This window comes from Denticeps clupeoides, chromosome 3, assembly GCF_900700375.1.
Source record: "Denticeps clupeoides chromosome 3, fDenClu1.1, whole genome shotgun sequence".
NCBI lineage: Eukaryota > Metazoa > Chordata > Actinopteri > Clupeiformes > Denticipitidae > Denticeps > Denticeps clupeoides.
Window position 1 is genome coordinate 2,260,415 of NC_041709.1, and position 247,415 is coordinate 2,507,829.

General features: G+C 45.5%; 17 protein-coding genes across 43 annotated transcripts in view; 5 read left to right on the top strand and 12 right to left on the bottom strand.

Moving 5' to 3' along the window:
• Positions 1-46,158: 46,158 nt before the first annotated feature.
• smad2 (SMAD family member 2) lies at positions 46,159-61,314 on the bottom strand. 6 transcript variants are annotated; one of them, XM_028972836.1, is made up of 12 exons: positions 61,146-61,311; positions 60,628-60,785; positions 58,619-59,101; positions 50,768-50,857; positions 50,042-50,235; positions 49,523-49,657; positions 48,919-48,993; positions 48,621-48,674; positions 48,116-48,328; positions 47,482-47,619; positions 47,190-47,334; positions 46,159-46,900 (listed from the first exon to the last, which is right to left on the bottom strand). In XM_028972836.1, exons 3-12 carry the CDS (start codon positions 58,852-58,854, stop codon positions 46,777-46,779), a joined length of 1,404 nt encoding a protein of 467 aa, XP_028828669.1. In that variant the 5' UTR covers positions 58,855-59,101; positions 60,628-60,785; positions 61,146-61,311; the 3' UTR covers positions 46,159-46,776. The 6 variants fall into 6 exon arrangements, with proteins under 6 accessions (XP_028828669.1, XP_028828667.1, XP_028828668.1 ...); XM_028972834.1 differs by having other exon boundaries at positions 60,628-60,789; XM_028972835.1 differs by lacking the exon at positions 61,146-61,311 and adding an exon at positions 61,027-61,109 and having other exon boundaries at positions 60,628-60,789.
• A 5,660-nt stretch (positions 61,315-66,974) lies between these two features.
• r3hcc1 (R3H domain and coiled-coil containing 1) lies at positions 66,975-71,854 on the top strand. The gene is made up of 8 exons (XM_028973631.1): positions 66,975-67,119; positions 67,636-67,733; positions 68,657-68,794; positions 68,866-69,403; positions 69,499-69,671; positions 69,757-69,827; positions 70,265-70,360; positions 70,501-71,854. The coding sequence occupies exons 1-8, from the start codon at positions 67,099-67,101 to the stop codon at positions 70,611-70,613; spliced, it is 1,248 nt and encodes a 415-aa protein (XP_028829464.1). The 5' UTR covers positions 66,975-67,098; the 3' UTR covers positions 70,614-71,854.
• Positions 71,855-72,568: 714 nt separating this feature from the next.
• Positions 72,569-93,826, bottom strand: loxl2a (lysyl oxidase-like 2a). The gene is made up of 14 exons (XM_028974291.1): positions 93,699-93,826; positions 91,670-91,965; positions 89,861-90,036; positions 82,305-82,513; positions 80,949-81,165; positions 79,772-79,955; positions 78,680-78,831; positions 78,307-78,474; positions 75,828-75,993; positions 74,553-74,793; positions 73,887-74,002; positions 73,658-73,794; positions 73,450-73,561; positions 72,569-73,335 (listed from the first exon to the last, which is right to left on the bottom strand). Exons 2-14 carry the CDS (start codon positions 91,941-91,943, stop codon positions 73,265-73,267), a joined length of 2,223 nt encoding a protein of 740 aa, XP_028830124.1. The 5' UTR covers positions 91,944-91,965; positions 93,699-93,826; the 3' UTR covers positions 72,569-73,264.
• Positions 93,827-93,909: 83 nt separating this feature from the next.
• On the bottom strand, positions 93,910-96,294 carry LOC114786820 (activin receptor type-1C). Of its 2 annotated transcripts, none has more exons than XM_028974318.1 (3): positions 96,137-96,265; positions 95,249-95,395; positions 93,910-94,374 (listed from the first exon to the last, which is right to left on the bottom strand). In XM_028974318.1, exons 1-3 carry the CDS (start codon positions 96,183-96,185, stop codon positions 94,157-94,159), a joined length of 414 nt encoding a protein of 137 aa, XP_028830151.1. In that variant the 5' UTR covers positions 96,186-96,265; the 3' UTR covers positions 93,910-94,156. The 2 variants fall into 2 exon arrangements, with proteins under 2 accessions (XP_028830151.1, XP_028830152.1); XM_028974319.1 differs by having other exon boundaries at positions 93,912-94,374; positions 95,249-95,362; positions 96,137-96,294.
• Positions 96,295-97,472: 1,178 nt separating this feature from the next.
• tacc1 (transforming, acidic coiled-coil containing protein 1) lies at positions 97,473-117,507 on the bottom strand. 2 transcript variants are annotated; one of them, XM_028974290.1, is made up of 13 exons: positions 117,392-117,507; positions 109,126-109,235; positions 104,515-105,526; positions 102,691-102,751; positions 101,434-101,602; positions 100,609-100,667; positions 100,028-100,156; positions 99,878-99,954; positions 99,741-99,784; positions 99,126-99,286; positions 98,947-99,053; positions 98,741-98,861; positions 97,473-98,301 (listed from the first exon to the last, which is right to left on the bottom strand). In XM_028974290.1, the coding sequence occupies exons 1-13, from the start codon at positions 117,463-117,465 to the stop codon at positions 98,233-98,235; spliced, it is 2,193 nt and encodes a 730-aa protein (XP_028830123.1). In that variant the 5' UTR covers positions 117,466-117,507; the 3' UTR covers positions 97,473-98,232. The 2 variants fall into 2 exon arrangements, with proteins under 2 accessions (XP_028830123.1, XP_028830122.1); XM_028974289.1 differs by lacking the exon at positions 117,392-117,507 and adding an exon at positions 110,636-110,996.
• Positions 117,508-122,226: 4,719 nt separating this feature from the next.
• Positions 122,227-128,539, bottom strand: ddhd2 (DDHD domain containing 2). Its single transcript, XM_028974293.1, has 17 exons — positions 128,456-128,539; positions 127,789-127,935; positions 127,506-127,711; positions 127,010-127,099; positions 126,816-126,918; positions 126,655-126,744; positions 126,429-126,567; positions 126,136-126,344; positions 125,881-125,948; positions 125,369-125,497; positions 125,183-125,269; positions 123,701-123,847; positions 123,195-123,350; positions 123,011-123,116; positions 122,765-122,902; positions 122,507-122,675; positions 122,227-122,368 (listed from the first exon to the last, which is right to left on the bottom strand). The coding sequence occupies exons 2-17, from the start codon at positions 127,904-127,906 to the stop codon at positions 122,293-122,295; spliced, it is 2,031 nt and encodes a 676-aa protein (XP_028830126.1). The 5' UTR covers positions 127,907-127,935; positions 128,456-128,539; the 3' UTR covers positions 122,227-122,292.
• Positions 128,540-128,941: 402 nt separating this feature from the next.
• On the bottom strand, positions 128,942-133,557 carry plpp5 (phospholipid phosphatase 5). Of its 2 annotated transcripts, none has more exons than XM_028974315.1 (8): positions 133,397-133,557; positions 133,019-133,124; positions 132,567-132,675; positions 132,394-132,484; positions 131,272-131,335; positions 130,413-130,537; positions 129,663-129,833; positions 128,942-129,422 (listed from the first exon to the last, which is right to left on the bottom strand). In XM_028974315.1, the coding sequence occupies exons 2-8, from the start codon at positions 133,087-133,089 to the stop codon at positions 129,253-129,255; spliced, it is 801 nt and encodes a 266-aa protein (XP_028830148.1). In that variant the 5' UTR covers positions 133,090-133,124; positions 133,397-133,557; the 3' UTR covers positions 128,942-129,252. The 2 variants fall into 2 exon arrangements, with proteins under 2 accessions (XP_028830148.1, XP_028830147.1); XM_028974314.1 differs by having other exon boundaries at positions 133,240-133,539.
• Positions 133,558-139,143: 5,586 nt separating this feature from the next.
• nsd3 (nuclear receptor binding SET domain protein 3) lies at positions 139,144-158,548 on the bottom strand. Of its 2 annotated transcripts, none has more exons than XM_028974273.1 (23): positions 158,261-158,548; positions 155,072-156,081; positions 154,404-154,563; positions 154,156-154,310; positions 152,660-153,259; positions 152,446-152,554; positions 151,153-151,253; positions 150,668-150,713; positions 150,387-150,517; positions 150,067-150,192; positions 149,837-149,951; positions 148,780-148,977; positions 148,413-148,592; positions 147,187-147,210; positions 145,696-145,852; positions 143,626-143,828; positions 143,413-143,525; positions 142,338-142,607; positions 142,051-142,167; positions 141,820-141,961; positions 141,618-141,724; positions 141,030-141,234; positions 139,144-139,515 (listed from the first exon to the last, which is right to left on the bottom strand). In XM_028974273.1, the coding sequence occupies exons 2-23, from the start codon at positions 156,035-156,037 to the stop codon at positions 139,262-139,264; spliced, it is 4,479 nt and encodes a 1,492-aa protein (XP_028830106.1). In that variant the 5' UTR covers positions 156,038-156,081; positions 158,261-158,548; the 3' UTR covers positions 139,144-139,261. The 2 variants fall into 2 exon arrangements, with proteins under 2 accessions (XP_028830106.1, XP_028830107.1); XM_028974274.1 differs by lacking the exon at positions 158,261-158,548 and adding an exon at positions 157,059-157,435.
• On the top strand, positions 157,038-166,877 carry letm2 (leucine zipper-EF-hand containing transmembrane protein 2). Its single transcript, XM_028974297.1, has 11 exons — positions 157,038-159,105; positions 160,152-160,217; positions 160,635-161,091; positions 161,312-161,455; positions 161,568-161,705; positions 163,093-163,296; positions 163,411-163,530; positions 163,611-163,730; positions 164,062-164,160; positions 164,742-164,807; positions 165,172-166,877. Exons 2-11 carry the CDS (start codon positions 160,171-160,173, stop codon positions 165,223-165,225), a joined length of 1,449 nt encoding a protein of 482 aa, XP_028830130.1. The 5' UTR covers positions 157,038-159,105; positions 160,152-160,170; the 3' UTR covers positions 165,226-166,877.
• A 379-nt stretch (positions 166,878-167,256) lies between these two features.
• On the top strand, positions 167,257-177,818 carry LOC114786803 (serine/threonine-protein kinase 10). Of its 2 annotated transcripts, XM_028974271.1 has the most exons (17): positions 167,257-167,607; positions 168,489-168,653; positions 168,751-168,799; positions 169,731-169,880; positions 169,971-170,043; positions 170,134-170,328; positions 170,407-170,581; positions 170,806-173,136; positions 173,214-173,344; positions 174,027-174,150; positions 174,323-174,502; positions 174,601-174,730; positions 175,267-175,391; positions 176,433-176,618; positions 176,775-176,900; positions 177,005-177,118; positions 177,221-177,818. In XM_028974271.1, exons 1-17 carry the CDS (start codon positions 167,458-167,460, stop codon positions 177,329-177,331), a joined length of 4,515 nt encoding a protein of 1,504 aa, XP_028830104.1. In that variant the 5' UTR covers positions 167,257-167,457; the 3' UTR covers positions 177,332-177,818. The 2 variants fall into 2 exon arrangements, with proteins under 2 accessions (XP_028830104.1, XP_028830105.1); XM_028974272.1 differs by lacking the exon at positions 167,257-167,607 and having other exon boundaries at positions 168,518-168,653; positions 169,721-169,880.
• A 456-nt stretch (positions 177,819-178,274) lies between these two features.
• prnpb (prion protein b) lies at positions 178,275-182,131 on the top strand. 2 transcript variants are annotated; one of them, XM_028974294.1, is made up of 2 exons: positions 178,275-178,415; positions 179,769-182,131. In XM_028974294.1, the coding sequence occupies exon 2, from the start codon at positions 179,775-179,777 to the stop codon at positions 181,344-181,346; it is 1,572 nt and encodes a 523-aa protein (XP_028830127.1). In that variant the 5' UTR covers positions 178,275-178,415; positions 179,769-179,774; the 3' UTR covers positions 181,347-182,131. The 2 variants fall into 2 exon arrangements, with proteins under 2 accessions (XP_028830127.1, XP_028830128.1); XM_028974295.1 differs by having other exon boundaries at positions 178,277-178,360.
• Positions 182,132-183,769: 1,638 nt separating this feature from the next.
• rassf2b (Ras association domain family member 2b) lies at positions 183,770-190,072 on the bottom strand. Of its 4 annotated transcripts, XR_003749251.1 has the most exons (10): positions 189,913-190,072; positions 189,448-189,555; positions 189,280-189,355; positions 188,976-189,180; positions 188,517-188,641; positions 187,533-187,686; positions 187,196-187,317; positions 186,388-186,485; positions 184,640-184,934; positions 183,770-183,907 (listed from the first exon to the last, which is right to left on the bottom strand). XR_003749251.1 is itself a non-coding variant. In XM_028974313.1 (9 exons), exons 2-9 carry the CDS (start codon positions 189,501-189,503, stop codon positions 185,760-185,762), a joined length of 906 nt encoding a protein of 301 aa, XP_028830146.1. In that variant the 5' UTR covers positions 189,504-189,555; positions 189,913-190,072; the 3' UTR covers positions 184,936-185,759. The 4 variants fall into 4 exon arrangements, 2 of the variants coding, with proteins under 2 accessions (XP_028830146.1, XP_028830145.1); XR_003749250.1 differs by having other exon boundaries at positions 189,280-189,555; positions 189,913-189,947; XM_028974313.1 differs by lacking the exons at positions 183,770-183,907; positions 184,640-184,934 and adding an exon at positions 184,936-185,829.
• Positions 190,073-190,253: 181 nt separating this feature from the next.
• On the bottom strand, positions 190,254-204,382 carry kcnip3b (Kv channel interacting protein 3b, calsenilin). Of its 11 annotated transcripts, none has more exons than XM_028974301.1 (10): positions 204,175-204,382; positions 197,971-198,145; positions 194,086-194,088; positions 193,685-194,019; positions 193,232-193,301; positions 193,014-193,084; positions 192,777-192,884; positions 191,118-191,222; positions 190,978-191,040; positions 190,256-190,896 (listed from the first exon to the last, which is right to left on the bottom strand). In XM_028974301.1, the coding sequence occupies exons 1-10, from the start codon at positions 204,178-204,180 to the stop codon at positions 190,849-190,851; spliced, it is 984 nt and encodes a 327-aa protein (XP_028830134.1). In that variant the 5' UTR covers positions 204,181-204,382; the 3' UTR covers positions 190,256-190,848. The 11 variants fall into 11 exon arrangements, with proteins under 11 accessions (XP_028830135.1, XP_028830137.1, XP_028830136.1 ...); XM_028974306.1 differs by having other exon boundaries at positions 190,262-190,896; positions 193,685-193,809; XM_028974302.1 differs by lacking the exons at positions 197,971-198,145; positions 204,175-204,382 and adding exons at positions 194,409-194,510; positions 194,626-195,087 and having other exon boundaries at positions 190,254-190,896; positions 193,685-194,088.
• A 7,284-nt stretch (positions 204,383-211,666) lies between these two features.
• Positions 211,667-213,882, bottom strand: pcna (proliferating cell nuclear antigen). Its single transcript, XM_028974316.1, has 6 exons — positions 213,418-213,882; positions 212,861-212,958; positions 212,717-212,784; positions 212,435-212,629; positions 212,227-212,350; positions 211,667-212,137 (listed from the first exon to the last, which is right to left on the bottom strand). Exons 1-6 carry the CDS (start codon positions 213,636-213,638, stop codon positions 212,061-212,063), a joined length of 783 nt encoding a protein of 260 aa, XP_028830149.1. The 5' UTR covers positions 213,639-213,882; the 3' UTR covers positions 211,667-212,060.
• Positions 213,883-216,737: 2,855 nt separating this feature from the next.
• Positions 216,738-222,940, top strand: trim69 (tripartite motif containing 69). The gene is made up of 6 exons (XM_028974296.1): positions 216,738-217,902; positions 218,223-218,318; positions 218,835-219,068; positions 219,700-219,722; positions 219,846-219,961; positions 221,008-222,940. Exons 1-6 carry the CDS (start codon positions 217,432-217,434, stop codon positions 221,550-221,552), a joined length of 1,485 nt encoding a protein of 494 aa, XP_028830129.1. The 5' UTR covers positions 216,738-217,431; the 3' UTR covers positions 221,553-222,940.
• A 2,078-nt stretch (positions 222,941-225,018) lies between these two features.
• bmp1b (bone morphogenetic protein 1b) lies at positions 225,019-243,754 on the bottom strand. Of its 3 annotated transcripts, none has more exons than XM_028974288.1 (20): positions 243,608-243,754; positions 240,729-240,830; positions 239,666-239,806; positions 238,452-238,569; positions 237,633-237,811; positions 237,453-237,558; positions 233,288-233,412; positions 232,988-233,103; positions 231,947-232,049; positions 231,593-231,709; positions 230,291-230,436; positions 230,003-230,198; positions 229,327-229,452; positions 228,088-228,248; positions 227,027-227,207; positions 226,799-226,924; positions 226,577-226,704; positions 226,286-226,499; positions 225,875-226,125; positions 225,019-225,760 (listed from the first exon to the last, which is right to left on the bottom strand). In XM_028974288.1, exons 1-20 carry the CDS (start codon positions 243,717-243,719, stop codon positions 225,626-225,628), a joined length of 2,883 nt encoding a protein of 960 aa, XP_028830121.1. In that variant the 5' UTR covers positions 243,720-243,754; the 3' UTR covers positions 225,019-225,625. The 3 variants fall into 3 exon arrangements, with proteins under 3 accessions (XP_028830121.1, XP_028830120.1, XP_028830118.1); XM_028974287.1 differs by having other exon boundaries at positions 228,088-228,251; XM_028974285.1 differs by having other exon boundaries at positions 228,088-228,251; positions 232,988-233,106.
• An 883-nt stretch (positions 243,755-244,637) lies between these two features.
• Positions 244,638-247,415, bottom strand: part of npffr1l1 (neuropeptide FF receptor 1 like 1) — a 4,609-nt gene continuing 1,831 nt past the window's right edge. The window contains exon 5 of the mRNA XM_028974299.1: positions 244,638-245,980. Coding sequence (XP_028830132.1) covers positions 245,161-245,980 — 820 coding nt within the window. The 3' untranslated portion in view covers positions 244,638-245,160. The remainder of the gene's footprint in view (positions 245,981-247,415) is intronic.

The window sequence follows — 247,415 nt, forward strand, 5'->3', positions numbered from 1 at the left end:
ATACTAAAAGGCTCGTTAGTGTGAAAAATGGGTCAGTAAATGACACCCCAACTGAACACCTTTGGGGGTTTTTCGAAGTATTTCAGTCCAGCATCTCCAGCGCCATCAACATGCAAACATGTAACTTTTGGTTGGAATAATCTCACAGCATCATGCATAGTGCCCCCCGACGCTGCTGGGAACAACTCCAACCATCAAACAGCAATCAGAGCATTTGTTTATTACATTTACTTGTCACACTTAACGTTGCAGCGCAATATAATTCTGATCCCTCTCACTTTGCGATCATTAAAATATGATGCATCTGAAAAAATTATATATATGAGACGCAAAATACTACACATGAGATGAGAAATCACTGAGCAATACAACAGAAGCTGGTCAAAGGGTACAAGGCGTGTATGTTTACACGTACCAGTGATCCAGTGTACATGTTCAGTTCAGTATTAAAATGTTCAATATTAAAAACTAGATTTTTTACAAATTTATTACAAAATGGCGTCTGGATGGACCGTTGGGTCCATTGGCTTGTTGAGGGCGTGCGTACGATTCCCCTTGTTCCGTATTCGTAGTTAAATGGAAGTGGTTAGGGGAGGAGTCAGGAGTTAACGCTGACTTGATTACTTACAGGCTTTTGTTTTTAGGCTCTGGCAGAACGGGACTGTGTCTGGACAGAGACGGGGTGTTGGGGGGAGGTGATGCCCGGGGCAAATAAATGCATAACGGCTTTGAATGCGTGGTCCGTCTCTCTCCCTTCAGCAACACCAGTACCCCCCCCCCTTCCTTCCCTTCCGTTCCCCAACGCCAGCCGCACAACGCCTCCTCCTTCTCAAGCAAAACCGCTGGGCTGTGAAATATGAAAGGGACATGTTGTCGTTCAATTTGTCCAATATACCTCACAGGTGTACTGCAGGTATGCACCCCCTCAGCCGCTGAAAAATGAGCGGCGGCAAGCGGGGTGACTTTGATGAACCTCGCCGCGGCAGCCCTATCATTCTTTTCCATCTGGCTTCCTTGGACCTCGTGCGGATGCTCCGGAAGGACGGGGGGTGGGGGTGGGGGGGTTGTCTTATCGAAGGAAGCCCAGCTCCGGTACGGACGTGGTACTGAAGAACCCCACACCAGTGGAGGCCGAGCCGCTCATGCTAATTGGGATCAGGTGAAGAAAGTTAAGAGACAATGAGGGGACGGTCATTCTCTAAAGGACAAAAAAGAGCCATTGCTCACTCATCTCAGGGCACTTGGTTTTATTCACCGGAGTCCATGGTTGTGGAGGTTAAACGTTGCCGAGGAGCCTGATCCCACACACCGGGCTCATTGTGTTCCTCCAGCTGGCCGTCTTACTCGCGATAAAACGTTCTCGGTTTAGGCTGAAAAGGACCATTAAAGTGTTCTGTGCGGCAGACTGGATTAGTGCGACCTTTTAATCCCCGGCCCCATTGAGCGTGGCCAGAGCGGGGAGGACGTGATTAAGTTCGGCCGATCTCCAGCGGGAGTGGAGGGGGCTTTAGGTGCTGAGAAGTAGCTTAGAATTGCTAAGCGGTGATTGACCCTCTAGAGGTATCGGCCACTCCTGCCAGGCCCGTGAGTAAAAGTCCGTTCCCAACACTTCGTTAAGCCTTCATTGTGAAGGAGCTTGTCGCAGGGTGACCATGTTGGGTTTTTGCCTTTAGAACAATTTAGCTTTTTTGGTTGTTTTTTGTTTTTTGAAGAAAAGGCGGACTGTGATGGGAAGAAAATGTGCGTCTCGCTGTAGTCAAGTGCTGATTGTAAAAGATGAGGGATTACGGTGGGCTGGGAGCACCCTTAATAATTATTACCCACTGTATGACTTAACTATAGAGGCCTTCCATTAATCCCCAAACCATCTCTAAAGTGCATTACACAAATGAAGAGAGAGAGAGAGAGAGAGAGAGAGAGAACATGGTGATTGGGGCGCAGAGAGGAGCACTGGATATTATTTAAGTGTTCTTGTAAGCCATCTAAGATATTAATGTTGCAAAGCTACTTATGAATATTTAAGAACATAAAAGGGAGTTAGAACTGCGGGCCGCCCGACCACAACACAGAGGGGACGGCCTCCCCTGACGTCTGTGATGGATTTTAAACACGGAGAAAACAGTCCGAGTGTTTATGGCACCGTAGGAGAAGAGGAGGAAAGAAGCCCTTCTGTCTGCCCTTTTAAAAGCCTCTTCTAACCAATGGCTCTGAGTGTAAATAAGCACAAAGATGGTCGTTGACCGCAGCTTATTAATGTGTTCAGTTGTTTGTCTTTAACCAGAATTGTTTTCCTGCTCTGAAACTGGCACATCCGAGTAAGCCATTTTATTTAAATTTAGAAAGTATTTGTATATAGGATGTAACTTTTAATGAATTAACGATTGAATTGAATAAATAAAAAATAAATGTATTATTATAATTATTACTAAAAGTAGTATACCATACTACTTATAGTAATTAAAGTAATATTATGAGATTAAAAATGAATGAAAACACTATATTATAAGACAAACATTTGCTCTCATACACACTCTGACCTCTTTTCCAGAGCAAAAACACAGATACAGTCCTTTAGAGTGTGTTTGAAAGATGGTATCGAGCTTCTGATTTTAGAGACTTGTGCATTTGCTTATCAGGCATCTATTGGGATTCAGCACTTACTTTAATAAGACCAGGTTCTGGCAGAGATAGGGCAACAACCTGCAAAATGAGTCCCTTATTTAAAAGCCGCGGCTTAAAGGACATCTGTTACAGTAATTAAAACTGTGATGCTATGGTCCATAACAGATTATGAAATACATTTTTCTCATCAGTCTGAGTACCCGTTCTTAAAGACTCTGAATCACAGAGATTTGCTCCACACTACTATAGGTAATTAACCCTTTGGACAATTGCAAACAGCACCCAGAAAGTCCCCTCCTAATGGCCTGATGAATTTTTAAGCACAGACGAGAGGGATAATGCAACATTAATCCATTAGAGGAGTCTCCACGCTCTTTGTTGGCCTCTTATTTGCTCTCTCTCTCTCTCTCTCTCTCTCACTCTCTCTCTCTCTCACTCTCCTCTGTGGTCTGCAGAGAGGGTGGGTGTGCAAAGCAGGAAGTAGCTAAAGAGGGCTACTTCAGCGAGAATCCCTGAGAGAGCAGGGGGATATGAGTGCAGGTCAGATCCCCCGTAACGCGGGATAGAGACTGGTGAAATGAGAGAAAAAATCTGCACTTTTTTGTTGTTGTTGAAAAATCAATTTTATTTCATATTGATTTGATAAAATATTAAATCGGTGGGTTGACAGTGCTTTTATGCTTGATTGTCTGATTGCATGAACAACAATTAACAGCGGTGACATCAGCACTTCTTATGTATAATTTAGGAAAACTTTTATATTTTAATGAAACATTTGATCATCAGGAACTGGGGTGTGTTCATTAATAGCATAGCCGCTAATATGTACCCATTCATCCTGATTTAATTTTAATTGCTGTTAAACTTCGTCCACTTGTGAAGTAAGCATCACATGAATCGTGATCTAGCAGAGGGTCTAAGGGCTTGAGGAATGTCTTCTTTATAGTCTGAGGTGACAGTGTGGCAGGTGACATGGGTGGTGGGAATGACAAGCAACTATACACCAATACAACTATAAATCCTTAAGGTTTATCTTTTTTTGCTTACAGGACGTTTTATGTGTATTTATTCCTGGTATGTCATCAATGATTCCAAAAGCAAAAGAAATGAATGTTACCTTTTACATGTTTTAATAGTTACCTATTTGTTTCTTTACTATTTCATTTGTTTCATGTGTGTACACAGTACAGGCCAAAAGTTTGGACACCTTCTATTTCGATGTATTTTCTTTATTTTCATGACCATTTACGTTGGTAGATTCTCACTGAAGGCATCAAACTATGAATGAACACATTTGGACTCATGTACCATGACTTAGGTGAAATAAGTGAAAAAATGTTTTATATTCTAGTTTCTTTGCTCTGGTTGCTGCTTTGCACACTCTTGGCATTCTCTCGATGAGCTTCAAGAGGTCGTCACCTGAAATGGTTCTCCAACAGTCTTGAAGGAGTTCCCAGAGGTGTTTAGCACTTGTTGGTGCAGCTCACCCCAAACCATCTGGATTGGGTTCAGGTCCGGTGACTGTGGAGGCCAGGTCTCCATTTCTTTTCTCCACATGTGCTCATTCATAGTTTTGATGCCTTCAGTGAGAATCTACCAATATAAATGTTCATGAAAATAAAGAAAACACATTGAATGAGAAGGTGTGTCCAAACTTTTGGCCTGTACCATATATGAATTCTAAAATACTAAAGTAATACATAGGCATAAATAAACTATAAATATTATTTGACCAGCTATCTTTGCATTGCATGTTGTTTTAGTTATGATGTGATCATACTGCTGGTTATTTGGTGTTTAAACGCCAGATCCTGATATTTGCTCGTCATCACAGCTCTCTTATTTAAACAGTCATTAGACAGCCTCCCTGGGCCTTTTAAATACAGTTGTAAATGGAATAAACCTCTCAACATGTCACATGTCAACATCCATTTCCATGTGTTGTTTAATGGGGTGGGTTTAAGCGGATCTGGCCGTAGAAGTGACTAGACCAGGGGGAAATCATTTCGGGGGCCCGTTCGGGCAATAGCACATGTAATCCAATTTCCTGTTCTTCTGATCTTTGCACGTTGCCAGCAAGGTTAATGTGTGTGTGTGTGATCTGCATATGGGGCCAGCATGGAGAAAGGCTCATGTTCCGCTCATTAGCACGTGAGACAGAGTGTGAGACGGGGCAGAGCGGCAAGCCGAGAGACACTGAGCTCACAGCTGTGTTATAACAGGACAGGGTGACATGAAGCTTCTTGGATTTGATCAGACGTTTACGAGACAGTTTGACGGGAAGGATAAATAGTGTCGAGTGACGTAGCTGGGCGATAAAATGACTAGGGTTGTAACAAATTAATCCCACATTAATCACACATTTTGCAATTAATCACAACTAATAGTTACAACCCAAAAACACCATGAACCACTTGTCACATGGTACTGTGTGTGACTTAAGTGCTTTAATACACAGGGTGGTAGTAGCCTAGTGGGTAACACACTCGCCTATGAACCAGAAGACCCAGGTTCAAATCCCCACTTACCTAACCCTAAGTTGCTCCAGGGGGACTGTCCCCTGTAACTACTGATTGTAAGTTGCTCTGGATAAGGGCGTCTGATAAATGCCATAAATTTAAATGTAAATACTGACCACAGTTGAGCTATTTACAATTTTCATGCATGATGCAAATGACTTTTTGTGTGTTTCTTTTTTTGTATGAAATATTTCTGGAAAGTTCTTCAAAAGGAGAGCATTGAGGGCAGTCAATCTTCCACTGGCCCCTCCCCTTTTAAGATCCATCTACTGGTTGTCAGGATGAATGACACTGTTTGTTTTGGTATGTACTGAAGACACATTTAAACATCACACATGCGTTATGTCTATTATAGTGTGTCAGGGCCAAGAAAATAACGCTATAACCATAAAAGGTACAAGAAACCAGACAGACGCGGGCACACATCAATGAATTATCCAGACTGAATGTATTAAAATACACAGGGAGAAGACATCACACACAAACACAACACACTCCTGGCTACAGGTTTGTCTTCCCCCTGTGCCTGTGATGGCCTGAGCCAGTGTTACACATCCCGAACACACTCTGAGCAGAGCTCGGCAAATGATGGCCACGGGCAAAGGGGGGGCAACTGTAAACTCTGTCTGCGGAGATGACCTAAAGCAGGGGGTGATGGATATGTGTTTTGCCTCGCCCCTGGGAAAGCAAGCATGCTTATTTACACAGAGAACCCCTGGGTGAAGAGGCGACGAGACACACTCGCTCACGCACACTCACAGATAAATTTAAGCATGTGTACAAGCACAATGGCACAAACCTGCTGGAAAAATGGCGACTTGGGACACAGGCCGACATAGCTTTTAAAAATTCAGACAAGTTTGCAAGTGGTTCTTAACTACTTAAAACCACACACAGTTGCCTTTGCACAAGGAAATGTTCTTGCACAATAGTTCAGACAAGCAAGGTAAATGAACAGTGCATCGTTTAGATGTTAATTTTCAGCCACTGAAGGTAAATAAGCAATATCAGATGCGATCGGTGAAAGGTGTTATAGTCATGCAAATCTTTATTGTCTCCTGCTGTCAAATGTGAATACATTTTGGCGGGAGCTTGATGAAAAAATCTATGATTATATTCATAAGCGCCAGGCATCGTTGTAAAACTGAAATGATCAATGCCGCTGCATACTGCATAATCCATAGTCCCCCTCGGCCGACTGACGTGCAGGTCGCAGTGGTATCGACAACCCCGCTAACCGCAAGGAGGAAATTACAATGAACAGAAAAGGCCATTTTGTCAATTGATGTGCTTTGATTGTGACAGCGAAGGCTATTTTGTACAAAAAAAAAAAAAAAAAAAAAAGTCAAATTTTTTTCCATTATTGTGTAAGATATCGGCCATGCAATTACAAAAGCTGGAGAATATCCATTATGCATTATGTGGACAGGTTGCAGTGTCTTTGCGGCCGTTCTTGCATTTCGGAGAGCGGGCCCGCCGTTGCCTTTCAAGTCTATACAAATTACAGCAGCCGACAGCCGACGTGTCCATTACCGCAGCTGCCAGTTCCTCATGGTCACACACCCTTGTCGCTTGCACGGCCCGTCTCCTCCCTCCAGCTCCTGACTCCCCGGGATCTCTTGCCGGCTTAGTTATCAGAGCAATCAAGAGCTTCATTCTCTTTGCATCCTGCGCGTTCGTGCTGAAACTTTCGGCCCAAATTACTCCTCACTTCACACACACACACACACACACACACACACACGTGATAATAGACACGGGCGCGCTAGGCCAGCGGGATCTCCGGCGGTGGCCTTCCGCCAGATCCCTATCGATCCTGCTCAATTACAAACAAATCGAAATGTGATTTATTTGGCCGGGAATCATTTCAATATCAGGAACGCTGCGCAGGCGAAGCCCCCATCAATAACCACCAACCCCCGAAACGGCCCCCTCCCGTTCCCCACAGAGGCAATCATTCTGCCAGATGTCAATACAACCAGTCAAGCACACACACACACACACAAAAAGAGCAGGCGATTGAGATATTTTGATTTTTTTCCCTCTCTCCCTCAAGCCCCCCCTCCTTTCTTTCTCTTTTTTCTGCACTTAATTAAGTCACCAAGAGGCTGTCAAGGATAATTTTCAAAGCGCAGGACTGCCGCGCTTGACATTTGATAATATTGCGTTCCATGCTGATTGAAATTGATTTTGGAGGCTGGTAGCAGGGCATTTGACAACTCCCAGCCTATAAACCCAAGGACAAGAGGCCCGCCGGCGTGGCAACTTATATTCCACCGAGTGATGGGCGGCCACACGCAGGCCGCGGCAGGGAGGGGCCGGAACGGGCCGGCCGCAGCGTTACCGTCTCGGGGTCATGGAACTGGCAGCTCTCCTTACAATAAATCAGCCTCCAACATGAAAAGCGCTTCCCTCGCCGACTCGGCTGGCTGGCTGTGCCGAGGAGGCCGGGCTCAGGCTGATGCCGCTTATGATTAACACAATTACTGCGTTAACTGTGCTGATGCATGAAGAGTGTGGAAGACGTGGAGGGAGGTAAGGTTGCAGAGGGATGTTCATGAGATGCCGCTCAGACGTAAAAAGGGCAAATCAAAGGGTGCAAAACACAAACCGGCCCAATCTGACCTCGGCCCATCCAAATCAGTCACTACATGTGCAGGACGTTAATATAGCTGTCACGATGGCTGGACATGGCGAGGAAGAAGGACGCATACGCACAGCATCAGGAAACAGGGGTTTAATACATGGTGGACAGGACAAGGGAAACATCACCAAACAATTAGCCGACGGCGAACAGGCACAAACAGGGCAGTTTTACACCATCATACACAGGTGAACACAATCAGGAAACATAATAACACACAAGTTAATAAAACATAAGTTGCCCCTGCCGGAACGGATCATGACAGTTCGGTTTTAGTGGCAGGGGCCACTCCGGGCTCCGAGTTTGGACCAGAGATTCATGTAAGTCTTGTGAAATGTTTCCTGATTGTTATCACCTGTGTATGATGGTATAAAGCTGCCCTGTTCGTGTCTGTTCTCCGTCGGCTCATTGTTTGGTGATGTTTCCCTTGTCCTGTCCACCATGTATTAAACCCATTTCATGATGTTGTGCATGTCCTCGCCATGTCCAGCCAGCGTGACACGAACCTTTAAAACCCATGTGGACTAGGCTTAATCTGTGAATGGGAAACTGACCTTCTGTGCATGCATCACAATTCCCTCTCCGATCTTTGCCCTGAAAGGTACATTTTCTGAGAAAAAAAAACATGTCTCATTTGCAAAGGTGGATGGGAACTTTTGACAATTCCCAGTGGGTAAGGAAGTGGACCCCTAATTAGAAGGTTGCCGGTTCAAATCCCGATGCCATCCCAAGGTGCCACTGAGCAACGCACCGTCCCCACACACTGCTCCCCAGCCTGTCAAGGCTGCCCACTGCTCACCAAGGGTGATGGTATAAAAACAGAGGACACGTTTCGTTGTGTCACCGTGTGCTGTGCTGCTGTGTTTTACAATGACAATCACTTGGGTTTCAAATAAGTATGAGCAGTATGTACAGAGACATAAAGTGGTCTAATTCACTACTCGACAGAGAATTTTTTGTCTACAACGTAACAGGTAAACCAAAAAAAAGTACTATTGTCATGGACTGACTCTTTGTTCATTGTTATCCTGATTGTGTGCAGCTATTGCGAGTGTGTAAATGTCATCTCTTGTATCGCTTCCCTGCCCGGCCTTCCCAAACCGCCCTGTTTGTGAAGCCGTGCGAATGTGTCCATCCCTGCACCCAGCTGCCGTGACAACAACACTACCAAGCCATGTTATGGTAGCATAGTTGGACATACTGTACATTGACCAATAAATTCCCTTTCATGTGCTCTTATACTGGGACAAATACCGGTATAAATGGCTAGTTGAATTGAAACTTCGATGTTTCAGAACATTACATTCCTGAACAAGAGATGCTTGGGAAGTCACATCTTCCATTTTCTTTCAAGTTTGTCCCCTGTGCTGAACCGTGCTTAACACAAATTCTCGGATCATCTATCTGGGACGTGCATGTTTGTTCAATTATATCACTGGCAATCTTTTGTCACCTATTTTTTTTACATTTTTTTTTTGCAACGTTCTAACCTTCTCAGAGCTAATCTCATTCCATAGCTGCGGGCTACAAACTGTAACATTTCGTTTTGCTAACAAATGAGTTAATTATTTGTCCCGGTGACGAGTATTCACCAGTGGTTTCGTGACACTTGTCTTGTTGATGCCTGGTCCCGTGGCCCACATTGGGACAACGCGCAGAGTCCTGATCGCGGCGCAGCGCTGCCTTTACTGCACTCGGTCGGGTTAACTACAACTACGGCAGAATCACCCCCCGTATTGGACATCAGCGGCCCCTTGTCCCTCAGCCACCCCAACCAATGACATACCTATTTATCAACAGGCCACTGCGTCAGCGGCACCACCATAAAATTGAATCACGAGGAATAAAGTGGGGCAGAAGTCGGACTGCGTTCCTTCCATTAGAGCACTAAACTGCCGAATGAACGTTTACTTACCGCCGTTGCACGGACTGCTGAGGAGCAGACAAATGGAACAGAATGGCACATCAACTCTGCCGGCGGCCCTGAGGGAGTTCAGATTTGGTGCTTTATATTTGGGAACAAGGATATTCAAGGTCGGTGAATATTTTAGACACGTTTTTTTTTTTTTTTAAGTGGGCTAATAAAACAAAATCAAAGGCGGGTCTGAGGCTCTGATGACCACGTGGCGTCATTAAGAGCATGTAAATGGGGGAAGCGTGCGGCTGGGGCTGTTTGTTCTGGACGGACTGGGACGATTGACCAGGGTGAACCGTGGCCTTGAGAGAGAACACATCTCTGACAATGAATGGGAGACAGGGACAGCGAGGGAGGAAACAGCGAGGAGGAGGTGAGGGACAGAGCCGTAGATTGGGAGACACCCAGCTCCCACCATCAGGGCTATTAACCTCTGGCCTCGCGTCCTTCCAGACATCACCACTGGAGTAATTAGGGAGTCAATCCCAATCGCATGTATCACTTACCCTGCCGTGTCAGTCAATAGCGGCGGTGACAGATTCATTAAGCCTCTGCCCCGGAGCTCCCCGCCAAAACGGCCTCATAAACTACTTTTAAAAGGACCTCGCCCTGCCGGAGAGAGACAGGGAGAGAGAGGGAGTTGAGGAGTGTCGGTGGGTGCTGGAGAAGGAGAGAAGTGCCCTCTGAAAAGCTCCGGTGACAATTAGCATTGATCCGCCAGCGGGAAGCGTGTACTCAGTGACAAGGGATCGCAGGCCTGTCAGACCCTTGTCCCTACAGCCACTCCCCTACACTTAACACATGGCCGCCTGTACAAACACACACACACACACACACACACACACACATATGCTGCGAGCTGCGCTCTCAATTACAGAATTTAGGGTGGCTGTTACCGCCCACCTGCCCGCCTATACGCAAATGAGTAAACACACACAAACACACAATTACACAGTGGTAGTGGTGGCAGTGGTGGCCTAGCGGTTAAGGAAGTGGCCCTGTAATCAGAAGGTTGCCGGTTCGATTCCCGATCGGGCCCAGATACACACACACACACCCACACAAAATTACACACATAAACACAACCACTCACTGAGACACAAAGCAGAGCAGGGGCCCAGATACACACACACACACCCACACAAAATTACACACATAAACACAATCACTCACTCAGACACAAAGTCGAGCAGGGGCCCAGACACACACACACACACACACACAGACACACAAAACTACACACATAAACACCACTACTCACTCAGACATAAAGCCAAGCAGGGGCCCAGATACACACACACACACTCACACCCATACACAAACACACACCCACACAAAATTACACACATAAACACAACCACTCACTCAGACACAAAGGCGAGCAGGAGCCCAGATACCCCCCACACACTCACACACACCCACACAAAATTACACACATAAACACAACCACTCACTCAGACACAAAGTCGAGCAGGGGCCCAGACACACACACACACACAGACACACAAAACTACACACATAAGCACCACTACTCACTCAGACATAAAGCCGAGCAGGGGCCAGATACAAACACACACACACAGACACACACACCCATACACAAACACACATAAACACAACCACTCACTCAGACACAAAGCCGAGCAGGGGCCCAGATACACACACACACACACACACACACAACAATCGTTGTCAATTCTAAATTAATTATAAATGAGGTGTTTCTCCATAAGGCCGCAGTGATTATTTCCCCTGTAATTAGTTCATTCTTTACCTCGTACACAATGTACAATTAAAGCCTTGAAGTTATTACCACTACCGGCATGATCATTCACAACCTGTGCCAGCGGTCTCCGCTAAACAAACATATCTGGGATCACGTTTGAAATAAAATGGGAGTGTCTAAAATCAGGCCTTTCTGAGGGAAGTTTGTTCAAGTTCTACGGTGATCCGGGCGACGACATTGGCAAGATTCGGCACGGCCTGACACGCAGAGGGGTGCAAATCTTCCAGAACACCCCTCTCGATGCCATTCTAATTATTCAACACCTTTTAGTTTATTAACTTCTAATTGCTCTTCTGCATGCACCCGGGCTCTCACTGGTCATTATAGTTATTGCCTGCTATAATTACCGGTAATGTTCTTTTCAGCACAGACTTGGGATAATTGCCTGTAGAGAAGTATTGCTTTTGGAAGTGGTGCTCGGACACATTAGCAACGTTTAAAGGGCACATGTCTTGACTTGAGTATAAATCCTAATTATAAGGGTTAACAAAAGGAATTCTGATCATTTTTACAACTCTGTTTAAACACAGATTTAATTCATTCTGTACATATATATTTAATTTGAAAATCAACGTTGACGTGCGGGGCAAAATCTGACATTACCATATATTGCAATATCATATATATTGCAATATCATATATGTTTCGGAAACAGGATATGCTATATTGTGACAGCTATGTAGGTTTTTAGTTAATTAGTTATTATTTTAGTGAAGAGTGAAACACTCAAAAGATTACAGTTGACTCTCCCAACAAGATTTATTTCCAATAAATAATAAGATAAGCTGTTATTTTGACACTCTGTGCCATTAAAAATCTGATTTCTGACGACATCTGTGTGCATTTTTCAGCTTTTTACGTGCTGGTGTTTGCACTTCTCATGTATTAAAGGCCTGGCGTGAACCTAAAGCCGGCTTATATATAGTTCTCCAACTAAACTTGCTTTGGAGAAGGCTAAGAGGGGGTATTTTTACGTTCATAATCACTCTCGCCTTTATCCTGGGATAATGTTACTTGGGTAAGGCTGACCAAGGCTCTTTTCTACTCTAGCTTTTTTTTTTCCACCCCATTAGAGTTATTGCCTGACGTGGGACCCTGCATGTTAAATCACTTAATCAAAGGCAATGGGTCGAAAATCTTGTTTCTGTTCTTTCATTTGATTCATTCGTCCAGATAAAGAGAAGTAAAAAATAAAGAGGGATGGGGAAAAAAAGAACATTACAGCTAGTCCAATAGCACATGCATTATCTACTAAGCAGCTGAAAAAAGGCTATCATTAGGTCTAGCCCTCTGGGTATGTGGCGACTATTTTCACCGATCATCCATTCAAACACCCCACAATTCCCCGCTCTGGTCCCTGCCTTCCTCAAGTGTCCCCCATTCCCTTTCTTGTCACTTGTATGGCGTAAATAAATAGACCCTTTTAACTCGGAACACTTGTGTTGTAATTCTAAACTGTCAAAGAGAGGTGCACAATACCACTGCCTTGCCTTAATAAAGTTCTGGCCAAGGCTACACACGAGTAAAGAAGGCGGAGAGAAAAAGAGACAGCGGCAGGGCGCCATCCTACAGACGAGCCTATGGGACTTTTACAATTCCACACGCTGCTGCTCTAGCTCAGTTGGTATTGTTAGCTTTATATTTTAGTAGCATAGTATGGCTGGATTTAATCAATATTCGGTTTGTACTTTTTGGTTTTGCTGTTTTTACTGGATTTTTGTTTTGTAGACCTATATAAAATCTGAACAGTTCACTCGCTGGCAAAGCCAACTCGCAAGCAATGCCTCTCGTTGCTAGTAAAATATGACCAATAAAATGCGAGTACCATAAGAACTAAACTGTATTGTTACACAACTGAAGTGATGAAACAATGGTCCATCTCACAAGCAAATCAAACAAGGTTTTTACTAAGATAACTACATTTGATTAAAATTTACATTTGTGTTCAGTCCCAAAACTATTGCCACTGTACACTTAGCCAGCTAACTTTGATTAGGCTTTTAACCAATTAACATTTAATTCTGGTAGTAACTATGCTTTAATAAAATGCTAATGATAGCTTTCATTTATGATAGTGTCATTTGAATCTGAATTTGAATGTAAGACTAGTTTCAATTGGAAAGCAGATTTTGGGAAGAGTTTAGGATAAGTGTTGGCTTCTGTTGTGAAAAAGTGACATTGATTTGCATTTAACACTTTTTAAATTAAAGCAAACCATTTTACATGCAACTTTCGACACATAGGACCACACAGCAGTAATGTGCGTGGTTGAAAATGGAACAATAAAAATGCATTTTCTTAATTATGAAAATGAAAGACCACTGAGCTTTGTGAATTTCCCCATAATGCATTCAGCTCTCATCAAATAATCTTCAACTTCTGTGTAATTTCATGATTGGAAGTAAAGGCCTATGGATCAAACATGCCACAGATTTACTGCTACTTGGCCCCAAGTATGATAACGTCATGTTACAGATGCCCTGTCTTCCTCAATGGTACAGAATACATGGAAAAGCCCCATTATCTGCTCATCTTCTTAAACTTTCCTTTGTTTCTCCTGATCCCTCACAATCTCTCACTTGCAAACACCAGCCTCCCATCAAGTGAAAGCTTTAAATCCGTGGCTAATATTACTCAAAGAAATGCTGTCTGTCTCTCTCTCTCTCTTAAATTGCATTGTGCCAGGGCACTAAAACCACTCTCCCTTTCTTTTTCTCTTTACACAAAACAAACGCAAACAAAATCCGCCACTTCAAATCTTCAAAAGCTCCCATTCTGTGCGACAGTATGTATGTTTAAAAGGGAAGGAATAAGATAAAACTTTAATCTTCTTACTGAGCCAGAGTTGGGATGAATATGGGACATGGGGAAGGGCTGCGTTTTCGCGTATCATTCAGTAATGAACCGCGCTAATGCAGTTATTTTTGCCTCTTTGCACTTGTTTATTCGTTTTGCACAAAGCCGAGGTTCCGCCGAGGTTTATTGCAGGAAGTATTTGATTGTAGTCACTTTGGTATGAAGGTTCCACGGGGGGTGTGGGTCATGCTGCGGCAGATAAAAAAATTAATTTGATAAATATGTATATATCATTTTTTTTTTTGGTAAGACGATTACACACTGAGAATGGAGTCTTAGGCATCTGCCAAGCTGCCAGATTCATTAGAAAGTTAGTGCACTTTTCTAATTGAGTGTTAAGTTTGGATCCCTGCCTCTTTCATGGCTATAGGAACAGACATTGGAAGTCAGTGCCTGGACACGGAATTTGTGTAAGAAACAGCAGCATGATTTAGCCAAATGTGTGACATAAACAAGAGTGATGTTATTGGATGTGATAATAATAAGTAAATACAGTAATTATTGCAGTGTAATAGTGAAAGTAAAGTGGTAGGGTGGTAACTGTGGTAGTAGCCTAGTGGGTAACACACTCGCCTATGAACCAGAAGACCCAGGTTCAAACCCCACTTACTACCATTGTGTCCCTGAGCAAGACACTCAACCCTAAGTTGCTCCGGGGAACTGTCCCTGTACCTACTGATTGTAAGTCGCTCTGGATAAGGGCGTCTGATAAATGCTGTAAATGTAAAGTGATTGTGATACACAGCAAGCACAGCACACAGTGCACACAGCAGAATGTGTCCTCTGCATTTAACCCATCACCTTAGTGAGCAGTGTGTGGGGACTTTACTTTACTTTACTTTGCTCAGTGGCAGCTTGGTGGCAACCTTCCGATTATGGGTCCGTTTCCTTACCCGCTACCTCTGCCCCTAAAAGACTGGAAGTCTTGTCCCTGACCAGGAACCAAGCCCAGATCTCAGTGATGAGAGCACCGCATCCTAACCACTAAAACATCAGGGATGTAATAAAGAATGTTACATAGAGTGCATCAATTTTATGTCACTGTACATGACTTCTTAGTATTTTTATTTATTCAGATATCAGTGGCCAGGCTAATAATTTTCCTTAGTAACAACATAGTAGCAAATTGCATTATTATCATTACTGTCAGTTAATCAGCCTTTCTGTTTTTTAACCCATTAATGTAAAAAATTGTCAGAAAAATGCAGGAGGTCCTGCTTTTCGAATGAAAAGACGTGCTGCATGGCTGTGTCCGCTCTGTGCAGAGCACGAGCCATACGAATTGATAATGAATTTTGAAGCCGATCCAGCGCACACTGAAAGTCTAAAAAGCTGCTACTGCACGCTGGTAGCATAAAAACCAGAGGCCTTGTGAATAGAGCACAGCACAATTAACAGCAGGGCCCCATCTGTCCTGACCTGCGTCTCAATTTGACCGCGCCTGTTCTCCATTGTGCCTTTTTATCTGTGAGTGTTTTTACCCCCTTCCCCTCTTCGAATGGCGAGGATCGGTGGCCTGCATCAGGCAGGCTCATGCTTACACTTGAGGCGGAAGAGGTCGGAAGAGTGTGTCTTTGATTTTGGCAGGGAGGGGGGGTGAAGGCCCGAGTGTTTAAGGCTCTCCGGTGGACGGGAGGTAAAGTACGGCATGGCGATGGAGACAAAATGAAGAGCCTCTCTGCATTTCTCTGGCATTAACATGACAATGCCTTTCATCTTCCTCTGGCGTCACCACCACCTCCACCCCTCCACCTGAGCACTGGGCCGTCAGTGCGGTGTTCACCTCTGACCACTGCACGAGCCCAACCCAGATCTCACCCTGCATTTTACATGGGGTACAACATGTTTAAAATTGTGGCATCTGACACATCTTGTTTCTTCTCGTTATTACTTTTGCTGTAATTTTTGTTGTAATCGTGTTTGTTTGTTTGTTTATTTATTTATTTATTTGCCAGTGTTGACCTGCAGCATAAGACGCTTCAAAGGCAACCAGACTGGAGGCAAATGGCATTTTTGATTGTGTCGTCTGCATTGTGTCTAGACAAGCCCGAGCCCCATGAATGAAAGTGCCCCCTCCATTTTTTCATATGTAAAGTTGGGGTGCTAAAGCTCATCCCAAGTATTCAATTCCTAAAAGAAGGCCCTCTTCCCCCTTCCATTGACGAGTCATGGGCGGCGCATAATAAGGCACGTGAAAACATGCCCGTGTGCATTTGAATTTGGTTCATTGTGCGTCTTTTTCAAATTAATTCCCTCAGTCAGGCAGATTGCTTTACAGCTATGTCATATTCCCGTGAATGGCAAAGCCCACTGACGTAAATGGAGGGTGACAGCCACCCCGAACCTATCGCTTGATGTGGCGCTACAAAATGATGGGGGTCATAGTAAGTGTTATTACACTCAGCCTACACAATATCAGGGGAAACCGGCGCACTGTGTTTTTATCCATAATTTAGATTGGGGGCTGAGGCCGACATGAGCTGCTTTTTTGCATTGCATTGTCCTAATCACAGCAAGCGCGTTGACACCAACAACCAGCTTGGCAGAATTGTTCAATCACTTGCGCCTGAAGACCACTCAAACCTCGAAGATGTATTCCCAGTCAGGCCATGATGGGATTTTTAGAAGTTGAAGATGCACCCAATTCTTTTTCTCCTCAATAGAATTCTTCCAGATTGTGTTTCAATAGAATTCTCTCATCAGCACATGATGATTACAGCATTGTTGCTAATTGAGACGTTTCATTTTCCCGAAGGATGGGAACAAAATGCACAACGGTTGCTCAGTACATCATGTGAAAATATTACTTTTGTGATAATTGGCGATGCTAAGCTAAACTTGCTATTAAGGCCTTAAATTGGCTGTATTTCATGCTCACACAGTCACATGCACACATGGAGCCTCCATGCACACAATTATCTGTATGCAATCGTTTTGCAATTACTGCATTGTGATTGGCTGTAAGTTTGCATTCAACGTTTATGCATTTCATATAAGAAGCATGTCCTGTAATTAACTGTACAAAAATCTTCCGGTGAATCTGTGAGTATTAAGCTGTCAGTAATTTTTTATTAGGTCTCCAGGTCTGCACCAATTATTAAGCGATCACCTTGATCCTGTGCTGTACTGCATGGGTAGAGTTAATTGTGAGTCTCCACCGTTCTGTGATTCACGTCACCGAATCCCACCGAGGCATTTGGTGACATACGAATGCACGTTATTAATGGAAAGCGAACTGCGCTGTGGTGTCGTGGTGAGAGGAAGAGCTCCAGGAAGTCACACCCCCTATCGGTATGACCTCAGCTCCTGCTTTCTTGCTTTCAGATTGATGTCTGGCACCCGCCCGAAAAGTAAGAAGAAGCGTGCAGATGGCGATCATCAAATATCCTGCTAGTGTTTCCTATCCAAGGCGGCGCATTAAAAATGGCTTTCAGAACAATAACTACTGTAGGACAAGACATGCGTTATCCTGTTGCTGCGGCGCAGAGCCGGGATGTGACTAATGAAATAAAACCATTTTTCTCTTTGTCGGTATCCTGCCTCTGACACGCAGCATCTGTCTCCTCCTCAACGGCTCATCCATCTGCGACAAGGAAGTTTACTTCCTCTTAACCAGCTGGCTCGCCAAATGCACCGAGGCTCTGTGAGCACTAGCCTGCAGCGCCAACCGCAATAATCCTCCCGCCCGTCCAGGAGGATCTACTTCTCCTGTAAACCCTCCCTGCGCCGGGTCCGCTTGGAAAATTCGTTCCAACCACGCCCCTCCTCCCCTTTTTGTATTCAAAAGTGGGAATGAAGGATGCAAGTTGCAAAGTGCCGCTCCCTCACGGCGGCAGGGCTGCGGAAATGAAACAGCCGAAATGTAATGGAAATGTTCATCTGACAAGGAGGCAATCTTCAGCACCGGCAAAGTAAATTTCCATTGGCCCTCCACAAGTGTTAACGGCGAGACGGGGGCCCCGCTGACCGCAGCCCCAGAGAGGCGGGCGGACGCGCATGCAAATGCCCCGCGATTGCATGGGAAAATGCTGTGCTAAAATGAACATTCAATTTGGGGGGCTTAAATCAAGAATCACTTTGGAGGCCGCAGAATTGACTGAGCTACACGCCCGGCAAATGTAAGCGCCACGCCGACTCCCGGCTGGTCTCTCCTGGTGTATTCTGTTCAGGGCCGCCGTGGAAAGTACTGATTGTCTTGCGGGCAGAGACGCAAGGAGGGCAAGGAGCCCTGGATCCCACTCAACTCTTCGGGAGTAAACTGTCGGCACTAAAAATAATGGTTTATTGAACGGGAGCGACACAGATTTTTGTCGCCTTGAAATACCCGGGAAATTGCGCAGCCCCAACTGTCACCTACTTAATGACTATGAGCAAGAAAGTTCTGCAAGTTGATGGCTGCATTTCTTTGTTACCTTCTGACCAATGGCCATCCAAGTAGCAAAAAAAAAGCCTTTGTCTTCATCTAATTAGATGAGAGATGACTGACGAGGCAACAGTGGCGTGTTTCAGTCAGTGAACCACACAACGGTGGTGGTAGTAGCCTAGTGATTAACACACTCGCCTATGAACCAGAAGACCCAGGTTCAAATCCTGCCTACTACCATCATGTCCCTGAGCAAGACACTTAACCCTGAGTTGTTCCAGGGGGGACTGTCCCTGTAACTACTGATTGTAAGTCGCTCTGGATAAGGGCGTCTGGTAAATGCTGTAAATGTAAATGTAAACGTGTGGCGTACATTGCAGTGTGTTGAGCAGGGCAAGTTACAGTGAACATGTGCAAACCTGGGACTTTTGAGTTGACAAGTGAAAGTCACCCAATTTCATGCATCCACCCAAAAAACAAAACAAAACAACAAAGGCAAAGTGCATTCAACAGCCATGTCTTTTCCATAGCAATAAAGTGTATTTTGAATTTACACATACACAGTAGAAATCGCAATTGCTTTGTTTTGTGATTTGTTGGTCCTATTAATACTTTTTTTTTTTTTACCCTGTCGCAACTGTATCAATACTTCCAGTATCATCTCTTTATCATAAAAATGGCCGTAGAAAATAAGGGTCGATTGAACGCTCTCGCCATCCGGCAACATAAAACTTCCCGCCCATGAGAAAATAGCTTCTCGGCTTGAAACCGAGCCACTGTACACTCAATAAAAATAATAATTCCCACAATGCTTCACTCTCACTCTCAGTTACACCGAACAGGCCTGCACGTCTGATCGTAAAAGTTACTTATGGCCACTTTTAATTCAGCGCAGTAAAGAGGCCCCTGCCAATTCACTTAACTAACGAAATAAAACAACAGTTCAGAGATTAAACCTGTAACAAGAAGCGCAATGAAAAGTTGCATTCCAGCCTGACTGATGAGTCTATTGAGGCCCTCGTGCAGTAGGTGTAGTATGTTAAACGAACCAAGGCGGGACCTTCAGAAGGACCGAAGAGTCAGAGAAGCATCATCTCGGGTTTCAGCTGCGTTTAATAGAAAAGCGCCTATAGGAATGCATATATGCATATATATGGCTGTCAATCATTTAGAAATGTAACAAATTATTTAACATTTTGAGATTAATTATTTGTGAGTGGGTGCAATTGATTCTTAGCACTAAAACTTGATTAAAATTATATATAACTGGGTTATGAAAATGCTCAGCTCAGACGGGGAGATTATATAATTGTTTTTTTTTTTATAATATAAGATAAGATGACATAAGATGATCCTTTATTAGTCCCACAAGTGGGAAATGTACATTTACACAAGTTCACTGTGCAAATAAGCAAATAAATATTCCTAGAATAGCAAAATAAAACAGTGAATGTGAGTTAAAAATATAAATATATATAGTATTTAAAACACCCTGCAGACTTTGACAGTAAATAAAACGGAAATTACATTTCATGCAAACGCTTTGGTTTTCTCCACAGTTCAGTTGGTCAGATCGAGGTGTTGTTTTTCACGGCATTATGAGATTAATTCTGGTGAAAGCACTGGTGGGCTGAGGACTGGTACTGGCCTAAGTGGACACTGCTGGCCTGTGGATGGGTGCTGGTTCTGATGGTGTGGGTGAAGTGTTTGCTGTGTGTTTCCTGAGCATTAATGCGCTCCATTATGCCCACAGCGGCTCGGGTGAGCCCGGCGCCCAGCGGCACCAGTTTGTTTCTCAGCACATTGAATCTGCCTGACACACCACAGGGGCTTTATCGCCTCCCCCCGCATCTCACCCCGTGTGTGTACAGGCACTTCCCATATATATATATGTGTGTATTTTGTTTATCGGGATTGTTCAATTTTAATAGTTTCAATGTTTGCACAGACGCTGAACACAATGGGTCTATATCTGCGATTAGCCTCTTCAGGCCTCTTTCTGTGATAACAGTCGCATGCTGTAATATGTGGCTCATCTGAGGGCAGCAGGCTCATTGTGTAAGGCATTATAATGCTTTTCATAGCAGGAGGGTTCGGAATAACAAGAACGAGGGGTCCATTTTCGGGCGTATCACGGCTCTTTACGCCTCCCTGGCAATTCCTGTGTACCCAGGCTTACTATGGCAATTTATTGGCTAATCCAAAGTGGAGGTAGCACCGCCTGCGTGATGCTAAATATTACGACTCATCATTACAACCGCGCTCTTCAGTGCACAATGCACGGTGAGCATTTATAATCAGATGAGCCGGCACACGCCCCGTCCATCTGACCCCGACGCTCTGGGCCGCCGGTGGGATAATGCCAGGGCATTTACTCGGCCACCCAGTTAAAGCTCTTTTCCCATTTAGCATTGCGACTAAATGAAGGGACGGGTGGCGCTGGAGAAAGAACTGGGACGCCAGTTTCCTATTCAGATGATGATTAAAATTCATAGGCTACCAGCAGCACCCACCCACCCCCCTGGATGCTGAGGCAATTTTGGATCAGTCATAGCCGTCTCCGTACAAAATTAATTTGACAGGTTTGCATTAAGGCACCTGATCAATATCCACTTAGAGTGGTGAGGGCTGGGCAAAAGAAAAATAACTGACCGGTGTGTTACCAGATGAGAAAAAATGAATCTTTGGACACTTTTTTTTCTCCGCCCCCCCCCCCCCCCCTTCTTCGTTCCCTTCTCCCTCTTCCTTTCCATCTCTTTTTCCCTCCACTTAAGCGCTCACCTACATCACAAGCCCTGACCTCCAGCCATTGATCGGCTGCAGTTAACATGACAAAAAGAGCTAGAAGTTATACCGACTGTAGCTACCAGGGAACAATCAAGCCACCTGCACTAAATGTTTGATGGAGTGACTAGCATTTCTTGGCCTATGTGCAAGAAAAACGGAGGGGAGAGGTGGGTAAAAAAAAATGGATTTGGTTTCCCCTGGAAATGAAATACAGTGGTGCAGTTTTTGACAGGACCTTTCTCTCCATGCATCTTAAGGGGCAGGGCGAAGACAGGGAGCGCCCATATCAGGAGAGGGCCCGCCTGCACGCCGCCAGTGGACTATCGCTCAAAGCTGTGCAACTTTGCCGGGGCAGCGGCCTCTCATGGACGTAAATCAATAGCTGCTTCCCAGCTGGCCTGACATAAACGACAAGGAAAACGATTGACAGAGCTTTTAACAATGCCCGAAATGAGTATACTCCTTTTTCTAATTTCAGCAATTGATCCACTTGACAAAAAAAAAAAGGCCTTTTCAAGGTCAGATTATTATTTTATTTTGTGGGCGCTGTAGTCTAATAAAAATTAAAGCTCTGTGTTAAAGCTTGTTTTTGTTTTTTTTTCTTCATCTCTAGATTGGATTTTTGAAATTGTCGTGTACGCAGGGTTGCATGCCAAACATTGCATCTCTCCTTCTCGCTCATTCAAAACACATTCTGGTTTAATTCCAGAACATGGACTGGAGCAGACTGGACCGACACATTCATCTCATTCTGACCCGAGGGCTTCCAGGATTGTCTGCCCCTAATGCATCCAGCACCTTCTCAAATGCACTGCAACACCATACCAAAGCGCAAAATACGAGAACACAGACACAACAATGCCAACAAATGCACGGCTGTGCACCCATCTCAGACCATATTCTCCCCATTTTGCCTTATTTCTCCCACATGTCATCTTAGCTTCTAAACTGCAATTGTTTCTTTAATTTAATGAATCCGTTTCCTCGCTTCACCTTGTGGAAAGGCGCTCTGTTGCTTCACGTTCCGGGCCTCCATCGCCTCTCTGCATCCCTTCACGCAGAGTCCATTACGGGAGTGGGGAGGCTGAACGAGTGCACATGGAAAACGGGTTCCTCTAGGCGCCACGGACCGCATTTTCTAGTCAGATGTGGATTGAAGCAGACATCAATAAATAATTACGGGTCCTGAGACGTGTAAATAGGAATCTATGCAGTGTGAAACAGCGTTTAATCGAGTGACTTCTGACACTGTATCCATCATGCTGCAAGCTGCAAACATCTGCAGAAAACAGCTGCCCGAACCCTTAAAAGCCCCAATTCATTCTCAGCCTTGGTAAGGGGTCTTCAACATTGAAATTCACCAGCCGACCTATATTTGTAGGCAGCCTCTCTGCAGTACAGACGAGGACGGCGGAAATTAACCAAAAAACACGCCATCGCGGGCTCATTTGCACAGATGAATAACCAGATTAATTTAGAAGTTTCGTACATTCGCTGCTGGTCTGTAATCATATCGTTTTCATTTGACGTTATTGGTAGATTTGGCCCTCTCCATGTAAATTGGCACCCGAGCCCAAATATGAGTTTAAATTGGACGCTCCATGTTTACGAGTGCGTAATGGCCGAGCGGAAATTTCACAATTTCACCGTCCGCAGAGTTAACAACCAGTGTTTGCTCTCCTGATTGGCTGCGCAACTATGATAACACAGTAAAAATTGTCTGGAGCTTTCGCGCTGAAGGAAAACAGCACATTGCTCGGCTGCTGAGGTACTACGTGTCGCGGTGATGTAGTTAGACTCGGTTCGTACTCAGGACCAAATGGGATCAGGGCCGGCCTCCGATGACTCCCTCCGCGTGGCACCCATGAGGGTTGACTTCTGTTCTACCATTTAGGAAAATATCAAATGTTTTCTCCAGCCCTGGCCTCTCTTAAATGGAGTTTGCTGATGCGGCTCTGCCTTTGTTTTATTGATTTCGGCGTCGCTCCGTGCCGCAAGTTTCTGGGAGCCGAGTAAAAAGTCGCACGGCTCCTGCTGCTAATGGAAAAAGTGTCTTTATAAGATGTCATTTTGCCAACAATAGACAGTAAGTAAAAGCCATTGCAAGCCTCTGTTAAATCAAAGCTTGTTCTGGTTTTTGCGAAGATTTGCAAATTACCTTGGGGATTCCGCTTGGTAGCAAATGCTTTTCACCCAGAGCGAGTGAGCGAGCGAGCGGCCATATGCTCACAGCCCAATTGCAATTTACTAACCATCCATTTCCAGCTACTTTCCCTTCATAATTCCTTCAGTACAGAGAACAAATCAACTGAGAAATGCTGGATTGTTCTCAATCCTGTGACGGTACGAGGAAGTCATATTTCATTAGGGTTGGATAATGCTAAAAACATTAAATAAATGAACAAACAGAGATGTGGAATTATGCTCTATTTGCAGGTTATAGGGAATGGGTCTGTTATATTATTGAATAGGGAAAAAAGCCATTAATCTAAAATGAGGTACTACATCATGCATTTTCAGTGCACAATGCAAATACGCTGGCTTCCACAAGAAAGGCGGTTGAGCCAAATATCTTAATATTTGGATTTGTTCACTGATTAAATCAAGTGCAAAGTAAAGTAGAATTATTTATTTTGGCAATAGAACAATAAATTAAATATGTAAGATGTATATATATATATATTTAGTCCATTGATCTCTGAGATATGTGTGTGTGTGTGTGTGTGTGTGTGTGTGTGTGTGTGTGTGTGTGTGTGTGTGTGTGTGTGTGTGTGTGTGTGTGTGAGATTATATATATATTTACATTTTCCATATTTTCCATATATATATTTGGTCAATGGACTAAACCCAGAAATAATTTAAGGATATGAGTTATGGGGTTGGAGTTACTCAAAAAATCTGAATTATATTATGTGGATGTATCGGACATGTTCATTGATATTTCATATGAAATGTGGATATTGTAAGAGAAAATTATTCATGACAACTGTTTGGGAGACCCTTTGTTTTGCAGCACAAAAACCCATTTATCTTCTCTTAACTGCAAAAAAATGTTGGCCTCAAATCACTTATGATTGGATCAACTTATTGGCAGCTTTCACATTAGCGCGCTTGAAATGCATTGTTGTTGAACCATGGCACCTCCCCGGCATCTCAAAACCAATCAATCTGTCTGCGAATCACACAGGCCTTCCGAAGAGCTGCGAGAGACTTTGGGCCACCAATGTCACCAATCCGATTTCCACCAGTGACCTCCGATCCAGGCCGCATAGGCATGGGTGACACAGGTCGGTCACGAGAAATCAATAGCCAACACTGGGGTCATTTCCCCTGTAAAAAAGACATTATATATTTATTTGGAGAAAGGCTCAGGTTATCCAACTGCCACTCCTGATGAACTCTCACACATATGAGATGTCAATCTTGGAGAAAATCTCTGAAAACATGGTTACAATAAAAATAGAAAAACGAAATTATATATGAGTTTTTCTTTAAACTCACTTGGAGAGTTTATAAAATTTAATTAACACTTAATAAACACCAGACAAGGGTAATGGGTTAAATGCAGTGGACACATTTCGTTGTGTGCACCGTGTGCTGTGCTGCAGTGTTTCACAATGACAATCACTTCACTTTCACTTTTCACTTCACAAATACATACATGAACAAGTCTATTACATGTGTTATATTTAAATTCAAATGGATTGCATATACAATCTGTGACCATATATGGTAATTTCTACAGTTCCTCCAAGTGAGAATGTGACATGACAGGTGACATTAGCACGGATGACATAAGTATGATCTCTTTAACACACAAGCCGTCATTATGGCGGTGCAGGTTGCTCTGTCCGCTGAACGTTCCCACCCACTTTAATTAAATCCTCACAAATGCATGGGTACAGGCGTTAAAGAGATATGTATCGCCGTACCATCAAATCACATTAGCCTTTTTCCTGCTCTTTTATGTTATTCTCAATAGACCCGAGGGGGGGTCCACACCCCTTCCATTGGTCCCCTGCCACCCTGTCCCCACCCCCACCGCTGACACCCGGAGTAAGCTGTTTGCGCTGTCAGGAGCTGTTGTTTTGGTAAATGGGGAGTTAAACAGATATATCCAAGCGTAAAATCTAAAAGTGTCCCCAGTGAGTGCCTGGGGGGTGTTGTTTGAAATCAACTACATATCAATTGAGCGGCGTACGGCGGATCCTATGATAAATTCTATTCCTCAGACGCCTATAAATTACATTTTTCCCCCCTTCTTCTCACTGCTGCTCCCCCTCTATTCCCTTCCCCCTTTTCCTTTTTTCTTCTTTCTTTGCATCCCTCTCTGTCTCTGCCTTAAACTATACCTTTAATGCTGTCCCCAGAGGGGCTTTCTCAGAAGCACACAATTGCATCACAGAAAATGTTTCTGTGGATATTTTCATAACTTGAGTGAACATTTTTGCGGGCAGGCATATGTGCCTCACGCCCACCAAATCCAGCCCCCTGAAGATGCCATCCTCGATCCCGCCCGAAACGGCAGCGGCGTGTAACTCTGATGTTCATTATCTCATTGTTTTCTGTAACTACAAGCTGAGATTGAATTACTAGGGGGGCTCTATTGTCTATTTGGAATTCTTGTTCCATGTCGCTCTGGTAATAAATGGCCAATTTGCTCTATCTTTCTGAAGGCTTCTTTAGTGCATCACTCACTTAATTACTCTGAGACCTCGGGCCGCTGTTTTTTTTTTTTTTTTTTATCACATTACCAATACAAACCTGCCTGGGCCCGGTTAACACCGTAGCCGGAATTGTGTTTAAAATCCTGCCGGGACGCTGCTGCAGACACGCAGAAGCACGGAAAAACACACACAGCCGGACACAAGAACGGGTTTCTTCTCCTGACACACCCGCATTATTCAGCCTAGTTACTCACATTCCTCAGTTACCAACCTCTAATTGTGAGCCGCTGATATTAATTGACTTGCCCGCTGCTGTCGTAAACTAGTTAACATGGGCATTCGAGGGGCAATAAAGAACTTAATGAATTAAGGAGGCGGGAAAAGAATAGTCAACCCAGTCAATTTGGCCCATAAAATGGCAAATTTAATGCTGAGTGGTGATGCCTCAGCATAACACTGTCCAAAACAGATGTGTTCAACATATTGCACTGTCACTTTCATTTGTTAAGGCTAATTCTGTAAAGTAGGTGCATTACAATACTACTTTACTCTGCCACTACACTTTACTGTAATATTAAATGGAGTGTTATAGAAGCATTAAATAATTTAATCGTACTCTGCAGATTGTATTTGTATAAGACATTATTCAGTAGGATGGAGCAGATGATGAGTATCATCGTTTATTGTGGTATATTTTTTATTGATTGCCATGCGGTTGGTACACACAGTTAATCTGAAAAATAAATCCATAATGAATTATGAGGATTTTTTCGGCTCAGTACTGTAAGAAACCCAGTTTTGGAAGCTCTTAATTAAACAAATCCTGATTCCATGTTTAAAAAATATTGATACTAAAGAAACCAATATTGGGCCAATCTTCAGTTGCTGGAGAAAGTCACTGATCCAGGGTTAGTTTGGGGGCAATTCTTAAAATTTCAGTCTAAACCCTCCCTTGTTTTTCTGTTTTACATTCAAATGGGAAGAGAAGAGAGAGAAATATCAAATTGACTTTATGCGGGTGATGAGAAAGCTGATGAGACCTTTCCTTTAACAACCCCCCCCCCCTCGTTCTCTCTGTCCCCCCAGCTGGAAGGGGTATAGAGAGAGAAAAAGAGACAAAGCCGTCTGCTCTCCATATACAGCCTTTCTTTTGGCCCTCAGTCTGATGGGGCGCAGTGGGGAGGCCCGCTCATGGGTGCTTGGGGAGAGGAGACTACGCTCCAGGGCAAAGCCCACAACTGCCTCCCCCTCCTGCCAACTCACACACATTCAGCCTCCACCATACCACAACCGCCTGGAACGATGAGAGGGACGCGGCCGTGAGGAGTGTCATCCGCGGCTCTGCTGGTCTAGGGATTTGGAAATCTGGCGGCTTTAAATGGGAAATCTCCATACGATCCAAATGTGATTCAGAACCGGCCGGCCAGATGTGCCCATATCTCCCCAAATCGCTGCCGTGAGGGGCTTAAATGTCCTCTATAAACGGGAAGGGTACTGTCGTTGTCTTATTTTTTGTCTTTAGACTGTCACGTGACTGTGTGCATTAATTACATGCCTGTTACAGAAACGTCCCTCCATGACACTTACTTTTGCAGACGTGATTTTTTTTTTTGCTAATTATTATCTAATGAATTCAGAATCATTTAAATGTGCTAGACACTAATCACTTGACTCAACACTTCTTCTCCTTGCATGAGTCACTGTAGCACCTGAAGTGCCAGTAATCCAAAGTCACTCAAAGTCGTTTCACAGTGTGTGGACGAGCCACGATGGCTGATGTGAAGAGGAGTCGTGGCGAAGGCGTTCGCTGTAGTTTGATCACTGGCGTGAATCCTCGCTCGCGAAGCGTCCGGTAGCCTGTCACACTCATAACACGGGGGCTTCCGGAGAAAATTGTCAGTCGCCAGACCCCGCCGCCTATTGAGCCGCGTCCCAGGGGGACGACAGCCGACGCCTACGAATCGGAGCGTGCCCCTAAACCGAGCCTCGGATTCCAACAAATTGTCTAAGCCGAGCTGCCAATTAACCCAGGGTCCCAGAGCGGCAGGGGAGCGGGCGGGGGGCCTTACTGTTAGGTTAATTGCTTCACGTTACGCTGGCACTGTGTGATCAGAGCACCTCCGGCCAGGAGAGGCTGGCTGTCCCGTCTAGCGTCGCGTGGCGCGCACAGGTGGCCGCGGTCCCGCTACCACGCGGGCCGGCGGCCTGGAACAGCGGCGCCCGTCCGCGAGGCGTACCATTCACAGGAAGTGGACACTCGCCGGCATGGCTGTAAGAAACACCTGCAGGTGCACGGCATGTATAAATAAAGAAATATATTAATAACTAACATCAATCGCTAGTAGGCACCATTAGCGGCTCTCTGAGACGTCACTTGCTTTTAATGGTGCACTAATCTGTGTCAATTCTCTATGTAGGGTCTAAACCACAAACATTAAACTAACATTTAGTACTAATTTCATACACTTTAAGATCCAAGAGAGGTTTATTGTTAATAAATTAAATTCTGTTTAAATACTGTGATTACAAAATATCAGATTACACATAGTATCAGTTTCAGAACAATTGCTCTGAAATTAAAATATAAAGACAATTACAACTATAACCTTGCGTTGTGTGAATATACGTACCATGCCATCTATGAGACTACTCTGATGTGATGACCCATTTAAACATGATTATAAAACCAAGCTCAAATGAGTAAGCGTGCTTCTATTTGTCATCATTAGAAAGTCAATTGGCTTGTATTTAGCAATGAGCCTCAAGCAAGTTGAGCACTCAGGATTACTTTAGATCTAGAGGCGCATCAGTGAGTTCATAAGATAAATATGTTTTGTTCTGAAAATGCTGTGTTTTGATGTGTTAAATCATCATTCATCATTGAAACATTGTATATCGTGTTATACATTGTATATTATACATTGTATAATATCGTGTAGGTTGTACTTGGATGCTACAAGACCTCTGAATGTCCTTCTCAGGTACTCAACACATCCTGCCATTCTCATGATCTTAAAAGGAAATGTCATCCATCACTCCACTGGGCCAGTTTACATGTTTACGGGTCCCATTGTTGGTTCCTTTTTTGGTGAAATGGGCTCAACATGGGTATTAGACAGCCCAAAAACGCAACTAATCAACGTTATTCACTTCACCCATGTTGTGGCTATTCGGTGTATTCAAGCTCCATTAAAGTACCATGACTGTTTTTGGGGTTTTTTTCCTGAACCTGTTTCCACCCCATCTCATGCATGGCAGCCTAGGCGGGGGGTCAGCTTGCTTGACTCCATGACCCTGAGTTTTGTTCTTTAGCCACAGAGGTGCTGGCTTATTCATGAGGGTAGAAAGTGATATTTAGAGAAGGAGTGGTGCTGTAATTACACTCCCGCCTCATTGGAGCATCTCTCACTCACTCCCTCCATCCTCGTCTGCTCCCCTCTCTCCCTACTCACCGTATCTCTGGCTCTGGCTGGACCTGGCACATCCAGTTCCATCGGCAGGTGCCAGCAGGCAGCGCCAGGCAGCGGTTGTGTGCGAAGTCTGAGGCTCCTTGTTTAAAAGGACCCGTTGGGAGGAGTGTTGAGTGTAACGCGAACAGAGTTGACCTTATGTCTGAGAGATGAATAAGTAAAGATGAGATCTGGCTCTCTCGCTCAGGTTACTGTACCTGGCTACGCAGTCAGCTGTGTGGCAGAGGAGGGGAGAGTTGGCATCTCACCATCTTAAAGCATGAATGGGAGCTGCGTATTTCGGCAGATCAACTTCTTCAAACAATAATGTGGTTCGCGATCTCACACACACACACACACACACACACACACTATAAGCAATCATCAGTCTCACATACGTTTGCTCGGACACACTCATTCAGTAAATGAATAATTGAACGGCGAGTGTGATGGAGTGAGAGTGTAAGCGTGCATTACAAACAGCTACTTGACCTCATGTCAAAGAGTAGCAGCAGCCAAGGTCATTTAATGAAGTAAAAACGTTTGTCTTATTGTGTCTGAAACTGCAGCACAAATTTCAATGCAACCGAAATAATCCCCATCAATTGTAGTATGAGGGTTAATCTGGAGAAAAAAAGCATATGTTGCTCTGGAAAAAGAAAAGGATGAGGGAAATAAATAATAAAGTAAATCAACTAAATTAAAAACGTGGCACAGACAGATCAGAGGAAACACAGCTTTAAGCTTAAAACATATTATTCACTTTTTAAATGGACTACAAATGTAGCCCAGCTGTTGCATAAAACGCCAGAACTTGCATCAATTTTTTCATTATTTGTTTATTTTTGCCGCTTTTGTAAGTAATTTCTATTAAAGTCTCCGGTTTGAGAGCCATCTCACCGCCCGACATGACATTAGCGGGCGGTGCATGAGGCACCACATGTTCCATCAAGCCAAGGGAGGAAGCGGCGGCGGCTGGTGGAGGCATAATGGGAGTGGCGGCTGGCGACCTGGCATGTCACATCCTGTCAGGCGGCGGGCTTGTACACAGCGACACCCTGCCCTGTTATTAGGCATATGTAAACTGATCCATTACCGGCCGGGGAAATGGGGGCCGGGTTGGGACACCGAGGGGTCGCAAACAGAGTAATTAATTCCCGTGCATCTCATTGCCAGAATTGCTCACTGATCCGGGGAGCAAGATCAGGGATGTCACTTGCCAAATTGAGTCAGGGGGCCGCGGCCCTCCAGACCCCCCAACGCACGCACCCTGACAAGGTAACAAGGCGGAGGGGGGGGCGGAGCAGCGCGCCCCAGGAGCGGCCTGATGGACGGCAGGAATTGGCGCAATAAATTGGGAGCAGTAAAAAGCTGTGTCTTCTTCATTAAAACGCTGTGAATCTCCATTGCTTTTCATTAGAGGTGGCCACGGCCGACAAGATGTTTAATCTTGGCGGGCGAAGGAGAGCGCTCCGCTCTGGACAGTCCAGGAGACAGCGGCACCCTGGCCCAAAAAGAGATTCTTATTTATTAAGGAGAGTTGACAGGTACTGAATAAGTTGTTGTCGTTTCAGGGCCTCTCTCTGTGTGTGTGTGTGTGTGTGTGTGTGTGCGTGTTTCTTCCGCTTCACATCTCTTCCGGCTCTGGCCTGTGCAGAAAATAGCAGGGTTTGCTTATGAAGGCGGTTAATTTAGGGAAGCCTCCTCTCTTAAATGAGACTTGACAGAACCTTGTTGGGGCAGGTTAGCTGTCCTGAGAAATTAGAGTCTGAAAAAGAGACGATATGTCTTTCTCACCAACATCCATATGAGAAGAGGAATTCTGCCCCAAAACCTCCATTTTAAAAATCTAGACTTCAATAAAAACATCTTTTGGATGTTCATAAGCAATAAAAGTAATTATTAAAACAATATTTAATATTGAAATCCAATACCAGCAATAGGATGTGTACAGCAACAGTACAAGTTTTTAGTCAATTTAAGGCAAGAACAGATTTTTGGAGACGATATTAGAAAGTGCAAGGTCACACGATCATGGCGCTACCCTGTTCTATGAGAAAAGTAGAGCAGGGCTGCCAGCTGCAGATCTCCATAATTTGACAGGATGCTTAATTCTGACTCTCTGTGTCTAGTGTTCGTGGCAAGGTTAGAGAAAGGGTACCGGTTTTAATTGTATATATTTTAAAAAATGACACTAAGTGACATGGTTCTATATTGGTTCTGTAGAATGCAATACACAGAAAACTTTGGGCTTTGAACAATTGAAAATCCATTGTTTCATCTCATGGGGTGTTTAATGGAATTACCTGGATAAAAAAAAAACAAACCCAGCAATTTCTAAATTAATTTAAACAGCATTTTGCATTTGTTTGAAAAGCGCACCTTCCCGGTGGTAATCGTGAGTCTCTGTGGATTCATCATATCCTTAAAACTTTTTTTAAGCTTGTTCCTGGTAGTAGGTCCTTTCAGAAGGTAGAGAGGCAGTATTGGAACCCAGCCATAATGCAAAATACAGTTCTAAATTAAAACTTGGGATTAACCCACATATTTCAGGTCACTTAAGCAATATAAGAATATATATATATACGGCTATTTTTGGAAATATTACCAAATCGGAGTAACTATATAGGTGAATAACTTAAAATAAATTTCTTTAAATGTTGCATTTATTTAGCAACAAGACTAATGTTTTTTTTCATATTACATAAATAATTTTTACATTTATTTCTCATTACTCGTTCATTTCTTTTAATATTTACTGCATTGTGTGATGTGATTGTATGGTTGGCCCCATCTTCTAAAATGAAATAAAAATTAAATAGCAATTACTTCCTGTTATCAGAAGAAACAAGTACACTACAAGCACATGCATCAGATGACACTTTGATCTTTATGGTAATTTTCTTTCACAATGGCCAAGAAAAAAAAAAGAAACTTCAAAAGTCTATTACATTGTGCGGAGACATTTTAAATGAACTTTAAAATTGCCAGGGCTCTTGTGTTTTTTAAAGGACACTGTTCACATCAGAAAACCGCCCACTCTGAGAGCCCTTCCAGAGAAAGCACTGGGGAAGATCATAAATTCCCCCTGAGTAATACGGCAACAGCCTCGTAAAAAAAAAAAAAGGCACCCAAACTCATCTTTTCAGAGACAAACCAAACACAATCTACATGAACATGACAATATTTGATTTTGGTGAAAAGATCCCTAATGCGTGTATTTATTTCCTGATTTTTTTTTTCTGTTTCTATTTGTCAGGGATAAAAATGTACCCTGAGTGGTTGAACAGCCCAGTGCAAGAGGAAAAAAAGCAGCACTGCATCCGAGCCTGCTTTAAAAATGACCGAGGGTTCTCATAAGCCTTACACTTTACATTTCAAAAAACTGCCACTAAGATGGGGGGAAAAGTTGAACAAAAGAATATTTTTGTTTTAAAGAGAAAATCCCATTGTGTGTGGTCTTGAAATGGTACAAAAAAAAATTGAATGTATTCCCTAGACCTCAGCCACTATCAAGATTCCATCCATTTTCTTGTGCAATCAATATTTATGAATCCCGGAGGATTTGTGGCATAAAGCACATAAACAATCAGTGCAGTAGATGGGCCGCAACGTCCGGGGCTCGCGCTGCGCTGAGGAACACTCAGCTATCCCTAACCACTCCATTCAAATGAGCCCGCCCTCTATTAGAATTGGCATCTCCATCTAGTAGAACGTAAACACAATGGGCTGGAGCAGCCTCTAAATTCTGCGAATGTGGGAAGATGAGAGGAACAGAAAGCGGAGGAGAGATGCCCACTTTGAAATAATAAGTCGGATGCGTTCATAAAGAAATGATGTCTGATCAGATCCAAACAATTTATCATTACATTATTTACTTTATTTTGCTATTATTGCTTAAATAGTTTATAGTTTTTTTAATAATTCTAAAATAAATACTGAAATATGCACCAGTCTACAGCTAATAAACACAGCATTTTGTTTTATGCATTTAATTCCTGTAAACCTGTTCAGATGAGACTTCCTATAACAGACGAGGATATCTGAGCAGCCCAAGCCCTCCCCCCCAATTAATTGATTAATCAATGATTGATTGTGTTTTTATCTTAAAACGTGTTATTTGTCTCTATTCATCTTTTTTTGTTGTTGTAGCACACACCTATCAACTGTGCAGGTGAAAACATGGCATGTAATTAACATGTCATAATCAAAATGACTAAGTTTGACACATTGTAATCACTGCATGGAGATTAGCCTGTAGCCAGAGGCCATCCATGCGGCCTGTTTTAATATCATTTGCATAATGAAAGCCCAGCGACAGTAATAGCTTTCCTTTCTCTTATTATCATAATTTCACCCTGGGCAGCGAAGACTGCTGCGGTGTCTCCCATTACCTTGGAGAAACTCGGAGACAAAGTCACGCGTAACTCCGCCAAGCGCCTTCTTGATGATGCCTCTGCCCTGGCACATGGACCTACCTGGAGAGGAACAAATCGCTCTCAAACAGAGACCTACTTCGGCTGAATGCTGAACTTCTAATCTAGAGAAGAAAGAAAAAAAAAAACACTCCTCTTTATTACATAGCAAATACATGTTAATAATGTAGTAATTACATGGAATAAAGAAATGGAAGGGTTCTGAAGAGCATTCAAGTATTGGCAGATCAGAAAAGAGAATGACTTTATTTATAATAGAAAATAGAAGCATCGCTGAGAGGACAGTGTGAGGAGACTTGGACAGGCGATCATCTTTCCCTTCATGTGACTCCTGATCACATATTCCACTCGCCACCCCCCTGAGAGGCGCTCCGAGCTGCACAGGAACCGAGAAAATCTGAGAGGATTTTCAACAGATCTATCCAGTTTAAGTTTCCCAACCTTTTACTCACAAAAAGCTTCTAGTCACAAAAAGCCTTTATGTGATACCATAGCTTTTTTTTTTTTTTCAACATTTTTAAAAGAATAATAATTGCAAATTAATCAGAAAATTATAAACTAATGCTGTTGTTTTTTAATAGTAATCTCCCTGATTTGTGTTATTAAACATATAGTCAGTAAATACAACTACCGGACAGTGGCCTGTGTTACCATAGTGTCATACTGTAACCACAAAGGTGACAAACAAAAGGCTGTAACATTGTTGTGATTTTTATTAAAAATAATAATAATATATGATATGCAACCTTTATTTCTAAAGGCGAGAGCGTGTTCACAACATAAAAGCTAGAAATGAATAAGATATAAATATGTCTGTTTTAAGTAAGTGGAGTCTAAATAACGTGCCTTCACTGATCCTAAACTCGAACTCCTGACACTCGCTTACTTTTTAAAATTGTGTGTGTGTGTAAATCTACAATGAAATGAACCAGAGGGGTGGTAGGGGATGGGGCGTGTCATTAATAAACTGATCTATGCAGTTTATTAATGAGTTGCATTTCAGCCAAAGTGAATTATTATGCTGGGCACCACACCGAGCGTTCCTCTTAGACTGAGAGTCCACATTTTCATTATGAAGGGCTGATTGTTTAACGAATTTGTGAATTCACGCCACAGTCCACTGTGTGCACGACCTCTTTTTGAAGATGTGTGCGTGGGGGAGGGCTAATAACCAGAAATCAAATTAATATGCTATTCTATCTCTGCGTAGCATTGATTCCTGACAAAAATAAAATAGAACCAAACGTTTTTGCTCCATAAAAGTGGGATCGGGTTTTGCCGGCGAGACCCGTCGGATGCCGCGGCTAATGTAATTCATCGTAACCTCCCTGTTCCCACATCTTTGAAGCCATAAAGCTCTGATCCCCGGCACGGGGCGAGGCGGCCGCGGAGAAGCCGGCCGTATTGACAAAGGCATGCATTTGCTAAAATGATGATGAATATTTCATGTAGACAAGGTTTCAAAACTCCGAGGCGGATGTAAATAAGTGAAGAGCATATGATATTTACCCCAGTTTAAAACATTCATGAGGGCCCGGGCTATTTAAGAGGGCTAAACATGACATGGTGTTTACACCAGGGTCAGACAGCAGGGTCACACTGTGGCAGGAGCTCCGGCTCAAAGAGGCAGATAGCGTTACCGCGCAAAAAGCCCAAATATTGTCCCAGCTGTGGTGACGGGCCTCAGACCAATACGCCTTTGTGGCCGTCCTTGGGCACGCAGTCTGGGAGCGGTGTCTGCTGCGTGATGGAGTGACGCGCTTAGCCGGACCGGGAGGAACTTATGTCTGAGCTAATCCCGGAAGGCCTTCGCTCGCTGAGCTCTGCCGGGGTGTGTGGGGACGGTGGGGAGGCTAATCCGTTTTGTTGTATTTCTGGGCTGCGGTCGCCGGTGAATGAAGATCATGCGGCTGTCACGTCCGCCGTGAGCATCAACGATGATCTACAGAGGCTGCGAGCTGCTATGTCATGACTGTGCATGCCGCACACACACACACACACACACACACACACACTGCTCCTCTTCACTGCTCCTCATGAAAAGCCCATAAAATTGCAGGCATTCAATGTTCTACTTCTGTCTTAGTTCAGATGTGGATTATAATTTACTTCAATCATTTATTCATTTGTGTCATGTGTGTAGTAAATGCCAATAAAAGATGCATCCCGCAAAAAAAAAAGAAAAAAAAACATTCAGCTCTGAGATATCGGAACTGGCCATTTCCACGATTCGGTTGGTCCATAACGAAAAATTCGATTTGCACTTCCTGTTCGCACCTTGTTCACCGACCTAAACCAAAGGGCAGGATCCTGCACTACTGGGTACTCTTAACAATTTGGTACCATTCGCTGCACTCACAGGTGCTGCACAGCATCCCATCCTCATAAACGCATCCTCCTCTAAAGTGATCTCGGGCCCCGGATTAAATATTATTATTGCTGCTTTGGGCAGGTGAATGTGACATCAGAGAGCATCTCCGAACATTGGCGAAGCACTAAAGCCCATGTAGTACATGAAGGCGCACAGAGGAACTGATAAAGATGCGTCGTATGGATGCAGCGAAAATGTCAACAGTGCATGGGGGACCGCGGACATTGTGTAATAATAGAAAATCCCAGACAGAGACCATTATGTTACCAGTGGCCACTCTGGCCATTACCAAAAAAAAAAAAAAAAAAAACACATCTAGGAGCCCAGGCGCTGCTGGTTCCAGTTGCTGTTTGTACCGTTGTGGAATAAGGAGCGAGCGAGAGCGAGCGAGCGAGATTGTGGTCAATGCAGCAGGCGTAAACACTTGGCAGTGGTAACAGCTGCTGCATTATATATTTTGTGGGGGCTAAACAGACACGCTGTGGTCTAGCCACAAGATTGCTCGACAAGCTCATGTTGTGTGTGTGTGTGTGTGTGTGTGTGTGTGTGTGAGAGAGAGAGAGAGAGAAACACATTACCAATTCACTGCAGAGAATATGGCTGTTTGTGTGCATTAGGGCCTCCCAGGCCACAGTTATATGATACAGATGCTGAGATGAGTTTGGGGGGGGACGGGAGATGGGGAGGGGGGGCATCTGCATGATGTCACCAGCAGCCCTTCACCACCGAACCTCACTTCCAACCCAGCGCCGCTGAAACAGACCCACACAACAGACAAAAAAGAAAAATATAAAGTGCTTAAAAGTGTGGTGAGAGTGAGAGAGAGGGTGACGGCAATGCATTACATCTTGATCAACAGATGACTGATCATATTGGCGCCGGCCATCGTTCACGAGCCCCTTGTTTGATGACAGAACACGGCTGGCCTCACGCATCCATTTCCCAGCATGCCCCTCCCCTGGGGCGGGCGCATCAATAACGCTCACGCTTGGGCCAAGAGCAGGACAGCAGCCGCCACCCCCGGAGGCCACTGCCACACACCCGCACCATTACAGCCGACACATCCATCATCACCGCACACCAGACCACCCCACCCCACCCCACCCCACCGGCCTGCGTGGGGATGGGACTGTTGCGCCCGAATTTTTAACTCCGGAGTGAAGTGGAACACTGTCTTTCCACGAGCGTTGAGGAATTTGCCAAATCCCAATTTTGAATTGTGGTTAAAAAAAAAAATTGGGCAATTTGTACACAGATTATAAACCAGTTTATTAGATCTACACCGCAGATTCCTTCAAGACCAACACAAATGACCAAGGCCAGATTTGTATGTGTGTATCTGTGTGTGAGTGTGTTTAAGGTGAAATTGGGTAAATGCAAACCACATTTACTCTCCAGTAAGTGTGAGCAAATGATGGATTTCATATTTCTATTTAATTTGACCAGTACACATTTTACATAAAATATAAAGAAACCTTTAGCAAATACTTTAGATTTCTACATTAACCGGTTAAAATGTTAAATATGAAATGTACAAGGGGGGTCCAATATATCCAAAATCCACATTTGATTCAGACAAATAAACATTTGATTCTCCCTCATGTGGCAGAACTGAAGCGAAATGGGAGCTAGATCACACGGTGACACAACAAAATGAGTCCTCTGCATTTAACCATCACCCATGACAGGCGCCCGGGGAGCAGCGTGTGGGGACGGTGCTTTGCTTAGTGGCACCTCATTGTCGCCTTGGCGGATCGGGATTCCTTAACCGCTAGGCCACCACTGCCCCATTAATTAACATCAAATCTTCACAATTTGGACTATTATGGGTTTTTATGGCTTATCTACTGACTTTATTAGATAATTAAGGGTTACATGCTGATCTGTAGAAAAAGTTGGAAAAGTTTTCTAATTAATGAGGCATGAAAAAGGCATATATATTGTTGGCATCTTCTTATCATTCGTTTTTTGCCCCTCCCCTCTGATAAAGCATCTCCTCCTGAACTCAATCAAAGCTGCACGGTTAATTGAATGTAATGACCCTTGGCTCTGGCCCAAGTATGCTCCCACTCCAGGCCTACAGATGAACCCGCACCTGCCTCAGCACTTCAGGCCACACCCAGCCAGGGCCAGAACCTGACGCCACCCGGGCCGGGGACCTACTTCAGGCCTCTCAGGCTGCCTGATGATGCTTTATGGTGCCAGGCGTCTCCGGGGCTGTGAAATGCTTTACTGGCTCCTGTCCTTCAGCCGGCCTATTCAGTTCGCAGCCCTCCTGACCGGGACAAACATCAAATTAGGTTTTGCCTCCCAGCGCACTGGCTGTACTGTGATGTAGAGGCTTTAATATCTAATCGAACCCCTAATAGTTGTTAAAGAAAAGCAGAAACACACTTCATTTTACTAACAACCAAAGAGTGAAAAATGTGTGTATAACTATGTTTCACTTTGCTAGGCAGAGAATTGTCCATCCACACGACACTGAATGGCTGATGATTATGAAAATGGTGTTAATCTTAGGACATGATAAGCACACCAACGCCACACTAATGGGAGATTTTGGAACAACGTGTTTGAAAGTTTTTCCACCGCCATCACCTAAAGGTCCATAACCTCCAGTAGTCACCAGAGAAGCCTTTCTGAGGCCTGATTCACTGTATATAGTGGTCTTACATGATTTATGGTATAAATTTGTTGTTGGTGTACAATGAAGAGGTTTTGATATTCGTGGATGAAAATAACATGTATTAGCACTTCTCCTTTCTCCTTTGTGTAGGAGAGAACAAACTGTCGCATGACCTTGAGAACAACGTTATGATAAAAACAGGGAAAAAGAAAAAGTGAATATAAGCCAGCTTGTGCGTGTGTCGGTGATGTGGAGGCTACAAAGGAGCCCATTTGGGTGGCCGAAGTGGAGGGGGTGGGTGACAAGGGTCCGGCTGTCACGGGCCTCATCTCTAACTGCCCTGAGTGTAATGGGAGGGTCCTCCAGCACCTGAGACCAGCACACTTCCACACAGCGCCGTCCCTGCCGCCACCACCTCTCTCCAGCTCTCCCCCTCTCCTCACTTTCATCTCTCATTCAGGCCCTCCCCGCGCTTCCGCTCTCCATCTCTCTCCGTCCTCGCCGCTCCCCCGTGAGAGAATTAAACAAGCAAACAAAGGCTCCTGAAGCAATGTGTAATAGAGTTGCACATGGCTCCCTTTTCATCTTCTCAATAGCAGTACTCAGGGAGGATCAACATTCAGGCCGCCCGCCCGCCCGCCCTCCTCTCTCCCTCCCCTGCGCTTTCTATCCATCTCGACAGCTTCAACTTCAAATCATCTCTTCAGTGCAAACTTCGCTCCTTTCTTCTTGCTCACTTTTTAATTAGATTTCTCCTCGCTCCCCCACGCTTCCAGGCATGCACCTCTGGTGAAATGATCTGCTTAAAAATATTGTTAAGAAGGGATGGACGGAAGAAAAAAAAAAAAAAAAAAACAGTGCAAATATACATACAGCGGCCATAGCAACAGTTCGTTTTCTACATATTTTACACATTCATTCTGTGTAAAATATAACTTGTTCTTTGTAGTCTTCAGTGCTGATCTGAAGTCATTATTAAATAACAACATTACCTAAAATCACGACCCTGCAATCAAACAGGGGTTTAAAATCCAAAAAGTGGCCATGGACATGCCGCCGTGGAAAAAGGAAGGCCCGTTTTATTACGGTTATCCACATCTGTGCGTATGTCTCCCTCTTAATTGCCTCAAAAAAAGCCACCCGGCCGCCACCTCTCGCAACGAGCCACCTTCATCCCGGGACCCAACAGTCCCTGTAATATTTAAAGGAGATCAATGGCCAATCCATCGGAAGCCAAGCACAGGCCTCACCCGCCCGGTTACTTTTTGGAGGGGGGGGAGGCGGCGCGGCGCCGTATTTAAGAATCAGCAACTCCCTCTGCCCTTAACTGAGCTCCTTGGCTATTAATTTTTACGGTTAAATACTCGGAGAAAAGGCGTTAAAGTGGCGCCTCTCCTCCACGCAGCACAGCTAGGTGAGAGCCCAGGCGCCGGCTAATTATTACCTTCACATGCAAATGCTGTTAGTCCTGCTTAAAGTGTACTTTTTCCTTATTTAATTAATTAGAACCGTCGTGGATGAACTTTAAATTAGTCTGGTGTAAAACAATCTCTTTTTTTTTTTTTTTTTTTTTTTTTTTTGTCGTTTAATAATTAGCAGCCGGTAAAGCAGCTGTATTAATTGCATTTAGTCTCCTGCCTCGGGAGACGCGTGGGGAGGGACACGACGCTCTGCCATCGCTGCTTCCCGAAATAGCGAATTCCCATGAATGGAGAGGACAAGAACGACAGAGAGAGAGAGAGAGAGAGAGAGAGAGAGAGAGAGAGAACAAACTCTCTCTCTCTCTCTCTCTCTCCCTGGTTTTTCTTGCCTCTGCACTCCATCTTTAAATTACCCCCGAGATTCGGAAGGAAGCCTTAATTAGCCTCGCGCCGCGGCGAAATTGATTGAAATGCAGCACATCAATTATTAAGCGGAACAATTTTTTTTGGAGAAGTTTGCGCTGCCCGCCCGGTAGGTCTTCAGGAGGAAGTTGGACGGCGAGTCGCTTGGGCGTTACCTCCGAGCACAGGCCGCTAACGAGGGCACCATTTTTGATGCATCCCCCCCATCGAACATGTCCGCCAGCGCTGCCGCCACGTAAAAATGGGGCCTGGACGCTCCGCTGGATCCAGCGGTACATTAGCCGCCTATGGAGAGGTTGTTTACTGGCGTCGTACGTGTCACTCACGTAACTCGCCGAGACAAATGCGTGGGCCATCCGCAGACGCCACGCGGCAGTTTGATAGATAACTTACAGTAGTCACTTCGGACGGACGCGAGTCCACTCCGGTCTGTCTGTGCATTCATCACAAACCCAGTGAATTTGCTCCGGTGACTGGTCCCGTTTGGGGAGTGCGGGATGATGCATTACAGCGGGGCCCAGGGTCAATGCGGAGATCGGAACTAACCTAGACAGCGCTGTGCATTCACAAGCTGTCCAATCCGTGTCTTTCCTTTCAGCGTCCACGGTGTCCTGTTAGCATGGCTATTTGGTTATAAAGTATTTCTACGAGAACACAGAGTGCATTAAAAGCCACACTTGACTCCATTCCTCCACTTGACACCAAAGGTCAAACCGACACTAGTGGCAAAACGGTCCCTTTGTCTCATCGGGGCGCGGCTGAGTCCAGGTCAAGATTAGGTCACGGCAGTCCCCGCTCCGTGCCGTCTTTCTCTTTAAAGTCGGATGACCCATGCAGACAAACTTTTGTCTGGCCGGAATCTGGCAACCTAGAATCCGGTTAAAAAGGCGAAAGCAGAAACGCGGCGCTGGCAACACAGGGGCTGCTTGCAATAGCGGCCTGCCTGACTCACGGAGGGAAGCTCTCATTAGGCAAACAGTAATGATCTGTTTAATTGCTTTAATTACCATGCCAGCTTAAGAGCTGCACAAAATCACAGCTCTCAGGCAAGCTGGCGGCCACATGTTCCTGCGAACGCTGCCACCTTCTGGCAAAGTGGTGGACACTCGTGCAAGCGCAGTATTGTGATCCACCAAAAATTGATAATTCTAAGTAATTTATACTCGAAAGTGGTGCGATGCAACGTCCCGGCATGCCCTGCGGTATCTCTGAGGTCACTTTAGTGATAATTGTGTGAACTCCCAGTGCCGTGCTGGTCATTGTCAGTGCTTACAGTGGGTGGAAAACTCATTTGGGCCTAATTAATTTTTGCGCTCGGCCCCCGTGCTCCAGTTACCCATCGTAACATTTGCCAAGGCAGGCGGGGGAAAGCCTGCAGTAGACATCCAACACTTCACACTGGACAAGTCAGAGGACCAAACACAATGGACTCCCGACAAGCTACTGTGAGCCACCCGGGGTCAACTATAGGTTATGGCAATGTTTTAATTAGGGGCTGTAACTTATACATGATGGCTTTCTTTATGTAGACAAAGTAATGAAAAAAAACAAAAAGGCGGTTTCTTGCATGGTTCACCTACAAGGATGGTTTCTTCCTCGGCATTGTCTAGGCCAGGCATGCCGCTCCTGTTACTTTACTTCAAGGGAAGTTTCTAGATCCAAATCACAACCTTAGACCAATTCATCATCAACAGAGCCTTGGTTGATGTTGAAAGCAGACTGTACCTTTGGGTGGTTATTATGCTTTAGAAACCTGAAGTCAGACAGGTGAAAACAAGTGGCTGTGACGTGCCTCGTGCAGGCATTTGTAGACAGTCTGAAAGGAAGAAAGTGAGTGAAATACGATTGTGAAATATGAAATGTAAACAGACTCGGCACCATGAGCGTGTGGCTCCAGGGCTTCCTGTAAGGCTGTTTGGAAGTAAATATTAATTGGTATGGGAAATGTTCACTGTTGTGAGGTAATGGGCCTTCGGGGATGCAAATTTAAATGTGCCTAACCAGAAGCAACATTTGGCCCGGCTAAATGCGGCATAAATTATGAAGTGGATCAGAATCCAGTAACCTGGGGTAGAAATTATATATATATATGTGTGTGTGTGTGTGTGTGTGTGTGTGTGTGTGTGTGTGTGTGTATATATATATATATATATTTTTTTTTTTTTTTTTTTCACAATGACAGTCACTTTACTTTCAATGTGTAAAAAAAAAAAATAATAAAATTACATTTTCTAGTTTAATCATTTAATCTGAAAATCTTTAAATGTTAAATTATTTATTTTACTTTGTATAGTATTATAGCATGACATTTATATAAAGAAAGCTGTCCAACTTTATAATCTGGACGCATTACTGAAGTCATACTAAATTTATTGCATGTTTCACCTTATCTCTCCGGCACCTTCTAATTGATCAGCTCATCAGTTATTTTTATGGACAAAACCGAAATTAGCATCTTTACTTTCTTTTTTGTACAAATGAAAAAATAATAATAATAAAGGGCAACCGCTGACCAGAATGATCCCGTAATGCTCCCGTAATGCTCCCGATTCCTGGTCTTCTGTCTCCCTCTAGCGACCGCTTTGTGGAAGTGTCGTGCGCATGGAAATGCGTGCACTTTGCACTGATCTCGGCGAAAAAAATATATTTTTTACCTAAATCACCCGCGACCAGGCGCGGTTTGTTGCCATTTGAGTTTCAGGGCTCTAATTTACCACTCTGATGCACCATTTATCACTCTGATGCATATTTCCATACCCCAGCATTGACATTAAGGAAATTAAGAGAATTAAGTGAGATGAGACAGTAATTGCATCATGTAATTGCCCAATTGAAGAGAGAAATCGTTTTCAGAAGAGCACTTAGATAAAAGAATAATATATACCACTAAGATCCTATTGCACAATTAATGACTTTGGAAAAGGGGTGTCATATTTAAATAGATTAAAAAAAAAGTGTGATTTTGTGTCTCAATTATCTCACAAAATTAAGATCTATTAATAAAGTCAGAAAACAATTGCTCAGCTTTGTAAAGTTCCACCTAGACTCTGAAATAAGAAAACCAATAAAGAAAACGCTCGGTTGAAGCACATTTGATAAATGACAGCAGTGCAGTTGTGACAAGGAAACCAAAAATTGCCACTACATACTATGCCCCTGTCAGCACTGCACACACCTTCAATGCAAAAAAAAAAAAAAAAAAAAAAAGCGCATGTTATGCTTTTCATAAAGGGGGGTGAAAGAAAGCTGCCACAATTCGACATCAAGCAAGCTCCACCAAATATTTCCTATGGCTGCTCCCACGGCTTGCACAACACTGTCCAGTGGTCCAAATCCTCACTCAGCCAGCCTCTCTTAAGCCCTGCTGCCCTTACGTTCACCTGGAAAATCCCTTGATGGACCTTGGAATGCATTGTTCCCTCTGTGATTACAGGGAGGTCACGAATCAGCTCCAGCCAGTGATGCTTCCGCCAGTGTGATGTTGAAAGAAGGTTCAGACATGCAAGGTCATATTTCCTCATTTTGCCGGTTAATTTAGCCCCGTGGTGCATGTGCAGGATCGCTCGATTCTCTTTCACCAATTTGCACGTCTGTAATTGTGCTGACCAAGTCACGTTTCACAGGAAATAATCTGTATTGATGTGAACTGATTTGTAAGCAACCAGGCTTTGTGTGCCTTCAAAAGGTCAAAACATGTGCAACACACAGGCTAATATCCTCATTAAAAACCCATTTTCCCAATGAGCTTTTGGAGGCCAACGGAGGTTCATGGTCCCAGCATGCACTCTGATTACACAACGGGTTAAACTTGAATTTTCTTAGAACTAAATTTCAAAGTTCTAAGGGATTTCTGTATGAAATCCACCCCCCTCTCAATGCACAAGGTAAATAACTATGAAAATGTAATGATTGAACAGCTTGCAATAAAAGACCACCACTACAGAGTAAAGACACAAAGACAAGCATGATCAGGAGAATTAAAACTTTTATTAGTGTATTTATGAAGTCTGCATATGCAACACGCCTGAAAAGCTTATCGCCTGAAGTTCACGTCCTACCGATACATCTCTAATTGTAAAACAAGCTCACCAACTGTTAAATGCTTCGGCAAAATTGGAAAAAGTAAAAAAACAAAAAATTATATATATACACACATATATTTATGCATATATGTATGGTCCACTTACAGATCTATTTGGTATCCTTTCCACACCCAGTCATAAAATGGCGCTTAGGATTATCCCAGTGTTGGCATGGCAACTGCTGCACTTTCACACAGGCCATGTCATCTTTGTCAACTCTTCACTAGATGCACTTTAAGTACAATCGCAAACGTGATAAGATCAACAAAGGGGGCGGGGAATCAAAAAGACAAGGTGGGAGGAAGGGGAATGGAGATCTTCAGAAAAAGGTTCGCCACTGCCACGAGTAAAGAATGACAGCTAGCTCACAATCATTAGTAAGTTGTAGAACAAGCACACACAAGAAAAAGTTGCACAATTCTCCCCGTAAAGCGAGTCTTTTCTTTCCGACCACAAAACTAACAGAACAGTCTCTGCAACATGAACGTCTTTATTTCCACCACCTCTCCCTGGCGCAGCAGGAATAAAGGGGGGAATCTGCATGAAATGCACGGTCTAAGGAGGTAATTAAAAAAAATAATAAAGAAGTTGAAAATAGAACAAAAATAGAACAAGTTTTTAAGGTTGTTTTAAGTCTGGTTTAAATTTGGAGGGGCGACATGTTCAATTGGGGACTTCAGTGTTTCCAAAACCAGCTGCAAGGGAGAATCTAAACTCTGAGCCATGAAGGATTTGCGCTAAAATCATTTCCTGTATGATAGGACATTTCAATATGAAGCCATGTTCATTAAAAAGAGGGCATGATCTAAAAAAATATTCAATTCTAATAAAAAGGAAGAGCTTTAAAGATTTTAAATATATTTATATATAAAAATACATGAAAATACAAAAAGTAGCTGAAAGAAAGATAAAAGAAAGAAAATATTTTTGTAATTGTGTAGGATAAACTAGTTTTTCAATACTTAAAGCTTAAATATTTCAATAATGAAGGATTTGGACAGTTTGATATTTAGTAACCTGTAAGAGTTTCTTTTTTGTTCATATGGAATAGAACCCACACTTAACCCAAAAGCAAAGTGTACTTCAAAAAACCCACAACTGTGACCTTTCACACCTATCAAAAAGTAAGGGGGTTGAGAAGGTTATGAGAAGTACACTCCGGATGAGAAATGAAGGTCCTAGTAAACCGCGGGCCGGTGGATTATCTTTATTTGATATTTTCAAATCTGGGTTTCCTTCCAACATTCAGTTTTAAGATTTAAAAGAAGCATGTCTTACAACAGCACACCTCAAAATTAAAGGCAACATTCTCTTACGAGTGGAAAGTGGTGGGAAATTGTGTTTTGTTTAGTTTTTTTTTAGTTTTTTTTTTTTTTTTCAGTTTTTTTTTTCCAGTTTTTTTTTGTTTTTTTTTAAAGAAAGTGTCTTTTGGCATTCCTTTCAAAAATGAAAAAAAATTGGATAAACTAAAACAGCCATTCCCCACAACACAACTTTTCCTGGTCTTTGAGAGGGAGGGGAAAAAAAAAAAAAAAAAAACTATACATTATTCATTTCTACCACTAATACATTTAATATTGAGGGTTTAGGGGAAAAAATAGGGGGGAAAAATTAAAGGTGCATGAAGCTGAGATGACAGCAAGTGCCATGTTCTGTTCTGAACAGTGAAAACATCAGTGTAAGAAGAGAGGGTCACAAGTACTATGAAAGAGGGGTTATAGCAAGTCTCTTGTTCTAGTATTTTTTTTTGTTTGTTTTTTCTTTTTCTCGTGATTGTAGACTGTCGTTGGGGTATTTGTCACTAGGGCATTAAGACATACTGGAGCATCGGACTGAGGGTGAGCCCATCTGAGTCAGAACCTTGTCCAGCCACTGCAGAGGCCCGTTGAGGTGCAGCTCGATCCAGCAGGGAGTGCTAGTCACCGTCTGCCGTCTGCAGACACAGAAAGTGACTAATTAAATAATGAGCGATAAGAGGAAAAACCGCAAACACCCACACCTCCAACTGAAACTGCTCACCCATTACGAAAGGTCACTCACACACAAAAAGCACATTTAGAGCACCATGGCTCAATCTGTATATGAACTGTATGTAGGAAATGAACCAAGAACATCAAATATGCCTGCAGTATTATCAGAATATTGAGATCAGGCCTCATGCAGACATGTTATTAGATGCACTGCCCCACTCTGCTGACCAGAGAACTCTCCGGAATCCTCACCTGTACTCGGCTCCCCAGCCTTTGACGAAGCTCATGCGGATAGTGCACATCCTGGTGAGTTGGTACACGGCCTCAAAGCCCTGGTTGACCGACTGGGCCAGGAGAGCTGCGAACTCTTGATTGTTGAAAATCTTCAGGTTACAACCTGCATGCAAGAATAATGGATTTTTGATTCCTAAAGGCAAAATGCAGCTCATACATAACATTATTAAAAAAAAAATGATCAAAACATAACAGGTTGTCCACACACACACAAAAAAAAAAAAAAAAAAACAATAGTGGCTTCTCTTACCTGGGGGGATTTTACACACCGTTGCTGGGTGCCAACCATACCTCTGGTTGCAGTTGGGGCTTTGAACAAAGATGGCGCTGTCACTCAAGCATTCCGCAAACACCTCACCCCCAATGTAGTACAGCCTCACTCCTCGCCCTATAATACACAAATCATTTATATCGAAGCAACAAAGATCGAGCCCGGACCTTGTTACAAGATTAAAATAATGCGATGAATGAGTGTTTAAATGAAAGACGAGTAGCAAAGACCCACACCCCCGGTCATAATGTAATGACCTAACTGAGAACATCACACCAGCAAGTGTTAATATTGAACAGAACTGGAGAGAGAAATACTATATGCATTGTATTTCAATATTAACACTTGCCAAAGTGATGCTCAGTTTGGGCATGTGAAGTTTGAATAATTCCAGCTTTGCTTAGATCTTGTTGGAATCTAAGCATCCTAGTATTGAATTATCTGTATAAATAAAAATAAATAAATACATTTGATCCTACAAACAAATTATCAAAATTTGAAAAAAGTGTTCTGACAACAGAAATGTTAAAATGCATTTCTGGTCCCTGGAAACAAACAATATAAAAACAACAAATTTATTCAGCAGCTAATACTGAAAAAGAGGACACTGTACCTATGTGTCTCCGGGTCATTTCCACAGTAGCGTTGCGGTTGACGTTGGACAGCAGGCCTAGGCAGAAGCGTTCAGAGTTGGACGGGTCTGTGAAGCCGTCCACAGTCAGCGAGGGCTGGGAGGCGTGGAACGTCTCCCCCACTCGTTGGTTCAACTCGTAATACGCTATGGAGCACCAGAACGCAGGCTCCGAGTATGTGACTGGCTGTAGGTCTGCATGCATGCGCACACACATACACACACAAACATTCAGTGCCACAACCCTTTTAAATTTAAATCTTAAATCTTAAATTTAAATACAAAATATTAAAGCTGTTCAAACATCTCGTAAAGTCACAATACAAAACTGACAAAAATGTCTACTCAAACTGAAATTAGCACTATTTTATTAGCCCAGTGATTCTATAAAGTCTCAAAATAAACAAAACCCCTAAACTAAGTTCAGGCCCTCCTATTAAATTTAGAAGAAAAGCATCAGAGCGCGGGTGCTCCTTCTAGCTCTTACCCATGCCATGATTGACAGGTGAAAGTGTGCTGGGTGACAGTTCCGCAGGAGAACCTGGAGACGGAGAAGAAGAAGTTACTTTCACAGCGGCAGCATCAGAGATGAATCCCGCGTCAAACACAAAAAGGTAGAAAAATACATAAAATGCAAATTGGCAGAGACAAATCCTTTCATATAATGCTGTGCAAAAAAAATAAAAATAAATAAAAACGCCACAGAGGATGCACGCTACTAAGGCGCATAATCTACTCGCAGCTGAACACTTACTGATTATGTGTACAGCAGGAAATGAGTGTACCTGTCTCCATGCTTTGATTCATCTGTTGGTCACTGGTCTCCCCATCCTCACTAATATATCCTGGCGGCGGGGTCTCTGCAACATAAATGACCGTTAGTTGATCATTGCGCTGGTCACACCAGGCACCATACCTTGCTGGATGTCTGTACAGGCCTGAAGCTAAAGGCCAAACGTAAAGCTCAATCGTAACGCAAGTCTAAAGCCTGAACCAGACCCTTCTAACACACACACACACACACAGAATTTCATTGACAGATGAAAATCTCTGGTGGGATCTGGAAACACAGAAGCAAAACACTGATGACTCTCCCCTTCAAAGAGTTAAATGTTGACAGTCAACATAAGACAAAAAATATGTAGACTTCTTTTTAACCTGCCTTCAAAGACTTTAGTATTTTTCTGAAGTTAATGCTAATTCTGTTATTAGCAGTAAGATTATAATATTAAAGTTCTACAACAAGAGCACAGCAACCTGGTATTCTGAGTTTTGAGAAGATCTCCATTTGCAAGTTCCCCCCAAACTATCTTTTCTGGCACTTAGGACAGCGCAAAACAGTCAAATATGAAAATTAAGCTGAACATGAAAACAATTACCAGACCTTACCAGGTATGTAATTGTTTGGGGGCTCGATCCCTGCTGGGAAGTTGGTATTTTCAGGAATGGAATGGGTGTAGTCATCCAGAGGCGGCAGCTCCGTCAGGATCTCCATCTGTCTTGGCACAAGGACGGGTGGTAGAACTGGGGGTGCAAGAGAGAGTAAGGTTAACTTCCGCTTCTTCACATACTAAACCAGTAATAAAGCTAATGTGTATCACCAGTGATAATTACATAAAGGAAATTCATATAAGGCAAGGACAGACACACCAATACATAGCCTTGATACAAGTTAAGAGAAAACTAGTCAACATATGATTATCTGAATACATTAGTATGAGATTAGTTCTGCAGAGCAAATAATTTATTTACATATTACAGCATAAATACCCCATTTGTGTTTATCCACTACACGTAAAAAAAAAAAAAAAAAAAACTGAATTCTAATCAGCATTATTATAATTTTTTTTAAATTAAAGACACTATAGCTATAGCCTCCAATGCCAATCATCGAGGGCAGCCGAGTACCTGGTGTCTCCACCCTCTGGTAGTGGTAAGGGTTGACGCAAACCTCGTCCTTCTTGAGGTTGAAGGCATACTCGCAGGTGTCGATGGCACGCAGCTCGTGGTGGCTGTGCAGGTCGGGCCACCGCCACAGCCGGCAGTAGATTACATGAGGCAGGCCCTTCCGATGGGACACCTGCAGCCGTCCATCCAGGGACCTGTTCCGCACGTGAGAAAAGGGGGGGGGGGGGGGCGGAAGAGAGGAAGAGCGGCACAGGAGAAAAGGATGTGCCAAATGGTCAAGAAAAAGAGGACATGGATGGAGAGAGGGAGAGTAAAACACTATAGTAAAAAAAGTAATCAAATAAATAGTTCAAGTATATTCACAACGATTCCTAAAGGTAAAGTTAGACGCCAGTCTCTTTAAAAAATAAATTATCCTGGGTAAAATGTTTGAGCTAAAGAGTACAGTCTTAAAACTTATTTGATTAAAAGACTTCTTGACTCCTAAGAAGCAGTGGGGGAGAGGAAATGCGGTCTAAAGCTCATATATAAAACAGAGCACTGACTCACAAACAGAGAGAGAGGGAGGAGAGAGAAAGAGGAGAGGAGAGGGGAAGAGAAGAAGAAGAAAGCTCTCGGCAGTGTGGCTGTAGGCTGCGCTCGCTCTAAACCCCCGCGATGACACCATCAAGCCCACCTTGCGGCCCGGCGGGTGAGTGGAGCACATGACAGGAAGAGGATATTCACCTGGTTTGGTCAGGGTAGTTGTAAAGGCCTGAGGTATCCCACTGTTCTATCGTATTTGGTGTACTCAGTCCCCAAATTTCAGAGCAATTGCTGTGCACAGAAAGTAAAATAAAGAAAACAGAACACAAAGAAACAAAAAAATGATAAACATGGGGCATGATTCATTCAAAAATACCAAGATGAAATAGCATGGGACAGAGGGGGGACGAGCCCACGCTTCTTTTATGGGAGATGTCAAGTGTCGTTAAGTGACCGTGAGTGGACAAAACACATGCGCTACACACAAAGTCACACGTCCCACCTCCAATAAAAGAAGCCACACAAATGGAAACACACAAGACGCCGTGAGGGATGGAAACACAAAACTCAAAAGTAATGACTATGAACTTCAGGTCCTTCAAGGATAACTTGCAGTTGCTATTACAGGATTACGGCAGGCGAAGATTTGCTTTTCTGGATGGGAGGGGAATTAAAAGGTTCAACGTTGGCCTGACATTGAGCCCACAAAACACAGAAAAGGTTCAACATGTTAACACATCCTAGCGAGTGGGGGGGAAAAAGAAAAAAAAGTGGGGAAAAAATAAACCGAGTGGCCGTGGATCTGGAAAGAAACATGGGATGAGAGACAGCACACACGAGTACATGAGAACTTGACTCATACAGATACGTGATGAATGAAGATCTGCACCACCCCCCCAGTGTGGATTTAATCTCTCTGAAACGGGACTGAATCTACACTCCACACTCCATCCAAGGCTCTATAACTTCTCAAACGTACTTCTTCACTGAAACACTGTGGCCTTGAGTAGCTGTCACGCTCAACAATGAGGAGAACATAACTCAAAATTACAAAGACAAAGATTTGAAAGGAAACTTCTATTAAACCGCTCACAACAAAGCAGAACGAAAATAATCTCAACTTGCATGGCTACGGTCTGAGAAATTTCAAGAACATTCTCCTGGATATTTAAAATGCCCAAAACTCAACTTGTTTTCCAAGCGTCCATGTGAAGGCCACATTATGGTTATGAACAAAAGAAGCGATCACATAAGTATTATCTGCCCCCCTCCCTGTAATATGATTGAACATGAATGAAGCTTTCTTGTGACAATGTCAAGGTGAAGATAAAAATCAATGTTGACAAAAAGGTCAAGGTTTTTCCACGCATGCACATTCAAGCAAGAGCAAGAATAAAAGCTTTAGTAACGTCATTCAGTAGTAGTACTGGGTGCCCAACCCTGTTCCTATGGATTTTAGATCAAGTCCTAAAATCATCCCAAATTGATTGACATGTTACGGTTATACACGTGCACAATAAATAAATAAATAAATAAACAAATAAATAAATATAGCCGTAAATCACGCAGAACAGAGTTGGGTGGCACCATTTCCATGTGGTGGTTTGATTTGATGGAACAGACAAAACAAATATATAAACAGCAATACGCTGCCAGGGTTGAGCAAAATTCAGGCAGTGATGGCTGAATAGCGCATAAATTGCCATAAAATGACATTTCTTATAGTACATAAAATAATGTCTTCAGAATACCTTTAGAATACATATGAAAATGCTGCTAATCAGCTTCAAGCTTCAGACTTACAATTGTTTAGTTGGGCTAACAAAATTTAAAGTTTAAAACAGGGTGGTCAGGGTGGTAAAAAGGCACACATTTACTTGAAACAAGCCCGTGTATGTGACCAGTACGCAACCTCTGCTTTTAAGTGAAGTGAAAACGACTTTTGTTATTCTGATTCATAGCGCAGCACATGGTGCACACAACGAAATGTGCCCTCTGTATTAAACCAAATCACCCTTAGTGAGCAGTGGGCAGCCATGAAAGGTGCCCAGGGAGCACTGTGTGGGGATGGTACCTTTATGAAAGGGGTACTCAGTGGCACTTTAGCATTTGGGTATTTAAACACACAACACTTCAGTTACGAGTCCACTTCCTTAACTGCTAGGCGTCCACTGCCTCAAATAACGCAATAATAATAATACATTTTTTTAAACCACAGTGTTGCTGTAGTCCATATATTGTCACATCCCTGTTGAATACCTATTACATTTATGCCGTTCATGATGAGATCATAATACTTACAACACATGATATGCAACACCACTACTGTATGATAAACTCTTTCTTCGTCTGCTATTAAAAGTGTATTTTGTACAATGGTGTAAGTGTTAAACTTCAAAACATCAATAGTGCATACCAGCTTATAAATAATGTACTGCCGAAGGAAGTATCGCAACATACCGCCGTATCAGTTTATTTGGTGGTATATTCCATGTCTAGTTTTGCATGCCTGCTGAACAGGCCTCCAGAATGCAGCTCGATTCACCTTTTCACCGATAGGGAAGTGAACCAGGGCACTGTTTGGTACACTTTACGCCGAGCAGCCAAATCCTCTGGCCGCATCGCAATAACAGCCCAAGGCGAGCTTCCGCCCCGGTCCTGATCCGAGGCGGCGCGTGTTAATGATACCGACCGCTGGCCGCACTGAGCCAGTCGGGGAGTGTAGTGTGTCCTCCCTGCCTCTGGCCATTAACATTTGATAAAGGGCCAGGGTACGACGGCTTTACTTTATTATAAGCCCGATGTTGGAGCTCACCGGGGAATAAATAGCATTTCACGCAGCAAAAGGCAGGCTTTTCTCCTACGTTTGCCACCGTATAAAATCCACTGGCAGCGAGCAATGATATTATCGGCATTAATGAGCGGTACTGGGGGGGGGGGGGGACACAGCCAGAAGCCTATTTTAAGCCCACAGGGACAACCATCTGAACAGGTTTCTGTAATAGTTGTCAGAGGGCCGGCGTGATTAGTGTTATGCAAGCGCCAATTTACGCGGGCTCCTAGCCCCCGGGCGCTAAACGCCAGATACGGTCAGGAAATCGCGAAAAACAAAAACCGAACAGAGGAAAAGACCGGTGCCCCCAGCGCCGACGAATTTAGTTAAATTGATTACTTTTCTGGAAGGTACACATTGCAGGGATGTAGAGGAGTACAAAAAAAAATAAAAAAAATTCCCGCTTCGGTACGCATCTCGGTTCTGGGTCAGTAAAAATTAAAAATACATACTCATGGAAATAAATCAATAAAAAAAAAAAAAAAAAAAAAAAAAAAAAGGCGCATGGTTAGAAACAAAGTCAATATTACCCAACCCAATATTAAACAAAATATGCGAAATAACCCCAACAACGTCGATAGAACAATTCTACTCTTTGTGACTTTTAGCCCCGGCAGGAAACGGATGACCAGAAGCGAAACCAGCTAGTTTATAGTGACTGATGTGGCAAACACTTTGTGGATCTAATTCAGTTTTTTTTTTTTTCCCCCACAATGTGGCAACTTTCTCAACACGTTTCAAACAAAGAAAAAAAAAAAAAAAAAAAAAAAAAAAACGACACACACACACACACACACACACACAAAAAGGCCAACGGGTAAAACAAAGAACAATAACTGCCCCTGCATCCAGGAACAGATGCTACAATTTCATAATAAGAACAGAGGGCTAAATCAAGCGTGATTTTTATGCCATCATCAATTAATTAATCCTAAATCCGTGCACTAGCAAAAGAACACAAAAGAATACAGAGTTGCTGAAAACTTAAGCTATCAAAAAAAAATAAAAAATCTTGCCGGCTGGGTATTGTTAGCAGCTTAAATGTTTAATTGTTTAATACGAGATTCCGGTCTTACACCTGAAAGCTCAGTCATGGAGTCCCTGCATTTGGTGACTGCAGTTTTTTTTTTTTTTTTTTTTTAGCCGAAAGAATATTTGAATACAGACAAAGTGGTCTTCCCTAACCCGACAGGAAGCAGAGATTCTGCGGGGATTAAGCCATAAACTGATCTGGTTTTAAACTCAACAAGAGGCCACTGCTCCCCTGACCCCCCCCCCCCCCCCCCCCCCACTTTTGAGGAATTAAACACTCACCTCTTGGCGGCATTGCAGACCCAATCTGGCCGCTTTGCATCCCCATTTAATTAAAGCATTGGCGTAGACGTTTTTTTTTTCCTTCCCCAAGCTAAGGCTGAAGTGCCGCCCTACCACCTCTGGATCTAGAGTTTTACATTTACAGCATTTACCAAATACCCTTATTTCAGAGCGACTTACACCCCCCCTGGAGACACTCAGGGTTAAGTGTATTGCTCAGGGACACAATGGTAGTAAGTGGGATTTGAACCTGGGTCTTCTGGTTCGTGTGTTACCCACTAGGAAACTACCACCACTTCTCAGCAGTGGCTCCAAAAAAAAAAAAAAAAAAAAATATTTATGGTGACAGCCAATGCCTCTTTCCTTATAATACTGGAGGATTTAAAGTAAATAACTGAAGGAAATAGAACCTCGGGCTGGATATAGATCTGAAGGGTGGATCATGGGGGCACAAAGAGGACCTCATTACTCCGCCTAATAAACCTGTCTGTTTGGGGCCTTCACGACAATGGCTCAGAATGGGCATTACTGCAATTACGCGCCATCCTGCGCTCTGCTCCTTTTGAACGCCTGCCAGCTGCCTAATCCCATAAGACGCTGCGCCTTCAGCCCATAAAGCGGGAACCCGGTCTCCGGCGCGCACGCGAGAGGCCGTTTAGGCATATTCTTGAAAGTGGCACCCCGTCAGCTAATTAACACCTCTCTGGGGGGAGAGAGAGAGAGAGAGAGAGAGATAGAGCTTGCGCACGCACAAAGAGAAAAAAGAAAGAAAAAAAAAAAAAAACACGCGCTCAAATAGATCGGGCATAATAATAACATGTTTCGAGAAAGAAACCAACCCCTCAGCTCGCCGGCTGAACTATCCAGTGAAGAGTTTGCTTCCTTCGGGCCCAACGGTGTAAAAATATACACACACACACACACACACACACACACACACAACCATAAATGTCTGATGTCAGTAATGTCCATAAAACAAGATTCTCAGGACGCTCAGAAGGAATAAATGCCGCAGGACCTACTCTGAAACAGTATCGGACATGCAGCCTCGTGGGGTCTTTGCTTTTCTTCTGACAATCAACCCTAATCGTGGGTAACTGATATGCCTATCTGGACTAGAAGGACAGTGGACGAGTCTGGTGAACGTATGTGGACAATGCGACTTCATTTAAAAGGGGGGGGAGGGGGGGGGGGGGTGATAATGAAGGTCACCTTACAAAAGGTGTTCTCATGCAGATACCATCTTCAAAAAAAAAAAAAAAAAAACCTATGTGGACGGTCAAGCAGATTTCTAAGAACCACAAAAACACCGTATCAGCTTCCTTGGGAGGAGATGAAAGAAAAAAAAAAAAAAAAAAATCAATACGGTCTAAAAACAGCTTCAGCCATGAGCCTAAGTGAATAAATGCAGGAAATGCCCTCTTCGCGTGCTCGCCTGTCTGAAGGCATGTTACAGACGGGCTATTAAAGCTTTCAGACCAAAAGTAAGAGGGGGGGGGGGGGGCACTGATAACAGGGGTTGGCTTCCAGGAGCCGAAACCGGAAGTCACATCTCCAGAGATAAGCATTGCTTGTGGCGGGCAGAAGATGGACACGGGAATTTAAATTTACAAGGGCTTCATTCGGCCCGTGAATACATACACGCGAACCCCCCTGAATATTGCATTAAGCTACGAGAACAGAGCGATGTTAGGACATTTCAGAGCCAATAACATGCAGCTGGATGCACAGTACCTAAAGCAACAGCCACAAATTGCATCCACACATTTTTGACTGTTTTATGACATTAAGACCAACAAATGTGTGTGTATACACACACACAAAACTTCATAAGACCCATTATACAGCACATTACATTTAGAGCATTTATCAGACGCCCTTATCCAGAGCGACTTACAATCAGTAGTTACAGGGACAGTCCCCCCCTGGAGCAACTTAGGGTTAAGTGTCTTGCTCAGGGACACAATGGTAGTAAGTGGGATTTGAACCTGAGTCTTCTGGTTCATAGGCGAGTGTGTTACCCGCTAGGCTACTACCAACCTACCATCTCCCCGGACGAGACACTCGATCAGAAGCAAGAAGTCCGATTGTCTCGCTCTCGCCCCCAGTTCTTACGCATCACTCGGGAACTGAGATTAGGAGAAGCCATGTTTGGCTTGGCGCGATGCGCGCACAACGTTAAAAGAACTAAAAGACTATTAGCTTTGCCACCGCCTCAAGGCCTGCGCCGCGGCATCCCACCGCGGGGACGCGTTGCGGGCCCGATGTTTTTGAAGCATATCCAACAAATTATTAGAAAACACGGGAAAGTAGCTGAAACAAATCGCGCGCTCGGCCGTTCCCACCGGCCTCCAAGGCCGGGATTCTGATTACGGAGGGAAAACATGTGTAAGCAACACGGTTTCCCACCCGGCCAAATCTCACCAGACAGACCCGTGCTTGAAAGTGGCGCGGTTTATCGGAACTTCCGAAGCTCGTTACGCACGCTCTGGCATTGGTCGGCCCGCTGAACTCCATCTTGGTGGTCGAGAGTAGACTACACTAAAGCGCTGCGATATTAACGAGAGCGCGTGAATAAAAATCAAACATGGACGAATTGGTGCTACTGCGGGGTTTTTTTTGGGGTTTTTTTTTTACGTAGTAAAATCACGGTAATGTAATCGTGGGGAAATAAATAAATAAAGTCAAACAGGCAGTTCAGAAATTATTACAGTTCTGCGCCTTTGCACTGACAGTAAAACCACTTTTTAACTTCGCAGGCTATTATTACGAAGGCCTCCATAGGAGCGCGGCGGTGGCGCTGGCCAGTGGCGGACCGTTCATAGGGTAGACCTGCTAAACCCTGAAACAGACACTGCCTTCCTTTTCTCTGGCTCATCAATCTGCTGCGAGACGGTTCCTCAAAAAGCGTTTCGTTTCGTTTTTTTTTCCGCCCCTCTCCGCCCATGTGACGAGGGTGCTCTGTGGTCTAAAAGGTGCAGCTTCCACTTTATACAGACAGGAACGGGACGGGCACAATGGACGCCATGGCGCATGCGTACATGTTTCTGCTCAACCTAGTGAGCCACCCAACGAGAAATCCATTCGGGGCCAAATTTTTGCGGCAGCACACGGGGAGTCTTCAGCCAGCGCAGTCCCATTCCTAAAAAGGCACTTGCTCATTCTCTACCGTTTAATCCCATCCCCGTTAATATGTGCGAATGTGGTCCCGCTTCCTCGGCTAATAACATATACCTCAGACCACATTCACAACCGAGCCCAACATGCAGACAGATAATTAACGCTTCGATCCAATCACTCTTGTGCCGGTAGACTGGTGAACATGACAGTCGTGAATACGCCTGACACACTGCATGCGACCAAATCACAAAAATCTCCCGCGTCAGGTCGAACGCGGACACGTGGAACAAGAATCTGTAGAACGGAAACAAGCGTTTCCTGGGACGCCCAGCGGCACGACATCAGAATTGGTTCTTGTTCCTTGACCTTCCTCCTCAACACCACGCAAGGTTGAGAGCCATGGTCGGTCTGGGTCAAATTGCAGGGCCACCAATCTCCATATACAGAGTGCAGAAGTCGAATTTCCCTCAGAATCAAGACATCAGAATTTAACCAATGCAATAAGGTATGATAATTAAATGGCCAAAAATTACAACATCAGTGGTATTAAAAACGGAGGAGAAACGTTCAGACCGTTTTGACTCATTCAAACCTGACAGGTGTAAACACAGCATGGAAATCAGGACCAGGGTGGAAGGTAAAGCCTGAGACGGCCTGATGAGCGCTCTCTGGGTTCAAATCACAATGGCACTGTGGAGTGGAACTGGGGGGGGGGGGGCTGGTTGGGGTCAGCGTGGACACATGGGAGTAGAAGCACCGGCCAGACACGTCCAGATGTGACCTACCTGGGGATGGTGACACACTTGGTGTTGCAGTTCTGCGTGGTGATGGCTTTCTCCAGCTCGTCCAGCTGGCCCGTCTTCTTCAGCTTCTTCACCAGGCTCTTGACCGCCTTCTCGCACCACTTCTCCTCCTGCCCGTTCTGCTCGCCTCCGCCCGCGCCCCCGGAGCCGCTGGCAGACTTTTTCCAGCCCAGCAAGCGCTTCACCACCGGCGGGGTGAAGGGCAAGATGGAGGACATTTTGGAGTGCGGTATGGCTACGCTGATTTATTTCTTCTTTTTTTTGTTGTTGTTGTATGTGTGGGTTTCGGTCTGTTTTCAATAAGCCCCCTGCTGGGTTTGGACAGTGTACAAACACAGAGAGGGGCTTAGCGAGCAGGGAAGGTGGGGGGCAGGGGCGGGTGGGGTCACAGAGACACTTATCTGTCAGAAAAAAGAAGCACCGGAGTGGTGGGATGGAGGACAGGGGAGGGGGCAGAGGGGTTGCCTGAACGGAGGGAAGAAGAGAGAAATACATTTATTTTTTTTTAAAAATCAGAATAGCATGATGACAGGCCAGTCCCCAACCACGAAGGAACCCACCCCGATAACTTGATGCACCGGCGAGCGCACCGACGCACAATTAAAAGAGACCAGACCCAAAATTACAGAAGCGGGATGGGAAATTATTCCTAAAAAGTCACCTGGTTACGAATATTTTGGGGCGGCGAAAGGGATTAGGAGGCGCAGTCAGGCAAGTTGGGAGCTGAACGCATCTTCACATTTACATTTACAGCATTTATCAGACGCCCTTATCCAGAGCGACTTACAATCAGTATTTACAGGGACAGTCCCCCCCTGGAGACACTCAGGGTTAAGTGTCTTGCTCAGGGACACTATGGTAGTAAGTGGGATTCGAACCCGGGTCTTCTGGTTCATAGGCGAGTGTGTCACCCACTAGGCACTAGGCTACTACCACCCCATTCCACGAAGGAGGCTTAATTATGCCCCCGATTGCAACATTTACCGGTTAATAAAGATAATAATACACTTGTATAAGATTTTTTTTGTTTTTTTTACGTACCACAGACAAAGCTACTGCCAATAGTGCTCTCAAAAGAAGAAAAAGTGCTCTACTGTCATGACGGCTGATGCTTTTATTATTATTGCTATTATAACAGTTTAAGAGAGCGACCTGCACCGTACTTTTTGGTGCAGCGGCAAGAATTTCAATCGACATTGTCCATTTTCCAAAGTTCGCGTGTTGCGCCCTTCTCTCTTCTGGATGTACACGAATCCCCCCCCCCATCCAGACCACCGCCATTTCCAGACGAGTGCGGGACTTTATTTAATACCACTGTTTACCACTAAAACCCTGACGAGATCAGCGCGGCGTGCGCCTTCAGAAGGCCGCTAATTAATCTCTTTAGGCAAATTGGTCATTTGGTGACTGGACGACCGGGGCTTTCTGACCAGCAGAAGGCCGCCCTGGCGGGGGGGGGGACTCTGCTGTCCAGCCGGAATATCCGGAGGCCGCGGTTATCCTCAAAAACCCGGCTTACCGAGAACCGGAGGAGGGGGAAAACGACATTAAAGAGATGCAAAGGGGGCGTTAAAAAAAAAAAAAGACCGAAAACTTGTCTGCAAATAAAATAATAATGATAAAAAAAAAACTCCACAGGTTACCTAAAGTTCAGGTCCGTTTGTTTACCTGTCGAGTAATTTTCATCGGTCGCAACATTCCGACAGACCGGCGACAGGAAACGAACAAAAAAAAAAAAAAAAAAAAAAAAAAAGAAGATTTCTCTCGCGTTGTAAGACAAAAAAAAATGTAAATTAAAAAAAAAAAGAAGAAGAAAGCGCGTCCGCCCCAGAACGAATTATCTACAGAACCGAAGGCAGCCGAAATAGGCCAAGCGGTTCCTGAAGAGCATTAGCAAGCAAGCAAGCTGGAAAAGGGGGGGAACCGACCGACACGGACGAGGTCCAGAAAACTCGCCGATTAGCACGAAATATTCCACTCCACGCACTCACCCCAGGAGAAGAGGAACAAACGGCGGGATGAAACGGCGTTGTTGGGGTTTCTTTTTTTTTTTGGTGGTGGTGGTGGTGGTTTTTCTCTCCTCGCCCTCGGGGCGCAGCTCACAGCGGCATAGTACGCGGGACGCGGGCTCTCCCGTGGAAGAACGCTTCTGGCTGGGATGAAACAAAGCCGGGACGTGAATGCATGGCCGCCCGCGACCGAGCGTCTAAAAACACACACATACACACACACATACATACAGAACAACGACGACGACGACAACAACAACAACGACGACGACGAAAAGACTCGTGCAAGGAAGCGCTGTTGCGAGTGCGCGGAGCCCCGCTTTCCGGCCGCGGCGCGTAGGTGCACATGCACGTCGCTCTTTCCCCGCATCGGGAACTCACTCCGCGGCCAGCGGGCGCCATTCGCCACTCCGCTTGACAGCAAAATAAAAGCGGCTCTGAAACGTGTTCGCGGCCAGTTGTCGCCTTGCTTTTGTTGGGGGGGGGGGGGGGGAACTCACCCTGGCCGAAAAGGCGAGCGCTCTCGTGTAAATGCGCCGACGAGGGCAGGAGCCGAGCGTCGCGGGGAAACGCTGGTAAAGGAGAGACGATTTCTTTCTTTCTTTTTCCTTTTTTTTTTTTTTTTTTTTTTTGGAAAAAAAACTGTATTTTCCTCCCCGTCGCCGAATTACACCAGCAGACGACGGCCTCTTACACAGCAAACAACCAAACTTAAGCGCAGGCAACGCGACACTTTCTTGCACCTTAGTCCCGCCTCCCACTTTCCCATTGGCCGCGGCGTCACACGGAGCGCGCGGCAGTGCGCCAGCGCTGCTCTCTGATTGGTCCAAAAACCCGTCGCTCGGCCCGCTCTCAACGCAATCCCTACGTCTTTGATGTTTATTGGGCGCTTTGCTCTGTCAATTTGTCGGCGACGTTTGGATTCCAGCGACCGGATCCTGGTTTGTTGCGGCGCTTGTCCATCTATTGACTTCATAATAGATCCTACACGGCCAGGGGTGGGGAAGTAAGTGGGTTAGCTCCATCTCAAAACAGCGGTGCTGATGGAGAGTGTTCCTCCGCCATTCAGAAAACAGCAAATAGGTCTTGACTCCTCGTCTCCGGGTTTCAGCGCCGAATTTTGGCTACAGCCAAGTTATGGAATGTTTTGACTTGCACATATTATTTGATTCAAGTCTAGCACAAAATACAAAATGTAAATGTAAAACCTGGCCAAGTTTACACTCTTCCATGTACCAGAAGCGTGTTAGGCCGCAGACCCAGCATTTTGCTCAGATCTACGTCCCTTGGATCTTCAAAGGTTCCCCGAAAAGGTTCTGAGGTGGAAAATCCCCCTTATACCTTCACCGTGCTTGGCAGGTAGGGTAGTGTTCTGGTGTTGGCGTCCAGGGGTTTCACGCCACACGTCACTGTGCGCATCAGCTGGAAAATCAGTGGACCGTCCCGACGGAACATCGCCGGGGTCTTTTATCGAACAAAACCACCCCCGAGAACCGGGACAGTTCTGCTCTGGCTTCTGCTGGGGCTCCGTACTAGAACAGTTCCTGAAGCCGACTGTAACGGCTCATCAGCATCTTGCTGGTTCAGCGCTTCCCTTATCGCCGACATTATCAAGTGCAGTGGATGCCTGCAGAACCTTAACTGTCACTGAAGGCTCTTTTATCGCTTTCTGAAGGATTCCACCAGCTGCATTTGCATTGATCTTTTTTTAGGATACACGTGCTGCCGAATTTCTGTCATTTGTAAACTGTCAGCTTGGCTGTCTTCGTAAATGCTTTTGTCTTTGTAAGCTGTTCGACAAACTGAGCTGATTAGAACACATAACTTTAGATCCTTTAAAGGCCGACATCTGTATTTAGTCAGAAAGGTGTTGCGAGACGAGCGAATCTTAATCCCTGTGTTCCGAGTTTAGATGCTAAATAAATATAATCTGAATTTTATAGTTTTTAAAAATGGAACGATATTCGCCATGAAATGGCAGCTGACCGCTCACAATTTACCTTCCACATACAGTAAGCCCACAAAATCATTCTACAAAAGGACAAAAACAATTCAAATTCTATTTATAATAATTTACTACTATGTAATGATGAGGTTTTAATTTTTTTTAACCATTTTCTTGTTAATGATTGGGGTGACGGCCTGTTTCCATCCAGGCTTCTGCCTTTGTTCAGAGAAGTGCTGGATTTTAGTGGACATTTTCCAACCCTGAACATAGGTAGGAAAATGTCCACTAAAATCCAGCACTTCTCTGGATGGAAACAGACCATCACCCCAATCACAACTGTATTACGTTTAACAACATGTTCAGCAGGGTATCATTTTGTCTGCAGATGTTAGACACCCCACTTCATAACCATGGATCTGTCTGAGTTGGTGGTAGTAGCACACTCATTTACGGCATTTATCTTATTCAGAGCGACTTACAGTCAGTAGTTACAGGGACAGTCCCCCCCTGGAGACACTCAGGGACACAATGGTAGTAAGTGGGATTTGAACCTGGGTCTTCTGGTTCATAGGCGAGTGAGTTTACATTTACATTTATGGCATTTTATCAGACGCTCTTATCCAGAGCGACTTACAATCAGTAGTTACAGGGACAGTCCCCCTGGAGCAATTTAGGGTTAAGTGTCTTGCTCAGGTACACAATGGTATTAAGTGGGGTTTGAACCCGGGTCTTCTGGTTCATAGGCGAGTGTATTACACACTAGGCTACTACCACCCTCGCCTATGAAACCAGACGACCACAAAGTCACATGTTCAAACCCCACTTGCTACCAGTGTGTCCCTGAGCAAGACACTTAACCCTAAGTTGCTCCAGGGGGGGCCTGTCCCTGTAACTACTGATTGTAAGTCGCACTGTGTAAGGGTGTCTGATAAATGCTGTAAGTGTAAATGGAAGTTTCTGGACACCATGGTTTTGTGTACAGTCAAAATGTTAACTCCACAACATCATGATCTTTTTTGTCCTCCAGGTTTTGGTGAAAGATGTCTGCTGTCAAGACGTCTAGCACCTGAAAGGGAACCTGCAGCTCCAAAGAAAGGTTTGTCTGCAGCCATGAGCTAAAAGTTGTGCCTTGAATTGCAATTCAAATCAAATCGCTTTTGACACCAATCACATGACACCAATGCGAAGGTACACCGCCTGTGAGTGAAATTTGTGTGTGCAAAGCTCCACGTAGCAGTAGCGTGACAAATGACGATAAACATGTACATAAACAAATTGTATGTGTGTATGTAGAACAATTACCAGTAAACACGAAAAAATGTCAATTTAACCACAGACTCTTACTTTAACTGAGTTACTTCTGGTCTAGACACACTGCGCACATTTGTGAATGGGCACAAGATAATGCGGTCATAGGACTGAAAGACATGTTCTGGTGTATCAGCGTTAACCCAAACAATATACTACAAGCACATCCGAGCTATCGAAAAGATATCAAGAAGAACCCACCGTGTTTATAAACATTGCATTTTATAGTAATTTCAGAAGTCTCACACACACACACACACACACACACACACACACACAGCCACTCGCATCAACCAATGCAAAATGCACACAAGGCATCTGAGCCTGCGAGTAGCATTTAAACATTAGTAGCAGTTGAGGTTCAGACTGGCTAAATGCGGTCAGGATTAGCCTGTATTGTATTGCTTTTTTGAATTAAACCTGCATCGCTCTAAGTGTATTACTACAGCGGGGCTGAACCTGTAATTAGTGAATGTGAGGCGTCCAAGAATGAAACTGCGGATGTGGATGAAGATGTTTGTGTGCCAGAGCCACCTAGTGGTGATGGTGAACATGGGCAAGTCACCAGTCAGGGGAATAGTAGAGCAGTAAAAAATTCAGATGTATTCTTATTCTTTAATAAATATCAAAAGTGTTCCTCGTACCCATTAAATGTTCTCTGAAGGATTACAGAGCTATCAGTAAGCCTGGATTGCTGGTTGAAAGGAGAACATTCTGCAGCTGTACATGAACACAATATTAAGGTCAAAACAGTGGGTATAAAAAGTGTGCAAATGGCAGGTTTTTGTGATGTTAAAAAAAAGAAAACAAGACCAAAATAAAACATTTAAAAACTGCCGACCTCTAACCTGTTTCATATTTTAGGACGTGTATGTTAACTACTAGGCAACAGCCACCAGTTTGTGATGGAATCTCTGATGCCCTCTTAGCCCTCTTCAGGTGTCTCGTGGATTCAAGTCTTGGCTCTGGCTGGGCCTGTCCAAAACAAAAGGTTCTCTTGAGTGAGTGAGACATCTCACTTTGGGACTTTGGCTCGCTCGGGTGGAGATAGACCTGTCCGCTGATGCTGGGAGGGAGACGAAGTAGGAGATGGAGGTCCGTTCATGTCGAGTGAGCAGTCGCCCATGTCGAGGGCCAGTTCAGCTGGAGATGGCTGCTCAGTCCACGCTCATCTAGACTCTTCGTCTTGGCCCCTCGGTGGTGGAATGAACTTCTCCTGGAGGTCAGTCACTGAGCACCTTCAAACGAACTGATCACTTCATCGATGGTAACTTGAAAGCACGTTGTAAATCGCTCTGGATAAGGGTGCCTGTAAAATGCCTTAAATGTAAATGAGAATGCTCGAGACAGATGAGTATCGCTCGCGGCGATGGTGAAGCCGCAGGTGCGCAATGGGTCCCTCTTAAGCATCGCTGGTGAAAAAGACTGATCAGCTGTAATCTGAAAATAAAGAGAACCAAGCACGAGAAAGGGAGTGGTTTGACGGACAAGTTGTGGTTCATTCTGTGGACTGTCGAAGCTCATGCACGTATGTACTCACGTGGGCTCAGAAGAATATAGCCGAGTGAAGCGGTGAAGAATAAGGGACCAGATGGACTCGGGGGCTTTATTACGGAGAGGACAAAGATGTAGAGACGTGAGATGCAAATAGCCACGCAAGGGGCGTGTCCCATAGTGAGATGTTGAGTAAATCGATCAAAAGAGAAAATTTTTTTTCCTCAGATGCAGCCATTCATTTGTTGTATTCTCGGGGAAATGTGAAATTCCTCTTCATCTTTTTGCAGACACCTGAAGATTTAGGGCCAAGTGTGACCGGTATTAGGAATTGTTCATAAGTTCCCTCCACCTTGACTAGAACCCCAGTTCCAGAAAAGCAGCCCCAGAGCATAATACTGACACCACCAAGCTTCACCGTCGATATGGTGTTCTTTTGGTTGTTTGTTGGGTTTAAGGGCGCCCTCATTTTTGCAAGGTGCGCCTGCTGCTTCGGGGACCTACAGGAGATTCTCTGGCTGGCTGGAGCGGCATTTAATAACCAAAGTAAAATACGATGCTGAAGTTAGCTCCTTATTCACATTGTCACTTCCACCTTAAATGCTGCTCAGCAGGCTGCAATACATATAGGGGGTGTAGTTCAGCAAGGCTTACATCCAGGAAATCTGCTTCGGACATAAAGAACGTTTTAAATCTGTATATGGTGATGATCTCTGAATGGCATTCTTTTACAAAAAAATGAAAAAATCGACAGTTGTGGTGTTGACCAGAGGGGGACCATAGTGTATGTGAGAGGACATGTATGAGGAAAAGTGGTGTATGTGTGAACTTTTTATGGCTTTTGTTTTAACAGGAAACTGAGTAAATGTCAGAAGAAAAAAAATCAGTTTTTATATCCACCTTATGTGTCAAGTGAGAGTGAGATGCATGTGGCAATGGCAAAGCTAAAATTACAGACATCTAAAACAAAATAGTGATAATTAGCTGAAGTGAAGTACTGTTGGCCTTATTATGGGTAGGAAAATCCTGACATAAAAGTACTAAATTTGGTTCAGACGCCAACACTACAGGATGTTGCTGCAAAAAACATTGAATCAGTTGCAGACCAAGTAAGCAGTAAGCCTAAAGCAGAAACCCGGGTTTAAATAGTCAAAGCAGGTCATCATACGAGCATCAATGCGGTGTGCCATCAAAGGCATAAAAACAAATTGGAGATGGAATTTTGGTCAAAACATGCAAGAAATCATTCTACCAGTGACGACACACGGACAGTAAAATATGGAAGATTTTAAGCTCAAATATTCAAATGGAAATTCAATTTGATATTACAATTCTATGTGCAAAGTGGCGATGTAATCCTTAGTTGACTATTTTGAATTAAAAAAAATATAGAATAACAATTCACTGAAATGTCTGCACATTTATTCAAACGGAAATTCAATGTCCAAAGAAAAACAGCAGCCCTCTCAGTGACAAACACGCCAGTATTGCTGCGACTCTCGCACCAACCGGCAAGACCGATGCGCCTCCTTGCCACAAGGTGGCGGCAAAGGGCGTGAAACGCCGCCGACCTCCCGACAGGGACCGACGAGGAGACGAGGAGCCGGGGAACGAGGAACTCTCGGTTCACTGGCGACTGCGCGGCAGCTTTTAGCCGCTTTTTAAACCGAAGGACGACGTTGATTTAATTGCGTTCGACTTTCATGGCGGCCGCACGAGATAAGGTTTGGCGTCCGCGGTTATCTCTGCCACACGTTTACCTAGAAGACCGCCCGACTCCATTACATTTTTACATTTACAGTATTTATCAGACGCCCTTATCCAGAGCGACTTACAATCAGTATTTTACAGGGACAGTCTCCCTGGAGCAACTTAAGGTTAAGTGTCTTGCTCAGGGACACAATGGTAGTAAGTGGGATTTGAACCCGGGTCTTCTGGTTCACAGGCGAGTGTCTTACCCACTAGGCTACTCCACGTAACACTTCATGCGCTCTGCGGAACTACAACTGGCGACAGTTGTGGGTTTTTTAACACCGTTAAGCACATTAAGCATGTGCAAGTCAACATATACATCATTTTTTACCTTCGTGCAGAATTGTGCTACGTCGCTGTTTTCATAAACCATTTCTTCAAAAAAAAATTGTTGTTGAGTGATCACTGTTTTTTTTTTCTACTTGGTCGGTTTGATTAGTTTAGATGTTTTTTTTGTTTTTTTTTTTATTCCCCATCAATGTTTCAAGGTGTCTGATGGCGTGTTTATCCCGAAGGAAGAAAGTGAATTTATTCACACCGTCCTGGATGAACTTGATGCTTATCACGAACGAAACAATGAGAAAAGGTACATTTTACACAATAATAGACAGCCTCCCGTTTCTAAACGATTTCCAAAAATTGTCAATTGACCCATACAAGAAATGAAGAGTACGCTACTGTTGAAGTTAAGTACTGAAGTTGAATTTTATTCAGATTATGTAGGATAGGTTTTGTACTTGTTTCGGCATTTTTAGTGGGTGTGACGTCATCTTTTTTATAAAGAGGCTTCTGAAATTCTGCGAAATACTTAATTTTAATCAATTATTATAGTGCCCTGTGAAGATTCTTACAGTTGTAAGCAGTATTTTAAGTTTTGACAACATTCAGTGCATCATATCAGAGGAAAATAACTGTAGTAAAAACGAATCAAACTTAAACCCTGACTTAAAGGTCCCCTGACATAAAATTATGTATTAGTGGTCCCCCTACTGTACTGAATCTGAAGTCTTTTTCCGAAATTCAGCCTTGGTGCAGAATTACAGCCACTTTAACCAGTCCCACAATCAGATTTACCCAGGACGTGACATTTGGGTGACTGTAGCTTTAGATGATAAAGAGGAGACCTATAGAAGGTGAGGGGCTTTTTGTGGCATCATGACATCATGAACACCATTTACCAACCACAATGTTTTGCATGAAGCAGAATGACCAAAGCACTCTTTACACCTATCGCTCTTTCTAGCCGCTGCAGGACCATAGACAGGCTAGGGGAATTCGTAAAAATGTTAAATAATCTCACAAAGTGAAATTTACATGTCAGTGGACCTTTATTGAAACATGCTCTTGGGTTTATGTTCTGTTTTTCTCTATTTCATCTGAGCCACTGACTGGGGATGTATTAAATCTATTATTTTTTACATTTATTATAACATGACATTTGTTCTAATTATGTCCAACCTCATATTATGGCATAGCTGGAATAATCCCTGTGCTCTTCTACTCTTTCAGCGTTCTCGTCTTCCCACCTTTCCCAAGTCGACTTCGCTTCTTGATTCACAGAACCTTGGAGAAAACCCCCGACCTCGCCACATTTTCTGTCGGGGAGTTGTGGCGTCGCAGGGTGGTGGTCTGTTACTCTCATCTCAGGTGCTGCCCCAGAATCGTGTCCATTGTCCAATACTAGAACATGTTTCACATTCCCTCATTTGTTTCTTCAGGATGCCGACAGAGGAGGAGAGTGATACAGATGGCAGTTCATGCGAGCAGCAAAACCATCAGAGGAAAAGTCAAACGAACAGTAGGCGGGGATTCACAGCAGAACCGGGGCACAAACGTGGCCGAGGCGCCAGACGACCAGACAAAGCCATCTATGTCCCTCGGGCTTTGAAGGAAAGAGACTCTCATATCTCTGCACTACAACACCAGTCACAATCCAGCTTCTCTGTTAGCAGGCTAAGCCTTAGTTCCTCCAAGGAGACCTCATTGGACACTGCAGAGTGGTCTGCAATCATCCAGGATCCAGGGGTGAGCCACACTGAGGAATCACAACGAGGACCAGAGGTGTTTAGGCAGGTTTCCAGCACGGAGACCGAACAGTGGCCCCCTATGCCTCTACTGGAACAGACAGTGTCTTACTTCGTAGCAATGAGCATGGAGGACCAGACGGAGGAAGGTGCCAGTAGCAGCGATGGTCCTGCCAGTCTTCCCAAGCAATCAGCCAGCAGAGAGTGGGACGGTGAAGACTTTACTCAAGAGGTACACATTGCTCCAAACATTTATTCACCATTGGTAGCATGGTTTGGGGTTAATGGACTAAATAGATCTTTCTGGATTATTAATTTCTTCGTTAGATCCTCGCAAACCTAATAGAAGTGGATGTGACCATTGAGCATGCCCGAAACAATTACTCCACGTTTGAAAACGTCTGGATAAACTATGAAGATTTTGCACACGTTATTGAGATCTACAACTTCCCGGCCATCTTCAAAACGGAGGACCTGGTGGACGCGTTCGCCGAGTTCAGGTGAGAGAATGTCCAATGTGTGAATCAGAGTTGTGTTAACTAGATCTGTCTGTCTGTGACTGATCACCTTTTGTCTGTTGGACAGTGAAGGAGGGATGAAAATTAAGTGGGTGGATAACACTCATGCCCTTGGCGTGTTTTCGTGTAAAACAGCAGGTAATAACATATGTTTCTCACTCGCTGATGTCTAAATTAGCCTAATATCATGTCACCTGTATATATGCATACATAATTTGTAGGGTTGATTAAAAAGTCTGTTATTTGTGCAAACAATCAATTAATAATTCAAATAAATAATCACAGTTAATGGTTATTAATTCTTAAGACTAAATCTTGCTATGAAAAATTTTAACTACATTTACAGCATTTATCAGACGCCCTTATCCAGACTTACAATCAGTAGGTACAGGGACAGTCCCCTCCTGGAGCAACTTAGGGTTAAGTGTCTTGCTCAGGGACACGATGGTAGTAAGTGGGATTTGAACCTGGGTCTTCTGGTTCATAGGCGAGTGTGTTACCCACTAGGCTACTACCACCCAGCATTTATTTTTTTAAAACAATATTTTTATTTTATTTATTTTTTCTCCACTCAGCTTCACATGCCCTCTCCATCCAGCACCCTCTGTTGAATACACGTGCCTTGTCTAAAGGAAGCAAGAAGGCCAAGGCCAAGGCCTTTAGACATTCAGGTATGGAACTTAGCTCATGTTCCTCATCTTGGACCCGCATAGTCATTGAATGATTTATTATACGACCAGGCACTTTATTCCTCATTATATGATACTGCTCGACCTTGTTAACATCAGAGTCATATGTTCTCTTCCATCAGAGTTCATTCAGCCAGTGAAGGAGCGTCCACGCACAGACACTGCAGTGGCCCGTAGAATGGTGACCAGGGCCTTGGGGATGCAGAGGGGTGGCCTGCGGGGCAAACGCAGCTGACCACTGGTTCTTTAAAATAAAGGTTCCAGTTGCGCCGATGAGCAGATATGCAAATGATGTTAATTGCTGATACTAACATGGCAGTGTAGTTCTTGCAATGTTGGAGAAAATGGCCATCATTTTCGAACTTTCAGCCTCTTCTGGCATGCCTGACACATCTGTGACTGGCGTGGTCACTCACATCTGACTCCACACCTCTTACCTGTACAGTATTTCTGAATGCCGTCCATGATTTGTGGCAACCTTACTGCACACCTCGAGTCTGGCAGGAAAAACTACAGACCAGAGCCCTGTTTGAAATGTTTTTATCTGAAATTGTACTTTTTACACTAATTAGAGGCCAGACAGCCAACCAGCATTTGCTAGCAGTTGACCGGGAAAATTAACACACAGTTGTTTTTGTTTACATTCATATTACATTATATCCCTATAATGGGATGAGGAAAGTGTTTGCTTATGATTGGTCAGCGAGGAGCAAATCTATGTATTGCGTTGTAGTGGTAAACTGTTCTGTCCACTCGTTGCTGGCCAAAGATTCAGCAATGAACTGTTGGGCACACAGCGTATTCACTTTTACAATATATCATTTTAATATATGTAACTTTTTTTAATAGTACATTCTCCCCTGGGTTTTAGAAACTATAACACTGGATCAACATCATGTTGCATGTCTGATCTTTGTATTTATGTAATTAATATATGTTTTGTTTTTTCGTTTTTTATGTTCACTGATCTACCGTAATTGCATTTTGTTTTGGTTGTATAACTTATTTGTGTTCTTATGAACCAAATAAAAGTGTTATTTTGCAGGTATTTCAATGTGGAATGTGGAAGCGAGAAATCATTGATTATATGATTTTATTCTGTTATTTTATCTGTTAGAACATAACATAATAAAAAAAAAAAAAGCCAATTCCAGAAGTCAACTGACATGAGGCTGTTAAGTGCAATGAAAATGTTCAAAAGGAATTTACCTATTTATTTTATGATTAATATGTATTAGTTAATTTTTTTGGACAAATTGCTCTATTTTATTCCCTAATATCTACTGTGTTGAATTTTTTTACACTGAAGTGCAATTATGTCTATTGTGTTATATTCAATGAAGATCCATGAAATTTTCCCCAGCCCTTGTAATTGTTCCTGGATGAAGTCTGTGTGGTCCTTCCGTCATGCAAGAGCAGCGATAATTTAATTGTATGACATTCCAAAATGCAAATAAATCTTGATTAGCTCATCAATCTCCATCATGAGGTGTGTGTTTTAAATTTATAGAGACTAGGATCATATGAATTTAGAGTAAATTATTTTAAATAAGTTGTGCATGCAGGATAATCTTTTCCAATTTATGGTACTAACACATATTAGTCAGATTTGTGAACAAGATTTGAGAGTAATGGGTCTTTTGTGCACGTAGAAAATGTTTTGGATTTTTGAGTTGAGCTCATGAAAAATGGGAGGAAAAACAAAAGTGTTGTATTTATATTCTTGTTCAGTGTAAACGGTAAAGCATGAAGGCCCTTTTATGAGCCTTACTCCAGGCCATGCATTGCATCATCTGTGTGTGTGACCTTAGATGCACAAAGGTCTACAAAATGATCAATTCATATTACAATTCAATAACTACCATTTACAAATTGTATAACCAGTCCCTCCAGGAATTTGCAATCACAACAATTCAATTGTCCCAATCCGTCCCCTGTCATGGCTGCCTACTGCTCAACAAGGGTTAAAAGCGGAGGACACATTTCGTTGTGTGCACGTGTTGTGAGACAATGACAATCACTTCACTTTCACTTGTTAGGCCTTGCTGGGCCCTGCTAGTCTTATCTTGGTTCTCCCGCAATTCCTGGGCCTCTTGAGGCCCTGGTCGCCCACCAGCCTCTACAGAGTTTCTTTATATTTCACTGGACATCTGCAAGTGTGTTGGGTGGAGCTTACTGCAAGTTCACAAATTCTGCTTGATTCTTTTTTATTTCACAATACACATTACTCAACGTGTCCACACAATATACCACAACCATTCAACTGGTTATGGGCACCCCCTTAAAACGGAGGGTACTAGTTTCATGTACACCCTACACTATATACCAAATTCACTGTAAAGAGTTTACCCGTAAACGTCTACAGGTATTGAAAGAAAAAAAACACATGAGTTCCCTGACTGATATCAATAAGTTATTTGGCATGCTTGATGTCTATGAAAAAAAAAAAAAAAACAATATAACTAGACTGGAGCGTTATTTGCCCTTATCCACATGTTACAGAGACCATGAATATAATATTTATTGAAAGTATCGGAGCTAAGCACTCTGATATAAATACTCATATTGCTATGTACTGAAAATGCGCTCAGAGGTCAACAGAAGAAGGATGTTCTGCATCCAGCACCATTTTTAATCACTGAAACCAGCAGAGGAGTGCAAAAGAAGGAAAGCCAGCACCTGAGCTCAGCTGATGTACGCACATCTGCCTTTGTTAAAATAGAGATCAGCTATTAGCACCCAGATCATAAGGCAAGAAGGCTTTTTTTTGTCCTAATCATCACCGCTCAGATCATCGTAACCAGTCCCACTAGTGGTTGGCCATACTTGCAATCTCATTATTCAAAGGACTCCCTTTTCCGTCTTCTCAGCTGTCGCCGGTCTCCTCTACCTGTACGACAGCTGGTTTGTCATCAGTCCAGGGAAAGTGTCGATTGTGTCAGAGCTCAGTGAACCGCCTGTTGAAGAGGAGAAGACACAAGGAACATGAAAGAAACTTGTCCACGTGTCCTGACACAGGAGAATAAAACGTTCTCCACATTCTTTCCCCTCATTACACGACATCTGCTCACCTATATGGCAGTTGTAAGTCCATATCCGGGACCCATCATAACGGCATTTACACTTCATGACATTATTGGTGTAATCGGACTCGGCCACCTCGTAGTTTGGATTGATGACCACCTGTTGGACAGATGCACATTGGCATATGTAAAGTAAGCATATTGCATGAACCTGGTTTTAAGCCAGTTCAGAAAGACGCGGAATACCGAACGTCACCTGAAAGATGTAGTCTCCTGGTTTTACATCTGTTATGTCTATCCACTGGCAGTCAATGTCATGTCTGTATGTGTCCGAGCAACCAACAGTGATTCCCTGTGCTCCAAAGTTAGCGCAAGCGTATCTTTTTTCTATACCTGTAGACACAAGTAAAACCCTAAGAAAAGTAAACATGGCCATGTTTAGGCTCCTGGGAACCTCACTGTCCGCAGATTCTGAGCGATGTTACCTTCATCACACTCCGTGTCCTCCAGACAGAAGCTCGCCTTGTGTCCCTCTGCGACTTTGGTGCCGTTGAGACTCATCAAGTCATAGTGAGTGAAGACCTCCATGCTGTGATAATGTCTGAGTAGCGGAGAAACATAAATCATACATTTTATAAGCTGTCTTATAAAACACCAACCAAATATGAACCGGCTACTTATTCCTAATTACTTCTTAGTAGAACTACACTGAGAATATAAAGAATAATAACTTGCATTCAAACACACAGCACATAGTGTTAATACAGCCAGAGACACCTGGCCAGAACCACCATGTTCTAGAACAAAACTCCCAGCATCAACACCAGGTTGTGCATTGGCAAGAGTCTGATGATTATGGTGTAATATTGTATTACTGCAATCAAATTCTTATTACTTAATTGTTGGAAGCATAAATATAGAAATCATATAGACAAATGAAGGGTAAAAAAAAAAGTCAAATTACTATAGGTCATACAAGTTATTGCTTTAAATGTTCTTATTAAGCCACTAGTACACAATTCAATAAGTACAATATTGTGTTTGAAATTTTATACAGTTTCACGAAATGAAAGTTTCTAATTTTTTTCAAACTTTTTATTGAACATGAAACAAAAGAAAGGTTGAAGCAATGTGAGGCATTCGTGCCAAACCTGTGGCATTCGTGCCAAATCCAGGAGTGGTGACCAGACTTGGGCCGGAAGTCAGACTGGCCGTTGTTGTGGATCTGGGAGGAGAAGCGCAGCAAGCGGCGGTAGGAGCTGCTGTCGCGGGCGTTGGCTGTGCTGGAGAGGCAATTCTCCTCGTGTGCACACTGCAGGGCATACATGGGCCGGTCCTCTAGGTACGTGGTCTGCTCCACCAGCTGAGCATTCAGTACCAGGTCAGGGGCCGCTGATGGGGAGAAGACGTAGGTGAGTGCATTTAAACTACACTGACCACAGACCTTTGCACACCACCATCACAGAAGGGTGCAATTGTTGCAATCACTGTCCTTTCATCCCGCAGACCACATACATTTGAAAGTGAAAAAGTAATGTGCCTTCTGTATTTTACTCATCACCCTTAGTGAGCGGTGTGCGGGGAGCAGTGTGTCGGGAGGGTACCTTCCTCAAGGGGACCTCAGTGGCACCTTCTCAGTTCGGGATTTGAACCCACAAGTCACCGGGCGCCTGTCATGGCTGCCCACTGCTCACCAAGGGTGATGGGTTAAAAGCAGAGGACACATTTTGTTGTGTCACTATGTGCTGTGCTGCAGTGTTTCACAATGACAATCACTTCACTTTCTCACTTTCACAACTATTTGTTACTAGTTATGTCATGTACAGAGTGGGCCATTTATATGGGGATTGGTTGGTGACATTGAGCACATTTTATAAGTGGTGAGAAACTTGTAAATTACCCATGAAAGAATAAAGTTACGTTAAAACCACACAATTGTTTTTCTTGTGAAATTACCAATAAATTTGATGTGTCACATGACCCTCTTCCTATTGATAAAAACAAAAGTTGGATCCAAGATGACCGACCTCAAAATGGCCACTATGGTCACCACCCATCTTGAAAAGTTTGCCCCCCTCAAATATACTAATGTGCCACAAACAGGACGTCAATATCACCAACCATTCCCAATTTTATTAAGGTGTATCCATATAAATGGCCCACCCTGTACATCTGTATTTTGTGTTTGGTCTACTTTGTCCCTTTTTCTGCCTTATACTGTATTCTAATTTTGCATCTTTAGCTGTCTCTCATTTATATTTTATGTCACGTGTTAATATTTTGATCATATTGCTCTTCATTTCATGTTGTCCGTCATTTCATTTAAGTAATGAAAGCACAAGCTATAGGCTCAGTTCATACTGTCTCTGTTTCCTGTTGCTGTTTTGCTTCCACTTTTCTTGACTTGTAATAAAGCAGTGCCTTACTCTCTGTGCATGAGACTCCAGCAGCAAATCGGCCCCCGCCCTTAGGGCAGCTGATGTGCTTGCCGTGGTGAAGACACTGAGGGAGGGACATCTCGGTGCCCGAGCAGCGTACGCCACTCATCACCACATCATCAGCACTGGCATCGCCCTGCCAGTACCATGTCTCCTGCAAGCACAAGGGGAGAGCGGGCGTGTGGGCACCATAGAGGCATTAATGCGTCTTATGCAACAGCAGCAGAGGTGAACACAGGGGCACAGTGGTTAGTGACATGGTTAGTCTCACACCTCCAAGCTTGTGAATTCGAATCCAGACCCAGACCTTGTTTGCGTGTTTGTGTTTGCGTTTGCGCGTTCTCTCTGTGTTTCCCCTGGGTTCTCTGGTTTCCTCCCATCATCTAAATGCATGTAAACTGGCCAGAAATATCATGAATTATGCTTTTTTTTAATTAGCATTTACCAGACGCCCTTATCCAGAGCGACTTACAACCAGTAGTTACAGGGACAGTCCCCCCCCCTGGAGACACTCAGGGTTAAGTGTCTTGCTCAGGGACACGATGGAAGTAAGTGGGGTTTCAACCTGGGTCTTCTGGTTCATAGACGAGTGTGTTACCCACTAGGCTACTACCACCCTCATGTACACTATGAACACCAGCTGGATTGGCAACTTAATTTACAGTTAATGTAAGTGTGTGAGTAAATGGTGTGTGTGTATTTGTCACCGGATGGGCTCCGGCAAAGTAACATTTCCATTCAAATTTATGGCATTTACCAGACACCCTTATCCATAGCAACATGGAATCAGTAGTTACAGGCATAGTCCCTGTGGAGACTCTAAGCGTTAAGTGTCTTGCTCAGAGACACAAGTTGGGTTTGAACCTGGGACTTTGTGGCCTGGGAGTTACTAACACCCAAGTAATAGGACTAAGTGGTGAAGGACAGTGAGCTACACAGCAAAGCACAAGCTGTTTTTACATTACAAGACCACAAGAGGTCACTATCTGGTGAGGAAGACCACAGTACATTTACATTTACATTTACATTTACATTTACATTTACAGCATTTACCAGACGCCCTTATCCAGAGCGACTTACAACCAGTAGTTACAGGGACACTCCCCCTGGAGACACTTAGGGTTAAGTGTCTTGCTCAGGGACACAATGGTAGTAAGTGGGATTTGAACCTGGGTCTTCTGGTTCGTAGGCGAGTGTGTTACCCACTAGGCCACTACCCACCCTAGTATGTTCAGCACTGTCAGGAGACAAGTTTAAAATATTTTGTACAGGGTAGGAATTATTACTACAGAACCGATTTTTTCACAGCTCCACCTCCCCAAAATGTGCCTCCTTGCCTGCCTCATGGCCATCAGTCATTATTAAGACTGTCTTGAAAGCAATGAGGAATTTTTCCAGTAGTGTTGGCCCCCAGGACCTCTTGTCTCCAGGAAACATGGGAGCTTTAACTCTTTATGAGCGTGGCAGCGTCTGTATGTGCTTATGTAAGCATGTAAACGCGTGTACGCGCGCGGGAACAGCATGTTCCACCACAAGCCGACCTCTGGCCACCGCGTGTTGTCTGCGTCTCCATGGAGCTGAGTCAGACAGATCCCCCTACCCCCCCCGTACGTTGTGAGTTAAGAGCCCCCAGACCAGCCCGTCACCGTGTGATGCTGCTGGAACACTCCGTCCAGGGACTGAGGGGGCAGGAAGCGCGCGGGGCGAGCTCCGCGTCAACACTTCCGTTTGCCTGGAGAAGCGCTTACAAGTGTGGAGGGCAGAGAGACGGAGACACGGGAGTCTGGAAAGAGGCCGGGATAAAGGCTGCATAGTGTGCGGCTGCACGTGGGCCCTAGTATGAGAACTTAGCTGCCTGTTTAATACTAATTTCCCCCGTTTAATAGACATTTTTTCCCCCAGTTTAGGCTGTTTTCCCAACTATCATGAGTAACGGGGAATTCAGATGCTGTTTCTTGTAAAAGCACTTTAGTCAATTCTAGTTGCCACTCATAAAATGTGCTATCTGGCCATTTCTTCCATACCATAGTTCAACGGCTTCAGAAAAACCAGAAAACACCACAAAATACCATGGTAAAAGAGCGGGGGGAACAAAACCTACTGTTTATACTGTATGACTGCATAATTAATAGATAAAAAAGTTAGGTATATAGTTTACCTTTGCAGCCTTGATCCCTGCTGATATTTGGTAGAATTTATATTATGCTATGCATCAGCTGACCATGACGTATGGACCCCCGACTTTACATCCGACGCCATTACAGCTTTAAAAGGGTTATAAGTGCCGTTTTACTGGAATGGGGGGGGGGGGGTGTTGCTGCTCACTCAGACCCCGCGGTGGCTAATGCTGGTTCTGACACGTGGCGACCACAGTAAACGCGGCCAGCAGTGAATCTCCTGAACCAATGAACTGGTCTTGATGTTCCAGGCAGGCCATGTGGTGGTCGTTGTAGCAGAGGGGCATTACCTGGAAGGCATGGCTGGCGAAGCCCATGCCAAGCTGTCTGCACACCACCATGGCCTCCATGACGCCCCAGCTTTCGCTGCACACCGTGCCCCACACTGTGGAGCCGTTCCTGTCGACAAGGACCTCGACGCGACCCTCATATGGGTTCCGGCCCCCGCTCAGACGGAGCTAGAGTAAAAAAAATGAACAAAGCGACTGAAATCGGCCTGACTCAGAGTCTGCAACATCTAAGGCTGACCACGTTCGATAAGGAAGCAGAACACGGCTAGTTCTTTCATCTACAGTCAGTCTGAGCTGGAAGTGCTTATCTAACGTCGCCGGGAACCCGGCATCAAGTGAAAGCCGCCTTTACATGTGTTTACAATCGACTCACCCGGTTCTGGAAGCCCATGGCGGGAACGTTGCACTTCACAGCAGCGTCCTCTTCATGGCTGCAGCCCAGAGCCTCATGGTTAAAGCGACACTCGGTGAGGGACTTCTCAAAGCCAGAGCACTGCACCTCGTTCATGTGGACAGGACCCATTCCTGGACAAAGCACACGGCTTTCATCAGTGTCCCTTTGTCTGTGTGATGGTACGTTCATTTGAAAGCCTGGTTTGGGATCATTTATCAGGGATTTTATGTAACTTTTAACTTAAATCTTTACATCTTAATATAATCTTAATATGACATAATTGACATAAAGAATCATAAACACACTGGTTAATTCGCAAAATAACCCAACTGGCATGCAATTTGTTCATTTTTTTAACATGTTTTTTTTTTTGTGGAAAGATAGCTACTCTTTCAGCATGTTTCTATAGTTACGTGAATGGCCACGGAATAGAATTATTACTAAATTATTTCAGATTGGTAATTTAACATGAATGCAATGTTAAATTCGAATGTAACAGCCAATCAGACTCAAGTACTAATGCAGACCATTCAATTTGATTCAAAATATGTCTCACTGCATAAATGCTGTTGTACGTCACCACAGTGAACTTTTGAGGTGTTATTATTCATAACAGAGACGAATTCATAACATGAACATTTGTGTTATATTATTAGATTAACACTGTAGGATAGTGTGTCCATCTCGTGTTTTGTCAGAGACTGGAACCTTCGCGTGTGAACAGATATAGATTTCTTCCATGGACATAACAGAATATCTGCATTCCCAACATTTGGTTAGCAGATGTCACACAAAAGGAGCTGCCCAGTCTGCTGGTTCAAGAGTTTCCATGTTTTTCTTTCCTATTTGATCCCAGGGTCTGAAGGAAGGTGTTTTAAGTCGGCGTGTGCTGACAGGTGGTGGTTGTAATTGCTGAGGTTGGTAGATCTGGGCAATTCTATAGCAGGGTGTCCGTTGGGACCACCAGCCCGTCATAACATCGGTGTCTGTGGCCGTCTTAACACTCACATGCTTCCATTTTAAAGCATTTATTTGGAGCAAGTACATCTTAAAAAAAATTTAAATGAAAACCTTGTCCAAGTCTGCCACCGGAAAGGGCCTCCTTGGCACTGCCGTAGCCCAACTCTCTGCAGACTACCGTGGCCGACTGGAGGTCCCAGTTGTCATCGCAGACAGTCCCCCACTCGCCATTCTTCAACACTTCCACTCTTCCTTCACCGATGTTCCCTCCTCCCCTCAGACGCACCAGGGGTTGCTGTAACATGGAGATGACAGACAAGCCAACCGTGAGCCCAGTGGCACAGGCCGACAAATTCCTGCTGTTAGCTAAATCATCTGCTGATGATCATCACACTTGGCGAGCCTGTCTCCACGTTATCATCGAGGGATGCCTGTAAGACCTCCCCGTCTCAGCCTCACAGTGTAAACCTCCAGGGCCGAGAACCCCAAAGTCAAAGCGCCTGTTTATTCAGCATGGGGGCTTGTCTAAGTGAACTCATCCATTCCTGTGGACTCATTCCAGTCTGCAGTCCAGATCGGGCCACTGGACAGCATCAGCATGCATTCACAGCCTGGTGCAGGAAGAAGGAATCTTCACATGTTACATAACACAAGTGGTTGGATTGTTGAGGCCCTGTTTGTCTTTGTGACTGCTTACGCACAAGTGTGAGAGGTGTGTGTAGTGTGACTGAAAAAAGTCTGAGTTGATCACACATGCGTTACACATATTACCTACAGCAGCATATATTATTTCAAACAGGAATTGTTGTGCTATGCCATCTAGGATGGTAGAGAGAAGGCGCCATTATTGTGCTCCTGTGAAGAGTTAATGTAGTGACGTGCTGGAGAATTCACATGCTGAAACTCAAAAGAGGCCCGTTTACTGAGTTAAAGAAGAGTGGGAACAACCATTTCAGTCCAGTAGCCGCTTATCCGATTGACCCGCCCGCATCTGTTTGTGATGGAGCGTTCCTGGCCTTTCACGCTGGCAGGAACTGACATCACAGCAGATCCCATGAAATCTTTTGATGAGTCAACAGAGGATTTTTCATGTAGCTCAATATCAGCGTCTATCAACAATGCAGCAATGCATCGTTCACTACACGAACTTTGTAGGGTGCTACTGAGAACGCTGTAAGTCATTTCCAAGGTAATGTGATCTTCCATAGGAAGGTCTGATGGAGAATAAGGAGGAATAATATTCTTAGGAATAAAGATGGGAATATCCAACTGAGCTCTAGAGTCTTACCTCAGGCCTGTAAGCCTTGCTGTAACCGGCTGAATGCGACGGTGCAAAAGCGCGCCCCGGCACACAGCTCACCACCACAGGCATGCCCTTCATGCAGGGGGGGTTGGCCTTCATCTCCAGGGCACGTCCCATCCTGCAGCCAGACAGGTCGGCCTCGTTTCCGGTGCAGTTCACCGAATAGCCGAAGTAGCTGATTTTGCGCCTCCGGGTCAGCAGTCTGTAAAAGGAGACGCAGAAACGGGATGAGGGACCCTGCTGAGAAAGTATTTTAAAATCGAATTTCCCACTGTGGTTAAAGTAAACAAAGATTAGTTGCATGGCAGGCCCTGGTGCGGATACCGTAAATCTCGAAGTACAGTAGTTCAAAATGGCAGAAAAGCTCCCACGTATCCTTCTTCATTAGTCAAGTGGATGTTCCAGTTCAGAAAAGGGCCAGGAAGTCAATTGCATGCAGATTTAGATTCTTGCAGTGGATAAGACCATTTTATGAGGACAGAATGTTCCGCAACTGCGGGCAGCAGCTGGAGGTGGCGCATCACGCGTTTCTCAAGGAGCAATGTTTTCATACTGACATCGCTATTTTTACGTGAGTTTAACGCGACCTTGCATAGTACAAGGATGAGAGGGTTTGCTTCTCTGTATCAGTTTAAATAGTGGACTGGCATGTATTTACCCTGCTGTGGCTTTCATTTTCACAATGTAAAATGTACACTGATCTACTACCATAAAAGCAGTGGTGTATAACGATACGCTCATGGCAGTGACACGATAGTGATTTGATATGTTATTAACAATGTTATTACGATGTCTGTTCTAAAATACCACGACATTACTATGGGTTCCAAAAGGATTTTTTTTTTCAATATTTCAATAGAAACAGACCCCCAGACCTTGAGAGTCGGTAAAGGCGAAGTCTTTATTTTAATCCTAACTCGAAATTTTGTATGTATAGCAAAATGTCTTCTGGTTTGAGAAGAGTCACCTAGGCTGAAAGAGGTGCATTATACTTCAGGGGTCAGGGGTCAGGTTGCTAGGAGACCAGGTTCATGCTGAATTCCTTGCTGTCTGTTTCCTTATCTGTTCTCATAAGATAGTAAACGCTGCTACACAGAAATATATAAGCGGTTAATTAACCGGCTGGTTGGTGGGTGAACATTCTTTATATATTTCTATGGCAACCAGCATTTACCAATAAATTAAGAGTCATACTTCAAAGGAAAAAAAATTGTTGCTTTTCATTAACTCAAAGGGCGCCACCATTAATCTCATGGCTGCAAGGAATCAAATTTCAATTTCACATCCGCACCTAAAAAGCGTTCAATGTTGACTGAGCAAATGCACGAGCACTTTGCTTACTTGTATGGCCTGGAGTTATATCCCTTCTCCCCAGGGAAGCCGTACATTCCACAAACGACCCGGGCGTTCATCTGTGTCCACTCCTCATCGCAGATCTGCCTCCATTTCCCCCCGTCCTTCACCTCCAAAAAGCCCTCTGTGACGGGGACACGTTTGCGCTGGGAATAGATGGCGCGGATTCGTACATCCTCCACCTGAAGATTTACGGACTTTAGAAACAAAAACATGAACATGAACATGAATTCACCTCTCTTGTCCTCCCCTGCCAAACATACATCACTAATGTATGGCGATTACATTATCATAAGCCATTATCACATGCTGAGCTTGAAAAATTGACTTTATTATTAATTTTTACATCAAAGGGTTAAAGAAATCTTCTCAATACCAAGAAAGTGTGTGTTTACCCTTGCATTCCAGCTGCATGCACCCAAAAAATCCATACTACACAGGTCATCATCTTTTGGAAACCATGTGATATTAACAATTCTGATATTGTATGACAAGGCATGGTGATCACAGAGATTATCATTATGATCAGTTTTAGCTTGTGGAAGCTCTGTAGGAAATGATAATTTGATAAGTCACTTCATCACTGTTAAAATGAGGGACATGTTTATTAAAAGTCTGAATAATTGTGCTTAGAGCAGTTCACAACCCCTCTGGATCAAATAAGATCTTCCTATCCCTGAATATGATGGAAACTTGGGCTCTTTAATCCTGAGGATATGAGATATTTCAGAACCCCAATTATAAATCTCTCACTTCTCTGCTCGCAATCCAACCAGCCCACAAGCCCAAAACTACATTCTTGGCTGGGCTATCAGGAGGAGAACATTCTGGGCCAGGCCAAAAGCAGTAATGCTGACCTACGTGGTTTTCAGCCTGTCGGGAACAAGCTCCGGGCCTATACACAACGTTGGGACAACTGAAACATTAGCCTTTAATAGAAGGGGTTGGGTTTTCCTTTCGATGGCATCAGCTCCGAGGAATGTTCAGATTCCAACTGCAGTCAGAAGGGAACAGTGCAGCTATAGTCGCAGTGTTTTTCTGACTCTTCAATCAACCACTCTGACTACCACCCAGTGGGGGGGAGGAGGCTGAAGGCTCAATCCAGCCCTTGTGATGCAGAACAGCATGACTCTGAGCTTTCCGTCAGGGCAGAGTGGGGGATTTGGTGGGGCTCCTGAGCACTCAAGGTGCAAAGTGGGCCGGATTCTGTGCAATGTAAATATGTACGTGAGGGGAAAACGCGTGAGGAAGGTGGAACCTTAAATCAGCCCAAGGCTGTTTGCTTTGGCCAAGGAGTCCGGAGGAAACCACTGGGGCTCCACCTACAAGGTGAGAGTCACATGAGAGCCAGACGGCGTCTGAGGCAAACATCCAATTCCCACTTCACACCCAGACAACCAGGACAACACATCAGCGCTTGCCAAAGTGAACACGAGTTCCATCCCATCCTGCCAACCTGTTCTTCATAGTCAAGTGAGCGTAGGGTGGTAGTAGTCTAATGGGTAACACATTCGCCTGTGAACCAGAAGACCCAGGTTCAAATCCCACTTACTACCATTGTGTCCCTGAGCAAGACACTGAACCCTGAGTGTCTCCAGGGGGGAACTGTCCCTGTAACTACTGATTGTAAGTCGCTCTGGATAAGGGCGTCTGATAAATGCTCTAAAATGTAAATTCAGACCAGCCCTTTGCAGTTGCATGGTAAATACACACATTCACTCCAAATAGTGCTAATTTGACTTAATTGTAGTGTAGCTTAATTTAGTCATTTCAACAAACCACAGCATATTTGGACTGTGGACGCACCTGGAGGAGTCTCCAGGGTTTGTAGAAAGTGTCCAGACCAAAGTATGAACCACAGTTGCCTTCTTGCAAGTTTAACGGAATAAAGGATAGCAATCGAAAAGGCAGGTGCAGAAGGCTTATATGCGCACAGTAAGTCTAGTGAACCATAACCCCAACACAGCAAGCAAAACAGGCCAACTAGAGACTGGGAGACAACAAGAGGCAAAAAACACAAAACTTATCCACTAATATCTAACCATAATTCTGATATCTATATAAAGTCTGTGAATTCAACAAAGAGATTGTATTTTACATTTACATAATTTACCAGACACCCTTATCCAGAGCGACTTACAATCAGTAGTTACAGGGACAGTCGTCCCCTGGAGACACTCAGGGTTATGTGTCTTGCTCAGGGACACAGTGGTAGTAAGTGGGATTTGAACCTGGGTCTTCTGGTTCATAGGCGAGCGTGTTACCCGCCAGGCTACTACCACCACCACTGAATGTAGGGTGTGTCCTGCTCTAAGGGAGGCATAAAACATGGGATGACAAAAAAAACTGCCAAAAAGGGAGATGTTTATCTTTGTCTGATTGACAAAGCACTGACCCAAGCAACTTTTGAAATATTAGATTGACATATCTTCCAGAACCCTATATTTGTACAGCATATGGCCAGGCATGCAGAGACCTGCCCCATTGGGTAGTGCATTCCTTCATATTAACTGCTAGACAGGGTCAGAATACATTTTCAGGATGAAGAAACAATTGAACAAATGAACACTTCATTTGTCGATTGCCTTACATTACATTATTATGATGACATTACATTATGTAAAAGTTCCCCTACTATGAAATTATTTTTTTGCTTTTAAAAAGTTCTTTATGGTCCCCTAATACTATATCAAATGTCTCTTTCCAAAACTAAGCCTTGGTGCAGAAGTACAGCCACTTTTATTGAGTCACACCATAAGATTTCCCCAGGATGCGCCATTTCGGTGTGTGTAACTTAAAATCCAAATGAGGAGGAGAGAGGCGGGGCGAGGAGGAGAGCGGCCTATAGAAGTGGGCGGCCATTCACAGAAATGTCGTCATCAACGCTATTCACCAACCACAATATTGGTCCGTGAAGATACTTTTTTAGGGGATTATAGAATAGAATAAAAAATATAGAATACATACGAATTTCCCAATGTTTTAAGTGCAATTCGTCAACAAATTCCAGCTACCTAGAAGTTCTGTTCTTGTGTTCTGGGCCTTGGCTCTGATGAACGACAGCAGATTAACGCGATAGGAGCGGAATCGTGCTGGCTCATCCCCAGTGAGGTGCACTTCCAGTCTGCTTTCAGCATTTTTCATTTAACATCTGTGCTTCGGGGGGTGGGGGGGGGTCAGAAGATCCATTTGTTTTCGTAGACTTTGCTTCTTCACCCATGTAAGACTTGCTGACCGCATTATAATGGCAGTAGGAACCTGAGGAATGCCCGTCCACTCGGTGGCTGGGCACTGCAGGCCAGAGTGGCAGCTGTAGTGCCATTTTCTGGACCCAGACTGGCAGGCTGACACTGAGGGCGCCTTCATGCTTTCACAGACATAAGCTCCCTGTGTCTGTGAATGCTGGTGTGAATACGTCCAGAAGGAATTTGAGTCAGAAATGTGACTCAGCTTGTGGGTATGTCTGTTTTTTTTTTTTATCCACTCCGTTCCCACTATTTCATCCAGCTCGTGCTTCACGTTTGGCCAACACGTGGCCCCGCTTCACAACTCAGACCAGTGGGAAGCAGACAGACACTGGGTAAGATTGCTACAGCATCTGCTGGGAACTGGGAGGCTAGATGGACATGGGGGATGGGTGGACAGGGGGGGTCACCTGCCAGCTGGTGGTGCATCGCTTGCTTTTTAATGTTCCCTCTGGTGGGGATAAACACCAGAAGAATTCCTCATGACCAAACACGCAGAACCCCAACATAGGGTCAGCTCTCACGGGGCCTGGTTGTGCCTTTAAAAACACATCCAGGCACTGAACGTTCGTTCTAATTAGAAGCCATTCAGGCTGCTGTCGATGTGTGTCTGCAGCACATGGTACATTTTCACTACGTGACCCAGGGTGAGCGGCCCTTTACATGCCGGCAAGGTCAGTGTGGTCCTCTCCACGGGCCTGCCCTGACCCCTGCTCCAGTTTAACAATGGTCTGCTGAAGCCTTCGCAGCCATGTCAGACACGGGGCAATGGCATGAGGTTAAAAGTCCCAATGTGATCCCATTATTAATCCAGCGCATAACCTGCGGTTGTTTTGTCGGTTCCTCGTGGTCGAGCTCCACATTTGGTCTCAGCTCTGAGGCACCAGGCCATAGTTTCCATCCGAATCGTTCCCACGTGAAGAGGAACATCATGTCACTGATATTGAGTCACGCTCTTACCGAAATGTAAGCAGTGGCTATAAACCATGCAGGACCAGGGTTTATACAAACAAGTCGCACAGATCTTCATGGAACACATTTTCTGGTCTATGGGAATATTCCATTTTTTTAATACTTAGAGAGACCAAGAGGCCAACACTGAAACATGATAAACGTGATTAGTTTTTTGTTATTTAAGCAGCAAGTGCCAGTGAGAGTTGTATAGACTCACATGTTAAAATACACATAAATCACACATACAGTGAACAAACTCAGATTTAAACCATAATGCCATTTAACAATGTCATTTAACTGTAAATATAGAAAAATCAAATGCAATCCAACCTAATCCTAACCTAATTTCTTAAAGAGGCAGACTGTACATTACTACACAGCAGCTTTTATCTAAGCATTTACAGTAATCTACAACAACAAACAACATTTTGAACTATGAACGCTGAAACAGTTGGGTGTTGCCCTGTTAGAAACCCGGGAATGAAATACCAATTCATTTCTAAATGAATGGAAGAGAGCCCGGCTTGTGCTTTCTGCTTTTTGTAAGAGGCAGTCTGGTCGCCGGGCGGCGACATAAAAGCGTCCTGGTCAATCAGGGGAACTATTTCCAGGGTGGAGAGGTCTGCTCTGCTGCAATCACACCCTGCATACGGAATTAAACACAAACCTACAAATAAACCGAGGGAGAAGGAGCGTACACATAATAACCAATAGAAAATTGTCTAATTTGGGAGAGCATTTCATAGATTCTGACACAAAGGAGCATTAAAACCATTTCTACTATTTCGTCCATTAAAAAAGGCTACTCTGTAACACTCAGTTTTATCCCAGCTAATCCTATTTATTTTATGGTACAGCAGTTATTGTTTTTTTTTTTTTTTCATTTAATATACACACATATAATTTATATTCACGCAAGATATGTTTAACAAAAGCGTTTGGGTCCAATTGAATATAGTGTTGTGTATGTTGTTTATGCCAAATCTCCCAAAAATTAAGTTTCCCAATTATAAGGGTCTAATTTGTACACTGCCTGAAGTTAATATGATGCCATTTTCTTACCTGCAGGTTTTTCATTAAGAAGGAGAAATTAAAATAAATTAATCTGCCATGGGGCTTAAAATGAGGTGTCCCTAGTCTTGATCGGATGAGTGACAATACGTGTGTACTTACTCATCAACCGCATTTTTATATGTACACGTACACACACGCACACACCACTTCCTGGTTAACGGGTCAATCATTGCCCACATCCTCTTCCGACTTTGCAGACGTGTGGATATTTGCATTCTCCAGCCAGGAGGTGAGGATGAGGTGACTTTCCACACTGAACCATGAATGCGCCCCCAACCCCCCCACCCCCGAGTCTACAAACCAACACAGACTTTCCACTGTGCACACTGAGGGGTTTCTCCTCTGAGCGAATAGGATTCCCCCACACTGTCGTAAGAAGCTGTGATTCATCTCACCCTGGTGGACGAGGGGGCCCACGTGGGCAACAGAGGAGCAGGCAGTGGTGGTAAAGTCATTAGATGGCAGAGGTGCAGAATGGAAAAGCACACAGGGATCGGAGGCTGGCTCTGTCCATACTATAAATGCCCAAAACTGTTCACCTTGGTCTCCAAGACAACACCTCTAACACTTAAAGCTTTGAGAATCCGCCAACATGGTCTAGATTTAGACTTTTAGGGTCAGTAAACACTCAAATCAACACCCACAACTCCACGGCAACCATCAATTTGAGGGTCTGTAGTGACCTGTTAGGTCAGGGTTTCTCACAAGCCTTCAGAACGCATGATAACGTCCAGTAAAGTGTGGGAGAGGTACGAGAGGAGAGATTTCCGAGCCTGCACACGCAGTCGCGGGTTTGGTTACAGGAAACTGCACCGCTGGGTTCTTTAAGAGGGGGTTGAGCTTGGAGGCTCCATTACCCCGCCGCAAAGGACAGCGTTTCAAATGTCTGCGAGAGAATGTCATGTCTCGTCGGTGGCTACAAAAAGATAACATGGCCTGTGGGCTAGCCTTCACTTAATCTGCCCTCTGTTGGGGACTGAACGCAGAGGCATTAGCCAACACCAACCTTGAAAATCTCTATCAGCGAGAGGTCTATGATTTATTGTAATTGTGAGCACCTGCCAGCTCCTACCCAGTCAGGCAATGGATGTGCCGTCTTTTTCTCTGGTACACTTACATTTACATTTAAGGCATTTGGCAGACGGCCTTATCCAGAGCGACTTACAACGTGCTTCCATGTTACCATCGATGAAGATCTGGTTCATTAGGACCCCCAACTATGAATACAATCGTTTTATTCACTCTGTTGTAGTTTCTATACAGAAGTCAGACAATAAGAAGGTTACAAGTTCATCTAAATATTCTTTAAAGAGGAAGGTCTTGAGCTGTCGTTTGAAGGTGCTCAGTGACTGAGCTGTTCTGACCTCGAGGGGAAGTTCATTCCACCACCGAGGGGCCAAGACGGAGAAGAGTCTAGATGAGCGTCTTCCTTTTACCTTCAGAGATGGAGGGACCAGGTGAGCAGTACTGGAGGCTCGGAGTAAACGAGGTGCAGTGCGAGGTGTAATAAGGGCTGTGAGGTAGGATGGTGCTACTCCATGTTTGGCTTTGTAGGCCAGCATCAGTATTTTGAACCTGATGCGTGCAGCTACTGGGAGCCGGTGGAGGGAACGTAGCAGAGGGGCGGTGTGGGAGAACTTGGGAAGGTTGAAGATCAGTCGTGCTGCTGCATTTTGTATTAGATGTAAAGGTCAGACATTTTTTCTAACACAGAACTGTGGACTGCAAGACAATAAAGGTTTGGCAAAGGATTAATGGCTATCACCTCCACTGGATCTTTCCAGCATTGAAAAGTAGGACTTTGGAACCTGTGTTTACATTGCGAAAATGACTCTTCATATGTTCTTAAGGGAGGATGTTTCAATGCTGAGATGTTCAGTATAGCACTTAATATTTAGAGTTCCTGATTTTTCTTGATTTTCCAGGCCTTAATTCGAACAAACAGTCCAACAAACCATGTCAAACAAACAAAGCGAGCCATGAAAGATGGTTCTTGAGCGACGCGCAGAACTAAATCAACACAAGTCTGTAGCTCATGTTCTGGCTTCAAACAAATGCTAATGTTTGGCCACATCAGACCTCTCCACATTAATGCAGCTCGGTCTGCTCACAGCTGTTTCCACACATCTGGTCTGTATTTATGAAAACTGCAGATGATGTAGCCAACGCTTCTAAATCCCCCCCAGCCGCTTGAGCCAAGAGCAATCGGGCTGGTTTCTGGATCCTTAACTGGCCACTGAGGACCACTAAAGAGGAACTAAGAGTTTTTACCTCAACCTGGTTGGTCAGCGCGCTCACGAACTTGAAGCCGGGGATCCGCTTCTGGCTGCACACCACGCCCACGTCCTCCGTGTGCCTGCAGTCCGAGACCCCGAAGCCATTAGTGGGACACTGGGCCAGGGACTCTTCTCTTCCTGTGCAGTGAACGTTGTCCAGCCAGATTTTACCTGCAAGCCAGAAAACCAGTCAGTTCTTCATAGGACAGCATATTTAGATCCTCCATTTACCTTTACATTTATGGAATTTACCAGGCGCCCTTTTCCAGAGCGACTTACAATCAGTAGTTACAGGGACAGTCCCCCCCTGGAGACACTCAGGGTTAAGTGTCTTGATCAGGGACACAATGGTAGTAAGTGGGGTTTGAACCTGGGTCTTCTGGTTCATAAGCAAGTGTGTTACCCACTAGGCTACTACCACCACAGAGTCTCTGTGGTGCCTAATCTCTCACGATTCGGAATTTCCAGCAGTCTGACTGGTGTAGCTGAACGTCATCTAGATGCCATGGAACGTATCTGATCGTCATCTAGATGCCATGGTTATTTACTGTCTCTTGGTTCCCATTGTGTCTCTGTCCCTAGTGGCCCACAAGTTCTAAGTTTCCCTCCCATAAATTTTCTTGCAATAGCCTTTGTGAGGTTGTTCTAGTCATTTTCTCAGCATTACTGAGCCTAGGTTTCCTAGTCCAGGTCTTAATGCTGTTCCCAGTCCCAATCTTTGTGTCAATACAAACTAATCTGCTTGTTTCGGAATAATGCATTCCAACTGCATACTTTTGTCTCCACAAATAATTGGAGAAAATTCAGCACCAACTGCAACTTAACTGAAAGTAAAACACGTGTGCTTGCCCCATAGGTGGGATGTGTTCAGTGCATGTGTGGTACTAAAAAAACTACGATGAACCCCTGGTTTTATCAAACACGACTAATCCACCGAGCCTATTTAGAATCTAATCTAATTCAAAATGGGAAAGATGTTAAGATTGCTCTGTAGAAGCAAATTACGGGTGTAGTAGCCTAGTGGGTAACACATTCACCTGTGAACCAGAAGACCCAGGTTCAAATCTCACTTACTACCATAGTGTCTCTGAGCAGGACACTTAACACTGAGTGTCTCCAGGGGGGGACTGTCCCTGTAACTACTGATTGTAAGTCGCTCTGGATAAGGGCGTCTCATAAATGCTGTAAATGTAAATGTAATATTATTTTCCATGAATGAGAGTCGCCTCTCTTTACCTTCATTGCTGTTTCGCACACTCCTCTAGCAGCCAACAGATGCCCAACACAAGAACCCTTTCAGAACTGCTCTTTCAAAACCATCCGTCCTCTCACTTAAGGCGGGTAAAGGGAAAGCTGAGAGTGTCACATGCTGTCATCACAGCTTCTTTTCATTTTCAGTCTAGTCTAAGAAAAAACATTCAGGAGTATGTCTGTCAAAAGCCTTCGACTGGCTGTGTGTTTCACGCGAAGATGCCAGTCTAATCCCGCTGTCGAGTCCGGTTCACGCAGTCTCTTAGAGGACTGGTGCGAGACTCAGGGTCAGCAGACAGGCCATATTACACCTCAGACGGATGAGCATGAGATTATGTCTACTTCTCTGGATTTGACGTGCAGTTTCCATCCTTTTTATTTCAGTGATTGGTGTTTGATTGGGTGGTTGAGTATCAGTTACGGCTTTAATGGTTATAACAGGGATTAGCCAGAGGAAAAGTACGTATGAAGCTGTTTCCATGGAAAGGTCTCATTTTTTTCCATGAAGCGCTTATTAGCGTATCTGAGCAGGCCTTCAGGCCGCCTCACTCACCCTCCCCTCTGCCGTACTTGGAGGACGGATGCCAGGCGACAGCCTCCAAGTACCCGAGCTCCCTGCATACCACGTGGGCTGCGTAGATGGAGAAGTCGTCGTCGCAGACGGTTCCCCACTCGCCGCCGTAGTAGACCTCCACGCGGCCTTCGTAGTGCTTGCGCTTCTCCCCCGCCAGCCGCAGCTGGACCTGGAGCCCGCCGGTGGGCGGCCCCGACGCTCGGCCCCCTGCCAGCAGGCTGAGCAGCGTGACCAGGTAACACAGGGCGGCCATGCTGATGCTGGGATTCCGGTACCTGCACGAGAGGTCAACCAGCTTTGTTGTGTAAATGAATATACTATGTTATTAATGACCAGAGGGTAACATGGATGACCACATTGGTGGGCAGTAGTGCCCTAGCGGTTAAGGAAGCGGCCCCCGTAATCAGAAGGTTGCCGGTTCAAATCCCGATCCGCCAAGGTGCCACTGAGGTGCCACTGAGCACAGCACCATCCCCACACACTGCTCCCCGGGCGGCTGTCATAGCTGCCCACTGCTCACTCAGGGTGATGGGTTAAATGCAGAGGACAAATTTCACTGTGTGCACCATGTGCTGTGCTGCTGTGTATCACGTGTGACAATCACTTCATTTTTTTGCACCTGAGCTGCCCCAGGTGGACTGTCCATCCAACTAATGGCAGCAAGTTTCGGTTTACTGTTGCAATCATGTGTCCCTGGTGTTAAAGTGAAACAGTTGGACAGGAAACTTGGTAAAAACTGTCCCACTTTGCGTATTACTTTGCTGCCGTTTGCCACGTTGTGTTGAGTGCTACAGGTCACCAATAACTGTAACAGGACGAGAAGCCCGTTACGGACTACCCTAATGCTTTACACATGTGGAATCACTCTGACTTGACAGTATTTCCAGGTCTGAGTACCACCATAAGCCTTTAAGCAATGGTTCCGGTCAACGGAATGTATATATATATATTTTAAATGTTCATTCAGGCCATGATGTCATTTTTTCTATGCAAGAAGCCTCAGAAGCCAATTCATCCAGGATCTGAGGTGCCACATTTCTGGAAAAATAGCAATAAAATACCATCAGATTGAAAAGCCCCGGACAATCGTGCAGCTAATCCTCCAAGAATGTACGTGAGCCACAGTTACAGTGCGGTGAGACTGAGTCACAAGGCCCCAGGGTGATCTGCACCGAAGATTTATCATCTCCACACAAAAAAAAGACCACAGAGGAGCAAAAGTTTCCTCCAGATTTCCCCCGAGGAAGACCGATGTGCTGTTTGACGTCGCGCCAGCATGTTCCTAAAAGCACAAAGAGGATTTTACCAGGAAAGCCGTCAGTCGGACAACTGGTGGTCCTCAAAGATTCGGGCTGTCGTGGGAAATCCTGACTTTTTTCCCTGGAACTTAATCCTGAGACGTGACCCTGTTTGCTGTTTATTCACAACTATTAAGAACTGTTATTACTGTTATTACTGCTCTGCAGCCAAAAAAGAAGAAGCATTAAGAGGATTTCTGCCACAAGTGTGAGCATCGTGTAACATCTACAACAGCAGGTCTGCAGTTTCAAAATGCTGCTGGGATTCTGGTACATTTCATTGATTTCTAATAGATTTTTAGACTGTTTAGTTCATTTCTGTATTTCTGTTTTGAATTATGCTGGAATGTAACGTTAAACAGGAGCTGCTGAAAATCCTGCATGGAAAACAGAATCCATCCTCCAGTTTTAATCTATTCAGAATTAAATTGTCATCCACACTTGGTAATAAGTAAGCGACTTGTCCATTTAACATTTTGATAGTTCATATTTGGCTTATATAAGCAAACAAAACTATAGAATCTACATGAATGTAATTAAAGTCACTACATCTGCATCCAGTTACTTTAAGACCTTTAATAAAGGTCTTGCATGATAAATCGCCCCATGATAAATGATGATCAGAGGACCGAACGTGAATGGAAACCGTGACGTTCTGACGCCGATTTAACTTAAACGCATGTGAATAAGAGCAGTTCGCGGCGACTCACCGTGACCCGCCGTCCAGGTCTCGATCTCCGCCGCTTTGTCCGCCTCGCCTCGCCGCCTCCTGCCCGCCCCTCACGGCCGCGGGGAGGCGGGACGGGGGGGCTTCCAGCCCCCGTTCATTCGCGCAGTCAAGCGGGCTCGTCGGTCAAAAGCAGCTTTATTTCAATGGTCCTTGCGCATCTAGTACAAATCTCATCATTTCAATCGTTACAGGGTTTTTTTTTTTTTTTTTTAAACATCCATCAACGTTAAATGTTAAACAATGTTAAAATGTCCATTAAAACGTACATCTCTGACCGGATAATAAGCATTTGCCCCCGTCCCCTCGTGGAGGAATGACAGTGAAAGTGTGGTGAGGACAGTGAAGGTATAACTGTCCCCATGTGTAAATCTAGAGCCCTAAGATGCCCTGAATAATTACAAGGTCTAGATGGGCCTTGTTAATGGCCAGACCGGGGCTCTACAGGACACCGATGGCCATTCGGAAGGCCAGGGCCCCCAGCAGCAGGGAGGCGCTGGAGGCCACGGCCCCGGCGCCGTTGTGGTGGTCACTGTGGCTGTGGGCGTGGTGGGGGCCGTTGCAGTCGTCGCTGAAGCAGCACTCGGTCTTGACCCCGGAGTTGCTCAGGTGCACCTTGTCACAGAAGGCCTTGTGGGAACAGGACTTCACCACGGTGCCTGGGACAGGGACGGGCGAGAGAAGAGGGGGTCACGGCCACAAAATGGATCCAGCATGGAGTGTCATGTTATCAGTGCCTCAGAGATGTCTCAGAATAGGCATTTAAGAGTGGGACATTTTGTGCATGTTGTCCCCTTTACAATCTCTCACACTGATCAAGCATAAACTACACAACTACACACAGCAGAACCTCTCAATATAAAATGGGGGATCGCATGTAAAAATAGGCAGCATATATTATGACATCAGCATCTATTTATTTCCAATCTATATGATTTCTTTATTTGATAGAAACAAAACAGGAATACATTCAGTTCAGATGAAATGTGAGGATGTTTTATCATCCAACTGCATATCTGAGCGAATTGTCCACACAGTGGACATCAGCAGGAACTGCAGGGAGAACAAAATGCTGCTGAGATTCTGGTACATTTCATTGATTCCTAATAGACTGTTTAGTTCATTTCCAGCCCTCTGTAGGTCTTTAAAATTTCTGTTTTGAATTATGCTGGAATGTAACGTTAAACAGGAGCTGCTGAAAATCCTGCATGGAAAACAGAATCCATCCTCCAGTTTTAATCTATTCAGAATTAAATTATCCAGACTTGGTAATAAGTAAGGGACTTGTCCATTTAACATTTTGAAAGTTCATATTTGGCTTATATAAGCAAACAAAACTATAGAATCAACATGAATCCATATTAGTCCCTTTGTGCTGCAAATTCTTGCCCCTTTACCTATAGTAGTATATAGTCCACCTTACCATAGAACATAAAATGGTTGCGTCAACATTACAAGGTAATAAGTTCTCATTGTTTAGGTCCTGGGTTACCGTGAACATGAAGACATCATGAATAAGTGTGTTCCACTCACCGGGTCCCGTGATGGTGGAGCAGGCGTCGGTGCTCTGGGGACACATCATGGACCCTTGCCGGTTGCAGTCCTCCATGTTGGGAGCCACACACGTGTGGCACTTTAGCGCCCTGGCTTTTTTGCACGACACCGAACAGGAGAACACATCTGACATGAGATTACAGGGTGGAAAAGGCCGGCGACATCCGTCTTGCTAATCTACCTGCAGGCCACCTCGCTATACATCATAAATGCACAGATTTGTTTCTTGACTTTCTTTATTTGTACTGTTTTACTTCTTTTCACCCATCACTTTATTAAAAAAACCCCATCCTTTCGCCGCCTCAGTTGGGGACGTGTCAAGTTGGAAATTTTATTGCCGCTCTTTGCGCGTGACCTTGCCACTCATCTGACGTGTCACCTGCGACTGGCCCACCAAAGTCTCACTAGAGCTTCAGAGTCATCGCAGCTCCTCAGGACACAAAACAGCCATTTTGAGGTGGGGGGAAAAAACCTGTGTTCATCTTGCACAGCCCTTGACTAATGATCTCTAATTTCTAATAAAGTGTCTGGTGAATTATATATATATATATATATATATATATATATATATATATATATATATATATATATATATATATATATATATATATATATATATGGTGAATAATAATAGTAGTTATAATAATGGTCAGTTTTTTTTATTCTCTGTCAATTATGATTTGACGTTTGACAACTTTTTAGTCCTACTCTAATAAACAGACATATATATATATAAATGACAGTGTATCATATTCATGTTGTCTACATGAGACACTGAATTAGGATTAATAGCGTCGGACCATGAAGTGTGCGTTTCGTTAGTGTGACGGCTGAACAAGGTGGTGTTTATAATGAGCAGCTACTTACTGTTGGCAGCGATGGAGAGGAGCAGCAGGGCAACCAGCAGGACCTTCATGGTTCCGATGGAGAAACGCCTGTGGAGCAGATCTGAAACAAAAGGGCTGCGGGGCACTCAAGACCTTATCCCTAATCCCGTCGAGAGCCGTGCATCCCGCGCCTGAGAATTAGGCAGGCTTAGGAGATTGGCGCTTTGGAAGTAATGAGGGAACTGTGGGGCGGAAGGTGTGCAAGTGGGGTGGATGCTCATGGGAGCAGTTCCTGAGAAATGGTGCTTTCTGAGATGACTTATGACTTTAACTTACTTACTTAATGAGGATAGTTACTCTTTAAACAAGCATTTCATGAAGTCATTTGAAGTGACTAAATCATTAAGAGTCTTTCATTGTAATAAAACACCGGTACTCACTCATACTATTTGCTTTTGAAACAGGAGGCTTAATCTGACCCTTCAAATATGTCCAGAATACAGTAAAGCAAACAAGATAAGTGCTTTGCTTGATGCCCTTAATAACAAGGTCATATTCATCTGAGTCCACATGTTAATACCCATCATCCTCCTGTCATCTGGCATTACTCCTGAGTAAACGTGATGCATGCTTCGCCGCGCACGTAACACGAAGAGCCGCACTTCACACCTCCTCCACCCTGCCGAGAAACACGCCGATTCACCCCCCCCAATGAATCTGTGTCATCGTCACTGCAGCCTCATACACATAAAGCTAAATAATGATGCAAGGCCCAAGTTTTAATCATCACTTTTATTCAGGGAATACCTTATGCACAATATATATATATATATAAGTAAACATGAGATCTGTGCATCTCTCTCACTTCCACTTATACAAACATTAATAAGAGGAGAAAAAACGAATTAGAGAAGAATATTATTCCCATATAAAACATACAGAAATGCGCTGCAGTTACGTTGAGCAAATACAATTCGCTGTAATGAAAAATCTGGCAGAAAACAAACAGACAAAACACACAGTTCTCCCCAAATCTCGTCATTATGGCACACAGTTAGCTTTCCCGCTCGGGAGTCGACCGAATTGCACAAATACAGTATATACAGTATATATAAGGAATGTGAAACTGAAGAGAATGTAATGCCATCTGCATTATGTTCAGGCACATGGTACGCCGGTTTGGCATTGGTGGGGAAAAAAGGCGATTTAGTTACTTCTGAAAGCAATCTTGCATATTTTTGGCATGTTTGGCAATACTGGCGGATTCGTTCATTGGACATTTAAGTGCTCTTCGTCAGTTTAGGAAATAGTGTCACAATAGAACAGCTGGGCAAAAATACAGCAACGTGCTATATGCCAAAGGCCACACGTTCCAACTTCCCAGCATTCCTTTTTTTTTTTTTTTTTTTTTTTTTAAATATCTGGCAAGAGACCACTGATCCCTGTTAATCTCAGAAGTCCAAAGTGATGAGCTTTTATTGTTTCTTTGTGCAAAGACAGCTCCGCTGAGATAGATAGCGACTAAATAAGAAAGATAACAAAGCACAGGCCTCTGTGTTAGGATTGTGGCAGCGTACAAAAAGCTACCTTTTCTCTTTAAACCGTAGCAATATATGAACTGTTAGATTTCAATGTACAGTAATATCACAACAGAATATGAGTTGTTCTTATCTAAACATTGTGCTCGTGAAAACTAACACAAATAGTCCTCAAAAAAAAAAAAAGGCAAGTATGTCATGACGTTGATTGTGTTCCCCACCAAATAGCAGCAGTGCGGTCATGTAAACTACAAGCATGCGGTCGTACATCAAGGACCGGCCGGTCACCAGCTGGACGGACTCCTGACCTGCTCCTCCACACACACACACACGCACACACACACACACACACAAATCACAAGCATAAACCTCCCTACAGTCATACCCGCATTGTGGACTTCTGAGGGCTCGGACCGCAACGACGCTCGGCACGTGCGCCGAAGACGGTAAAAGCGCAGGTTCGCACGCGTTACGCACTACAGCAGACAGGACGGTTCTCTCGACGGCGCAGGGAGCGCCGGGGCCGGGCGCAGGGTGGAGGAGAGCTGGACAGGAGGCCGAGGAGTCCCAGCGAGGGCTCCGCCACGTTTGCCTGGTTTTAGTCCGTCTTGCCCAGCTTTGCGATGAGCTCGTCGCAGATCTTGGTCAACTCCTCGATTTCCTGATTCTGTGCGTTAAGAAAAGTAAATTAATTTACGAACCAGACAGTTCTACCCTGGTGCTTTCATTCCAAGTTAAGCCTGGGTGCGATAAGAGTTTACTGTTTTGTTTTTTCTGATTTTCTAATCTTCAAATATTTCTGTTTGCATGTACACGTCAATCCCACCTTACTTTTTATGTGTGAGCCACAGTAGAGAAGAGGGAGGTAGTAGCCTAGTGGGCCACACACTCGCCTATGAACCAGAAGACCCGGGTTCAGACCCCACTTACTACCATCGTGTCCCTGATCAAGACACTTAACCCTGAGTGTCTCCAGGGGGGGACTGTCCCTGTAACTACTGATTGTAAGTCGCTCTGGATAAGGGAGTCTGGTAATTGTAAAATGTTATAAAAAAAAAAAACAAAAACATGGTAATTACAGGTTTTTGGATATATTGAAGAATTACCTTCTGATGAAGAGCACGTTCCAGTGACTCCACCTTCATCTGCTCTTTCCTGAGGCTTGCATTCAGAGCCACGCCCTCTGCGTTAGCCTTGGTTCGGACCTGCGCTATCTCTTCATTGGCTCTACGAAAGAGAAAGACAGATTGGGTTCAATTTCGGTCAGTTCCCTCTTTTATAATTTACCAAACACGTAACATTCTGGTCTCACTTGTCAAGCTTCTCCTCAGCATGGAGCTTGAGCGTGTGATATCGCTGCTCCTCCTGCCTGACGCGAGCCAGATACTCCTGGGCACATTTCTTCAGGACTTCTTCATTCTGGAGGAAGAAAGAAGACGTTGGCGTGGCCGCCGCATGCTAACTCTGGATCATTTCATCGACCACACTTACTTTCTTGAAACCCTCGAGCACAGTCTTCATGTTCTCGTAGCGCCGGAAGAGGTCGGACAGGGAGCGTTCCACGGAGTTGAGGTCAGCCAGGGCCTGGTCCCTCTCCATGGTCAGCTGATGGACGCTCTTCTGTGAGCCCATGTTCTTGCGCTGCTCATCCTCTGCATGGCCAAAGAAAGAAACCCGCTCACAACTCCACACGTGGAGCTTCATAACGCTGTCCCTGCATACCACTGGGGTTAGTCGGCAGATCGCAAAGGTTAAAATGTGGTGACGTGGATAGTCTAGGCCTCTTTAAAGTGAAGTGATTGTCATTGTGATACACAGCAGTGCAGCACAGCACACAGTGAAATTTGTCCTCTGCATTTAACCATCAACCTTGGTCAGCAGTGGGCAGCCATGACAGGCGCCCGGGGAGCAGTGTGTGGGGACGGTGCTTTGCTCAGTGGCACCTCAGTGGCACCTTGGCGGATCGGGATTCGAACCGGCAACCTTCTGACTACGGGGCCGCTTCCTTAACCGCTAGGCCACCACTGCCCTCTTCACTATTACGGTATTATGAGCTCTCATTTTGGCTGCAAAACATCTAAACGTAGAAGAACATGCACAACGTACCAATCATTTGAGCTACTGTCTTCTCATACTCAGCCACTATTTTCCTGTGAAGAGAGATATGAATGCATGAGAACTAGTAAAATCCACGAACGACAGGACACAGGTTCGAGCAGACAGACAGAGAAGAGAGAACGTGCCTCATCTCTATAACCTCCGTCCGGCTTTCTTCATATTTCCTCTGCCACTCATTGGCTTCAATCTCCTTGGCAATAATCTAAAGAGAAAACACAAAGAAATGACTGAATCTCGATATGTGAGGAATGGCGTAGGGCAGAGAGATGAACCACCTCCTCTCTGATGAGTGTGAGGACTGCCGCTTTGTCCATTTCACTCAGGGGGATGGAGTCCAGGCCCGGACTTCCTTTTTCCAGACCCTCGCTTCCTATAACACCGTGGATCTTTAAGGGCTCTTCATTCTACAGAGCATGCACATACGGGAAAGAGATAGAGGGTCAAGCATCTCCTCTCACACACACACACACACACCACACTTTTCCTTTCGTTGTCTACTGTTTAATATGCATTATTTGTGGTTACAGTACGTTGTCTATTTTTTCACTGTTATGGCTAAAGAAAATCACCAGACGCCTCCTTCGTTCATCACTACCTCTTTAACCCTCTTATTATCTCATGTTGAGTCTCCATGTGCCCTTGATCAGATTATTAACTGCTCTAATCCTCTTGACAGAAACACTGTTGTCACCCTGCATGTGCAGAATACATACACTGAAACAAACGTTTCGGCAAAACTCCCGGTATTCTTTTTTCCTTCACAAAACCAGGTTTATGCAACATGTGGTAGGGCTTGGTAGGACTTCTGAATTTCTTGCCATGTCTGTCCACCTGATTTTCATAGTGGTGAACTTACAGGGGGTTTAATGCAGGACTCCTTCTCCAACAGGCAGTCATTTGTGCTCTTTACAATGTCTTCCAGAGAGAGAGAGAGAGAAAGCAATAAGTACAATATCCATTTGCATGCAAAACAATAACAAAAATAAACAATTGCAAATATTATACATTTTTATTAATTATTAATACCTAAAACTATATTGAGATTGATATGTATGTTTGTCAACGTGAAGCAGGTATATATACAATTTCTCATTTTCCACTCTGGCCACTAGATGGCAGCAGACGCAAACAGTACCAAGTTCAATATGGTGGCTGATGACGTTTAGAAATATTGTAACTTCGCACCATTATGATTTTTTATGAAGAAAATAAAACATGCCTTCGCCAGTTTCACACTGTCTGTGTTCTTCAATCTGATTACCTGGAACAACTCTGCTTTCGGGGCAAATTCAGTCACGACACAGCTATTCTCTGCCCAGCTGAGAGGCCAAGGAGAGAATAATGTCAGAAAGAGAGTCGGCCTCTCTCTGACTTTGTACAGTAAGGCAGATTGGCCCTCAGAGTCTCAGGGATCAATAGGAGCTTGCTTGGCAAGACTCATTGAGCAGCTGAATATCCCAGTATGACTCTCAGGTTGTGGTCATCTCTGATAATTTGTCTCTGGTTATTCCTATAGCAGCTAGAGAAGCCCTGTTTCCTCAGAAGATGCATACTAATGCAGCAAGAACCCAGCACAGGCCCCAAAAAAGTGCTTCAGAGTGGATTTATGGACGCACCCTCCAGTGCTGCTCTAAGAAGCAGCTCAAGTAATCAATTTGTTTTAATTAAAATGTCCGCTCACCATCAACAGTCTCGTTCTTGGTGCAGTCGGAGCTCTTGGAACAGTCTGAGAACTCGGCCTCTTCTTCCATCTTCTGGCTCTTAACGGTTGAGGCCAGCTTCTCCTCATCAGTGGCATGACGAACCCGATGTGTGCTCTCCGGGGTCTGGCACTCTTCAGGATCGTTGTCCTGTAAGCCAAGAGCAGGGGAGTTCGAATGAATGCTTTTTATTAGTATATTTCAATATTAGACTGACTAGGCCAACCTGATGACTCAGAAAGCACAGACAATACAGTCTAGTTTAAAAAAAAAAGTTCAGACAAGCCTCAATATTACTGGTGGAAGGGGGCATACAAAGAATTTCTCTATTTAAAGGGGTACCTTTGCAAGCCAAATAAGTTAATATATTGGGGCAGTGGAGGCCTAGAGGTTAAGGAAGCGGCCCCGTAATCAGAAGGTTGCCGGTTCGAATCCCGATCCGTCAAGGTGCCACTGAGCAAAGCACCGTCCCCACACACTGCTCCCCGGGCGCCTGTCATGGCTGCCCACTGATTACCAAGGGTGATGGTTAAAAGCAGAGGACACATTTCGTTGTGTCGCCGTGTGCTGTGCTGCTGTGTATCACAATGACACTCACTTCACTTTCATATTGAATGTGTCCCAGTATGGGATCTGGCTGGGAAGAAGGGGTGATGAATAGTAAGTGAGAGGACATGTTCACAATACTTACAGTCTATAAGATTCTATTGTTGTATATATATAAAAAAAAAAAGTTTTTTTAGAATAAAGTTTCCTTAAATTTGATTTCTTTTTCATGCATAGCACTGTTAAGATTGCAAATCTTTTTCATTGTACAATAAAGAATCCATCTAGCAACTATGCGGCCTGTGTGGCCCAAATCCGCAGCCTGTCCCAGAACCACTGTGCTGCGGCGAGAACTGATGAGTCATGAAGCGCCCGAGGACCGGGCCAGCGCCGCAGTGCTGGGGGTGCGGGGGTATCGACAGGGGTGGTGCTGTTATGGGTGTGGATACGATTCTCTCTCCTTTACTGCCACTCGTGCTTCATTTAGGTTGAACAAAGAGAGTAGCCTGTGAACCAGAAGACCCAGGTTCAAACCCCACTTACTACCATCGTGTCCCCGAGCAAGACACTTAACCCTGAGTGTCTCCAGGGGGGGGGGGGCTGTCCCTGTAACTACTGATTGTAAGTCACTCTGGATAAGGGCGTCTGGTAAACGCTGTAAATGGAAATGGAAATTTCTGAAGGTGACTCACCTGTCTGCAGACATCGAGGACCAGCGCTTGATTCTCGTATTTCTTGACCCTACACGAGTTTCTAGAGAACGAGAAAAGAGGGAACAGTCAACCCCAATAACAACAAATCTGCATGTTTCATAGCACATAATTAAGATTTTTATGATTATTGCAAGAATATCATTTATGCTGACTGTTTTATTAATTATTGCAAGAATATCATTTATCCCCACTACACTTCCGCTTCTGTCTCAATCGCCTCCAGATGTGGTGATGCAATCAATAACTACTCGGCTAAAATCAATATCCACAGCCTGAAGATAAATTCGAAAAACTGTCCCCGTTTTTCAACCGGAGCGAAAACAAGCAGCAGCCCACTTTCACTCGGAGGGATCACGAGGCATGCCATGCGAAGCGGGAGGCGGCGTGGGGAGCAAGGCCAGTCGGTCTGGAGGGACAGAGATACTTACAACAGGAAACAGAGAAACCGCACTTGCTCTGTGGTCCTGATGGGAACACAACACAGGGAGGCAAGCGGACACGGGAGACAGAAGACATGGCGGGGGGTGGGGGGTGATGGACCGTAAGAGCAGGTTAGGAGGATGAGGGAGAGAGAAACCAGAACAGGCCGTGAGTGGGAAGCACACGGAAGAAGGGAGTTAGTTCATTTTAGAGGACAAGACCGAAAGGGCCAACTGGGATAGTTGGCAGGAAAAAGAAAACTAAAATGCTTTGTGGTTCGGCATGGCGTCTCATGAGGACACGCTGGAAGAAAGGAGGGAACAGAGTATTCTTCCATGCCAAATACTCACAATAAGGGTAGTATCCACAATAGGGTAGTAGTCTAGTGGGTAAGACACTCGCCTATGAACCAGAAGACTCAGGTTCAAATCCCACTCACTACCATTGTGTCCCTGAGCAAGACACTTAACCCTGAGTGTCTCCAGGGGGACTGTCCCTCTAACTACTGATTGTAAGTCACTCTGGATAAGAGCGTCTGATAAATAAGGGCTCTAAAACGTTTTATTTAAGATTTGATTGATATGAAATAAGGCCTGGTTGCATTAGTCACTAATCTGACAGTATATTGATGCTCTTCATTTGCATGCCTTTTACTTTATGTTGAGCATAAGAGCTATTAGGTCAAACTCTAGGTTTCCACTTCACTGCTCTGCACATTATCATGATCCATTAAACCACTGTTTCCACATACAGCATTACCGCATTTACCAGACGCTCTTATCCAGAGTGACTTACAATCAGTAGTTAGAGGGACAGTCCCCGTGGAAACTCAGGGTTAAGTGTCTTGCTCAGGAACACAGTGGTACTAAGTGGGATTTGAACCCGGGTCTTCTGGTTCACAGGCGAGTGTGTTACCATAACGTTTGCATGGATTTCCGAGATGTTAACTGGATGCGGCTGGGCGGGGCTTTAAACCCAGGAGACAAACAAGAGACACACACAAGGAAGAACTCAACTATTTAGTCACACTCTGGATTCATTCTGAAGTTCGTGAAACTTGATGTGGTTCAAAGCAACGCCTGACACAGATAATCCAGTCTCCCTAGTTCCCACATCCCTGATACAACTAACTAGGAAGTGACCGTTCCTTTTTAATGCATTTATCCCTGAAAAGCCCATATGTACTTGATGTGACTTTGTATTAGATGGAATTGCATGCTTTCATGAAACTTTCCACCATTGTAAGTCTGCCGTTTCCCGCTCATCATTTTCCCCTCATAAATTTCTGGAAATGATAATCTGGCGCAGACAGTTACTGGAGGGCTAAAAACATCACACACAGATCACATGCCGAAGTGCTGATCCGAGGGGGGGGGAACTCACGTGATCACTCTGTCTTTGCTCTTCTTCGGGGACTGGCGCGCCGTCCTCTCCTCCTCCTGGGTCAGGTCCGGTTTTTGATGCTTGACATTTTTTTCTGACTTTTTCTTGCCAGCACCAGGAGGTGCCTTCGAAGGGTCCAGTGTCTTTGTGGGCGTAAAGGGGTCCACAGAGTCATCAAAACTGTCTGGGTCAAAAGTATAGGTCCCCTTCGGGAGAGTTGGTGAGCTGTTCATTCTGGCATTGCTACCAAAGGGGTTGAAGTTGGGGTCGTCCCACTGACTGGGGTCAAAGCTGTAACTGGACTTGGGAATGGGCGTGTCGTCTAAGTTCTGAGGAGCCACGGACTCAGATGCTGCTTCCAAAGCTGTTGTGGTATCTGCTGCTTTGGGTCTCAGTTTCCTGCTTGCTGGTAGTTTGCTGCCAGGCTTTTTCGTACCCAGCTTCCCGGGTAAGTATTTGTTGGGCTCACTGTCACTCGAGTCAAACTCCATTTTTGTTGGTTGGTTGGAAACCCCCTCAGAAGGAGCCGATTCAGTTTGGGAGAGGGCAGGTGGGGAAATCTGCAGTTTGGACCCGCCACTGACAAAAGGATTGAAGCGGTCTTCATACTGGTCTGGGTCAAAGTTGTAGGTGCCTTTGCTCAGTGGAACATCATCATCGTCCACTTCACTGGGATCAGGACCATTCAAAGAGTCCTTCATATTCAGGGTCGGTGGCCTAGTCTTGCAGGATTTAGTCTTTAACTTAGGACTGTCCTCATTCGAATGTCCATTGCAGAGCTGCTCCCCATTCTGCTCAGGTCCCTTATTAGCGAGAGCCACATCGGTGTAAGCTGGTCCCAGGTCCTCCGCGGGTAGTGGAGCATGGGACTCCCCGCCTGTGCAGAGGGCAGGGAGTTCATCCACGGAGGTGCCCCCCTGAAGGCCTTTATGAAACTCATCCTCATTAAAATTCTGATCCAGAGTCGGGCTCTGCAGTTCAGCCACGTCTGAGATCAGCTGCTCTGAAAGGCCTGTTTTTCGAAAAAGAAAAGCCCACGTCAGGCCAACAAAACGTCAAATAGTCAAAATGTCCAAATGACATTTCACTAAACTTGAGAATGAGCAGCGTGTGTTAAATTAAAAGCCCCCGGTCCTAAAGACAAGCCCCTTAGCTGAGGCCGAAGCAGGAAACTGCATCACTGAGGATGTGGCCGGTGAAACAATGGCCCATTCATTCCAGTTTCATTAAAACCTCATCAATAAGCTAGAAAGCAGACTCACGTCACCATTCTCACTACAGCCTTTATTGTATAGGTCTGGGACAACCTGTGGGAATCTTCCATACTCAAGCCCTCACACAAAAGCACACAATTACACACACAATTTTAATATGTTGTGTTTAGGTGATTTTTTTTTTTGGTCAGTGCTACACATGAACTGTTCCCCTGTCATCTTTAGTCGAACAGCTTGTTGCTAGGTGACAAGAGAAGACTTGGTCTATTTATAAATGGGCGGAGGGATTCGTGCAGCTGTGCAGGGCGTCTGATCTTCATCAGACGGGGAGGAACAGTTCCACGGCCGTCGTGCGAGGGCATCGTGCTACGGCTCTTTGTGCATTGTCGTCGCAGCACTCCGGACCGCGCAGTGCTGTACGTCATGACTCTAGTGTCATTTTTAATGACCCAGAATGTTGATGATATGTCATTAGACAGTCAAACTTTTGTATTAAAAATAGCCTCTATCGTAGTCTCCAGCAGGTCGGTGCATCCAAATCTTTTACCGGTGGCCTGTATAACAGTCACTTTACTCATTCAAAAAGGCACCAGCCCACCAACGTAAACTATGTTGTGTTAAATAGCATGTATATTATTAAATATATACATTAGTATAATAATAAACTATAATGTATACATCTAATATATACATATGTACATTAGTAATATATAAACTGACACTAGACTACAGTCAGAAGTTCTTTATTCTGACAAGGGGGGCGGTTTTCAAACCGTTCTGAAAGCGTTCCTACATTGGCCGTGAATAATTACCGTATCCTATCCTTCGTGCATATTGATTATTTGCCCATCCCCATTAAAATTACACACCACCAGGGTATCCATTTTCACAAAGCAGCTGCAGGAAGACCCCGTCCTGACCCTATGCAGCAACAGAATGCCTGGCCTTTCAAGGACTATTTCTGTACGTACAGTCATCTCAATTGTCCGCAAGGACGGAAACGTCTCGACATTCAGTGCCAGCGTTTAGACTGTTTTTTTTTAATGACCCTTTAGGGGTGGACGCCGCTGCCGGCCTCTATGCAAATCGGCTCGAGCAATGTTTGTGTTTCACTTTGCATCTCTTGAGGTGCACAGGAAGCCAAACACAATGCCCAGACCATGTCGAATTTCATTATAATGCAGGGGAAAGCAGGGAACCGAACACAATCGTCCGCTTATGCAAGGTCCCCGGCCCTCGGGAGCTTTCACCGAATGCGGCCTGGCGTCCGTGCTGCCGCTCCATTTAACCCCGTGGAAAATGAGGCTGGCGTGACTTCAGACAGTAGCCGGCCTGCCGCATACGATGCGACCCAACCGCTTATGTAACTCAACCCTGAAACGGCTCCACAATGACAGAGCCGACGCCCCATCAGCTGCAATGCAACTGGATCAAGATTAATTCAACTCTGTGGCATAAAGCTAATTGTGCTGATGGCGCTGCAACAACATCAATCATGTGGCATCTTCAAGTTGTCTTAAATGTGAAACACTGCAGCACAGCACACGGTGACACAACGAAATGTGTCCTCTGCTTTTAACCCTCACCCTTGGTGAGCAGTGGGCACCCATGACAGGCAACCTGGGAGCAGTGTGTGGTGGTTCAGGATTCGGAACCGGCAACCTTCCGATTACGGGTCCATTTCCTTCGCTAGGCCATCCAAAAGCGATCTTGAGGGGCCGGGGAGCAGCGAAAGACAGCTTTCCGTGTGATTTTTGGAGGCTTCTCACGTTCTTGGCTCACATCAGTGCTGGTTGACACTCGGAGAGCCACAGCCCCCGGCAGAGGTGGGCCTGAGGTCCACCCATCCACCCAGGCAGTTCGGGGATGTCTGTGGTGGTAACAGGAGACAACTCCCCATTACTGCACGCCTCAACCCACAACAGTCCTGTTCCGACTGTTGCCACGTAGGCAATCCGCGCCCACAAAGCACCGGAGCTACTGTGCAGAAATCTCTCTAACAGCAGGGGAGGAAGAAAAAAAAAAAAAAAACTTGTTTTCCTGTCGGGGGTGTTTTTTTATGGGATTTATGGTTCGGAAAAGGAAAGTTGTTTAAAAAAAAAAAAAAAACAAGAAACTAGATACCGTCTCTGGCCGGGAGAAAGAGGAATAAAGGCGAGAGCGAGGAAGAGAATGGGTCTAAACCCCATGATATTCTACTCCAGAGGCCTCTGACCTTGCAACTGATTGCTCAAAGCCATGAGGAGCGGCTGCCTTTGTTTGCGGCCAAACCCACCCCAAATTCCAGTTCCCATAACCCCCCTCCAGGGGCCTGGATGGCTCAACTCTTCCCATCCTCCCGCTCTCCTCTTACTGGATCGGCCCTCCACACGGAGCCGAGCGTAATGACCGAGTTCCCCTCGCCATCTATTCACGTTCGGTGGCATCTTCGCGGGGAATAAACGGTGCCCAGACCTCGACTGTGGTGTTTCTTTCTGTCTTTATGACGTAGAAGATCCCTCTGTAGACCCACTTCAGACGTGAAAAGAGCTACACAAGAACAACGGGGTTCACTGTAGCCGTCTCTCTCTGGAAGCACAAAAAAGACTCGTAATTGCATTTTATGAGGACCTAATGGCCAGATAAGCGCCGAAGCACAGCTGAGCTGGATTAGCCTGCTGCGGTCTGCTGGGCCAAACTTCCTCCGAGTTGGACACGTGTCAGACGGTGATCAGAGGGAGGAGAAGGTTCCTGGAAGATCTTCAGAGCTTATCTCAGAGTTTACAGTGAGTGGTGGCCATCTTCAGTCACCATTCTGAATCATGATAAATCAGCCCTCATGGACATCAAGAGTCAACATAGATTGCTAATTGCTAACCTGTCTAATTACAGAACAGCAAGTCTGGGTCTAGAACGGTGTATTTAACACACCCACCGTTCAGAATTGTGTACGTCACCCATTTTATTTTATAATACAAATATTTATTTTTTTTTTTACATGAAAATTATCTGGGATATTTTATAATTAATATTATGTGTAGTATTATCGCTGTTGTTGCAGCATTTTCAGAGGAATGCAGCGAAGCAGGTTTGTGAACCCTGTTGCCTTGGCAACGGTGCATGGGAGATCCATGAAAGGGGACGGCTGCTGAAAACAGATGCAGTGCAACATCCCCGCAAATCTCGCATTCACACGGACTCTAGTCTCACCCCGTCCTCCTCTCCGCCTTCGCTGGACCGGTACCACTAGGAACGGTTGTGGGCTGCGATGCGTGCATCTTTCCGTGTGTAATTTGTGCATGTAGGACACAGTGTCCCATGGCAGGGACCTCAGACATGCCTGTCACAGCTTTCTATTCTACTCACTACAAATGGGCAGGAAGAATGAGGAGAGATGGGAAAAAGGTTCTGCCCGCACCTGCACTTCCTGTAGCTGGATTCTCCAGGTCTCCGTCTTCTAATTTCTTCCGGGGTTGGTGTACAGGGGTCTCGGCCTCAGGAGTCTCAAAATGTCCCTCAGAATCAGAACTGCAAGGCGGGAGCAGGAAGTAAGTCAGGTTTCACATAAAACGAGACATCACAAGCACAGATTAAACTGTAGTCTCTTCATTTCCCACATGAAGGACATGCTTTTGCTCAACCCACAGTTAGCTTAATTCTGCCTATCTTGCTAATACGCATTAAAAGCTCGTTTTTGGCCTGACTCGTCCCCTTAGTGAGATTCTCATCTCATCTTTAAGCAGTCATGTCATATATCAGACGAAAGGAGCGTTGCATGAGGAGAAGGGTCCACCACGTCTCTTCAACGTTCTGCAAGCAGCAGCGGATCTGGCACCCGTACACCCCAAAACTTCGTTGCCAACTGCCAAGTCCTTGTTTCTGTGTATCGCATACTGTGTGTGTGTGTGTGTGGCCTTGAAGGCTGGGACAAGTGCCCATCCCAGGTTGCTCTGGCCACCTGCAGCAAAGGAACGGGCCGTGGAAGAACTTCCAACACAGGAAGTTCCCCCAGCACCCCCCAGAATCCTCCTCCACCCGCTTTAAACAAGTCGGGCGGCGCACAGCTCAGAAATGTGCTAGATAAACAAGAAGAACGGCCGCGATTAAACATTAGCTGTTCCACATTAGACACGGTGAATGGAAGTCGCTATGGCAACGCAGAGCGGCGGGACGGCAGGAATACCTCAGATTAGAGGAGCAGACGTGCGACACAAAATGACTTCCCTTACGTTTCGACGGTTGGCCGGTCCCCCGGTCCCCCGTCCTGCTCCTGACTCACCGGATGACACATCTTCACCGCTCCGAGCAGCTGGAGAACGTGCGCGGGTGTACAAACACATAAACCGCGCCGAGAGTCTCCAACTACAAAAGCAGGATTTACATTTACGGCATTTACCAGACGCCCTTGTCCAGAGCGACTTACAATCAGTAGTTACAGGGACAGTCTTCCCCCCTCAGGGTTAAGTGTCTTGCTCAGGGACACGATGGTAGTAAGTGGGGTTTGAACCCGGGTCTTCTGGTTCACAGGCAAGTGTGTTACCGGCTAGGCTACTACCACCCACACACACTCCACACTCCCCCAGAGAGATGAGGCAACAGGACGAAACACTCGTCCCCTTTCAAGGCCGGGTTGAAGATTCCCAAACAGACCCGAAAAGGAGGAACCCTGTTGAGATGTCGGTTGGGTTATCAGCGCAAGCAAATCCGCCATGGTGTCCAAAAGCAGACCAATCATGTGTCGTAATAACCTCTCGGCGCAGCGCTTCCCCCTGAGTCCCTGTGAGGAAGGAAGTGGTTGTGGCACCGGAGGACACACTCGCACGTCAAGACCAAACGTCTCACTCGGGTGTGACTACAGCCCCATCGTCTACCCTCACACCGGGCTCCCAGCCCATGGCTCCGGTCACCAGGTTGAACAGCCGACTTGCCTGCAGCCCTGTGACCTGTCATCGTCCATCTCGTCCTCGCCGCCTTCCTCCCCGTCCAATTCTCCGTCCCCTCCCCGGACGGCCGACCACGTCCATTTGGCCCACTGTACTGGAGACAGCCAGGACATCTTCAGACCAGCCCCACCTCCTTCTCCGGCGTCTGGTCACTTTTTTCCCACTCTGTCCTTCCGGCAAATGTCCCCTCCTGCGGACGCACCCGAGAAGCGCCTGGGCGCGCTCTTCTTCTTCACGGTGCTTCCGAGCGTCCTCCCTCTCGGCTCCGACTTTCTGCACTTCCTCTCTCACTCTGCGCGCGGCAGAAGTGGAAGGAAGGTTCCGCCGGGCTCCGCCTCCCTCTGCCCCACAGCTCAGAACACCAGATCAGCTGGCGCACCAGCCCCCCTCCCTCCGTCCCTCCCTCCGTCCCTCCTCCTCCTCCCGGCTCGCGGTCTGGTCTATTGTGCAGGAAAAAAAAAACAGAACCCCACGAAAACGGAATGGTAGCTTCCCGTCATCTCTCTTCTCGCGCCAAAAGGCAGAAGAGGCGGCGAAGAAGGATGCAGATTTCCTCTTTCTTTTTTATCCGGCAGGGAGGTTCAGGAATGCGGAACGCACCGCTCCTCCCCCCCCCCCCCCATTAAACCACCTCCCTGCCTGGTAGAACCTGTTCTTTCCATCGGCCAGAGATCCATCTTGCTCAGTCTCCTCTCCAAAACCAACCCTGCAGGTGCGTTCCCCCCCCCCCCCCCCCCCCCCCTGAAAAAAATCGGCCCGACGTGAAAGGCCGAAGCGCTCGGCGCTAATTTGGGCAACAGAGGAAGAATGTCACAGGAAACGCATGACACGGTTCCTACTGGTGCTGCAGAAAATTGCACCTTTCTAACATGGAACGCCAACTAACTGCATTTTCATTGGACACGTCGGACTCGTGCTTTATAAAATGAGACTGTGACCGCGCAAAATTTATATTTCATGGAGAAACTATTGATAAGTCCCACCCTGCAGAGCAAGGACACTTGGACACACCAAGATACAGAAGGAATGCCAGGGTCGTGTCTTGGCCCATAAAAGTGGCCCATAAAAGACACAGTCATTATTCAGCGGCCTGGTCCGGGCCGACTTACGTAACCAAAAATTCTCCGCACGCCAGCCTGCCAGAGGCATCCCATGGTGCCAGACGCTCCCAGATGAAACAGGGGCGCTTCGTTTTTAAAATACGCCTCTGCACAGCTACCGACACATTTCACTGCTGCGCCGAGGCTCGGCGGCGCGCCCAGGACGAGCCTAATAGGCCGTAATGGATTTAAGACGGGCCCGGGGCTGCGCTGGGGGAAGAGGAAAAAAAGAAAAAGTCCCCATCAGAGACCACCCAGTTAACCCACACGTCACCGGGGGACTTGAGACGGAGGGAGAGTAGACGCACCCGGAGAGCCATCTGACTCCAGCGAGCGGGTTCTCTGGTTTAAAAAGGAGTGGCCCCAGGGCGTAATTACAGGGGGGGTTTATCCAGTAGATTCTCGGGGGGGGGAGAAGGACTGAGAAACTCACAGATTTTACGGACCTGAGGCGTGCTTGCTGCTCGGCCCCTTTGTTTGACAAAGCAGAAAAAATGCTCCAGAGGGAATGTTTGGGTGCGCCCAGGGACATAACCTTTCACTCACAAACCCGCCATTCCCACATTCCCCCCATTCAGGTTCATCCTTCCATCCACTTCCTAAACTTGCTTACCAACCAGGTCACTGAGGAGCTGTAGGATATCCCCACAATTATTGGGTGCTGGACAGGATGCCGGTCCACACAGGATGAACACACACACACACACAGTGAAAATGAAATGGGTATTTACAGGTTCTATAGCAGTAAGATTGTGGTGCTACTTGAAGATGTACGGTTTGGTGCAAGGGCTTCTTAAAGGTAAGCCAGATCAGAACGGGTTAAAAAAAGGCACGGATTTAGACCAGGGGCTTCTTCAAACAAACAAAAAAAAAAAACGCTGTCAGATGACACCAAAGCTCCTATTGAGACTTAAAGGCCCGGACAACTGCTGGCTTGTCGGCCCTGGCCCCATAGCTCGGAATTTGCAAGTTGCTTCCGGCAAGACTTCGTGACCAATCAGGCGAGGCGGCGATGCTGATGTCAGACAGAAGAACAACCTTCTCCCACTAACGCCGTTTCCTCACAGACGGGTTCGAGCAGCAGACAGCGGAGCTGGAAAAAAAGAATAACAACACAGGCACATACCTTCACACCCCTTTAACTCCCCCTGGTGGTAAACACCTTCTCGGCACTTCATGCAAAGTCTCCAAGTTTCCACCAGCAGGTGAAGAGATGCCAAAACCAAACCAGGACTCTGAGATGGTACACCGACTCTGCGCGCCACATGTGGGAAAGACGGGCGGCTTCAAAGTGCAGAAGAGAGGCAGCACTGGGCCAGAAAAGCAGGAAATGAGAGAGGAACTGGGGGGTGTGGTGTTACGTAACTAGCCTTCTACTGCACACAGAAATAGCGGCAGAGAGAGAAGACACTGGTCCACAGCTGGACGGATCATACTTATTATTGTTGTTTTGATATTTCTGCAACCCATCGCCCATGACGGGCGCCCGGGGAGCAGTGTGAGGGGACGGTACTTTGAAGAGGGGCACCTCAGTGGCACCAAACCGGCAACCTTCCAATTACGGGTCCACTTCCTTGGGGGACGGCCTCATCCGCAAGGCCAACCACTGCCCCAACGGTACATTTGCAAACAACATGTCTTCACTTCTGCCTGAGTGAATCCAACGGCACGGAGTGCGGTGCGTTTTTTTTTTTTTTTTTTTGGGACACCAAGAGTCATCAAAACACTCACAACCAAACCAGCAATAATATTGATGATGACAAAACAAATAACAAAATATATATGTGTGTGTGTGTGTGTGTGTGTGTGTATATATATATATATATAATTTTTTTGTCATCATCAATATTATTGCTTGTTTGGTTGTGTGTGTGTGTGTGTGTATATTTGTTTTGTCCCCCCCCTGGGGCAGTTGCTAAGGAAAACACTTAACGCAAATGTTCAACCCTTCACTAGTAACGGCATCGTTGAGTCATGCAAGAACAATGTGTATAAAACAGGGTCCGTTCTTACACGGCAGGGCAGGGCAAATGCGACGGAACGCCCTGACCATCAGACTGTAAATGTGACAGAGCCACCTAGTGGTCAAGCGACGTCAACACGCCGTTGCCTTAAATTGAGCCATTTGGGTCTTAGCGGTCCCCTTAATGCTGTTTCTGAAGTCTCTTTCTGATATTACGCCGCGGTGCAGAACTACAGCCACTTTTAGCCAGTCACACAGCAAGATTTACCCAGGATGCACCACTTCCTTGTGCCTGTAGTTTTCAACGCAAACGGGGAGGAGAGCGGCCTGTAGAGGTGAGATTTGCAGAAAATTGTGTCATCATACTCATATAATCATTCGTGTAATCACATATAATAAAAGAATTAATAAAAAATACGGGGCAGCGGTGGCCTGGTGGTTAACGAAGTGGAGGACACTTTTTGTTGTGTCACCGTGTGCTGTGCTGCAGTGTTTCACAATGACAATCACTTCCCTTTTCACGTTCACTATTCTCCGACCATAGACAGTCTAGGCAACTAGTATCATAGTTAAATAATCTCACAAAGTGAAATTTTCATAATAAGGATCATTAAAAGGTGCCTGGTGCCTACAAACAGAGCCATGTGCCTTTTTTAAACCTATGGTAAGAGCACAAGACAAAAGAGTGAGTTTTATTGGATTGGCCAATGTCCTGCCTGTAAATTATTCCACATATTACAAGTTCTGTCAAGAATGCATTATATTACATTTTTCAGAGCCGCTACTCACTGGGAGACTCATGGTCCTTTCTCAAGGACACAGTGGTGCTAAGTGGGATTTGAACCACCGCTACAGTTTAATCTGTTTCATGAGGGGTTTTTTTTGTTTTGTTTTGTTTTTTAAATGCATTAAGCTACTGCCACCTTAACAAAAGTTGATTCATTCTTCAAATTCCCCAGATCTCAGTCTAGTCACAGACCCGTTAGATGTGTCCAGTAATTGGAGGCTCCACCTCACCATGTACAGGACCTGAAGTATTCGCTGCGTCAACATCTTGGTGCCAGATACCACAGGACACCTTTAGAGGTCCTGTACGGTCCATGATTTAACCAACAAAATGTTAGATAGGAGTTTTTGGTGTTTGAAGGCGTATTAGGTTACATAGTGCTAAAGCCAAATTACAGTCAAAATGTTGAAGTTGAGCTTGGTCATTTCAGCTATATACGTGTTAGACAGCACATAGCACCGAAACGAAATAACGTTTCTCTGGAACCTGGTGCTACATGGAACAAATTAAACAAAGTCACACACACAATGCGCACGTGTGCGACACACGTAACAATTGAACAATTACATCATGCCATACATTCAGAGTGGTGAAAGGAGAAGCAGAGTAGCAGCAGTAAAGTCCAGGATAGCTAGTTAATCCCTGTGCAATGGAAGGGATCGATAATATATCATTTCTGAGACTGTGTGCGTCCTCAGATTTTGTTCCTTCTTCTTGATCAACTTCAGATTTTTACATTTACATTTACAGCATTTATCTAGTCGCCCTTATCCAGAGCGACATACAATCAGTAGTTACAGGGACAGTCCCCCCCTGGAGACACTCAGGGTTAAGTGTCTTGCTCAGGGACACAATGGTAGTAAGTGGGGTTCATAGGCGAGTGTGTTACCCACTAGGCTACTACCACCCTAAGTATTTTTTAAGTATATTCATTTTGTTGTAATTATTATAAGGTTCTATCCTGATGCACATGGCCCTAATCCATTTGCGCACGGACGCACAAGAACACACACACACACCCATACTGCACATTACTTAAGATCAGAGTAATCCAAAACCTTGATGGGCATAACCTGCCAAGTGCGTGGGCAGGGCAGTTTCCAACAGGAGCCGTTTTTCAGGTCTTCGCTCTTATTGACTGTATACGAGCATGTTCACACAGCCGCACTTCGCAGAACGCCATCGCCTTTGTTGCGTAGAGCAAGCTGATCTAAATCTCGGCGCCAGCCGGTCTCATCGCGCTCGCACTTCCCAAAGGCACATTAGCCTACGGCGCTCACCGAATTGGCAAGAAGGCCTTTATAATGATCCTTTTGGAGATCGCCCGCCATCGTGGGAAACGAGGACGAGCGAGACAACGGGTCAATGTTTTACGGAGGCCATGTGACCCAAAAAAGCTCGCCAAGACACAAGAGGAAACTGGACTCCTGTTAGTGGTTAAGGAAGCTGCCCCATAATCAGAAGGTTGCCGGTTCGAATCCCGATCCGCCAAGGTGCCACCGAGCAGAGCACAGTCCCCACACACTGCTCCCCGGGTGCCTGTCATGGCCGCCCACTGCTCACTCAGGGTGATGGGTTAAATTTACATTTACATTTGCAGCATTTATCAGACGCCCTTATCCAGAGCGACTTACAATCTGTAGTTACAGATTGTTATGGGACAGTCCCCCCCCCTGGAGCAACTGAGGTTAAGTGTCTTTCTCAGGGACACAATGGTAGTATGTGGGATTTGAACCCGGGTCTTCTGGTTCATAAGCAAGTGTGTTACCCACTAGGCTACTACCTCTGCATTACTACTACCAAATGCAGAGGACAAATTTCACTGCGTGCACCGTGTGCTGTGCTGCTGTGTATCACAGGTGACAATCGCTTCACTTTATTTTATCTTTATTATTTTTAATTATACAAGTGAGGGGGCACCGAAAATCATTTCACTGAGGGCTTAACAAGATGCTACAAGTTTTAAATTCATTTCGTTTCAAACAAGCTAGATTAGCAGCCATCTCAACCGGGGTCCAATGCATGTTTTTTATTTTTTTGCATTGCGAAGACTACGTGCACAGGGAAAAAATGACTAAAATGAAGCTCTGCATGACATTTTAAAGGCGTGGGTGGTTGTAGCCTAGTGGGTAACACACTCGCCTGTGAACCAGAAGGCTCAGGTTCAAACCCCGCTTACTACCATTGTGTCCCCGAGCAAGACACTTAACCCCGAGTGTCTCCAGGGGGGGGGGCTGTCCCTGTAACTACTGATTGTAAGTCGCTCTGGATAAGGGCGTCTGGTTAATGCCCTTATCCAGAGCATTTAAAATAACCGCGGGCGTCTAGTCCCTCAACAGCGGCTCCGTCACCAGCCAAACCCCCCCGCTCGGTATGCGACATGCTCGCATGCGATTAGATTAGAGACGCACACATTTAGGAACAAGACCCTCCGGCTCCGCTGTCAGACGCGTCCTGATAAGAGGCAGACAGGCCGGCCTGCAGGTGGCGGAGACGAGTCCGAGTCCTGCACTCCGGCCCCAAAGACGAAATCGAGGAGTCGGTGTATCTCGGCGAAAGGCGGCGTGCAAACGCAGGCGTAAACAAACACCAACACGCCCTCAAAGCACACCGACTCGCTCGCAGACCTGGGAAACAGCATTCGTGTCCGACCTCTTCATGACGTCCAGAAAGAAAAGTAAAAGGCAATATAACAACCGAACTTGGGACGAAGCGTCACTGACCAGTCCAGCTACAAGAGAACTGCACCTCGACCCAATTATTTCATATTTCTAGGAACACAGATCTGCAAAGGTTTGCAAGGTGCCTTCTAGATTCTTCTCGATCCATCCAATAACGTCTCCAGATTCCAGACAGATTATATGTAGAAACCAGTTGGGTTTGGCACTCACAGACTGCCAGTCCTCTGAATGGCGGAGTTGGAGCTGCCGCTGGACTTCTTCTGGTGTGTTAAAGAGCCTCCCATGGTGTCGGTGGTTCGGGTGCCGAGGCGTCCCGCCGCTGCAGTGACGCTGCAGCTTCTGCCTGTGCAGGAGCGCCGAGCTCCCGCTAACGTCCCAGCGGGACACCCCCCTTCCCCTCCCTCCCTCCCTCCGTCCGTCCATCAGTCACTCCGACTCCTCCTCTCCGTGCCGCAGACAGGTGGGGGCCGGGCTTGGGCGTGTCGGCGTAAAAAAAAAACAGACGCTCGGTTTTCATTATCACTTCACTTCGGCCTCCGTTTTTTTTTTTCCCCCGACTCGGGGGGGTCAGAGGTCAGCCTCGCACAGCACGGTGGCTTCTAATCTGGGAGGTCCAACCACGTGCTGATATCCTGCCCTCGGGAGGCGGTCGTGATTATTACCCAGATGTGGGTCAGGGCTTCGCTCGTAACGTTACATTCTACATTTTACAGCATTTATCAGACGCCCTTATCCAGAGCGACTTACAATCAGTATTTACAGGGACAGTGTCCCTGGAGCAACTCAGGGTTAGGTGTCTTGCTCAGGGACACAATGGTAGTAAGTGGGATTCGAACCTGGGTCTTCTGGTTCATAGGCGAGTGTGTTACCCACTAGGCTACTACCATAGGCTATCGTTTTTGCCTATTTATTTCAGCAGATATAGTTATTCACAAACACAACAAATTGTACAATAACACGTACGCACGTCCTGCCCATTGTTGTTGTTGAGAGACACCGTCTACCGGAATCAAATTCCTTGCACTTACTTGGCCAATAAATACGATTCTGATTCTGATTCTGATGCCATATCCCTGGTGAGCCTGAGCAGCAGTGGTGGCACTCGCAGTGTGGCGGGACCGACTCAAAATATGGCGGGATGCTTATCCGACATGCACAGACTAAATACGGAAAAACGCCGTTTTTCCTCAGCGTACGAAGGAGTCATTTCAACACTTTTTATATCCACCGTAAACGAATCTGGCGCCAACGCCTGCTGCTATTCGACTCGGTTACGTTACCGTCCTGGTGCAAACAGCCCCTGGATTAGTAACTCCCATTGGCAGACACCGCAAAGTCTGCAGGACGCCGTCCCATTCTGTGTCCTACATATCCTGTGATATATTGTGAAGGCACTTACTGTCCCTCGGTAAAAAAAAAAAAAAAAAAAAGACAACGAGCGGCTGACGAGAGACATATCGTGTCTTCATCAGAAAATTCATCTAACGGGATGGTAGTAGCCTAGTGGGTTAGGGTTAGCCTATGAACCAAAAGACTACAGAGTCACAGGTTCAAACCCCACTTAATTCCATTGTGTCCCTGAGCAAGACACTTAACCCTAAGTTGCTCCAGGGGGACTGTCCCTGTAACTACTGATTGTAAGTCGCTCTGGATAAGAGCGTCTGATAAATGCCGTAAATGTAAAATGTAAAATCTAATGTATTTTTCTTCACCGAGGCCTCTAATACAACAGCAGGCGCCTCAGCCGCAGGACTGGTTCTTTGCTGAAGGCCTACAGTGGACCTCGGACTCAAAAAGCCCTTTTAGAAAAGTTCGAAGCTGCCATCAATGCTACTGGGCGGAGCCTGACACCCGGTGGTTGTTCACGGAAATACAAGTGAAAACCATCCAGACAAGAAAATAATAATAATAAGTCAGAGTAATTGTGAATGTGATGTGAGATGTGCATGAAGGAAGTTTTCCACTTTCACCAGATTGAAACCCCGGGGACATTTGAAAAGCCCGGGGACATTGAAAGCCCGGGTGCATGGGGTAAAACTTTTGCCAAGTCTTTGTGTGGACAACCAGACCGGCCGATCCGCTGCGTCAAATCCGACGCCGAAGGGGGAACAACGTTGTAGAGTGACTCTTTTGGTCTTTGTGATCATTCCATCCTGAAATATTCTGGAATTGGAAGATCTGCGTAAAGAGAACAGGGTGTCTGTAGCAGCGGCCACGCCTCGCCGCCTGTGGGCTTTTGAGACGCACACGGGACCATGAGCAATCTGAGGGCGGGTGAAACATCTCAACTGTTGACTCAGCACCTCTGGCTCGCTCCCTCTGGCATGGGACAGTCGCCACCCCCCCGGAACCCGTGGCCTCCCAACGTCCAGCTCCCACGCCAGATATGAATCTAGGGTGGTAGTAGCCTAGTGGGTAACACACTCGCCTATGAACCAGAAGACCCAGGTTCAAATCCCGCTTACTACCATTGTGTCCCTGAGCAAGACACTTAACCCTAACTTGCTCCAGGGAGACTGTCCCTGTAACTACTGATTGTAAGTCGCTCTGGATAAGGGCGTCTGATAAATGCTGTAAATGTAAATGTAAATGAATAAATAAGTAAGCGGCTTCCCCTTCAGACTGGGTGTGTTCATGGTGACATCACCTTCCCACAAGCTCCAGGCCACAAGGGGACATATATATATTATTTTTTTATTTTTATTTTTTTTGCAGATGATGCAATTTGGTAGGGTGGTAGTAGCCTAGCGGGTAACACACTCGCCTATGAACCAGAAGACCCGGGTTCAAACCCCACTTACTACCATTGTGTCCCTGAGCAAGACACTTAACCCTGAGTGTCTCCAGGGGGGGACTGTCCCTGTAAGTCGGTCTGGATAAGGGCGTCTGCTAAACGCTGTAAATGTAAATGAAGTGTGCGTGGGATTTCGGTGAACATGTCACGGTGTGGCTTGTGGATGTCGGCCCTGCAGCGGCGCATGAGCGACGCTCTTGTGCGCGGCCGGGCCGCGAAGCCCTGAGTGGGAGCCTTTGTCCGAACGTCTGCGGTACAAGGCCTGGTCACGCTGGCAGGCTGAGGACCGACTTACACGCTCTTGTGCGAAATAACCATGTGATCCAAGAGCCTCTGAGTCTTTTCCAGCCTGAAAACCCCAGTTTTCACGCAGGTCACAGAATCAGATCCCCGCGCCTAATACATTTTACAATTTATCCAGAGCGACTTACAGTCAGTAGTGACATGACAGGGACAGTCCCCCCCTGGAGACACTCAGGGTTCAAGTGTCTTGCTCAGGGACACAATGGTAGTAAGTGGGGTTTGAACCTGGAGGCTTCTGGTTCATAGGCGAGTGTCTCACCCCACTAGGCTACTAGCACCCCCAATGTTACCATCCCTGTTCGAGGGCACAGGCCTCAGGTGACCCGGAAAAGCACACAAGAGAAGGGGATCCCGGGGACGTGACAGCAGCCTGTTACTTAGCACCAGCACCAGCTCTCAGCTCTACCGACACTTCAACAGATCCTTCCAGAACCTCCCAACTCCGAAAACTCGAGAGTCCGCGGATGGAGCACGACATTGAACCGCCTGCTCGGAGAACATCGCCGCTTCGTGGAAGGACCGGACCGGGATAGAGGGGGGGGGCCGCACGGCACCTGAGGTCGGGGAAACGCGAGCTCCTCGCCGGTAGAAGCGGGTTTTTAATCCGCGCCGGATTCGGACGGGTCCGTTTCGCTCCCACGCTTACCTTCAAATGTGGAGTTCACGCTGTAAACGTGCCGCAAACTTCTGCTCAGAGGAATTTAAAAAAGCGAAGCAAGAAAAAGTGTCCGGACCGGCGGGACGGTGTTGATTGGCCGGGAAAGCGGATGGGATGGAGGATGGGAGGGAACTCCGCGCCTCCCTCCCTCCGGAGGAGAAAAAGGAGGAGGAGAGGAAAGAGAATGAGAAGGAGGAGAAGGGGGAGGAGAATGAGAAAGAGAAGTAGGAGAAGAATGAGGAGGAGAGGCAGGAGCAGAAGGAGAAGAATGAGAAGTAGAAGAAAGAGGAGGATGAGAAGGAGGAGAAGAAGAAGAAGCGGGAGGACGAGGATGAGAAGGAGAACTAGAAGGAGGAGGAGGAGAAGAGAAGAAGGAGAAGAAAAACAAGTCTAATTTGGGAAATTGGCGGAATTGCCTTTAAAGGGGGGGTGCTGTTCCCAAAAATTAGTAAGAAAAAAAAAAAAAAAAAAGCAAGGAACTGCCTTTTATATAATTATACACTTTAATTAAACAAACAATTAGAGAAAACAGCCTACATAAAAATAATGACAATAGAGTTTTTTAATTAATATTTGAAATGCATATTTGCAACATGAACATGCACAGTGTACAGTAGTCACATTCCAGTATAAATATTACGTGGCACCCCGGAGCTAGTATCTCTGCGCTGGGGCTCCCTGGTGTTCGTGGAGCTAGTATCTCTGCGCTGGGGCTCCCTGGTGTTGGTGGAGCTAGTATCTCTGCGCTGGGGCTCCCTGGTGTTTGTGGAGCTAGTATCTCTGCGCTGGGGCTCCCTGGTGTTCGTGGAGCTAGTATCTCTGCGCTGGGGCTCCCTGGTGTTGGTGGAGCTAGTATCTCTGCGCTGGGGCTCCCTGGTGTTCGTGGAGCTAGTATCTCTGCGCTGGGGCTCCCTGGTGTTCGTGGAGCTAGTATCTCTGCGCTGGGGCTCCCTGGTGTTCGTGGAGCTAGTATCTCTGCGCTGGGGCTCCCTGGTGTTGGTGGAGCTAGTATCTCTGCGCTGGGGCTCCCTGGTGTTCGTGGAGCTAGTATCTCTGCGCTGGGGCTCCCTGGTGTTGGTGGAGCTAGTATCTCTGCGCTGGGGCTCCCTGGTGTTGGTGGAGCTAGTATCTCTGCGCTGGGGCTCCCTGGTGTTCGTGGAGCTAGTATCTCTGCGCTGGGGCTCCCTGGTGTTCGTGGAGCTAGTATCTCTGCGCTGGGGCTCCCTGGTGTTCGTGGAGCTAGTATCTCTGCGCTGGGGCTCCTTGGTGTTCGTGGAGCTAGTATCTCTGCGCTGGGGCTCCCTGGTGTTCGTGGAGCTAGTATCTCTGCGCTGGGGCTCCCTGGTGTTCGTGGAGCTAGTATCTCTGCACTGGGGCTCCCTGGCGCTCGTAGATTTCCTTCAGAAGCAGAAGGGCTGTGTCCTCCGACTCCCTGGAAGAACCAAAAATTCCAACAGCATCAGCAGGATATTCCTGATGGACGTGAAGGGATGAGGGGACAGCCGCGCTGTACGGACGCGAGATAATATACGAGATCATTTCCACTTCAGGACACGGTTGGACGACTCACCAGTAGCAAAGGTGGCTCTGAATGGCAAACAGGTACTGATTGAAGTTCTCGATGGCTTTCTCCTGAAGCACATAGTCAATGCGGCTGCCACCATTCAGGAGTCCAACGTTGACGCCCTGCTTCATGGTGTCCTGACCGCCCTGAGGTTCCCTCTCCAGGGCTCCTGTTCCTGTACCGGTCATTAGACCATGTAAAAAGCAATTAGTCTTACACTTCACGTCACTTCCTTGTATTGGACTTTTATCGCAGGAACGTCACCTTGTTGCACCGTGGCGCCATTTGCACTGTTGGCCTCTAAAGGCAGCATGTTGTTGGGTGTCTGCGAGAAGGCCTGCCATACGGAGCGCAGGGAACCCAGCAAATCAGAGCCCACGCGCGTGAGGCCTTCTTTCAGTTCTGCAGACAGGCCCAGACAAACGTACAGTCGAGTCGGAAATTCCAGCAGAACCAGAAAGCGACACGAAACAAAGGGCCTTCTGGTAGTGAGATGATGGCGGGTCTTACCAAGGTGCATTCTCTTCCTGCCTTTATGATGTGGCACCAGCATGGCCTCCAGCTCCACATCAGGAGGAAGTATCATGGGCTCGATTCGGTAAGCCACTGGGTCGAACTACAAAAGGGAAGGAGGAAACAAATGTCGGGACTGTTTCATCTGTTTGGCCCAAATTCCATTTCAGAGTAATCTCACTGGGTGGTAGATGTTGTAGAAGCTCTTGCATGTGGGAAAGCTGTAATTCGGGTCGATCTTCTTCAAGCCGCGGACAGTAAGAAACATTCCTATAGGCGATCCAAAAGCGAAGAAGGCCTGGGGCTCAAAGGGCAGCTGGGGGTAGTTCACTGAAACCTGGAAAACAAGTGAATTAACTTGCAATGGATTTGTGGAGAATGGTTTAAGAAAGTGATTGTCATTGCGAGACACTGCAGCACAGCACACGGTGTCCTCTGCGTTTAACCCATCACCCTCAGTGAGCAGTGGGCGGCCATGACAGGCGCCCGGGGAGCAGTGTGTGGGGACGGTGCTTTGCTCAGTGGCACCTCAGTGGCACCTTGGCGGACCGGGATTCGAACCTTCCGATTACGGGGCTGCTTCCTTAACCGCTAGGCCACCGTACCGTCCCGCTAGTATGACAAGAAAGACTGTAGGCTGGTGACTCTGATCACTAAGGATGTCTGCCAATCAGATGCCCTCCTTACCTGCCCAATGCCAACGTCAAAGCACTTATAATTCACAGTGCTGGTTGTTGAGGTCTCTTGGTCCGGCGCTGTTGGTGCTGAAGGCACTGCTTTAATCCGGGCGGCCTGCCCGCTTGGACATAGGAGTGAGGTCCCTGTCCTGGAGAGCTGTGTGTTGTGAGAGATAGAATGGAAAAGACCCAGACAGGAAGTTACAAACAATAAAGCCTCATTTCTACAGGACCCTTTCCATCGCCAGGAGGCAAGGGAGTTTTATGACAGAATCCGTTATGGCCAGTGTTGCCAGCCGTAGGGTAATTATTGTATTTGTACCCCAATTTTACCCTCTGTACGATGCATAATAGGGGTGTTGAAATGAATCGTATAATCGATGCATCGCGATGCAGACGTGGGCGATATTGCATCGTAGGGGTGTTAAAATTAATCTTATAATCGATGCATCGAGATGCAGACGTGGACAATTTTGCATCGATGCAGTGCAGAACATAATCAATAATATCATGATGACGTGGAATTCAATTTCAGCCTGATCTGGGAACAGCGCCACTCCGGGTAGGAGTTTTACGCTGCACATATTTTCACGTGACCAATTTGGATATCACACGTACCAAATATTACTGCTTTTATGTAATACAAAATGAAATAATAAGAGGACCTCGGTTCCTCTGCTTGGTGGAGATGTCGATCTGCATCAGGACCGGGGCAGACGATTAACTTCGCCCACAACAAGTTTTTCTGCTCTGGAGCAAATCAGAGCGTCCACACAGACGTACGAGACCGTAACTCTGGTATTTGGAAACATCATGTGACCATGTAGAAAATGGCTGGGATGCATCGCGATGCATCGATATCGAGGCACTGCTAATCGTAATCGAACCGAATCGTGAGACCAGTGAAGGTTCACACCTCTAATGCATAATCAATAATTCCAAAATGTATGATACTTTTACCCCTTCATTAGTTGTTTCATTAGCACGACCAGGTAGAGATCTCTGTTTTTATCTGGCTGCAAACACATACTTGGCTTGTTTATGCACAGTCGCCTCTCGTGCCATTACAGCCAATCAATGCACGACGTTCTTACAGGAAGGAATTGGAGAAAGTCCCCAGTTTTAGTTTGCTAGCACTAACAGTAAAGCGTTTTCTCTCGCGGTTGCAATGTGCAAATGATATTCCGGGCTGTTCAGTGTAGGCACTCGTGCTGAACTCCACACAGGTAGAGGCGCTGCTCTGCCCAGAGGTGGTTTTTCTTACAAACGTCCTGCATTATACACTATAATGTGCACGCTCTATGATGATGTGTCTTAGTAAAGCAGTTTTTCTGAACAACGTCAGAATGGAAAGCGGGCGTGCACAATCATTTTTTCTCAAAATACGGTAATTTTTTAGCTGCTGCCACAATACTTCACCATTTAGGATCTGGCAACACCGGTTGTGGCAGAGAGGAAGGGAGGATGGACAAACTAATAGCAGGTCAGAAACCTTCCAGTTCTCTCTGAAGCTCAGAATCTTCTTGCGGGGTCCCAGAGGGATTCCCAGCTCCTTCAAATCATTTTCTGTGCACAGAATCTATATCGAGATTCCAAAAAAAAAAAAAAAAAAGTGTCACTGAAAAGCTGATTTATCATTTCATGTTTAAAGCAAAAAAACATATTCTGTAAGGCTCACCAGAGACTCCAAATCCACCTGCTCTTTCTGAAGTACCGTAAGAAGATCCTCCAAGCCACTCTTCCTCAGTGCATCCTCCAGGCTGTCAGGGCCAGTCGGAGTGAAGTCATTTTTAAGCGTGCTCTCGCTCTAAAATAAATGCCATTTTTATGGGACCTGAATCAGATTAACAATGTTGTGAAAGAGCAAGCCTACATTTGAAAGGTTCCATAGAACCAAACCCCTCAAGGAATCATAAGCCTTTAGCTACCAATAAGCATTAGCGATAGCATTAAAATTTCTGATTCTGGCTAAATAAATTTGATTGATCCCCTAATGTGAATCAAGTCCTTGTGCGTTAGCTAAACAAAGCAGGAGCAGCAGCAGATATGTACACTGGTGGTAGAATAATTATTGGTTTCTAAAGGCCAATGCTCAGGTACGAACCAAATTTCACTCTGTCCACTAGATGGCGCTGTTAACAGCAATCAGAACCAGAGAGCAGCCACACACAGGCTTTCTTCTCAACCTACCTTTTCATTATACAAGTCGTCTGAGCGCGGCTTCTGATTGGTGAGGATGTCAAAGAGGATCAGAGAGCCTGCAAGAGGACAGCCATGTAATAAAATGTCTCTGAAATAATATATTCAAATCTTATTCAAATGTGAGCCGACAAAACAACTACTGCTTGTTATTTAAACTCCACGTTGGTCACAAGTCTTCCGTCGCAAGTTAAGTCCCTGAGACGTGGTTTCTTGTGGATTTGGGACAGGGAATGGCCCGGTTACCTAGGCTGTGTCCAGCCACGGAGACGGCTCCACGGAACCCGGGGTGCCTCTGGCGGAAGAGGCCGTACTGCCGGTCGAGCTCCGAAGCCACGGTGTCCACTATGGTCTGGCAGTACGTGGGGCTGTTGTAGAAGAAGAGGTCCAGCACCGTGTCGTTGCTGAACTGGCGCAGGCGGCTGATGCTGGGCAGGGTGATCCTCTCCATGTCCCTGTTGCGGGACAAGCGGACGGCACCGGGCAGTGAGAGGCGGGCTGTTGCTCGTTGACGCGAGGCACTCGGATCCTCGGCTTACTTATCGACCCCCGTAGACTCTCCGTGCAGCACGCGGTGCCAGTTGACGGGGAGGAACTCCACTCGGCCGTCCCCGCGCCCGCCGTCCCGCTTGAAGTGGGTGTCCATCAGGCCGAGCGAGACGCTCCGGAAGTCGTTCACTGTCGGGAGGAGAGATCACAGCGTTCGGTCGATGGATCGTTCGCTCGTCCGGCGGGGGCAGTCTAACACACCGCCACGTAACGCACCACACTGCACCACGCCCCGCATACGGATGTCGCACGCCGGTCCGATGCCATGCACCATGAAGACCAGGTGGTCAACCGTGTCCGGCTCCCCTGCGAAGAGACACACACACAGGTTACCGCCTGACGAACGTAAATTCTGGCCGTAGGAATTAGAAACAGACCCTCCGGTACGTCCACAGAAATGTTCTCCACGCCCCTCCTGACCTCGGTCAAGTTAGACACACACTTGTCCCCTAACGTGACAAACGGCTGCTGTGTGATGAGCTGAAGAAAAATAAAATGAATAAATAAACGAATAAAAGACGATGATAGAGTACCGTACTGTACCGGGGTACGAGCCAGATTTCAGCCGCACCTTGGGATTGTGGAAAACGACAGTGTCTCCGGTGGGAAGGTCAACGTTCCTGGTCCACTCGTTCAGGGTTGCTGCGATCATGTAGGACTCCTGCGGCGATAGTAAATCGGTTGAATCAGTGTGTGTCATCAGCGAGCAACCATGACGGTGGTGATAAGACTGATATGATTTGTAATGAGTGATGATGATGTCATCGCAGCACACAAACCCAGACACGCAAAAATGACATTACAATCGAATCAGTTTGTAAGATGTATGTAAGGGGCGGTTAAGGAAGTGGCCCCGTAGGTCAGAAGGTCGCCGGTTCGAATCCCGATCCGCCAAGGTGCCACTGAGCAAAGCACCGTCCCCACACACTGCTCCACTGCTCACTCAGGGTGATGGGTTAAATGCAGAGGACACATTTCACTGTGTGCACCGTGTGCTGTGCTGCTGTGCATCACATGTGACAATCACTTCACTTTCTAAAAAAAAATAAATAAAAGTTGGTTCTCACCTCCAGGAGGCTGCTGAGCTCCTCGGCGTACGGCAGGAAGCTGCTGTCTTTGCTTCCCTTGTAGAACCAGGAGCAGCGCCTCACGGCGGTGAGATGCTCCTCCCAGAAGACGGCGCGCCGCCTCCGCTGCCCCACCATGACGTCGTAGCGCCTCCCCTCCGTGGCCACCACCGCACCATCCGCCTCTTTCTGGCCTCGGCTCCCCACTGTTCCACACGGGCAGAGATCTCACGTTCGCCGCACGGCCACATTCACGCAGGACGCAAGTAAGAAGGGGACGAACCATGAGCCGCCTCCAGCGCCGCGGAGTCCTCCTTGCTGAATGGCAGCCAGTTCAGGTCCTGGCAGTAGAACCAGTGGTGCCGGACGGGTTCGTAGACGACCGGGGCGATGGTCTCCATGACGAAAAGCGCAGGATGCCGGTCGGGGCCTGCAGGGACATCACGAGGTGACATTTCTTCACCACCACCACCAGCATGAAGGCAGAAGCAGATTCCCAGCGACTCGCTTCGTACGTCTCATGAATATAAACCGAATATAAACTTTTGCTGAATATGATATATATTTTTGCTGAATATAATATATTGCATGAATATAAACTTTTGCTTCGTGCCCCATTCAGCCTACATCCTATTAATATCCTCTTTTTGACCTTTCACCCCATTTCACCCCATTTCACCCCATCACCCAGGGTGTAGTAGCCTAGTGGGTAACACACTCGCCTATGAACCAGAAGACCCAGGTTCAAACCCCACCTACTACCATTGTGTCCCCGAGCAAGACACTTAACCCCGAGTGTCTCTAGGGGGGGACTGTCCCTGTAACTACTGGTTGTAAGTCGCTCTGGATAAAGAGCGTCTGGTAAACGCCGCAAAATGTAAATGATATCACGTGACTTAAAAAAGTTCCTCTCTTTAGAATAAGAATAACACGGAGACAGAACGGCGAACCTGAAACGAGTCCTCGGTCCCGTCGGTCCCGTGTGGACGCGCAGAGTGACGGGGCGCCGGCGGCGGCGCGGGATTTAACGCGACGCGGACGTCGCCGGGGTTTAAAGGTCACCTCCCGGCGTGGAAGTCACCGCGCGTCATCCGTCGTGGCGAAATAGACCAGGAATGTGGGAAGTAATAGCGCGGCTTTGCGCCATAGTTTATTTTCAAGGCCTTTTCACACAGTAAGATCTTTATTGCGTCAGATCCTGCTTAAAAAAAAAAAAGGCTATTTTCTCTCATTAAATATGACACGTTTAGAGACAACAATGTTCATTTTTTTTTACATACGATGCGTTTATATATTGAAACGTTTATTAATTGACAAGTGGTGCCACATAATACTAATACAAACAACCTGGCGTCTGTATGCAGATTACACTATATTAGACCACAAAAAAAAAAACAAAAAAAACAGAATCTGTCATAGTTGAGACAATACGAACGTCAAGTTACACATTTTTATTGACAAATCGGGCTTTAATTCACCAGGGGAAAAAAAAAAGAGCAGTCATTTGAAAGTCATTTTCCTCTTCCCATGATCTGTACTTTTAAAAACCAGAGCGCAATTCCAGACTCCATGGCCCAACGTGACTCGAAGAGTCTCTCGTCTGTTGGGTCCTGGACGTCGGGAAGCCCAGAGAGAGGACAGTCGTGAGGAACTGGAGCCTCGTTGCAGGCAGCATTGATTCGGGGAGTTCTTCTCGGCTGGAAGTCACACGCCGTTTTTTGGGGTTTTTTTTTTCTCCTACCCGTCCCTACATGGGTAGGAGGTAGCCTGAGGTGCCTGGTTTGCGCTCCTGTGCGCCCATCGCAGTCTCTCGGAACCTGAGGGGCCTGTGGCAGTCGGAGTCGCTGAGAGCCGGGTAGTGCTGCCGGTAGCACAGATAGGAGATAGCCATTCCCAGCAGAGATCCCACCAGCACATCTAAAGATCGGGACAAGGGAGATGGAGACAGTGAGTCTGCTGGACATGATAACGGAGGTCTTCCATCAATCAATGTGCAACGCAAACACAGCAAACCTCAGAAGAAAAATAGCACATGAGGAAATATTATGAAAGAGACAATATTTGCTTTTAAAATCTTGAAGGATCCAGTTTCATTAGACTCAACCCCACATTGTGATCAAGGACAGGCAGATTATGATGCTGGGCACACTGCTTCACCTTGCCAGTGATGCTTGTAGTCGCAGGTTCTGGACAGTGCGATCATAATGGCGAAGAGGAGAGGCGCGAGGAAGGTGCAGAGCCTCCAGGCCTTCCCACGGCCATCTGGGCTGAAGCAATGCAGCTTACCGGCCAGGTAGAGCGCCGTGAATCCCAGTCCAGCGAAGGCAACTGCAGCGGGACAAGATACTACATTAAGAAATTTCGCATTTAAATACAGGCCGCCTCACAGATCCCCGCAGCTGCTTTTAAGTGATTTTCTTCATAGACAAAGTCTGTTCAAAATCTAAACTGATTACATTTACAATGAGATTTATCAGACGCCCTTATCCACAGCAACCTACAATCAGTAGTTACAGGGACAGTCGTCCCCTGGAGACACTCAGGGTTAAGTGTCTTGCTCAGGGACACGATGGTAGTAAGTGGGGTTTGAACCTGGGTCTTCTGGTTCATAGGCGAGTGTGTTGCCTGCTAGGCTACTACCACCCCGATTACTGTGCATATTTAGTATATCTCAGTATATCTGCAGTGTTTCTACGTCACTACAGACACATTAGCAGTTCACACATTAATTTGTGTAAATATTCGAAAAGAGAGGTCTGAAATGGCAGTGCTGAAAGTGCACACTATAGAACTATAGAACCAGTATTTCATACTGTCACTATGTGTTGCAAATTTTCCCAACACCAAGTCCCACTTGGCACGTTTAAAAAGTCATTCGTCATTAGCGCCAATGTTAAACGTGCTCACAGGAGGAGTGTCCACTGGGGAAGCTCTTCCTGCCCTCAGTCACAACCTCGGGGTCACCGCTGCACTGCAGCTCTGAATTCATCTGGCCGTCCGGGAAGCAGCGGTAGAAGAAGTCGGGCCGAGGCCTGTGGGCCAAACAGACACCAGCTCAGCCTGGAAACAACGGAACTCTAGACAACAGCGCAGTAAAAACACTGACTGTGTAATTTAATTAAATGCACCACACAGCATTACAGCTGGCTCGGGTCGGCCCGATAACAGCTCTAATATGGACTCTATGTAGCCTGCAGTGTAAAACAAGGAGAATTCTTGTTTTTGAAAATATTTTTTTTTTTTTTGGAAAACAAGTTTGTCATTAATCATTTTATTATTTTAAAGTGTAATTTGTCCCTTATTTTTTTCACCTATTTGATGCATTTTTAAATTTTGCATTTACTGTCTCTCTGATCAGGATGAGAAAACCTGAATAAGCCTGAATAAAGCCTAAATCTAATATTCTAATAATCTAATATTTTGGACCTATTAAAGGTTGTTAAAGGTTATTAACGGTCACACAGGTATACAGGAAAATTAAAAAGTGTCCCTGCTAAGAAAACTATTGTCCCCTCCTGTCCATTACCTTCGAGCAGGCACATGCTAAAATAATTGATCGTTCAGTTGGAATGGAAAGTGAGTGTGAAAGGACTTCAGGAAGAAGAAGAAGAACTCGAGCGCCTCCTCTTTTTCGCTGATTAATTCATGAGCTCTGAATCCATTTTCAAAATGGCTGGCGTTGATAAACGCAAATAATTGGACCTGAACACAACACTGCCTGTTCAGGTTCAAAGGTCAGCCGGCAACCGGGACACTCGTCACTCACCTCCCCACAGCCAGTTTGACTGCGTTGGTGAAAACCCCGTTCAGCACCAGGGTCAAAGTCACAGCTGAGGATGACAGAAGCACAAACAGGCAAGTGAGGGCTTTATCGGCGCAGCCGGGCTGCTCATTCGGGCCTCGAATGATGGTTCCGACATCACGGTCACACCGCTGTCTGCCGGCTCTGTGCGCTGATAACGTATTAGAAGGGATGATACATGAGACCGTGTCATCGTCCAGCCCGCGCCGTCATTAAAATTAACGTAACGCAAGCCGGATCCTGAGGCTCCACCGGTCCCAAATGTTCTTCAGCACACAGTTTAAAGGTCCCGTGACGTGACATTTTTTTTTTTTTTGCTTTTATATCGGTCTTAGTGGTCCCCTAGTACCGGTGCAGAATTACAGCCTCTTTTAGCCAGTCCCCCCATGAGATTTCCCCAGGACGTGACGTTTCGGTGTGTCTGGCTTTAAATGCAAATGAGGAGAGAGGCCTATAGAGGTTGAGGGGGCCTTTCGAGGAAATAACGTCACCAACGCCGCAATGTTTTTCCAGAAAAAATTAAGTCAACCTGGTTAAAGGCTCGCGTGGCGGGAGAAGAAATGAATTTACATCCAGTCACTGAGCGACTGCAATGCTTTGCACGCTTTCCAGGGTTTTTTAGGGAAAGGGAAAGTTCTCTGGGACGAAGCATGAGAAAAGGGAGTAACCTTCCCGGTTATGATGGGAACTAACGAACAAATTCCAAATGCGGCCGTCTCAGCTGCCGCTCTTTGAACGGCAAAGCAGAGCGACCAAAGCATGCTTTATTCTTCATACATATCGCCATTTCCAGCCATGACAGGACCATAGACAGTCTAGGGGAACTAGTATTATTGTTAAATAATCTCACAAAGTGAAATTTTCACGTCAAGGGACCTTTAAGATTAAGGTGGATTTATCAAATAATGATAAAAATTTAAACACGCGAACCAACTGCAACTGGAATGAAATGGTGCCGCCGAACTCGACCGAAGTGGAATAAGCAGTTGTCCGTGGTTCCGTTTTTGGTCGTGAATTCAGCACGGAAATGGCTGCAGGACCCTTCGTCCTTTCTGAGAGGGTGGGTGCAGGCAGCGGGCCACCTACCCAAGGTGGCCTCCTTGGCGTCGCCTTTCTCTGCTCGTCTCAGACACGCGAACAGGAAGATGGTGGCCAGCGGCGTGAAGAGTGCGATGCTCTGCAACAGCAAGCAAAGGCGTCGAAACGTGAACGTGTGTCTCATGTCTCGTGTGGCCCGCAGGGGTCAGGGCCGCACTCACAAACATGAGCGAGGTGGGGACGCGGTCGCTCTGGACGTGGCGGAACTTGTAGAGCCACAGCTCCTCCGGCTGGAGGTCCCGCTTGAACGGCGGCAGCTCCTCGGTCACCCTGGCAGGACAGAAGGACAGGATCTAGTCACTCCTCCCAAGCCGAGCTCGAGAAGAGTCTTTCCGGTGGAACCGGTCTTTAGGTTGTGGGTTTTTTTTCTAAAGCAGCCGACTGGTTGCATGTCTAGGCAGTGATTTCCTTCCCACGTCACGCCAGACTACGACCTGGTAGTCGCCTATGAACCAGAAGACCCAGGTTCAAATCCCACTTACTACCATTGTGTCCCTGAGCAAGAACCTTAAAACTGATAAACTGTAAGTCGCTCTGCATAAGGAGCGTCTGGTAAATGCTGTAAATGTAATTTTAGTCCGAAAAGGACCCGGTCAGGACCTGGAATACTCACAGGAAGAGCGCCAACAGCAGCAGGCGGGCCAACGCTTCGGAGATGAAGCCATTATCCAGGCTCTTCCTCATCTTCACCCCCCGCGCCCAGTCCGCCAGGGCTTTACCTGCGCAGCACACCACAGAAGAAGAAGAAGAAGAAGAAGAAGAAGAAGAAGCACAGACGGCGTGAAATGGGCGCGTCCCGCGGGGGGTGGAGAGCCGAGCTCCGAGCTGTTTTACCGTCAAGCACCGCGCGTCCGAGGTAAAGCGACGCGCAGACCAGAGCGCAGAGCAAGGAGAGGTGGCTCATGGCAGCAGCTGCCAGCGCCACATCTGCACGCCGCTTCCGCGAACTCGCGACTGGCGCGTCGTGAAACTCGTAAGCGGCGCTACCGACCTGCGGATGCGGCGGCCGCGGGTTTCCGTGCAGGCGTCGTCGGCGCTTCCTCTTCGCATCGACCGTTCGCCGTTAACCGGAGCGGCGGCGCCGGAGGAGGGAAGCGGAGCGGAGCCGAGCCGAGCCGAGTCGAGCCGAGCCGAGCCGAGGATGGACAGGGCGGGGGGCGGGGCCAGCCCACCACGTCATATTTTTTACCGGCGACGCCTAATGGCCACGCGAGCTCGCTTGGTGAGGTCATTTCCTCACGTGGGTTATCCTACCACAACTCATCTACTCTTTTCCTCCTTCTGTCATCTACCATGACACTGAATACATCCTGGACTTCTCCAACCCTACAACTGTAGGACTCATTATATCATATCCAACCCTGCACTGACACCATTTGCAGGCTCACTCTACCCTGGAAGGGGGTCCCTCTCTGTATCACTCCTTCCCAAGGTTTCTTCCTCTCTTTTTTTCTCTCTCCTAGAGTTTTTTTGTGTGGAGTTTTTCCTTGTGTGCAGAAGGGTCAAGTGTGGGGGGTGTCAACTGTAGGGCCTGTCAAAGCCCATTGAGACGTACTGTATGTGATTTTGGGCTATATAAGAAATAAATGTTGTTGTTGTTGCTTCCAAAATCTCTGCATGTCTAACCGACGTCTCATCTTGGATGGCAGCCCATCACCCCCAACTCAATCCCACCAAAACCGAACCAATATTCATTCATTCAGCAGATTCTTCACCACGTCAGGATCTTGCTATTCACCTGGACAACCTTCTACAACAGCCCGCAACCTTGGAGTAACAATAGACAGCCAACTCTCCTTCTCGACTCACATCAGCAACCTTTCCCGCTCGTGTAGATTCCTTCTCTACAATATCAGACAAATCCGCCCTTATAAACACAGACGACTGTTGCAGGTGACTCCACTGACACCAAGACACCGCCGTGAACGTGGGCACAAGACCATGTGACCTGGACAATGCAGCAGTGGTCTACCGTCCTGTTCACTGATGAGTGTCGCGTCAGCGTTGCTGGAGAAGGCGCGGTGAGCGATACGCTGAGGTCAACATGGTCCCCAGGGTTTGCTTTGGTGGAGGAGGTGCAACAGTCTGCATCACCACTCAGCGCAAAACAGGTTTGGTTTTTGTACATGTCTCAGTCACCGCACGTTCTTACCTCAGAGACATCATCAACCCTCCGGCTATCACACCCCAAACCTTCTGTTCATGGATGACAATGATCCACCACATCATGGCAGAATGGTCAAAGATGGACTTCAGGAAGTCAAAGTGCCTCATATAGTACGGCCATCAATGTCCCCTGACCTGAACCCCATAGAGCACGTCTGGGACCAGCTGAAGCCCCACATGACCTGGCAGAACTGCGTGTAGCACTTGTGGAACGCATTGCCTCAGAACAGCATCATGAGGCTAGAGAGGAGCATGTGACGTCGCTGTCAAGCTGTCATTGCGGTAAATTGTGGAAACGCCCGCTACTGACATTGTAAATTTTTGTTATTTGGGGCAATCAGTGTTATTGTCTAAATTTTGGGGGTAATAGATATTAAACTAATGAAAATTTCTTCTCATACATTGTTAGTAGTATCAAAGGGAACTTTTACTTAATTAAAATTCAGAGCAAATAGGAAAAGCACTCATGTAAATAACAATATCCCTAACGTATTGTGAATAGTGTGTATATATGAATGATCTTGACACCCATGTTCATTAAGTACCCTCTCCTTGCCCTTTACGGCATTTATCAGACGCCCTTATCCAGAGCGACTTACAATCAGTAGTTACAGGCACAGTCCCCCCTGGAGACACTCAGGGTTAAGTGTCCTGCTCAGGGACACAACAGCTGTAGGTGGGGTTTCAACTCGTTTCCTCTTTCCCATATATTTGCATCTAATGACGTTAGGACTCATGCAGGAGAGGAAGTGATTTAAAAAAAAAAAAAAAAAAAAGTCCAGCAGCTCAAAGAACATTCAGTACAGTTTTATTGATGTCAAACCAAGCAAGTCTGAAAACGATTAAATCTGTGGAATGTTACTTAAAGTACTCTCCAAATAAATTATGAAATCTGAAGGAGAAAGGGGGAAAAAAACCATCTCAGAAGTAAGTCAAATAAAAAATACAAGAAAAATGTACAAAAAATGTTCCTACAGTCACATACGTACAAGAAGCAATATTTTACAGGCATTCTGGAGACACAACAGAATGACAGCTGAATTGTTTGCCATCTAATATGTACAATTGGACAAGCATCATTCTCTTACACAATGCAATTAACACAGGCTAATTAACATAGCCAAAAAACCTCTATTCATGAATATACCATTTTATAAAACTTGGAGAGGACATTCATTCTATCCAAGCCTCTTCATGTATGATATTTCTTTTATCATTATTAATAAACTGGAGTGTAATTTTTTTTTTCAATGCTCTTGGTGAAAATTTCCACATTAACACTAAACATTACACAAAAAGAGAAGTTCTTGTTCAGTAACAAGATTTAGTAATATAAGTCTATTTGAAGAGTTATGTGAAATTAATACATCAAAAACAGTACATCGTTCCAGAGGGGCTGAAGAGACCCTTCGTCTTCAGACTCTTCCTAGGAACACAATAATCAATTCTCAACATGCTGGGATAGCACAAGATGCCCATGATCACTGAAGAGAGAGGGATGGGGGATTTATTTAAAAAAAAAAGAAAGAGACACGATGAGGTGAATGATGTAGACACTGACTACACTTCCAGACAACTGAAACTGCAATACATCAAGTGTTAATACCAAATACTGTGTATTCTGTGTACAGTGTGCCAAGTTTGACAAATTAATAGTGGCAATTCTATATTATTCATATTCTGACTTTGTACACTGATGTGATTCCAGCTTCGGTCCTTTTTCAAATGTATAGTTTGGCAAATGAACACCTAGGCTGCAGATACAGATTTCCCATAAGGCCATCATAGTATAAATGCTGTTAAAATAAATGTCAAGGCATAATGTTTTGGGCCTTTATGTATTTGGATGGGTGATCTCATTAAATATGCACTTGCTATATTTATCCCCTATTTGAAAAGTTCAGTAAAAGTTAGCAAAATCAGAAAATAATCTTTGGAATAAGTGTTAAATTTTAAAGGTCCCATATTGTTGAGAGAAAAAAAAAAAGGGGAAGTGGCTACTGTTAAAAAGAGTTTGAGGTGCTACAGGGAAATAAGAATGCGGGATGTATAACCTGCTTTCATTAAATGTTCATTGGTGGGGCAGTTATGAAAAACAGTTAGCCAATCTACATCCATATACCTTTACTGCACAAGCAGTCAGCGCCATGCTAAACTGTAAACAATGGGCTATAAACCATACTTTGTAACGAGAAACCACTTTATACAACAAAAGCATATATGGAACCTTTAAAAGTGCCTGTATACAAAAAGACTCACAAGTGCCTGCTTTAGGTACTGTAGTGGAAAAAATACAGTTAAAATTATAAAGGCAAACAGAGAAAAACAGGAAAAAACAAAGACGCACTCCTTGAGGTTGGAAATGTTCAACACATATAAGAGCACAGGCAAGATCACACATTCTGCCGGAAATCTCATTTGCAATGGGGTAGATGCAATTTAAATCCAAGCTAATGTTTTACAATGTCCATCAAATTCCACATCACATTACAAAGCGGTAGCAGGTGGGGGAAAAAAGGACCAAAAGTAAAGAATTCAAGTAATCTCACACTTGCTGTGCTTTCCACCTGGGAATAAAGTGACAAACATACTGGGTGATGTAGTTGTGTCTAATACTTTCACTAAATAGTATGGCAATGAACTTCGAAAAAAATAAAAAAAAAGTTCCAATCGCCTTTTGAAGCTATTAAAAAATATTGTATTTAAAAAGTGCTCTCCCAAGCATTGGAATGGTATAATAACAGTGCACACAACTGCAAAGATACCAGTAACAAGATACAAGGTCTAACAGAGAGAGGGAGGTGGCGGGAGGAAAATTAAAAATAAAAAAAAAAGTCTGCAACTGTACCCATAGCCATCGGGGTTAATACTCCCGAACACAGTAATTAAGTTTTCAAGCACGTTACTGCACGTCACACTAGCTACTGAGTTTCAGATTTTTAGGAGTTCTTACAATATATTTCCCCCCCCACACACGCACACACAAGGTGAATTTGCCGAGATCAAAGCTATTGAGTTGTTTATGAGGATTCACATCAAGTATAGAAATCACGGCGAGGTTATGCTACACTATGCTGGCACTGTACATCATGTTTCCTCATCAGGTCTGCCATCCACATCTGGACCAAATTTACAGGAGAAGACATTTTTTAACCTCATTAGTAAGTAAATAAGACACAAAAAAAAATTAAGAAAAAGAAAACATAGTAAAAAGGCCCAACATCAAGCAATAACACTGTGAATTGTATGTTAGTGACACTTGCAAAGTCCCAGATATCTAAATATAAAAAACACTAGGATACGTAATCTACGCATGGCCAGATACAATATAAAAAAAAAATGAAAATACAAGAATGCAGACCGTATTTACATGAGAAGAAAAAAAAAAATTAAAAATCACCATCAGTACTAGACACACGTCACAATATGTGAAATACAGGAGGGGGGAATAAAGTAGCAACATAAAAGGAGGTGAAAGTTCCTCACGTCTGAGATTTCCATTGGCACCCGTGCAATATCATGGACAGTAATACAATAAATGTGACACTAATTTGACTTTTCATAAGGCCCGTCTAGGAGGAAAGATGGCAGTGTCAAAATCTGCATCTGGTTTTAGTTCACATGAATAAAAAACTTCCGTTCAGAGTTCACTCCTTAGAAAAAAAAAAAAAAAAAAAGTGGCAAGTACAAGTGCTCCATTCCAACGACCAGCCCGAATGTAATCCTGGGGGGGGGGGGGGGATGAAGTGCTCCCTTCTTCATGTGTTTTGTTTCCTATTTCCTAATGAAAGGCCTCACAGGTTGCCTGACTAGACATCACAAATCACGTTTCTTGACCCTGACTCATGGCTGTAAGGAATTGTGTGAGAAAAGCTGAATGATGTGCCAGTTACGGAGGCCAGTCAATAAACTCTCTCTCTCTCAAAAAAAGAAAGGAATAAAAAAAAAAAATTAAAAAAAAAAGAGCACATACAATAGTGATATCAAATGTATTCATATACTGTAGCAACAATACATTGTGAATTAATGTAAACATAGACATAAATATATTAATATATAGATATATATTTGAAGAGGGAGGGACAAAAATAAATCGCACATTGGAATGGGGAGACAGTCATTGGTTGTGTGAAATGACTTGATCCGTGTGTAAAGTGTTCAGACACGTGGTGCAAGCTTATAGTTCCGGGGTGAGAGTGTGCCCTGAAATCTACATGAGGTACAGAAAACGAATGTCTTTTTTTTTTTTTTTTTTTCCCCTCTATTTCTTTACTGTAAATGACCACTTCCCAGCTCTAGACCTCTAGTTTAATCTGGCTAACAATCAGGCTTCGGACCAAAGAGCACAGCAGAGGTGTGAGGTGTCAGTAGATGGAATAATATGACGCCCCTGTAACCTGTCTAAAATAAATCACACCGACCGAAGCCCAAAACCATCGTATGTTCTAGTCATGTCAGCGGCCGGGCCGGCACAGCTGAATAAGAGCTGCTTGCATGTGCATATCAAAAAAAAAAAAAAACAGGAGAGAGGAGGGGGGAAAAGATAAAGCATTTTTTGCTTACCCTGGATTTAATGAAGAAGAAGAAAGGATAAATAAAAAAAAATAAAAAATGAAGGGCAGAGAGGGGGGCAAGCCGATTTTGCACAGTTTCTGCCGCCAGATTGAGATCCTGGTCATCGCATACAGACTCACACACACATCACGGGGGCCCACTCCCCAGCCTCCTCCGGCTGCTCTTCCTTCACGTGGAGCTCGGCCTGGGTGAGGAGCTCCAGGGGCTGGTCGGGATTGTGCTTCGAGCAGCAGGGCCGGGCGTCCAGGGCGGAGGGCACCAGGCCTCCCCTCTCGTGCTCCCTGCAGTACGAGGTGGGGCAGAAGTCGCAGTAGGCAGAGGCGGCACGCTGGCACACGCTGCACTGGTGCCACGGGCACTCCCATCGTCCTGGAAACGAGAAACAAGATGCCACTCATGTGGAGTTACGGTAAGTGTCCTTCCCTCCCTGTGCTCCAGGCCACATTTTCCACTAGAAGCCTTGGTGCCAACCTAAAGAACAGTGGCGCCAGGCCAAATCTAGGGGCACAATTAGTTCTTTCTTTCATCTTGACCCATTAACCCACTCCACATTTTTGATGTGCTTTTTACACAGTGGGAAGTTGAATCCAAGCCCCCTTCTCACCGTTTTACCACGAGAGAAAAAAAAAAAAAAAAAAAGTGAAAGTGAAGTGATCGTCACATGTGACACACACAGCAGCACACGGTGCACACAGTGAAATTTGTCCTCTGCATTTAACCATCACCCTGAGTGAGCAGTGTGCAGCCATGACAGGCGCCCGGGGAGCAGCGTGTGGGGACGGTACTTTGCTCAGTGGCACCTTTCGAACCGGAAACCTTCTGATTACGGGGCCGCTTCCTTAACCGCTAGGACACCACTGCCCCTAAAGAGACTTTATGGGTGTGGACGGGGCAGGTGTGTGTGGGTGTTACATCCTGGGGGTCTGTGGACGCTTTGGGCGGCGTTTGGAGGCGGTCCCCGCTGACGCCTTAAAATATGCGCAACTCTTTTTCTTCCACTTAGGTCAACACCCGTAACCGCGTGTAAACAACGCTCCCAGTTTCATGGTTAGTTTTTTCCACGTTGCCTGTAATAACGCTGGCTTGCCAAACAGCCATACGAAAGCGCGCGCCGCGTCAGGAGCCGTATTTGTACCCGTCTAACAACTGGGAACACTGACATTTCAGTCCAGGGGGACGGAATACACCGGTAACCTTGTGTAGTGATCGTCGTTATTTTGTGTGCTTTTTGCAGTTTTTGTTTTTGGCCCTTTTGGGTTATTTTTGCTCCTTAATTGTTTTTTTTTTTAAAAACCCTTGTTTCCTGGCACGCCAGTGGTGTTCAACCCTGTGTTTTCCCGCACCCACCATCAGCAGACCACTCACAAACACCATGAACCGTTTAATATAAAGACTATTCATTCAACATATGACCAATTCAACAAGAAGCTACTTGGCCTAGTCTCACACACTTACTCATACTCATATTGTCTACTACACTTTATGTATACTATACTTTTTTTTATTGTGCACACCTGTAATGAAATATCCTGATTGCACCATGGAGACACTCAGGGTTGAGTGTCTTGCTCAGGGACACAATGGTAGTAAGTGGGATTTCAACCTGGGTCTTCTGGTTCATAGGCGAGTGCGTTACCCGCTAGGCTACAACCATATTGTATATTATACGTATACATTATACATATATTATAATATACATAGTGTATATTGTGCATATATTTTTTGTGCTACTTCTTCATTTGCATTGTGTATTGTGCCGGGCGGCATGAGCGACACCAATGTCTGCCACCAAATAAATTATCGGCTTCCAGTGATGCAGATGCATCCAGTCACCCCGGTCATCAAGGGTTTGAGAAGTATGACAGATGGCAGATCGGCCGTACCGTAGGGGGGTTTGGTGAGGTTGAGGCAGAGGAGGTGGTAGGCCTTGGGGCAGTCCTTCTTATCGCACATCACCAGCTCTCCCCCCTCCCCACAGCAGAAGCAGTAATACTCGTGGACCTGCTTGCTGTCTGGCTTCAGACGCCGCTTTTTAGGCTTGAGTTTGGCGTTGCGCACCTTCTCTTCCCGCTCCATCACCACCGCGCTCTAGGAGAGAGAAACAGTTACACAATCAGAAAAATAATAATGTAACAGTTCACCATTGAAAAAGCTTGTTTTCTAAACATTTCATGTAAAATATATCGTTTTATTTTAAATAAAATGCTGGTGAATTCCGGGAAGACGCTCCTTTAAATAAGAGTATTTTGCAGGGGGCTGAGTAACTTTAAACGATGATTAAACATGATATTATTTTGCTGGCAAATTAAATGGATAAAGAAAAAAAAAAAAAAAACCAACAATTTATTAAAATAAACCTGGTGAAAATATTTATTTCCACTTCTGACCCCCCGCAACATTACGCCTATGTTTGAAGTGAAAAAGAACGGACGTAACTTTTTAAAATGTATTATTTCGCACGTCTCGCTTACCTTCGGCCTCACTCCCAGAAACCCGCTGCAGTTCTCGGCCCCACAATGACAAGTCGTCCTCCCGTTACCCAGGCAGTCCAAATTGTAGTTAAATGTCAGTTCTGTGTCTGCAGCGCAAAAGGAATTAATTAATTAAATAAATAAATAAATAAACAAACGAAATGACAACGAAAAAGAACGTTCGTTCCAACACTATTCAGACCTGCTGGTATGTCACACAGGGTGAAAAGGCCTATCCGGACGTCGCCATTCACCGTCCACTTCTGAGTCTCGCAGTTGGGACTGCAGCTGTGGTTCATGAATCGAGACAGGTTACCTTTGGGCCCGGCGTCGATCACCCGGTCCTGCCATCAAATACCAAATCAGTGTCAGTATGACAGCGTGACGGGGTACGCGGCCCGTGTAAACGTTGCCCGTGTAAACCTTCGTGCACCTTGGTGAGGGTCAGCATGTAGAAGTTGGTCACGTGATTCTCGTTGGCGTGGCGAATCCGCTGCCTGCATTCTTCAGAGTCGATCAGCTCGCCGACGTACTCAATTACAAAGTCTCCCTGCATACACAAACACAAATAAAACATTTTTTAAAAAGCACCAAAACGGTTTTCTTCGGCGAATGTTTTGTGCCTAAAATTGGAATTTTGAACAATACAGGAACCCATATGCAGAATCTCTCTGCTCGGAGTAAATGTACAGTATTTCCCATGGCAACACCCTCGCTCACCTTCTTCAGGTCCTGTTTGGACTTCAGGCCCCAGCCGCGCCCCTCGGTCTTGATCACCTCGGTCTCGGGGTACACGCGTTTAGAGAAACACTGGTTGTGGCAGCGGTCACCGGCAGGGCACACCTGCGGGTGGCACTCGTACTGCAGCATGCGGTTCAGGCACTGGGAGTCTTGGCTGCATGGCCGCTCATCTGAGGGCTTGCAGTTGCAGCGCGGGATCTCAGACAGGTCGGCCACATGCACCATCACCTTCCCCACGGGCTTGTTGGACTACGACAGAAGAAATTGAAATAAAATTGTGAAGTGGTTGTCACATGTGATACACAGCAGCACAGCACATGGTGCACACAGTGAAATTTGTCCTCTGCTTTTAACAAATCACCCTTGGTGAGCAATGGGCAGCCATGACGGGCACCCGGTGAGCAGTGTGTGGGGACGGTGCTTTGCTCAGTGGCACCTCAGTGGTACCTTGGCGTATAGGGATTTGAACAGACAACCTTCTGATTACGGGGCCGCTTCCTTAACAGTGGTGGGGCAGTGGTGGCCTAGCGGTTAAGGAAGCGGCCCTGTAATCAGAAGGTTGCCGGTTCGAATCCCAAGCCGGCAAAGTGCCACTGAGGTGCCACTGAGCAAAGCACCGTCCCCACACACTGCTCACCGGGCGCTTGTCATGGCTGCCCACTGCTCACTCAGGGTGATGGGTTAAATGCAGAGGACAAATTTCACTGTGTGCACTGTGTGCTGTGCTGCTGTGTATCACATGTGACAATCACTTCACTTAACTTAATTAATAATAACCGCTAGGCCACCACTGCCCCTAGACACAGTTGCTGGGTTATGAGAAAAGAATTGAACAGATTTCTACTCAGGTGAAGCAGTGACACGATCCATTATAATGTTTTACAGCACAGAACTATAGATCTAGTATAGCTTATATGAGGGGCAGTCAGAAATTGTCCATTTAACAATTAATTGTAATTTTCAGATAAATCAAAGGGAGGGATGGAGGAGAGAGAGAGAGAGAGAGAGAGAGAGAGAGAGAGAGGGAGGTAGGTGGATGGGTGGCAGGTCTAACCTTGAGAAGTTTGTATGGTGGAGGTCTGCGGGAGCTGCGCTCCTGCTCCAGGGCTTCTTTAGTCTCCCTCTGGGCCTTCAGCTCCTGGAACCTCCGGGCAGCTTCTTCCAGTGCTACAGAGCAAAAGGGAGAGAAAGAGAGAGTGTCACACCTTAACCCAGTTTTAAATTGAACTCAACTTCTCTCTGAGACAATGAAACACCCCTTTCCCACCTTTCTTAAATGTCTTATTGATTCCAACTTGGCCTTCAGCAAAGTTTTTGTCACTTTCAACATAAGGAAAGACCCGGCCCTGGTTGATCCAGTAATAGTCGTGGGAGCCAAAAAAGAAAACTGGAAAGTCTCCTATGTCGTGTTTCAGGCTCTGGATGTTTGAGGGCACCAGACGTGGGTTGCAGATCTCTGCCGGCCACCATCTGAAAGCAGAGAACAAACATATTAAAGTCTTTTAAATAGTATATGCTTAATTCAAAAAATATATATATATAAACCTGTAAAAATCGGAATTTGAGAAACAAAATGATAAATTCACACGATAGCATACAGAATACATACTAATAACAGAATTTAAAATACTTTAAATACACAATCTCAGTTCAATCAACTATGAACCCATGGTAGCAAAATTGTCGGAAGGAATCATTAGTTGGACGACTCTGCTAATATCTATGTTAGGAAAAATTAACATAATAAAGGTGACCATTTTACACAAATTTCTAAATGTCTTCCAATCAATTCCACTAAGCCCACCTCCGTTCTTTTATCCTAAAATCAGAAAACATCTCTCCAATTTTATTTGGAACAAAAGGAGGCAAAGACTCAGACGCTCTCTTCTGTATTTGGCCCCTTAATCAGAAGGATGCCTGATCGAATCTCGAGCCGGCAAAGTGCCACTGAGCAAAGCAGTCCCCACACAACGCTCCCCGGGCTCACTAAGGGTGATGGTTAAAAGCAGAGGACGCATTTCGTTGTGTTACCGTGTGCTGTGCAGCAGTGTTTCACAACAACAATCACTTCACTTTGCGCAGTGTCCCCTGAGTAGCTTCTGATTCAAACCAGATTACCTGCTAGGCCACCACTGCCCCACCACCAATAGTAAGAGGAGACAGAGAATTAATGATTGGGGGGGGGGAATAAAATATAAAAAACACCCAATCAATCAATACAAGATTGAGAATGATACAACTTAACTGGCTAAACGTCTCCCTTGCCAAATTAAAATAAATTTTTTCGCAATAAATATGGTATAAAGGGTGGTAGTAGCCTAGTGGTAACACACTCGCCTATGAACCAAATCCCACTTATTACTATTGTGTCCCTGAGCAAGACACTTAACCCTGAGTGTGTCCAGGGGGGTACTGTCCCTGTCACTTTGGATAAGGGCGAATGTAAATGAAATGTAAATAAAGGGCAACATTCATTCAGGCTCACTATACCACTGTTTGTGGAAGTGTGGATTTTCAAACGTCTTGGTGCTCAGTGTTAAAATATATTTCACGGTGCCTACATGTCCTAAAGTTGCAGTGGTGGCCTAGCGGTTAAGGAAGCGGCCCCGTAATCAGAAGGTTACCGGTTCGAATCCCGATCCGCCAAGGTGCCACCGAGGTGCCACTGAGCAAAGCACCGTCCCCACACACTGCTCCCCGGGCGCCCGTCATGGCTGCCCACTGTTCACTCAGGGTGACGGGTTAAATGCAGAGGACAAATTTCACTGGGTGCACCGTGTGCTGTGCTGCTGTGTATCACATGTGACAATCACTTCACTTTTTTAAAGTATGTATTTTAGGCCTCTACCAAGATGGATGCACTTTATCTTGTATTGAAAGAAAAAGGGTAGACCTATGCTTACTGGGGGCCAAACGTTGCATTGCACCATGTTGGAAGAATGGGCCCCTCTTTTGACCTTTGGTTAAATAATATAGCATCAAGTCTGGTTCTAGAGAAACTGACCTACATTGTGAGAAAGGAGTCTTTTGAATTCTACAGTATTTGGAAAATGTTTTTGGAACTATTAAAGGATGGGGAGATTGAGAGAGAGAGAGAGAGAGAGATAAGAGAGTGAGTTATTGGAAATTATATATAGCTGAATATGGGGGATGTGCACTAATACATGTACAATATTCTATTTAAAAAAAATAATTACTCATTATTTTGTTGGGATTTTTTTTGCTAGCTGCCATTTGTTGTTGTCTGATGTATGCATGTTTATAACTACGAAAATCTAAATAAATTGTTTCAAATTTATATAAAAGATGCAGGGGCAACAGCAGCACTTCGCCTTACCTGTAGTTGCCCAGCTTGACCCAAACTATCTGCTTGTAGTGGGGCTTTTTCCCTGCCCTGCACTCGCTGCACAGCCAAACCCCTTCTGGCATCTCCATGTTCAAGCACTCAGGGTGGAAGGAGGCAGGGCAGGCCTCACAGCAGAGCAGTCTTCCTCCTTTTCAAACACACACACACACACGCACACACACGCACAGAACACAGACATATGCACACAGAGGGGCATACTTGGTTACCGCATGCTGATATTTAATCAAACGCTGGGTTCTGGGTGGGGTTAAATTCAGCAAAACAAGACCTTCAATAGAGGTCATGAACTTTGTTTCGAGTTTGTAAAATGAAGACTTAATTCCTCATAAAAAAAAAAAGAAAATGCCATGGGTGTTTGCTGAATATAACCTCAGGCATGCTCATGGGTTTAATTTGCGTGATGTGATTTAAAATATGTAGAGCAGAAGAGTGGAAAATGGAAGGGCGGTAATGAGTAATGGGGGAACCAAAACAACTTGAAATGCACACAAATGCAACATGTGTATGCATATAATAGGAGGAACAACATTTAGTGGAATTGAAGGGGGCAAGAATATTAATTTGCTACCAAGCTCTTCACCGCCCAAACCACGTCCACTCCCAAACTCCGAAATGAACCCAGTGTCACCATCACCAGCATGCAGGGCACACTTTATGCATGAGTGTCTGCTTCCCACCCATCCGCCAGGAAGCAATGATTTTGGATGGTGACAATGCTCAGTGGATAACACATAAAAAAAAAAAAAAAACGACAAAATCGTGTTTTATTTACATTTACAGAATTTAAAAACTACCCTGCTGGTGAGCTATTAATTCAAAGGTTTCCGCCATCCAAAATGTTCCTAATATGTATTTCAGTGACTATATTCAAAATCAAATGGCAAGGACAAGCAAATAAAATCAAAGCAAAGCACATCGCGCACAAGCTATGAGAGTAAACACAGCAGGCACAACACTGAGACTAAAGCCACATATCAACAGGACTCAAAATAATAGGTTCAGCCCACAATAGTCTGCTCTGCATGTGTGAAATGTGCAAAAATGTGCACGAAAGTGCAGCAATGAAGGTTCTGCAGTGCCTGAACACTATGCAGTGTGTGTGTGTGGGTCTGAACATGACTACAATTACCACACTACTTACTACCATTGTGTCCCTGAGCAAGACACTTAACCCTAAGTTGCTCCAGGGGGGGAGCAACTACTGATTGTAAGTCGCTCTGGATAAGGGCGTCTGATAAATGCTGTAAATGTAAATATGTAAATATGTGGACTATATGGACCACTAGACTCGAGTATATTATTTTAAGTCCATTTTTCAGTGCGTGTTGCATTAATGGCAGGACACTGGACATTATGCACAAAACATTTCTTGCAACAAAGCAAAAACTATGATACCAAAATGGCGCAAAAAGCTGCATGAGCACATAAAGTAGCCAAAAAAACAAGAAAACATGATTTTACCTTTCCCAATATTCTTTTTGGTAGCTGACGAAGAAGAAGGAATCATAGGTAATTTCATCAACTCAGCACGATTTGACTCAGTCAGAAGGTAGTGCGACTTAAAGGTATATGAACTTAATATGGGGTCAGTATGGTCGTGCACTAAGAGGCCTACACGAGACAAACAGGAGAGGTCATGAGACGTTGTGAAACTACCCATGATTCCAGAGAACACAGAACATAGTTAGCAAGAAAAAAAAAAAAAAAAACAGACAAACTATTTGAAAATAAACAGTGTTAAAAAAGGGGTAAGGAGGGGGTAAAAAAAAAAAAAAAAAAAAAAAAAAAAAAGAAAGAGGGCTTGGGAGGTTCTTCAGTTTTCAGATAAATTCCCTTGTGATCTTATGGTTTTATAATATTGGGCTAATGCAGAAAAATGTGTTAAAAATGTTATATTGTGTGTGGTCAATGTAATTTGCCTAACTCAACAATCTTCAAACTCATCCGCTCTGCAGCCCCTCTGCCTTTAATAAGGCTAACACAGGGGAAGAGAAAAGAAAAACGGGAGGCGGGGGAAAACGGGAAAAAAAAAAAAAAAAAAAAAAAAAAAAGAAAAGAAAAAGAAAACTCCCATGCCGACATGTTACTAAAATAAACCGCAAAGTTCTACAATCATGTGCAAATACAAGACTGAGTCATCTCATTCAACGGCTGGCAATTAGCGCAGCTCGACTGAACATGGCCATGGAGAGAAAAAAATAAAATAAAATAAATTATAGTGGAACACAAAAATAAAACAGCTGAACAAACTGGAACTTTTTTTTTTTTGGGTGGGGGAGAGAGAGGGAAGAAATTGCGGGTTAGTCTTCACATGAGTCAAGAGGACCTTTCATATCCGCATAACAGCATAACGGTTCAAGCTTTCAGGAAGAACTACGGGTGGTGGGGGTCAAAGGGCGTAACGACAGGCCACAGTGACAGAGTCTTTAAAGATGTTATATCGCATGCCCTGTTCTTACAAATGAGGACGGTTAGTCTGGAAGACAGACGACAGTCAATGGTATTACATTTACAGAGGTTAGTAAAACATTTTTTTACATTTCTCAGAAAACACACATCATTACTCCAATTAAGTAGTGCAAAGTTTAGGTTGCTGATGCCCTCAGAAGGGCGAACAAATGAACAGTGACAGCTGAGGTCAGGCTGAGGTAAGCACGTGAGTAGCGACGCAAGGAAACCATCCTTACCTCGAGCACAGACGAAACACCAGCCTACGTTTACCGGCGAGCACAAATGCCCGTTCTTCCTGGAGCCGGAGTGGTTGCTACATATTATTATGTGGGGGGTGATGGGAACGCTGCCGGCGGCCACGCAACTGTCACCGGTGTGATAAGCCACGGGGCAGCGGATACAGCGCATCATCCGACCTGAGGAGTGGAGGAGCGAGAGAGAGAGAGAAAATTCACAATTCAAGTTTGAGTGCCCATCACACATGTCGGAGTAACTACATTTAGCAAAACCGAAAAAGGAGGCAACGTGGACTAATCAAAACGTCTGAAAACGTTACTGTATGAAACCGCCTGTGTAAACGGGTGCACGTTCCCTTCTCTGCACCTTTGCTGGCTTTGTGCACGTCCTTCTCCAGACAGCAGGTGGCGCAGCTGTGCTGGGGGCAGCGGAGGCCCCTGGAGTCCACTGACGTGCCAGGGTGCTTGCGGGCACAGGGCTCGTGGTAGAAGCGGCCGCAGCCGGCGACAGAGCAGCGCTTCACCTCTCCCTCCGCGGCTTTACAGGAGAAGCACGGGTGGGAGCCTGGAAATCAGAGACATTCTGAATCAGAGACATTCATCCTTCTCCGAAACGTTTTTTAAAAAAAATAAGGTTGGTGCAAGATGGCTTACATCTAAATATGAATTTATTCTAAATGTGGCATGTAAAACACATTCATAAACCACAGTGGAGCCATGTGTGACGTGTTTGGCGTCATGCTGTGTTGCATCCTCAAATCAGAGCAAAAATGCTTCCATTTCTACTACAATTACATTCATTTATCAGACGCCAGACGTCTTCATACAGAGCTCCTTACGATCAGTAGTTACAGGGACACTTGCTCAGGGACACCTCTAGGGCAGTGGGTGGCCTAGCGGGTAAGGAAGCAGAGCACCGTCCCCACACACTGCTCCCCGGGCGCCTGTCATGGCCGCCCACTACTCACCAAGGGTGACGGTTAAAAGCAGAGGACACATTTTGTTGTGCCACCGCGTGCTGTGCTATGATTAGATTAGATTAGATTCAACTTTATTGTCATTACACATGTACAAGTACAGGGCAACGAAATGTATGACGATCGCTTTCAATTCTCTTGAGCCCGGGATTTGAACCCGGGTCATTCTGGTTCATAGGCGAATGTGTTACCCACTAGGCTACTACCACCCTAAAAATTATTAGTAAATGTTCCCTAAATTTAATGTTTACTGTGAGAAATGAAGTGGCGGATGAACAATCTGAAACTACAAGCACTACGCAAGATAATTCTTACTCAAGTAGGGAAAAGGGTGCGGTCCAGGCCCGAAGGCCCATTCTCATTAAAACAATTAGCGAACTTTTCACTTAAAAAAAAACGGTGAAACCGCCAAATTACCCAACAATATATAAGCGACCACCACCTCACCTGTTTTACACTCCTGGCACACGAGCTCCCCTTCCCCGCCCAGACACTCCGGGTGCAGCGGCCTGCTGCAGTCACCCTCGCAGCACACCAGCACCTCCCCGAACGACTCGCACTTCTGGAGCGCCGCAGAGGTGGGAGATGGGATTAGGCCCATTGAGAGGGTTCGGGTTAAAGCCCCGCAACATGTAAAGCTCTCAACCGTGACTTGTCGTCCAGGCCACAGGACCCACCTGACAAACCATGTCCCTCTTAGAGGAGCTGCCGCCCTGTCTGGACAGCGTGGAATCCACCGACTGGGAATCAGAGCCGTCTGCATCTAGCGTCGCTGGGCTGTCCGATCTTTTCCCAAAGCCGATCTGCTCCGGGAGAAATATATGAGCAAAAATATTATAGATTTGATCCAACTCGAGGTCTGGGTGGCCATAGTGTGTACGGGCACAACTGCGGTCAGGGACACCTGCCCTAAATGTGTCACGCTGCTGCCTCGAGCAAACGGAAATGAGGCGCCGCGGAGCGCCATGCGCGTGGCTCAGCGAAAGGAAGGTCGTACCTGTGGGTCGTTGAGGCCTCGTGAGTCGGAGTCGGACGTGTCGCGGTACAGAGAGCTGGCCATCTCCACGTCGGTGGAAGCTCGGCTGCGCTTCTTCAGCGGTTTGCACGAATCAGAGATCTCGCTGGCTCCTGTCGGTACGGGGGCACGGTTTTAATATTAAGGCACACAGATATGGCCGACAAGGAACTCCACGTTACTGAGATATGCACAGATGATCTCCAAAGAACAGCGTGTGCAATAAAAACTTTAAAAAAATAAAATAAAAATAAAAAAACTACCTTTTTGTGATCCAGTCTTCATATCCATTTGAGGGGCAGTTTCTGCCTATATTTAAAATAAATTCATAACAATTAAATCACCGCTACACAGGTAGTATTCCCACCGCCGCTGGCTTTCTTGTGCCATGAGACATATCTACTTCAGAAACCAATAGTTTGTGCCTTTGTGGCTTAAAAAAAAAAAAAAAGTGTTAGTACAAGCTATACATTTTTGGTGCATAGTTTTTTATTTTTTTAATAAATCCTGGACTCAAATATGAGATTTGGGGAAACTGTTGAGGGGAAAAAGATCAGGTTTGTTGGTTTAAACAATATTTGCTTTAATTAATCCTAAAATGGAAGACTGTGCCCATTTTTAGGCAATTTGTCTAAGCACTTGAATACATGCCAGCCTGTTTTTCACACCGTGTGACAATTACGTCCGTCTGAACTGCCCATTTCATCCAAGCGTAACGGCATCTGCGGTCCCCGTCGAAGAGGTTTACCTGCTCTTTCTTAACCTTCTTCTTTGGCACAGGCTCCACGCTCTTCTCTGAATCGGAGCGGCTCCTCACAGACCGACGTTGCTGCTTCCGCTCCAGGGGACCTGGGGAAGACAAGACAAGAGCCCTTCACAACACAAAAAAAAAAACACACACCTGACACACCAGAAAACTAAGTCCAGCTCGAACATCAATTTACCCGCAACTGCTCAACTCAAACTGGGAGGGACAGGGAGGACCCTGATATAGTGGTACGGTCACTTGACCACCACTCTATTCAAGCGGAAAGCTGAAATAACGAGCGGCAAGAAGACGCGGCCCTGAAAATCTGGTACGAAGCTGACAATCTGGCACAAATGCTCAGCTACTGGCCGTGTGCAACAAGTGACTTGGGAGGATCGAGGACGACTTTTTGGGAAAATCTCCAGGCTATTTCCAATTTTGCTTTGCACAGTCATAATTCAGCATCTTTAGTCATTGATCTAGGGCCTTTTATGGTTTTATCGCTCATTTATGGTCCAATTGCATTATGGTCCAGTTTTACTGGCAAAATGTCATGATGGTTTTTAAATAGTGTTGTGAACACATTTTCATAAACAGTAGCTTGTACTACTACGGCACTGTTTGACTCTTAGAAGCAGTAAGCCGGGTCACATTGCTGCAAAATTCATGATTCACTGCGAAATGCAAACAAAAATGCTGATCATCTGGCCAACCCTGACCCTGTTCATTACACAATCTGGAAGATTTTACTTCGATTCAAACAACAGATACCAACCAACAGGTGGTAGTAGCCTAGCGGGTAACACACTCGCCTACGAACCAGAAGACCCGGGTTCAAACCCCACTTAATACCATTGCGTCCCTGAGCAAGACACTTAACCCTGAGTGTCTCCAGGGGGACTGTCCCTGTAACTACTGATTGTAAGTCGCTCTGGATAAGGGCGTCTGGTAAATGCTGTAAATGTAATGTCTCGCATAACGTAGAAATCAAGGTCAGACGCAACAAAGGGTGTTCCGGACACCGCCGCTTGCACTCCTCCTCTGATCCCGCGTTCGGTTCGTTCTGCTTAATGAGCCCAGAATGCACATTCTGTGTAACGCGCGGGCTGCCAAATGCCAAAAGGTGCCGCACACCCCTTAAATTCAAAGTTCTCCGCAGTTCTCCGCCTCCATCTGACTAAGCCCCCCCCCCCCCCCCCTGCCATCCGCAGCACGGCCAACGCGGCAAAACTCCCCCTCGCAAACACAGCCCGATATCGCGGGGAATAAGAAAGCGAGCCGTGACGCCGCTACCTGAGGACGGCTCCGGGTACTTTGACGTCTCCTCGTCGCTCCCCCAGCCGGCCGGCGACGGGACTCGGTCCTCCTCGCTGGAGCAGGGCTCCGCTTTGTCGCTAGAACCCTTGAGAGAAAAAGAGAGAGGAAAAAAAAAAAAAAAAAAGCCCATTTGAACAGGGTCCATCTCAACACGGAGCCCGGGGGGGGCGTGTCGGGCGTGGCACCGTACCTCCGGCGAGGGAACGTTGTCCACCTGCTTCGGCTCTTTGGGCGGCGGGGGCAGCTTCTCCTTGGACAGCTGCCAGTCGCACTTGACGATCTCCACGTTGAGCTTCTTCATGGTGATGGAGAGCGGCAGCAGCTTCCGGGCGGCGGCCGTCTTCCAGGCCGTCTTGACAGGGGGGGTGGAGGCGGGCTCCTGTGGGTGGGGGACGCCGGGCTCCGGTGAACCCTGGGGCGCCCGTCGGGGGCTGTGCTCCATCTCCTCCTCCTCCTCCTCCTCCTCCTCGTCGCCCTCTGGGCAGACAGGTGACTGCTGGTCGTCCAAGCTGGTCATGCTGCACTGCCGGCGAGGCTGTCGGCGAGGGGGCGGGGCTCCTCCAGGCCCCTCCTTCTCGCCGGGCCCGCTCCTGGAGCGTCGGGGTTTGCGCTCGGGCTTGGCGACCTTGGCGGAACCTGGAGAGCCGGCGCCATTGCTGGGCTCTTTGTCCACGTAGATGAAGGTGTAGTTCTCGTTGCGCTCCTCGCGGCTCATCAGCAGGGCCGACTCGGCGTGGCCGACGCCCACCTCCCACTGAGAGCGCTCCCTCTGAGACTGTGGCTTCAGCAGCTGACGGACGAGAGCAGAAACTCAGCTTCAAAAAAGCAGTCCTCCGGTGTTTAATGAGGACTTTCGAGACGCAGAAGGCGTCGTGAAACAAAGACAGGAATACGTCTGGAACTGGCATTGTGAGAAGACCACAGAATGCGTTGCTTTCATATATTTTATTGTGGGGTGGTAGTGGCCTAGCGGGTAAAACACTCGCCTACGAACCAGAAGACCCAGGTTCAAATCCCACGTTTACTACCATTGTGTCCCTGAGCACGACACTTAACCCTGAGTGTCTCCAGGGGGGGGACTGTCCCTTCTGTCCCTCTGGATAAGGGCGTCTGATAAATGCTGTAAATGTAAATGGGTGGTATCAGCCTAGCAGGTAACACACTAGCCTATGAACCAGAGGATCAAAGTCCCAGGTTCAAACCCCACATTCTACCATTGCAAGAGCGAGACACTTAACCCTGAGTGTCTCCAGGGGGGGAACTGTCCCTCTGTCCCTCTGGATAAGGGCGTCTGATAAATGCTGTAAATGTAAATGGGTGGTATCAGCCTAGCAGGTAACACACTAGCCTATGAACCAGAGGATCAAAGTCCCAGGTTCAAACCCCACATTCTACCATTGCAAGAGCGAGACACTTAACCCTGAGTGTCTCCAGGGGGGGAACTGTCCCTCTGTCCCTCTGGATAAGGGCGTCTGATAAATGCTGTAAATGTAAATGGGTGGTATCAGCCTAGCAGGTAACACACTAGCCTATGAACCAGAGGATCAAAGGCCCAGGTTCAAACCCCACATTCTACCATTGCAAGAGCGAGACACTTAACCCTGAGACACTTAACTACTGATTGTAAGTCGCTCTGGATACGGGCGCCTGGTAAATGGCGTAAATGTGTTTGGATGACGTAAATACCTTTTGTTTCTCAGTAGGGTTGGTGCACTTCTTCAGGGTGTCGGCCTGCAGGTCTTCAAACTGGCTCCTGCCCTGGTACACCACCACCCGCTTCTCGTGGATCCAGGCCCTCTCCGGGACGCTTCCGAAGAACTGGACGTGATACTCCCTGTGACCTACACGGCAACACGGCAGACGGCGGTGAGCTGGAGCCTTCGTCCTGGCGCGTGGACCGGAGAGAAGGGGACCGCGGGCTGTACCTTGTTTACCTCGAGTGTTAATTCGAGTGTGCACTTTCAGCTGCGGGTCCGAGGAGACCATGCACGGCCACCACGGATACGTTCCCACCTTGGCCCACACCAGGTCTCCGATTTCGTAGTCCTTACAGCAGCCGGTGCCGGTGATGACGGTAGAAAAGTGCCTCTCAATCTGCGGGAGTAAGGAAGAGGCCAGCGGCGGCTGTACTTTAAAAAAGCAGCTTCCAACGGCACCAAGTAGTGTAGTGATTGTCACATGTGATACACAGCAGCACAGCACACGGTGCACACAGTGAAATTTGTCCACTGCATTTAACCCATCGCCCTGAGTGAGCAGTGGGCGGCCATGACAGGCGCCCGGGGAGCAGTGTGTGGGGACGGTGCTGTGCTCAGTGGCACCTCGGCAGATCGGGATTCGAACCGGCAACCTTCTGGTTACGGGGGGCCGCTTCCTTAACCGCCAGGCCACCAGCACCCGGTGACTCGGTGGCTTAAAACATGGCGGCATGACTCGCCTTACCCGCAAATCACTGCTCTGTTCCACTCCGCCCACAAAACGACGGCAAAAAGGCGTCGGAATGAATTAAATGGGCCGTGCTTGTGACTCTTTGACGGGATTCGGTGGATTATTTGATACGGCGCCGGTCCGCGCGTATGCTAATATGACCAAGCGAACTTACTTTCTCTTCCTGGGGCTCAGCCTTGATCCTGTGCGCCAAGTGCTCCTCTTTCCGGGCGCCGTGTCCCTCGGGAGGCTGGCCCGAGCCAGGGCTCACCTCCGACCCCGCCGGCGGCGGCCGCTGGGCGTCCTGCTCGGCCGGGTCGCCTTGGCGGCTGGCTCGCTTTTTCCTCTTCTCCTTCTTTTGCTCGTGTCGCCGCCGGGACGCCTCGCCCGCCTGGAGCTCCTGCAGGAGGTCCCCGCACAGGGACGACTCGAACAGCTCGCGCCCGTTCTGGTACGTCTTGATGATCTTCAGCTTGATTTCGGGGGAGCTGGTCTTCTTGGACGTGGCGGCCGGCTGCGAGAGCGGGTCGGGCACCGGGCTCTCCCGTGCAGAGATGAGGGGAGGGGACGAGGGCAGGAGTAAAGGGGGCGGGGGTGGCAAGACGGGGGGCATGAGGTGCGAGGGGGGTGGGTGATGCGGAGGGGGCAGGATCGGGGGACTCTGGGGGTGATGGTGGAGGTGAGGATGCAGGTGGTTGTGGTGGTGGTGGTGGTGAGACTGGTGGTGGATGCCCGGGTGGGGCGGAGGAGAGATGTGTGACTGGGGCTTTTCCTGGACCACCGGGGGTCTCAAAACGGTCCCTTCACCAAGCAACAGGCTGTGGTCCGAGTAGTTTCGAATGGCACCGTACCCGTTGGCTGAGCCGTTGGGGAACTGTGAGTACAAGGCAAACTTTGCCTGAGAGTCATATGGCCCAACGCTCGTCGGGTAGCCATTGGTGACAACTGGCAGATCTTCAGGAGGGTAAGAGAAGCCTGACTCTAGAGGAGACTCGTACGTGGAGGGACCGCCGTCGTCCCCTGGATCGCTGATGGCATCATACACGTCCTCCTGTCGGATGTTGGCCGAGTCAATAAGCTGAGGGGGTTGCTGAATTGTGTTTCCCATGATCCCTTGCATGAAAGAGAAGGAGAAATCCATTGTTCTGCTCCAGCATCCTTAAGTTTCCCTTTTTCTTACAGGGCCTGCGTCAAGAGAGAGGGGGGGAAGCAGAAATTTAGCCCTCCACACTTCCGCTCAAAAATAATTAAAAAAAAAGTTCTGCGGGACATTGCCGCGACGGTCAAACAAACTGCGGCCACTTTGCGTCGGACGGCGACTGACAGAAGTCGCTTTAAAGCGGGTCCCCGCGGACGAGGACGACGCCGCCGCCGAAACGCGGACACGTCCGGACAAAAAAAAAAAAAAAAAAAAAAAAACGACAATAATCTCGGTGCGCGAGTCACGCCGCCGAATTCGGACGACTTTATTCGTCTTTATTCGAGTCGCTCCGGACGTCGCGCCAGAAAGAGACCGGGGTGCCGGCTAACGTCGGCGTGCTAGCGGTAGCATTCCAGCCGCGCGAAAAAATAAATTAAATTAAATAAAAAAAATAATAAAATAAAAATAAAATCACAGCGTTGTCGGGATGTGAGGACGAGCGGACGACGTACGAATACGTGGCAGACGGCGGCTCCTGTTTGGACCGCTGGCTTTGATGCTTCGGAGACGCTGGATGCCCATGCATTTAAATAACGAGCGCGTCGGAGCAGGAGAGGGGGGTACATAAAAAAAAAAAACCCCACAACGTTGTCCCCAAGTCCCCCCCCCCTCGTCGTTTTTGCGACCTGGACGCGATTTAATAGCGGGCAGATTTAATGTGCGGCGACAAAAGGCGGAGCGGGAGAGCACGCGCGATGCGGAGGACCGAACCGAGACCCCCCGAACGCAGGCGGATCCGCCAACATGGCTGCCGTTGCCCCTTTAAATCAAATTGGCCGGATTGCGCTCGCGTCGCACCGCCGCGCCGTGCAAACGTGGGGGACGAATAAAACTCTCGGCAAATAAAAATAAATGCATTTTTTTTTTTTAAACGAGGAGGAGGAGGAGGATGAGGAGGGGTCCGGCGCGCGCCGCGTCCCGCCGAGCGGAAATCAACAAAAGGAGCAGAACGGCGACGTACCTGCAGCGCGTTCCATTCTAAAAACCGACGGAGGAGAATTAAGATCCGGATCCCTGGCGCCGGTCGCGCGCAAACACCGAGCCGCGCGGATACGCGACCGTCCCGGTGGCGCGGCGCGCGCCTGTCCCTCCCTCGCTCGAGCCGAGGCGGCGGCGGCGGCGGCGTTAGAGAAAATGGGGGCTATTTGCGGTGGCGGCTCTTGGTCTCCATGGTGGGGTTCGTGGCCGTGCTTTCGGGGGAAGGCCCCTCTTTCTTTCCTTTTTTTTCCCCCTCTCTCTCCCTCTCCCTCTCTCTCTCTCTAGCCCTCTCTCTCTCTTTTCTCCTCCCACCCCCGCCTCCTTCTTCCTCTCTGCAGGATTCCAGACCGGACCTGGGCAAACGTGTCTCCGGTATTATTACAATATTTTTGCCGTCGTTATTATTATCATTATCATCATCATCATCATCATCACACCTACCTCCCTCCCCCTGGCTGTAACAAAAGCTCCCTGCCTGGGCCCGATTGGCTGCGGCGCTGTAAGGCATTTTAGGACGATCAATAGAAATCTTATTTAAATAATAATTACGATAGTAATAATAATAAAAAAAAGAAAAGGGAGAAGAATTGCCACAAATGACCAAAAAAAAAAAAAGCCAAATTCGAAAAAACTGCCCAGCGTAATAATTTACACCACATAATTAAAACCATGGCCACACGCTTTTGAGGATATTCGTGTAATTCTGAAGACCCGTCAGAGGAGATCTAGCATGAGGCCACAAATCACTGGACAAGGAAGTGCATTGTTCATAATAACAACAATAATAAGAATGGTGGTGATAATAATAGCGATAAATAACAACATTATTACTATTTGACGGAGGCACACATAAAAGCCACCAGTGCTGGCGCTACACCCCAGGGTGGGGAGGCACCTTGTCCAAAATTCCAGCCCGAGCACGGCGATCAAGACGATCTCTGCTACGCGTCGATCACGTAAAACAGCATCAAGTTCAGGGTCGATACGCCGTCCGCAGTTCGCGCTGCGCCATCGCCGTACAATCGCGGACTGTTCGATCGTTTGATCACTGTTCGCACTACTGGTCGCTTTTAAGTTGATAACGATGTCCCGAAAGCCGCAATCGTGTCAAGTAAGTGCTTTATCTAGACAAGCAACTACACAGAGACTTTTGCTTCCATTCTCCAAGTTGGTGTACGTGCTCACCTTCTGGTTTTAAAGGCTCCACGAGTAGGTTAAACATGTCATTAGTGAGCGGTCGAATAAAACGCATGTTTCCTTCGGTCATGACTCGCTAATAAAATGTACTGTACCGATGAAGATCTACTCATGAAAACATGTTTCTTGGAGGAAAAAAAAACGATCGGACTAAAAGCCTAATTAAAGACGGCAAACATAAAAATAGCGCCACGGTCTGGACTAGCAGACCGGAGTTTTATCTTCCGAATTCAGATGAAGTCATAAGGAAGATCCTGCCTGTTACCCAGCGAAGAAGTATCGCGTTCGGCGTCAACTTCCTCTCCACGCCTGATCTGAGATCAGTTTTGCCGTGGCTCTACTGGCACGAGAACGGCGTGGTCTCTGATCCTGTGTCAGCGCAAGAACGCCAACGCAACCCGCTTCCTTGCAGAAAATGGGCGGGTTTGCGTCGTGACGTCGCACTTGCTCATTGGACAGATAGCCGCGTCTGTCAAGCCCCGTCACCCTGGTCCGACTCCGAGCCTCAGTCACAGGCCGAGCTGAGCAGCTAGAGCTGACCGGGCCGTGCTCCCGAAACTCCCGTCGGGGCTTTCCTTCGACGTCGGCCGCGTTAAATGGGATTATCTGCTCGTCTCTTTGAGCTCTTCGAAGGTTTCGCGGTCAACGTGAATGGATCGCGACGAACGCTGTGCTGAGCTTCGACCGACGCCTCTGAAGAAATCTGATCCCCGGGGTTTTTGGACGGCAGCAGCCCGATAGCCTCACGAACGCGTCCGTCACAGCGCCTGTCACCGGACCCAATGATCGCAGTGTAGCAACGGGACACTTCCAGGACAACGACTTCGCCTACGGTATTGAATCGCAACTTTTTTTTTTTAATACAGCATTTTTTTTGCCTCGCTGACGTCTTTCGACGCGCAATGCTGTTAATTCTTGTGAATAATAATTCGCATTTTTCTATTAACTCTTTTACTAAACATTCAGGCTTCTATCTCCTCCTTCGTAGTAAGGGCAGCTGTCCGTTTTCAGGTTAACGTTTTCGGCCCCGGCTTCTCCTGGTTTAGAGGGTAGTAGCCTGGCCGTGACGTAGCCTAGCAAGCCCGGACACCGGAACAGGCCTCCCCCGTGTAAACCCCCACGAAGTCCCAAAATCACCCCACATCTCCGCGGGTTCGGCATTGCCGGAGAGTTTAATAGTTTAATCTCTCAATTAACGAGACTTCGTTAAATTCAAGTGTTTACGCATGGAGTCTCGTGTACGTCAATACTGAAACGCGTTCTTTTTTACGACCTACAGTTGTTTAACGTCGTTAAATAATGAGTTAAAAGCGCGTTATATTGTCTTTTTACTAGCGCAGGTAAAAGAATGTGTGAAGTCTGACGCCTTCTCACGGCTCCCGGCGTTGTTGTGCTTTATTTTGGTAACTCGGGCCTCGTGGGCCCGTAGGTTGAAGGCTGCCGTTATTCCTCTCGGCCACAAGGGGCGCAGTTCCTCCTTTTCGAGGCACCACTATAAACACTCAGAAAGAAAGTGAAGTGATTGATTTATATATTATTATATATCTTTATATATACACACACATTGCCACATAAGAATGGGGGGGAGTAATTTGTGAAAGTGAATGTCACAAGGAAATGTGTCCTCTACTTTTTAACCAATAACAAATCACCGGGCGCCCGGGGAGAAGTGTGTGGGGACGGTGCTTTGCTCAGTGGCAGCTTTGAATCGGCAACCCTCCGATTGCGACTCAATTTCCTTACCCGCTAGGCCTCCCACTGCCCCATTTGGAACTCTGACACTGCATGGGAACGTTGTTTACTTCACACACTAACCCAGATACAGCGTGTCGAAGCGTTTGAGTAATGGGCCGGGTGTGCGTGTGTTTCTTCTTTTTAGGAACCCTCCGGCTCTCAGCATGGCTGTATTTAGCTCTCAAGTGATTTTTGCTGTGACAAGGTCAAGGTAAGAGATGCAAATTGTGCATCTGTTAGTCAGACTTTATTATAACACTTTGATAATTTTTCTTGCATCTGTGCATTTTAAGGATATTTTATTCCCTAATATCTTTATATATAGGTATCGATAAATAACTTATTGTTTCATTGTCTCATGCAAAATGGATTGTCCCCAATAGATTAGACTATTAGCAAGTTACATTAAAGAATGATACGTTGAAAACACGGTCTAATAAGATACAACTCTGAACCACATTAAAATAAGAATGTGATTGCAGAGGAAATGCACCAAAATGCATTTGCATTTATGATGAAAAAAGAATCATTGCCACTTTGCACCTTATTTTTGTAGACTCTTAAGAACATGTTCACAGCTATTGTCTTTATATATTTCTTCTTTTTTTTTTTTTTTTTTTTTTTTAAGGGGATCCTATCTGCTTTCCAAGCGACATGGCTGTGCCTCACTTCCTTCCACAGCGTATATTCGCTACCACTCAGACTTCACTGGCTACTCTGCGGCATCCTCCAGAGCTCCCAGACCAGTCCAGAGCTCCCGGTCCAGTGCCAACTACATCTTCCCTGGCTACGCTCCCGCTCGGCCTCTCCACGTCTCCTGCGCCTGGCTGCAGGAGCTGAAAGAGACCCAAGCTAGCGCTCAGACCGACGCCACCCCGGCCACCAGCACAGCCTCACCGCCGCCGGTGACCGGCAACGCCCCTGAGGCAGCGGTGGTCCGCAAGTCGCTGGGGCAGAGGATCGTAGAGGAACTGAAACACTACTACCATGGATTTCGTCTCCTAGGGATTGATACGAACATTGCTGGCAGGATGGTGTGGAGGCTTTTACATGGGCAGCAGCTGACGAGGAGAGAGCGGCGAAGGGTGAGTCTGCTTTTATCGGTTCCTGATCCTGGTTAAAATTCACACCCACTAATGATATTGACAGAGTAAATTGGTGGATTTAAGGCAAAGGTAAAGACCTTCAGACGTCCTTGGCAGAGACAGAGCTCTGGGTTTTACTGCACCAGTGATGTGCATCAATGTGGATGTGAATGGCTGGTTAAAGATGCTCATCCATCTGCACTTCTTCTCCCCCCCCCAGCTGATGAGGACATGTGCTGACTTGTTCCGGTTGGTCCCTTTCATGGTCTTTGTCATCGTGCCCTTCATGGAATTTCTACTCCCCGTCTTCCTCAAGCTCTTCCCCGAAATGTTGCCCTCCACCTTCGAAACGGAGACAAAGAAGGCAAGTCTACATGAGTCAGATTTTAATCATTCCTGTTCTTCATTTATTCATTCATGTTCAGGATATGATGTCATGAGGTGAAGCCACACTTCTGTTCTCCTTTTGCCTTCAGGAGGAAAAGCAGAGGAAAGGTCTGGCCGCCAAGCTGGAGCTGGCCAAGTTCCTGCAGGAGACCATCGCTGAGATGGCCAGGAGGAACAAGGCCCAGGTGGGCAACGAGACGCAGAAGTTCTCCACCTATGTGCAGCAGGTATGGTTACACTTTTTACAGAAGTGGCGTATCATCTATAAGGGTGTTTGCTAAATGCCATAAATGTATGTATGAGATATGTATAGGGTAATTGTATGGAGGAGGTTGAGGGTCATGGAGGATATGTTTATGAACAGTCGTGGCCAAGAAGTTTGCTGCTTCTGTGTTTTTTTTTTTTTTTTTATTCTTTATTTTAGTTTGTTTGTGGTGTATTGAAGTTTCAAAGGCTTTTATTGACAATTAAGAGTCCATTTTTGCAGTGTTGGCCATTTTGTTCCCCCCAAGACCTCTGCAATTCGCCCCGGCATGCTGTCAACATGTTGGACCAAGTCTGGACCAGGTCCACACATGAATGGTCTCAGGATGCTTTACTGTTGGCACAAGACAGGGCTGATGGTGCCGCTCAAGTTACATTTACAGCATTTACCAGACGCCCTTATCCAAAGCGACTTACAATCAGTAGTTACAGGGACAGTCCCCCTGGAGACGCTTGTGGTTAAGTGTCTTGCTAAGGGACACAATGGTAGTAAGTGGGATTTGAACCTGGGACTTCTGTTTCATAGGCGAGTGTATTACCCACTAGGCTACTACCACCCTTTTTTATTTCTTTTTTTATTTTTTTTATTTCTCTGGACAATCATTTTTTCAGATGCCCCAAACAATCGGAAAGGGGCTTCATCAGAGAAAATAACTTTACTCCAGTCCTCATCAGTCCAGTCCCTGAACGTTTTACAGAACATCAGTCTGGCCTTGATGTTTTTCTTGGAGAGAAGTGGCTCCTTTTTTGCCCTTCCTGACACCAGGCCGTCCTCGCTGTGCGTGCAGATGCCCTCACACCTGCCTGCTGCCGTTCCTGAGCAAGCTCGGCACTGGTGGCACCCCGATCCCGCAGCTGAATTGATATTTAGTAGATGGTCCTGGCGCTCGCTGGACTTTCTTGGGCGCCCTGAAGCCTCCTTCACAACTTGAACGTCTCTCCTTGAAGTTTTTGACGTTCCGGTAAATGGAAAATTTAGGTGCAATCTTGGTAGCAGCAATATCCTTGCCTGTGACTCAATGAAGATTGCACTTGTTTCCTTGCAGGTAACCATGGTTACAGAGGAAGAACAATGAGTTCAAGCGTCCCACTCCTCCTTTTAAAGCACCCGGTCTGCTATTCTATCTCAATCGGCGTGACCGAATGATCTCCAGCCTTGCGCTCAATAATGAGACAATCGCTGAAATGATCTCAGCATGGCTGAAATGTATAATAAAATGGCATTTATTGGCATAAACCATCTGAAAATCTGTATCTGTGTCATTCTCAAACATTTGGCCACGATTGTAGAAAGACCCCTGCGTTTTGTTTCTTTCCCACCACCTTGTTTTCCTCGGCTGTCTGCCGTAGGTGCGGCACACCGGGGAGCAGCCCAGCACTCAGGACATCGTGAAGTTCTCCAAGCTGTTTGAGGACGAGTTGACGTTGGAGCACCTGGAGCGCCCGCAGCTGGTGGCCCTGTGCAAACTGCTGGAGCTGCAGCCCATTGGCACCAACAACTTGCTGCGCTTCCAGCTAATGCTGCAACTACGCACCATTAAGGGTGATGATGAGGTGAGTGTGGTGTGTGGAGGACACTCATAGGGAATGTAGTGTACTGTAGGCACATGTAATGTAGGCTTAATCCAGGACTAGGAACTTTGCTTAAGTTCATTGTCTGTGTTGCAGATGATTGCCAAGGAGGGTGTGGCGGCCATGACAGTCGCCGAGCTCCAGGCTGCCTGTAGGAGTCGAGGCATGAGGTCACTGGGTCTGACCACCGATCAGCTCCGACAGCAGCTGCAGCAGGTAGCGCTGGTTTGAACTGAGATCGTTATTAAAGCAAGTGCTTGAGAGAGGGAATAAAAATTCCGCTTTCTGTGTCTCAGTGGCTGGATCTGCACCTTAAGGAGAACGTACCCCCGTCTTTACTGCTCCTGTCACGTGCCATGTACCTGACGGACCTCACCCCCAAAGCCCCCATTATCCCGCCCATACCCAAGTTGGAGGTAAGTTCTATGTCTTGCACACCGAAACCTCCAGAAAAATTAGGGTCTCTGCACATCTCATTGTCTTTAGGTCTAAATAGAAGCAGTCATCACATCTGCAGAGCACATGGGGCTTAATGCTGTTGACTTTTCGGTTAAAATGGCCACACTGTAAACATTTACTGCATTGCCTCACTGTGAGTTGAAGCGCTGCCACTCTGTCTATGTAACTGGCAGTCACGTTAACCGTTTCCTCTCCCGTGAGTTTGCATGTGCTGATTTGGTGCAGTAGACACAAGCGTGTGCTTGGGGAGAAAGAGGCGAGCTAAGCTCTCTCCTGTGTGGCTTTCAGAAGGCCGCTAACCCGACCGAGAGTGAACCTCTGGCCAGAGAGAAGCCCGTGAATGTGGAGGTGCTGGTGGACGCTGCGCCCGTCATTAAGGACAAGAAGGTAAGAGAGAGGTGTTGGGTTCTGCTGCACCAGTGTACCCCACTCTCAGCCTGTGAGCCCTTTAGTGCCAGACGTCTTGTTCTTAATTTCATTCTATTCTACTGGCATTATAACCACAAGTTTGCTAGATGTTCACATAAAAAAAAAAAAAATCTGTTCTGGGCAAAAGAATCTAAAAAGGCAAACTCTCTGCAAGCATCCATACGCTGCCACACTGTGCAGTAAATATAAAAACAAAGAACATTCTTTTGACCAACTGACCAAGCACCATTCCAGCCAACCAGCAACAGGGGGCAGAGGTCACGAGGTCAAAACAAGAAGTTTTGCTGCCTTGCGCCCGCTGTGCACTTCCTCTGGTCCCACCTGTTGCTGATCAGCTGGAAGGGTGCTTTGTCTCTCGGTCGGTTATTGTTTTTTATTTATTTATTTTTATTATTTCCCAGCTAGCGACGTGTAACAGACGCGGGTTCCTGATCCTGGTTAAAATTTGCACCCAATACACAAAACGACCGCAAAAAAAACCCCAATGATACGGCGCAACATTTTGTGATTTTTAATGCTGATGTGCGAATATTTTCTAGGCGGATGAGCTACTGGACAAATCCAGAGTTTTGGACATGCCGTCACCCGAAGCACAGTTAATACATGTAAGTGAGTCCGTCCATGTGGACCCCATGCCTTTCTTGAAATAAATCATGGCCGACCGCAGCATAAAGAGCTCGGTTTGTGTTTTGGTGTTTCCATACGTCTGAAGCAGATAATTGGACTAGTGTGACCTCCAGTGCTCCAGTTAATGGCTTCCAGCGGGGACCTTTAAATCGCGTCGCACCTGATAGCTCTGTTCACAAAGGCTTTTCTGCACTGCCTGACTGCTGTGGCACGTGTCCCGCTGCTGCGTGGTCAGCTGTGGGGCTGCAGGGGGGGTCAGAGAAAAGTAGAACATGTCTCGTGACTACCAAAAAAAAAATTGAGTCCCCCATGAGGCTCACTCCATCTGCTCTGTCCCGTCAGGCAAAAGGTGCTGAGCTGTCACAGAAGTCCAAGATGAGCGCCAATGGGATGTGAGACCCCTCTGCCTGACCTCACTGCCCCCGGAGGAGGAGGAGGAGCAGTGTGGTTGTGGCCGTCAGACCCTTTCGTTTGCTGCTGTTGAGAGCGTTGGCCCGTGAACCCTGCATTACACTCCTGGAGGAGGGGGGGCGGGCCCAGGTCTCATTTTGACAGCCTCTCTGTATCCTTCCATCCCATCTGAAGTCGCCGCTGAGTCCCGCCCTCCCCGTTCCATTGCCCGAGAAGGACGTCGGCCCTCAATAAAACAAAAGGAAAAGTTACAGGGGCGCTTCCTATGCAACTCTCCTTTCCAACAAGGGTTCGTCAGCACTTCATTCATTCAGCAGGATGTCCTCTCTATAAATTCACTTCTGAGTATTTTATATACTGAAAAATGGTGCACATACTTTTATTTTGCTACATTTAATTCTGTAGAATTTGCCATCAACTCATCGTTGTGTAAATGTGTAAATATACTGTAAAATTCTGGCATATTATGAAGTGCAACTTGTACAGTCGTCATGCACTGCGGTCTCTACACACGGATGACGTGCTGTTTGCCTTCTGGGTTTAGCTTGCACATGAATCTGTAAATGGTGAGCGTATGTTGTTTTTTTTAGGACCTGTGTAGGGACTACACCAAGCCTGCCTAATGACAGGGTATGATGTTTCGTAATTATTAAGGGTATCTGATATGTTCATGGTATGTTTTTGCAACGACCCTTTCACATTGGATTTAAGTTGGCCTCTGTTGAATAAGGAGAAATGTTATTTAAAAATTCATTTTAAGTCTGTGTTAATGGTTTATATTTGATGTAAATGGCCCTTTCTGGGTGTTCCCTGGTCTGACTTTTTTTTATATATAATTATTGGTAAAACCCCAATGAAGGATGAGTCCATTTTTTTTGCAAGTTTAATTTGCTCACCTTTTATGGTCAGTGTCTTTTTGAAGTGTCCTCACCTTTTGTAAAATCACCTTTCCATGCCTTGTCTTACAGTTAAAGTAGGGCTCTTCTTTCAATATTATTCACCTTTTATTACTATTATTTTCAGATTGTTTCATCACTAAACAAGGCTGTCTTATTATGAGAGGAGAACAAGGCGAATGGACGATTGAGTTTTTATATAAAAGAAATGCTACTGTGGGTCAGTATGGGTCAGTCCATTTGCAACCTCACTTATGCATAAAGGTGCTTATTCTGTTACCTTCCATTGAAAAAAAATAATAATGACAATAATTTAAAAAATGCATTCCCACCCCCTGGGCCTTTGGAGTGTCTTTTCAATTATTGGTTTTGAATTTGTGGCAGTGTGATCCTGATTATCTTTTTTTCCTCTTGTCAGTCATTTGAAACAAAACTAATGTGGTCACCATGCAATCTTTCATACAGCCCAATGGGGTAAGCATAACGCAACCTAGAACACCCAGAGATGCTTTAGATTTTCCAGCTGCCGCTTCAGATCGTCCTGCCCCAGTAAGAGTGCAGTAAAGTATATTCAGCGAGCATGAGGTGGGTCACAAGACTCTCACACTCTCATCTGCTGTGTGTCTCTGTTTAGACACTGGTATCCTGTAAGAGTCGACTGTCCCATATTGTTTATTGCGCAGTGTAAAAAAAGACCTCTTGGTGGGAGAGTTGATGGCATTAAAGGATGTGTTTCACTTGCCTGCCTTGTCTTTTTGTTGTCATGCACTGCATACCAGGTCAAAGTGATAAATCTTTTTTTACATTCCATACATACCGAAATATGCCTTGAATTGCTTTGCCTGAATAGTGACGCCGTGTGGTGGCTTTGTGAACTGCAGCCGAACCCCGTTATTTCCCCCTTCTGTCTACGATGTGATATGATGTGTAAACGCTCAAAAACACATCTATCCTGTATTGTTTAGCAGCAAAAGTCCCGTCTCATCACATTTCACTTTTAATCCAAGTATACGCGGCAAGAAAAGAGCTATCTGTACAACCCCCTAACCTTTTTTTTTTTTTTTAAATGACGGATGTGGTTAGCAGAGCAGTTTCCTGATTCGTAGACGGAGGTGTGCAGATGAGTGTAAGCATCTCGTCTGTGGCGTAACTGTCTCCGTCCCTCGGTGTTCACTCCCACAACCTTTCAGAATGAAGGAGTAGAGAGGTGGAGGATGTGGATTCCGGCCATGCCCACCTCCAGGCCGAGGACGATCTAGTGTGCACATTGACTGCTGAGGGTAAAAGAGGTAAAGACGAGCACGAGTGAAAGGTGGAGGCAATGGCTTCACTCCTGGTGCGCATCTTTCGCCTGAGAGGCGAGAAGAAGCGAGTGAGGCACTATGAAAAACTGAGGAGAGATGTGGACCCCAAAGTGACGTGGGACACCCTGGGGGAGCTGGGGGATGGAGCGTTTGGGAAGGTCTACAAGGTAAGGGCAGAACATATACTTTATGAGGTTAAGTTACGATTTGATAAAGTAACAATATTAACGCGACTCAAAAACACAAGAAAATACAAAAAAAAATGTAAGATTATTAAAAGGGATCATTTTGTAATTTGATTCGCACAGCACACGGTGACACTGCATTTAACCCATCACCATTTTGTGAGCAGTGGCAGGTGCCCATGAAAGGTGCCCGGGGAGCAGTGTGTGGGGACGGTGCTTTGATCAAGGGGACCTCAGTGGCACCTTCAGGATGCTCTCTTACCTGCTTGGCCACCAATTTCCAGTCATTTAGGTCAATTTGATTTGTAGGACTGGCAACAGCTTTCGAAAGATTTAAATGAGATTATTTTCAGTACGGCAAACCTTCCCTAAAATAAGATCACCGTGGTGTGGTTTCAAGATTTGTTGTTCGTCATGTGTACAGATATAAAAGATATGAAATTAAATATGAAAAAATATATATGATATAAATTAAATTAATTTAAACACAAGGAGAAAACACTCCAAATACACCTCGCGAGACTAAATGAGAGAAGAAAAACGTTCTTTTTTGCAGAAAGACATGGTGTACCTTAGACCTTTTCAAACAACACACAACCCTTCTAAGTGACACCTAACCCCGACACAGCAAACGACTTTGAGGCTCTGCTGTGGTTTCGACTTCCCGTCAAGCCATACATGCAGAAAAATAGCTTCCGGTCTGAAATGTTGTATTTGTTTATCGTGCTTTAAAGCTTATCCAGGCGGGCCGAACTAAATATCAGCGCTGAATGTTCTAGCCACGCAGTGGTTTTATTCTTTTTATTTCACGGTAGATGTGTATGAATACACAATCTCGCGCTACTTCTGTGACTGACAAACAGGCCCAGAACCGGTCGAATGGCTCTATAGCCGCTGCCAAGGCCATTGAGGTCCGCAACGAAGAGCAGCTTGAGGATTACGTCACCGAGATTGACATTCTGGCAAGCTGTCGCCATGGAAACATCGTCTCCTTGTTGGACGCCATTTTCTTCGAGGGCTGGCTTTGGGTGAGGCATTGTCACATCACGTTGACTTTTAAACGTTGGTGTTAAAGGCGACTTCAGATGGTTTGGCCCTGACTGTGACTTTGCCTGCTTCTCGTAGATCCTTATAGAGTTTTGCCCAGGGGGTGCGCTGGATGACATCATGCTTGGTAAGCACGCAACATATTGCCAGACAAGTACCTAATAGTCTGATGATATCCGAAAGGTGGAGAAAATGTGGTGCAGAAGGCCATGACAGTCTAATGACAAATGATGTGTTGGCCCTGATGTTAAATGCGGTTAATATCCCCCTGCTTTCTTACCGGGGGAGTTCGAATTGGGGGTTGTAGCCTAGTGGGTGACACACTCAGCTGTGAACCAGAAGACCACAAACCCACATGTTCACAACCCTCCTAACCACCATTGTGTCCCCGAGCAAGACACTAACCCTGAGCTCTGTAACAACTCCTTGTAAGTTGCTCAGGATAAGGGCGTCTTATAAATTCTGTAAATGACAATGTAATCGTATCTGTGCGTGGGTGGGTGGGTGAATGCAATATGTGGATATGGTTGTGGATGTGCTTGTTTGTGACCTCTTGTTTGTTTAAAAGAGGTTTACTGACAGACTATTGATACGCTGGTATCCTGTATCAATGCATCAACGTTTTAGCTGAACACTCAACACTGTGTGCGTTTTTATAGTACAAGAACAAAGAGAGTAACCTGAGGAATATTATCAAAAACATTAAAACAGTTACACTGTAAAATTTTATGATTTTTGCATTATATGTTTTCATTGTAATTTGGATGTTAAATGTGATACACTTACCACAGAATCAGTAGAATTGTGATACCATTGTTGTTTTGGAAAATATTTTACTGCAATATTTTACAATATTTTATTATTATTTTATTGCGCTCTGGGTGAGTCCTTGTCCTGTGCCCAGTGTCCCAGAATGGGCTCCCCAAAGTGGGGAGTTTTTAATGTACTAAAGACATTCATTAATACTGTATGTGTGCAAACCGAATACATACAGTTCAGGAGCAAAACGCAAGCGTATGTCCCTCTCGCTCTCTATCTGTGTGTGTATGTGTTCGAAGAGCTGGAGAGGGGGCTCACTGAGCAGCAGATCAGCGAAGTCTGCTGCCAGACTCTGCAGGCTCTGTCCTACCTCCACCAACACCACATCATCCACAGAGACCTGAAGGCCGGTAACATCCTGTTAACTATGGATGGGCAAGTCAAACTGGGTACATCACCTCACTGCACCCTCTGCTGTACGCTTGACGCGAAGGTGCTTTTAAATTCTCAGTGTGCATTTTTTTTTTTTTGTAACTCAGCGGATTTTGGAGTGTCGGCCAAGAACGAGAACACCCTGCAGAAGCGAGCGACCTTCATTGGAACCCCTTACTGGTTGGCTTAGTTTCATGTTAAAAAGTTGAAAAATATCAAGATCATCTTAATTGTGATAAGATTTCGCTCAACACTTTTGTTTCCTCAAAGGATGGCGCCAGAGGTGATCCAGTGTGAGACCTCTAAAGACAGTCCCTACACCACCAAGGCAGATATCTGGTCCTTGGGCATCACACTGATTGAAGCTGCAGAAACCGAGCCTCCACACCACTCTCTCAACCCCATGAGGGTCCTTCTCAAAATCACAAAATCGCAACCCCCAACTCTGACCAACCCACGCGTGTGGTTAGTGTTCCTCAATGGCAGTCCTTTGCCCAAAGTAAGCGTGTCCTAATCATTCCATCAACCCCCATCCATGTCCAGGTCATCCCACTTCCAGGACTTCCTGCGGAGGGCCTTGCAGAAAAATCCGGAATCCCGCTGGGGTGCCCAGCAGCTTCAGGCCCATCCCTTTGCCTATGCAGGCAGAGATGGACGGGCCCTGAAGGAGCTCATTGCTGAGGCAAAGGCTGAGGTTACAGAGGAGATAGAAGCAGAGGTAACTCCCACATCTTTCAATAAAATATCTAGTTTCTAAAGCCATCATGTTCAAAGGTAAGACCTGATATCTAGATCTAGATATTATTAATTAGTCGTATGGAGAAATATAGAAATCAGATTTGCCCATCTGAGTCAACATTGAACTTATTCTACTGATTCTTAGTCGAACATTTAGTCAGTTGGTTAAAGGCTTACTGCTGATCCATATGTTCTTCTTCTTAGTCCTTGCTAGATCTCCATTGCTCCCTGGAGGAGCCAGTCTCCACAGAGTGGTCAGAAAACAAAACCGAAAGCACAGGAATTCCGGAGCCCCCTCAGGAAATTTGCCTCACTCCTGTTCCTGAGTCTCCCAGTACAGAATCTCCAGGCCGAGAACTTCCTGTCCATCAAGTTTCACATGTGAGTTTCAGAAGGACATCCCTGACCCCAGAGAAGACTGCAAAGCGGGCCAGACGCCTGTCAGGTGCCTTTTTGTCCTTAATAACACGACGTAAGTCTGGATTCTGGAATGAAAATCTGAGTGCAGCAGGGGATCAGATGCAGAGTGATGTCAGTGAAGACCAATGTAATGGACCATCAGACTTAATGACCTCAGGGAACAATGGGCAGCAGTCTCTTGGAAAGAGTAAAGAGTTTGGCAGCACAGAGGAACATAACGTGGGAAATGCTTCCACCGTTATTATGGACAGAAAGGAGGAAGAAGAAACAAGTACCACAGACACAACCAACAAACAAGACCAGCCGTCAGATTTTTTTAGAACACTAGATATTCTAAAACCAGGACTTCCTGTGGAGACATCAGAGCCCTCAGGAGAAATAGGCTGTGATGGTGAAAATGAAGAGGAACAACATATAAAGCTGTCGAGGTCTGCTGATGTTCTTAGTCTGTCCTCTGCACCACTAGACACATATAAACTCGCACTTACTGACAGCACTCTGCATTCAGCTCAAAAACACAGTGTGTTAATATTTGCACTGACACTTGACACACCTACGAATAGGAAACATCTCGAAGAAAGTACATATAAAGAAATGGACTATCTTGACCTAGCAATCAAGCCAAAATCTCAGAAACGTTCCACTCTTCCAACTGTTGTGGCCACCAAAGCAACATTATTAATGGATGTCACAGTGGAGAGGGCTGAGGAGGAAAGTCAAAAAAAGCAGGACCAGGACACTGATGCTGACCCACATACTAATGCACAGCCACAAGAACCTCCACAGCAAAGTGAAGTAGCTGATGGAGAGAACATAGGAGGAGTGAATGAAGAAAGCAGTGTGTACCAAATGCAGAGTATTTCAGGAGCTGCGGAGGAGCACGGGGTCACCAGGGAGGAAGATGTAACCGAGCAGAGTGTAAGCAATACACAAGGGTCTGGACAAGAAGATTTGGAGATGCCTGTAACAGGAGAAGCTGACAAGGACGTTGTGCTCCAAAGTGACATGGAGGTAAATAAAGAAAAGTCTGAGGAGTTCGGGGACAGATCAGAGGAAATACATGCTGTAGAAGGTGGTGAGGAGCAACTCAAGGACGTTGTGCTCCAAAGTGACATGGAGGTAAATAAAGAAAAGTCTGAGGGGTCTGGGGACAGATCAGAGAAAATACATGCTGTAGAAGGTGGTGAGGAGCAACTCAAGGACGTTGTGCTCCAAAGTGACATGGAGGTAAATAAAAAAAAGTCTGAGGAGTTCGGGGACAGATCAGAGAAAATACATGCTGTAGAAGGTGGTGAGGAGCAACTCAAGGACGTTGTGCTCCAAAGTGACATGGAGGTAAATAATGAAAAGTCTGAGGAGTCTGGGGACAGATCAGAGAAAATACATGCTGTAGAATGTGGTGAGGAGCAACTCAAGGACGTTGTGCTCCAAAGTGACATGGAGGTAAATAAAGAAAAGTCTGAGGAGTTCGGGGACAGATCAGAGAAAATACATGCTGTAGAAGGTGGTGAGGAGCAACTCAAGGACGTTGTGCTCCAAAGTGACATGGAGGTAAATAAAGAAAAGTCTGAGGAGTTCGGGGACAGTTCAGAGAAAATACCTGCTGTAGAAAGTGTTCAGGGGAGACCGAAGGAACAAGAGATCCAAAGTGATCCAGAAGCAATAAAAGAAATAGGGAAGAAAGAGAGAAGCAGGACGAAGACAGAAAAAGACGTTAGAGCTCACATTTTTGAGACAGATGGTCCTGATGGTGAACTAACAGAGAAACTAACAGTAGATGTAATGCCTGAGCAACCAGAGGGGACCACCGAGATACCCGAGGCTAAAGAAAAGGAAGTCACAGAGGCAGAGAAAGTGGAAGACAAGAGTACAAAATATAAACCCCCCAAATCCATGAAGAAAGTGAGTTTTATTGTGATGTCACAAAAACGCTGCAAAATGGAAGGAAACTTGAGCTCCATTACGAATGGGGTCTCAACCGGAGTTCAAAGTTCAGAGCCTCCTCTCTCACCGACTAACGGGAATGGACCACATCAACCCCATCCAGTCACCACCGAGAGCACAGGAGACACACCAAGCCAGGAAAACCCTCTACCATCTCCAGGACCTGATGGGGTGAGAGAAAAGTAATCGTGGGACACAGCATATTAAAAACATGAACAGCTTGGGATTGCTTTTCTGTCGTTCTCCAGGAGCTCAACCCTGGCCGGAGAACAGTAAAAAGGACACGGAGGTTTATGGTGGACGGCCGGGAGGTCAGCGTCACCACATCTAAAGTCATAAGTGAGAAGGACAACAAAGAGCAGCAAATGCGCTCTGTCAGGTAATTATGACTCAGATCTGAGTGATCTAGCTTCACATGTTTACATTTACATTTACATGTTATTATTAATTCTCTAGTTGAAATAAAGTATGTGGTTTTACAATATATAATTCATTTGAAGTGCATCAATATTTAACTAATGTCGATTCTTTTGTTAGTTTGTACAGCAAATTGTCCATCTTGGGCTATAACTTAGCCAGTAGAAAAGAGACAAGAACAATGGACTGAAATTACTTACAAATAGTACTGATCCATTTCATTTTTGCGGACAATATAAAAAGTACACAACAAATTACATTTTAAGTAAAAAAAAAAAAATTATGGCTTATGGGTGTGTCCATGCACACATTTTTGAGAACATAAGAGCTGTGCATGGGGCAGTGGTGGCCTAGCGGTTAAGGAAGCGGCCCCGTAATCAGAAGGTTGCCGGTTCGAATCTCGATCCGCCAAGGTGCCACTGAGGTGCCACTGAGCAAAGCACCGTCCCCACACACTGCTCCCCGGGCGCCTGTCATGGCCGCCCACTGCTCACTCAGGGTGATGGTTAAATGCAGAGGACAAATGTCACTGTGTGCACCGTGTGCTGTGCTGCTCTGTATCACATGTGACAATCACTACACTTTTTTTATTTTTTATTCTTGTATGCGTGTGCATGCCTGCATTTGTGCATTTGGACGCGCAGGCGGCAGGAGCTGCACGCCTTGAAGCTGCTCCAGCGGGAGGAACAGAGGGAGCACGGCCAGCTAGAGCAGCGTCTGCAGCAGCAGCGGGAGCAGATGTTCCGTCACATCGAGCAGGAGATGAGTGTGTGTACCGCCTCCTTCTGACACCACGTGCACCAGTTGGGGCCGTGAAAAGGCCACGTTCAGGATGTTTTTAAGGGAAGGGTGAAGAGAAAAGCAATATACAAAATAACAATATGATGTAAAGATCTGCCATTTGTTGCCATATGCTAATGGGAAAGTTGGCTTTTTGCAGAGAAAGAAGCAGTATTATGATGGAGAGCTGGAGCGGCTGGAGCGGCAGTACCTGCAGAACAGCAGTCGAATGGAGGCGGAGCACACAGCCCGACTAAAGGAGGAGGCGCGGCGGATAAAGGCCCAACAGGAGAAGGAGTTCAGCCGTAAGAGCGCAGCATTGAGAGCCGTCCCCAAAGAGGTTGGCGTCACGTGCATGTGCTGCAAACAATGCTGCTTACACTACCTTCGCACACCCAGAAGCGATGGACACACACTCATACACACACTCTCCTGCAGGAGCAGCGCTTTGTGCAGAAGCAGCAGCAGGAGCTGAACGAGGCGATGCAGAAGGCCGTGCAGGAGCACAAGAGGAAAGTGGCCTCCATTGAGTGGGAAATTACAGCCAAATCCCAACAACTGCAGAGAGGTGCTGTCATATATGCACACACCAGAGGTCTGGAGTATCTACACACACTGTACACATGTGAATTCAAGGCTGAAGTGATATTACTACAGGGTGGGCCATTTATATGGGTACACCTTAATAAAATGGGAATGGCTGGTGACATTGAACACATTTCATAAGTGGTCAGAAACTTGTAAATAACACATAAAAGAATAAAGTTACGTTAAAACCACACCATTGTTTTTCTTGTGAAATTACCAATAAATTTGATGTGTCACATGACCCTCTTCCTATTGAAAAAACAAATGTTGGATCCAAGATGGCCGACTTCAAAATGGCCACTATGGTCAGCACCCATCTTGAAAAGTTTGCCCCCCTCACATATACTAATGTGCCACAAACAGGACGTTAATATCACCAACTATTCCCCTTTTATAAAGGTGTATCCATATAAATGGCCCACCCTGTACATAGGGGCGAAGCAGGGGCTCGGTGTGAAGCACCCTTGGCTTTATCACCAAAATTGTAAAAAAAAAATATATATATATTTTTTGCAGCCCGCGAGGCTGTGATCTGGGACTTGGAGCAGCGCCATCTGCAGGAGAAATACCACCTGTTCAAGCAGCAGGTGAAGGAGCAGTACTCCCTGCAGAGACAGCAGCTCACCAAGAGGCACAACAAGGTGAGGGCCCTGCTTCGACAGCGTCAAGTGGTAGAAATAGCCAAGATAGAACAGAAGACAGAACTTGGCAGATGGCGAAGTGAACAGTGATGGTTTTTGTCAGCACAGCACATGGTGCACACACCAAAACGTGTCCTCCGCATTTAACCCATCACCCTTACTGAGAGGTGGCACCTGGGAAGTGTGGGGACATTACCTTGCTCACAGGGATGTCAGGAACCTTATTGGTTTGGGATTTGAACCCACAACCTTTCAATTACAAGTCTGCTTCCTTAGCCGCTGGGGCCACCACCACCCCAAGTCCAGGAGTAGGACTGAGAAACTACTTGCTTATTCCTGTGGTGCTCCAACTTCCTTAGTGGTACACTGTGAGTATGTGAAATTGTGCTGAACATTCACAGCTGTGTGATTAATTGCTGTATTGTTATAATTATTTATTCAAATCTGTGTTTCATCAGCAGTTGCCTCCTGTGTAAACTGGACCATGCTACTGTCTTTTAATGCAGTTCATAATGGCAGTTTTTTGCAATGAATAATTAAGCAAATTTTATATATATATAAAAAAATGGAATAAGAATGATCACTTTAACATCATCTGAACATATCATGGATATTTATATGAAGATATGTATATTCTCTTCTGCACTATAGAAAAACTAGTTTTTATAAGTACTTGTAAGTACTTGTTCCTATTTGACTTTTTATAGTTAAAATGTATAATTTATTCAATATTTTAAAGCTGATGTGGCTCTGAGACCAAGAATTTTACTATCAACGTTGAAACTTGAAAAACCTCACAGTGCAGTCTCTCCTAGTGGTCTGAACATTTGCCCAGCACTGATGTCAGACTAGGCAGGATTAAAAGAAGGTTTATAAAATGTTCTGGCATTCTATTTCACTACCCATACTGTGAAAAGCTGGACGGTGCCCTGCTAATTCTAGAGATTGCCCAGAGAGGAAATGTCTTGTCATGCCCTATGCATACATTGGAGGGTGGAGGGGGAAACACTCCCTGACGCCTGTTATTTCTGCCGGTGGAAGGATAAGGAGCGAGCCTTACGCTTCCACCAGACCCTTCTAGAGGAGCAGAAATCCCAGCAGAGCCAGGAGAGGAGCCGGTTCCAGCGGGCCCAGCGGACGGGGTCCAAGGCCCGATTCCAGCAGTTTAAAATGGACCTGAGGAAGCAGGGCCTGAGCGGGATGGAACAGAGGCAATGCCTCTCACAGGTTTGTTTGGGAATTACAGTGGAGAATAATTCCAATGGAAAAAGGTATATTTCATATATTTCCCACAAATCCATCTGCCATCTACGCAGCTGTAAAACTGGTCTCTAGGTCTCTCATAACAGCCCCAAAGTCAAAGTTTCTGTCCCTTCTCTCAAGTTTACATCGGAGGAGGAGAGCAGGCAGCATCAGGAGTGGCAGACCTTGCAGCAGAGTCAGGAGGGTCAGCTGAAGGAAGTGCAGGAGCAATGCGATGCCAACCTTGCTGAGCTGCAGCAGCTGCAGGTCCCTCAGCACAAAACAGTGCACACGTTAACAGCACAACAAACAGCATCATATCATACCATTGTGGAAGTGCTACCATGTGAATATATGTCTGTTGCGGGCAGAATGAGAAGCTGCAGTTGCTCGTGGAAATGGAGAAGAAGAAGATTAAAGGCCTGGATGATGAACACACACTGGAACTGAACGAGTGGAAGGATAAGCTGGCCTGCAGGAAGGAGGTAATGCGGGATGGAGGGTGATGGGATGGCAGACAGCCTGTACATAAATACGATTGGGCTAGTCTAACATGACCCAATACATACGTGTGTGTGGGCCTGTAGGTGCTGGAAGAAGACCTGGCCCGGCGGCGCCGAGAAAAGGAACGTACAAGAAGACGAGGCAGTGAACCGGAAAACCGATTCGGTGCACGCCGTCCAAAATTCCTGTTATAGATTAACCTGAACTAGTCAACAATGCGCAGAGACTGACAGTTGTTTCTGAGGTGAATGTTCAAGAAGGGGAGACCGTGCTTATCCCAAGCGACTTAAAATCAGTAGTTACAGGGACAGTCCCCCAGGACACACTCAGGGTTAAGTGCCTTGCTCAGGGACGCAATGGTAGTAAGTGGGGTTTGAACCTGTGATTTTTTTTTTTAGGCTACTACTACCCTACTACAGCTGAGGAATCCCTAATTCTATGTAAGAAAACTGATTTCTCTGTTTACTGCAATACATTAACCATAGAGCTTAAATTATATAATGTCATTAACAACATCTTATACACCCTTTACTGTTTATAGGAATAATTCTGTTTCCCAGATGTCAATAAACTCACCCTGACAATACAGCTTCGTACACACATGCGTTGGTTTACCATTTGTAAAAAGAATGTCTGTAAATTTGCTAAATCAAATAAAATGGTTATTTCCTATATAATGCATGCACTGGTTGTATTAAAAGTAATTTAATGAGCATTTGATTGTGATTACATCATAAGTCTCACACTTGGCCGGGTATCCTTGGATCATGTATAAGAGGGTGGTATTTATGGGACGTTTTGATGGGGAAAAAAAATTTGGTCTGAAACACAACAGCAAAAGGAGGAATGTGCACATTTTGTAGTTTTTTTTAACCTACATATTGCCCCTCTGGGACAAATAAAGTTATTTGAATTGAAGTAACATTATGGATATCTCTATGTCTTTTTGCACACTGTGAATCCCCAAAGCTTTGCAATATCGCCTCCCTGCGTACAAACGAACAATTTGAGTCTAAAACAGACTTATTTTTATTTCATGTACTTACGTATGGCTTTATTTGATTGACTGAGCATGCTCGGGTGTGCGCGGTGGTCGTTTCTATGGGCGTGGCTCTGAGGCAAGGGGCGGGCGGGGTGCAGGAAGCCACGCCCACAGAAACGACCACCGCGGAATGAAGGCGCACCGGGCGCAGCCTTGATTTGCCGTTGGCTGTAAATCTCCGGTAACGATTCGCATCGTACAGCGCGTTCTTCCCCCCCCCCCCCCCCAAAAAAAAGGTATGACAACCGTCGCGTTTTTGGTCGCGCCAGTATTATTATTTTACGCGCTGTGCTGCTGAGTCTGCGCCGCCGAGGGCTTCTGCATTAACCAGGGTCGCAGTTGCGGTCGCATGTCTCCCCGGCAGTAATGTCGCGCAGGACAACATGGGATCCGCGTGTAAATGCGCGTGTAAATGCGCCCAGTGCGCTACCAGAACCGCAGGTGGACCGGGCACCCGTGGTGGACTCGGCAGTGACGCACCAAGGTCTTTCCGTCTTCCATTTTATTATGGGACGCGGTGCGACGTCCGGCTAGCGGGAAAAGCACGAAATGCGCAACAGTGACCGTAAAAGGGATGAGTTCGCGTTGAATATGTGCTGATGAAAATGGACCGAACACCGCTAAAACACGGCGATGATGTAATCCGTCACAAAAAAACCCAAATAAATAAAAAACAGAACTACATTTTATTAACTGAAGGACCAGGGGTAGAGGTAGACACCTAATCGGGACCTTATTACATTCAACACTATGCAAATATGCATATATTTTCCCAATTGTATGTTATTATATTTATTGTTTTTGTATATATTATATATAATTTTTCATGTTTTTATTATAAAGTGTGATATCTTAGAATAAAATGAGAAATGTAATGCTCTTTCACACTACACAATATTACACAAATACAAATTAAACCAGCTAAATGTGTCTCTGAAACACTGTTATATGTTTAGTGTGCAGTATTACTGAAACTGTAATACCATTACCATTAATAAAAATGCTTGCTGGAAACAGATCATGTTCGTCTGATATCGGCTAATTTGATCATACATGAATGCGATATGTTTTAATGGTGCACAATACCAGAAGTTGACCTGGAAAAAAAACCCATTATATGAGGATAGAGGATCGCAGACCACGCCTTGACTGGAAGGGAGGGATTACTGGAAGGGCTGGCACTGATGAGATGGGGATGGGGGTGAGGGAAGTGATTGCCATTGTGATACACTGCAGCACAGCACAGCACAACGAAACGTGTCCTCTGCTTTTAAAAATACCCCCTTGGTGAGCAGTGGGCAGCCATGACAGGCGCCCGGGGAGCAGCGTGTGGGGACGGTGCTTTACTCAGTGGCACCTCGGTGGTTCGAGGATTTGAACAGGCAACCTTCTGAATGCGGGTCCTTTTCCTTACACACTAGTCCACCACTGCCCCCAGAGAAGAAACTGTATTTCAGCTTCATGAAATGAAAACCACTACATTTACCGAAGTTTCTTTTTAATATTTTTATTCTTTGCGGTCTTGTGTCCACGGTTGTACTGCATTCTGAAATCTATATTTTAATCTTATCCATTTTCATGTTTTGCAGTTGGCCATGGGTCAGCTGTGTCAGCTGGCAGTGCTGTACCTGATATTCACTGCCGTTCTACTGCCCGACCACATTTTGTCCAGCAAAATTGGCAAAGGCTCTTCCTCCAAAACCAAATCATCATCTAAAGGCACGTCAACATCGTCAAAGACTCCAAATTACCCGAGACAGCCTGTGCAGCAGTACCCCTCTGCACCGGGGGCAGGGAGTTACCCAAACCAGCAGAATCCAGCACGAGGTGGCACTGGCACCAGCTATGGGGGAAATACTAACATGAACCCTGGAGCAGGTGGCTACCCACAAGGGGGTAATTATCCAGGAGCTGGGGGGTATCCTAACCAACAGTACCCCGGACGTGGTGGCACCAACTATGGAGGAAATCCGAATATGAACCCTGGAGCAGGTAGCTACCCACAAGGAGGCTATTATCCTGGAGCAGGGGGGTATCCTAACCAACAGTACCCCGGACGTGGTGGCACCAACTATGGAGGAAATCCAAATATGAATCCTGGAGCTGGGAGTTATCCACAAGGAGGCTATTATCCTGGAGCAGGGGGGTATCCAAACCAACAGAACCCACCAAGAGGGGGAACCAACTATGGTTATCCTGGATATGGCAGGAACCCTGGCCAGCAATATCCTGGAGGGGGCTACAACCCTGGGTACCCAGCAGGAGGACAAGGTTGGGGCCAAGCAGGGGGTTATGGAGGTGGTTATGGAGGAGGATATCCCAACTGGAACCCAAACAACAAGGTTCTCAGTCCTCACTATGGGGGAGGCTTTGGACATGGTGGCTATGGTCAAATGGGAGGGTCTCCCTTTTCTAACCATGTTAAAAACATGGGCTATGCACCTTCAGTTAAGTCCAAGGGCTTTGCCAAGAAGGCCATGCTGGCGGCGGGAGTGGGAGCTGTTGCCGGCATGGCAGTAGGCTACGGCCTTGGACGCATTCCCCGTCCACACTTTAGCTTCCGAAACCCTCAGGAGGAGTATTATTACAACAACTACATGTACCAGCGACATGGCTCCGGATCCACAACTAACAACGAAGGTGGGCAGGAGTACAAATTCAACCCTCCCCCGAAAAGTGACAAGTCCTTCCAGTCCTACGAGAAGTACATGGATTCCTGCATGAAGAGGTCAGATCTCCTAGATAAGCAGGGTAGGAGCGTAGCAATGAGTGGTTTACAAAGCGATCAGCCCCAAGAGGCGGATGCCGAGAGCAAGATGCCTAGAGCAACTCCAGACCTGCCTGATAGCAGCCCTCAGAAAACGGCTACGGGCCAGGAGCTTACTGTGTCTCCGGAGGTCCCCAAAAAGGATCTGGGTCCAGCAGGCATTCGGAACAAGGAGGAGGAGGAGGAGGACACCGTCAGCATCGAGGAGATTGGCTACCCTGCTTTGATTGAGCAGCTGAAGGCACGTCGATGTGTAGAGCTGTACATGGCCTACTCTGAGAAGTATGCTCAGAAGCAAACGGGGGACAATCCCAGCAGCCGCAGTGGCCCAAGCGAACACCCCGTGGTGCGGATGCTCACCGTCATCATACCGTTACTCAGCATTCTCTTAGTACAGTGATCGCCGATGAAACATCTACTCTCACCAACACAGATATGTGCAACGAGGAAAGAACCAGAGGGATCTCCACAGGTTCTACTCTTACTTTTCTAACTCAAGTCTGTTTCTTTTGTTGATTTAGTTGAAACATATATTATAAATGAGTTGTGTTAATATATTTGTTAATATTTTGTTGAAGCCTCTAACAGAAAGCCATATTACTGTCATATAATATATATAATAGTTAATACTACCATCTCTTTTTTATCCCTTTATTACATTAAAGGGTTCAACATTCGTCAAAGGTTTTATCAGAAAACAAAAGCTTCTCTCATTCTCATTTTTGGTGATTCATTTTCATCAGTTGCTTGATGTATTGCTGCTTTTTGTGAGCTCATGAAACCGGGAATTATTTGGAAGTTGCTGACTGCTGATTATATTTCCTTTTGAATGTCTAACACACTCCGGCATTAGGTTTTATCAGAACCATTACTGACAAATTTTTAATGGTTTACCTAATATATATGTTTTGGTATTTGTAAGTTCAAGTCAATAGCTGTTACCTTGGATTGTTGAGCAATCATGCTTGTATTACACTGTAATGCTCTATATTATACAATGTATATTATTATGCTTTTAATATTTGGTGCATGTTGAAACATACAGTGGCATGCAGGCACACCTGAAGTTCTGTTATTAACAGTCGATAGTAAAAGTCAAAGGTGACCAGATTTTCAAAAGCAGGGTTGCGTTTTTCCAATTTTTATTTTACCCCTGCAAAATAAAATGAAAAATCTCATATTAAACCGTTCAGAGTCTTTTTTTTTTTTTTTTGGTGGGGGGATATAGTGTTCAGATTTGCTGTCTTGCACACACAACACTTTTTGACTTGAATCAGTCTATCCTTGATGTTTTAAAATACATTTTCATACCAGTTATATGTTTAGTTTGATGTTTTAGCGATTTTTTTTGTGGTTTTAAGTTCATGTCACCAGCTATGTTCCAAGAAGGAACAGTAATTTTGGTGTGTTAAAAGTTTGCATGCCACTGTGGTCTATTACAAAGAACTATATGTGTTCATACAGTGCATGAATCTACTCTGCATAGAACCCCCAAACCTAGAACTTTAAAATATCCAACAGCATGGTCTGTAGTGTTCTACTTATCTCAACTGAAAATTAACCGAAAGTCTAATTTGTGACTTGTTGGGCTTTTTTTTTTACTTATGTTTGCCCACATTAAAGCCCCAAATTTATCCCTATGTTCATTTTTGTGTTTTTTTGTTTGTTTTATCAGCTATGAATATAACATATTGCACACTGGACTGTAAATTTGAAACCAAAGACCTAGAATTACCACAGTGTTTTTATACAGCATGTAAATGCCATGCTTGCAATAAGTGCTGCTGTGATTGGTGCACTGGACATGACCATTTGCATCCCCTCAGCTCAGGAGTGTCCTCAAACACGGGCTGCAACCATGGCGACATAACAGGGCATAGCGGTGCTTCTTGGGCTTCATTTTCCCCGTTGCCAAGAAACCGAGTAGTCCATGGAAAGCATGAGAATAACTAAGAACAGCAACACGTTAGCGTTTAAATTTCATTTATAGATGCTCCAAAAACAACCACATCTGCTATTATAACACAGTTTCATTAGCAAAATAAATAAAAAGTTAAATAAATAAATAAAATAATCAAGAGCACACATAAATAAATGTAATAATATAATAAAACAGAAAAAATGAAGTATAAACATAAATACATATATATATATATATTTTATTTTTTTTTTGTACATAGAAATGTAATCCATCTAAATGCTCATTTTATCTTAAAGAAAACCAAAGTTATTGTATCATATCTTTAATAACAGTCATAACCAAATAGTAGATATGAATATTAAAAACAGTCAGAAGCTCAGCAACTTTGTGGAAAACACTATATAAACTTATTTCCTTTGTTTTCACCCACAGTAAAGAAATAAAACTTCAGTCCACCACAGAATTCACAGAAATTCTACAGAATTTGAAAGTCCAATAACTGATGACCGGCACATCACCGTACTACCTGGCCGTTGTAAAGGCGAAATGGTGAGTGATACAGGCGTCTCCTACACAAATCCCATCCAGTTCCCCAGAAGGAGTGAGGCCAACGGTCCAAGTGCAATGAGAACGCTGCTCTCTGACCTCGGGTTGGCAGAATTCCGGTAGTAACGCCCCTCCGACCGGTTGTAGAACTTCGCTCCGTCTGGGTAGAAACGCGAGTCTTCTTCTGAGGAGTCCCTGTCTTGGCCATAACCGTAACCATGGCCGTATCTGTTTCTGCCCAGTGACCCCAGGCCATAGCCGACAGCTGCACCACCCAAGGCCCCAGCGGCAGCTGCCCCTGCCAGCTTCAGGCCCTGTTTGGAGGAACCTTGACTCTGAGAAGGAGGAGCTTTGGCCCCCGTGCCGACACCCTTGCCCCTGCTCTTGAACCCTCCTCCGCGTTTACAGTGAGCCCCAGGGCAGAGGGCTGCCATCAGCAGCATCCATGCCCACAAGAGCAGTAGCTTCCGCTGCCCAGCCATGTCTGGAGGTCTCTGAAAGGAAAAACGGGAGATTCTCAACCACTCAGCTGTGAATGCACTGTGACCAAACAGGATCACGTTACACATCAGAGAAAGAGCAAGTTAACCACCTGCTGGTCCTGAAAACGTAAAACAAAGGACCATCAGCACACCGCATCTGGAAACGGCACGAACGTTCGCTCAGATATCAGTGGACAATCAGCGCGCACACTAATCTGCACTGAGATCATTCAGAACCAATTACACGGTGGATGAACTTCAACAGGCGCTCCCTGTACACCATGGCCAAATGCACAAAGCAAATCTACACAAGCTTTTACTCAGAGGCAACACATGCACCTCAAAAGGGCGGCAGTAGCCTAGTCACAGGTTCAAACCCCACTTACTACTGTTGCGTCTCTGAGCAAGACATGTGTCTCTCCAGGGGGACTGTCCCTGTAACTACTGATTGTAAGGCGCTTTGGATAAGGAACATCTGATAAATGTTAAATGCAAAGTTTGTGAAGACTTTGCATTTAACATTTGGACAATGATCCATTTTTATACATATAAAAATAATTATTACAAGATTATAATAATGATAGTGTAATGGACGTTATGTATTACAAGAAAAACATACTTTGCACAAATTGTACAGATGATATTTCACAATGTTGTTTCAATCAAAAGTATTACTTCCTCTTTATTTAATACTAATTTAAATATCAGGAAAGAAATGAGGAGACTAGATATCATAGATCTTACCCGTCGGGGATGCTGCTGGCTGTGTTTGATGAATCCTCGAGCGCCTCTCTCCCAAAGCTGCCACTCCTTTCACCCCAGCCAATCGCCATCTGGTCCACAAGCCACCCATGAATCCAACCAGCATCACAGCCGGGTGGATCCTACATCACCAGAGCGCCACACCCTCGCATTTTCTCTGTTTCCCAGTGTTATTATGTCCTGTGCCTTCTTCACTCCCCCTATGACCTCATCGTTGTTATGGCAACAGAAGCTCGGTGACATGCGCCACACAAGAACAAAGACATGTTGACAGGACCTGCAAAGATCTCATTATCCTTTAATCGCAACCAACAGGTGACATAAAATACATAAACATACAAAGCATAAATGAATATAAAAATAATCACTATTAATATCTGTGGCAGGCAGTAATAAGCACATTCAGTCCAAAACAGACATGTATGGCATTTATCCTGATGTGAGACAAGTACCAATGAGTACCAATATAAGACAAATACCCATGTGAAAATATGTGTGAAAACAGAACACAAGAGGGTGGCAAAAGCACAACATAATGTTTCACATTATTAAGGGGATAAAGAGCATTATTCATAAACACATATTCATACATTTAAAAAAAAAACTGATAAATAACACAATGTTTCTGTCACATCGGATGCGTTTGCATGACTTCATGTAGACAAGGGGACTTACTTAAAACAAGGGCACATCATACAGGACCACAGGCATGAACATGAACATACAATAAATGACCCGGCGAAGACACAAGACAATAGGCTCACTTAACAACAAAAAATACAATTTGGATAAGTGCAGCAACACTGATGCCTGAAAACTCCAGTCCAGCACACGGGTGCCCAAATTCACCACCTCGACTTACTGGACTGTCATACAAATTCAGGATTTTATATTCAGGTTCAGAGGCCGGTTAAAGTATTAAGTTACTCTTTGAAGAGTCAAGCAGAAATATTTAAAACTAAAACTAAAATTTAAGACATAAACTTATGAATATGAAGCAATGTGTTGGACGGAGATCCCATGGCAGAGCGTTGCTACGCGGGGGGGGTCGGAACTTGAAGTGTTGCAATGATGAGCAGCAAAGCTGTGCAATGGGCTGCAGTCAGATGCAGGCGGAACTCTGCGAACAACACTGCATGGTCTTCTCAATCATGCAGCGCATATACATGTACCTGAGGAACAGTTGAGAAATCGGTGAAACACTACACACACACACAACCAGTCAAAAGGTGGTTAACATACAGGAAGTCTACAGCTGAATCTGAAGATTCCACCTACTCTGCAGTAGTTATGGAGACTAAGGCCGAGGCATGTTGAAGAATCCAAGACAGAGAACATATTTAGCATTTAGTGCAGCAGGAGAAAGTGGTGAATCTGTTTTTTCAGAGTCGCCTCTTTTTGCCTTCATGGCTGCTTTGTTCAATATTGTCATCATTAAAAGCCGCATCATGAGATGCTCATTAGCATGAGTGAGTGATTAGAAAGTGTTCAGCATAATAGGACTTTAGGGCTGTTGGAAACACTAGCTGTTGTTTAATTTAAGGCGGTGGAGAGACGCAAATGTTCAACTTTTTGCCTTGTTTGCTATTATTTCCCTTTATTCCATAACCTCACGCTATTTCATTCTCCTGTGTCTTCAGTTTTGTTCTATAATATAGAAAAATGCAAGACCCATTAAAAGATTAGGCGTTTAAACTGTTGGCTGGTAGTGTAGATACTGGATTGAATACCTGTTCTTCAGCTTCGACACTTCTCTGTCTTCCTCTTCCTTCAATTTGTCAATGAAGCTCTGCAACACTGGCATCTCAAACTTGATGTACTGTGCCACCTGGTGGTCAAGTACAGAAATTAACGCGATTGCAATTCACATTTCATGCCATCTTTTGCACATTTTCTTGTTGTTATTATTTATTTATTAACTTAATATTTCTATTGCGGCGTGTGGACAGCAAATTAAGAATTTCATTGCATAGAGGAAATTACAATAAACGCTTTAAATCTCAAATCTCATTTACATTTACAGCATTTACCAGACGCCCTTATCCAGAGCGACTTACAATCAGTAGTTACAGGGACAGTCGTCCCCTGGAGCAACTTAGGGTTAAGTGTCTTGCTCAGGGACACAATGGTAGTAAGTGGGATTTGAACCTGGGTCTTCTGGTTCATAAGCGAGTGTTTTACCCACTAGGCTACTACCACCCAGTCAGTCTCCATTGACTCCATTGTCCTGGGCAAGTTAAGTCCCTGAGACAGACACGCAGTCCGGTGTGGCTCCGGAGGGTCTGTCTGCTAATTGTAATGTAGCGTGATGTTGCAGTGAATGTGATATCAGCCCTCAGTCAGCTATACACAGTTGTACACAGTAGAACATCTGCACAGCTGCTGCTGTTCAGTTTATCATAGAACTCATCATTTTTAATGATATGAATTTCTGACTACAGAATGACAACGGGATAGATACTATCTGTATAGCAGTGATCCTTAGGTCAGAAGCTGACCAGTTTTGGACATGGCAGCACATGGGGGTGAGGCACTCACATCGTAGGTGACCTCTTCCACCAAGTCCTTATCCATGAGGAATATCCGGCTGACCTGCTCACAAGGGCCTTCTAGAATCCTCACGGCCAGAGGATGATCTGTGTTCTTCAGATGTACACGCTCTGGAGACAACAACAAAAAAAAAAAAAAATTGCTCGGCCACATACACATAGCTGCGAGTGGCTCGCAAGACATTTTCCGCTTTAGCGTGGCACCGTCAGGCGGCACGGCATGCGGGACTTTGTACGTCATGCGGGTTTTGACCTTCTGCCGCTGATGTTTTTTTGTTTTGACCGAGGGGCTGGCACAGGGTCGCACTGTCCACCCTCCAACTGACCTCCGCTGGTGTGTATGAGAAAAAGGGCGAAGTCGTCGGGGCTGTTCTCGATCTTGAACTTCTTCAGCAGCACGCGCAGGACCTGAGAGGTGGTCATGGTGGTGTTGATGCGAACGTTGGTCACGGAGCCATACGCCGGCGTGAACACTGCTGTCTGAGAGAGAGAGTTGCAGAACCAAAACCAAAACCAACGTCAAATCACAGATCACATAAAGCAGCACTATCAGATTGCAGAAGGACTGTCCATCTTTCCAAACGAACTAGCTATGTGTTTTCACCTAGAGTTGGATTTAAGCACCACTATCCTACCCTTCTTTCTGTGGCAGTGGCCTAGACTGGTGGCAGTGGTGGCCTAGCAGTTAAAGAAGCAGCCCCGTAATCAGAACCAGGTTGCCGGTTCGAATCCCGATCTGCCGAGGTACCACTGAGCAAAGCACCGTCCCCACACGCTGCTCCCCGGGCGCCTGTCATGGCTGCCCACTGCTCACCATGGGTGATGGTTAAATGCAGAGGACACAGTTCGTTGTGTCACCGTGTGCTGTGCTGCAGTGTATCACAATGACAATCACTTCATTTTGACTTCACTGCACCATCAGGTGGCACAGTATACAAATGCTGTTCACTTTATGATGTTAGGGCTCAAGCCAGCCCGCTGAAGCAAAAAAAAAAAAAAAAAAAAAACGTACACTGAAAACCAGAGAAACACTTACGGCATTCATCAGATGCCCTTATCCAGAGCGACTTACATTCAGTAGTTACAGTGACGCACATGGACAACCCTGGAGACCCTCAGGGTTAAGTGTGGTAGTAAGTGGGGTTTAAACCTGTGACTTTGTGGTCTTCTGGTTCATAGAACTGCTAGGCTACTACCCCCCCACTCACTTTTGTATAATTAACAATAGATCACGTCATTGAACGTTACATTTATAGCATTTATCAGAGGTTAAGGTGGATATTATGGAGCATTGTGTGCACAGGCCTTGCCTTGTGGTTATAGTAGTGGCCGTTGATGGAGCATCTGTGTCGCCGGATCAGTCTCCCTCCGGATCTCCTCCCTCCCACATCACTCCTTGTCCTCAGGAGATGGGTGGACTCTGATTCCGCTTCGGCTGCGATGTGGACGAACACATGCAGGGAGTGAATTGCTGGGCAATTGATCGAAGTTTTAATTGAATTACACGTTTAGGTTCCAATGATTACAAAAAAATGACCATAGAGATAAAAAAAAAATTAGATTTGGCTGCATTTTGTTTTGTAACAATGTCCTCATTTTGCCATGCATCACTAATCCTTACCATGTATTATATTAAATATATTACTTTACTTAATAACATTTTCTGTTCAATACTGTTCAATAACATCTGGATGTATCAAAGGTCAGTGAGTAATCGTTTTAAAATGTTTTAATTATTATCATTGAAACCAAAGCATTCCGGTCCATACCCTCATCTCCACGGTGCTGTTTAGGCGGGCTGTCTGAGGGCGTGACCGTAATGGTGGGTGTCTCCACGCTGCATTTGGACTTCTGGGATCTGGATAAGGACGGCAGCCGGATTCGTTCCTTCTCGTCTTGCATCTGTAATCTGATTGGCCGGCGGAGTCCCCATGAGACGTTCAGCAAGCCCTCAACAATCAGCTCTCCTTCTTCCTGTGTACAAACGGCCCGTGAGTCCCTCCGACACCCTCACACACGGCTGAAATACGGTCCCACGTCAACATTAAGCCTCGAGCGCTGGACGAACCGCACCTCTCTGTGTCGGAGCTGCAGCGCTTGGCCCTCGTAGTACAGGTTGTAGGTCCAGAGGTGGGACAGCAGCGTCTTCCTGAAAGCACAACGCACGTTTGACAAGACAGGCGGGGTTTTTCTTTTTTGGGGGGGGTGAGGTGGCCCCGGCATCCTCCCTCCATGGCTTACTTGCTCACGCGCCGGTTCTCGCCGACGTTCACTTGCTCCTGTTGCACCGGGTCCATTTCTGCAGCCGGGTGTACATGGGTGGGCGTGGGAGGGCGCAGAAGCCAGGGCCTTCGGGGCCAGACAAAGACACAGAGAGGCGTCCCATGACCAGCCACATGCTGCACTCAACACTTGACCCTTTATCCTCAATCCTTTACGTTCTTTATCACACTTTCTTACGAGTTTTCATTTGATCGTGTTATTCCACTGAGATGTTGGTGCTACTTTTAAAAAGGGCAGCGTCACAAACATTACCTTTTTATATTATAGTATGTAAATGCAAAATCGGTCCATTTCTGTTCATTGCGTTCAAGAAAAAGTTATGCGGTCGGAGTCTGTTGGACCCAAATGTATAAAATGTCCGTGAACGACAGATGGCCGACGCGTTAAAAAAAGAGTAAAAGCCGGAAGAGCGAGTGCACGTACCGACCAGGCGGCTCCTGTCGAGGAACTACGCGCGTACCCTCCAGAACCCGCTAGAACCGCGTTCTAGATGACGGTCCACAGGCGACGCGTCGCTCGGCTTCCTCCTCCGAGAGGCGGAAACTGCCGGAAACTCCCGGAAACTGCCGGAAACTGCCGGAAACTGCCGGAAAGAGGCGCGTGCACGTCCGTTTCCTCCTCATCACCTTCCTCCTTCCGATAATTCTCCATAAAAGGTGAAATGCACACAATTCATTTCCGAATTGAGACGAAAGCCCAAAGTCGGGTAAGTTGAGGGTCTTGAATTAGTACATTGGGGCTAATTCCACTTGAAATATGGAGCCCGAATTGGACTATTATAAATGCACGATTTAGGACATTTATTAAGCCCCGATAGGAACGTTTAATTATAAACTCCAATGGACAGTTCTAATGAGACAAAGCATTCAGTCGTACCAAATGTTGAACAATTTAATCTGCGCACTACACTCAGTATTCTAGTTTGGTCATGCATAGTCAGTATACTGCTATTACCAGCACATTCCATTAAAAGGTTTAATGTCTTCTTCTTCTCAACAATATGACGAACAGCTCACACTTAAGTGCCGGAACGTTTAGGATTTACATATTGGTGCAAAAACGAAATCTGTCATGACATTTCAGGCAATCATGCAGGCAGTTTCAGAAGTTGTCCACGTCCATACGTTTGGTCCACGTTGTCCTCAAATGTACACGGCTGCTTCGCAACTGTCTCAAGGGTGAAAGATGTCGATTGTCCTGAAAAGGCCTCCGCTGCTCTCCATGGCAACAGCATGCATGTTTCACGCAAGTCCGTCCAACAGAGACCCGAAGCGAACCCCACGCCATGCAGTGGTGTTGAAGCGGGGTGAGGAAGAGGAGTGAAGAGGCGAGGAGCCCGAGTGGATGCGGAGGCAGGCTTCAGATCACATTCTCAAACAGCTGCATGGAGCTCATGATGTTTTCATCCTGGAAGAGAACACAGGGATGCTGTAGCAGTTTCCCACTGACGTAAGATTACGTTGAAAGTGAAAGTTGATTTTTTTTTACCCTTTGGCACGTTTCTATAAACTCGTCAAAGGTCACAACTCCATCTTTGTTCCTGTCCATCTTCTGTGAGAATAACAGAGAATAATGGCATGGAGAGCACGTGCATTTCTTTTTTAATACCACTGATCACGCCGACTGACCTGGAAGAACTTTTCAACATGTTCAAGTGGCGCGTCCTCTTTCACGCAGGGCGACGTGTACCTGCCCATCATGTCATATATTGATTTCATAATAGCCAGCATTTCCTGTAAATGTGAGATTAAAGTCAGTAGAACATCTGAGTCACCGCTCCCGCAGTGAAGATGCGTCTGTAGATGCGTCTTCTGTGTTGCAAAACTGGAAATTGCCACACGATTTCCTCAGTGTATGGAATGTATGTTCTATTTTGGCTATGATCTTCAGGAGGTATGGTCCTGCAGAAATGATGGCCTGTTTAGACCCCCGGATATTTATGAAATTTGTTACTGGCAGTACTTCAACCATTTACTTAATGCCAGTGTATGAAGTCTAAAACATTGCTTATTCAGTAACTGATAGAACGGAACCGGTCGCATGCAGGAGGATTATTATTCACAGCTGATGATGTGGAGTGTGTGGAGGGTAAACTGATGCTGTAAGGTGGGTCAACATTTGCCCCGTTTAGTTCCGTTCCTGTTTAGTGGAGTTTGTGCTTGTGCGCAGAAGAATCAAGTGTGGGGGGTGTCAACTGTAGGGCCTGTCAAATCCCATTTAGACGTACTGTATGTGATTACGGGCTATATAAGAAATAAATGTTGTAGCTGTAAATAAAAAGATGCCAAGGACCCTGGTGTCCTGGTGTGAAAGGGGGTGAAGCGGAAGTGTGTGGGTGTTCTTCCTGTTTTGCATTTCGCCGTTTTTTTGGAGGTTTCAGTTGTCTGTGTATGAACTGACACAAAGTCAACCTACTACCAGTCTCTGGTTAAAGTGGGCAGAGTTAAAAATAAAAGTACTTTGAGTTCTTTTTTAGAATGGAATCATTTTTAAATAATAATAACAAAAATTAGTAACGTGCATAAAGTGCAGTTTTTCTGCTTCATAAAAGGTCATTTGACCAGTGCTTCAGTTGCCTTGCCGAACCCGATTCCATAATGCAATGCACACAGATGTGGGCCATGGTGGCCTATCGGTTAATTAAGCGGCCCCGTAATCAGAAGGTTGTTGGTTCGAATCCCGATCCGCCAAGGTGCCACTGAGGTACCACTGAGCAAAGCACCGTCCCCACACACTGCTCCCCGGGCGCCTGTCATGGCTGCCCACTGCTCATTCAGGGTGATGGGTTAAATGCAGAGGACAAATTTCACTGTGTGCATTGTGTGCTGTGCTGTGCTGCTGTGTATCACTTCACATTCAATCATTCCAGGGGGGGACTGTCCCTGTAACTGTAACTACTGATTGTAAGTCGCTCTGGTTAAGGGTGTCTGATAAATGCTGTAAATGTAAATGTAGATTCAGATGGATCAGATTGAAGAGATCCATTTAATTTTTTTAACGCGTTATCTATTTATTTATTTTTAATGAGTTAATCACAAGTAGCGCGTTAAATTCTATGCTAAAGTAATATATGGGACGTACAAAGGACAGCTAAAGATGGGGATATAAAATGCAAAGTTGACAGCTGGGATAGCGCATGTGAAGATGACATCATGTTGACATGACTTTATTGATGGAGTTTAATGACTTACTGCAGACGCTATCAACTTCATCGGCGCAAGATGGACGCGTGACATGAAAACACTGCAGCCAGAGAAAGACCTCGCAGAGCTCTCTTGTTACTGTACCTCTTTGGTGATGTAGCCGTCCTTATTTATGTCATAGAGGTTGAAAGCCCACCTCAGTTTCTCATTCACGGAGCCCCTGAGGAGCACTGAGAGCCCAATCACAAAGTCCTACCAAGGCACATATGTAAACACATTTAAAACAAATCAGTGCATAAATTAATACTTTCCTAAGACCAGTGCATTTTAAATAAGCTCTGCCTTAAGTAAAACTGTGAGCCACATTACAAGCCTGCTTACCTCAAAGCGGATTGAGCCATTTCGATCCATGTCAAATGCGTTGAACAGAAAATGTGCATAGGTGGTGGCATCTGCATGACATTTGAAAAGTTGCCATTGAAATGTTTGTGGCTTTAATTTGTCCTACAGTTGTGTTACTAATATGGCATTTGCAGAAACCAAAATTAAGAGAGTTTGAGGCATGAAAAATAAAAATCAAAATTAATTTGTCCCCCTACCCCCTTGAGGGAAGAACTGTGAGTAGATGATCTTGAAGGTCTCTTCATCCACCAGGCCACTTGGACATTCCTTTTCAAAGACAAAAGGGCCCTTATACTGTGAAGTATTTTAATTGCATGGACAAGTGACATTGCATCAGGCACTGTGGGGACAGTAATAATTGCCTTGTCTGTCTTGGGAACTTCAAATGGGTTGTGGAGTTCTAGCACTGGGAGATTCGAGGCACTGAAGTGGTGTATGACGGTGGCCATTTGTATTATGATCAATAGTTTGAAATGTTTTTATTCTTGTGCATATCCCAAGCGGAGCATGCCTTTTCACGTAAGAAAACTGACTTTTCAGAATGGTATAAAGGCTAAACGTGAAGGCTAAAATCCTGTCTACAATCAAACATAGTCCAAATGGCAATGAATCGTTGTCTCATCTGAGGCTGGTTTGGCCCTCAGTCTCACATTTTTGAAGCCCCTGTAGAGCGACTGCAGCTCCTTCCTGGTGAATTTGGTCTGGGCCTGCAGCTCCTCCAGGCCTTCTGGCTGGTGACGTACGGTGGCCAGCTCCAGATCACTGTCGCTGCTGTCTGTTAGGGGAGAGGAGGACGAACACCCGGGTGGGGGAGGGAGAGAGAATGAACAGAATAAAAAGGCAGGGAGGAGGCGAGAGCCGCAGTGAGACAGGTGGGGTCGTGCCAAAGAAAGAACGTTGGTTTCGTAGAAAGACAGATGCAGGGCAGATGCAGAAAGAATGCAAGACCAGAGGAAACGGGGAAGGGGACCAATGAACGGAAAGACTGTGGCTTTGAATGCAGTAAATCTGAAAACCAAGTGGCATGGGCTTGTGATGGGAATGTGCTTACCATCTGTACGCAAGCACAAACAGACACAAGGGAAAGAGGAGGCAGGAGAAGAGTCCCAGAAGTGAAAAACAGGGAGGAAGAGAAGAGAAAAACACACTTTCAGTTGTATTCGTTCCTCTCCGTCTTTAATATAAATGTTCACATCCACCGGCGAAATGATCCGCAAGATCCACCGTTCAGGGTGAACAGTGAATAAAGCTCGCCACCAACGCATTTTTTTGCGATTGGAATTATCGGGCGATTTCAAAAGCGACCCACTGCAGTTGACCCACTGTGCCTCTGCTGCATGCCACACACCCAGAGCGAGCTAATGGATCCCTTACCTTCCAGAGACAAAGGCTCCCAGATACCAAACTGCTTGAGCATCACAAAAAACATGAGGAGAACTACAGCAATGGCAATCACTTCCATGGCCATTGCTGCTTCTACGATAAAAGAATCAAATCATGCACACACACACACACACAAAAAAAACCACGAATACAGGCCATTAAGTCAAATGGACAATCCGGACGAGGGTGCTCCGACTCTTAAGCTTACTTTTTAAAAAAAAAGTGGCTAAAAATAAAAACCAAAAGAGCCGGTTCCTTCATCTGCGTGATGAAAAGCCGCTCTCGAGCACAGCGGGGAAGAAGCTCGCCTCAACTCGGACGAGAACGTGCTGAGATGCGGTCGGCACTTTGTTAAGGTGTGCCCCAACCTCCATCGTGTCAGCTTCCTGTCGGTGAATTAAACGCCGGGCCGGATGGACTGACATGCTGACACAGCTGTGCCGTTTACTAGGGGAGATGGTGGCGTCCATCATAAAACCTTCTGCAGGCATGCACACAGGGCGGGCAGAGGAAAGGAGAAGTTGCCGGGGACAGAAGGGGAAGTGACCAACAAAGTAAGTGACAAACTCACACGAAACAACACTGGCCTACGCTGGAAAGCATGTCATGGCCACTTCGCCTGTCCTCACCCTTTCACCAATCGACATGCATCAACGCGTATCTACTCGCTGCATGGAAGGCGTAAGAAAACGGCGGTCACGCACTCACCCAGCAGGCTGCATGTTACAGTGACACACTGAAGACGATCCAGCAGCAGGACCCGGCGACGTTCGTTTTGTGGATGAGTGTGAGTGATGGGCATGGGATTCCTGGCTTGGTTCAGTCAATTAGAAAATATCGACCATTTAACTCCTTCGCTGCCCTTCCCAGACCCATTTTTCCCCTCGGTTAAATCGGTGCAAAGCGATCCCGTTGCCATGCGTTGCGTTTTCAGCCCAAAAGGTTCTGTGTCTTTTCAGATCAATGAATTGTGAATTGAAATGCTGTGGATAAAAATAGCCCGCTGACACGAGCATTTCGCTATTTTTATCACGCAGCCCCATGCTGGCTTTAAACAGCAAGCCTTTGTCCAGCAGACATTACACATCTCCTCATCTCTGTAATGTGCATTCCAGAGACTTCGTTGTTCATGAAAAATGCGAGGGTTGCCGAGGCTAGCAACGCTGACAGCTGTTAAAAAGTTAGGTACCATTGTGCAAGTCGAACTGCGGGAACTAAGATTGTGTGACACGGCTGATAATGAGAGCAGCAAGGCTATTATGTTATCTGGGAGCCCGCTGGATTGTGGTTATTAATGCATGGCTTTATGCAAGACAGGAAGTTGTGCCCAGTGAAGATAAATCGATCGTGAAGGGCGGGCATCTCAGCAAGCCCACAGAAATTAGGTCCGTTACCACCATTTTTATCCTGCCACCCTGGGGTCGTCTTTATGGGGTCGTCTATTCATAAGTCCCTCGGTCTTCAGGTCATAAACCTGCCGCTGCAGATCAATTAGAAAATCTTTTGGAACTTACAATTTATCAGGTGCTAAGTTAATGGCTCAACACTTTATTTCAAGTATAAAAAGTAATACCCAGCACCCAGTCATATGCAATCATTTGCAAACAATGTATGAGTACATTTAACAGAAAACATTTAACAGAAATCCCAGTACGTATTCCTTCATTAGTAGCAGAGGATGTGATTTCTCACTGGAAGAACATTAAAATCTCTTCCAGGAAAGTGCCATTCATCTGCCTCTGACATCTGAGTGTGCAACATTAATGTAAATGCACCAACATGCACCATCCTCCAGCCATTCTGTGCCCTGCTTTATTCAGCCTGGTGACCATCAGTCCAAGCAGAGGGAACGTTGGCCCGAAAGATGACAGACAAGTTAATAGCAGCCATCAGAATCACAAATCATGATAAATACAGAAATGATATACGATACAATGACCAACAGCTAAGCTTTGGGATTAGTTCAAGGTCAAGTTAAAGTTTTCTCAAGTGATTTCCAGATCTTTTCATGGCAGAAGGAAGTTAAACCAGCCTGTTCCTTGTGTTCACTGCAGTTGAAATAGACAGAAGCACAGAAATACAGGCTCTGGCCTGGCCACTAGATGGCAGCAGCATTTTGTGGTTCAGTACTCTGCCTGGGACAGCTTTTTATCCCTCATCTGACCCCCGGACTCATTATAGAGAGTTATAGCTTGGAATGTCCTGGAATAAGGTGAGAAAGGGTTGCTGAGAACCACGTTATAAACATTCAGTGGGAACGTTTTTGGCCTTTGCGTATTCAGAATAGTCTCACATCACACCCGTTTAAGCAATGAATAAGCTGCCATGTCTTTAGATGCAGTGTAGTTATTATTTTTACTATCCTCAGTTTATCCTGTGTGTGTGTGTGTGTGTGTGTGTTTCTGCAGCATTGACAGTGGATGCCAGTCAGTAAGAAATAATAGTCATAATTTGGAATGAACCGCCTCCTGTGTAAACTAGTTAAACAGGCCCATGCTTCTGTACTGTAATGCAGGACATAATAGTGGTTCCGTACCACACACACACACACGTCCTCACACCGGCCCAAACGATTACTTCCGAAGTTCATCATCTGAAGCCACTGTGGCTTATTTGTGGCTGCCCCCCCACCCCTCCTGTCCATTAATATCCTGCAACCTAAATGCACCACAGTCAGTATATATATATATGAGACTAAAGTCGGAGGAAAACAGACTCTAGACTAACTGACTGAGTCGGAGCTGTGATTAACAATTAAAGGAGGAGGAGGAGAGGAGAGAAGCAGGGGACTCCTCTCTACACGGCTGTGAGCGCGCGCACACACACACACACACACACACACACACACACACAGTACACTACAGTCTGCAAGCAGAGGAGCGCACTGTCAATTATTTAAATGGCCCGTGTCAAGATCGTGTGCGTGGCCGTGCCCGCCGTGCTTTTCCCCCACAGCTGCCTCTGACTGCAGCCCTCCACCCTCCGCTGCATGACCTGCTTCGGTCTGATGCAACATGGCAGCGGCAGAGAGACACTGCACTCGGAAAAGAAATAAATAGATTTAAATTTCAAATTTAAAAAAGCCAATTTCCCCTCAGCAAATCAGGCAGAGCCGGTATACGGACTGTTATCAGTTGGGCCGAATCTTAATTGGTCAAGGAAACATTTAATCAAGACCTAAGCCCATAAAGGTCTATACCTCTCCGGGAAAAGGGGACATGGACTGTGAAAGCAGAGAATGCAAATGGAAGTGCAAGTGCGGTTCTATGCTGGTGGGCATTAAAATTCATGATTTCTGGCCGTAGCCGAGTGGGTAACACACTCGCCTATGTTCCAGAAGACCCGGGTTCAAATCCCGCTTACTACCATTGTGTCCCTGAGCAAGACACTTAACCCTGAGTGTCTCCAGGGGGGGACTGTCCCTGTAACTACTGATTGTAAGTCGCTCTGGATAAGGACGTCTGGTAAATGCCATAAATGTAAATGTAGCGATGGCGGGACGGGTGAGGAGAGACTACATTTGGCATATGCTGTTTGACAGACGAGACCGTACCTGGTCCCTGCGGCGCGGTGCTGCTGATGATCCATTTGACCAGGCAGCACTTCACCAGGGACTTGCGGGAGATCCGCGGCTTCTGCCACTTGCCGCCCTCCCTCTGCCCGCCGGCGGCCGCCTCCCTGCTGTTGGGGTCGGGCAGCAAGTTGCCGTCAATGCCCTTCCCTTCAGCCTGGGGAAGAGAGAGATGTTTTTAACCGTGGATTTAGTGCCACCGTAAAAGCAGAGCAGAGGAGCCTGTGGTAAATTCAACGAGGCAATTAAGGCATATTCACAAATTACACAGAATTCTCCTATTAAATTCACAGAATCAATTGAAATGTTTTTTACATTGCTATTATTAGAAGGGTCAGATGGATAGCAATTTTAAAACTGCCATAGCCCGAGTCTTTGTGACGTGAAAGTGAAAGTGAGCACAGCACACGGCGACACAATGAAACGTGTCCTCTGCTTTCAACCATCACCCTTGGGCAGTGGGCAGCCATGACAGGAGCAGTGTGTGTGGTCGTCGCTTTGCTCAGTGGCACCTTGGCGGCTCGGGATTCGAACCGGCAACCTTCCGTTTACAGGTCTGCTTCCTTACCGCTAGACCATCATCTGCATAAATGTTAAATGTAAGATGATGATGATGTCTAGCTAACTGTGGCAAACAAGATTTTAGTTTAGTTCATTTCAAGAACCATCTATCCTCATAAGGTTTTGCGTGAAGTGTAAATTCCCTAAATGCTCTAAACGCAGCAGGATGTTTGAAAGAAATAGTATTTGCATAGCAAGTAGCCCTGGCATCAGAAGATGCTCAGTCTTGCACATATTCAATAATGCACACTTTATTTTTACACTTTCACATTCTTAATTATTCACACAATGACTTGAGCGTGTTTCCTTCATAGCTGCACAGAGCATCAATGAGGTAAACACAGGTAATAAACATGTGAACAACAAGTCAAGTGAAACTTTTTGTCGTCGTGACACACACTGTACAGCGTGTGGTGCACACAATGAAATGTGTCCTCTGCATTTCGCCCGCCACGATTTTGAGAGCAGTGGTCAGCCATGAAAGGCGCCCGGGGCAGCAGTGCGTGGGAGGGTGAGGGGACATGCAACGGGGGGCGTCGTGGGTTCAAATCCTGAACCACCTGTCATGGCTGCCCACTGCTCACTAAGGTCAAAATGTAAAACACACGCCGTGGCAGTAACACTGTTGTTCTGCTGTCATTGATGCTGGGTGGGGGCTTTGGCTCTCAAGAGATGTACGCACCGAAGCATTCACTTTACAGTAAGGTACAAGGCAATGATAAAGAAAAGGGGGGATAAAGGGACACAGTACAGGGGGATGGAGAGATTAGATCAATACATGTGCAGATTGGGTTAGAGTCAAGATCAGGGGGCTGAGGCTGGTTAAGGGGAAATAAGAATAAAGATCAATTATGAATGCTGACTGAACTGGAGTGAAACACAAAAGCTGAGGTTTTCCCAGTAACCTGTCTGGCCTCAGACAACATCATCTCAGCAAACCTCACCCCGCATGGAGAGCAATACGACAGACTTCAAAGAGATCCCAGCCGAGTTCAAATATGGCAGGATGCTTGATGCATGTGGTTGGAGAGAAAACGATGATTGGATGATGACAACACCCAAGGAGGCAGCTGCCCTGTGATTCGGTGTTGGTGTTTGCACAGAATGCATCACTTCCTCTTGTCTTTGCCTGTCTTGTTAGTGCATGGACTGTCATATGAAGAAGGAAAAAAAAAACAATCCCATGGATCCCTTTCAATATTTCTCTCGCTTTAAAACAATGCCTACAGATAAACGTGACTTTTTAACAAAGCCACAAGGGAAATTAGCCTTTTCAATTACGTGCCAAACAAAAATGTCAATAGACGTTACAGGCACAGATTACATTGTGTGGTTACACAAATTCAATCTTTTCATATGTGGTCCATGACCAGATACACATGATGTATGATTTGATCATTATAAAGCTACGAGAGTGTGTATGTGTGTGTGTCCTGTGTGTCTTCTTGTCTGGTTTTTAGAAAGCACTGTGTGAAATATCATGGGAGGCCACTCGCCTGAGCTACTTTGTTATTTGAATATGAAAAGGAAACAGAGGCATTGAGGGTTCCTCTCAATAATTCAGATGCCATAAAAAACCATCAATAAAACATCAGGGAGGACCAGAATGCAGATAGAGGCGGTAAACGGCCATGTGTTGGGGAGAAGCCGAGCTCTGCATGGAATAGTGCAGTCAAGAGGTCCCACAAAGTCAAAAGGGTGAGACCCAGTCAGACCAATTCTGTTTTCACCTCTATGCTTCTGTAGGTATGTTTCTCATGATCCCGAGGGAGTGGCCTTTTCTAAATGACCACACACACACTCTACCCAACACAAGAATGTCAAATATGTCTAAATTCCAACGTTCATCAAGAAGTCTTCGTCCAAAACAATTGTTGGTTTCCCTGCATTTAAAACCTTCCCTTCTCAATAAATCACATCTTCTACAGTCTTCTACAACATGCTTGGGGGGTAAAACAGCAGTTCAAGATATATGATATATATGTATACTGTGTATATTGTTGTATTGACAATAAACCGCTTGAAAAAAACTGTGAAATTAATAACTAAGGTGCCAACTAAGAGAAAATATTGCTGTAATAGAAAATCTAATATAGATATGTTCTAAATATGAGAGGTAGGTATGCACACACACACACGGTGAATAAAAGCTACTTAAATTTAGTACAACATCTTTAAGTCTCTCAGCTAATAGCTTCACATTCGATCATCGTACTGTATTACCAGACCTTGAGACAAAATGCTATGATACGACGGAGAAATGTGATGGTCCAAAGGTAAAAAAAAGGCACAGACTGAAGCGGGAGAGATGTGAGGATAAAAACATGTCCATTTGCATGCCTATTTCTGTACACTGACAGCAACGGAGCGGCGCAGCGAAGCTTCCACCCGGAGAACAGAGCGCCTTATATAATAATAACCCCATCAGGCACATTATCTGTAAAGCACACGTGCGCCGCGATCTGCATACGTGGCCATTCGCGGCTTTTAATGAAGCTCTGCTGGAGGTTTTTTTCTTTATCTCGCGGTCTGAGGAGAGCTAAATAACCCACGCCGAAAGGCCTCCTTCTCGGCAAGCGAAACAGGTGCACGGTAGCCACATTTTTACATTCTTAAATATGTCGTGAAAGCAGTCCATATATATATAAATATGTTGAGAAAGCTGCTGCCCCGGGTGCCTTTCATGGCTGACCGCTGCTCTCAAAATGGTGGTGGGCGAAATGCAGAGGACTCATTTCATTGTGTGCACCACGCGCTGTACAGTGTGTATCACGACGACAAAAAGTTTCACTTGACTTGTTGTTCACATGTTTATTACCTGTGTTTACCTCATTGATGCTCTGTGCAGCTATGAAGGAAACACACTCAAGTCATTGTGTGAATAATTAAGAATGTGAAAAGTGTAAAAATAAAGTGTGCATTATTGAATATGTGCAAGACTGAGCATCTTCTGATGCCAGGGCTACTTGCTATGCAAATACTATTTCTTTCAAACATCCTGCTGTGTTTAGAGCATTTAGGGAATTTACACTTCACACAAAACCTTATGAGGATAGATGGTTTTCAACCAGAAGTTCACTGACCTCCGTGCAGCCATCCATTCATGGACATGTACGGACATTTATGGGAACCATTTGTTAAATCGGGACAGTTGTGGCGTAGTGGGTTCAAATCACAAACGGCCAAGGTGTCACCGAGGTCCCCTTCATCAAGGTACCGTCCCCACTCACCGCTCCCCAGGCACCTTTCATGGATGCCCACTTCTCACAAAATGGAGATGGGTTAAATGCAGAGGGCACGTTTCATTGCGCACGCTGCGCTTACTGAGGATGTCTCTGTACAGGACGAACACGTCCTTTCACAGTATGTCCCTGGTACCGACTGCATTATCGATGGGCAGGCCAAAAGGCGGCCATGTTGGCCATGTGTGCCTGCAGGCTTTAACCAATGCCAAAGGTGTAGGCTTCGATTAATTCCCAGCATGCCTTCTGTGCCTGTCTGCCCATCACCAACTGCCCCAGATGGCACCCGCCCTCACATCTCCCGTGGGATTCAGATAAAATAAAAATGGAACAGGAAGGCAGGAGTGCTGCTAATCACATGCCTGTTTCAGGACGGAACCCTTTCGGTCCGACCAATTCAGCTTGTCGGATTCCTGCCAAGCCGAAGCCCTTTCCGTAAACAGCGGGTCGCTCTATCAGCGTCTGAAACTTATCTCGTCCGGCCGAACTGCTCCATCTCATCAGATCCTCCGCCGGGGCGGCAGCCAGCGTGCGCACTGCGACACGTCTCCACGCGGGACAACGTGGCGTCGACTCCAGTGACACAGGGGTGGCCAAGGGGCCGAGAAGGTTGGACCAGTCGACCGTACACAACCATGCCTCTCGGTGGCTAACCGGGCAAGGACATCACGAGTCAAAGAGGTGTCCCCCTGCCGTCTAAATGCTGCTACAAATTCGCACATCGCAACGTTTCATTTCCAGTCCAACACGTTGCATTAACGCCATTTATGGTCCGGAGCCAGTATGGGTGTGGCAATGAATGATTTGAAAAGTGAAAGTGAAACGGGAAAGCGATTTTTATAGGGTGGTAGTAGCCTGGTGGGTAACATAATCGCCAATGAACCTGAAGACCCAGGTTCAAACCCCACTTACTACCATCGTGTCCCTGAGCAAGACACTTAACCCTGAGAGTCTCCAGGGGAGGACTGTCCCTGTAACTACTAAATGCTCTAAATGTAATGTAAATGTAAATGAATATATGTCTTTTTGTTGCTCCTACAGCTTCTAGAACAATAGCGCCATGGGGCCGTTCTTCAGATGCATTTTTCCAACAGATTCCCTCACGGTGGAGGAAAAAAGGTACAAACCTGTGAACTGTGAATTTGCTCAATGAATAATTCAGTATTAGCCACAGTCCTTTTGTACTCGAATCTTATCGCATAAGGCCGCAGGCCGCGCAATCCAGGTGAAAACGGAGCACGGAGCATTGAGGGTGTCTTCTGAATGGAATTCCACGGGGTTTAAACCTTTTTTTTCCGCCCCTTCTGGCTACCCTCATCTTCCATGAGGAGGAATCTCCGTGCGGGATTAAAATACCCAGCCGAGCTCCAGGCAGGCACGCTTCATTTCATCAGTGATGAGCGCTCCCCGCTGGATTTGGGGGCTGCGGAAACATCTGACGGGAGTTGGAGGGGTTCAGACGTGCTGGCGGCGCCTTTCGCCTTCATTCACCAAAACAGAGTCCCCCTGGCTCTCCAACGATGGGCCGCGAGTATCGGAGCCGGAGAGCTCAGGCTGTTCCTCTGCTCCGCTCCTTCTCATGATCCAGTCTCACCACCTGCTCGCTTCTTCCAGGACATTCAGGAGGACGGACGCAAAATCGAGGGACCTCTCGAGCCATTCCGCTCCTCATCCAGCTTGAGGAATGGAGTGTACGAGTGTGCGTGTTTGCCCCCTCTGGCCTGTGACACGTCTCCAGCGCATGCTAACTGTTGCGTGAACATCACGCTGCGAGGCACGACATTGTGGACGAGGTTGCGATTATGTAACGTGGCGGTTTGGGGGTGTGAGGATGCGCTGTCGTCTTGCAGCGGCGATGTCTGCCGTCAAAGATGACACCAGGTATCTTCTCACAAGGGCCCCTTGTACTGTTACAAGTCAACAGGGTCTGAAGGAACTGACCCAGCGAAGACCAAGAAGGTCTCAAGGCTGCAACGTAAATCCAGTGGATGAACTCCGGATACATAGTCCACATGCATGTGAAACGCATTCATTAAATCATACATTTGTTCAGTTAGTTTACTTCTGTCTGTATGGAGACTAATGGCACCTCATGCAGCACAGATCCCGTCGGACAAGGTGAACTGTCCACTTCTTTGGAGGCTTTTTTTTTTTTTTTTTTAAATTGGCCGGAATTCTGAAGTTCTAAATTCCAAGACCAAACCGGAGAGGACGTTCGGCTACCGGGAAGCAGCAGAGGTTTCAATCAACTTCATGATCACAAAACTTGTCCAGTCGGCAGCACAAAGCCACTTCTCGTGAATATGAATATGAATGGACACACTCTTTCAGCTGAAGCAGAAATAAAACGAGAGAGGAAGAAAAAGCATCGTCCGATCCCTACCTGCATGGTGCCGATGCGAGGAATCGGGGTCCCTTCAAACGCTGGTGGCGCTGCTCTGATCTGTCACTTTCCCTTAACTGATGGGCTCAGTGACAGCTGAAGCGTCGCAAAGGGTCCCTGCTTCTTCATTTTCTGAGAGAGAGAGAGAGGGGGAGGGAGTGAGAGAGACATGACGGGGAGAGAGAGAGAGAGAGAGGGAGGGAGTGAGAGAGACATGATGGGGAGAGAACGAGGAAGAGAGAGAGGTAGAGAGAGGGAAATGATGAGTAGAGAGAGAGAGGGAGAGAGAGAGAGAGAGGGAGACATGATGGGGAGAGAGAGTGAGGAAGAGAGAGAAGGAGAGAGAGAGAGAGGCATGATGGGTAGAGAGAGAGGGAGAGTGAGAGGCATGATGGGGAGAGAGAGAAAGAGAGAGGGAGACATGACGGGGAGAGAGAAGGAGGGAGAGAGAGACATGATGGGGAGAGAGAGGGAGGGAGAGAGAGAGAGACATGATGGGGAGAGAGGGAGAGAGAGAGAGAGAGACATGCCGGGGAGAGAGAGAGAGAGAAACATGCCGGGCAGAGACAGAGAGATAGAGACTTTTTACTTTTTACATTTCATTTTTACATTACGCACCCTTTTACATTTCAGCTCTATTTCAGCAAGGATGAAACTTATTTCATTCATCTCGCCCCAAAACTTAAAACTGACTGCCAAACTAATGCCCAGTCAATGTTTCTGATCCTAATTATTAAATGAATAATAAAGTGGATATTAACCCCCCTAATGCAATCTGACATATCATTTGCAGATATTATCTCTGTCCTGTTCATTGCTGGATGATGGACACACTCTTGGAAAGCAGACGTTTTGCAGATCAGTTTATTCATGCATTGGTATGAACTAGTGCCAAATACGATTTTTTTTTCCATTTTCTATCCCTGATTTGCATTTGTAAAGAGATGGAACACAACAGACTGGGTAAATCGCTTTTGTCTGCATAGAAGATAAGATGCACAGGTTCTCCAGCATGGCTGCGAAGGTGCATTGCAATTAACTTTTATAATACAAGTCCAGGGGACCAGCAAGTGTGCACTTTTCCCACCTCACTTATCTAAGTCCCCGTCCCCAGCGCCTTATAGACTTAATGATGTCTTCATAAGGGCAGAGCAGCTCGCCACCTCATTTCTTCACATATTTTGGCACGAATGTTACCTGAAAAGAACATATGCATGTGTGCTGGAAGTGCACTGAAAAAAGAAAAGTCACATAAGTCTTAACCTCTTGTCACCTCTAACCAACCTTCGAGGCTGAGGCACTCAAACGGTACGGCGTGGCGCTATCACATATCAATCAATGAAACCAACTCTTGAGTTCCCGCCGGATCGATGCTCTGCTGTCCCCGGCCAGAGCCAAAGCTCCCCTTCTAGTCTTTCAGGGAAACGGAGACGCTCGCAGGGTGACGTCTCATTACCCAAAAGTGTGTCTCGTCATCACTCCAGCGAGGACAAGGACGTTCCTCAAAGTCGCCCCCCACGGCCGGAGTTTGCGGCCCGTCAGACACGTCCCCTGTAATTGCACAGCTAAGGACATGTCAGTGAGGTGATGGCCGCATGGGGTTTTGCATACGTTGTTTGCTAAAGCGATGACTTCTCTTCATGTTTAAACAATGGCTAATTGGTTGGGGACAAGCGAGAGCTGTCAAGTTTTTTTTTTTTTGTTGTCGTTGCTGTGGATACAGTTGCTAGGCAGTGTATGTGATGGAGGGTGTGTAAAGGTAAGATAAAAACGGAGGAAGAAGAATCTGGCCATGCATCGAACAATATGGGGGGGCAATAATAGTAATAATAGTAGCTTTCAATGGTGCTCTGAAATCATAAAAGAGTAAATTCTGCAAAAGCAGTCGCGTTAAAAACAACATGCACATCACACCCCGTCCAATTACAGATGAGTTTATGGGCATTTTATTGCCTCTGCTGTGTTGTAGACAGAAGACAGTCGCACAGCGTAATGTACAGTAATGGCTGCTCGTCCGCGCCTCTGGGCTCTTATCTGCCTACAGGTCTCGCTCATTCCTGCAGACTCCTCGGCTATTTTTAACCTCTGTTGCTCCAGCAAGTGTCTGGCGTCCCTAGTGGATTAGGCCTCCGTTAGGTTTAATTGAGGAACTCTGTGTACGTGCATGGGAGTGTGTGTGTGTGTGTCTTGTCGGTTTGCGCAAAAGCATTTTAGCTTCATTTTTGAGGCTATTTGTGGTGCCGAGGGTACGAATAGAGTGCAGACTCACCATCCCGTCCTCCCATCCATATTTATAAGATGCCTTTCCATAATATATTTCCAAATTGTATTTGCCACATGTACCTCCTGCATCGTGTCTATCAACACTTTTAACTTTCTTTCTCTTTGCATCGCCTTGCTTGCTTTTCGGTCTTTATTTATCCCACAGCACTCCTGATATTCTCGCCGGCTCATTCATGTTTTGCATCTTATGCAAACTTAAAATATAACCAGCGTTGTGGTAGGTGATGTGAGCAGCATTGATTTTTTTTCCACTACAGTGCCAGTAACCGTGAGATGGGATACATTGGGGAGCAGGTGAAGAGTCCGTTTTTTTATAAGTCGGTGCAGGAGGACGGACGTGGCTTCAACCATGGATGGAATGTGATGCAAGGTGACTGGGTCGGACCCAGAAATGGATGGTCTCACGTGCAGTGGCTCAAGGAAGGACAACAGTCCCCAACACCAAAAGCACATACAATGACCACGTGAATGTCAGGGCTGGACCACGAAGAAGTAGAAGAAGGTGGCACAGTCTGATGAATCCCATTTTCTTTTTCAGGACACCTTCAGTGGTTAAATAGGATTTCATTTCCAAACCACTGGCTTTTGGACCATGTTTTAATTAGTCATAAATGACATAAATATCCTATCAAACATGCATGTAAACTCAACACAGCCTGTTATGAGAGCTGACCTGAGACGGATGTACAGTTTATTCATTCCAGTGAGCACTTTATAAGCGTATCCTTTTAGGGCTCGGGAGCATGTGGGTGGCCGCATCACTCGTCTTATTGATGCTGGACGAAGATTTCTGCTTACACTGTCAGGGCAAATGGGTTATTTAAAATACCTCATGCTGATGCTTGAAATTTACAAGAACAATCCCGGAACGAACATCTACCGTTAAGAGCTTACGCAATCACACATTGTACTTCAGATGATGTTAAATATTTTATTAGTCACAATGCTGTGGATTTACATTAACATTTTCATATTATACAAGACAAAATATATTAAAAATAAATATTACCACTACAACATCTTACCATTACCAGCCTGGTGCAGAATACCTGTTTCCAAAAGGGAAAAGTTATTAATAATTTTAGCTTGAAACTACACATCACTACAACACCCCCATACACACACACACACACACACACACACACTGGAGATAGCAGACCAAAATCCTCCAACACTTAATTCCATTTCATTAATCTTTGTCCTGTTGTCACTTGGTAATTAAGTACCGTGTGGAACCAGAAGACCCCACCTTCTACCAAAGGGCATTTAGCTATTAAAGCCCCTAACCTTGTGAAAAAAGTTTGGCCTTAAGCTTGATCCACATTAAAACTTCTTAAATGTTCTTAAGCGTTGAAGGTCAGCTTTGCCTTCTGTTTTAGAAGGATATCGACAGTCTGATCTCAGATCAGCACACTCCGTCTGAATGTAATGAATGTGGGATTGAAGCCAATCATCTTCCCCTTCCACTGCAGCGCAGATCAGGCATTTGGGTATCAAATGCCTGTCAATGACTGGGGAAGCAAAAAAGCAATGCCAGTATAATATCTCCATGAAAGATTAATACATAAAATCAAGGGTGCAACTTTGTGCTGAACACAAAACAAATTCATTGTTTTAAACGCCAGAGGACCATCTACGTTTTTGCTGGTCTGCTCTCCACTGCGGTTTTGCCAGATAGCAAAAACATCACATGGTGACATAGATAAACTCTGCTTATTTATTTATGTAGTTAATTCTTTTGAGTTCAAGCACTAGCTAGCAAGACCATGACCATTGTGTGTGTGTGTGTGTGTGTGTGTGTGTGTGTGTCCAACATCTACGAAAAAAAAAAAATCATAAACTTTAAAGTTTAATCACAATTCATGACAATGCACACTACATTACAGAGGGTGACACATGGAATGATGTTATAATATTGGGGGTTGTGTTGGCTGGATCTGATTATTAACCCCCCTTTTTTTAGCCAGCATAGAATTCAAACAATATTTTGCAGGGAAGCATTAATATATTTGATCATGTCTTTACTGTACACCTCACTTATTACTTCCTCATTTGTGATGCATGTTCATGTGAAGCAGAAATGATACTGTCATGACTTTTCATTTACAGTGATCAAAATGTGCTCGAAAATGCAAACAAAAACAGCCATTATTTGGCAGCAATAAGTTCACAGACGTGGATATCAAAATAAGCAGCAACATTGCTTCACATGGTCATCAACATCCAACACACACCATAGTTAAAATAAGCAAAATCTTACCATCCTGCCCCTCAAAACACAATACTGAATCGTCCCCTAATAACTGGTTGAGCTCAAAGGGAAACTGCGCTGCCGGAACAGGAAGAGCAGTGGTGAAAAGGTTGGTTACGGACTTAATAAGGAGCTGAAGCAGTGGGTACAGACCTGGACTGTTAAGTACCACATGCTGTGGTTGTTTGTGCAAACTTAGGGTTGTATACGCCCATGTAAAGGACCACAATTGTCCCTTTCTGGTTTTGACATTTTTTCTTGATACAATTTTAATATTTATATTTATAATAACCTTTATTTATATTTTTTCTATAATGTTGGTCATTTATGTATTTGTGTATGGTGTGTGTGTGTCCATGTGGTCTTGTGTTTTGTCCTGTGGGTGGTGCTGTGGTTTGCGTGGGAGGAGGAGTTTGATTAATGCAGCTTTATTATCAAAGAAAAACTGAAATATCTCATGGTCCTGAGTTTTCAAACCTTTGTCAGTATTTAGTAGCCCCCCTTTGAGTGAATACAGCCATGAGTCTTTTTGGGAAAGATGCAACATGTTTTTCCCACATGGATTTGTGGATCCTCCGCCACTCCTCCTTGCACATCCTCTCCAGTTCTGGCAGGTTGGATAGTAAAAATTTGGTGGACAGCCATTTTTAGGTCTCTCCAGAGATGCTTAATTGGGTGTAAGTCAGGGCTCTGGCTGGCTGGGCAACTCAAGAACAGTCATGGAGTTGTGAAGCCACTCCATTATTTTAACTGTGTGCTTGGGGTCATTGTCTTGTTAGAAGGTAAACCGTCGGCCCAGTCTGAGGTCCTGAGCACTCTGGAGTAGGTTTTTGTCCAGGATACCCCTGTACTTGGCCGCATTTATCTTTCTCTAGATCGCAACCAGTCGTCCTGTCCCTGCAGCTGCAAACCACCCCATGGCATGGTGCTGCCACCACCATGCTTCACTGTTGGGACTGTATTGGACAGGTGATGAGCAGTGCCTGGTTTTCTACACACATACCTCTTAGAATTAGGACCAGAAAGGTTTCATTAGACCAGAGAATCTTCTCATCATCTTGGAGTTCTTCAAGTGTTTCTTTTTAGCAAACTCCATGCGAGGAGATGCTTCCGTCGGCCCACTCTGCCACAAAGCCCTGACTGGGCGATGGCTGCAGTGATGATAGACTTTCTACAACTTTCTCCCGACTGCATCTCTGGAGCTAAGCCACAGTGATCTTTGGGTTCTCGCTCTTTTTTTGTAACCTTGCCACGTTTCTGTCTGGGCTCTTCAGCCAGTTCCTTTGCATTGTGAGCTGGAAGGTCTTATGTAGACAGGTGTGTGGCTTTCCTAACCAAGTCCAATCGGTACCATCTCAAGGACGATCAGAAGACATGTTACAGCAAAGGGTCTGAATACATAGGACTTGTGATTATTTCAGTTTTTCTTTGATAATAAATATGCAAAAATGTCACAAATTCTGTGTTTTTCTGTTAAAATGGGGTGCTGTGCGTACATCAACGAGGAAAAATGTAACTTAAATTATTTTAGCAAATGGCTATAATATAACAAAGCGTGAAAAAATGGTGTCTGAATACTACATGCATGAGGTGTAGTCAGTGAGTGGGCCAGCAGACAAGCAATTCAAACATGGTAATTCGGCAAAAAAATGTCCACACTTTCAAATTTAGCGGGCGGTGGTTGGCCACTCAAAAAGCCATTCGAACCCGGTTTCCACTAAAGAGAAAGCGCCGGGAGGGAGCCGCAAATTCTTTTTGACATTGAAAATGGAGATATCACTGCCCTTTACATTTACATTTACAGCATTTATCAGACGCCCTTATCCAGAGCGACTTACAATCAGTAGTTACAGAGACAGTCCCCCCCTGGAGACACTCAGGGTTAAGTGTCTTGCTCAGGGACACAATGGTAGTAAGTGGGATTCGAACCCGGGTCTTCTGGTTCATAGGTGAGCATGTTACCCACTAGGCTACTACCACAGCCTTTACTTTAATGCTACATATAAAAAGAACTAATCTAAAGTGTTGCTCGTGAGATTTTATTTATGCAAAGAAAATAGTTGCGGGGACGGGGCTTGCAAAGATTGCTCGTGTACGGATGGGTCGGGGAGGAGACATGAATGCTGCCAGGATGCCGTGTGTTTTGCGTATGCAGAAGCAGATGACGAATGTTTCATCACCCAGACAAGCCTAAAAAGGGTCAGTGGTGGCCTAGCGGTTAAGGAAGCCGCCCCGTACACAGAAGGTTGCTGTTTCAAATCCTGAGGGTTAAAAGCAGAGGACACGTTGTGTGCACCATGTGCTGTGCTTAACTACTGATTGTAAGTCGCTCTGGATAAGGGCGTCTGATAAATGCCATAAATGTAAAAACTTGTTTGGGGAAAATCAAAGCTATGGCCAATTTAATTTAGCTTATCAACTTTAAAAGACAACATATTCACATCATTAAACAGTAAATGTTGCAAACAACTGATTTTAAATGCTAGAAATCCACTTAAATGATTATTTATCTTCTAAAGCCACAGGGAGCCGCAGTGTAAGGATGAAAGCCGCTGGTCGGTGACCCCTGGCCTAGTGGGTACAGAGGCAGAAGGTCAATGGGACTAATTCCAAACCAGGATGCCACCGAGCCAGGGCGCCTTTCATGGCTGCCCACCGCTCCCTCAGGGGAAGGGTTAAATGCCGAGGCCACATTTCACTGTGTTGCGAAAACTAATCACTTTCACGTACATATGAAGTGTATCATGGCGCCCTCTAGTGACAAAGTACGGGCATGCAAATTCAACTTTTACTGAACAATACAGCGCAACTAGAAATGTGTAACGGTAAATTTTATGAAATTGTGTGTACTTGGAAAACACTATGTCTAACAATGCAACGAGGCGTCTGTATTTACATAATCTAAAATATATACAAACAAAAATTCTGACATTTGCTGTACATGAACAGACATTAAAATTGAACCATTAGAAAAATGTTTATTAGAGGACAAGCAACAGAGTCCAATTGGCATATTTACAGAGAGTATATCTACATTTCGGAATGAACTGGACAGCAAGCGCTAACCATGCCCAAAGAGCATGAAGGAAACAAAGTCTAAGTGGCGAGGATAGGGTGAAATTGAAGGAAATTCAAAGAGAACAATAACATGCATCTTTCCTGGTCCATCTTCAGCTTGACCCAAAACTGACAAGTCCCACATTATTACTGAATATCATTAATATTTCATCAGAATGTCCTTCAAAGTGTGCTTTCGTCAAAAAATCACCTGATGTCAGATGGCAATAATTCACGTTGGGTTCAAAATCCAAGTGTAACTATCAAAAAAGATAAGTGGCAGCAACTTTTTGAATTAGGAGGACTCTTCATCAATCTTGGGTGCCAGGTAGTATTTGATATGGCCCATGTCAGCAATCTTGTACTCCACCACTGAGAATAAAGAAATAAATAAGGCATTGTTCAGATCAAACAGATCACCACTTCAGTAGCACAATACAGAATAATACCAAAAGACCTACCAAGAGGAACATCTCCAGACATGCTGAGAGTGACAGTCTTTGACAAAGGAGTGGCTTTGGTGAAGAAGTTCAGGTAGTTGAGAGCAAAGATAAGCTGCACTGGCTCAACCATCTCAATAGTGACCTGGGAAAAGAACCAAAGAATTTAAAAAGCAGTCTGAGCACCAGTCCAAGCATTTACACGACTCAAGTCAAGCTCATTTCTTACTGCTTCGTCCTCTTTGTCAACATTGCTTGTCTGTGACAGCTTGATGTTGCCAGTGCCCAGCTCTCCACTGGCTGAGAATTTCACCCCATCCTTGGTGCATGAAATCATGACTGCATCTCCAATTTGTGACAGGTCACGGCAGATTCTGGCAAATTCTCCAGAGGGCATCTTCACCACACAGCTGTACTCTTGTTCCTAAAGGACCAAGAAGTAAGTTCTGTACCAATCTGAGACTGATGATGAACTGAAGAAAGAGGGAAAGAAAGGAAAAAAAAACCTTACAGGGATTCCAAGCTGCTCCACATCCAAGTCCATCAGTTTCATCTCGTAGTCCGACACTTTCTCCTGGTCTGAAAGAAACAAGGTGCTTAATGCATGTTGAGCTTGTGTGCTTATGGGTGTGTCACTCAAATAATTTGCACTCACTGAGGGTTTCAAACACCAGTGCGAGAGAGTCAGCATTGTCCTCTGCACGAAGTGTAATTATGTCTTCATTACCAGCACACTTCAGGATCTTAGACATGCTGCAAGGAATCAGGTTAAAAAAAGGGGTATAATTTTCATAATTGTCAATGTCCATTTATTAATCCAAACTAGGGTTCACATCATAACCATGTATAATATTTATTGAATGCACAATAGTCATAACTCCTTCATACAAAGACCCAGGCCCGATTTCTTTTAGAGCCGCTTGAGCATTTCCCGCCATCGGCGCGTTGCGCGCCCAAATGACGTAACGACCTACGTCACGACATCTTTTCTGGCGCCCTTTACAAAGATTACCTCCAAACCTACAGAAACATCACATGTGATGGATTTTATAAACTCTAAGAGCACATCATTATTTTAATAAGAAAACGCCTCCGTTATGCCTTTTTTTTTTTTTTTTTAAACTTCCTAACTGCGCAACTGTGGAGATATGCAGCGACATGCCCTGCCGCCATTACAGTAGAATCCGCTGCAATACGAGCAAAGCAACACACCTGCTTAGGTTGACCCCCATCGCCAGGTTGCGGTCGCAGCGGTACGAGTCGAAGCCGTCGCTGCGAAGGGTGAGCTGGACCAGGGAGACGTGCGACGCGTCCATGCTTTGCAGCGAGATGCCGGACGAGCTGACATCCCAGCACGCCTCGTTGATCAGGTCTTTCAGAGCCTCCAGAACCTTCTTCAGAATCGAGCCCTGGACAAGTCGCGCCTCGAACATTTTGCTTTTCTCCGAGTTACTATGTTACGTCACTTCACGACCTATACGTTTCTACTAGCTGCAAGTCCCGACGGTTACTCTACTCTACGCTATTAACAGTAAAATATACTCTACGTAAACGAAGCCTTGAAATGGACTAGAATAAAAGGCGCTAACGTTGAAATACTTGTGCCTCGCTGCCTTGCGCTCTGAACTGCGAGCGCGCGCGTTTACGCTTCCCTTTTCATGAAACCCGGTCCGGGGCTCCGACGTCACTTCCTCCCGACGTCGGGCTCCTCCCACGACACGAAACTGACCTTCGCCGGACTCCATCTTGGCTCCACGGAGAGGCGTAGGGTCAACGTTTGGCCACTAGGTGTCTATGTCGCCCAGCCACATTGCAGCCATCATGGGACTTTACACCCGTTTAAATGTATAAGAAACAACTGAAGGAACAAGGTAAATATCTGAATGTTGTAAAGACTAACTTAAGGAATATGCTAAAGATAAAGAAGTATTTGGCTGAAGAAAGTGTGTCGTTGTGAAAGTGAAAGTGAAGTAATGGTCATTGTGATACACATGGTGACACAACGAAATTTGTCCTCTGCTTTTAACCATCACCCTTGGTGAGCAGTGAGCACCATGACAGGCGCCCGGGGAGCAGTGTGTGGGGACAGTGCTTTGCTCAGTGGTACTTCAGTGGCACCTTGACAGATTGGGATTCGAACTTGCAACCTTGTGATTCCGTGGCCGCTTCCTTAACCACTAGGCCACCAAACCCCCACTGCCCCCAAAAGCAGGAGCCATTTCTGTGTAGCAATCTGTTTAAATGTCCACAAATAAACTTAATGAAATGTATGGGCTGAGAGTTCATGACATTTAATGACATACAAGTTTTGCACTGATTTGCCTTCACGCATGTCAACATTTCATTCTTCAGAGGAGTACACGACATCAGTGGGTAACACACTCACTTGTGAACCAGAAGACCCAGGTTCAAATCCCACTTACTACCATTGTGTCCCTGTGTCCCTGCCATTGTGACCATGTGTACCTGAGCAAGACACTTAACCCTGACTGTCTCCAGGGGGGACTGTCCCTGTAACTACTGATTGTAAGTCACTCTGGATAAGGGCGTCTGGTAAAGGCTGTAAATGTAAATGTAAAATGCAAACATCAGTCAACATGCACTGATGATGTTAGAGTCTTCAAGTCCATCACAACAAGACCAAACCAGAAGCTGTGGATGACTGCAAATGGTACGTGAGCTGCTCAAAGCTCGAGACTCTGCCTTCAGGGAGGGTGACAAGTTGGCCATAATGCAGCAAAGCGTGCTGCAGAAAATTCACAGCTGTCACAAACTACGGGACTAAAATCTCTGCCTGTGGCAGCGACTCCTCCCTACCAGATGCGCTGAATTACATCTACGCACGATTCGACACACAGAACAACGTGACTGCGAGGAAGTCCAACCCTCCTTCCAGTGACCAGGGGCTGTGTCAAACCACAGCGGACGAGAGGAAAACTCTTCTCAGAGTTTACTCATGAAAGGTTGCTGGACCGGACAACATCCCTGGAAGATGCTCAGAGAAAGTGCAGTGCCGTGTTCTCACCGACATCTTCAACATCTCACTGAGCACCGCCATTGTTCCTTCACGTCTCCACCATCGTGCCTGTGCCGAAGATGTCTTCAGTGTTGTGTCTCAAAAGTCCTGTTGCACTTACACCCATCATGATGAAGCGCTTCGTCAGGCTGGTCATGAAACATATGAAGACCCTGCTGCCCTCCACCGCAATTCGCCTATCGTCCGAACCGCTGCACGGACGATGCCATCGCCACCACCCTGCATCTGACCCTCACCCGCCAGTACTGTGAAGGACTCTACGCACCCCGCACATGCACCCTTCACCCTCACAGCCGAAGATACCGAAGCAGTCAGGCCCTCACTGCCAGACTCTGCAACAGCTTCATCCAAACAGGCCATCAGACGCCTCAACACTCGGGGACTTTCCACTCTGTACTGACACACACACACACACACACACACACCTCTGTTATATCAAGTAATATTATCTATCTGTAATATTACCTATTAATGCACCGTTCAATTGTGCACAGCGATATTTACACTGTTTTACTTTGCATGTTTATTAGTCATTTCAGTAGTTTAGCGCTGCCTGTCTCATTGTTGTCTACATGTTATTCTTGCGCTGCCCGTGTCCCCTGTTTACACTTTATGTAGCCCAGTTTGTCTGTGTCACACACGTGCACTTTTTGTCAGTGTGTAACGTTGTTTAGTTGGTTCCGGAGGTTTCACTATGTACCGTCTAGCATGTATGTAGCTGAAATGACAATAAGGCTCAACTCCAACATTGCTTTGGCCAAAAACTCCTGAACCACTCAGCTCACCACAGGACTGTCTGCCTCCACAGACTAAGTGGATGCTGAAAAAAGACAGAAAAGAGAAAAATGTAGTGGGGGATTCCCAGGGTTTCTGGGAAAGAAACAAGTGGGTTTGAGCACAAAACTTCTGGGATTTAATGATCATTTTGGGGATTATCTGATGTTGTGTGAACCAACTGAAAGTGATCACACTCACAAAAAATTGTTGTCCAAGTCCATAAAGAAATTATTATAGAAGTTAAAACATATTGAAAAAAAAAACATGTTCAGCACAGTTGCTGAACTAAACCATGAAGAAATGACGGTGTTCATGCTCGGCTGAGGTCTTGTTTCTTGTGGTTGCCATGCATGGTTTACAGTGCATGAGACGGTAATGGTCCCTTTGGTCTCCGTTGCTGCTGCCAGAGGACGTTGAAATTATTTTGAGAACAATGTCAGAAAGTTTGTTTAAAAGTGTGTCCATCTTTACCATTCACCATGAGTGGTGTATCATCGAAGAAACCCGGATAGAAGCTTCCTTTGATTTTCAGCCGAAAATACAATCTTCATGGAGAATCTGCATGTCTGGAGGTCCGTCCATGGAGATAGATCCTCTGTTATTTGGAAAGAATATACGGAAATGGGAAACCCCAGCTGCAAGGAGGGCGAAATAAAGTCTGTTTGGATGGATAAGGTTTTCCTTGTTTGCTGCCTGTAGGGACGGAGGCGTTCCTGGCACAATACTCCCTGTTTCCTAGCCTTGCTATTCGCTCATCAAGGTCGTCTCGATGAGCAAATGGCAGGTCTTGATGCAAAGGCTTCGACCTGGAACAACTCATTTTGGACCACTGAAACCTCTTGCGAGGGTGGGCACCAGTATGAAAGTGGGGCACGTGCTGCGTGACAGTTAGGCGGGACACCCAGTCACACGCAGCGGCTTAAGACGCCTCAAAGGGGAGAGCTGGGAGCTGCATGCTGAACAGAAATCTTTCTGGACCCGTCCCCGAGGCTCTTCTATAAATAATCCATGCATAGCGACGCACTGGCCCGCCTCGGTTTCCTGACTGGACGGGGGGTTGGCCCGGCCGCTCGACTCCCCCTTCCACATTTTCGCTGGGATCAAGTTAAAACTCTGAGGCCGCCTCCTCAACTCCCCCCCTTCCTCTCCCACAATCAACAGGAAGACTGGGCCAAGTACGAGCAGAGAAAAGCCAAATTAGAGGGGAGCACGAGAGGGAGCAGGAGCAGGAAAGACTTCATCTCTGCTGGCTCGGAGAGGAGGGGAATACCACGACAAAGAGCTGACTAAACGGGTGCAGGCAGCAGAGCAGCTTGGGAGAAGGTCTGAGAAGAACCTGGCCAGACGGAGAACCCATCAGATCGGTCAGACCTCAGGGCCGAAAAACGGAAACAACACAACAACGAAGGGCAATGGCCGCCAAGGTGCCAAAATCCTCCGTGCAGCGCCTGAGCCGGGACCTAACCTGCTCCATCTGCCTGGACCTCTTCAAGCAGCCGGTGTCACTGCCCTGCGACCACACCTTCTGCAAGGCTTGCATCTCCAACTACTGGGCAGGCCCACGTGGCCAAGGCCAGGGCGGCGCTGGCTCCTGTCCCCAGTGCCGCAAAGTCTTTTCTGGACAGACCTACAGGCCCAACCGAATAGTGGCCAACATCGTGGAGAGCTACTGCCAGGGCTTGGAGGAGCAGGACGATTTGCATGTCGACAGGGGCATTGGCGGAGCCCACGCGACCCCCACCCCGCGCTGCAGCCGCCACCGCGAGGAGCTGAAGCTCTACTGCGAGGAGGACCAGGAGCTGGTGTGCCTGGTGTGTGGCTTGTCCCAGGACCACCGCAACCACACGATGTCCAGCATTCAGGAGGCAGAGCAGAGCTACAGGGTGAGGCTTCGGGGTGGTTCCTGAGGTTGTGCAGGACCATTGTTCTCCGGGTCTTTCTTCTTTGATTGGTTTGCCCTACTGGTGTTTCTAAAGCAATTTTTCTTTGTTGCCAGAGATTAAAAACATATACAAGCTCCCACATAACACATTTCCTGCTGGATACTGTTCTTCTTTAAGCAACGTAGAAAGCAATAAAAAAAAGAGGGATGGTCTCCTCCCTCGCCTCCGCTTGTTTACATGAATTCCATATTGTCGCGCAATGTTCGTGTTCACCACTTGCGACATGGCCATGACACTGTCACACTGCTTTGTGTTGCAAGGCTTCTCTGAGCGGCACAATGAGTGCCTTGCAGGGGGAACTGAACACTGCCTTGCAGTGTGAGAGAGAGGCGGAGGAGGAAGTCAGGAAGCTGAAGGTGAGGAGAAATATGTAAATATGTTTATTTACTGTACATGAAGAAGCGTGAAGCGTGCTGTCACCGACAACACCGCTACGAGCTATATTGTAAATGTGCCAAAATCCCAATGCCAAACACTGATCAAATAGTGATTTACCTAGACAGTGTTGCAGAAATTATTCATATAAAGAAAGAGACTCGAAGCAGCAGTACAACATTGTTCTCCACCTGTTTACAGAGTTGGGAGAGACCAACCCACAATTTCTGTAGCTTTTAGATCTATAATTAATCTCACTACTTCCTAAAAGCCTTTGCACAGCACTGTATTTAAATACACACACACACACACACACACACACACACACACACACACACACACACACACAGTCTGCAGTTGCAGTTGCTGCAGTTGATGGTGACAAACAAACACGGTTCCTCCCGGCTGCATTCCCAGAATTCCTTAACATGTTCAAGCAGAGGTGTTTGCACACCTGGTCCAAAAACCACCTGGTCCACCTGCTTCTCCCGCCACAGGAGCACACGGCCGACCTGAAGCAGCGCATCGAGGCTCAGTTCAGCGACCTGCATCAGTTCCTGTACCAGGAGGAGAAGCTGCTGCAGGTCAAGCTGAAGACGGAGGAGCGGCGCGAGCTGATCCGTCTGGACGAGCACAAGGCCGTCCTCAGTGTGGAGATATCGCGGCTGCGGAGTGCCTTGGTCGAGATCGAGAACAATTTGAAGGAGCAGGACCCCTTCGGCCTGCTCAGGGTGAGTCAGCGAGCACAGGCCAGATGGATAATGCGCCCAACGTATGTGATCCTAGACATGAGCATTTACACCCTTATCCAGAGCGACTTACAATCAGCAGTTACAGGGACAGTCCCCCCCTGGAGACACTCAGGGTTAAGTGTCTTGCTCAGGGACACCATGGTAGTAAGCAGGGTTTGAACCTGGGTCTTCTGGTTCACAGGCGAGTGTGTTGCAATGCTGTTGGACTTCTTCTTTGGGAGGGTTAATTGGTCTGCAGGGATGTTCATGCCAGTGCCAGGCAGCCTTGGCCTGCCGAACTTGAATTAGCTTGAAATGTGGCTGGATGTTAAGGACACACTGTGGTGTGGACAAGAGCTCATTACCCAGCTTGCAGCAATTTGCGGAGATCTAAAACTGTCACTGCAAATTGGAAGGTGTGACCACAGGATGCAGCAAGTCTTAGATGAGCTCACTCCACCTCAATTATGATAGATAATAATTTAAATAGGTCGTACGCAGGGGGAAATTCCCACAATGCCCATGTGAGAGCGAGAAGAGTGGAGCTTCCAGACACTGATGTAATGTGGAAAGTAGTTCTTGCTCCATTGCCAAACTAATCAGCCTTCTTTATTCTCTCTTTCCTGTGCAGAACATAAAGAGTCTGCTTCAGAGGTGAGGGCCCAGAATGTTGGCAACAGAGTGGCGTTTCAGACACTTTATTTGAATTTCAAATGGCTTGTTGTTTTTTCCATTTTTTTTTGTCTCTCAGTGTGTGTGGTTTGTTGTCTCCCGCAGGCCAGCGCCGAAGTTTGAGAAGCCCACCCACACGGCCCCAAGCTTGTGCGAGGGCCGCTTTGCAGGGCCGCTTCAGTACAGGGTGTGGAAGTCTCTGAAAGGAAGCATCTACCCAGGTGGGACAGCGAGAAACAATGAGCTGGCACCAGTGTAGTTCATTATTCAGCCAAGACCTCCAGGAGGTCCAAGAGGCCAAATCTACACATCAACCATTAATGCCGCCAGGACAGGTCTTAGTAAACGTGTAGGAAACACCAGCGCAGGTACAATGCTAAGGACAGTGGTCAGCTGTATGCCCCCTACAGGCATTAGGCAGGTACTACATCCAGATTGATTGCACCGTACCTGTAAGTGAAAGTGGAGTGATTGTCATTGTGATACACTGCAGCACAGCACACGTTGATACAACGAAATGTGTCCTCTGCTTTTAACCCATCACCTTGGTGAGCAGTGGGCTGCCATGACAGGCGCCCAGGGAGCAGTGTGTGGGGACGGTGCTTTGGTCAGTGGCACCTCAGTGGTACCTAGGCAGTTTGGGATTTGAACCAGCAACCTTCTGGTTACAGGTCCATTTCCGTTAGCTTCCAAAAGCTTTGATGAATAAAAAGCTCTATACTATCAGTTAAAAATTTGCATCTACTCTTTTTTTACATTGACAAAAACTGAACAAAACTGACAACCCGGGATTATGAAATAACATGAGGCTATGAGGTTCTGTACTGAACAAAACAGGAAAAGTGAACATTTGAGTGGGTGCTTTTGTTGTGATGGCAGCATTTCACTTTCTTCACCACCACCAACAGAGATGGTTTCCAACAGTCCTGAATGCTTATTATGCTGAACACTTTCTTATCAATCACTCATGTTCATGGGCATCTCATGAAGGTAAATAAAAAGGCGACTGATAAAAAAGATTCAGCAAACATACTTCACTGTCTACTGCAACAAAAATTCTATATAATTTTAATAAAACAGTATTCATATTTAAAAAAAGTAATATAGATTTTGGCGAATTACTAATGAATTGAATATGAAAGCACACAGTGTAGAAATACAAAAGTACAATTATCGAATACAAGTATATTGAAAAAACAGAAGCAGCAGAGTTGGGGCGTCCAAACATTTGACACCCTGTATTATAATCCTCCTGTCTCCTACCCAGTGCCCTCAGCAATCACCTTCAACGCCAGCACAGCCAACCCATGGCTGAGCCTCACCTCGTCTCTGACCTGTGTGCGCTACCAGACCTTCAACAGCGACATGCAGGACAACCCGGAGAGGTTCAACGCTGCTCTGTCCCTGCTGGGCAGCCAGGGCTTCACCCATGGCCGCCACTACTGGGAGGTGGATGTCTACAGCAGCACCGTGTGGACGGTGGGAGTCGCCCGCGAGTCGGTGTCCAGGAAGGGTGTCATCAAGGCTTTGCCAAGCAACGGGTTCTGGACGCTCTCGCTGTCCTACGGCGTCCAGTACATGGCAGGCACCTCTCCGCCCACGGTGCTCTCGCTGGAGGAGAAGCTGGACAGGATTGGAGTCTACCTGGACTACAAGCGAGGCCTGGTGTCCTTCTACAACGCTGTGTGTATGACCCACCTCTACACCTTCCGTGACAACTTTAATGAAACACTCTATCCTTACTTCAACCTGGGCTTCTTGGACAAGGTGCATGAAAATGAGCCTCTCAAAGTTTTCCTTCCCAAGATCTGAGAATGTTGTGAGTGAACCCGAACCTGTTCAAATCACAGAATACCAAATGCTGTAGCAAATGACATGCCGAACAGCAAGCAGGCAAAAGCCTGAATATCCGTCATTAGAAGGATGTTTTAGTTCAGAATAGCTGAGCCTTAAAGCAGCAGATGAATGGTCCCTCGGGTCAATTATAATCAGTGTAAAAATATTATTTCAGATCCATTTGTAACAGATAATTACGAAAGTGATAATTACGAAATACTGATGTAGATTATTGTATTAAAGGTGGACAGTGTGGCATTGGCTGGAATCGTGGCTACACTTTTAGCACGGAAGAGGCTGTTTAAGCACAGGTAGATGAAGGCAAGTATACACAGCAACTAGTTTTCAGTTACGTACAAGTACATCAAGTCTTACATAATGGCCAAACTCAACATTTACACCAAAACATCATAGAACAATTTCGTATGACACTCAGTGCATTCAATGCAAAGAGTTAGAGGACCTATGATAAAAAAACAATGTGACTCTACTTCAGTATTCCTGTTATGTGTTGTGCATATCTTTTAATACATTTCAGAAGAGCGTTATGTACGCATTTTACATTTTTTAATGTGCAGGTCTCTGTTGATACAAGGATTCTGTGTTATATGACACCAATACATTAACAGCAGGTCCTGTAATTTGTGATGGTTGAAAGGTGGGAACTCCCTGGAATGGAGATTCAGATTGGAGAAATTTGAAAGCCCAGTCAGCACTGTGAAATGCTTCCTTTTTGGGGAGTACTGTTGTCAGGGAATACTGTTTCTGTGAAGGGGTGTACTGGGTCAGCAGCAGTGTTTAGATAGGTGGTATGTCTCGAATGAACATCCACATGACCAGAGGCATCCCTCTGCTCGGAAGCTACAAGATGACCCTTGTAGGTGCTTTGGTGGGGCCTGGTCTCCAGGCCCACACGTCCATTTTACCTGGTTCTGGGCACACAGCTTCACTTTACTTCAAATCCCACCTTTGGTAGGTGACAGTGTAATCAGGCTGTCAGCTCAAGTATTCAAGCCAAAAAAATCTTGTCACAGGAGGAGTAGTATAATAGTTTTTTTTTATTGGAGGGTGCTATTTTAGTTACGTAATCACAAAGGTAGCAGCACACACATTTTAATTTATTTATTTATGTTTTCAGCTTGTGGTTGGTGTGGAAGCGAAAGATGCAGAGCATAGGGGGGAAATGGAGACGGTTGGTTTTTGTTATCAGAAGAGTGGGCGCGTTATAATGTACATGCAACACACTTTTACTTGGAAAATGATGTCAAGGATCCTATTTCAAAAAGGATATGCATCAAAAGGGCAGGCGCTTAAACACCTGGGATCTATCTGTGCACATGCCTGAGCTTTAACCATCCCTTCATAATGAATGGATTCATTTTCATATGCATATGCTTGCTGTATAAATCTGCAACTCTGCCACCAGAGGGCATTAAAGTTTATGCATTGACTTTGCATGTACCATCCTTATGATTTTAATAAAAACATCTTGATAAAAATGTTTTCCTTGCTGATTCATGATTGAAATGATTTGGGCCTATGGCCATTGGTTTCTCCTAAACATGCACTGGTTTTCTCCTATGAGGAACTGTGGAAATAAAGGAATGTTCAAAAGGAGCATTTTAAACTGTAAGGTGAATTACTTATACAGGACAGAGTCCTTGACAGTAATGATTAGAGTCCCTGATCATTGATTTTCTCAAGGCTATTCAGCTATTTAGTCCTGATCCCTTCAGTTCCCTTCGCACTGTGTGTGGAAATGTTTATACTGTCAATATTGAACATAGTTGTGAATTCTGCTGCGTTTTTATAAGTTTTGGACAGGCAGTGTTGATACCAAGCCATTCTGAGGTACAAATAACGCAGGAGCTGCAATTACTTTTTGATTACCATTTAATTATCTTTTTTATTTTTTGAATTATTGTTTTATACATGTGGCTACACCGAACAGCACACAATAATACACACACACACATTCAGGTGTGCCCTGAACGGCACCCGTGTAGATGACACCATGCTCAGGCTTGGTTATAACTGCCTCACTTTTTTTGGTTTATTTAAACTGGATTACCATGAACCAACAAAAAGTACATAAACATTTAATGCACTTACCTATTTGCATTTATTGATTCCTTATTCTTTTGTTTCTAACAACCTGAAGCTTAATTGATTACTGCATCCAATCCTACCCACATTTCCCATTAGATTTGTAACCTGCGAATCCCATTGTTTACACAGCCTCTCTTACAATATATATGGAAAAGGTTTCCTAGTGGTTTTTACCCGTTTCACCCATTAAATCTTTTAAGCTGCTACCCTGGAGGTATTATATGGATTACTTGCCATTATGGGTATGTGGGACAGTTTGTCCATTCCTGTGACCCCAAATCTGCACTTGCTGGCGACATTCCCAAGGTCTTGGTACATCTGTTAATGGTTTATTGGTTAATTATGGACCTTTCGTGGCGAGGTTTACATGACTAAACAGCAGCAGAAGATGCAAGGCATTGTCAACCAACCAGCAGACAATGAAACTACTGCTACAAGGAGGTAAAGGTTTGACAGAAGTGCAACAGTGCAATGTCTTTGTATTACTGCCATGCCTATTATTATTACTCTATCGCAAGCTGCTAAACTGCTCTGATCAGCAAATACACAGAAAGGGTAGCTATTAGAATGTCAAGAACAGCTGCACAAGACGTAACACCCTGACATGAGCCCTTGCATCCTCAGGACTTTCCATAACTGTGCTATTGAGAGCTCTTACCTGGATCCAAACTCTTCAAACTGCCACTGTTTTAATGAATGAGGACGTATTTTGGCAAAAATGATCATACATGTGCAACTTACATTTTAAACTTGCTCAGAAACTCTGCTTCAATAACACATATCATCATAGACTGTGCATATTACAGTGTATAAAAAAACCTTTACCTATGGAGCATAATGTACATGATGTACAGTGGTGGCCTAGTGGTTAAGAAAGTGGCCCCGTAATCAGAAAGCTGGTTTGAATCCCGATCCGCCAAGGTGCGACTGAGTAAAGCACCGTCCCCACACACTGCTCCTCGGGCTCCTGTCATGGCTGCCCACTGCTCACCAAGGGTGATGGTTAAAAGAAGAGGACACATTTCTTTGTGTCGCCATGTGGTGTGCTGCAGTGTTTCACAATGACAATCACGTCACTGCTGTCTATAGCAACTAAAGACATCTAAACCCCACAACACACAGACAAAACAAGAGCACATACTTGTCGATTTACTATAAGTGTTCAGAATGCAGCCTTTGAAAATGCAGAACGTATGCAAGATGTATTAATCAGCTGTATTACACAAATAAGTTCATTTTCCAGTGGTTAGACTTAACACTCGTGGCACTACTGAAAAGCCATGGACATAAAAAAAAAACTGATGAACACCAATAACACACCCATACAAATGTGCACGGCATCTCAGAAGGTATTTATTAGTCCTTTGAGAAAATCACCAACAAAGGGCACTGCTGATTCCCAGGTGGTGCAAATGATTACAATGACAGCGGGTGGCAAACTACCCACCTATTTGTCACGGCTCCCAATTATTTGAGGAAAGGCGGTGCATAAATAACAAATTGAAATTCAAATAATTAAAATATGAGACCCCACCGAGTAGCAACACAGCAGAACATTTTTGGGGCCATGAGAAGGGAGGCTCCCTACCATGTGGGAGGTATTCCTACCCACATCCAGTAAACCATTATTTCCCATTCAATGGGAATGCTGGTCTAAATTACACACACACCAAAAAAAAAAAAAAAGCAATCCTGTTGCTAAATTGGCTTTTTCAAAGTACAGTGCAGATAATCACAGATAAAATTCAAATGTTTATAATAAAGCATAAAAACAAAATCTAGAGCTGCATGGCTTGGCTCCTTGTGGTCATGTAGAAGGGAGCGGCCACTGACTTGGGGTTAGGGCAAGAAGGGTGTGGGGTAAGTCCCAGTATTTGGCACCACTCCCTTTATGGGCCAAGTGTTGGGCTGTGGCCCCTCAGTCACCATGAGAGGAGAAATCATTGGCTGGTGTGCAGCGTGTCCTGAAACTTGTTGCTTGTGTAGCGCACATGGAAGCCCTTCTTGCTGATTGTGTCATCAGAGTGGAATCTGATGACAATGGCATCCCCTGCTGAGTAGATGTCTTCTGGAGGCTATTGAGGGTTGGATAATATGCACTGTTAGTGATGCAAAAGGTGAAAAAAAAAAGTCTTACCATTTTCATGAGGATGTGAATACAGAACACTAGCGATTAAATTGATTTTTACCCCTGAGCCACAATAGCGGCCAAGTCTTGGGGCCTTGATGTCGGCTCCATCGAATAGCTCCACATAGTCGTAGCTGCAATCTGCCTCCTCTTCAATCTCAAATGTTTGGAAGGTGAGCTCTACCCCGTAGCCCTTGTCTGCAGAGATCACCCACTGGCAGTCAGATGCCCCAGGGTAGTTGTTGTCCCCAAACTGGGCGTGGGAGTACAGGTCTTTGGTTTTTGTCTCTGCCTTCAGATTCCCCCCACACTCTGAAAAGGACATGATGGCCACACGGTTACAAAAGCATAAAAAGAATTTTCCACTTACATAGTAACACAAAAAATTTCAAACACAATAGCTGCGGCTTTCCATAAATGAAGATTAATAAACACTTCCATTAAGATCCTATGATTGTCCTGTTTAGCCCACCTGCAGTGTGTGAGACCTCAAAGCCCCTCTTCTGCACAGAGTTGTCAGAGAAAAAGTGCAGAAACATCTTGTTGCCACTAGAAATGGCAGGCGGCGGTTTCCGCGAGCCACAAAACCGGCCCAAGCTTGGCGCTCGGACATCTCGACCATCGAAAATCTCTAGGTGGTCATACGCGCATTCCGGATGGGCCTCCATGTCAATCTCAGTGAAAGCCTGGGACGCAGAAAATTGGCCAGAGTGAAGTCGGATACTCACAGGGTAAATAAAGGGGTTCAATATTGGCATCCTACTATTTTGATACGGTGGCCAGGCGTGGTGGAAAGAGCCCAGGTGCAGGCCTTCTTGCTCGGGTACATGTCAGGCCAGTTGGGGCTGGTAATGGTTCCGGCGATGCTGTTCACCACATGATCGCAGCCAGCTGGAAGGCAGGAAATGGACAATTTTCTCTATGTGGGATCTTATTCGCTTGGAAGCCCATTAAGGCCATCCTGACGTGTTGGTGGACAGGGTACCTTCTTTGCAGTCGTGCTTGTTGTCATGTAGCACAAATCCACTTCGGCACTGGCAGCTATAGCTCCCATACGTGTTTACACACTCTTGCTGACAGCCCCCGTTCTCCCGAGAACACTCATCCTTGTCTGGAAGGAAGACAAATCTGCATTATTGAAAACATCTGCCTTCAGAAATTTTATTTGGCCACAAGATGTTTTTCTCTACTAAATGTAATGAATCATGCTTACCGGAAAAGTACTGAGCCTTAAAGCCCCTCTTGGAGACTGTATTGTCTGACTTGAACTCGATGCGCATGTTATTGAACTGTGACGTGATTGGCTCAGGTTTTTCACCACCGCAAAATTTCCCATGCAGCTTAGAGTCAGCGGATAGGCCACTTCGCACCTCCACATAATCATATTTGCAGACCTGATGTAAACATAGTGGCAGACATAATGGCAGATCAAAAGTTAAAATTTTATACCGACTTTATAAAAATCTACTTTATTTGCTGTATTTTCAAAGATGGTTCTTTGCTCCAGTCCTAAGAATGCATTCTTGAAAGCAGTTTTTTGGTGGATAACCCATTCCTCACAAAACAATGATCAAAGGCCAATGGATCAATAAAAAGAGGTTCATTTATGAGCTATTCGGACAGAAAAAAAGAAATCAATCTGAAGCCAAATGTCACTGATTGGCCAAAGTAACGGTAGTATGTGGCAATTACTGTGGTGAGGAGATATGGAGGAGCGCAGGGGTATGCACGGGCCCCGACACTTTGATGTGCTCCTTGTCTGAAAACATGTGACTCACACACATTCAAACACACAGCAATGGATCTTTATTTCATGCCACTTCAATTTTTTCATTATTGTGCTAATATAATTTCAAGGGCCTTTTGCTGTCTGGTTGCATTGCACAGTTATAAAAGTGTCAAAGTATACTTGACATCACAAATTCTGAAGGAGTCAGACAGAGAGAGAGAGGTTAGGGAATGCTTCCTTTGACACATTCACGACTTAGAAATGACAAATTCAAAGATTTTAGTCACCTTCCACCTACACAGCTCTCCCATCCTGTATCTTATTTATTTATTTATTTATTTGTTCTCTACTCTGTTCACAATATTTCACCTTTATATATATAACCATCTAATTTATATATGTATTCTTGTTTTATTTTAGATAGTTTTTATTTACCCCACCTTTCCAATTTGTGCTACTTACAGCCTCGTTCATAGAGTGCAAGATGGCCCAACAACATGTGTTTTTCAGCTATACCATGTGCACTGATCCCATTCTATGCTCACATCATTGCCCTCCGTCTCAAAGGCGTCGAACAGCAACGTGATTCGGTACTGAGGAGGGGCTTCCAGCTGCCACACACAGTTTTTGTTGGGGGGATACTCCCTGGGCCAGCCAGGACTGGTGATGGACCCATTGAGTTTGGAGATGAACCCACCACAGGCAGCTGCTGGAGTGACAAGAAAACAGTGGTGACACAAACTGAAATGACATCCGGAAAGCCACCAGCCACTGCAGCACCCTCCTGCAGTCTGGAAAAAGATACAGAACCATTCAGGCCCTCACTGCCAGACTCTGCAACAGCTTCATCCCACAAGCCATCAGACACCTGAACACTCAGGGACTTTCCACTCTGGACTGACACACTCACTACCTCTGTTATATTGTAATTTATCTATCTGTAATATTATCTATTATGGCACTGTTCCATTTTGCACAGCAGCATTTGCATTTAATATTAATTTCAGTAGTTTAGCGCTGTCAGTCTCATTGTTGTCTACATGTTTTAGTTAGATGCTACTCTTGCACTGTCTCTGTTGACATGTACACTTTATGTCAATTTTTAATTGTTCAAATGTTACATGTAGCACCAGGTTTTCGGAGAAACGTTTCATTTCACTATGTACCGTCTAACATGTATATAGCTGAAATGACAAAGTAAATTTCAACTCAACATGTTGGGGGAGTTGGGTGCTCACAACAATCAGGCTGAGTGGATCAATTGATGACTGTCGATATTTGTAGTCCACAGCCTCTAAATGTCACCATCAAAAACTGAGAATTACTAAGCATTCATGGCCTTCTTGAGTGCAATCAGCTGCTGTGTTCTTAAAATGCAGATGTAGAATTGTAATTACTGGTGATTTGAAATTAGTAAAACTCTTACTCAAATAAACAGCTTGAACACAGCAACATTTAACATTTCCATTGTGAAAAAGGTTAATCAGTTTCTTCTCTGCAGGCATCAGATTAAGCGTAGCGAGATCCATGCCTACCAGGCATGTTCGAGAAAAGAATTCTCCTCTGATTCGTAAAAATGCTATGCTGGCTACTCAAATACAAACTAATTCTGCCAGAAACTACAGCAGTAAACACATTGGTGGAATGGGAGTGAATACACCTGGCCTTGGGATGGGATGTCAACCAATCATTCACACTGACACTTACCAATCACTCACACTGTCAAAATCCCATTCATTTGCAGGAATTGGATGGAGAATAGGAGGAAAGCTCACTGCGCTCACCCTCACAGCTCCGTCGGTCTGAGGCCAGTTCATAGCCAGGGTCGCAGGCACAGTAGAAGCTGCCCAGAGTGTTTACACACCTCTGCTCACAGTGACCCCTCTCCGGTCGGGAACATTCATCCATCTCTATAAACCACAACATAGTGAGAAGACCCTTATTAGGCAAACTGCTGTTAACAACATGCTTTAACATGTTTCGGATTAAAACAACATAATGCACATGCAGTAATCGGTGCAGACTGGTCTTTGTATGGTCTTGCTCAAACCACCGAGCATGTAACCACAGGAACAAGCAGACATGGTAACAATCGTAAAAAAAAAAAAAAATAGAGTACAGATAATTTTTTTTTTCTTGCCAAATGACCAATAACCAGAATAACCCTCAGTTTTGCATAACGGTCATATAATTCACCATAATGCACCAGCTCAAAGTAATTACTGTTTTTACAAAAATAAGTGGCACCATGATTAAAAATAAGAATAATTGAAGTCAAAGTTGCGTAATGCCGATTTAGGCTTTTTTATTAAATAATTCTCCAGCAGCCAGTGTTAATGTATATCAATACACATTAAAATAATGGAAACAAATACCTAGTCAGGCCATGATGAAGCACCTCCATGTTTATTTTTGCATTAACGCTAATACCCCCTTAGAGTGACCATTGAATTGTAACACCTTTGAAGAAGTTGGCAGCAAAGCCAGCCTTGTTGACGGAGCCATCTGACACAAATTTAATCCACAGCTGGTTGGAGCTGGTTTTGATGTCATCTGGCTTGTCATAACCGCAGAAGCGCCCCAGCAGGGGACTTCTCTCAGAAGTGCCATCGCGGACCTCCAGGTAATCATAGGCGCAGCTGTCGTGTCTCTCGATCTGAGTACACACAGTGGTGAGAGTGGGACTCGAAAGGCCAAAATAACATTTCCCCTGATAATTGGTGTTGATACGAATGCCTACTTGCTTACCTCGAAGGACTGGAAGACGAGGCCAACGTGAAAGCCCTGGGCCACCGTAACCTTCCACACGCACATCTTGTTTGGCCGGTAGTCGTCGGGGTAGTTAGGAGACTGAATCTGGCCACTGTCGCGTCTCACCTCCCCACCACAGATAGCTATCAGAGGAGACCAAAGTGTCAGGTGTATGTCTGTATATACACTGCTCAAAAAATATACTTAACACAAGCGCAACACAGTGTAACTCCAAGTCAATCACGCATCCAGTGATTGACAGTTTCAAATGATGTTGTGCACAGGTGGAAATTGTAGGCGATTGGCAGGACATCCCCAATAAAGGCGGGGTTGTGTAGGTGGTGACCACAGACCTCTTCTCAGTTCCTCTGCTTTCTGGCTGAGGTGTTGTCACTTTTGAATGCTGGCGGTGCTGTCGCTCTAGTGGCAGCGTGAGATGGAGTCCACAACCCGCACAAGCGGCTCGGGTAGTGCGGCTCATCCAGGATGGCACATCAATGTGTCTGTCAGCATAGTGTCCGGAGCATGGAGCAATAACCCAGCAGCAGGGCCGCTACCGCTGAGTTTAAGCAAGGAGGAACAGGAGGAGCCCAACCAGAGCCCTACAAAATGACCACCGGCAGGCCACAAATGTGCATGTGTCTGCGCATACGGTCCGAAAAAGACACCATAAGGGTTGTATGAGGGCCCACCATCCACAGGTGGGGGTTGTGCTTACAGTCCAACACCGTGCAGCCACTGGCACCCTGTGCTCTTCACAGATGAAAGCAGGATCTCACTGATCACATGTGACGGACATGACAGAGTCTGGAGACGCAGTGGAGAACGTTCCGCTGCCTTCAACATCCTCCAGCACGACTGGTTTGGCACTGGGTCAGTAATGGTGTGCGGGTGGCATTTCTTTGGGGGCTCGCACAGTCCTCCATGTGCTCGCCACAGGCATTAGGTACCGAGATGAGCAGTTCCTGCAAGATGACCTCATTGATGCTTTGAACTGGTCCGCCCAGTTCATTGAGCACATCTGGGACATCATGTCTCGATCCATCCACCAACACCACAGACTGTTCAGGAGTTGGCAGATGCTTTAGTCCAGGTCTGGGAGGAGACACCTCATCAGGAGCATGCCCAGGCGTTTTAGGGAGGTCATACAGGCACGTGGAGGCCACACTTACTACTGAGCCTCATTTTTACTTGTTTTAAGGATAGATAATGTTTGGGTCAGCCTGTAGTGTGATTCTTCCACTTTTTTTTGAGAGTGTGACTCCAAATCCAGACCTCCATGGAGTGATGTGATGTTACCTTCATACACAGCTGAAAAGCCCTTGCCCACCCAGTTGCTGCTGCTTCTGAACTCTATCCACAATCGGCTGTCTGAGGAGACAATGGGGTCTGGAAGTTTGTCACCACAGAAACGACCTGCATTCAAAAAAAGTGAAAAATAAAAATTTTTAAGCACCAGAATGATCATGCCACACAGGTCAATTATGATACAGAATTTTTTTCCATGAGGTGCTTCCTACAAACAGCCTTTGGAGAAAGGTGTTATAAACTTAACATTCATCTTGAATTATTCAGAATGAAATAAAATATCCAGCAAATTAAATCAATGATTAGTTCTCAAATGGTTGAGACTTTAGGACGTTTCTTAAGAACCTTTCAGAGATGATTTTCTCAAGTACCCATCACGGATCTCCACGTGGTCATACCAGCACAAGTGACTCCTGTACAGGTCCATGGAGGTGAAGTTCAAAATGATCTTTATAAGGAAGAAACAAATGAGAGCAATTAACATGTTCTTCACAACCCAGAACTCAAAATCATGGGAGGAAGAGAACAGATGAAAGTGGACATTTCACTAGAAGGTCCTTAACGCTTAACAGGGGAAGTCATTAATATCAGCTCAAGATAACTGGCCAGTGGGATATGGCTTCTTATAAATCCCATGGTCATTTGTACAATTTCTGAAAGTTCAACAACAACATCAATAATCCATGCCAGGATTAATCACTTGGCAATATCCCATGGTCATTCACAGTCTCTTGTGAGGGTTTAGCCTCCAGAGGACACATCTGATGAGCGGACGTGACGAGGATTCCAAATGCAGCCCACACAAGCGGCCTTATTTTCTCTGCCCCCCCAAACACTGCTGTCTACCAAGATAAACACTGTTAACCCCCTGGAAAATTGTTATTTTATGCTGTGTTGAAAGAGTTTATTGTGTGCTCCGGTGGAGTTTGAAGGAGTTACACATGATTTAAAGAGGTACTGGTGGCAACTGTGGAAATTCCAGAGTAACATCCCAGCTGCTTATTCTTATTTTTTTTATTGCTGTTTGTTAATCCTAATGGCAGAGTAATGCTAATGCTAACCTGGGACCATTAGCTTAACGATAACTTCTGTAATTAACTGCAAGCATAGAACTAGAATTGGTTAACGGTGTTGAACTTTTTGGCTAGCTGCTGTGGCTCTTTCAGAAAATCTTTAAAAAAATCATTTGTTTGGACGAATAACAGTCTGACAAACAGACTCTTCATGTGGCCTTGACAGAATACAGTGAGTGTATAGTCTTCCTTCTCCATTGTGAGGGAGAATTGCATTTCACATTAGTACTGAGGACCTTCAAGCATTGCAACCAGAATCAACTGTGATGACGGAAACAGCAAATCAAAATGATTCAAACTCTTATCTACCTACTTTCTCCCCGGGAGTGACTGATATTCTCCAAATGCATTCCATGTAGGCTGCATATCCGTTAGGAAAGCCAGGAGAAGAAAAGTTTCCACTGGTGTCCTGTAAGGTTTCACCACATCCTGCTCAAAAGATACACATGAGCAGCCATTTCTTGTGTGGTGTGAAGAATATAAAAACAGAAATCTTTAAATATAATACTGGGGCAAAAATGTATATATATATACTGATGAACTGATTACTTTTCACTGTAACGTAAGCACAAGGGAAAAGAAAATCCACAGGAGTGATGAATAAATGCCATACTTGGGCATTTGTAGAGTTTACGTGCTTGTGCTATGTCCCCCTTGCTCAGTCTTGTCCTCTGGCCAATAGGTGGTTTGACGCCATTCACTTCATATCGTGGCAGAATTGTGTCCAAGAATATCCCCCTGCATTTCATGTGGAAATGGACATGCATTGGCATGCAACAACACACACCAAAACTAAAGCAACTACTGCTCTGCAGAATAAATAAATATATACACACACACACACACACACACACACACAACCATATAAATGATTATGGTAATTCAGAAATGTCCTTATTTTTGACAACGATGGTTTAAATTGAATAAAATTAATAAGTGTTGTCTGGACTTTCCCCATGAATTTGACAGATAATATTTCTACAGATGGAACGAAATGATAGTAAACTGCATGGTGAATACACAATGAAGACACAACTTATTTGTGTTATTATTATTATTGCTACCTATTCTATCATTCCATTTTAGAACTATCCATTTTTATTGTATACACACATGCCAAAGAGCATGTGTCGTTATTCTGGTTTCAGAACAGAATTTTTGACTGTCTGCCCGAGTAAATCAAGCACATATATGACTGGACGTAACAATTAATGCACAGCCATTTTTAACTGGAGCTGGCTGACATTTCGTTACTTTTCCACAATCTTTTTCTCTCCGATGGTGCTCATTCAGGGCTCTCTCCAACCCAGTTCCCATGGTGATGCACCCATGAATGGCATGAACATGTACAAAGAGAGAGAGCTCAGCTGAGAGTTTAGAGGCATTGCCCACCAGCTATCTAAAGCCCACCACTGAAAGCCAGAGAACAATGCTACTCCCGAGCGGAATGTCAGAGACAAAAGGACACAGGCAGGGTCTTATTTATCATGGCATAGGTCCATAGACCAAGTTATTCTTGGTTTAATTTTTATTAATAAAGCCGCAGAAAAAATTTTAGAACAAAATGATTTACAGTAGTTACTTTGTCATGTTATATAATAGGGTCTGAATGAACTCAATTAATGATAATGATAGGTGTGTGTCACAGATGCACAGGTAGCCCCAGTGAGGTTTAATCATGGTTACTACCCATTCTGAACTAAAACACTGTGTGCAATAACACATAGGGCTGGGCAAGTAATCAAATTGTAATACTGATTTGCATTGTAGTTTAACATTTTCTGTTTATGCATTTTTTAGTAATCATTTTGTGAAATGATTTGTTAAGTTAAACTGCTGAAATGCTAAATAAGCATTTTAAAATAAAGTAAAATAAAAAATGATGTTTCAAAGATCACATGCAGAGTAGCAAATCTGGGCTTAAAATAACCCATGTTAATTGGGTGATAGTATTTATACATATAAAAATATATTACATGCATAATCCACTTTTAGTCTCCCTGGAGCAACTCTGGGTTATGAATCAGGGACACAGTGCTATTGGTGATAGTGGATGGGGTTTGAACCTGCAACTTTGTGGCCCACTAGGCTACTACCTTTGCCTTTGTACTGTAATTTAGACCAACTCAGTTCCCAGCAGGTTAAATTAACAACATGTGAAAATACCACAATGTCCTTGCACCGTATGCCCCATTCTCACTCGGTCAAAGAATCCCTTTTTAGAGTGGCCATAATGAGCTTCTCATCCCACTCTCCCATGCTGCATGTGGCGACACACTAACATGCACACATACTTCAAAGCATGCTCATTACGACAATTACATAAAGATTTTAAGCATATTATTCTCATAAGCATATTATTCTCTATATTCTCAAAACCAAGATTTTGGGCAGCAGAAAAATTGAAAGTGTATAGTTCAAAATTCAGATTAGGCAGTAAAGGAATTTAAAATGACAAAACCACAGTTTCACCATCCCCCAGTGTGTGGCTAATGTTGTTTTTATAAAACCGCAGTGGTGGACAGAAGAGTTCATGCATGGCATGATGGTAATTTCTGCAGGAGGTGCCTTAACACATCTCCTCTGGATGCCTGAGACTGCTGCTGATCTTCTGACCCTCGATCCTGCCCGAACAACGAAAGGAAAGGACGACACCTGGTGAACCTCTTTGTTGGAGGAAAATTATTACTTTTTTGTCACTATAAATTAGATTCACCTCATTTACCCCACTTCACACATGTAGGCACATACAATTTTTTACTTTGAAGCTTGATGATCTTACAGAAAGACGTAGTCAGTGTGCGGGTGGAAAAAACAAAGCAGTAATTTAGTTGTCTACGCAGTTTCACTCAGAGCAGTGCACTTGCAGTTCACTTTGGAGAACTGCATTATTCATAAAAAACATATTTTGATGAGCCAGTTCAATGGACTATTTATACCATGTAAACCTAATAATCAGGCTGCAGAAAAACGCAGTACACCGAATTGTAGTCTAATGACTAACATGCAAACGAGGGGTGATAAAATGAATTTCATAATCGATTCATCGGTGAATCCCAGATCTGGCCATCTGAGCTGCCGCCAATGTCACAAAGTGAAATTTTCATGTCAGGGGACCTTTAAGGCTTTGCTGCCCAATGAAATTGATTATTTATTTATAATAATTTGTTGTTTTCCCCCTTCCTGTGCCCAATCGTGCGATCCCCAGGAGCCCTTTGAAAGCCTGCCCACAGAGACACAGCATATCCTTACTCTGGATTTCTTTTCCAAAGTAAGAATACTAAAGCCTGTGGGATGTGTTCTGAAAAGCACTTCAAATTAATGGTTGGCAGTGCAGGTCCCCCACTCTGCTGTTGAAATGCAGTTTGTCACTCATTTGCAGAAAATGGAGGGGGAAAAAATGTTTTCTTATCCAGGTCACACTGGTCTTAAACCTCCTGTAAAAGCAACTAAAATGTCACCTTTGAAGTAAATTTTCTTTATGACATGGACAAGTTTGAGCACATCCTGAATAAACCCCCTATTTCATCAAACCACAAAGATTAGAAGCCAGGCTCTAGACATGAAATAAAAAATAATCTACAGGATGGGCCAATTATATGGATACACCTTAATAAAATGGGAATGGTTGGTTGAACACATTTTATAAGAGGTCAGAAACTTGTAAATAACTCATGAAAGAATAAAGTTACGTTAAAACCAGCACACCATTGTTTTTCTTGTGAAATTACCAATAAATTTGATGTGTCACATGACCCTCTTCCTATTGAAAAAAACAAAAGTTGGATCCAAGATGACCGACTTCAAAATGGCCACTATGGTCACCACCCATCTTGAAAAGTTTGCCCCCTCACATATACTACTGTGCCACAAACAGGACGTTAATATCACAAACCATTCCCATTTTATTAAGGTGTATCCATATAAATGGCCCACCCTGTATAAGAACATCTAACGCACAAATTCATGTTACATAATGTGCAATGCTGCTTGAGCCATTACTGCATACTTATAAATAGTGCTTAGTTTTAAGAATACTCATAAATGTATGTCTGTCTCTCTGTGCACTTGTATGTACACTGCATGTCTTTCTATCTGTGCAGTTGGATCATAAGCAATTTCCTTCGGGATTAATAAAGTTTTCTGATTCTGAAATGTTGTTTGTGCAACAATTCCTCTTCTGGATAATGACATACTGAAATTGATTGATTTCTAAATAATTTTTGCATAATCTTTCTCCTTTTTTGATGTATGTTGCATTCATGACTATAACAAATTAGGGCTGAACATATAGTTTTGTGGTTCTTTTAAAGAGAGAAAGCGAGAAATGTAATCATAAGTGAACAACTGAGTGAGTACATCACAATGTTTGCTAATGCCACATTAAGTATAAAAAAAAAATGATTACAGTCCTGCTAGAGTAGAAACTAACCACCCAGCCAGCCTTTTCTTAGTACAAACAGTTTTGCTTTCTATGAACTGGCTTGTGATGTCATTTAAGCATTTAAAGTGCACTGTAATGTTGCTGAAAGACGAAAATGTTCATAAAAGCACTACGGATAGTGTTCAAGTTGTGTGCACACAGACAGGCAAGTCTGCAATGTGCAATTATTCATTTTTTATATTTAGCTGCTATGTTGGGGTTTCAATGGCCATGTTGGCTAAACCGATACTGAGAGGACTGAGAGGAGCTTCAACAGTAGTAGCTTATCTGTGCTCTGCCTTATGTAGCGTTTCAGAATGAAAGGATTAGTCAACTCTGATTCTTGTGTTCAAACCTGGAAAAGGTGTTCCTCGCATAATGCATAATGCTGTCAAAGTCATATGCTTCCCCAAGAGAGTCCACTTCACCTGGTTCCATCTTGAGGAAGTTGTACTCTTGGCCTGAAAGGAATAGCAAAATGTTGAATCCACGTGGAGTTTTGCTAATTACACTTATTAAGATGTATACAACATACCGGGCTGGATATTCTCCCTGAAGATGCCAACATGGCCGTCGCGGTCAGGGCGCGTGTGTTCATGCCAGAACCCAATGACATGGCCCAGCTCATGCACGACAATGCCAAACTTATCGCAGTTCTTCCCTATGGAGATGGCCTGAGGACCACCACCCCGTCTGCCAACGTAGGAGCAGCACCTGTACGAGGCCACAGAATAACACAGAGCAGACTGAAGGTCCTGGCAGCCGGTTGTCTGGCCAGCGTCCTCCACGGCATCGTGATACTACGACGTGGTCATTTCGGGAACAAAGGCCAACCTCAAGATTCACTCAGGACTGAGAATTAACAGCGTGGGGCGGTGAAAGCAGCAGTGGACCGGATCAGGCGGCCCAACAGAATAATATCACAGCAGCAGCAATGTTTTGCAAATTCCTATGATTTGATGATCATGGCTTTTGAAATTTTTTGACGATTATCAGAGGACGAGCAAAAGGCTGCCAGTTACTGCGAGAAGAGGGAAAGGGGGGTGAACTGTGAGAGCAAAAGGCTTTGATTGCACAAAGCGCTTAAAAAACTGAATAAATAAATAATCAGGAACAGATTTTTTTCAAAAATAATAAAAAAAAAAAGACTGAATAGCAGCTTATATAAACACAGTCCACAGGCCGTCTGTTCCCCGGCATAGAAAGTTCTGCCTGTTTTGATGTGTGCCTTTGAAAGGTACACTGTGCCACAGCACAAGTAAATTGATGACAAAAGCGCACAATTCCGTTAATTAGCCAGGACCACACACAGCGGCGGCGAAGCAAAGCGAGAAAAAAAAAAAAAATAACTCACCCACATGGCAGGTAGGTAAAGACAATGTAGCTCTCCTCCACGCTGCGCTCGACGAAGGCGACGCACGTGTACCTTTCCCAGTGGCGCATGGCTTGCTTGAAAATGGCCCGCTGACTGCCTGGGGGGGGTGAAAGCCGGGGTCACACAGGAGGCGGACCGGCTACGATCAAGCAGCAGGTGACAGCGGGCAAAGCCAAGGCAACCAGACGTCATTGCATACAAGATGCAATAGTTTATAATTTGGTTTATAAAAGCCAGGCCTTTTGGCAAACACACAGAGGGAATCGGGCAGAGATAAATCATAAATCAGCACAGCAACACTGGATCGTGCTGAGAGCGCCAGACCCACACAAATTCCCGGCTTAAGAGAGCGAGTCGGGCGGGGCACAGCAGGAACAATGACCCTTCGTGGAATATATCTGCATGAAATAAGTTCCAACAGAGCACACAAAGGATAGATGTATCGGCATTTTAGTGAATCTCCTACGTGAATCAACATAATTACGGTAGATGATTAGTCGCAATTTACATATGTAAACAACGGCTTTAATAAACTAATGTTGATCTCTTCTGACAAACGAACCGTGAAAAGGATACTAAGCAGAAATGCCTGCCACTCGGTCCTCATATTTCCGTAATAATGCTAGAAATTAATTTGGAAAACAAACTGAAACAAAGTTAAAAGTTCCTTAACTTAAAAGTGTCACTTAAACAACAAATCAGCTGCCTGGATTGAAAGAAATCCATGTGACATAAGTCAATATCTTTCCTTTTATTAGAAATAAAAAAAGGCTCCACCTTCAACCTGTTCAATCAATAATGAAAACATGTAAGATCTATGGAGTGAATCTTGAGGCACATCCTTACTAAACTCAGGAATGAGAGCAAACAAATTAACGAATGGATGAGGGTGCAAATGCATAAAGCATATTTCAAAGGAAAAGGTAAATCTTCAGATTCATTTTTGAAATTAGGCATAGGTAATTTCATGTAATTTGTTGAATCCTGCAAATATCTCTGGTACAGGGAGCGGGTGTACACTGAACTAAGCAGCCCTGACTTTGTAAAATGTGAAAAACTGACTTGTACTACATACAAATCAGCAAATCAGGATAAGAAGCTAACTCTACGCCAGTCGGGAAAATTACAAGACAAGACAAGAATGAGGTTTATGGTCTCTAGCTTGACCAAAACTAATAAACATCAGGCCTCACCACTGAAGTTGCCACTGATCACATAGGGAATGACACCGTCCGGCCACACCCTCTCTGGTCTGGCGGTTGCGGCCCTTGTTCGGCGAGGTAAACGTGGTTTGTCTGGCCCAGTGGTGTTCTGCACAGCAGCAGACCCATTCCCTAGTTTTTAGTTGTTTTTTTTTTTTTTTAAAGGAAAGCACAATGTACAATGAGTGCTCAAAGTTCTAAATATTTAATTGCATACAATTCCCTTGCAGATTACTTTCTTACATTCAAGCCAGGGTATTAGTTTTATCCTGGTATGTTGCAAGAAACTGGTTTACACAGTTTTACACCCCAATGTCCATAATTAAGTCTAAGGTTAAAAACAAAGTAATCTAAACCTTTTCCTTCACTGATAAAAAAAAACAATCCAGATGATCCAGAAATGTAGTCAGATATGCAATTTCTTCTTAAGCAATTTCCTTTGTTTTCTGATTCTGAGATATAACAAGGTTATCAATTAATTATCTAATTTGCTAAATGGTGTGATATAAGGACGTTTCACTGCAAGGTTATGACATTATATGAGGCATTTTTATCACCCTCTTGAGGGTTTGTTACCATAGGGACAATAAGGACAACTGCCATTCCAGACATCATCCCTCTTTATTTTTGGTTTAAGGTTCTTTATATTCACAGCATAGCAAAGATATGCACAGTGGAACACATGCACACATGATCCACATTTCCCCCAATGGCGTGTGACATCGCCCGCCCCCATTGCATCACAATCAAATAATCTGATGATCAAAAGATGAATGAAAAGATAATTCATCAGCTCTGCTTCTGTTACAAATTGGTGTTGCTCTATGATGATTGCGATGGTTATTAATGAAATGAACAGACTGGGTCTGAGTTCGCTAATTTGACTATTGTTCACCGGCAGAAATCGCTGGCCATATGGGATTATTCTTTTAATTTTCGTATCTTGAGTGCACCTGCGTGACATGAAAATTGTACAAAACACCACCATTCTGGTGCGGTCTATAAAACAAGAAGCAACTGGGATGCAGACTAAATCCGCAGGGGTGAGCCGTACCTGCGTGCGTGCTGTTGGAGGTCCGGTCGGACGGCCAAACGTGCTCTAATCTAAGCAACCGCAGGTCCTCCTCGTCAAGAGCGATGTCCCCTAGGAAGCCGGCTGGACACAGACGGAGACTGGCTTTAAAAAAAATGCCATTATCACCAGGCGGCCTGAGTATAAACTCATTGGCGGTGCTCGGCGGACCCCGCTACACCGGGCGGTTAAGACGGTCATTACTTCTGGAGTATGGAGAGCCCAGCAGGGGCTGTGATTAATCATCCTTAATCCCGAACATCAGGACGGCAACAGCAAGTCGGAAAGAAACAGCCAGAAGAATCGAATAAAATTTGCAGAGCAAACTGTAGAATTTTAAATTTATGATGAAAAAAAAAAAAAAAAAAAAGAGATATTCTGTGAGGCAGTATCATGGCTCCCGATTCAATCAACAAAAGTAAAGAAAGTTCTCCGCTTCCTGGTAGATTCCTCACGTGCACACCTGCCCACACACAAGGGTGACTAAGGTTCAGAGAGTCCCAGTGCAGCCTATAATTTCCCTTTCAGTGGCGTGCTCGGTCGGGGTCGGCCTGCGCAACACTATTGGCTAAATTGATTGCCTGGCGTGGGCCGGAAAAACAAGCTTTCTGTGGTGTGAAAACGGAAGGTTACGCATGAATAGGGCTGCTAGGAAATATGCATACAGCGACATATTGCGATATATTACGTGGTGACATTGTGTCGATACCGGGACATCAACGCTGTCGAGCGTTTTCTTTAGTAAGGTCAGCAGAGATGAGAATCAGCGTGAGACCTCCACTCCTGTAGATGGCGCTGTACAGCTGGGCAATTTGGGTTGGTGCTTGGCATTTCACAACATGTACAGTATCACGATATATATAACGATATAACCGTATTGTGACCGGTGTATCGTGGGATCCTTGCCAATACACCCCCCTGAGTATGAAAAATAGTTTTATTTGATGAAGTAGTTAAAAAGCCAAAGACGAGGTAAGTCCCAGGCTTAAGTGTCTTGCTCAGGGACACAATGGTAGTGACTTTGTGGCCTTCTGGTTCGTAGGCTTGACTTCTACCACCCCAGTTTGGAGTGTCTCTATACACAGAATTACCTCGTCTTTGGCTTTAGGGGACTTTAGGGGCAGTGGTGGCCTAGCGGTTAAGGAAGCAGCCGTAATCAGAAGGTTGCCGGTTCGAATCCCGATCTCCCCGGGCGCCTGTCATGGCTGCCCACTGATCATTTACATTTACCCTTATCCAGAGCAACTTACAATCAGTAGTTACAGGGACAGTCCCCTGTAACTGTGTCTTGAGCAATCCCCTGAGTACCCTTGACAGTCCCCTGAGCAAGCAGGGACACAATGGTAGTAGGTTTGATTTGAACCTGGGTTCATAGGCAAGTGTGTTACCCACTAGGCTACTACCACCCTACAATTGGAACGTCACCAAGGGTGATGGTTAAAAGCAGAAGAAAAAAGCATTTCGTTGTGTCATCGTATGCTGTGCTGCAGTGTATCACACATATTCACTGTCCCTGTAACTACTGATGGCAAGTCCCTCAGCATAACTTACGTCTGATAAATGCTGGAAAAGTTAATATACCAAACTCCTGCCAAACAGCGGTACGGTTCTGTACAAAACCAAGTTCCCGAGCTCTTTGTTGGATAAACCCCAGGGGAGCCAACGCACCTAATTTCATTCGGGGTGGAATGTGACCTCCTGCGCGCCACGTTCCAAGGTTAGCTACGACTAAAAGACTCAGCAGTTCATTAAAATTCACCCAGCAGAACATGTCCACACACGCTGGAGTTTCCAAACCAATCCTCCGTCCAGCAGCTTGAACTACAACGGTGGCATCTACTGAGCTTCTTCACACCACGTGACCATCTCACCACCCCACACTCTATTCTTGGTGTTCGACGCTGAAAGCCATCACTTGTCTAATTTGACCTCATTTATCAGACTCAGACAGCCGTAGGAAAATCAAGCCGCACACGGGTCCACACCAGGCCGGTTCGACCACTAATCCCAAAGCGGCACAAATTAATGCGCATCACCAAGTTGGTGGCCCTGAACGAGGAGACTCACGCCGGCTCAGAGCGTGCACCGCTGCTTTTGCCTTAATGAGCAAGTAGAAAGCAGGAAAATGACTGACAAAGTTGCTCATAAATATATATATGTGTGTGTGTGTGTGTGTGTGTGAACGTATATGCAACATTGCTGGAATGACAGTTATGGCTGGAGAGTGTGTCAAGTGTAATAACGTGTCAAGTGTTAATTATGCTGAGAAGATGGCGAATCTTGATGAATCCCGACCTTTAGTTATTACAGTCGAATGTGAAAGGAGACTCAGTTCATCAATGCAACTTGTTGCTCGGGAATTTAACATGCACATTACAATACGCTGAACTATTTAAATGCAAATGTTGGATTTTTTTTTTTTTTTTTAAAAGGCAACTTGTCAGCAGCTCTGATCCATCTCGGAGAAGAAGATTGCATGGAAAAAAAAACGCCTTTAGGAGGGGAGAGAAATGAATTACTTTTTACAATCGACTCTTGGCGCACGGAGAGACCGAACGAATGCATTCCGTGACATGGACACGGAGGGAGGGAGGAAGGAAGCGCAGGATGCAGAAGTGCGTAGCTCGCCGATCTCATTCAAGCTAAATAAATAAGATCGACCGATTAGAACCGACAGAAGGTGACCGCGGAGGCCGAACGAGACGCCGGTTTCCAACCGAACACGGAAAAGAAATGTAAACAGATACACTTTGCAGCGATTTTTTTTGTTGTTTTTTTTAAATGCACGCAAGTAAAAGCAGACGGAGGCAAGGTGGCCGTGCGTCGGTCCCGCCTGGAACTCCCGTGTGCGGCGGCGTTACCCGCTTTGCATGGGTCCGCGTAAAAACCCGCGTCCACGTCCACGTCCACGTCCAGAGCCAGCAACACGCGGAAACTTGTCAGCAGGATCAGACACCTCCGCAGGGGAACCATGGTTCCGGGGCGATGCGCCGAGCGGGGCGAGGGGCGGGTTTAAAGCCGGGGGGGGTCGCCTCTCCGCCGCGGTCTTTATTCGGGGCCCGGCGATTCGCTGACATGGCCCGGGCTCCGGGCCAGCGGCGGCCTCCCCGGTTCGGTCAAGTTCACACTGGCGGCTCTTCTCGTTTTGGTGGCAATAAACAGCAGATTTGTTAAAAAAAAAAAAAAAAGAACTTTTTTTTTTATTTCTTTTGTCACGAAGAGTACATCTGGGGAAAAAACTCCGACACACCAACAGGAATACATATTAAATATTAAAGCAACACGCAAATAAATACTTAACAGTATCAAAGTATGTATATTCGTTCAAGCAACTAATGAACTTTATGTGCTTTCGGACTGTCCGCAAAGGTGACAAATTGGGGGCAGTGGTGGCCTAGCGGTTAAGGAAGCGGCCCCGTAATCAGAAGGTTGCCGGTTCGAATCCCGATCCGCCAAGGTGCCACTGAGCAAAGCACCGTCCCCACACACTGCTCCCCGGGCGCCTGTCATGGCTGCCCACTGGTGATGGGCTAAATGCAGAGGACAAATTTCACTGTGTGCACCATGTGCTGCTGTGTATCACATGTGACAATCACTTCACTTTAAATTCTGACCTTTACAGACATTCTGTCAAAACGAGTCCAATTCATTCAATGAACACAATTTCAATTAGCTGCCGCAGGCACGGAGCCCCAAAGGCTTTCACAACTGCACTCACACATTAAGTGCAAGCTAAGCGAAGCAAAAAAAAAAAAAATAATTTTCAGCAAATAATACATACAAGTTGAAAACAAAAAAAAACATCACCTGAGCAAGTCAGAGTCATTACAGAGCTTAGAACGACAGTTTTAACGCTTAAGACGAAAACTCCAACCATGGAGTGCTGGTGAAATGACGGCAAAAAGCTACATTCACTTTCCGCCCGGTAAACACACAGAAAGCCAGTGGCCATGAGATGCAACTTGCAGATGTTCAACGTTGGCCGACGTGCTCATAGAGTTCCTAGTATGAGCAAGTCACTGTTTCGACGGGATTTTCCAAACAATGTGACACGCATTGTACAAAAGTGACCGAACACAAGTTGGAACGCCTTATGTTCTCGTGCCGGAGTGACAAAAAACAGACAATTAAATGTCACGTCAGAGAACAAGAGGCGCGAACACCACTCACTCGTGGTAATTATGAGGTCCCGTTTCCATGGTGAGCAGCGTTGTACTTATGGGTCATTTTGTCATTAGTATGGTTGTCACCGCGGGGCCTGGTATGAATGAGAAGTGCGCTCGATTAAGGTCAGCCACGTCTGCAGGAAATACATATTTAAACGTCAATTAAGGTTGAGTTATGGCAATCGCTTGACCCGGACTGTCGCCGGGACGTCACCGGGTCCCCTCGGGGGTTCATTTTATACCGCCGCTTATTCTACCCAGGCTCCAGTCACCGTGTTGGCTGCGGCGATCTTATTCATGTTGTCCAGCAGGATTCCTTGAATGCAGTGAGGAGCTCCTTGAGGCAACTGAACAGAATACCGAGGCTTCTTCAGAGGGTTCTCATGAGACACCTTGTTCGGCGGCGGCGGCACCACAAAGTGTCCGGGGTGCACGACCAGGCCCACGGCCGTGCAGGAGCGGCAGGCCACGGCGGCCTGGAACCCCCGGCGGAAGTTTTCGTTGAAGAAGCCGTAGATGATGGGGTTGATGCCGCTGTTGGAGAACGCCAGCCAGTGGGCCACCGGGAAGAGGTAGCTGCCGAGGAAGTCGATCTGCTGCCGGTCCAGATCCCGGTAGTCGGCCAGCAGCATCAGCGTCCACAGCGGCAGCCACGAGACCATGAAGAGCACGGCCACCATGATCAGCATTTTGATCACTTTCACCCGCCTCCTGGAGCGCAGGCGCCCTGTCTCCGGCACGCCGTTCTGTCTCAGGTTGTTGGAGAGTTTGGCCGCGATGCAGCCGTACATGATGCTAATCAGGCCCAGCGGGGCCAAGTAGACGTGCACAAAGATGACGGTGGTGTAGACCCGGCGCATCTCCGGCCGTGGCCAGTCCTCGTAGCACACGAACAGCGGGTAGGTCCGGTTGTCCTGGACCATGTAGGTGTTGTCATAGTGAGTCACCGTGAGGGTAGCGGCGGAGGGAAAAATCACGGCGAACGCAAGCAGCCAGATGAGGCAAATCGCCAGCAGAGCCATGACGGGCCGAATTCGATGTCTGAAGGGATAGACGATTCCTGTGAACCTAGAAGGAGGAGAAAGTAGAGGGTGTTTAGGGTGGTAGTAGCCTAGCAGGTAACACACTTGCCTATGAACCAGAAAACCACATGGTCACAGGTTCAAACCCCACATACTACCATCGTGTCCCTGAGCAAGACACTTAACCCTGAGTGTCTCCAGGGGGGGACTGTCCCTGTACCTACTGATTGTAAGGCGCTCTGGATAAGGGCGTCTGGTAAATGCCATACATGTAAATGAAAGTATAGTGATATTAAGCATTGCATTGGTTAAATGACTCAGTCACTATCCTTTACCTAACCAGGGTCATTGTACAGACTAATTAGGGGCAGTGGTGGCCTAGCGGTTAAGGAAGCGGCCCCGTAATCAGAAGGTTGCCGGTTCTAATCCTGATCTGCCAAGGTGCCACTGAGGTGCCACTGAGCAAAGCACCGTCCCCACACACTGTCATGGCTGCCCACTGCTCACTCAGGGTGATGGGCTAAATGCAGAGGACAAATTTCACTGTGTGCACCGTGTGCTGTGCTGCTGTGTATCACATGTGACAATCACTTCACTTTGAACTTGAACTTAACTAATTCACCTATGTGCATGCCTTTTGGCGGGGGGAGCATGTAAACTCTGTACACACAATGTCCCAGCTGCGACTCACATGATTCCTAATATGAATATTATTTATAATTGAATCATCCACTGTGAATACTGTAGTCAAACAGACAGCATGTGAGGATATTAAGAAGGATAACTACACTGCATCTAAACTCACAGCAGCTGTGAATATCACTAGTTCCACTAGAGGTGGAGGTAGCCTCACAAGGGAGGTGGTCGCCTAGCAGCCCCGTAATCAGAAGGTCACTGGTTCAAATCCCCGAACCACCAAGGTGCCATTGCACCAAAGCACCGGCCCCACACGCTGCTCCCTGGGCGCATGTCATGGCTGCCCACTGCTCACCAAGGGTGATGGTTAAAAGCAGAGGACACATTTCGTTGTGTCGCTGCGTTTCACAATCAATTCACTTTCAAATACACCACAGTTTGAGAACCATGGGTATAAAAAAAACCCCACAATACCACTACATGGTACCTAAAACAATTCAGTCATTCAGTCATTGAGGCATCTGCTGAGAAGGTGTTTGCAGTGCTGCTTCAGGTCTCTGCATGATCTGATGATTAGATCAGAGCGGCGTTGCTGTAGTAACTGAGATCAGTTGGAAATCGGACTCTGCTTGGCGTCTAACGGCGCCGCACACGGGAGTCCCAGGCGGGACCGACGCATGGCAGGGTGGTAGTGGCCTAGTGGGTAACACACTCGCCTATGAACCAGAAGACCCGGGTTCGAATCCCACTTACTACCATTGAATCCCTGAGCAAGACACTTAACCCTAAATTGCTCCAGGGAGATTGTCCCTGAAAACTACTGATTGTAAGTCGCTCTGGATAAG

Excerpts from the sequence above, each read along its gene's own strand:
- bmp1b (XM_028974285.1), bottom strand. The coding sequence starts at position 243,719 with ATGGTTCCCCTGCGGAGGTGTCTGATCCTGCTGACAAGTTTCCGCGTG. Across the intron at positions 232,050-232,987 it reads CAGTCACTCCCGGGGAGAAA|ATCATTTTGAACTTCACCTC; the intron begins GTAGGTAGATAA and ends TTCCTTATAAAG. Across the intron at positions 230,437-231,592 it reads CTTTTCAGCTGTGTATGAAG|CTATCTGTGGTGGGGAGGTG; the intron begins GTAACATCACAT and ends CTCCTCTGATAG.
- plpp5 (XM_028974314.1), bottom strand. The coding sequence starts at position 133,309 with ATGAGCCACCTCTCCTTGCTCTGCGCTCTGGTCTGCGCGTCGCTTTAC. Across the intron at positions 132,485-132,566 it reads TCCCCACCTCGCTCATGTTT|AGCATCGCACTCTTCACGCC; the intron begins GTGAGTGCGGCC and ends TTGCTGTTGCAG. Across the intron at positions 129,834-130,412 it reads CCCCAGTGGACACTCCTCCT|TTGCCTTCGCTGGACTGGGA; the intron begins GTGAGCACGTTT and ends GTCCCGCTGCAG.
- tacc1 (XM_028974289.1), bottom strand. The coding sequence starts at position 110,763 with ATGTCCTGGCTGTCTCCAGTACAGTGGGCCAAATGGACGTGGTCGGCC. Across the intron at positions 100,668-101,433 it reads CAAGAACGAGACTGTTGATG|ACATTGTAAAGAGCACAAAT; the intron begins GTGAGCGGACAT and ends TCTCTCTGGAAG. Across the intron at positions 100,157-100,608 it reads AGTCCTGCATTAAACCCCCT|AATGAAGAGCCCTTAAAGAT; the intron begins GTAAGTTCACCA and ends CATGCTCTGTAG.
- ddhd2 (XM_028974293.1), bottom strand. The coding sequence starts at position 127,906 with ATGGAGACCATCGCCCCGGTCGTCTACGAACCCGTCCGGCACCACTGG. Across the intron at positions 126,568-126,654 it reads GCGGGGCGTGGTGCAGTGTG|TGAACGACTTCCGGAGCGTC; the intron begins GTGCGTTACGTG and ends TCCTCCCGACAG. Across the intron at positions 125,949-126,135 it reads CGTGGCTGGACACAGCCTAG|GCTCTCTGATCCTCTTTGAC; the intron begins GTAACCGGGCCA and ends GTCCTCTTGCAG.
- LOC114786803 (XM_028974271.1), top strand. The coding sequence starts at position 167,458 with ATGGCTTCACTCCTGGTGCGCATCTTTCGCCTGAGAGGCGAGAAGAAG. Across the intron at positions 168,800-169,730 it reads GCTGGATGACATCATGCTTG|AGCTGGAGAGGGGGCTCACT; the intron begins GTAAGCACGCAA and ends ATGTGTTCGAAG. Across the intron at positions 173,137-173,213 it reads CATCTCCAGGACCTGATGGG|GAGCTCAACCCTGGCCGGAG; the intron begins GTGAGAGAAAAG and ends GTCGTTCTCCAG.
- trim69 (XM_028974296.1), top strand. The coding sequence starts at position 217,432 with ATGGCCGCCAAGGTGCCAAAATCCTCCGTGCAGCGCCTGAGCCGGGAC. Across the intron at positions 219,069-219,699 it reads ACCCCTTCGGCCTGCTCAGG|AACATAAAGAGTCTGCTTCA; the intron begins GTGAGTCAGCGA and ends TTTCCTGTGCAG. Across the intron at positions 219,723-219,845 it reads ATAAAGAGTCTGCTTCAGAG|GCCAGCGCCGAAGTTTGAGA; the intron begins GTGAGGGCCCAG and ends TGTCTCCCGCAG.
- pcna (XM_028974316.1), bottom strand. The coding sequence starts at position 213,638 with ATGTTCGAGGCGCGACTTGTCCAGGGCTCGATTCTGAAGAAGGTTCTG. Across the intron at positions 212,785-212,860 it reads ACTGGTGTTTGAAACCCTCA|ACCAGGAGAAAGTGTCGGAC; the intron begins GTGAGTGCAAAT and ends TGTTTCTTTCAG. Across the intron at positions 212,630-212,716 it reads TGGAGCAGCTTGGAATCCCT|GAACAAGAGTACAGCTGTGT; the intron begins GTAAGGTTTTTT and ends TTGGTCCTTTAG.
- prnpb (XM_028974294.1), top strand. The coding sequence starts at position 179,775 with ATGGGTCAGCTGTGTCAGCTGGCAGTGCTGTACCTGATATTCACTGCC.
- letm2 (XM_028974297.1), top strand. The coding sequence starts at position 160,171 with ATGGCTGTATTTAGCTCTCAAGTGATTTTTGCTGTGACAAGGTCAAG. Across the intron at positions 160,218-160,634 it reads TTTGCTGTGACAAGGTCAAG|GGGATCCTATCTGCTTTCCA; the intron begins GTAAGAGATGCA and ends TTTTTTTTTAAG. Across the intron at positions 164,161-164,741 it reads CCGTCATTAAGGACAAGAAG|GCGGATGAGCTACTGGACAA; the intron begins GTAAGAGAGAGG and ends AATATTTTCTAG.
- rassf2b (XM_028974312.1), bottom strand. The coding sequence starts at position 189,429 with ATGCCGGGGCCACCTCACCCCCCCCAAAAAAGAAAAACCCCGCCTGTC. Across the intron at positions 187,687-188,516 it reads GCCACTACTATAACCACAAG|ACAGCAGTGTTCACGCCGGC; the intron begins GCAAGGCCTGTG and ends TCTCTCTCTCAG. Across the intron at positions 187,318-187,532 it reads TCTCATACACACCAGCGGAG|AGCGTGTACATCTGAAGAAC; the intron begins GTCAGTTGGAGG and ends TGTTGTCTCCAG.
- smad2 (XM_028972838.1), bottom strand. The coding sequence starts at position 58,854 with ATGTCCTCCATCTTGCCCTTCACCCCGCCGGTGGTGAAGCGCTTGCTG. Across the intron at positions 50,858-58,618 it reads AAGTGTGTCACCATCCCCAG|CAATTGCTCTGAAATTTGGG; the intron begins GTAGGTCACATC and ends TTCTGTGCACAG. Across the intron at positions 49,658-50,041 it reads CCAGAGGGTGGAGACACCAG|TTCTACCACCCGTCCTTGTG; the intron begins GTACTCGGCTGC and ends TTGCACCCCCAG.
- kcnip3b (XM_028974300.1), bottom strand. Across the intron at positions 193,302-193,684 it reads TCTACAGGGGCTTCAAAAAT|GAATGTCCAAGTGGCCTGGT; the intron begins GTGAGACTGAGG and ends GTCTTTGAAAAG. Across the intron at positions 190,897-190,977 it reads TTATAGAAACGTGCCAAAGG|GATGAAAACATCATGAGCTC; the intron begins GTAAAAAAAAAT and ends GTTCTCTTCCAG.
- LOC114786820 (XM_028974318.1), bottom strand. The coding sequence starts at position 96,185 with ATGAAGGTCCTGCTGGTTGCCCTGCTGCTCCTCTCCATCGCTGCCAAC. Across the intron at positions 95,396-96,136 it reads CCTCTCCATCGCTGCCAACA|ATGTGTTCTCCTGTTCGGTG; the intron begins GTAAGTAGCTGC and ends ATCTCATGTCAG. Across the intron at positions 94,375-95,248 it reads CTCCACCATCACGGGACCCG|GCACCGTGGTGAAGTCCTGT; the intron begins GTGAGTGGAACA and ends TCCCTGTCCCAG.
- nsd3 (XM_028974273.1), bottom strand. The coding sequence starts at position 156,037 with ATGGATTTCTCCTTCTCTTTCATGCAAGGGATCATGGGAAACACAATT. Across the intron at positions 141,962-142,050 it reads ACATGCTGACCCTCACCAAG|GACCGGGTGATCGACGCCGG; the intron begins GTGCACGAAGGT and ends ATTTGATGGCAG. Across the intron at positions 139,516-141,029 it reads CCTCACCAAACCCCCCTACG|GACGATGGGAGTGCCCGTGG; the intron begins GTACGGCCGATC and ends TCTCGTTTCCAG.
- r3hcc1 (XM_028973631.1), top strand. The coding sequence starts at position 67,099 with ATGGCGGCCGCACGAGATAAG. Across the intron at positions 69,828-70,264 it reads GTTTTCGTGTAAAACAGCAG|CTTCACATGCCCTCTCCATC; the intron begins GTAATAACATAT and ends TTCTCCACTCAG. Across the intron at positions 70,361-70,500 it reads CAAGGCCTTTAGACATTCAG|AGTTCATTCAGCCAGTGAAG; the intron begins GTATGGAACTTA and ends CTCTTCCATCAG.
- loxl2a (XM_028974291.1), bottom strand. The coding sequence starts at position 91,943 with ATGGCCGCCCTGTGTTACCTGGTCACGCTGCTCAGCCTGCTGGCAGGG. Across the intron at positions 79,956-80,948 it reads GCAAGGCTTACAGGCCTGAG|CAACCCCTGGTGCGTCTGAG; the intron begins GTAAGACTCTAG and ends TCCATGTTACAG. Across the intron at positions 74,003-74,552 it reads ATTTGGCACGAATGCCACAG|ACATTATCACAGCATGGAGG; the intron begins GTTTGGCACGAA and ends TCCGCTACTCAG.